The sequence below is a fragment of the Schistocerca gregaria genome, chromosome 9 (assembly GCF_023897955.1).
Source record: "Schistocerca gregaria isolate iqSchGreg1 chromosome 9, iqSchGreg1.2, whole genome shotgun sequence".
Classification (NCBI taxonomy): Eukaryota; Metazoa; Arthropoda; class Insecta; order Orthoptera; family Acrididae; genus Schistocerca; species Schistocerca gregaria.
Window position 1 is genome coordinate 130,487,721 of NC_064928.1, and position 272,865 is coordinate 130,760,585.

The 272,865-nt window shown below is 43.2% G+C and overlaps 2 protein-coding genes across 3 annotated transcripts; both read left to right on the forward strand.

Annotated features, from left to right (window-relative positions):
• Nucleotides 1–1,053: 1,053 nt before the first annotated feature.
• LOC126292210 (esterase FE4-like) lies at nucleotides 1,054–128,310 on the forward strand. The gene is made up of 10 exons (XM_049986064.1): nucleotides 1,054–1,234; nucleotides 10,667–10,801; nucleotides 44,903–45,062; nucleotides 47,697–47,882; nucleotides 62,163–62,362; nucleotides 94,415–94,589; nucleotides 97,919–98,091; nucleotides 116,945–117,110; nucleotides 121,988–122,120; nucleotides 127,971–128,310. Exons 1-10 carry the CDS (start codon nucleotides 1,085–1,087, stop codon nucleotides 128,128–128,130), a joined length of 1,638 nt encoding a protein of 545 aa, XP_049842021.1. The 5' UTR covers nucleotides 1,054–1,084; the 3' UTR covers nucleotides 128,131–128,310.
• A 24,346-nt stretch (nucleotides 128,311–152,656) lies between these two features.
• LOC126292208 (esterase FE4-like) lies at nucleotides 152,657–259,471 on the forward strand. 2 transcript variants are annotated; one of them, XM_049986061.1, is made up of 10 exons: nucleotides 152,657–152,898; nucleotides 162,602–162,736; nucleotides 184,525–184,684; nucleotides 191,440–191,625; nucleotides 207,295–207,494; nucleotides 225,131–225,305; nucleotides 227,513–227,685; nucleotides 239,827–239,992; nucleotides 256,338–256,470; nucleotides 259,132–259,471. In XM_049986061.1, the coding sequence occupies exons 1-10, from the start codon at nucleotides 152,749–152,751 to the stop codon at nucleotides 259,289–259,291; spliced, it is 1,638 nt and encodes a 545-aa protein (XP_049842018.1). In that variant the 5' UTR covers nucleotides 152,657–152,748; the 3' UTR covers nucleotides 259,292–259,471. The 2 variants fall into 2 exon arrangements, with proteins under 2 accessions (XP_049842018.1, XP_049842017.1); XM_049986060.1 differs by having other exon boundaries at nucleotides 152,705–152,898; nucleotides 184,522–184,684.
• The last annotated feature ends 13,394 nt before the right edge of the window (nucleotides 259,472–272,865 follow it).

A 272,865-nucleotide genomic window follows, 5' to 3' on the forward strand; every position in this document is an offset into this window, starting at 1 on the left:
CGAGTAGTTTTACTTGATCTAGAACTGCATCTTTAATGTAAATATGGGATATTTTTTTGTTTTGTTTTTAATACAGCTTGAATCACACATCCACTAATCACTCAAATTTAACTGTAGTTACCTGAAAGTATTTCACAGTGGGTCGTCGGCTTTTCATAGTCGATATGATTCGTCATGACCTTGAACAGCAAGATTACAAAATCTTCGTTTTGCTGATTTTATTTATTTATTTATTTTTTTTTTTTTTTAAGTCGCGCAGACGCACGTCAATTAACCTTCAGTTCACCTGTTATTCAGCATACGTGAGACAGTAAACATAAAAGTTTTGAATGAGATACTCTGAACACAAAACACCGAAAAGTGGAAACACAAACACCACGTTTGCAAACCACTTCATGTGACAGTCACCAATATACTGGCGGAAAAATCCCTGTAAGCAGTAATAATTTGTGCGTAGTCAATGACCTCCTACGACAACCAAAGAAAGGTCCACTGCGATGATTTAAAGCATAAGATGAGCCAACCTGCCCACTTGAACAAAGTCTTTTTTAAGGTTATAATTTTCTCTTTAAACTTATGATAAAGGTTTTGCCTCTTGGGGTTTCTAGTTAACCGCCGGTTTCAGTCTTTATCTTCCGAACTATGGCCATATTATGAAATTTTTTTATCCTAAGGATGCCACAAACAACGTCTTTGACTAAACTTATCAGTTTCTCACAGTCCGTGTTCCGTGCTGCGTCGGTAGATGTGACCGAAGAAAAAAAAGGGATTTGAATTTCACCTATTGTCGTCCAAAATCTGTACGTTTGGGCGATGAGATAGGCAACATGTGACCGCGCACGTAGCGGCTTCCTGATCTGAAAAGATCGGCTGACTTCGGCCGATGTTGGTCGGTGCCACTGCTACCGCAGCGTTAGCTTAGCAGCTCCAAACGGTTCTCGCGCGGGCGGATGACTTGCGAAAACACTGTTATTATCTCTCCCCTCCACGGTGCCATCTGTCAATTACGTGACTCGCTGGACGAGACCGGTCCGCTGTCGTTTATAGGGCGCTCTCAGCACTGGCAGCGGACGCAACGGCAAGCATGGCGGGAGCAGAGCAGGCGACGGTGAATGTGCGCATCGCGCAAGGCGAGCTGCTCGGCCGCCGCCGGCGCACAGTGTGGGGGTTCCCCTACTGCTGCTTCCAGGGAATCCCCTACGCGGCGCCACCAGTCGGACCGCTCCGCTTTAAGGTGAGTGCCGGGCTAGAGTACGGACCGATGTATTAGTCAACAAAGTGAATTGTTGTTGTTGTTGTTGTTGTGGTCTTCAGACCAGAGACTGGTTTGATGCAGCACTCCATGCTACTCTTCCGGTGCTAGGTTCTTCATCTCCCAGTACCTACTGCAACCCACGACCTTCTGAATTTGTTTAGTGTATTCATCTGTTGCTCTCCCTCTACGATTTTTACCCTCCACACTGCCCTCCAACACTAAATTGATGATCCCTTGATGCCTCAGAAAATGTCCTACCAACCGATCCCTTCTTCTAGTCAAGTTGTGCCACAAATTTCTCTTCTCTCCAACTCTATTCAATACCTCCTAAATAGCTATGTGGTCTACCCATCTAATCTTCAACATTCTTCTGTAGCATCTCATTTCGAAAGCTTCTATTCTTTTCTTGTCTAAACTATTTATCGTTCACTTTTAACTTCCATACATGGCTACATTTCTTACAAATACTTTCAGAAACGACTTCCTGACACTTACATCTATCTTCTTCAGAAACACTTTGCTTGTCATTGCCGGTCTACATTTTGCATGCTCTCCCCTTCGACCATCATCAGTCATTTTGCTCCCCAAATAGCAAAACTCATTTACTACTTTAAGCATCACATGTCCTAATTTAATACCCGCAGCATCACCCGATTTAATTCGACTACATTCCATTATTCTCGTTTTGCTTTTCTTGATGTTCATCTTATATCCTCCTTTCAAGACACTGTCCATTCCGTTCAGCTGCTCTTCCAGGTCCGCCAGCTGTGGTGGCCAAGCGGTTCTAGGCGCTACACTCTGGAGCCGCGCGACGGCTATGGTCGCAGATTCGAATCCTGCCTCGGGCATGGATGTGTGTGGTGTCCTTCGATTAGTTAGGTTTATGTAGTTCTACGTTCATTGGGACTGATGACCTCAGACGTTGAGTCCTATAGTGCTCAGAGCCATTTGAGCCATTTCTTCCTGGTCCTTTGCTGTCTCTGACAGAATTACAATGTCATCGGTGAACCTCAAGTTCTTATTTTTTCTCCATGGATTTTAATTCCTACTCCGAAATTTTTTTCTGTTTTCTTTGCTGCCTGCACAATTTATAGACTGAATTACATCGGACATAGGCTGCAACCCTGTCTCACTCCCTTCCCAACCACTGCCTCCCTTTCATGTTCCTTAATTCTTATAACTGCCATCTGGTTTTTGTACAAATTGTAAATAGCTTTTCACTCCCTGTAAATTAGCCCTCCCACCTTCAGAATTTGAAAGAGAGTATTCCAGTCAATATTGTCAAAAGCTTTCTCTATGTCTACAAATGCTAGAAACGTACGGTTGGCTTTCATTAATCTATTTTCTAATGTAACTTATAGGGTCAGTATTGCCTCACGTGTTCCAACATTTCCACGGAATCCAAACTGATCTTCCCCGAGGTCAGCTTCTACCAGGTTTTCCACTCACCTGTAAAGAATTCGTGTTAGTATTTTGCAGCCGTGGCTTATTAAACTGATACTTCGGTAATTTTGACATCTGTCAACACCTGCTTTCTTTGGGATTGAAATTATTATATTCTTCTTGGTCTGAGGGTATTTTGCCTGTCTCATACATCTTGCTCACTAGATGTTAGAGTTTTGTTTCCCAAGGCTTTCAGTAGTTATAATGGAATGTTGTCTACTCGTGGGGCCTTGTTTCGACTTGCGTCTTTCAGTGCTCTGTCAAACTCTTCACGCAATATCTTATCTCCTATTTCATCTACATTCTCTTCTATTTCTATAACATTTTCCTCAAGAACATCACCCTTGTATAGGCCCTCTATATACTCCTTTCACCTGTCTGCTTTCCCTTCTTTGCTTAGATCTGGGTTTTCGTCAGTTAATTGTAGAGCTGATCGTAGCAAGAATCAACTTGATCACGTTACTGTGTGGGGGAGGGGGCGGCGGGGCTAGTCATGAATTTTTGTCACCTCCAAAAAATCAAGCTGTGCTCATAGAACTTCGAGAAATTGTTAAGGAGCGTCCTCACTATGGCTTTTTTGCGTTCAACTTTGCACATGCGCACAAATTTCTAACATCTCAACTGTGCATGCGAATTTTTGAGTGCATAATTTCCTGGAAAAGAAGGTCGTGCATGAAGTGAATCGCTGGCCGCCTTCAGTTTGAGCATTCTGTTTTTCAGCCGACGACATTAGTTGGGTCCCACGTGTGTTTGCTCGTGTAGTATGTTGAGATTATGCAGTGAAGACATCAACAGGTGTAGAAGTATGAAACCTGAATTTGGTTGCTATAACTACACGTCTGTTTGAAACTTTTCAACAATATTTTCTTTATACATTTCTCCTACCTCTCCGCCAGGCTATGAATGCCACGCAAAAAAACCCGGTTATTGCTTTGAAGCAAACCAGTCAGCGGCTCATTTTCATACATTTTCATACAAACCGGAGCGTTATTGAACGTGTCCAAGTGACGCAAATAGATGATAATCGGACTTAGCAAAGTCTGGAGAATAAGCCGCATGGCTGGCCGGAGTGGCCGAGCTACGGTCGCAGGTTCGAATCCTGCCTCGGGTATGGATGTGTGTGGAGTTCTTAGGCTAGTTAGGTTTAAGTAGTTCTAAGTTCTAGGGGACTGATGACCTCAAGTGTTAAGTCTCATAGTGCTCAGATAATGATAGAATAAGCCGCATTCCCTAGTATTTCTCAACTGAACGCCTCGATCGCTCCTCTGACTCTTTTTGCTGTGTGTGGTGGGGCGTTATCATGGAGCTATATGACTTTGTGTTGCCTTTTTCTATATTCCGCTCGTTTTTCAAGTAATTCTCGATTTAAATCGATCATTTGTTGTTGGTAGCGATCAGCGTTAAAGGTTTTACCAGGTTTCAGTAGCTCACAATAGGTGACGCACTTCTGATCCCTCCAAATACAGAGCACTGTCTTCTTTCCAAAGTGATTTGGTCTTGCAGTGGAAGTCGATGGTTTCCCTGGGTTCACCCATGATTTAGGATTCTCAGAGTATATTCACTTCTCATCACATGCCACTATTCGATGGAGAAACGACTTTCTTGTGTATCTGGAGAGCAGCAAGTGGTCTTCCTATTTGGTTGCTGTTTTTCGTGTGGAACCTCCTTTCCCATTTCTTGCAGCTTTCCCATTACTCTCAACCGAAGAGAAGCAGCCATCTGCGTCACATTCAATTGTTCCGCCATTTCCTGTGAAGTTTGAGTATCATCTTCATCCAATAAGGCCTGCAGTTCGTTGTCGTCGAAATTTTTCGGCGGTTTCCCGCGCACGTCATTTCTCACGGCAAAATTACCACTTCTGAATTTTTTGAGCCACTCGAAACATTGTTTTCCCAAGAGATTGTTCGCAGAAAGCTTCGACAGACATTCGATGCGATGATGCAGCAGTTTTCTTCAAATAACAATAAATGGAGTCTGTCCGAAAATCGTAGTTCGCAGGCAGAAAACTCGACATGCTTACAGGACTGAAGCAGATACCGATCTATGGAACTTGGGTCACTGTGTGTTGACTTCCGTTGTTAGCCGTTACACGGAGCAGATGGCGCTACCGGTGCAGTCTCACGGGCCCTGCACTGACAGCTCGCACTAGCGCAATTCCGGTTTCATACTTCTGCTCCTGGTACATGCAACAATGCCCCTCGATTCCAAAGGAAACACGCTCAAGTTTATAGATGGTTACAGACAGAGAAAAGTCGTATGGAATGCCGATTCTGAAGATTATTTCAATAAAGTTTTAGGATATGTTGCTCTGAGCGTCAAGTATTAGATGAAAAGTCTCCGGTCATATTGCTGCAAAGAGTAACATACCGTAATTTTCGAAGTAGGAACACAGAGAAGAATAAGCCAGAAACCTGTCGGAGTGTGTATAAAAATTGTTGACGAATATTCATGCTATGGCTGCTTAAAAGCGCAACAACTGAGAAGCCAGGCTTCCAGAGCATTACAGTAACTCCATACTTAGGAATCATATACAACAGTTCGCTCGACCACGGGTCAAACCAATATTCAAGAAAGGTAGTAGGAATAATCCTCTAAATTATAGGCCTATATCATTAACGTCGATATGCAGCAAATTTTTGGAACATATAAGTGTTCGAAAATTGCGAATTACCTCGAAGAAAACAGTTTATTGACACATAGTCAACACGGATTTATAAAACATCGTTATTGTGAAACGCAACTAGCTCTTTACTCACACGAAGTGTTGACTGCTATTCACAAGGGATTTCGAATTGATTCCGTATTTCTGGACTTCCATAAGGCTTTTGAAGGTGTACCCCACAAGCGGCCTTTAGTGAAATTGCATGTTTATGGAGAATAGTCATAGTTTTGTGACTGGATTCGTGACTTCCTATCAGAGGGGTCACAGTTCGTAGCAACTGACGGAAAGTCATCCAGAAAAGCAGAAGTGTTATAGGCCTTTTGGTGTGCCATATCTACGTAAACGGATTAGGAGACAATCTGAGCAACCGCCTCAGGTTGTTTGCGGATGACGCTGTCGTTTATCAACTATTAAAGTCATCAAAAGATCAAAACAAATTGCAAAACGATTCAGGAAAGATATCTGTATGGCGTGAAAATTGGAAACTGACCCTAAATAACGAAAAGTGTGAGGTGATCCACATGAGTGCTAAAAGAAATCTGATAACTTCGGTTACACTATAAGTTAATCCATTCTAAAGGCCGTAAGTTAAACTCAATACCTACGAATTACAATTATGTTCGATTTAAATTAGAAACAACACATAGAAAATATTGTTGGTAAGGCTAACAGAAGACTGCGTTTTACTGGCAGGACACCTAGAAAATGTAACAGAGCTACTAAAGAGACCGCCTACACTATGTTTGTCCGTCCTCTTTTAGAATACCGCTCGGCGACAGCGGCCGGCGTCGTATTACATAGGAGTGTTGTGATACTTTTGATAATAATGTGCAGATAATGATATATGGCGGTGGCGAGCGTGCATTTTCACATTCTCCCTTGGCAAGACATTCTGCATCTTCTCAACTAATGAACCATTTCTCTTTTAACTGGACTTTTTGTGGGTGGCTCACTGATCTGTTTCCAACAATATGATGCGTTGTCCACAACCATAACACAATTTTTTTGCAGTTTGGCTATGCTACGAATAACTTTGTCGTCTCCATTATTCAAAATTAACAGAGCTCATATGCCCGCGGTAATCAGCAGTAACTGTTCCTCCATTGCAAATTCACACACATTACCAAGACCTGAGTCCTCTCCAAAATGTCCAACAATAAACCCGTTTCACGCAATTTCTCTCTTTTATACATCTAGTTCGTCACTATATTGTCAGCGTTTCTTTGAAATTCAAGTTTAAATCAACCCAAGCTTCATACGCAAGCAATATTTGCTTATCATTTCTTAACGTCCTCATTTGCTGCAAATAGTGTATCCACAAGTTTACGACGTTTTCTTTTCCTACTAACTTTCTTCCTGGCAACTATTTTTGCTCCTAAATCTCATTTAACTTACGTTGTATCTTGATACACCTTAAGTGGCACTGAAATGAAGAGAAGACAGATGTAAAAAAAAGTAATCTCTTTATTTTGGAAGCATAATAAAAATGACAGGCGTACTGTTTCTGATTGTAATATCTGAGCTGTAATAATAAATGAACTGTCTTAATAAAACTTGTACTGTTGTAATGTGAAACCAAAGCTGCATGTTAATAATAATTACTTGTCGTAATGAATAGCGAACTATTTCATATTGTAAAACTTATCAATCTCATTGCAAGAATTTTGTACAGAAAAACTGCCTGAATAATGAACTTTGACATAAAACCTACGATAATTAATTTTGCAAAACTGATCAGAAAAACTATCTCTGACCTAATTTGGCCCTGATGGAATAAATAAAAAGACCATCTGGATGACGCGTTGCAGTACTGGTCTGTCTTGCGCGCTGCTATGCTACAGCTGCAAATCTACACAGAGACACTCGTGAGGTGCAATGAGTTCTCTGTTAGTTGCACATTGAAGTATATTTCCGGAGATATTTGATTCCTTTTCTACCATGAGCAATTAAAACTATAAGAGAAAGGCAGGTAAAAAATTAAATATGGGCGTAAGTGATAACACTAAGTTCTTTTTGTGTACTGTGAAAAAGTGTTCATGGATGATTTTAAATTTAATTACCGTCTTAACATCCAAACAATAGATTTTCCTATCTTTCAAATCTAGCAACTCTCAGTACAATAACCAATGTCCGATGGTGCAGCAATAGGGGAAAAAAAAGTAACATCATTATAATATTTATCTGTGACATTCCACTTCTGGTATACACATAGTTCCATTAAACATCCTCCTTCAGAAATTTGGAAATTTGTAGTAAGGTCTTATGGGATCAAACTGATGAGGTCATCGATCCCTAAGGTTATGCACTACTCAATCTAACTTAAACTAACTTACGCTAAGGACAACACACACACTCATGCCCGAGGGAGGACTCGAACCTCCGTCAGAGGGAGCCATGCTCTTTCACAAATTAGTTTTCGTTACAATCTTGATATAATTATGTTCTTTAAACACATTGATAAATTCAAACATAACACTGCAATTGCTTCCTCACTCCAAAACAGCTTAACGTTATCTGACACAGCGCCTCCGCCTACACCAAAGATAATAACCTAACTTCTACGATACAGATTGAAATATTGCTTCTCGCTCACAGTCGATTCAGATACAAAAATTATACATCACACCTATCAATTATTTCAAGGTAATGGCCATATATGTCAATACATTTAGCCCATTGCGAGATTCATCCCACTGTGAGACAAGACAGTCAGTGCCTTAATGGAAAAATGTTTGAGGATGCCTGCGGAAACATGGATGCATCCTGGTGCGCACATTTATGTCCGAAGCAAATCGATGGCCACGAATGTCATTCTCCAGGGCTCCAAAAATATGGAAATCGCACGGAGACAGGGCACAACCATAAGGAGTTTGTGAAAGGCTTCCCAACGGAACTTCTCCACCACAGTCGAAACAACAGGCGCGCCAACTTCGCGGAAGTCATGATAACGTTTTTCTTTGGCTGCAAGAGCCCGCTGCTTATTGAATTTATGGATCGCCACGCCACAATTGTACAGGACACATTGCAAAAACTGAAGCGTCCCATCAAGTCCAAACACCCAGGAACGTTGATGGACGCCTTATTCTGTTGAAGGATAATGCCTGCCCACGTGCTACAAAGGCTGTTTCGACGACGCTGCAGACGTTTCACTGGAAAACCCATATATATTCCCCCATGTCATTTTAATATTTTTGGAGGCCATCGATTTGCTTCGGGTAAAGAGGTAAAAGCCTGTGTACAATCAGGGTTCTGTAGGCAACCGCGAATCTGTTTCCATGAAGGCACCTTACGTTCACTCAGTGAGATAGATGCATTAACAATTACTTTAAAATAATAAACACTTTGCTTACTTTCTTGCAAATGTTTAGTTTCCATTTGACTTCCCGTTATAGGAATGACTTTCTAATATAAATGTTCCTCGTTGCATGATGACTGAAATCATCAGCATACTGGAAGCTGAAAACCAGCTGTCTTCTTCGATACAGATACGAACTTACCAGATGGACTGTTTTATGAAAATGTCTCAGTATTTTGCAACCTTTGCAGATGACTTCGCTATAGGAAGACGGAGATGTTTCTAACTTCCTCATCACAGCACTTGATAAATTGTAAAATTAAACATCTTTCGTTACTGTGGGTTGTCTTCCTACATACCCTTTTTCGGGGCTGAATCACTTATATTTGCAAACACATGACACCAAAAAAATGGACCACCTGTTGTTCCTTTAAATTATAACAATTACAATACACCCGTGCTGCAACCTGCACACTGGCAACGAGGCGAATGGTGTTTGCCGCTGGGACTCGCGTACCCGACATGCACATGTGCTTTGGGCACTGCCCCTTTTTGGTGTCCCTCGCTCCTCTCACAGCGGATTTCTAGTGCCAAGGGATGTCCAAATGAAACCCTACTAATTTCCAAATGGAATTAAAAATAGATACTTACAGTTTGCGGCATCAGTTAAAGGGACACGAGAAATATAGCTCTAATAATTAATACACGCCTATGAAGTCTGCTTCTGCAATCCATAAAATGTCTAGAAGGTACTATATCTCGAGACATGTACGCACAATTACGTCTTAACTAATGGAGACTACTGCATCCAGAATTGTGCTGAGAACATTGGGAAGGTCATGTGTAGGAAAGGCACGCATAGTGTCCTTCACATAACCCACTTCGTCGGGCCATTACTTCCTGTAGCTCGCTGTGTAAACGTGCAGTACAGCAAGTCAGCAGTGTGCAAACTCCAGTGCCTTGGTGCTCCATACTGTCGTAACATCACATTTGGCTGAAGGAAAAGAAGCTAAGGGGCAGCAAATTGGTCTAGTATGTCCAGATAAACGTTCCCTCTCGCTGTTCGCTCGATCAAGAAAAATGGTGCCGTTACGTAGTCTTTCATCAGTGCACACAACAAATTCACCTTTTCACTGTCTCTGAAAGGTTCCCAAAATCGGCGAGGATTTTCCCTACCCTGCACATGTTGCTCGGATTAAACTTCCTGTGGACTACTGCTTAGTCGGAGGGCATTCCCTAGATAGTTGGGAGTCCAATCTGGTCCAACATCTCAATAGCCAATTCGTAGCGAAGCTGCAAGTCTTTCGGTTTCATTGTTTGCAAAATTTGAACTTTGTAAGCGTGGAAGCGAAATGGTTTATGAAGCGTCTTGTGAAGTGTTGAGTGAGGTATGTTTAGCTGTTGCCTGATGCTCGGCGGGCTGACTTTGATGGACTTCTTTCAAAGGTCTCTCTGATTTCCTCTACTGTTTTCATCATATGTTTGTTTTCTGCCTGGAGCAGACTGTCCGTTTAGAGTACCAGAGTCTAGGAACTCTATGTACCAAGCCTTAATTGTCTTAAAATGTCGTTGCCCTCTTGGAAGTTCAAGGCAGAAATTTCTTTGAATGGCAATGGGTGACTCCTTTTCCATATTCCATGTCACACATTGGTCTCCCTATCGAGGTATAGTAATTTCTCGTAATTGTTTAGAAGCTGAGACAAAACAAAAAAATATCCACATAAAACCTCCTTTTTGAGTTGCTCTACATGATTGCATAAATTCCAAGTGTATGTTCCACCGTCTTTTAAACAGCATTTGGAAACTATGAACACTCCATACACATGAGCTCTCTCTCTCTCTCTCTCTCTCTCTCTCTCTCTCTCTCTCTCTCTCTCTCTCTGTGTGTGTGTGTGTGTGTGTGTGTGTGTGTGTGTGCGCGTGGGTGTGTGCCTTGACTTTGCTTGAAGCTGCAGCTTCGTTTCCACAACATATTATATGTGTGTGTGTGGTGTTTGTTGTTGTTTTGCAGCCACCACAACCAGCAGCCGGGTGGAGCGGAGTCCGGGACGCCACCAAACCTGGCAACGTCGCGCCCCAGATCGACATGACGGGGAAGTATGTAGGTGACGAGGACTGCCTCTTCATTAACGTCTGCACGCCTCAGGTACGTCACATCTCTGCTCACTACTAAGCGCTGCGCTGCCAAAATAGCCCCAACCACCACTCCAGTTTGCCATATAATCAAAGGATCGCCATTCTGCGTACCAGAGTCGATTTTGGTTAGCAATAGTGGAAAAACTCGTTACATACCAACCATCGATATTTTTTATCGTTTCTGTGGCTTCGCGAGCCATATCTATGACCTTTATTTCCACTGGTCGAATCTGACCTTTACTCAGCCCTTTTCCTGGGTTAATTGAACCAAGAGACAGGATGCTTCTTTCTTTTTGTATGGAAGTAGGCGAAGATGCTACCTGAAAATTTATTGTTGGTGTCTTCGAGTCTCAAGACATAATCAGTTTTAAGGTTCAGTGTCTCTGCTTTTGCAATGAACTCTGCAAGCAGTATTTATCAGCGCCAAGAAAGAAAAAAATTGTTATTCACAATATATATTTATAAATGACCTTGTGGAAAGCATCGGAAGTTCACTGAGGCTTTTTGCAGATGATGTAGTATACCAAGAGGTTGTAACAATGGAAAATTGTACCGAAATGCAGGAGGATCTGCAACGAATTGACCCATGGTGCAAGGAATGGCAATTGAATGTCAATGTAGACAAGTGTAATGTGCGGCGAATACATAGAAAGAAAGATCCCTTATCATTTAGCTACAATATAGCAGGTCAGCAACTGGAAGCAGTTAATTCCATAAATTATCTGGGAGTACGCATTAGGAGTGATTTAAAATGGAATGACCAGATAAAATTAATGGTCGGTAACACAAATGCCAGACTGAGATTCATTGGAAGAATCCTAAGGAAATGCAGTCCGAAAACAAAGGAAGTAAGTTACAGTACACTTGTTCGCCCACTGCTTGAATACTGCTCAACAGTGTGGGATTGGTACCAGATAGGGTTGATAGTAGAGATAGAGAAGATATAACGGAGAGCAGCACGCTTCGTTACAGGATCATTTAGTAATCGCGAAAGCGTTACAGAGATGATAGATAAACTCTGCAAGAGAGACGCTCAGTATCTCAGTACGGGCTTTTGTTGAAGTTTCGAGAAAATACCTTCACTGAGGAGTCAAGCAGTATATTGCTCCCTCCTATGTATATCTCGCGAAGAGACCATGAGGATAAAATCAGAGAGATTAGAGCCCACACAGAGGCATGCCGCCAATCTTTCTTTCCACGAACAATACGAGACTGGAATAGACGGGAGAACCGATAGAGGTTCTCAATGTACCCTCCGCCACACACCGTCAGGTGGCTAGCGGAGTATCGATGTAGATGTAAATAATAAAAAAGATGAAGCTGATGGTCAGGGAACAGGCAACCGACGTTGGCAGAAATGATCCCACCAAACGTGTTGGAGGTGATTGCAAGTGCACAATGCTACTGTCCTTTCTTTTCCAGCCGGTAAATTTTTCCACCTCCTCTTCCTGACAGCAATGCACATAGGTCATACAAAATGCTGCAATAGTTTCAGTCGGTAACAGCTGTAAAGAGAGAACAGCTGTGTTCAAACTTCTGTAGGTTCAAGGTGAGTTCGTTGATTTTAATCAACACCATAAAAAACGCCAGAATGCAACATAAAAATGTTTTCAAATTGAGAACCAATGGCACTACTCTATCCTACGTCTCTGAAACACACAAGTGAGATACACGGTCACACAAATTCTTAAAAATACACTGAAGATCCAAAGAAAGTGGTCTGTCTGCCTAATATTGTGTAATGCCATAGCGAGCCATAACACGACGTGGCATGGAAGCGACTAATGTCTGAAGTAGTGCTGGAGGGAATTGACCCGCATGAGTTTCAGCATATGTGCGCATTCGCACAGAAATGGTCCTTGGCTTGTGATCGCCGTAATTATATGTGTATGGTGTCTGTTCTTTCGGAGAATTTCTTAGGGAAAATTTGACTGTTGTCGGTTGTGTATTTTCGTAGCCTCCTCTCACTCGAAAGTAAGATTGTCAGAAATATTGGAATCGTGAAAACTAAGAAAGGAGAATAACTCTAAGCACTTATCTAGAATTATCGGCATATTGACGAATACCAGCTACAGGACGGTTTGGACATAACTCGTTGATCATCCACAGGGAAGTATTTAAACAAGTTGCAGTCTGTATTAAATAGCTATGAGTTATTTATCTGCTATACGGACTACAGTTCAAGCTGAAAGATTATTTTCAAAAGCGGCTGAAGTACCTGCTACTCGAAGAAGTAGAGTAAAAACAGAACATCAAAAAAAAAATAGTTTTTAGTTCTCCAGAAAATTAGTTTTGGAACACATAATTTTTGTCGAATGTAGAATCTGTATTTTGTTTGTCTGTTTTCTCATATGCTGTATTATAGTTTTCTTCTTTTTTTACCAAAGATTTCTTTGTTTAAAATAATTTAGAATTAAATTTGGTTTCCCTTAAGTTTCCATTAATTAATAAAACTCACTTCTCACATCTTCAAACGTGCATTAATATTTAACTCGAATATAAAAGGTAAAGTTCGTCACCTGTACAACGTAATATCAATATTTTCCATCAAATAATCATAGATGTTGATAGTACGTCGACACTGTATTCTATAAGTATCGATATTTATCTTTCGATCTACCATACCGACTGCCCCCTCTTCCTCGCTGAATTGAGGGCATTAAGTTAGGCGGTACTAGCGTCATGTCTGTTGGGGTGACTAATTTTTTGCCCAATGTGTTGACGTTCTGTATGTAGTTCTTCAACAAATTGACCTCAGTGTTCATCATAGGTGTATCTGTATCTTTCTGACGCCATCCTTCTTCCTCACTGTGAACTCTCTATCCGCTTTTTAGGCAGTTTATACACCAGGTAGTACACCATGTGCTCAAAAGTATCTGGACACCCCCGAAAACATACGTTTTTCATAGTAGGTGTATTTTGCTGCCACCTACTGCCAGGTACTCCATATCAGCGACTCAGTAGGCATTAGACATCGTGAAAGGGAATGGAGCGCTCCGCGGAACTCACTGACTTCGAACGTGGTCTGGTGATTCGGTGCCACTTCTGTCATACGTCTGTACACGAGATTTCCACGCTCCTAGACGTCCCTAAGTGCACTGTTTCCGATGTGATAGCGAAGTGGAAACGTGAAGGGACACATACAGCACGAAAACGTACAGGCCAACCACGTCTGTTGTCTGACAGAGGCTGCCAACAGTTGAAGAGGGTCGTAAGGTGTAATAGGTACACACCTATTCAGACCTTCACACAGAAATTCCAAACTGTATCAGGATCCACAGCAAGTACTATGGCAGTTAGGTGGGAAGTGAGAAAACTCTCACATCACGCTGGTAAATGCCAAACGACGCCTCGCTTGGTGTAAGGAGCGTAAACATTGGACGATTGAACAGTGGGAAAACGTTGTGTGGAGTGACGAATCACGGTTAACGATGTGGCGATCCAATGGTAGGGTGTGGGTATGGCGAATGCATGGTGAACGTCATTTGCCAGCTTGTGTAGTGCCAAATGTAAAATTCGGAGGCGGTGGTGTTATGGTGTGGTCGTGTTTTTCATAGAGGGATCCTGCAACTCTTGTTGTTTTGTGTGGTTGTGTGGCACTATCACAGCACAGGCCAACATTTATGTCATAAGCACCTTCTTGCTTCCCACTGTCGAAGAGCAATTCGGGGATGGCGATTGCATCTTTCAACACGATCGAGCACTTGCTCATAATGCACAGCCTGTGGCGTAGTGGTTATACGACAATAACATCCCTGTAATGGACAGGCCTGCACGGAGTCCTGACCTGATTCCTACAGAACACCTTTGGGATGTTTTGGAAGGCCAACTTCGTTCCAGGCCTCACAGACTGACATCAATACTTCTCCTCACTGCAGCACTCAGTGAAGAACTGGCTGCCAGTCCCCAAGAAATCTTCCAGTACCTGGTTGAACGTATGCCTGCGAGAGTGAAAGCTGTCATCAGGGCTAAAGGTGGGCCAACACTATATTGAATTTCAGCATTACCGATGGAGGGCGCAACGAACTTACAATTCATTTTCAGCCAAGTGTCAGGATACTTTTGATTATATAATGTATATGCAGTTTACAGGATCGCACTGCTCGTTCAACCTTTCGTAAGGCGCGTGTTTCTGGATCCGGTTCCACAAGTTTGAGGCTTATCTCGGACAAACAGGATACTGTACCTACCTTCCGCGGTATTATCTGGAAAGATAAAGCCACTTGCAGAAAACTCTGTTAATGGTGTACTTAAGCAGCGGAGATAGAGCGAGGAATGTCTTGTTAGACCGTATCAATGGGCAGTGTCATGACGACATGCAGGTTTTAGGCTTCTTCCAGATTACATAAGCACAAGAAATGTTTCGTCACCATCACAATTATGCATGCCATGCTGCGTGAAAAGTTAGAAAAAAAGATAATGTAAATTAGTAATTTACGGTTAGGTTCTATGGGATCAAACTTCTGAGGTCATCGGTCCCTACTCTTACACATTACTTATTCTAACCTAAACTAACGCTAACGACAACACACACAACCATGCCCAAGGGAGGACTCGAAACTGCGACGGGGAGAGCCGCGCGAACCGTGGCAAAGCTCCTATGGATGGAATACAACATCACTATAGGACCGCTATAACACTGATAATACACACTGAGGCGACGAAAGTCGTTGGGTAGCCATATGTACACGTATACAGATAGCAGCAGTTTCGTGTACCCTTGGTATAATAGGGCAGGCATTGGCGGAGTAATCATTTGTACTCAGGTGATTCATGTTAAAATGTTTCTGACGTGACCATGCATTTAAGATAGCATGGTAGTTGGAACTTTTAACGCAACATGGTAGTTGGAACTAACATTCGGCAATTGTTAAGGAATTCAGTCATCCGAGATACAGTGTCAAAAGTGTGACGAAAATACCAAATTACAGGCATTACCCCTCACAACGAACAACACAGAACGACGGCCTTCACTTAACGACCGAGAGCAACAGCATTTGCTCAGAGTTGTTGGTGCTAACAGGCAAGCAACACTGTGTGAAATAACCGCACATATAATCTGGGCTGTAAGACGAAGCGCAGAAATCAGTGTGGGACGTGCTACAAATGTATCCGTCACGACAATGTGGCGAAATGTAGCGTTAATGGGCTATGGCAGCACATGACAGACACGAGTGCCTTTGTTAACAGCATCATATTGCCTGCAGCACCCCTCCTGTCACCATATCGCCTGGGCCCCTCACGCCTGGAAAACCGTGGCCTGGCCATATGATTGTCGATTTCATTTGGTAAGAGCTGTTGCTAGGTTTCGAGTGTGGCGCAGCCCCAATGAAGCCACAGACCCGAGTTATCAACAACATACTGTGCTAACTGGTGATGGCTCGATATTGGCGGGAGCTGGGTTCACATGGAACGGACTGGGTCTCCTGATTCAACAGAACCGATCATGTTCCACTACTTGGAGACCATCGATAGCCATTGATCATGTTCGTAAACAACGATGGAAATTCTATGATTGACAATATGCTATGTCAGAAGATTCTGGATAATTCAAGTGAATGATTTAGCCACCCATATCCTACGACTTATCTTAGAAGCTAGATTAAGGAAAGGCAAACCTACGTTTCTAGCAACTGGAGACTTAGAGAAAGCTTTTGACAATGTTGATTGGAATACTCTCTTTCAAATTCTGAAGGTGGCAGGGGTAAAATACAGGGAGCTAAAGGCTATTTACAATTTGTACAGAAACCAGATGGCAGTTATAAGAGTCGAACGGTATGAAAGGGAAGCAGTGGTTGGGAAGGGAGTGAGACAGGGTTGTAGCCTATTCCCGATGTTATTCAATCTGTATATTGAGCAAGCAATAAAGGAAAGAAAAGAAAAGTTCGGAGTAGGTATTAAAATCCATGGAGAAGAAATAAAAACTTTGAGGTTCGCCGATGACATTGTAATTCTGTCAAAGACAGCAGAGGACTTGGAAGAGCAGTTGAATGGAATGGATAGTGTCTTGAAAGGAGGATATAAGATGAACATCAACAAAAGCAAAACGAGGATAATGGAATGTAGTCGAATTAAGCCAGGTGATGCTGAGGGAATTAGATTAGAAAATGAGACGCTTAAAGTAGTAAATGAGTTTTGCTTTTGTGGAGCTAAATAACTGATGATAGTCGAAATGGAGAGGGTATAAAATGAAGACTGGCAATGGCAAGGAAAGCGTTTCTGAAGAAGAGGAATTTGTTAACATCGACTATAGATTTAAGTGTCAGGAAGTCGTTTCTGAAAGTGCTTGTATGGAGTGTAGCCATGTATAGAAGTGAAACGTGGACGATAAATAGTTTGGACAGGAAGAGAATAGAAGCTTTCGAAATGTGGTGCTACAGAAGAATGTTGAAGATTAGGTGGGTAGATCACGTAACTAATGAGGAGGTATTGAATAGAATAGGGGAGAAGAGGAGTTTGTGGCACAACTTGACAAGAAGATGGGACCGGTTGGTAGGACATGTTCTGAGGCATCAAGGGATCACCAATTTATTATGGGAGAGCAGCGTGGAAGGTAAAAATCGTAGAGGGAGACCAAGAGATGAATATACTAAGCAGATTCAGAAGGATGTAGGCTGCAGTAGGTACTGGGAGATGAAGAAGCTTGCAGAGGATAGAGTAGCATGGAGAGCTGCATCAAACCAGTTCAGGACTGAAGACCACAACAACAACAACAACAACATCTCCCAACATGAATGCCATCCAAGGTTTATGGGACGTAACCGGGAGGTCAGTTTGTTCTCAAAATCGAACACCGGCTGCACTTGATCAATTATGGAAAGCTATAGAGGCGGCATAGTTCAGTATTTGTGTAGAGGCTTCCAACGACTTGTTGAATGGATGCCAAGTCCAGCTTCTTCACCATGCCGGACAAAAGGAGATTCGACACGATGCTAGTACATATCCCATAGCTTTCGCTATCTCAGTGTCTTCAGCCATGACACACACAAATGCCTTAAAAAAGTGAACGCTTACAAGAAGACACTAAAAGACGCCCATACAACAGGTGTTTTTCGCAACTGCGAGCTTCCTAATGAGGGAAACAGGGCTTATCATCCTCTAACGTCAACTGAATGCCAAGTTGTCCTAAGTCACATAAACATTAATTGAACTTAGGTCTGTTTTCTATCACTAAGAAAACGAGATACGGGAATTTAACTTCCGAACAGATCTATCAATGAGGGACTGATCTCTACCAAATCCTTCCTAGCATCTTGCTCTTGCAGGGTACCTGAGGTTATAGTGATCATAGGAGGTGGCATGGCGTGCATATTGGGCAAAAGCTTAGTGAACTAAATTAAAACAAATAAGCCCTCGCTCACAAAATATTAAGTCAAAATTGACCAGGTTTCGCGCTACTATGAGCGTCGTCTTCAGAATGAAACGTCCCCTTAGAAAAATTGTACACGGCTGGTCTATGTGAAACGTCCTCTTTGAACAATTATACACGAATGTGCTTAAACTGACACACAATATCTTTAGCGCAACGCAATCTGACTTCCAAAAATCCCTACGAAAGAATGGACCTGACTGTCATTAACCTATACGTTTCACAAATCACTTACCTCACAAAAATCTTCGTTGCTCAAGGTACTGCAATACAGCGAGCGCCACTACTGCCAGCTAAATAAAAGATTTAAACTACTGAAGGCACTAACTACTGATAGGCATAGTTAGCAAATGAAAGATTTTAATAGAGAACAAACAATGTATTTACCTTAATAGTCATAATATATATGGCAGTTCATGACATCCAGTCTTACCAATTTCAAAACTCCGCCATTTCTCTCCCCACATCCACCACTGCTGGCGGCTCACCTCCAACTGCGCAACGCTACGCGCTGTTAGCATCCAGCTGCCGCTGCCCAACACTACAATGGCAGACAACAATGCAGACTAAACACAGACTGCACATGGCACAGCCAGTGATTTTTTCATACCGAGCGCTATGTGGCGTTACCAATAAGAAACCCTAAACAGCCTACTTACATAGCCCCCATGCTCCCCACAAAAAATTTTTACAAATTGTTTTGGGCAGTGGCCAATAATGATTTGATAAAATTTTTCATAATTACTATAACAAGATATCAAATACACACACTTATTGATACAATGTTGGTCAGAAGCTAAAATTTTCTCACAGTCCATAAAGACAGTCCTGATCGTTCATCACAGTAAAATTGCAGTGTTTTTTTCAAAATCTGAGCAATAAAAGAAATTGCACTTGGAAGTAGTGGATTTCTAAGCAGTCTTGAAGAAGTAGTGTTGTCCTTCCAACGAAAGACAGTGCTGACTCTTGACATGCAGACAGGTAATGGGCCACAACAGAGCAAACCCACAGCAGAGTCAGTCGAAGTTTTGAAGAATATTGGTAGGTAGGTCATCACAGAGTAGACCCCTTGTAGTCCTGGTAGAGATTACGGTATTGGTGGGCCACCAGAGGTGCAGACCCACTGCAGTCCTTGTAGAAATAATGGTATTGGTGAGTCTCATCAAAGGTGTAGACCCACTGTAGTCCTTGTAGAAATAATGGTATTGGTGGGTCATCAAAGGTGTAGACCCACTGTAGTCCTTGTAGAGATGGCCAGCAACCATCTGTTTGACTGTGCAGGCGCACAATCACCATTGAAGAGTCTTGCGGATAACATAGCAAGTCCATAACCCACCACTTGTCCACTCACAAAGTTATTGGAATTGTCCTTAGAACCAGCAATGCTGTTAACCAGTCCCTTGCTGAATTATCAATACACTTGCAAACACTATCAATCCCTACTTCTCACATATTGTCCATATACTATGACCAACAGAAACGTGTGCAGTGAAATGTGAGTTACAAGTTACTTAATTTGATGAACTGGTGTCAATTACAATTTTATAACATAAGAATACAATAACAAAGGTACAAAAAATATCATTAAAGAACATAATAGTACAGATAACATTTGCAGTAATACAGGCTTTACAAAAGAATCGAAATAACATATACATCAGTGTTACAGGAATTATGACAAGAGCACATAAATAAAAAATCAGAATAAATTTCGAAACATCAACTTCACGAATGAGCATTAGAACAAAACAGAATAAATAATGTGTAAACATCTTTACTAAGTAAATAACATGTTATTAATGCAAATTATATTTGAGGATAACAGTGTTCCTCATCATAGTGAATGTAGCTTAGTATTAGAAAAATTCTGCAACATAAGTCTTATCAAATAAACATATAAAGACAGGAAGAACATAAATACACAAGGGTACACAAACACATAGTGGGATAACACAAGGAAAGGATAGGGTTTGTTTTACTGCAGTATTTTGCAAACAAAACTTTCTTTACTTCTCGAAGATCTCCCTTCATTCTTCATTATTTCCAAAAAGTCCTATCTATACCTGATTTCTGTACTGTTTTCATATAACTTCTCAATGCATTTCTTCCAATACATCGCAAATCATTCTCTTATATAGGCTACCCCCTCTTAAGCTAACTTAAATCTACTGAGCTCAGATGCTTAACTAAGGGATGAGGCAATGCAGCAGCACAAAACAATTTACACAAACAGCAATGTTAAAAAATGGAAATTGGCAAAAAAAGGCAGCAATATTACAACTAATATAAGGCAATGCGCAACAAACAAGAAAAATAAATCAGTAATAAAATTGGCTTAACCTAGTAATACAAAGTGACATTCAGTAGCACTATGAATGGCAAACAGCTGCAGCAAATGCTATAACTTATACCTAAACATGACAAAGCTCAATCAGAAAAAAAATGTTACACTAAAGACAACAATGCAGATAAGGACAATGTCTATTCACCTCTTAATGTCTATGCAATTAAAGTGGTGCACCACAAAAACTAATACTACAACAAATTACCAAGTACTTGAAAAGAAAATTATATATACAGTTACTGTTATTAGTCGCTTCTTATTGCTCTTTCCATTCCAAGAGCTCCTTTTTCGCAGAATGTGGATCATAAAATAATTATTTAATAGATCTGTCGACAGAAAGTGTTCACATTAGCAAATGCATTTAATTTTATAAAACCAATGCTGCAACACAGCTGGAAAACAGATATCAAATGAAATAAGCAACTATGGACAAAGCATAAAAATATCATTAAATAGTCATGTGACATTTCATAAGTTAGTAGAATTCTCTCAACTCTCGTAGAAAGACGTTTGTTATAATCAGGTGTCACATGTAAGTATCTTTCTCAGTAATGAGCGTGTCGTATTTGCGGTGCTTTCTACAAAGGAATGCCAATAGCGAGGATAATGGACTTTTTTTAACCTGTGCCTCTGAAAGGCACACACTAAGACTTTCTTTTGTCAGGTGGTTGTCGCGCAGCTGGGTGCCCACGACGCATTACGTGCAGGTGGTCACTTAATTGTCTTACCGAAATATTTACGACACCAGTTTCCGCTACAGTGGCAGTCTCATATAAAAATATTTTCACAGGTTGAGAGTTTGCGTTGCAAATGTGTAGAAAATAAATTCCTATAAATATAATAGCGTCCAAAAAATTTTCGCCACCATAGTGATACATTCACGCATATACACACATTTCATAACTCTTAAAGTACGATTCTTGGTTTCCAACAACCTTTTGCACAAACCAGAGTCCCTAACCACTACTCATTATTCCTTGCTTTATTACACATATACATATTTGTCGACACTTCTTCAATATTTAATCATAAGAAATACATAGCATAATCAAATTCCTCACATAGCATCAGCCTATTGATCATAAACATACCACAACAGCGTAATACACATCATCATCATAACATCATAAAACCTCAACCAAATCTCAAAATCGTCGTGGCTTCCTATTTCAAAACCTAAAAAAAAATCTGTGCTCATGTCAAAAGTGTCATCTGCCTCAAACGTACTTTAAAAATCGTGATCCCATACCAAATACATCATTCAAAGCTCTCATAGTATCACAATGGTTCTGAAAAAATATGAACAGTTCACAAAGTACAGACAAATACAATTTCATAAGTGTGACGTTATCCAACGGTGTAATTACGTAAAGATCTGTCACTGATGAAGTAAAATAAATGTTTGTCTCTCTCAGTTAAATGATCAGATAGCTGTGTAATTAATGTGTTAGAGAAATACGGTACAGATGTGTAAATTTGTATAACCAAATACCATATTAGCTAGGGCTCCTTGTGCTTGCCAAACACATGGTATACAAAGTAAGCGTGTACCCCCCTGAGGATTAATGTAATTATATCCTCAGGTGTTGCAGATTACAGCAATGGAATGAAATGTATCATGGAAAACCTTTGTATCATTGTACTTCAAATATCTTTAAGAATAAATGTTTAAGTACAAAATTAATCACTCAAATACGTGTAAGGATAGCGCTAAACTGTGCGTCTTGTTGTAAGATAATCTCTGTGGAAGTGTCGTAGTTATCGTCCTCCGAAAGCTAAGTTCTGCAGAAGTCAATGTACTTACCTCATGATAAACAAAAGTGAAATGCTTTGCGTATAGATATCGTAGTTACTACGCTTATTGCCGTGATGAAGTAAGTACTGTACTGTAACGTATTGTTGTGCTACAGAAAAGGCTGTCTCATTGTAGCTATACCACAAAAGTTACTAGTAAAACATGTTTTACTTTCCAGAATTATTCAGAAAAACTGCAGATATAAAACAGATACACCGCAAAAGCAACATTGTAAATTGTCACTCATTAGTAGCGTCGTGATAAAATCGTGTAGCTGTCACATAAACTAACCACTGTATCATCTGGTAACTCACAGAAAGTACTTTAAATCCAGAATGTATTTTCAACTGAACCCAGTTGCATTAAAATCTCATTAGCAGTACTGGTAACTGTTCTAAGTATGTCATCCTTATAGTCGTTACGTAATCGTGCAACTAACAAGCAAGAATGTACACGCACAATAACACTGTGACGTCTGTTCACTATAACAATGCATTCGTAATTTCTGTTTAAAAATGTTCCCTAGATTCTAGACAGTATAGTGAACTTCAAAACATTGTTGCATGTTAACAGTTTCTCAGTGTGACAAACCATACTAGAAATGTGAAGTGAAATGTTTTATGGCAAAGACAAAGTTAAAAAGCAGATTATCTTTCAATAAACGGTTTTACATGTGAAATGTGGTGTAAACCTTTACTCTTCCTAGTACGCAGAGTTTCAACTTCAACGCAATTATGTGGTATACGTCGGTAAAGAATACCGGAATTTTTCTCAAGGTTAGCGTCTATGATATTTTTCTCTGAGCCAGCCGGCGCACGCCGCTGCCTGCGGTGGGAGTCATTGTCTGTCTCTTTGTTGGCGCGCGCCGTTATTGGGATTAGGAGACCTAACTTCTACAAATTCACCTTGTCGAGAGGGCCCTGCTCTGTTTGAATCCCGCCAGTTCTGCTGCAATTCAGGTCTGTCGTTACGATCATATCGTCTGTCTTCATGTTGATAATTTCTCTAATTAATTTCTTGTCGGTCACGTGGTGGAGAATTTCTCTCTGTATCGTAACTGCGCGCTAGACCGTTGCGTCTTAAGTTACTCTGTTTCCCTTGATAATAGTTATTTTGGTTGCCATATTGTCTGTTTCTCTGATTGTCTCTGTGATAGTCATTACTACGGAAATGCGATTTTTCTCTGTAATTATTACTCTGCCAGTGGTTGTCATACGGGTGGTGTCTGTTTTGGTCACGATTTGTGTTGTGAGAATGGCCTTGTCGTGTCCAGTTATTGTTTCTTTCATCGCGGAATTGCGACGGATGTGACCTGTAGTGATTGTTTTCCTGTTTTCGCATCCCGCGACTGTCTGTGTCAATTTCTAATTCTTGTAAGAGTCTCTGAAAAGCTTCAATGTCGTCTTTGCAACGTCCTGCCAAAATAATATTCCTTAAATGTTCCGGCAATTTCATTAAGCAAATGTGGATGAGTTCTGAAGGACTGTATGGGTTTGAAAGATATTGGTTCTTATGCAACATGTCTTCAAAATATTTGACAAGACTGGAAAATTCAGATTGTTCAAAGTGTTTCATCATCATTATGCTATGTTTTACTCGGTCTTGTGTAGCTTGAGACCAGTATGCTGAGAGGAAGGCATGGTAAAATTCTCCTTCACTGTGGCAATCGTGAATGACCGATCGCATTCTTACAACTGGTTCATTCTCTAAATAGCCACACATAAATTCTAATCTGTGCTCTAGTGACTAGTTGGGAGGAAAACAATGATAGAATTGATGAAGCCACGCTTGTGGATGAATGTCGTTGCCAGAATTCTTAAATGTTTTGAATTTACGTGTAGTAATGAACAGCTTATAGTCAAAATCATCGTGTCGGCGGGTCGCATATCGGTCATTGTTACGTCGTTTCGGCGGTTCCATCTCAGAATTCGGTGTACCTTGCCAATTTCTTTCATAATTTCCGAAGTGCCCTGTGTTATTATTTTGTGGCTGTTCCATATTTCTATGTCCCTCTTCCCGTATTGGAGCGCGAGTGTCCTCTGAAATACGTAATTGTTGTATTACCTGTGTCAGCTGATTTTGTACTTCCCGGATTTCTCTTTGGTGTTGCGTACTAATTTGATTCAGACTTTGTTTGAATTTCCTAATTTGTTAGCACTCTTCTACCGGTTTTGTGTCATTCAAATTATCATCTACCTTCATAGATAAATTATTTAGCTGATCCGAAAGTTCAACTACTTTCTCTGATAATGAACTAATGTCCTCCATGTGTCTTTCTGAACCAATTTACAGAGTATCTACTGTGTCCTTTAAGTTTTCTTGAGTTTTTGCAAGTTGTGTAACCGAATCGGTAGATGCAACTCAGTCAATTTTAGCTTGCAAGGTCTCATGATTTTCATGAACAATTGTTTGCAGTTCTTTTATGGCTGCTTCGTGATTCTGTAATGCATTTTCATGCCGCGAAAAAATAGGTTGGAAATGCTCACAAATTTTGTGTTTTTACGTCATTACAGACTTTTTGACATTTCGATTCGCTTTTATGTAATTCAGTAGTTAAATCTTCACGTGTTTGTTCAAGCGTATGTTCCACTGAGTCTAACTTTTGTAGCTTTTGCTCCATTGCGTCTAACTTTTGCTCTGTTTGTCTCTGATTTTGTTCCATTGTGTCTAACTTTTGAAGATTTTGTTCCATTGTGTCTAACTTTTGAAGATTTTGTTCCATTGTGTCTAACTTTTGAAGCTTTTGTCCCATTGTGTCTAACTTTTGAAGCTTTTGTCCCATTTGTTTCTGATTTTGTTCCATTTGTTTCTGATTTTGTTCCATTTGTTTCTGATTTTGTTCAAGCGTTGTGTCTCACTTTTGTAGCCTTTGTCCCATTTGTTGCATTAACTGTAATAACAGTGCACTGGTGTCTGAAACATGTTCCTCAATGCTTTTCGGCAGTGCATTTGAACCGGCAATATTCGCATTTTGAAAAGCAGAAAATGTGTGTTGATTTATTTGAGAAAATGGTGAGGACGCAAAATCTGAATGTACAGTATTTGCAAGATTGTGTCCTGTCATTTCGGAATCCTGAGACGAGCTGTTGCCGACCGATCGATCGATGACGCTTCCCTGTTCACTAATTGTTTCACTGCCTACACCAATATTTGCAACCCGCTCCATTTCCCTACACACAATTACCAAATTACAACTTTGAACATTAGTTAATTCATTACATGGTGGCGCTAACACACTGGTTTCGTCTTCACTGTCATTTCTCAGTTTACTTTGGAGCCTAGTATTATGTTTTTCACACGCCATTATTGTCACAATTTTTCACACGACAACACAGAGAAACACAATTTGAAGAACAAAAATAAGAGAACACATTAACATAGCACTGAAAATAATATCTACTTAATTGCAAGCGCAGCTGCGAAATACTTGCTGCAACTCTACATGCATGCCACAACTGTTTTACTGTACAACAATGAAAGACTGCAACTACAAAGGAAATTCTCTCTATGATAAGGCGCTAGCAATAAACAAAGGCTACACTAACTACACAAACTACAAGAAAAAATCAGAAGATTCCAGTGAGGTATCCTTGGCTAAGGGTCGACATATGAAACGTCCCCTTAGAACAATTATATAAGACTGGTCTATGTGAAACGTCCTCTTTGAACAATTATACATGACTGTGCTTAAACTGACACACAATATCTTTAGCGCAACGCAATCTGACTTCCAAAAATCCATACGAAGGAATGGCCCTGACTATCATTAACCTATACGTTTCACAAATCACTTACCTCACAAAAATCTTCGTTGCTCAAGGTACTGCAATACAGCGAGCGCCACTACTGCCAGCTAAATAAAAGATTCAAACTACTGAAGGCACTAACTACTGATAGGCATAGTTAGCAAATGAAAGATTTTAATAGAGAACAAACAGTGTATTTACCTTAATAGTCATAATATACATGGCAGTTCATGACATCCAGTCTTACCAATTTCAAAACTCCGCCATTTCTCTCCCCACATCCACCACTGCTGGCAGCTCACCTCCAACTGCGCAACGCTACGCGCTGTTAGCATCCAGCTGCCGCTGCCCAACACTACAATGGCAGACAACAATGCAGACTAAACACAGACTGCACATGGCACAGCCAGTGATTTTTTCATACCGAGCGCTATGTGGCGTTACCAATAAGAAAACCTAAACAGCCTACTTACAAGAATTAAACTAACTGTTCTGAAACATATTAGGTATATAAATCATTAATAAAATTAATGTTTGTTCTGACTGGAAAGAGATGCAGTACTTACAAGGCACATTTTAAAAAAATCTAAGCCGGAAAGGCGACGTCATGAATAGTTGTAAATGAGATGGCGAGCCACTACGGGCTGTTCGTACTTGAGTGAACTAGGGTTGCAACGAGACTGTGGTACCCACGTTAGAAAGTGTGGGTAAGCAAATATGGTGTTGCTACGAGCGCCATCTAGTAGCCACAGAAACAACTAGGCTACTCTACATTCAAAATTAGACACATGCAATTGTGATGCAGCTGATTCAGGAATTACGTAAGCACTAATAATAATAGGATGAAGTTACTTATTTATCTGCTTTAAACAGAGGTACATTTTGTAACGTAAAAAAACTTCACTTATGACATACAAGAAAACGGCAAAGATGTAATAGGAAAACAACATTTCGGTAAACTGCATGAGGAAATCTGAATCTAAGATCAAGCAATGGCTTTATACAGTCAAAAAAGTTTTTATTTCGCAGCTGCAGCTGTTCGTTGAGAATAAGGCCATCATGACGAGAGAGATGTTTGAAAATCTCCAATTCCTCTAAAACATCTAACCTACGCCCCTTCTTTTCGGTATGCAGAATATTGCTATCGCCTATGGCTTTAGGCACGTGTCCAGTAGTTAAGAGATGATCGGCAATTGATGAATTTAGGGGACTGGTGCCGTTCTTTCTCAAAAGATGTTCTTTATATCTGATGGTGAAAGCACGTCCAGTTTTCCCTATATAATAGGAGGCGCAGGTATCACACACAGATGATCTTATAAACGCCAGAACTTTCTGTAGGGGAGCGAATGGATTTCATATTATGAATGAAGTTTCTCTTCAGATTATTATTAGTAGAGAAGGCAACATTGCAGTTGTATTTGTTGCGAAGCATGCGCTGAATCTGATAGGAAATGGGTCCTATGAAAGGAATAGAAAAACGTTTTTTTGGGTTAATTTCAGTGCATGAGGTGTTGAGCGTGGTAGTTCTTGCAGTTTTCTTTTTTAGGATATCGTCCACTATGTTCGGCGTATATTCGTTATTGGCTGCTATGGTTTTAAGTAAATTAATCTCCTCATTTAACTTTTGTGTTGAAAGTGGTATAGAGGTGGCTCGGTGGACGGCAGAGTGTAAAAAGGCCATTTTTTGAGACTGTGGATGAAAATGGGAATCAGGCACGATTTGGTCAGTATACGTTTCTTTTCGAAAAATATTGAAAGTGATGTTATTGTCATCTATTCTAAGCGTCAAGTCTAAATAATGTAATTGGAGGTTTTCTTAGTTCAATAGTGAAAGAAATTTTTTCATGGAGGTCGTTAAAAAGTTTAAATATATGATCAATTCTATCGGCAGGTCCGTTAGATGACTAGAATATCATCAACGTATCTTGTGTAAGAAAGGATACCTAATGAAGCGGCTGGGACACAGTTAAACAGCTTTTTTTCCAAAGAATTGATAAAGATGTCGGCAAGGATGCAGGCCAAAGGATTGCCCATAGCGAACCAATAAGACTGCTGGTACAGTTGTCCGTTGAATTCAAAGTAGTTGTACTTACAACGACATTAATGAGATTCATAAAATCGATAATCTGTTCATCTAATAGACCTTTTTCAAACTGACGTAAATTTTCTTCCACAATGATGAGCGTCTCATGTACCGGGACAGTGGTATAAAGATTTTTAATATCTAAGGAAAAGAGCTTCGTGTCTGAACTGCATACTTCGAACAGTAATACAAGACTGTGCTTAAACTGACACACAATATTTTTAGCGCAACGCAATCTTTCTACAAAGAAACGTCAATAGCGAGAATAATGGACCCTTTTTTTCTCACCTGTGCCTCTGAGAGGCACACACTAATGACTTTTTCTCAAGGCGGCTGTCACACCTGGCCGCTCACAACGCATTACGTCACAGTCACTTACCTTTCTTACCGAAATATTTACGACAGCAGTTTCCGCTACAGTGACAGTCTCATATAAATATATCTCACAGGTCAAGAGTTTGCGTTACAAATCTGTGGAAACAAAATCCTATTGACATAACAGTGTCCAAAAATTTTCGTCGGCATTGTAGTACATTCACACATTTACATACATTTCATAACTCTTAAAGTACGATTTTTGGTTTCCAACATCCTTTTTCACAAGTCAGAGTCCCTAACCACAACTAATTATTCCTTACCTTATTATACATATACATATTCATAGACACTTCTTCAATATTTCATTATAATAAATACGTAGCATAATCAAATTCCTCACATAGCATCAGCTTAGTGATCATAAACATACCGCAACAGCGTAATACACATCGTCATCATAACATCATAAAACCTCAGCCAAATCTCAAAATCGTCGTAGCTTCCTTCAATAATTTCAAAACCAAAAAAAAAAAAAAATTCTCTGCTCATGTCAAAAGTGTCATCTGCCTCAAGCGTACTTTAAAAATCATGATACCATACCAAATAGATCATTCAAAGCTCTCATAGTATCAAAATGGTTCCGAAAAAATAAGAACAGTTCACAAAGTACAGACAAAATACAGTTTCATAAGTGTCAAGTTATCCAACTGTGTAATTGTGTAAACATGTGTTACTGATGTAGTAAAAAAATGTTTGTCTCTCAGTTAAATTATCAGATAGCTGTGTAATTTATGTGTTAGAGAAATATGGTACCGATGTGTAAATTTGTATAAGCAAATACCATATTAGCTGGGCTCCTTATGCTTGCCAAACACATGGTACACAAAGTAAGCGTGTACCCCCCTGAGGATTAATATAATTATATCCTCAGGTGTTACAGATTACATCAATAGAATGAAATGTATCACGGAAAACCTTTGTATCATTGGACTTCAAATATCTTTAAAAATAAATGTTTTGAGTACAAAATTAATCACTCAAATACGTGTACTGTAGCGCTAAACTGCGCGTCTTGTTGTAAGATAATCTCTGTGGAAGTGTCGTAGTTATCGTCCTCCGAAAGCTAAGTTCTGCAAAAGTCAATGTACTTACCTCATAATAAACAAAAGTGAAATGCTTTGCGTATAGATATCGTAGTTACTAAGCTTATTGCCGTGATGAAGTGAGTACTGTACAGCGTATTGTGTGTCTCATTGTAGCTATACCACAAACGTTACTACTAAAACATGTTTTCCTTTCCAGAAGAATTCAGAAAAACTGTGCAGTTATAAAACAGATACAGTGCAAAATCAAAATGCAAATTGTGTCACACATTAGTAGCGTCGTGATATAATTGTGTAGCTATCAAAGAAACCAAATGCTAAGTCATCTTTAATCTCACAGAAAGTACTTCAAATAAAGAATGTCTTTTCAACTAAACCAAAATGTTTGCATTAAAATCTCATTAACAGTATTGGTAAATGTTCTAAGCATGTGAGCCTTATGGTCGTTACGTAATCGTGCCACTAACAAGCAAGAATGTACACACACACAATGACACTGTGTCGTCTGTTCACTATAACAATGCATTCGTAATTTATGTTTAAATAAGTTCTCTTGGTTCTTGACTGGATATTTAACTTCAAACATTGTTGCATGTTAACAATTTCTTAAGTCTGACAAAGCATACTAGTAATGTAAAGTGAATAGTTATATGGCAAAGACGAAGTTAAAAAGCAGATTATCTTTCAATAAACGGTTTTACATGTGAAATGTGGTGCAATCTTTTACTGTTCCTAGTATGCAGAGTTTCAGTTTCAACGCAATTATCATGTGGTTACGTCGGTAAGGAACACTGGAATTTTGCTCAAGGTTAGCTTATGTTATTTTTCTCTGAGCCAGCCGGCGCACGTGGCTGCCTGCGGTGCGAGTCATTGTCTGTCTCTTTGTTGGCGCGCGCCGCTATTGGGATTAGGAGACCTAACTTCTACAAATTCAGCTTGACCAGAAGGCCTTGCTCTGTTTGAATCCCGCCAGTTCTGCTGCAATTCAGGTCTGTCGTTATGATCATATCGTCTGTCGTCATGTCGGTAGATTCCATAGTTTCTTTCTTGTCAGTCACGTGGTGGAGACTTTCTCCCTGAATCGTAACTGCACGCTGGATGGTTGCGTCTTAAGTTATTCTGTCTCCCTTGATAATAATTATTTTGGTTTCCATATTCTCTGTTTCTCTGATTGTCTCTGTGATAGTCATTACCGCAGAGAGGTGATCTTTCCCTGTAATTATTACTACTCCGCCAACGGTTGTCATACGGTTGGTGTCTGTTTTGGTCACGATTTACGTTGTAGGAATAGCCTTGTCGTGTATTATTTCTGTCATCGCGGAATTGTGACAGGTGTGACCTGTAATTGGTTGGTTGGTTTGTGGGGGTTAAAGGGACCAGACTACTTAGGTCATCGGTCCCTTGTTCCACGACCATAATAATACACGAAGAAAAGTCCAACAAGCAATAAACACATAACGGAGACGACAAGGGACGACACAGTACAAGAAAGACATAGACGAAGACCAGAGAAAAGAGATTAAAAGACACACAGAGTGCGACGGTCATTGGCCGACCATGAAAATAAAACTGGAAAGGCCAACAACCAAGGGACACATTAAAACACCACAAACTAAAACCCCAGGCCAAAAGCCACAGTCGACACTAAAAAAAATAAAAAGGGACTCTCATATTGAGTGATAAAAACCCCCTGCTCGAATAAAACGGAGAACTAAGTCAGCCATAGTAGAGTCATCGGTTAAAAGAGCAGGGAGTGTATCAGGCAGCACGAACGTCTGCCTGAGGGCAGTTAAAAGTGGGCAGTCTAGTAAGACGTGTACCACGGTCAGGGCCAATCCGCAGCGACAGAGAGGCGGGTCGTCACGGCACAAGAGATACGCGTGCGTGAGCCGGGTATGTCCTATGCGGAGCCGGCAGAGGACGACAGCGTCCTTGCGAGACCCCCGCATGGAGGAGCACCACACACTGGTTGTCTCCTTGACTGCCCGAAGTTTGTTGGGAGAGGGCAGGGTGCGCCACTCATCACGCCAAGCAGCAAGGACCTTCTGCCGCAATACGGATCGGACGTCACTCTCTAAAAGACCGATCTCCATGGCCGGGGAACTGACCGCCTGTTTCGCCAGTTCGTCAACCCGCTCATTACCCGGGATGCCGACGTGACCCGGGGACCAAACAAAGGTGACAGAGCGGCCGCAATGGACGAGAGTATGGAGGGACTCCTGGATGGCCAGCAGCAGACGGGAACGAGGGAAACACTGGTCAAGAGCTCGTAAACCGCTCAGGGAGTCACTACAGATGACAAAGGACTCACCTGAGCGGGAGCGGAGAAACTCTAGGGCACGATAGATGGCAACCAACTCGGCAGTGTATACACTGGAGCCAGCTGCCAATGACCGTTGCTCACAATAATCCCGTAGAGTGAGAGCGTAACCAGTGTGACCAGAGACCACCGAACCGTCGGTGTAGGCCACCGCCGCGTTCGGAAACTCGGCCAGGATGGAAAGAAAGCGGCGGCGGAGGGCCTCCGGAGGCACTGAGACCTTCGGACCCTGTGCCAAGTCGAGCCGAAGGCACGGTCGGGGCACACTCCACGGGGGCAGACGGAGATTGGCCCGGAAAACAGGTGGCAGAGGAAAAAAGTCAAGGCCACGGAGAAGGTCCCGGAGGCGAACCGCAATGGGACACCCTGACCGGGGCCGCCTGTCTGGAACATGGACGATCGAGCGCGGGAACAGGAGACGGTAGTTTGGATGCCCTGCCATGCTATAAACGTGCGCGGCATAGGCGGCCAGAAGGCGGTCACGCCGGAACCGCAATGGAGGGACACCAGTCTCCACAAGTATGCTGTCGACGGGGCTTGTCCGGAATGCTCCCGTGGCGAGGCGGATCCCGCAGTGGTGTATGGGATCCAGCAATCGCAATGCTGAAGGCGAGGCAGAACCGTACGCCACACACCCATAATCAAGGCGGGACTGGATCAGCGCTTGATATAGGTGGAGGAGGGTGAACCGGTCGGCACCCCACCTGGTGTGGCTTAAGCAACGGAGAGCGTTTAAGTGCCGCCAGCATGTTTGCTTCAGCTGCCTAATATGGGGCAGCCAAGTCAACCGGGTATCGAACACCAGTCCCAAGAACCGATGCGTCGCGACCACAGCAAGAGGTTCACCGTCAAGGTAAAGGCGTGGCTCAGGGTGAACCGTGCGACGCCGGCAGAAATGCATAACGCAGGTCTTCGCGGCCGAAAACTGGAAGCCGTGCGCTACAGCCCATGACTGCGCCTTGCGGATGGCACCTTGCAGCTGCCGTTCAGCAGTGGCGATGCCACTGGAGCTGTAATATAGGCAGAAGTCGTCCGCATATAAAGAATCCGCGACGGACGACCCCACCGCCTCAACGAGCCCATTGATGGAAATTAAAAACAGGGACACACTGAGGACAGACCCCTGTGGGACCCCGTTCTCCTGGACCCGGGAGGAACTATGCGACGCAGCTACTTGCACGCGGAAGAAACGATACGAAAGAAAATTCTGAATAAAAATCGGGAGCGGGCCCCTAAGGCCCCACCCATGAAGTGTGGCCAGGATGTGATGGCGCCAAGTCGTATCGTATGCCTTCCGCATGTCGAAGAAGACGGCAACCAGATGTTGGCGGCGCGCAAAGGCTGTACGGATGGCAGACTCCAGGGAGACCAGATTATCGACGGCAGAGCGGCCTTTACGGAACCCACCCTGAGACGGAGCCAGAAGGCCCCGAGACTCGAGGAGCCAACTCAACCTCCGGCTCACCATACGTTCCAGCAACTTGCAAGGAACGTTGGTGAGGCTTATGGGGCGATAGCTGTCCACCTCCAGCCGGTTCTTGCCAGGTTTCAATATGGGGAGGACTATGCTTTCCCGCCATTGAGACGGGAAAACACCCTCGACCCAGACGCGATTGAAAAGATCTAGGAGGCGTCGCTGGCAAGGCACTGAGAGGTGTTTCAGCATCTGGCTGTGAATGCGGTCTGGTCCAGGAGCCGTATCAGGGCAAGCAGAAAGTGCGCTCTGGAATTCCCATTCGCTGAAAGGAGCATTGTACGACTCCGCGTGGTGCGTGTGAAAGGAAAGCCTCCGACTTTCCAACCGCTCTTTCCGGGAGCGGAAGGCCAACGGGTAGTTCGTTGACGCGGAACACTGAGCAAAATGCTCTGCTAACCGGTCCGCAATCGTGTCGGAGTCGGTGCACACTGCTCCATTCAGCGAAAGCCCAGGGACAGAGACAGGTAGCCGATAGCCTTGGAGTCGCCGAATCTTGGCCCAAACCTGCGATGCGGAGGTACGGACGCCAATGGTGGAAACATAACGTTCCCAGCACTCCTGCTTCCGTTGGCGAATAAGGCGTCGGGCTCGGGCGCGGAACTGTTTAAAAGCAATGAGGGTCTCCAACGACGGGTGCCGCTTATGGCGCTGAAGAGCCCGCCGGCGATCTCGAATCGCCTCTGCGATCTCGGGCGACCACCACGGCACAGTCCTCCGCCGAGGTGACCCGGATGTACAGGGAATCGCAGATGCCGCCGCAGAAACGATGCTGGTGGTGACCGACTGAACCACCGCATCAATCGGATCAGTGGAAGGAGGTGCGATCACTGCGACAGATGTAAATAAGTCCCAATCAGCCTTATTCAGAGCCCATCTGGAGGGGCGTTCAGAAGAGTGACGCTGTGGCAGTGACAGAAAGATGGGGAAATGGTCACTACCACATAAGTCGTCATGGACCCTCCAGTGGATGGATGGTGAAAGTCCGGGGCTGCAAATAGAAAGGTCAATGGCCGAAAACGAGCCATGGACCGCACTAAAGTGGGTCGCCTCTCCCGTGTTTAAAAGGCAGAGGTCAAGCTGTGACAGAAGAGTCTCGACATCTCTGCCCCGGCCAGTAATCGCGGCGCTACCCCACAAGGGGTTATGGGTGTTAAAGTCGCCCAGCAACACAAAGGGAGGCGGCAGTTGTCCTATCAATGCAGCCAACACATGACGAGAGACATCACCATCCGACGGAAGGTACAAACTGCAGATAGTAATAGGCTGAGGCGTGCACATCCTTACAGCGACAGCCTCTAAGGGTGTATGAAGAGGCACACACTCGCTGTAGATAGAGTTAAGGACGTAGACGCAGACTCCACCAGACACCCTCTCATAAGCTGCCCGGTTCTTATAATAACCCCGATACCCTCGTAGGGCAGGGGTCCGCATTGCCGGAAACCACGTTTCCTGGAGGGCAATGCAGAAGAAAGGGTGACTGCTGACGAGTTGGCGGAGCTCAGCAAGGTGGTGGAAAAAACCGCTGCAGTTCCACTGGAGAATCACTTTGTCCATGGGCGAAATAGGCGTGAAGGGACCGAGGAGGCAGATCACGTCACTGGGTCACCTGCTGTCACCGATCGAGGACCAGTACAATCGGCGTCCTTGGCGTCTGAGGGTATGGCGAGATCCAGGTCCTCAGCGGACGCCAGGATCTCCACCTCATCCTCAGACGCAGAGCCTGTATGGAGCGGTGGGGTGGATGCCACCGCGCGTTCCTTGGCCTTAGAGACCTTCTTCTTCTTCGTCTTCTCTCTCTGCTCCTTGGGCTTTACTGGCTGGGAGGGCTCCACTGAGTCAGTCTCCGGGACGGAGGAGGAGCGGGAAGCCCTACGACCAGCCGCTGGCCTGCATTTCAGCCATTGGCTGACGTCACCCTTCCCAGAGGTGGAAACCTGGGAAGGGAGGGACCCGAGGGATCCCTTGCGAGAGAGAGTCGCCGAAGAAGTCGGACGCTTCTCCGGCTTAGAGTTGGGGACTTGTGTCCCCGATGGTTGGGGGGTCGTTGCTCCTGAGGTAGGTTTTGCAGGAGCAACAGATGGGGAAGTGCCCCCCACCATCAAGGGGGCAGGTGTAGTATTCCGGCTCAGAGTGTTCAGTGGAATCGGTGCAGCAGATGACAAAACTACTGTTTTGGCAGCGGTGGCATAGGAGCTGGTCAGAGCCACAGGATGTAGCCTCTCGTATTTCCGCTTAGCCTCAGTATAGGTCATGCGGTCCAGGGCCTTATATTCCATGATCCTTCGTTCTTTCAGTAGAACCTTGCAGTCTGGCGAGCAAGGGGAATGGTGTTCGCCGCAGTTCACACAGATGGGAGGCGGCGCACATGCAGTATTAGGATGTGAAGGGCGTCCACAATCTCTGCATGTCATGCTGGAAGTACACCGAGATGACATGTGGCCGAACTTCCAGCATTTGAAACACCTCATCGGGGGAGGGATATAGGGCTTCACATCACATCGGTAGACCATCACCTTGACCTTTTCGGGTAGGACGTCACCCTCGAAGGCCAAGATGAAGGCACCGGTGGCTACCTGATTATCCCTCGGACCCCGATGGACGCGCCGGACGAAGTGAACACCCCGCCGTTCTAAATTGGCGCGTAGCTCGTCGTCTGACTGCAAGAGTAGGTCCCTATGGAATATAATGCCCTGGACCATGTTGAGACTCTTATGGGGTGTGATCGTGACGGAAACATCCCCCAACTTGTCACAAGCGAGTAACCGCCGTGACTGTGCAGAGGATGCCGTTTTGATCAATACTGCCCCAGAGCGCATTTTGGACAAGCCCTCCACCTCCCCAAACTTGTCCTCCAAGTGCTCGACAAAAAACTGAGGCTTGGTCGCCATAAACGATTCCCCATCGACTCGTGTACAGACTAAATAGCGAGGTGAATAAGGTTCGCTGCCAACCGTAGCCTTTCGTTCCTCCCATGGTGTGGCCAGGGAGGGGAACGATTGTGGATCATATGCCTGAGCGTTGTATTGAGGTCGAGAACGCTTAGAGACTGCTGGCGGTTGGCCACCAGCAAGAGATTATGTACCACGCTTCATCGCGGGTCATCCGCCCTGATGCCACCTACTCCGACCAAGGGCCCTCCCCACGGGCGCCACCCAGCCTCAGCAACGACCACCTGGCGGGATGGCCATTGCCGGGAGTCCCGATGCCCCAAGGAGACAGGCATCTACTCCTTGGCATACGCGGGGAGTTAACGGCGCAGGCATCAGTAGAGCGATCCCTGTGTTGTCAGGGGGCTACAACCGACAGGGTACATGGCGGCCCCACCACAACGGACTGGCTACCGTGCTGGATTTCAGGTGAAATGTAGCCCATGATCGTCATTGGCGCATAAAGCGACGCAGCAGAGCAGACTGCAAAAACCGCACCCAAGAACAAAGCCACGCCCTAGAGATGGTGAGTGGGCGGGACAGCTATGCGACGACGACCAACCAAGCTAGAGATGGTAATGAGCGATGGACACATTGCACCTTGTAAGGCGCCCTTCCCCAATCAGCTCGCTCTTCGGAAGAATTTAGAAGATGGAGGTCAAACCCGGTAGGGGACCATCACATAAGGCCGAAACGTTTGAGACTCCTTTTAGTCGCCTCTTACGACAGGCAGGAATACCGTGGGCCTATTCTTACCCCCGAACCCACAGGGGGGGACCTGTAATTGTTGTGCTCCTCTTTTCGCGTTCCGCGATTGTCAGTGTCAATTTCCAATTCTTGTAACAGTCCCTGAAAAGCTTCAATGTCCTCTTTGCAACGTCCTGCCGAAATAATTTGTCTTAAATGTTCAGGCAATTTGATTAAGCAAATGCGGATGAGTTCTGAGGGGCTGTATGGGTTTGAAAGATATTGATTCTTATGTAACATGTCTTCAAAATATTTCACAAGACTGGAAAATTTAGATTGTTCGAAATGTTTCATCATAATGATGCTTTGTTTTACTCGGTCTTGTGTAGCTTGAGACCAATATGCTGAGAGGAAAGCATGATAAAATTCCCCTTCACTGTGACAATCGTGAATGACAGATCGCATTCTTACAGCTGGTTCATTCTCCAAGTAGCCACACATAAATTCTAATCTGTGCTCTAATGACCAGTTGGGAGGAAAACAATGAGAGAATTGATGGAGCCACGCTTGTGGATGAATGTCGCTGCCAGAATTCTTAAATGTTTTGAATTTACGTGCAGTAATGAACAGCTTATAGTCAAAATCATCGTGTCGGCGAGTAGCATATCGGTCATTGTTACGTCGTGTCGGCGGTTCCATCTCAAAATTCGGTGCACCTTGCCAATTTCTTTCATGATTTCTGAAATGCCCTATGTTATTATTTTGTGGCTTTCCCGTATTTCTAACTTCCTCTTCCCATGTTGGAGCGCGAGTGTCCTCTGAAATATGTAATTTTTGTATTACCTGCGTCAACTGATCTTGTACTTACCGGATTTCTCTTTTGTATTGCGTATTAATTTGATTCTGATTTTTTTTGAATTTCTTAATTTGTTCATACTCTTCTTGTGTCATTCAGATCCGAAAGTTCTGCTACTTTCTCCGATAGTGAACACATTTCCTCAGTATGTTTTTCTGAACCAAGTTTCAGAGTGTCCATTTGTGTTGAAATCGAATCTACTGTGTCCTTTAAGTTTTCCTGAGTTCTTGCAAGTTGCGTAACCGAATCGGTGGATGCAACTGAGACCATTTTAGCTTGCAAGGTGTCGTGATTTTCACGAACAATAGTTTGCAGTACTTTCATGGCTGCTTCGTGATTCTGTAATGCATTTTCATGCCGCGAAAAAATAGGATGAAAATGCTCACAAATTTGTGTTTTTACGTCATTACAGATTTTTTGACATTTCGATCCAATGTTATGTAACTCAGTAGTTAAATCTTCACGTGTTTGTTCAAGTGTGGTGTCTAACTTCCGAAGATTTTGTTCCATTGTGTCTAACTTCCGAAGATTTTGTTCCATTGCGTCTAACTTTTGAAGCTTTTGCTGTGTTTGTCTCTGATTTTGTTCCATTTGCTGAATTAATTGCAATAATCATGTATTAGTGTCGGGAACCTGTTCCTCTATGCTTTTCGGCAGTGCATTTGCACCGGCAACATTCACATTTTGACAAGCAGAAAATGTGTCTTGACTTATTTGAGAAAACGGCGAGGACGCAAAACCTGAATGTACAGTAATTGCAAGATTGTGTCTTATCATTTCGGATTCCTGACGCGAGCTGTTGCCGACCGACCGATCGATCGATAATGCTTCCCTGTTCACTAATTGTTTCACTGCCTACACCATTATTTGCAGCCCGCTCCATTTCCCTATGCACTATTACCAAATTACTACTTTGAACATTAGTTAATTCATTACATAGTGGCGCTAACACACTGCTTTCGTCTTCACTGTCATTTCTCAGTTTACTTTGAAGCCTAGTATTACGATTTTAACACGCCATTATTGTCTAAATATTTCACACGACAACACAGAAAAATACAATTTGAAGATCAAAAATAAGAGAACACATTAACATAGCAAATAATATCTAGTTAATAGCAAGCGCAGCTGCGAAATACTTGGTGCAACTCTAAATGCATGCTACAACTGTTTTACTGTACAACAATGAAAGACTATAACTACAAAGGAGTTTCTCTCTACAATTACGCGCTAGCAATAACCAGAATCTACACTAATTACACAAACTACAAGAAAAAATACGAAGATTCCAGTGAGGTATCCTCGGCTAAGGGTCGACATATGAAACGTCCCCTTCGAACAGTTATACAGGACTGTGCTTAAACTGACACACAATATTTTTAACGCAACGCAATCTGACTTTCAGTAATCCCTACAAAAGAATGGCCCTGACTAACATTAACCTATACCTTTCACAAATCACTTACCTCACCAAAAATCTTCGTTCCTCTAACTACTGCAATACAGCGAGCGCCACTACTGCCAGCTAAATAAAAGATTCAAACTACGGAAGTCACTAATTACTGATAGGGACAGTTAGCAAATGAAAGATTTTAATAGAGAACAAACAATGTATTTAAGTCAGAATATATATATCAGTTCATGACATCCATTCATACAAATTTCAAAACTCCGCCATCTCTCTCCCCACGTCCACCACTGCTGGCGGCTCACCTCCAACTGCGCAACGCTACGCGCTGTTAACATCCAGTCGCCCAACACTACAATGGCGAGTATTACAACAATGCCAACCAGCCACTGACTGCACACAGCACAGCCAGTGATTTTTCATACAGAGCGCTATGTGGCGTTACCAATAAAAAAACCTAAACAGCCTACTTACAACTCAGAAATATAAGCAATGTCTAGACAACAACCTTCATCGGATTTAGTTATTAAAGCATTTGCTGTTTTAAGTTTATTTGTAATGGAAGTTACTAAAATTCTGTTGTTATGCGTAGCATTAGGCAAAGTAGCTGTATTTTTCTCTAGCATGCGGGTTACGTCATACGCAATTCTGGCTTGAGAAGCATTATCTATCTTATTATAATCGAGACTGATTTTTAAATCAACAAGCATATTTCCTCTCACATTTCTGTCTTACAGGTTAGGACTGACATTGTATTTTAGACCTTTTCCTAACAGAACTGTTTCATTCTGAGTAAAGACGATGTTGGTTTCATTTAAAATTATTTCATGGAAGACGTGACTGCTTTTTTGAAATGTATTCTGAGGTCATTTTTCATTAGAAAGCAGACAAAAAAGATTGCTGAGCTTCTTCTCGTGTTTCTGCATTATACCTATTTTACAAATCTCTAGATGTTCGTTAATTTGCGTCCACATTTCGTCAGTATTAAAATTATAGTTAACACGATAAGTGTACAAATGGTATGCTTTTTCATTAAGACGATCTTTTTTAGCGTACAGCTCTTTTACCCTATTACAAATAATATTCTTAATGATAGGTCTGAAGAATTTCGGAGTTTTCTTGCATACAGAAAAATAGATGTAGGCTTTTGTATAAGTCAGGACAAGTCCCCTTTCTTCACACTGCTTGTTAAAATAGATAGCCATACTTGCATTTAAAATTTTCTTTTTTAATTCTTTACATTTCGAAGCAGCCTTAGATACCTGGGCAGGTAGGAAACGTAAAACTTTGAACATAGTTGCCAAGGTTCAGTGACTGTGTCAGAATTATATTAGAACAAATAAGCCCTCGGTCACAAAATATTATGTCAAAATATCAAAGTGCACTTGCAAACCATTAATTGAATGTTTCATATTTAAAATTGTACATTTAAACGCATAACATAAAGGAAGTTTATAAAATGGGATTGAAAGGATGTGGACATTTGCTAAGCAGGAACGTCTACAGGATAAACGTAAAGATTTAGAAACATATTTCACTAGGTGATAGATAGATACCGCCTATTAAAGAGACCTTTGGATAAAAGATAAGCAGTTGTATGACTATCAAGAGCTCAGATGTAAAACGAGTCCTAAGTAAAGAAGAAAAAGCTTAAAGGCGGAAGGAGTATGGAGATGTACAAGGGAGATGAAAGCAATTTTATAGTAAGGGAAGGGGACGTGGATGAAGATGTGATGGGAGATATGAAACTGCAGGAAGAATCTGACAAAGCTCTAAAAGATCTGAGTCGAAATAGGACGCCGAGAGTAGAGGATGTTTCCATTAGAACAACTGATAGCTTTGGAGAGAGGCAGCCATGACCAAACTCTTCCATCTGGTGAGCAAGACGTATGGGACTTCTTCATCGGTGGTTGTTATAGCGGTCGAGTTTACCAGCTTGCTCTGTGCGCCTACGTCACGTGTGTTCCGACAGCCAATGAAGGTTCAGTATGTTCCGAGCGGTCTGCTGTGAGTGCCGTAGCTAAGTGCGAGCATTAAACGTGATCACAGCGATTTGTTTAGTGAGATTTTATTCCACTTGTTGCAGGTTGTCATCGCTAATTGTGTTGGTCAATGAGGAAATCTGCATAAGCAAGCGAGAGACATAATTTGCAGGATGTACGCTTTCTTCAAGCGGAAAGTACGAGCATGCTCTTACAGCAACTGTCGCTTATAATAGTCAACAACGAAATCCTCGTCCGTGCCTCGACGTACGCGAACCGCCATCGTTCGTAGCCCGGTCTGTACCTTCTCTGATGTTCTCAGGAAATCTTCCCTTGACCTCCGGCGTTGTGGCTAGGGTTGTAGCTCATGCATAGGATGCGTTTTCCCGTTCTTTCCCTGTTTCCTGCTGTGACTTCAAAATTTACACTGGCATACAGCACACGCAATGAAGGCGGTAGACGGAATAAGTTGCTGAGATATCTAAGCAACTAATGGAATGAGAATATTAAAAGTTTCACTTTAAATAATTATTGGTTACAGTGTACTATAATCCGTATGTTTGGTACACACTGAAAAGTGTTTACCATGTTGGGTGAAAGAGTTCTCTGGCAATTAAAAGCTGATTGCCGGAAACACATTGTATGACGTGCTATCACAGATCGATACCACTGCATGGGTGTCACGGCAAAGGATTTGCAAGTTTCGGTTAGACGTCGCTAGTGGTCACGCAGGATCCGGCGGACCCAGTTTTGAGCGCCTGATCAGTCACGACTCCAGCGGCTCTGTACCCTCTACTACCGCAATATAGGATGGCTAGCGGCAGCTACTCAGCCCACTCACACTTGGACCCTTTCAGTTCGGAACCACAGTTTGTACTTAATACAGCAAGCATCATTCTACACTATGTGATCAAAACTATCCGGACACCTGGCTGAGGCGACCGCTACGGTAGCAGGTTCGAATCCTGACTCGGGCATGGATGTGTGTGATGTCCTTAGGTTAGTTAGGTTTAAGTAGTTCTAAGTTCTAGGGGACTGATGACCTCAGAGGTTAAGTCCCATAGTGCTCAGAGCCATTGGAACCATTGGAATACCTGGCTGAAAATAACTTACAAGTTCGTGGCGCCCTCAATCGGTAATGCAGGAATTCAGTATGGTGTTGGCCCACCCTTATCCTTGATCACACTTTCCACTCGCGCAGGCATACGTTCAATCAGGTGCTGGAAGCCCATTTTTCACTGACTGCTGCACTGAGGAGAAGTATCGACGTTGGTCGGTGTAGCCTGGCATGAAGTCGGCGTTCCAAAACATCACAAAGGTGTTCTATAGGATTCAGGTCGTGACTCTGTGCAGGCCAGTCCATTACAGGCATGTTACTGTCGTGTAACCACCCCGCCACAGATCGTACATTATGAACAGGTACTCGATCGTGTTAAAAGATGCAATCGCCATCCCCGAATTGGTCAACAACAGTGGGAAGCAAGGAGGTGCTTAAAACATCAATGTAGGCCTGTACTGTGACAGTGTCACGCAAAACAGCAAGGAGTGTAAGCAAACTGCATGAAAAACACGACCTCACCATAACACCACCGCCTCCGAATTTTACTGTTGGCACTACGCAGGCTGGCAGATGACGTTCACATTGGGCATTCGACATGTCCACACCCTGCCATCGGATCGTAACATTGTGTACCGTGATTCCTCACTCCGCACACAGTTCTTCCACTGTTCAGTCGTCCAATGTTTACGCTCCTTACACCAAGCTAGGCGACGTTTGCCATTTACCAGCGTGAAGTGCGGTCACAAGCAGCCCTCGACCATGAAATCCAAGTTTTCTCACCCCCTGCCTAACTGTCATAGTACTTGCAGTGGATCCTGATGCAGTTTGGAATTCCTGTCTGATGGTCTGGATAGATGTCTGCCTGTTACACATTATGGCGATCTTCAACTGTCGACGGTCTCTGTCAGTCAATAGACGGGGTCGTCCTATACGCATGTGTGCTGTGTAAGTAGGCTGTTTAGGTTCTTATATTGGTAATGTCAACGCCACCCAGCGCTCTGTATGAAATTCACTGGCTGTGTTGTGTGCAGTCTGGTTTCCATTGTTGCTTGCTATTGTAGTGTTCGGCAGCTGGATGTTAACAGCGCGTAGCGTTGCGCAGTTGGAGGTGAGCCGCCAGCAGTGGTGGATGTGGGGAGAGAAATGGCGGAGATTTGAGAGCGGATGATCTGGACAGAGACAGTAAATTTGTAAGACTGGATGTCATGAACTGCTACATATATTATGACTTTTGAACACTATTAAGGTAAATACATTGTTTGTTCTCTATCAAAATCTTTCATTTGCTAACTATGCCCATCAGTAGTTAGTGCCTTCAGTAGTTTGAATCTTTTATTTAGCTGTCAGTATTGGCGCTCGCTGTATTGCAGTAGTTAGAGTAACGAAGATTTTTGGTGAGGTAAGTGATTTGTGAAAGGTATAGGTTATTGTTAGTCAGGGCCATTCTTTTGTAGGGATTATTGTCAGATTGCGTTGCGCTAAAAATATTGTGTGTCAGTTTAGTGTTGATGGGAATAGGTAAAGAGCGAAATGTCTGAGTACGTTCAGTTCTACTCAGCTGTTTGAAAATCAAATAATGTAAGAGGCTTATCAGCACAGTAATTCAATAATTTTTCTAAGGGAACGTTTCAGGTGTATGTGTCCCTTCACGTTTCCCCTTCATTATCATATCGGAAACAGTGGACCTAGGGATGTTTAGGAGTGAGGAATTCTCGCGTACAGACGTATGACGCAAGTGACACCAAATCAGCTGACCACGTTCGAAGTCTGTGAGTTCCACAGAGTGCTCCATTTTGATCTCTCATGATGTCTAATGACTACTGATGTCGGTTATATGGAGTAACTGGCAGCAGTTGGCAGCATTATACACCTAATAAGAAAAACGTATGTTTTTGGGGGTGTCTGTATACTTTTGATAATGTAGTGTATATTTGTCATGAGTTTTCATACACTTTGAGAAATAAAAGGTAAGTAAATCTTTTGTTTACTGTGTTCAGTTGTTCGATAATTGTTTTTTACTCATGTCCTCCTTTCCTATGATGGCAGTTACCACACCACTGTGTAGCCCACCTCTCCTTACCATTGTGTACAAAGTTGCAGACAACATATAATAATATGCTTGCCATTACTGAAAAATCTACTTGAAACTACTGGATAATTTTAAAACGTTTGTTGCAACCACTACCTCTCAGTGAAACCAGACAAAATTTAAATACCCATACTTCGATTTTGCTATGTGCTCCCCCACTATTTAGCGGTCGGCTTAGCTCACAGCCCTGTGGAAGACACGGGTCCTTTTCTGCTATAGCTAGCGATTTTTTCTCGCTGGGAGAATTCGAATGGGGTACAGTCAGCCTCATGATGTCATCTGAGGATCTACTTGAGTGAGACGTAGCGGCTCCAAGTTGTGCAAAGCCAACAAAGGCTGTGAGAGCGGTGTGCTGATCCAACCCCCCCCCCCCCCCCCCCCTCCATACTCCATCCACATGATGCCATCTGCCAGAAGAGAACACAGCGATTGGTTAGTCTCGACTGGCCCATCTGTGACTAGTTAGCCGCAGCTTTGCTTTTGGTTTACTTTTTTCTTTGTTACTGTGGCGAGGCAAGGCGTATGCAGTGCAGTGAATTGCCAGCAGCTGCCGTCAGAGGGCTCCAGGGGTCTCCTGCCAGTGATGGTCCACATCCACGGTGGTGGTCTGATGCTGGGCTCTGGCAACGAAGACTTTGGCGGTCCCGATTTCCTCATCCGCTATGGCGTCGTCTTCGTCTCCCTCAACTACCGCCTAGGAGTCCTCGGTGAGTATACTGACACCGTGTCTGCCGGCACACACACGCCAGTCAGTGCCCGGTACAAATGAGAATTGATACGCCGTTTCCCAAAAAGTTTCATAAGTTTTTCATCATAAGTTGTCTTAAAATACCGTTTCCTTGCATTCGAGAGATATGAAAGAAGGCCAGACTAATATGTATAGGGAAAGGTAGTATTGGCTTTACTACAAAATCTGTAAACTCTTTTGTAAAAGAATATACGACTTATGTATGTTAGAATGTTTATTACAATATCGTTTAAAAATTTGAAGTAAATCGCTCAAGAAGTTACCAATATTTTTTCGTTCATGTTCTATATGATTTATTATAATTCAGAGCAGGGAAAGACACAATGAGGGGACAAAATTTCCGAAGCGAGACAGTTGCCAGGGAAACCCGAGATTAGAATGAATAGCCAGTTCCCATATGTACTTGCGGAGTATTGCTGGTTCGCTAGTAATCTATAAATTACAGGAATACTTTTGAATGTCCTAGAATTCCTAAACATTAAGATTAAAACGTTCTTCAATATTGTCAAACGTCTTAGAATAAGAAATATGTAATTTTCGAATTATGTAGAACGTTCTTCAGTAATCATCAGTGTTCAGGGAACTGTTAACAGTTCTAGAAGTTCTGGCTTCTGATAGTGCATAAGACGAACTTCGACTCGTGTACATTAATAACATGTGTAATCTCAAAGTTGATATCTACATAGGAATTTCAGTGGTAATTACGAAAGTGATATTTATTGATTTTCAGTGTTCAATACCTAAATACATTCCAGAGCGCAGAAGTAAATGAAACTTAAGAGGAACGAGAAAGATGTATATTATGAAACAATGAGTGAATCAATGAAAGATTAAGCATGAAAAAATTCAGTCACAGATTTTGTGTGAATAAAATACACTCCTGGAAATTGAAATAAGAACACCGTGAATTCATTGTCCCAGGAAGGGGAAACTTTATTGACACATTCCTGGGGACAGATACATCACATGATCACACTGACAGAACCACAGGCACATAGACACAGGCAACAGAGCAATGCCAATGTCGGCACTAGTACAGTGTATATCCACCTTTCGCAGCAATGCAGGCTGCTATTCTCCCATGGAGACGATCGTAGAGATGCTGGATGTAGTCCTGTGGAACGGCTTGCCATGCCATTTCCACCTGGCGCCTCAGTCGGACCAGCGTTCGTGCTGGACGTGCAGACCGCGTGAGACGACGCTTCATCCAGTCCCAAACATGCTCAATGGGGGACAGATCCGGAGATCTTGCTGGCCAGGATAGTTGACTTACACCTTCTAGAGCACGTTGGGTGGCACGGGATACATGCGGACGTGCATTGTCCTGTTGGAACAGCAAGTTCCCTTGCCGGTCTAGGAATGGTAGAACGATGGGTTCGATGACGGTTTGGATGTACCGTGCACTATTTAGTGTCCCCTCGACGATCACCAGAGGTGTACGGCCAGTGTAGGAGATCGCTCCCCACACCATGATGCCGGGTGTTGGCCCTGTGTGCCTTGGTCGTATGCAGTCCTGATTGTGGCGCTCACCTGCACGGCGCCAAACACGATTACGACCATCATTGGCACCAAGGCAGAAGCGACTCTCATCGCTGAAGACGACACGTCTCCATTCGTCCCTCCATTCACGCCTGTCGCGACACGACTGGAGGCGGGCTGCACGATGTTGGGGCGTGAGCGGAAGACGGCCTAACGGTGTGCGGGACCGTAGCCCAGTTTCATGGAGACGGTTGCGAATGGTCCTCGCCGATACCCCAGGAGCAACAGAGTCCCTAATTTGCTGGGAAGTGGCGGTGCGGTCCCCTACGGCACTGCGTAGGATCCTACGGTCTTGGCGTGCATCCGTGCGTCGCTGCGGTCCGGTCCCAGGTCGACGGGCACGTGCAGCTTCCGCCGACCACTGGCGACAACATCGATGTACTGTGGAGACCTCACGCCCCACGTGTTGAGCAATTCGGCGGTACGTCCACCCGGCCTCCTGCATGCTCACTATACGCCCTCGCTCAAAGTCCGTCAACTGCACATACGGTTCACGTCCACGCTGTCGCGGCATGCTACCAGTGTTAAAGACTGCGATGGAGCTCCGTATGCCACGGCAAACTGGCTGACACTGATGGCGGCGGTGCACAAATGCTGCGCAGCTAGCGCCATTCGGCGGCCAACACCGCGGTTCCTGGTGTGTCCGCTGTGCCGTGCGTGTGATCATTGCTTGTACAGCCCTCTCGCAGTGTCCGGAGCAAGTATGGTTGGTCTGACACACCGGTGTCAATGTGTTCTTTCTTCCATTTCCAGGAGTGTAGTATTATTTTGCTTCAACACACAGTGTTTATGTGATTTGGAAAATGGTTTAAGTTTTTTCTTCCCATCACATAGAAACGTAAGGAGACAGAAAAGGAAATGACTGAGAAAAGCGTGTATTTAAATTAACCCTAATAATTACGTGCCGTAATGTACTTTGCATAGGAAGCTTCATATCACCATGGTGGTTCTGAGACAATGTTTAATACTGTCCAACAATGGCTGTAGTGTTAGCAGTATTTTCGATGGACGCGGCTATAAGCGGCTGTGGTGACCTCTACCTGTTTTGTTGCAGGCTTCCTGAACGCAGGGGACCGTCTGGTGCCAGGGAACATGGGCTTCAAGGACCAGGTGATGGCACTGCGCTGGGTCAAGGATAACATCGCCAGCTTTGGCGGCGACCCCGACAGCGTCACCATCTTTGGCGGCAGCGCTGGAGGCTGGTCCTGCCACGGACTCGTCTTGTCGCCGTTGGCCAAGGGTACGTGCATGGTCGTTATTAACCTCGACAACAACTACTGGGGAAAAGGGATCTACGGCATCCTACAAATCAGAGTGTGGGATGTGTGATGCTTCCTATCACAGTACTTTAGACATTTTGTAGTTTGTTGATGGATTTGAGGAAGGACAGAAAACAGTGAGGTTTTCAGTCCCGTCGGATTAGGGAAGGATTTGGAAGGAAGTCGACGATGCCCTTTCAAAGGAACCATCCTGACTGCCTGAAGCGATTTAGGATAACCACGAAAAACTTAAATCAGGATGGCTGGACGTAGGTTTGAATCTTCATCATCCCGAATGCATGTCCAGTGTGCTAACCACTGCGCCACCTCGCGGTACATTTTGCGCTTTTTGGCTATTTTAATGCAAGTAATACAGGGTGCATCAAAAAGAATCATCTGGTTTTAAAAGATCATAACTAATATGTTATTTGAGAAATGTGCTTGAATAAGTTTTACATGTTTCCCGCTAGGTAGCAGCAGTGTAAAATGGTCTCGGGACAACAGAGAAAGAATTGTTCTACGCTATGCGCAGTGCGGGTCAGTTATAGCTGTTCAGCGTGGCTTTCGTACTAAGTATGTTGTGGATCCTCCTACAGCACAGAGCATTATACGATGGCATGAACAATTCCGAGAAACGAGTTGTTTGCGTAAAGGCAAATCACAGGGCCGTCCTCGAGTGTCTGACAGAGATATCGAACGCATGTGCCACAGTTACACAAGGAGTCCGTAGAAATCCGTTCAGAGTGCAACTCTACAGCTCAACATCCCCCGATGTCCGTCTGGTGTGTGTTGCGTCGACGTTTACACATGAAACCATACAAAAATCAGCTACTAAAAGCTCTCCATGAAGGTGACAAACAACAACACGCTGAATTCTGTAATTTCGTTCTTGTGGAGACAGAAGAAGACAGTTTTTTTCCATGCTTAGTGTTTACTCATTAGGCAATATTACATTTAATTTTTCGGGTGAACAGTCGTGATGTGAGAATATGCGTTACTGAACAACCACATGAAGGTATACAACATGTGCAGCTTCACGGGAAAAGGTGTATGGTTCATTTTTATTTGCGGAGAACACCATTACAGGAATCGCATTTCTCGATATGCTTGAGAACTTTCCATTTCCACAATTAGAGACTGATTCGAACGACTTTATTTACCAACAGCATGGCGTCCGGAAGTGCGGGAATTTTTAAATTAAACCATTTACGAAAGATCGGTCTCACTGGACCAAATGATTCGGCGTTTCGTTACAAGCTCATCGGACTGTATGTGATTATTTCTTGTGGGGCTACAAAATACTATAACGAATTCCTTACAGACTAATGGAAAAACAGGTAGAAGCCGACCTCAGGGAAGATCAGTTTGGATTCCGTAGAAATTGTGGAACACGTGAGGCAATACTGCCCCTACGACTTATCTTAGAAGATAGATTAAGGAAAGACAAACCTATGTACCTAGCGTCTGTAGACTTAGAGAAAGCTTTTGACAATGCTGACTGAAATACTCTCCTTTAAATTCTGAAGGCGGCAGGGGTCAAATACAGGGAGCAAAAAGCTATTTACAATTTGTACAGAAACAAGATTGCAGTTGTAAGAGTCGAGGGGCATGGAAGGGAGGCAGTGGTTGGGAAGGGATTGAGACAGAGTTTTAGTCTATCACCGATGTTATTCAATCTGTATATTGAGCAAGCAGTTAAAGAAAGAAAGAAAAATTCGGATTAGGATTTAAAATCCAAGGAGAAGAAATGAAAACTTTGAGGTTTGCTGATGACATTATTATTCTGTCAGAGACAGAAAAAGACTTGGGAGAGCAGTTGAACGGAATGGACAGTGTCTTAAAACAAGGATATAATATGAACACTAATAAAAGCAAAACGAGGATAATGGAATGTAGTCGAATTAAATCAGTTCATGCTGAGAGAATTAGATCAAGAAATGAGTAAAGTAGTAGATGGGTTTTGTTATTTGGGGATCAAAATAACTGATGATTTTCGAAGTAAAGGCGATATAAAACGTAGACTGATAATGGCAAAGAAAGCATTTCTGACGAAGAGAAATTTGTTAACATCGAGTATAGATTTAAGTGTCAGGAAGTCTTTTCTGAAAGTATTTTTATGGAGTTTATCCATGTATGGAAGTGTAACATGGATGATAAATAGTTTAGACAAGGAGAGAATAGAAACTTTAGAAACATGGTGCTAGAGAAGAGTGCTGAAGAGTAGATGGTTAGATCACGTAACTAATGAAGAGGTATTGAATGGAATTGGGAGAAGAGGATTTTTTCACACAACTTGACTAGAAGAAGGGGTCGGTTTGTAGGGCATGTTCTGAGGCATCAAGGGATCATCAATTTAATATTGGAGGGCAGCGTAAAGGGTAAAAATCCTAGACGGAGACAAAGAGATGAATACACTAAGCATATTCAGAAGGATGTAGGCTGCAGTAGGTACTGGGAGATGAAAAAGCTTGCACAGGATAGAGTAGCAAGGAGAGCTGCATCAAACCAGTCTCTGGACTGAAGACCACAGCAACAACATATTTTTTTTTAAATATCTGGTGTTTTCCTGTTTACGATGTTGAGTTTGCGTTTTCGTAAGTGTAAATTCATTCAGTCTGTAGCGCAATAGTTGCTCACTGAACAGCCAGCAACATAGCCCATTAATGCATCAGCGTCCACTGGTGATAAATTGGGAGAATATCAAGTTGCATATCTAGAATTCTGTCTGCTTTTATAGTTTACTTCCTCAGTTAGCCTTGCTAGGATGGTTAGGATGTGTGTGTGCTGTGTGCGGACGTCGGAGGAGCTAACCGTAGTATGCGATTTGTTGAATGTGCACTTGCCTTGTGGTGTAGCGGTTGCGGAGAATCAGGCGAATTGCATGGGACACATCAGGTATCGCTTGGTTTGCCCACGGGCTCTCCTTCCGAGGCACCTACTAGACCACCCGACTTGCTGGATCTGCCCCCACAGCAGGGTGACTGGCGGGTGGTAACGCGTTCGCATCGATTGAGGCGTTACCACGCCTGACCACGCTCATTCACCCTCGACTGCCGCAGTCATTCACCCTGTGTGGGGACAGGTGGCCGCTCCTTCAGCATGGTCCAAGCAGGCACATGGGGGCAGTTATTGGGAACTCCAATGTTAGGCGTGTTATAGAGTCCCTTAGGCATATAGTGATGAGGGCTGGAAAAAAGCCAATGGGCACTCGATATGTCTATCGGGGGGACCTCATCCGAGACGTGGAGGCTGCCCTCACAGTGGCTATCGAGCGTGCAGGGTGCAGTCGTCTGCAAAATGTCGCTCACGTCGGCACCAACGACGCCTGCTGCTTGGGTTCTGGGGCGAATGCCAGTTCGTACAGGCGGCTGGCGGAGTTGAAGACTGCTGGCCTTGAGTGCGGAATGCGAGCAGAGCTCACAATTTGCAGCAGTTTCCAGAGTTCATCGGTGTGCTTTGGTTTGGAGGCGAGTGGAGGGTCTCAACCAAAGGTTTCATCGACTCTGTGACGGTGTTAGCTGCAGATTCCTAGACCCGCGTTATCGTGTGGGGATTTGTAGGACTTCAATTAATTGGTTAGTGATGCACTATACAAAGGAAGCAGCTACTCGGGTAGCAGAGTACTTGTGGAGTGCACATGAGGGTCTTTCAGGCTAGGCAGTAGTTTGAGGTGCTCTGATGAACACTCGCCAGTCGACATACAACAAGTGAAATCAAGCGGCGTTCAGAGAAGAGACACTTCGACCGTCATAATTTTATCAGTAATCTGTCGAGGTATTCGTAATAAAGTTCTCGAATTTCCTGCCCTCCAGAAATGTTCCCACGATGAAATTATTCTTGGGACCGAGAGCTTGCTGAAACCCGAAGTGGCACGCTCTGAGATGTGAAGCTAGTTGTGGAACGTACATCGCAAAGATAGATTAGAGGCCAGAGGAGAGGAAATGTACATTTCAATTGAAAAAAAATATTGTCTCTATTGAGATCGAAGTTGAGTGTGACAAGTAAAGTGATCTGATCGGGTGTAACAGCTGTAGGCGGAACCAAGGTAACTGTTGGATGTTTTTACTAGCCACCCGATTCTGCTGTGACAGTTCTAGACTCATTGAAAGAAACTCTACAGTCAGTAGCGAATAAATACACAGATCATGTAATACTAATTGAAGGCAGCTTTAACTAACCGACTATAAACACGAATGTCTATGGATTCATTGCGGGGAATGCATACAAACAGTCATGCGAAATACTATTGAACACGTTCTCTGAAAACAGCTTTGAGCGCTAGCTCAGCAGCCCACACGCAGTGCAAATATCTCAGACCTTGAAGCAACAAAGTGACAGAACGTTATCGACAGTGTCAGTATAGAAACGGGGATTATAGATCATGATATCATTATAGCAACTACGACTACGAAAGTTAAAAACTGAGTCAAGGAGGCCAGGAGAGTGTTTCTGCTAAATAGAGCAGTTAAGCAGTTACTAGAGTCTCACTTAGACACAGTGAAATGACAGCACTTAGCCGGCCGGAGTGGTCGAGCGGTTCTAGGCGCTACAATCTAGAACCGCGCGACCGCTACGGTCGCAGGTTCGAATCCTGCCTCCGGCATGGATGAGTGTGATGTCCATAGGTTAGTTAGGTTTAAGTAGTTCTACGTTCTAGTGGAATGATGACCTCTAAAGTTAAGTCCCATACAGCTCAGAGCCATTTTTTTTACAACACTTAGTGTCAGTAAGATGGATATAGAGGAATTATGGGTAGGGTTTATGCAGATTGTAAATCTTGGTCTCGACAATTATGTGCCTAGCAAGTGGACAAAGAACGGGAAAAACCCACCGAGATTTAATAACGAAATTGGGTGGATGCTGAGGAAGCGTAGGCTGTTTCAGTTCAAAAGGGACCGCACAAATGACGAAAAACGCTGGTTAGTGGAGATTCATGGATCTGTGAAAAGATGTATGCGCGAAGCATACAACTCCACACCTTAGCAAAAGGTCTGGTAGAGAATCCGAGAAAATTTTGGTCTTACGTAAAATCGCTAAGCGAGTCTGAGACGTCAATTCAGTCCTTAGCTGACCAGTCTGCAGTTGAAGATAAACAAAAACCGAGGTTTTAAATTTCACATTCAAGAAATCGTTCACACAAGACAATCGTACAAACTGACCGTCATTTGACCATCGGACAGGATTCCGTATGAACGACATAGTAATAAGCATCTCTGCGGTAGAGAAATAAGTGAAAGATCTGAGAGCAAATAAATCACCAGGTACTCTACGGCATTGGCTCCTTACCTATCTTTATTTTCTTGATTTATCGAGGAGCCAGGATAGGTCCACTGTTGCCGTCATCGGTGGCAGGTCCATGTAGCAAATTTCGTACCCTGTATATTCTAAAGCCACCTGCCAGCTTAATCGAGCATCTCTGTATGCTAGCAACAACAAGAAAAATTTCGTTATTTGCTGAACTTCATACTATTGGGATTATAAAGGCAAGTAGTGAAGTAAGACTGTATATATATGGCATACAGCTAAACTGTTGACAAACAACGAACTGATAGCAGACTCAACTCGGTCTTTTCTTACTGGACTTTGTTTGTACTAGTTTAATGGAGTTTGTTATATTCTATGTATTGTTTGCTTTTTAACAGGTTATGATAGGCTCCCGTAGCTTCTAGATTTCTAGACTTGGTATCTTTCACGTTATGCCCGTAATGCCTACCCAGGAGGGCCACTGGTTGCTTGTAACACCGTTTCTTCACTACACTGTCTGAGTTACAGTAGATCCTGGCTTCAGCGTAAATTTTCCAGGCACATTCCTGGAATCATCTAATCCTGTATTCTTCCTCAGTCACTGATATAGACAGTGGGCTGGAAAGTTCCTAGGAACTGTAAGTGTAGTGTGGAGCGCAGCACCATCCTTTGTACGACCGCAGTGGCCGTTTTTTTTCTTACGTAAACCAGACAGAGCAATAAACACTTAACTTAGAAAAAAAGGATTTTAGAACTTTCTCCGGTAAATGGAGTTTTCTAAATGTAATGTGGTTTTTATATGAAATATTAGTTATTTAAAAATAGCTGTAGGATCTTGTTTGTAGGCATGTAAGTCCTTTTAGTGCCTAAAATTCACATTTTTCTTCTAAATCAGTGTAAATCCTGTTTACGTTTTACAAATTGAGGTCATAAAACGTGCCTGAAAGTCTGATCTCATTTGCTATCAAAATAATTAAAAATTAAATTTGTTCCATCTCTCCTCTCACAGTTGTTGGCACCAAGCAGCTGGAAAAATGGGCTCGTAGTCAAGACGACATTTGGTCAAAATGCTGGCCAGTATGCAGATTTAGGATCTCGTGATTTCCAAAAATTATGTAAGGTAACTCTGTTACCGTTGGTTGCACAGTTTTCTTCTTTTTTTAAATCACGTACACTTTATTTGGAACCAAAGAGTACAACAGGTCATGTTTCCATGTAGAAACACTTACGAACGCTATTAATAATTATTGTCATTTCTGCTGTATTACAGACACTGGTCATAGGAATGTCTGCATGCGCAATTTAGTCAGTTTTTACTATAACGAATTCTGGATGGGGAGCCATGTGTGGTGTTGTAACATGACTTCTGTCATCGGTACATAACTGTGGGTTCTTTGGCTCCTCTGGGAAAAGGCTCATCAACGTTGTACGCGTGAAATATTAGTGAAACGTGGTACTTAGGGAAAGGTAGGATTGGGTGTGGACGAGGCCTTACTTAGTTACCATTGGTTGCTCAGTTTTCTTTCTTTTTTAATCACGTACACTTCATTTGGAACCACCTGCAAATAAGGTTGACTATAAGGAACAATTATCAAATTAAACTGTTAAGACAATGTGTAATAAAATATTCTTAAGCAAGTTGCACTCACGACTGAAGGCCTTATTAACCAGAAATTCAAATTATTTGTTGGCTGAAAGCCCCAATACTAATAACTCAAAAAAACAATGTAACGGCTGAAGAGGTACTAAAATATTTTTTTAAAAAACACAATCATTACATTTCACTATTAAGAGACAATATCGAATTAAAAGTTCTTTAGATAAATTGCATTCACAGGTGAATGCATTGTTCCCCAGAAATTCAAATTACTTGGCAGCTAAAGGCCCCAATAGTAATAACTGAAAATTAAAAATTCTTTTTTATTAAGAAAACGATCTCAAAATCTGATCGAACCAGGTGAAAAGTGGGCCTCAGACAGTGCTCCTAGGGTCGGCCTGGGAAAGTCGCTCAACTTCGTAACTGATGAGACAGGTAGGCAAGAGTCGTAATCACTTAACCAGATTTCAACTCAAACTAGTGACAGTTCAAACACAGACCAATACTCTTGGAAACTCTGCCTAACGTCTGATAACCAACACAACGATGGAATAACCCAGGCAAGGCGGAATCGGCAGACAGTACTGCGTCTTCAGAATCTGACGTTGAGAACATCCAGAAGCAGAAGGAACCACTACAACCAAAGCAGTCCAACAGAAACAACCTATCCGAACCACAATCAAGGAGGCTGTCTAACTACATGCCTTACCAGACAGCAGCGCAGGGCGAAGAAAGGTAAGAATTCAACGAATAATAATAAGCGGAGGATGGCTAAGTAATTGCGCCAATTCCAAACACTCCACTCATTGCTCTTCGTCCCAGCGACCCTGCGACCAGCACTGCGTGAACAAACGGCGTGATCTCAAAATAGTGGAGGTTTCACTACTGGGTTAATGTTCACTCACATCGAACGAGCTGGATCCGGTGGACAACGAGCTTGCGGCCCTTGATCTGGCAGTACCTGGGTGCGGCCAGCTGCCCCGGCATGTCCCCGCACTGCCAGACCGCACTGCTGCTCTGTCCCAACCGAACTCCCGACACACCCGGCCTGGAAAACACTTGACGTCCTTCCAAAGATAGTACCACGGTGCTTGATATCGATAAACCTTGCTGCTGCCACTTGCGGATAGACAACGCTAGCAAACATATTGGCGCCAGTAAACACAAGAAGAATACGAGATGCGACTATCCCTATTAACGAAGCCAACCTACCAAAGGCACCAATGCGAGCTGCACAAGGCTCAATTAGTCCACTTTATTACAAAAATGAATAAAAGATTTGCTTCATTAGGACACAGGATTGCTACATAATTTAAAACTGGCACTGACTGTGCTTTTAAGCAAACTGATGTCTTGTCTCACTGTCATACTCGATGATGGTGACTGCTGTAGCAGGTGTCACGAGCTGGGGCAGAGCTCTTGCATGTTAGACACTGTATTGATCTCAGTGTTAGGGCTCTGCTGTGCTGAGACGGAAGCATGATTTCTGGAGTGTCTCCTACTCGTTGTTGTGGACTGCAGCAAGCCCTTGTTAATGTCTATGGTACCAATTCAAGTTGCCGACCTTTCTGTGGCTCCGTGGCCTCTAGATGATTTCACATGTAGTATGTCTGCAGTTACTGAATGAGTAATTGGCACTGAAAACCCCATATAATGGTACTGAAATAAATTTGTTGGGTTTATTCTGGCGATGGAACCCATGTATAAATTAAACAGCACTACCATTTAATACCAAGTCTGTTACTAGTCATGTAACTTTCATTTAATCCTTTTTTTATTGCAGTCTGATACGTCTTCCCATTCCTAAGAAAAAAGGGGTCTTAACAAAGGGACAGATAGCCTAACTTACAACAAATGACGAAAAAGTATTTTTTTGTATGTGATACAATTACAAATTAAAAAGTCTGGGAATTTTCCATTATTGTACTGCAAGAGCTTGCTTCTTGCCACATCCACTGCTGGAAAAAAATTAATATACCCTTTTAGAGATTTCAGATGCTCTTAAGATTTACTGTTACAACAGCGCATATGGGATACATGAAATGATTACATTTACATACCAACAGCACAAGCAGTTCTGAGGCACCAGTTATCGCTCCTTTCTGAAACTCTCTTTTTAGCAACTGACGTAGTCTCCACAGGCAGCAATGCAGGCATCCAGTCGATCGCATGGATCGTGAAAACTGTCCTGGGATACGTTACGCCATGCCAGCTTGATCTGGTCACGTGGTTTCCTAAGAGTTGTTGGTTGATGAGTCACATAAGGCACTTCTCGTCCCATCATATCCGATATGTGCCTGACTAGCGACAACTCCAGAGATATTGCTGGTCAGGGAAGTTACTGCACGTTCGAGTTTAGCGGATAGTGAAAGGGGTAGGCATTGTCCTGCTGAAACATCTTGTTTCTGTTGCAAGAACAGCAAAACAACTGGTATAGCAACATTCTGCTCGTACTGATGTCTAGTTAGCGTCCCCTCGAGAAACACTAAACGTTAAACAAGAGCTGTAGCTTACCGCACCCCAGACTATAAAGCGTGGGGTGCCGCCAATGAGTCTCCATGAGATAACGCTCACAAGGTCTCTGTTGTACGCGCAACTATCATCATTTGCGTGCAGGCAGAATCTGCTTTCATCACTGAAGACCACAGTATGTCATTCCAATTGATCCTCTGATGGCACCAGTCAGGCCGTGCACATCGATGCAGTGGTGTGAGTGGAAGATGGGCTAGAGGTGTACTAATAACCAGTTCGCAACAGTTCGTGTTGTCATGTCTGGACTCACAAGTCCTCTTATCTGTGCTCTGGTAGGTGTACAATCTACCACTGCTGCCCTTACAATACGAAGATCCTGGTGGGCATCTGTGCTGCGTGGACGTCCAGAACCTTGTCTATGGCCGTGAGAATGTTCACGTGACCACTGTTACCAGCATCGTCGCACAACTGATGCAGCATGTCCAACTTGTGTGGAAATTTTCCGAATGGAGTATAGTTTGACCCCTTTCAGTCTTGCTTAGTTGGCTGCAGGAAGAACAAGTGTGACTCCGTGGCATGGTCACCTACTTGCTTGTCACCGTGCTATCTGTTGGCGAACGACATTGAAACCATTATCACTACACATACTATCCCCGTCTCGTATGCCATCGATGGATTAAAATCGACCTCGTCTTTCCAGGTGTACTGTTTTTTTCCGGTAGTGTATGGTCATACTAGGTCAACAGGAAACACCCCATAGGTTTTGATGACGAGTTTGTAAGTAGCAAAATATGTCACATAAATTTCTGTATCTTTTGATTATATTGACTTACTAAGTTAAATTGTTTGCACTGCAAATGGTCCCTATCCTAGTATGTGACATAAATAAGAACTCGACATGTCTACCAGTTTTTGAATAAAATGGCTTCATAACAGTTGGACAGACAGACAAACAGAGAGACAGACAACAAAGTGATAGTATATGGGTTCCGTTTTTAATAACTGATGTATGGAACCACAAAAACAACAGAAATCTTATATTTTTATTCTGTCCACTTAGATTAAGAGGTAGCACATTTCTATTAAATGCAGAACAATGTAGTAGGTCTTGTTCGTTCTGATTTCCCTATAATCTTTCAAAAGAACTTGAGGAATGGCCTTAAATTGAAATAAATTGCTTCTTCTAGAATAAGATATGATGAAATTTAATCTGAAATACAGAGGGACACCTACATGTCGCCTACTTTGAAAGAGAGAACAACCCTTTTACACAATCACTAGGTTTCGATTTATTTTTAAGCGTCTGACCAAGCGCCGGAGGAAAGGGAACTTACGTCTGAAGGTCAGGATGCCTGATGATATGTCGCTTGTGTGGAAAAACATTCTCAGACCAGCTGAGTCAGTGTTGAGGGTGTCGTGTCCAATATGTTACATGTCATTGTCGAGAAACATAGTTGGCTAAATGATGGGAGACTACTGTGAGGAAAGAAATAACTATGTTTGACTCTTTACATCAACTCCTTTCCACAGAACCCCTGCTCTTGTTCTGATGCCAACACAACCACAAAAAGAGACAGGCGGAATTGCTGATGGAAGAGACGACTTTTAGTATTGTTAAATGTTATGTCTCTTAGAAATGTATAGCAGTCAGAAGCCTAAATACAAAGGCAGACATAGCCAGTCAGCAATGAGTAGACTGTTCTCGACCCAATCAATAAATATTTGCTTGTAGACGTTTGTTTACAAGACATATTTTCTAGTTTTTGTGGGCACTATCTACACTGGTGTCCAAAATTAGAGCAACAAACCGCTGTTTCCCTGTCCGGCGTCTAATTCGCGATATAATCATACAAAAAGCTAACAGATGTCCGTACAGTTGCGTTCTGCAGAGAATACGGCATTCCAGTCAACAGACGACTTCGCCAATGATGATGTCAGTGCACCTATCAAATGAGACAGTATTTGTCAAGCAGTCCACATCCACGAGCTATGTGTACATAGCCACAGACGGCGCAGTATGACACAGGGATAATGCTTACCAGAATCTCTGCAGTGGAAAGCCATAAGAAAAATGGAAGCAGGACAGCTGCAAGCAGATGTGGCCTAATGGCTTAATGTGAATCGTTCTGTCGTTTCTTGGATGTGAAGACAATTCATGGAGACTGAATCAGTATCCCAACGACCAGGGTAGGGCGGAACACATGTGATATAAGAAAGAGAGGCTGTAAGGCCACGACATTAACGCCTTACTTCTGCACCGTGACTGGCATCTGACAGGCACACAGGATGTATTGTATCGAGACAATCGATGTACAGAAGGCGTCAGCAGATGGCTTATACTTTTGGCGACCTGCTATATTCCTCAACATGCCAACCGAACAGTTGAACAGTGGGCCCGTGTTCTTTTCACAGATGATTCCAGATTTGATCTGGAGAGTGATTCTCGATGCATTCGCATCTGGAGGGAAACATGGAACACGATCTCAGAATCTAAATTGTGGAAAGAGATCGATCTCGAGGAGTTGTCGCCAGGGATTATGGTGAGCAGTCGAATACCTCCTCATTTAATTGTATGGGTGAATCCACAAGGTTTAACTGCTGTCAGGTATTGTGATAAGATCTTGGGTGTAACATGCAGTTGTTGCAGGGTCCTGTGGGCTCAGGTATTGATGGACGATAATGGTCTACTTCATACAGCATGCCCCATGGCTGTAAAGCCTGTATTGATGCGAAAGGTGGACACACCCCATAGTGAGCCCATTAACCAGCTGTCTGTGTAAATCAGTTAAGCTGCGAAGAATGAAGAACATTTTGGTCTATCGTTATGCAAGTTGAAACTGTTTATCTTCTGTATTTTTTTACGTTGTTTCTATTTTACAGTCATCTGCTTATACTGTTTTGTGGTAAAATAAATGCAACCTAGCATAACATCTGTTTGTTGCTTTAATTTTGGTCACCAGTGTACATCTATATGTGTACTTTCCAAACTACTGTAAATTGCTCAACAGACAGTGTTTTCTGTTGCACCATGTATTACATTTATACCCATTCCATTCGCATACAGAACATTAGAAGTATGATTGCTGAAATGCCACTCTTCATGCTACAGTCAGCCTAACCCTGCCTCTGCAGTCACTGTGAGAGCGATGCATAGATGTCTCTGGAATATTACTAGATATTACAATTAACTTGTGTAAGTAGGCATCAGTAGGGGAGTTGGCAACTATGTTGAACTGTCTACCAATTAAGGTTTTTCGTCATTATGTGATACTTTGCCATTGGTCAACAAAACCTGTGACCATTCATAAGAATAGATGTGTGTTAAGCATATGAGAAACATCTGTTTTAGAACAGCCTGAATACTTCCAGCACTGAAGGTTAAGTTTAACTCGCAGTTGTGACATAATCAATGAATACTGTGCATCGAAATTGCCTTGGGCTAGAAAATACAATGAGTTGGCCTAGAATCCCCTCCGTCCTACTACTTGAATGAGATTTGAATTCAACTGCCAGAGTTGTGCTGCACTTTTACTAATTACTTTACTTTCAGTTTTCCTGTTCAGGTCGGTTTTGGGCAATGTCTTCTAAATTTTTCAGCCTGAAATCGGGCAATGTCAGTAGTAGCACTGTTTATTAGCCATAGATATTGGAATGCCCACTTAAAGGGACTGATAGGACAGAATACATTGCCATTTACTACACCTCACCACAATCTGGAAAATGTCACTTCTGTCTTGTAACCTCAGTGGTGATAGCCTTACAAGTGCAACACCTGTTCTTAAATTATTGAAGGTCCACCAAGTTTCTCACCTGAGATGGGCATCAGTTGACCAGTATCTCAAGTTGGGTGCAGTTCAGGAAATTCTGTCCATATTGTTCATGAATCTTCTTCAGGATTTTAGTCTTACTGGACAGTTTCTCCGTGCACAGTACATCACATGTTTTTCATCAAAGCTCTATTTGATCATTTCTGTGAATTATATTGTTTATCATCATATACTTGGACCAGAGAAACCAACTGCTCCCTAGATTACGTACGGGTGTATCCTTCATAGAGGCAATTGTTAAAAGCATGTTTCATTCAGGATGACATCAACATTTCCACATGGACAAGTCTAGACCAGACTAGGACTGTGTGGTCTGCTGTATTTGCTTCCACTAACTGCAAGCAAGCTTTTTGAAAACATTGTTCCTCAGTGCTGCTTTCTTAGCAGTTTCAATGCAGTTGTTTTCTAGGTGTAAGACCGATCAAGGAGTGCTCCTAGGCATTTAGAATTCGCTGTGTATTCCAGCTGCTGATTTTCAGCATATATTTTGAGTTTTTGTCTTTCCTGTCTAGCTGCTAAATGACAAGCACATACCTGAGTTTTCAAAGGATTTGCTCTCGTATTTTGTTTGTAATACGTCACATGGTAGACAAGGTGCCTGCTAGTTGCTCTTCATCAAGTTCAAAATGTTCATTCTGCGCAGCAAGAGCAAGACTATCTGTGCAGGGGAAACGCTTCACTTTACAGAAAATTCTTTACCCATTTGCGTAGAAATCAAGTAAAATTGCTGAAACTACACTTCCCTGATCGTAGCCATTACATTGACTTCTCCACCTACGTTTCTTTTTTAATTACAGAAACATATATAGATCTTCTGTTCTCAAGAACTGACTGAATAGCTTGAAACAAATGGTAATTATCGAAGTTACTCTAGAGCTTGTCCACTGAGATTGTGTCCTATATCGTAAGCTCAGCTGCAAGCAGATCAATCAGAGCAACTCCTCTGCTTAATTAATTTTGGTATTCCCCTTAGTCTACCTTACAAGACTTTGAAACTAGCTTGTGCTGCTCATTTCAGGACTGAAATGAGCTCATTGAAGTTTCATCAATGTTTTTGGTATTTTTCTGCGTCTCCACTAGGTATCGAGACATGCTGCAATGTTTTGCTATGACCTTTTCAGGCCTGTTTCACAGAGCCATAGCGCACAGTGGCGTGGTTCTGGGAGACGGCGTGTGCTCCGACCGCATGCGGGCTCGATCCTTCACCCTGGCTGCACACCTGGGCCTCAAGACGGACGACCCGCAGCAGCTGGTGGACTTCCTAAGGCAACAGCCGGTGCAGCAACTCGTCGAGAACGCCATGTTTGGACGCACTGAGGACGTGAGTCACCATCCGCACCTGCGTCTCTACCCACCAGTAGTGCCCTGCTGTGTTTGTGACACTTGCTTAGAGGTTTCTGCTTTGACACTCGCGCTGCATGCCTGCAGATAGACTCTGATGGAGATAACTCCTTGCCAAATGGCGCTGGGGTGTTGCGCTTCATCTATTTGGTGTGCACCCAGCCTCACGATGCCAACTGAGGAGCTACTCGACCGAGTAGTAGCGGCTCTGGACAAAGAAAACCATCATAACGGCAGGGAGAGTGGTGTGCCCCTTCTATCCGCCTCCTCAGCTGAGGATGGCGCGGCGGTCGGATGGTCGCGATGGCCACTTGGGCCTGAAGACGGAGTGCTTTCCGCTCTGCCTCAGTTAAGATCCGCTAAATAGTTAGCAGACAGTATGGGCATATTGCTGCATCGTTGGCTAACAATTGGGAAATTTAATTCGTCACTCTGTAACTCTGGTTGTCACAAAAACTGTCATAAAAGGATTTAGAAACTTAACATACTCACATACACCTTTACCCTTAATCCAAATAAATACAGATTCATTTACAGACACTTTCCTCTTATTACGGCTATACAACACAAGTGCAGAGGGCGACATATATGCGGATTTACCAAAGTCTTTATTAGCAAGTTCAGCCATATGATAAGTACGATACGCAATTATATCTCTGTCGACAAAACTTTCTAGTCCTGGTACAGATGGAGTACCAGACCCAACTCGTACAATAGCTACTGTAAGCCAACCATTACCATGACCGAAAGTGTCGTTAATATCAACGCTAAAATTAACTCTACATCCAACAAATACACAAGGTCCATCCACAAGAGCAGTAGCGGCAACAGATTTAATTGGTATGCGGTTCTTCTTATCACCAGATGTTGTAGCGAACTCGATGTTCTCGATCGTTTTATACACTGTAGACCGCTTACGACGAATGTATCTCCTTCGTGGCATGTTGGCGGCGTTCAGTGCAGTTGCCTGTGCAGCAGCAGCAGCGCGAATAAGACGCTTTGCGCTGATCGCTCGCTTATATAGGCAGCGCTGACGTCATGACCTTGAACGGGACTTAAACTTTCGGCGGGACTTAGCCGCTGAGCAGTGGTACGCTTACAGCGTACGCGTGCTAAAGTAGATCTAAGCGCACGCGTACGCGCGGCGGCCTCGTTTAAGTCCCGTTCTAGGTCATGACGTCAGCGCTGCCTATATAAGCGAGCGATCAGCGCAAAGCGTCTTATTCGCGCTGCTGCTGCTGCACAGGCAACTGCATTGAACGCCGCCAACATGCCACGAAGGAGATACATTCGTCGTAAGCGGTCTACAGTGTATAAAACGATCGAGAACATCGAGTTCGCTACAACATCTGGTGATAAGAAGAACCGCATACCAATTAAATCTGTTGCCGCTACTGCTCTTGTGGATGGACCTTGTGTATTTGTTGGATGTAGAGTTAATTTTAGCGTTGATATTAACGACACTTTCGGTCATGGTAATGGTTGGCTTACAGTAGCTATTGTACGAGGTGCTTCCACAGTCACACAATTGTTGCAAATATAATTCATTTGGAGACTAATAATTATAGCTATTAAGAATAGATTGTCTTTAGGTTGATTATAAACTTCTAGTATTTATGGCACAAGCAAGCTTTTAAGGTATTTTTCTCCCCTGGGCAACATTTCAGGTACTGAAGTGTGGACACGTGGACGCAAAACAGTTAGTTTGTCAGGGAAGCAGAAAGTGTTGCAGGGGCGGCTGTACTGAGGAACTATTGTTCAGAAAAAAATCGATACAATTCTCCGTTTCCGAGCTATTTACCATTGAAGTTAGCCAATTGGGTCGTCACGTGCGCACATTCAAGCAGCCTGCTACATGCGGCGTCGCCAAACGAGTTCTTCATTTGATTCCCGAAAACCGAAGAAATGTCAACAATTTAAAGTAAACGATTTTTCAAAAATACGTCAATCTTGTAGCTCACATCTTCCTGAAAATTTTGATGTATAAAACATATATATTTGACACATTATAAAGCACGTTATTTGGTATTAAGTGTATCAAGATGCAACGCCCACATCCCTTTGCACAGCATTCTTCCGTCACACATAAGTCTATTTCGCTCTGTAGTAATCGAATGTTTATATTTGCGCCAGAGATTGTCTTACGTGAAACAAAGGACTATTGATGTCGATATTTTCTCTGCTGCTATCGACGTGCATCGTTTTGATGGCTGAATTTGTCTGTTGTCTGTTTTGAAAGGCTTGCAGTGTGGTGTTGTGAATTTCGAAACGATATTCATTTGGCTGTGTTGTTTTGTATTCGTTTGTGCCATATTATCGCACAAGATGCCTAGAATTTGTTGCTTGAATCGCGAAAAATGTCACCAGGGCAACAGATACACAGTAAAGGGTGCTACAACAAACGTTACTCCAGTGAATCATTGCTAGTGGTGAAGAATATCATCACAGAAATTCTCTACCGATTGCTGTGATGGAAGCCATCAAACCTATGTTCAGGAACTTCGCAAATGAAAACTTGTTGAAGAATTGTCTTCATGGCGGTACCCAAAATCCAAATGAAAGTTTTACGCAATGTGTATGAGAAAGATGGCCAAAAATCGTTATTGTGGGAAGAAATGCACATGCTATTGGTGTTTAGGATGCAGTTTCATGTTTTAATTATGGTCTGCAAAGCAGGAGATATCGTTTAGAGAAATTGAGAATTAAGCCCGGAATGAACTGTATCAAAGCTTTGTACGCAATAGACAGTGTGTAGTGAAAGCAGATAAACCATTTTTGGAGACAATAAAATCAAGGAGAGTGCATCATAGGAATGTGAAAAGGAAGAAAACTGATTTAGAAAATGAAAAAGAGCCTGCTTATACTACTGAAAAGCTCTGAAACAATGCCAAATACAAGCAGAAACTTAAACGACCATTTTCTCCAAAACGCAAATTTCTGTATTTAGGTACATATGACATCCAAAATAGATATCCAGTTACTTTCAAGCTTGGTATGCTTATTAAACACATACTCCTTAATGCAAAACTCTAGAAGTTTCAAATCTATTAAAAACTGCGGTAAGAATTGAGATAATTAACTATAAAATTTGACTTTTTTTCTAAACATGAAGTTTATGGTTTGTATGCTGTGCAAAATGCATGGAAGAATGTCCGTTTCTTATGAACAAAAGTTTACCTAAGCAACAAATGCAGCCAAAAGTAAGTGAAAAACGATGAAATCTCACGGGTAAAAAAGATTATTTTGTTTCGTTTCTGAATTTCCATTGCTATGAGAGTGAATTGTGAATCCTTCCTGGTCGTGCTGACAAAGTTTTACAAATTAGTTTGTAAAAGTCCAGACGGTGGAAATTAAAATATCCTGTGGTGCCTTTCCTGCTCAAAACAAAATATAAACATAGGTCCGCAAATGTTTAGTTACGGAGTTACGGCTACCAAACTTTTTGTCTGAAATTTACCAACTTCACTAATATGAAGCCATCGAAAAACTGTACGAGATTAAAGTAAAGCACGATTGCCATTTAGTTTGTTGTTATTGACCTGGTGAATATAGTAAAACATGTCCCAGACGTGTATGTGCAGTAGTTTTCCAGAACATCCAGCTGTAAGTTCGCAACAAAACATTTGCAGATCTATGTTTATATGAAGTTTTTCTTTAGTTTTACTTGTAGAATAACATATTAAAATAGCTGCATATCTTCGTGAATTACGCTATGTTGTTGTTGATGTTGTTGTGGTTTTTAAGTCCAGAGACTGGTCTGATGCAGCTCTCCGTTTACTCTATCCTATACGAGGTTCTTTATCTCCCAGTACCTACTGCAACCTACATTTTTCTGAATCTGTTAAATTTATTCATCTCCTGGTCTCTCTCTATGATTTTTACCCTCCACACTGCCCTCCAATACTAAACTGGTGATCGCTTGATGCCTCAGAATATGCTCTATCAACCGATCCCTTCATCTAATCAAGCTGTGCCACATATTTCTCTTCTCTCCAATTCTATTCAAAACCTTCTCCTTAGTTATGTGATCTACTCATCTAGTCTTCAGCATTCTTCTGTACCACCACATTTCGAAAGCTTCTATTTTCGTCTAAACTATTTATCGTCCACGTTTCCCTTCCATACATGGCCACAGTCCATACAAATACTTTCAGAAACAACTTCCAGACGTTTAAACCTATATGTTAACAAATTTTTCTTCTTCAGAATCGCTTTCGTTGCCATTGCCAGTCTACATTGTATACCTTCTCTACTTCGACCATCATCAGTTATTTTGCTCCCCAAATAGCAAAATTCCTTTACTGCTTTAAGTGTCTCATTTACTAATCTAATTCCCTCAGCACCACCCGATTTAATTCGACTACATTCCATTATTCTCGTTTTGCTTTTTTTGATGTTCATCTTATACCCTCCTTTCAAGACACTCTCCATTCCGTTTAACTGCTCTTCCAAGTCCCTTGCTGCCTCTGATAGAATTACGGTGTCATCGGCGAACCTCAAAGTTTTCATTTCTTCTCCATGGATTTTAATACCTACTCCCAACTTTTTTTTTTCCTTTATTGCTTGCTCAATATACAGATTGAATAACATTGGGGATAGGCTACAACCCTGTCTCACTCCCCTCCCAACCACTGCTTCTCTTTCATACCCCTTGACTCTTATAACTGCCATCTGGTTTCTGTACAAATTGTAAATAGCCTTTCACTCTCTGTATTCTACGCGTGCCACCTTTGGAATTTGAAAGAGAGTATTCCAATCAACATTGTCAAAAGCTTTCTCTAAGTCTACAAATGGTAGAAACGTAGGTTTGCCTTTCCTTAATCTTTCTTCTTACGGAATTCAAACTGATCTTCCCCGAGGTCGCCTTCTATCAGTTTTTCCATTCGTCTGTAAAGAATTTGCGTTAGTATTTTGCAGATGTGACTTATTAAACTGATAGTTTGGTAATTTTCACATCTGTCAACACCTGCTGTCTTTGGGATTGGGATTATTATATTCTTCTTGAAGTCTGAGAGTATTTTGCCTGTCTCATACATATTGCTCACCAGATGGTAGGGTTTTGTCAGGACTGGCTCTGCCAAGGTTGTCAGTAGTACTAAAGGAATTTTGTCTACTCCGGGGGCCTTGATTCGACTCAGGTCTTTCAGTGCTCTGTCAAACTCTTCACGCAAAATCGTATTTCCCATTTCCTCTTAATCTACATCCTCTTCCACAACATTGTCCTCCTGTACATCGCCCTTGTATAGGCCCTCTATATACTCCTTCCACCTTTCTGCTTTCTCTTCTTTGCTTAGAACTGGGTTTCCATCAAAGTTCTTAATATTCATGCAAGTGGTTCTTTTTTCTTCAAAGGTCTCTTTAATTTTTCTGTAGGCAGTATCTATCTTACCCCTAGTGAAATAAGCCTCTACATCCTTACATTTATCCTCTAGCCATCCCTGTTTAGCTATTTTGCACTTCCTGTCGATATAATATTTGAGACATATATATTCCTTTTTGCCTGCTTCATTTACTGCATTTTTATATTTTCTCCTTTCATCAATTAAATTCAGTATTTCTTCTGTCACCCAAGGATTTCTACTTGCCCTCGTCTTTTTATCTATTTGATCCTCTGCTGCCTTCACTGTTTCATCCCTCAAAGCTACCCATTCTTCTTCTACTGTACTTCTTTCCCCCATGCCTGTCAATTGTTCTATTATGCTCTCCCTGAAACTCTGTACAACCTCTGGTTCTTTCAGTTTATCCAGGTCCCATCTCCTTAAATTCCCACTTTTTTTTCAGTTTCTTCAGTTTTAATCTGCTGTTCATAACCAATAGATTGTGCTCAGAGCCCCTGGAAATGTCTTACAATTTAAAACCTGGTTCCTAAATCTCTGTCTTACCATTATATAACCTACCTGATACCTTTTAGTATCTCCAGAATTCTTCCATGCATACAACCTTCTTTCATGTTTCTTGAACCAAGTATTAGCTATGATTAAGTTATGCTCTGTGCAAAATTCTACCAGGCGGCTTCCTCTTTCATTTCTTAGCCCCAATCCATATTCACCTACTATGTTTCCTTCCCTCCTTTTTCCTACTGTCGAATTCCAGTTACCCATGACTATTAAATTTTCGTCTCCCTTCACTACCTGAATAATTTCTTTTATCTCATCATACATTTCATCAATTTCTTCGTCATTGCTGAGCTAGTTGGCATATAAACTTGCACTACTGTAGTAGGTGTGGGCTTCGTGTCTATTTTGGCCACAGTAATGCGTTCACTATGCTGTTTGTGGTGGCTTACCTGTACACCTATTTTTTTATTCATTACTAAACTTACTCCTGCATTACCAATATTTGATTTTGTATTTATAACCCTGTATTCACCTGACCAGAAGTCTTGTTTGTCCTGCCACCGAACTTCACTAATTCCAACTATATCTAACTTCAACCTATCCATTTCCCTTTTTAAATTTTCTAACCTACGTTCACGATTAAGGGATCTGACATTCCACACTCTGATCCGTAGAACGCCAGTTTTCTTTTTCCTGATAATGACGTACTCTTGAGTAGTCCCCGCCCAGAGTTCCAAATGGGGAACTACTTTACCTCTGGAATATTTTACCCAAGAGGACGCCATCATCATTTAATCATACAGTAAAGCTGCATGCCCTTGGGAAAAATTACAGCTGTAGTTTCCTCTTGCTTTCAGCCGTTCACAGTACCAGAACAGCAAGGCCATTTTGGTTAGTGTTGCAAGGCCAGATCTGTGAATCATGTAGACTGTTGCCCCTGCAACTACTGAAAAGGCTGCTGCCCCTCTTCAGGAACCACACATTTGTCTGGCCTCTCAACAGATACCCCTCCGTTGTGGTTGCACCTAGGTCCATGGTTCATGAGGGGGGGGGGCACCATGGACTATCAGTTCGAAGACCATAGCTGCGGTTACCCCTGACACTGCATCACAGACAGGAGCGCAGTGATTACAATGAATTAGTAACATAATAACTCGTAGATTTAAAAGTCTTTTACCAATGATATATTCCTACCAAATATGGTACCTTACAGGAATGAAATTCTGAGCCATCACTAATTCAAGCAAGTCTTTGAATAAGTGGGAGCTTACATTGTTTGGGAGTTAACATCATTTGGTGATTCATTCACTTGTCTGGTGCAACAATAGACAGCCACCTTTACTTTCCTTACTTAAGAGACTATTACTCATCTAGTCCTTGCTCCAGAGGTATTACTCTCCACACTGGCATGCAATTTTGAGTCGAGCCCCGAGAGCAGCAGATTGGTGCATCTTCTGTTGGTTGAGTAATGCATGTTCTCCAGATCTCAAAGATACTGAATACTTGGTCATGAGCCAGACCATGCCGAGACCTCCTGATGGAGGATAGAAGAGGGAGGGGCGAGGAATTTCACCTGTCTTCTCAATGGTCTGATATGGCCTTTGACTATTTTTCCACTGTATCAACCTCTTCATTTGAAAGAAGACTTTGCAGCCAACATAATCGATTTGTTTTAGTCCAATTTGTCTTGTATACCTTTTACAAATGCAACACCCCGTAGTGCCATGGAAGACAAAAAAATGGTTCAAATGGCTCTGAGCACTATGCGACTTAACGTATGAGGTCATCAATCCCCTATAACGTAGAACTAAATAAACCTAACTAACCTAAGGACATCACACACATCCATGCCCAAGGCACGATTCGAACCCGTGACCATAGCGGTTGCTCGGCTCCAGACTGCAGTGCCTAGAACCGCACGGCCACTCCGACCGACCCGTGGAAGACAGGCTGTCTTAATACATATCCTATAATCCTGATTATCACTCTAGTTGTTGTTCTCTGAATATTCCTTTTCTCATCGCAATTCAGCAGGGAATTTCCTCATGATTTGCCTTATGAGTTGTAATCAACAGAGGCCATATGGTTGCCCCTGGTGATCCACCACCTGAGAAAGGAACTTTCGTCATTCTCTCCCTCCTTTGGAAATGCATATACACAAAAGAAAACTAAGAAATAACATATAACCAATATAAAATAGTAACGACCTTCAGTAAGAAGTACAAATTCAGAATGCATTCTAACAAGAATAGAAAAACAAATGCACTAAGCAGCTCTTAAACCTAACATATCTAAACTAAAGTACTTCTTCTTGTCAAGTGACCTCTAAGTGTACATACGCAATGCATGTCCTTCTTGTCACTTAATATACGCTTACTAACAGTTCTGGTCGTTTTCTCATGCAGTGCCTCCATCGTTGAGACTGTTGACAATGCATCTACCATTCTTGTTAAATGTTTATCAAAACTTATATGGGTAATAGACGTTTTGGCCAGAAACTACAGTTAAATGTGTACTTGAGAAGTCATCTAGATCACTTGATAAGGACTGTGATACATAGTAAAGAATTTTTTTCTCTTATGCATATAAGGGTTAGTGACTAATACCCATTGGCCCTCTCGATATTGTGACATTTTTCCCACTTGTTGTGAAGACTGTAGTTATAGTTCCAGCGTTTTAGAATTATCTCACTTTACTTTTTTGTCATACCTCCTGTATTCATTTTGCAAATTTTTTAACAAATTTGTAGTTTATCCTAATTTAGGATTCATTATATCAAAGGCATTTTTTTTACCATATAACACGATAGAGAGTGGGATTTGTAACAGTATATACTTCACAAATACCATTTCGTAAATATGTATCCCAGTCATTATGATGGCCATTATTATAATAACTCATTATTTCAAAGATGGTCTTATGAACATGTCCCTCTTTGCCATTAGCTTTTCAATGGAAGGGGCTTATTTGTAACTTCTGGATGTAAAGTACGTGACACAACTGCTTCATCAACTCTGGCACCAAAATTGTACTGTGGTCTGACACCCAAATTTAAGTATCCAACTGCAGACTAAAGCCTGGGAAATTGCACTAGCCTGTTGATCAGGAATTGCTACTACTGTCAAGAACTTCCAGAAAAGATCTAAAATTGTCAGTACATAGCTGTTTGCAATGGGTGTCCTATTAAATGGTCCTAAAATATCAATTCCATCCATTTGCTAGGGTTTAGATGCCTCTGGCAGTACTCCCAAAAGGAATTTGTCAGAACCAATTGCAAGATTAGTTCTTTGTGCACAAGGTAATCAGTGCCTCACTGCTGCTCTGCATCGGTTTTCCTGTTTCCATCAGAACCTTTATGCTACTCATCTTTCAGCATCTTCAATGACCTGACTAAATAAGGTCATGCACATGTTGCAACACTTTGTCCTTCAGTGCTGCTGGAGCAACTATTCATAGTCTGCACTTCGTCATTATGCAGAATAGGCCCTTATGTACTAAGGGCTGTGCTTGTGACTTTAATGCCTGATAGGCTTGGCTGCTTATGCTCTGTGCCACTCTGTTACACTTTTCTGTAGCATGTTCAGTACTACAGTTTTCCTACACTATGTATCTGCATTTATGTGCTTCCTAATCAGTTTATGAATCACTCACATCTAGCTCTGAGTTTCTGTGTCCATGTTATTAACCTATGCGATTGTCTTTAGCCAAAACATCCATTTTAATGATGCATGGTCTGTGATGGCCTTAAACTTTCATCCATATAAATGACAACAACGCTATACTATTCCATATATCATTTCTATCATTTCCTGTTTTGCTAATTAGTTGTGTTTCACTTTGTTCACTTGCACTGATGCATCAATATTCTGACTGAAAATGCAGCCAACCACCATGTTACTGGCATCACATCAGAGGATAATTTCCTTATCAAAATCAGGTAAGACTAGTACTGGGTCAGACACTAACAGTCCCTTCAATGCTTTGAATTTTGTTTGGCAGTCTGCTAACCACTGTAATTCCACTACCTTCCTCAAAAATCGATTCAAAGATATTTCTATCTGTGCAAAATTCTTTATGAATTTCTGCTAATAATTTCATAAACCCAGGAATGACTACAGATGTTTTGTTGATTTTGGCATTGCAAACTTCCAGAGTGCCTGTGTTAGGTAAAGACTGGTTTGACACCCTCCCTACTAATCATGTGCCCTAGAGAGTTCACATGGACTTGCTCTAAGTGGTAATTTCCTATGCTAAACATCAGATGTGCAAATCATAGCTTGCTGAAAGCGTTTCACATGCTCTGGTATTATGCCTCAAGAATGTGAAGATAGTCGAAATCTGCCATTTTCGGCTTTAAGCCATGAACGATTCCATCTTGTAAGCTGTGGAATGTGGCTGGCAAGTTTATCGGCCGGAACAGCATATTTTATTATTTTATACTGCTAACATTCCGATGAGCCCATGAATGTGGTCCTTGGTTCATCTTCTAGGACTACGTCTAGCTGATGATACCCCTAGACAGATCGTTGTAATTTACTTTTAGTGTCCTTAATGTGAATGCCAAATTTAACCAAGAAAATAAGGCCCAGGTACACAAAGAACTTTATTAAGGCAAAATTAACGCAAATGATTATGACGTAGTTGATTTCTACACTCATTATACCAAAACATATATTTTGAGAATGTACACTGAATAGTATTGGATCAGAAGGAGAGCAAAGTCACAATAAACATGAAGATTTCAGCACTAGCAGTCTTGGCAATCAGAAATGGAGTCCTGAAGGAACTTAACAAAGACTCAGACCAGAATCTAAATCAATGATGCCATTAACGAAATGAAGTCAAATATTACAAGCTCGAAGATCGGCCATTCCATCAAAGCCATGTCTTCTTCTAGGTATGACTATTTCGGAAGGTCCAAGACATGAAGGCCGAGGTGGACTCTGCTGACGGCGTAGCAATCGCTCTGGAATGAGCTGCTGAGAAATGAAATGCAATTGCGTTCGGTGCCTGACACAGGAAGTCCACTCGAAGGTTACTGGCTCCTGGGGGGCCATCTTATGGCAAAAATACAGCCTCAGACGCCAGAATACAACTCCTCTTCTTTGTAGTCATGTGACTGATCTATGGGGAAGCACCATAGGGCCAGCGACCTCTTTCAGTGTCGGGCTTGACATCTGATAACCATGAGGAATGTAGCCAGCTGCCCCATAACCTGGCTGTAATCTGAGTTGTTAGCACAGTAGGCAGAGGCCCACGATATGGCAGTCCTAGATTGCCTAATATTTATGTAACATTAGGAATCGAATCTGCTACCATCATGCATAAGCAGTAATCATAACGGAATCTATACTTCTTAGTACCATCTGATGAATGTTTTGCTACGATGAAAATATCTGCGCCTCTTGGGGTATCACAGTACTCTACTATACCTGCCGCTAACTGCTGATCTGTAAAATGCTCCATTATGTTTTGAAGTTGCTTTGCTATGCGGTATGGCTTTCTGCAGAGCGATGCATTATTACCTGTAGGTGTACAGTGCTGGTTGACCGGTGTAGATGTTACAAGACCGTTTGGGTTAAATAAATCTGTAAGCGATTATAGCAAAACTTCCAGTGCTTGCTAATCACTGTCTCTCAGGTGACTCACTTTTTCCTGTAATCGATGGTTTGCTTCCAACTACAGTCATCACAGACTAATCGATACATTCTTCACTTAATACCTGTAATGTAGCAATAAGTAAGCCCTGCAACATATTGAGTGTGCCCATGCCAAATTGTACAATCGTGCAGGAAAAATACATTCAGCATTAATATTACGCACGCTGTGTTTCTGTGCATGAAACAACGCATTTTTTCTTCATTTTCCCTTACTGCAATGCTTCATGTGGAAAATAGGTATCAACGGAAACCCACACAAAGTTCCCCCGCCTGGAGGTATTTTTTCATGGAAAGCAATTTTTAGCGTAAATTAACAAGGTGTGTGTCTTGCAACATTGCCTCACTTGCAGTTGTGTCCCCTCAATGGAACTAGAGTCCCAATGACTTTGGCCCACACTTAAATCATTCAGGTTGCTGACACTGCTTCCATACATGACTTTATGTCCATATGTATAACACTTCACATCTGCAGAAAATAGACAGTGGTCCCTCTAACCATAATCTTACCCTATGTGACATCTCGGGGGGGGGGGGGGGGGGGATAGCACATAGAAAAACGACCAAAGCCCTATTCTTAGCTTCCCACAGCAATAGTCTATCCACTATCAAGTTTTATGTCATCTAGTATGTCAGTGCATTGATCCTTTGGATCCTCTCTGAAAGGCATTCTACTGATTCCTCACGTTCCTGTGTTAAGGTACTAATTTTCCTGGAAAAGCCTTGTGCTATTTTGATTCTGGTATGTTTGCCGTTAACTGTCAGTCAATTGCTAGAATATTTCTGCCTTACTGAGAACCCCATGGTACAACACATGTCTTTTCTTCGCTTGTCTATCGTAAATTAGCCACAGAGAGAGTCATCTCGTCTGATCAACAACTCATTGCGGTGGTAGCCTTAACATTGTCTTTCAACACAGTTACGTCCTCTTTTGACTTGCAAAGTAGTTATTAAGTTAGCTGCCGATGGATGAAAGCACATTACAGCCCCATATCCTTGCTGCAGTTGCTGAACCGCAGACTTTGAAACTTCGCCCTGCCTCTGTGGCTCCTCTTCTCCCTCCTGCTGCAGGGAATTCGCCCTCATGATACATGTATCTGCTCTATCAAAATAGCAACGGTCTCACCTGTAGATGCAGAACATATGTGGCATTTCGCGTAACTTTGAGCTGCTGTTTACAATCGGAGGTTCGTACCCCATTCTCTCGCATCTAGTAGTCAGGCCTACTAGATGAGTGGCCTACTAGATGAGTGGCCTGCCAGGCGAGTGCTTTTATGATTCGTACATCAAAAATATTTTCATGAGATATCACACCCATTGCAACTAAGCTTGAAATATGAGCCAAAGTGCATATCAGTTAAGCTATAATTTATTCTCATTCTTACTTGTTAATGCAACGGAATGGATAACGCACCTGAGTAATAGCTAGTGCACATTTCTGATGGACTCACTCCACCCTGGCATGGCCACATTTCCTTCCTGTAGTATATATTTTATTCAACGTTTGGACATCCCAGCAAGAAAATGGAGGTTATGGTAAAATACCTCAACAAAATGGCTACCCACAACTCAATAATTAAGACCATTATTTGTCTCACAAATCTCCTCTTTTATTATAATAAATTCTTTCACGCTAACACTGAAAAATTCCTTGTATTATACTTAAGCACAATAAATAAACAACTGATTCTCCACCCAATGGGCATGACATAACATAAACGTTTACTATTCTATGGTCTCGTAATGTCTGTCTATTGCTACTGTGCACTTTCTGCATTGGTAAGGAATCTTTCGCTACTCTCTTAACCTCATTCTTTAGCAACATAACGAATTTGCTAACTTTCGACCAGTACTAAGAAAAATCATGCTTGACCCACTAAATTCGCTACTGTCTCATGCAAATCACACAGTTTATATGCACATAATAAATCACACTGACAGTATAAAACACATCTCAAGAAAACAAATTGTTTGGTTTTCTACTTGTTCTGCTTTCCCACATCAAACAATAGTCATCCCAGACTCACACGCCATTGACCCACATAATAATTTTGTGATGTCACCACCAGACACCACACTTGCTAGGTGGTAGGTAGCCTTTACATCGGCCGTGGTCCGTTAGTATACGTGGTACCCGCGTGTCACCACTATCAGTGATTGCAGACCGAGCGCCGCCACACGGCAGGTCTAGTCTAGAGAGACTCCCTAGCACTCGCCCCAGTTGTACAGCCGACTTTGCTAGCGATGGTTCACTGTATACATACGCTCTCATTTGCAGATACGACAGTTTAGCATAGCATTCAGCTACGTCATTTGCTACCACCTAGCAAGGCGCCATATTCGGTTACTACAAGAATGTATTCTGAACAGATAATATTGCGAATCATGTACCGCCAAGAGCGGATTAAAGTTAAGTATCAAACTAATTATGTCCGCTTTCTGAATTCTCATTCCTTGTTATGTTCCAGACCTCACGTCAGTATAGTTCTTCCCTCCTCACACCAGCCTGCGTGAGCTAAAGCGCGTGCATTTTCGCCTCCACTCGTAACACGGTGTTGGCTCTTCTGCTAACACAAAAAATTTTATTACCAGAAACTCTGGAGGATTCATTCGCATCTCCCTGTGCAATGCAACCCACATGGAGTTGACGGATAGATGGCTGCCTCCCCTTAATTCACTCTCAGACTATCTGAATATCAAGCTGGCATCACAGGAATGTATCTCAAAATGGAAGCTTTGGTATCTTATTTATCCCACACACGGATCCTCAACTGAATGCTAGGACAAACTCTTCTAATTCTTTTTACTGTCGGGTTGAGCCTCACACCGTACTCACCACGTGGAAGTGCTTGTCTCTAATTCAAGTTCTGCACACGGAAATCATAATTATTTTAAACTTAGATTTACACGCACAAGTATTTCATTTTTATACTACCACACGCTAGTATTTCGTCTTATAATTACAACACGTGGTTTCTTTATCACTTCCGAAGAATCCTATGTTCCCCATGAATTTTTACCAGCCTATCTTTTTCTGAACAGTTTACATCAGCCTCCCACCAAAAGTTTCTGAAAAGAGAAATAATTAGGTCATCTACTCTTAAATATTCCACATGCTTACCATTGTCATTTAAATTTGTTTCCCTGTAGCACACACAGAGCACGTCTTCACCCCTCAGGAACGAGCGACAGGGCGCTGAAACATGGCCGTTCATTCAGTCATCCCGCGGTTCCGCAGCAGTCGGGGTGGACCTTTCCACCGTATTGGTCAGCCACATTCCAGGCCTTATAGTACTCTGGTATACTTGCTCTCTTTGGTTCAGCCAGAGGAGACCAGAGAACTGTCTCAAACGTGATTATATAATATACCTTCAGCAGACGACCAGCCATTCATTCAATTCACAATCATAACGCAACTGGATTCAGGGATGTATTTGAAAGAGATGCACATCTGAATAAGTAAACATACAAATTGCCCTTCTTTCCTACATTGGTATCCGGCTTCGGTGTATTACATAAAATGGCGTTATTCTACAAAAAGCTCTGTTCTCACAAGAACAACAAAGTATGTTGTTGTACATCTTCCGTATGTCGGGCAGTACTGTACCCTTTCACCAACAACAATTAAAAGTAGCGAAACTGCACCTACTACGCATAAACAGTAATCAGTACTCTTTTCGGCGTATCAGCCAAACGCCCAAATCGTCTACAAGTACTACATTTGAGCAGTACAGCCTTAGTACATGGCAACTTATGCCCTGACAAGTTACAAAACTTATACCAAACTGCTTTTAAATAAGTTCGCCTAACGTTCTTTGTGGTTTACCAAATGACACCTCGAGGTTGCTAATGATGTCCCTGCACTCTGATATGTGCCAAAGCAGATAAACATGCACTCTCGAAAGCTGTCAACAAAAGAAAGGTTCAGTCACCACACCACAGTCTGGTCGTATAGCTAGACAACAGTCAACGGTGTTCGTATAGCTTTACTGCCCCTGAAGTCTTGAGGTGTAGCAAGACAAGGAGCTGGGGTCACGTAGTGAAGGGGGGCTGAGCTTCGACTGGGCACAAACGGTGCAATTTACGCCTCGAAGAGTCAATGACCAATTCTTTATGCAATAACATTTATTTATCGTACAAAGTGTATGGAGTTTCGAATGTCATGAGAGGGGCGGTCGGTGACCATGTGTACATGAGCGTGCCATGAAGCAGTGCTGATGGCTTATCTGTGAGTGGTGACGTCGCTCCACAGATCAGTGCCATGGACATGAGCTATGCCAGTGGCAATGTACAGACGAGAAGGCATTGCCCGCCGATCATCTGACAGTACGGAGTGGCTCAGTACTCTCAAGGGCAGCCTGTCATGCGCTCTGGTGGACACTGCTGGCTGTCGGCTAGGATGTCAGTTGCCAGGAGACTAGGGCCAGGTCATCCTCTGATCAAGACCACGGCAGATGCTCAAGAGTCATCCAGGAGGTCTCTTGATTGCAACACCCCTGGTCGGTGTGGAGATGGCGGTTTGTAGATGATGCACGACGACCCCTAGTGGAAGAGAGCTGGACACACACCAGTTTTCCCCTCTGTCATGGGCCAGTAGACAGCACCAGCAGGCTACTGCTGTGGTCTGCATCAGGTTGGACGCCTCTCTGTATTCCTATCAGCAAGCACATACCAGACAGGCCATCATCAGTCAGCATGCCATGGCTTGACAAAACACAATACACTATCACTCTCTCTGGTCATAGTGTTAGAGACAGCATGGCTGCATGACTGAATGGGTATTTGAGCTCCAAAAACTTCTTATATAAAAAAAGGCCGAGGTCACGTCTAGGAGGCGGTGGCTATGAATGTATGAGGTCATTTGCCTTGAGGCTTCTCGCCTAGCCACTGTAATTACGTGATAAGTGTTCTGCGTCGCAGAGCTCTTTTCTTTCTTCAATATTTGTTTCTGCAGTGACGCTCTGGCGTTGAAGGTACGTACTGGTTTGTTATGTAGCACGGTAACGTACCCAGTTCTATGATAAGGTTTCGAAGCAGACAAAATGAATTGAGCTGCGGCCGGCACTCGAACCTGGGTCTTATTGCTTGCTAGGCAGAAATGATAAGCATTAAACCACCGCAGTGGGATGGTCGATATTGATGCACGAACTACCTAAGCTGAGTGCCCTCCCAGCACAAACTTCAATTCATGACAATGTTGTTGTTGTTGTGGTCTTCAGTCCTGAGACTGGTTTGATGCAGCGCTCCATACTAGTCTATCCTCTGCAAGCTTATTCATCTCCTAATACCAACTACAACCTACATTCTTCTGTGTCTGTTTAGTGTATTTATCTCTTGATGTCCCTCTACGATTTTTACCCTCCACACTGCCCTCTAATACTAAATTGGTGCCGGCCACGTGGTCTCGCGGTTAAGGCGCTCAGTCCGGAACCGCGTGACTGCTACGGTCGCAGGTTCGAATCCTGCCTCGGGCATGGATGTGGGTGATGTCCTTAGGTTAGTTAGGTTTAAGTCGTTCTAAGTTCTAGGGGACTGATGACCACAGCTGTTAAGTCCCATAGTGCTGAGAGCCATTTGAACCATTTGAACTAAATTGGTGATCCCTTGATGCCTCAGAATATGTCCTATCAAACGATCCCTTCTTCTAGTCAAGTTGTGCCACAAACTCCTCTTCTCCCCAATTCTATTCAATACCTCATCATTAGTTATGTGATCTGCCCATCTAATCTTCAGCATTCTTCTGTAGCACCACATTTCGAAAGCTTCTATTCTCTTCTTGTCTAAACCATTTATCGTCCATGTTTCACTTCCCTACATGGCTACACTGCATACATATACTTTCAGAAAAGACTTCCAGGCACTTAAATCTATACTCGATGTTAACAAATTTCTCTTCTTCAGAAACGCTTTCCTTCCCATTGCCAGTCTACATTTTATATCCTTTCTACTTCTACCATCATCAGTTATTTTGCTCCCCAAATAGCAAAACTCCTTCACTACTTTAAGTATCTGATTCCTAATCTAATTCCCTCAGCATCACCCGACTTAATTCGACTACATTCGGTTATCCTCGTTTTGCTTTTGTTGATGTTCATCTTATATCCTCCTTTCAAGACACTATCCATTCCGTTCAATGTTCTTCTAAGTCCTTTGCTGTCTCTGACAGATTTACAATGTCATCGGCAAACCTTAATGTTTTTATTTCTTTTCCATGGATTTTAATACCTACTCCGAATTTTTCTTTTGTTTCCTTCACTGCTTGCTCAATATACACATTAAATAACATCGGGGATAGACTAAAACCTGTCTCACTCACTTCCCAATCACTGCTTCCATTTCATGCCCCTCAACTCTTATAACTGCTATCTGGTTTCTGTACAAATTGTAAATAGCCTTTCACTCCCTGTATTTTACCCATGTCACCCTTAGAATTTGAAAGAGAGTATTCCAGCCAGCATTGTCAAAAGCTTTTTCCATGTCTACAAGTGCTAGAAACGTAGGTTTGCCTTTCCTTAAACTAGCTATTAAGATAAGTCGTAGGGTCAGAATTGCCTCACGTGTTCCAATATTTCTACGGAATCCAAACTGATCTTTCCGAGGTTGGCTTCTACCAGATTTTCCTTTCGTCTGTAAAGAACTTGCGTTAGTATTTTGCATCTGTGACTTATTAAACTATTTTTACATCTGTCAGCACCTGCTTTCTTTGGGATTGGAATTACTATATTCTTCTTGAAGTCTGAGGGTATTTCGCCTGTCTCATTCATCTTGCTCACCAGATGGTAGAGTTTTGTCACGACTGGCTCTCCCAAGGTTGTCAGTAGTTCTAATGGAATGTGGTCTACTCCGGGGGCCTTGTATCGACTCAGGTCTTTCAGTGCTCTGTCAAACTCTTCACGTAGTATCGTATCTCCCATTTCATCTTCATCTACATCCTCTTCCATTTCCATAATATTGTCCTCAAGTACATCGCCCTTGTATAGACCCTCTATATACTCCTTCCACCCTTCTGCTTTCCCTTCTTTGCTTACCACTGGGTTTCCATCTGAGCTCTTGATATTCATACACGTGGTTCTTTTTTCTTCAAAGGTCTCTTTAATTTTTCTGTAGGCAGTATCTACCTTACGCCTAGTGAGATAAGCCGTAAGGGAAAAATGAAGTTTCTGTTGGGGAGGGCACGCAGCGTAGGTAGTTCGTGCATGGTTAGCATTTGTGCCTGGTAAGCAAGAAGAGCCAGGTTCGAGTGACGGCCGCTGCACAAATTTTAATTCATTTCGTCTGCTACGAGCATTATTGTAGATAATAAAAGGAGACTTAAATGTCTCAGGGAAACATTTACTTACAAGTATCCATTTCTCCTTGCCTCGGCCTGAGGTTGTGTGGCAATGCTCGCCTCGTACCCATATGTATATTACATTGGCAGGTCCGCCCCTGGTAGCTGAGTGATTAGCGTGGCAGAATGTCAATCCTAAAGGTCCGATTCCCACCTGGGTCAGAGATTTTCTCATCTCAGTGGCTGGCTGCTGAGTTGTCCTAATCATCATCAAGTCATCCCCATCGACGCGCAAGTAGCCGAAGTGGAGTCAAATCGAAAGACTTGCGAACGGTCTACCCGATGGGAGACCCAAGTCTCGCGATAGTTATTTATTGGCAGTATGCCGCGTTGTCACTTCGACTTGCGCACCAGCACAGAACTAAGTTTATCTGTTCTAGGCTCACCTGTCGGAACTTTTTTAAAACTTGTCCTGCTGCCCAATAGTGTCCGCTTCATTTTGAGCAACGTCTCAACCGATTAAACACTCTTCCTTTCCGGATTTCTCATAGTTCATGAATCGCTTCCTTATAGTGCCGTGTTCAGAGCGTAGACTTTCCGTAATTTTTTCCCCAAATTATTGCCTACACTTGGCAGTAGTTGACTTCTTTCGGCTAGGAATGCTCTATTTCTTTATGAGAGTGTGCTTATGTCCAGCTCAATTTTCCTATCATGAATTATTACCAGATGTTGCTTTTATGGGAGGATAATTCACCATTACGAAACAGAATGTCAGGGTCAACGTGTCCATCATCCGTATATGTCAATAGCCATCTATCCGTGCTTTAGAGTTCAGTTCTTTTTCGTGAGAGAGCAGTACAAAGTCGATAACTGGCGACACTGACGTTTCATATTAGTCAATGGTAAGCAATAACTGTGGATGTTCCATAGAAGATGTTCTTCAATAAAAAATCAGCTGTTTGTATTTTTGATCGATACCAGTCAGAGAAACAGTATCACTTACACACATGTTTATTTCACAAACAAAAACAACGACTCCCTGATATCACAAGCCAACACAGCTTACCAGTTCTCAGGGTAAAGCTTTAATAAAAAGCGTTTACAGACGGCGATACCACGCACCTCTAATTCCTAAGAAAGCTTGCAACAACTGCCTTCTGTCTGTATCAGTTACGTTTAAAGAAAGCACTCCCTACAAGAGAATGAAAGTTTCACATTGCAGCCGACTGTGCGCTGACATGAAACTTCCTGGCAGATTAAAACTGTGCCGGACCGACACTCGAACTCGGGACCTTTGCATTTTATGGGCAAGTGTTCTACCATATGAGCTACCCAAGCACGACTCACAACCGCTCCTCGCAGCTTTACGTCTGCCAGTGCCTCGGCTCTCGTTTGCAGGAGAGCTTCTGTGAAGTTTGGAAAGTAGGAAACGAGGTACTGGTGCAATTAAAGCTGTGAGGACGGCTTCTGAGTTGCGCTTGGATAGCTCAGATAGACTTTCTGAGATCCTTCATAAATTGCTATTTATGCTTCTGTAAAGATTGTAGCACATGTAATTCAAAGTGAAGATTTTTATTTATTCAGGTTTGAAGAAGTTTGAATGTCTTTTAAGAACTTTTCTAGATATTCAAATTAATTCTTTCTTGTAATTTACTCAGTAACAGAATCTTCTGTTGTATTTGTTTAACATCAGCAAAATTTGCACTGAAGAAATTGTTTTTGATTAAATCATGTCATGTATAACATGTGTGATGGTTGGTACGTTTACTTAGTATGTATTTCGATTGTGTAACATTTTTCCTTAAATAAATGCTTAAACAAACAGGTAGCAGAGCACTTGCCTGCGTAAGGTAAAGGTCCCGATTTCGAGTCTCGGTACGGCAAACAGTTTTAATCTGTCTAAGATCAAGTATGTGTGAAAAATTCACTTTAAATATTATTACTTCTCGCAGAAGACCGGATTAAAATATTAATTAAAAGAGTACTAACTTAAATAGTGTTCCAGTGCCAACTGATGTAGTCTCCAAACGTGGCTTATAATTATTTGAATGAAATGCGATTCCAAAAAGGCAAAGTTAGAGGTAAAAGTAACTGCTTTCCCTTAAAATACACTCCTGGAAATGGAAAAAAGAACACATTGACACCGGTGTGTCAGACCCACCATACTTGCTCCGGACACTGCGAGAGGGCTGTACAAGCAATGATCACACGCACGACACAGCGGACACACCAGGAACCGCGGTGTTGGCCGTCGAATGGCGCTAGCTGCGCAGCATTTGTGCACCGCCGCCGTCAGTGTCAGCCAGTTTGCCGTGGCATACGGAGCTCCATCGCAGTCTTTAACAATGGTAGCATGCCGCGACAGCATGGACGTGAACCGTATGTGCAGTTGACGGACTTTGAGCGAGGGCGTATAGTGGGCATGCGGGAGGCCGGGTGGACGTACCGCCGAATTGCTCTACACGTGGGGCGTGAGGTCTCCACAGTACATCGATGTTGTCGCCAGTGGTCGGCGAAAGGTGCACGTGCCCGTCGACCTGGGACCGGACCGCAGCGACGCACGGATGCACGCCAAGACTGTAGGATCCTACGCAGTGCCGAAGGGGACCGCACCGCCACTTCCCAGCAAATTAGGGACACTGTTGCTCCTGGGGTATCGGCGAGGACCATTCGCAACCGTCTCCATGAAGCTGGGCTACGGTCCCGCACACCGTTAGGCCGTCTTCCGCTCACGCCCCAACATCGTGCAGCCCTCCTCCAATGGTGTCGCGACAGGCGTGAATGGAGGGACGAATGGAGACGTGTTGTCTTCAGCGATTAGAGTCGCTTCTGCCTTGGTGCCAGTGATGGTCGTATGCGTGTTTGGCGCCGTGCAGGTGAGCGCCACAATCAGGACTGCATACGACCGAGGCACACAGGGCCAACACCCGGCATCATGGTGTGGGGAGCGATCTCCTACACTGGCCGTACACCTCTGGTGATCGTCGAGGGGACACTGAATAGTGCACGGTACATCCAAACCGTCATCGAACCCATCGTTCTACCATTCCTAGACCGGCAAGGGAACTTGCTGTTCCAACAGGACAATTCACGTCCGCATGTATCCCGTGCCACCCAACGTGCTCTAGAAGGTGTAAGTCAACTACCCTGGCCAGCAAGATCTCCGGATCTGTCCCCCATTGAGCATGTTTGGGACTGGATGAAGCGTCGTCTCACGCAGTCTGCACGTGCAGCACGAACGCTGGTCCAACTGAGGCGCCAGGTGGAAATGGCATGGCAAGCCATTCCACAGGACTACATCCAGCATCTCTACGATCGTCTCCATGGGAGAATAGCAGCCTGCATTGCTGCGAAAGGTGAATATACACTGTACTAGTGCCTACATTGTACATGCTCTGTTGCCTGTGCCTATGTGCCTGTGGTTCTGTCAGTGTGATCATGTGATGTATCTGACCCCAGGAATGTGTCAATAAAGTTTCCCCTTCCTGGGACAATGAATTCACGGTGTTCGTATTTCAATTACCAGGAGTGTACATGCTCTGTCTTTCAAGAATAGTGAATCTCCCAGAAGAGGTGGCCAGCTGTCAATGTAACTTGGAACATGTACACACTGTCAGAGGGTATGTAAATGGCTAGTTGCAATTCTCTGTGACGAGTGCAATACCCACCAGAGTGTGTTACTCCCGTTCGTATTTATCGTTGTTTGTACACTCCTGGAAATGGAAAAAAGAACACATTGACACCGGTGTGTCAGACCCACCATACTTGCTCCGGACACTGCGAGAGGGCTGTACAAGCAATGATCACACGCACGACACAGCGGACACACCAGGAACCGCGGTGTTGGCCGTCGAATGGCGCTAGCTGCGCAGCATTTGTGCACCGCCGCCGTCAGTGTCAGCCAGTTTGCCGTGGCATACGGAGCTCCATCGCAGTCTTTAACAATGGTAGCATGCCGCGACAGCATGGACGTGAACCGTATGTGCAGTTGACGGACTTTGAGCGAGGGCGTATAGTGGGCATGCGGGAGGCCGGGTGGACGTACCGCCGAATTGCTCTACACGTGGGGCGTGAGGTCTCCACAGTACATCGATGTTGTCGCCAGTGGTCGGCGAAAGGTGCACGTGCCCGTCGACCTGGGACCGGACCGCAGCGACGCACGGATGCACGCCAAGACCGTAGGATCCTACGCAGTGCCGTAGGGGAACGCACCGCCACTTACCAGCAAATTAGGGACACTGTTGCTCCTGGGGTATCGGCGAGGACCATTCGCAACCGTCTCCATGAAGCTGGGCTACGGTCCCGCACACCGTTAGGCCGTCTTCCGCTCACGCCCCAACATCGTGCAGCCTGCCTCCAGTGGTGTCGCGACAGGCGTGAATGGAGGGACGAATGGAGACATGTCGTCTTCAGCGATGAGAGTCGCTTCTGCCTTGGTGCCAATGATGGTCGTATGCGTGTTTGGCGCCGTGCAGGTGAGCGCCACAATCAGGACTGCATACGACCGTGGCACACAGGGCCAACACCCGGCATCATGGTGTGGGGAGCGATCTCCTACACTGGCCGTACACCTCTGGTGATCGTCGAGAGGACACTGAATAGTGCACGGTACATCCAAACCGTCATCGAACCAATCGTTCTACCATTCCTAGACCGGCAAGGGAACTTGCTGTTCCAACAGGACAATTCACGTCCGCATGTATCCCGTGCCACCCAACGTGCTCTAGAAGGTGTAAGTCAACTACCCTGGCCAGCAAGATCTCCGGATCTGTCCCCCATTGAGCATGTCTGGGACTGGATGAAGCGTCGTCTCACGCAGTCTGCACGTGCAGCACGAACGCTGGTCCAACTGAGGCGCCAGGTGGAAATGGCATGGCAAGCCGTTCCACAGGACTACATCCAGCATCTCTACGATCGTCTCCATGGGAGAATAGCAGCCTGCATTGCTGCGAAAGGTGAATATACACTGTACTAGTGCCTACATTGTACATGCTCTGTTGCCTGTGCCTATGTGCCTGTGGTTCTGTCAGTGTGATCATGTGATGTATCTGACCCCAGGAATGTGTCAATAAAGTTTCCCCTTCCTGGGACAATGAATTCACGGTGTTCGTATTTCAATTACCAGGAGTGTACATGCTCTGTCTTTCAAGAATAGTGAATCTCCCAGAAGAGGTGGCCAGCTGTCAATGTAACTTGGAACATGTACACACTGTCAGAGGGTATGTAAATGGCTAGTTGCAATTCTCTGTGACGAGTGCAATACCCACCAGAGTGTGTTACTCCCGTTCGTATTTATCGTTGTTTGTACACTCCTGGAAATGGAAAAAAGAACACATTGACACCGGTGTGTCAGACCCACCATACTTGCTCCGGACACTGCGAGAGGGCTGTACAAGCAATGATCACACGCACGACACAGCGGACACACCAGGAACCGCGGTGTTGGCCGTCGAATGGCGCTAGCTGCGCAGCATTTGTGCACCGCCGCCGTCAGTGTCAGCCAGTTTGCCGTGGCATACGGAGCTCCATCGCAGTCTTTAACAATGGTAGCATGCCGCGACAGCATGGACGTGAACCGTATGTGCAGTTGACGGACTTTGAGCGAGGGCGTATAGTGGGCATGCGGGAGGCCGGGTGGACGTACCGCCGAATTGCTCTACACGTGGGGCGTGAGGTCTCCACAGTACATCGATGTTGTCGCCAGTGGTCGGCGAAAGGTGCACGTGCCCGTCGACCTGGGACCGGACCGCAGCGACGCACGGATGCACGCCAAGACCGTAGGATCCTACGCAGTGCCGTAGGGGAACGCACCGCCACTTACCAGCAAATTAGGGACACTGTTGCTCCTGGGGTATCGGCGAGGACCATTCGCAACCGTCTCCATGAAGCTGGGCTACGGTCCCGCACACCGTTAGGCCGTCTTCCGCTCACGCCCCAACATCGTGCAGCCTGCCTCCAGTGGTGTCGCGACAGGCGTGAATGGAGGGACGAATGGAGACATGTCGTCTTCAGTGATGAGAGTCGCTTCTGCCTTGGTGCCAATGATGGTCGTATGCGTGTTTGGCGCCGTGCAGGTGAGCGCCACAATCAGGACTGCATACGACCGTGGCACACAGGGCCAACACCCGGCATCATGGTGTGGGGAGCGATCTCCTACACTGGCCGTACACCTCTGGTGATCGTCGAGAGGACACTGAATAGTGCACGGTACATCCAAACCGTCATCGAACCCATCGTTCTACCATTCCTAGACTGGCAAGGGAACTTGCTGTTCCAACAGGGAAATGCACGTCCGCATGTATCCCGTGCCACCCAACGTGCTCTAGAAGGTGTAAGTCAACTACCCTGGCCAGCAAGATCTCCGGATCTGTCCTCCATTGAGCATGTTTGGGACTGGATGAAGCGTCGTCTCACGCGGTCTGCACGTCCATCACGAACGCTGGTCCAACTGAGGCGCCAGGTGGAAATGGCATGGCAAGCCGTTCCACAGGACTACATCCAGCATCTCTACGATCGTCTCCATGGGAGAATAGCAGCCTGCATTGCTGCGAAAGGTGGATATACACTGTACTAGTGCCGACATTGTGCATGCTCTGTTGTCTGTGTCTATGTGCCTGTGGTTCTGTCAGTGTGACCATCTGATGTATCTGACCCCAGAAATGTGTCAATAAAGTTTCCCCTTCCTGGGACAATGAATTCACGGTGTTCTTATTTCAATTTCCAGGAGTGTATTTAGTGTTGTTATCAAGCCCGGTAAATTTCACGTCTATGGGGAGTCAGTATGTCTCTCAACTAATGGATATCCCTTACAGGTTAGTAGCCACGATGCCGTCTTTGTTTCAGATAGCATTCTCCATTCTAGTACCAGTTCTGCCTGTCTACTGCACTCTGATAGGGGTGTGCCGTGTAGTAACTTCGAAAGAATTTATGCTGGTGGGGAGATTCTACAATGCTGAAAGAATCGGGTGATATCATTTCAATTGCTTACCGTGGCGAAGCTTAAGTGAACTGGTTACTTCGGTCCTGTATGGTGACGATACTTCATCATTAGCGTTGGAGAAGTTGAAACTCGTACGTTGCTCAAAAATCATTGAATGAAAACTCATTACAGCGACCTATATTATGGTAATAGTTCGTGATGTTATAGATTCAAATTTATCATCCCCTCTCAAGTTATGGAAAAGTTAGTGCCCTATTAAAGGTCGTGTACTGAGATCCCAGTATTTCGATCATTCATTGTGAAACTGAATTTTATATCTCTTGTTTCGAGAACACATGCGATATTGTGCATCAATTCCTTTTTTCCTAACTCCATATGCGTTCGTCTTTAAACTTCTTTCTGAATTACTTCCGCCAAAACTAGGTTATTTTTTTGTCACGTGTGCCTGGTGTATGACCGTCATCTTGTTGTAACCCGTTGATTAAATTAGTGGACCATGGTTATTCTGATGTACCAGAGTCTGTTTATTGACCTGCAGTCACAAAACAGTAGTAATACGAGGAGCGTTAAATAAATAATGCAACACATTTTTGTTTCTTCGAAGCAAGTTGCTTTTATTCGGGATTCCAATACACCATATTATTCCTCACTTTTTGGCTACAAAACCCTATTTTTCAACATAATATCGATTCAGTGTAACGACCTTACGACACCTCACTGGAAGGGCATTTATGCCCATATGGTACCACTCCACTGGTGGACGTCGGACTCAACTTGCTGCATTAAATACTTCAAATGGCTCTGAGCACTATGGGACTTAACATCTTAGGTCATCAGTCCCCTAGAACTTAGAACTACTTAAACCTAAGAACATCACATACATCCATGCCCGAGGCAGGATTCGAACCTGCGACCGTAGCAGTCCCGCGGTTCCGGGCTGAAGTGCCTAGAACCGCACGGCCACCGCGGCCGGCTTGCTGCATTACGGACTTCCTTCACCCAAGTACTGCTTCCCTCGGAGTGCGACCTTCGTTGGGCCAAACAGATGGAAGCCGAATGTAGAAAAATCCGTGCGACAGGGTGGATGAGGAAGAGCAGTCCAATGAAGTTTTGTGAGCTCCTGTCTGGTGCTCAGGCATGTGTGGGGCCTTGCGTCATACTCATGGAGAAAGACAAGTTCGTTTGCAGTCTTGTGGTGACAAAGACGCTCAAGTCATTTCTTCAGCTTCCTTAGAGTTGTACGACACACATCAGAGTGGACTGTTCCATCATGAAGGAAGCATCAAACAGAATAAACCCTTCGGAGTCCCACAAGACGGTCGCCGTCACTTTACCAGCTGAGGGTGTGGCTTTGAAGTTCTCCTCGTAGGAGAGGTGGGGTGGCAAGAGTCCATGGGTTGCTGTTTCGTTTCAGGTTCGAAGTGATGAACCCTTGTTTCATCGTATTGTAATATACTGATTATTTCTTGCTGCTGTAGTGTTATCTTGAAGCTGCGAGAATGGAGGACAGGCGCTCCAAGGCACAGAAGCAGAGACGAATCTGAGGGCAGACGAAACTAGGGGCGATATTGTTACATGAAGTAAACAGTTAGGGGAGAGCCTTGCGAAAATGCAGACGCCCCGAAACGCGCTCCCAGGGCGCTAGTTACTGTTCAGTGAATTAAAATGTAACTTCACATTCCTCTAGACGCTGTGGTAGGTTGCCACCGCAGAACTTTCTAACCAAAAGGCACGTACTATCGTATAAAGCCAGCTGGATACCAGCGGTGAGAACAGCAACGTCAATAGGCTCACATGGGTTAGAAAGAAAGCGACATCGCCAAAAAACTTGACCTAGCAGTCCCTAATCCGAGGAGCCCGAGGGGTGGGGCTTATATTGCAAGCCTTATTTGGCAGAGCACTTACGTTTAGCTTTCAGCTGAATAATGTTGATACCAAATACGGACTTACTTACTGCAGCTGTATTAACATCCTCGCTTTAGGAGCAGTAGAGGGGACCTAACTAAACCGTAAATGGCAAGCGTCTGTAAGAGACCTGCGGGATTGGCTGGGTGGCTTTAAGCGGGAAAAACAGTGCCCCCACGTGACTCGGTAAAACCCCTAGATTCTGCAGTTTGGGGGAGTTCTCAGACTATCTGGCCGCCGAATCCGCGTCCGTCGACACCACTCTCGGTCCAGCTCCGCGTAAGTCTGCTCTCTCTCTGAGTGCCTCAGTGAACAGCGTCACATTCAGTATGTTTTGTTTTGCAACTACGTTGTTGCATTAAGATGCTGCTAGTGTTTGATACTGTGGTTAGCATCCACTCCTGGGACTTCTGCACTGGCTTCTGTTGTAACAGTGTTATTCATGCTTTTTCTAACCCTAGAACTAGCCTCCAGTGTATTAGTCATGTCTGGAATAAAAAACTATTTCAAAACCCTGTTTGTCCAGGAGTCTCCACAACGAGTTCCCTATCGAGTCTCGCTACATGCATGTCTAGTAAATGCCTACACCAGTGTTGGCTCAGATAGAAGAAAACTACCAAATGCCTTCACTGTGAATTGTCCTTCTGCCTTTTGCTCTGTACTGCTCGGGACCGCAGACTGACCAGTAACCCCTTTTCTCTCTCTTCTACCTATGTCAGGACACGACAATATGTGACGATGTTTGGCAAAAAATTGTCACTGTCAGCCTCGTAATGCACAAGCCATTCCAAACGATCTTGTTGTGGTGATGACAGACGCCTCACTCGACGACTCAGCGTGCTTTTGTTCACTGCCAGGTATATATAGATATTCTGCTCTGCTTTTGTGCCAGAAAAAACTCAGTAACAACTCTCTGTTCGGAATGCACGTACGTTAGAGAAGAGAATTTAAAGGTTATGTGCATTCTGCCAACTATTGGAACGTCATGAAACTACAAGAACTTAAGTGGGGAATATTCCACGATGTTCCACAACAAATTCCGCATTTTTACCGAAACTGACTGACAAAAAAAAGTGTTGCATTAGTTATTGAATGCCCCTCACGACTGCATTGTCTTTGGATTCCATTAGGTTACAGATGCAGGCACGATGAGAGTCGATGAGTGCTGTTCCAACGATCGCTGATTGCTGAATGTCTAGCAACGTACACTTGCACGTTACTGTGATGTTAGATCGAAATAATATTCATAAATTGTGTCGTGATTTTGAAGGAACAATGATTATAAAAATGAGCTAACACCCTCATTAGCACTCGGAATCTATAAGCAGAAGGCACACACGTGTTCGGTTTTTTATCATTTTCTTGATGAATCATTAGTTACTGTTCAGTGCTTATATGATAGCTATAGGAAGCCCATTTTCAGTTGTGCTAGATTATGTGAGTGTGAGTCTGTGTGTGTGTGTGTGTGTCTGTGTGTGTGAGAGAGGGACTACTTGTATTAAACGTACATGTCATATAGTGTTTCTAGATTGTTTTTTAGCATTGGATTTACCCCTACTACTACTCGTTTTTATGCCACACATAAGTTACAATAGCGTCAGTACAAATCTGACTCTCGATGAAATGCGATGCGATGTTTCTCCACCTTATGCTTGGTAACGTGCCTGGATCTTTCCTGTCCACGAGGTGGTCGAGACGGTGATGCTCAAGCCAAATGCACTCTTTGCCGTCATGAGGTTATGCAGTGTGCGAGAAGCATGCCTGTGATGATGCATTGCAGTTTTCAACAAATACCAAGCCTATTCAATCGGAATCATGTCAACCAATTCAGTTTCATAGGTAATGCCATCTGGTTGATTCCTGCCTGCTGAAGAACAGTGTACACAAGGTGGGCACCATGTGCTACTACATAATCGCCATGGAAGATGAAACTCCATCGTCCAATGTCCAGTAAACCTGAAAAATAGTTTCGAGGCTCCCTTCTCGATACTGCACAGGTCTGGAATTACCCTCACAAACGATGTGTTGTATCTAACTCCTGTATGTGATGCTTTCATACCTGGCAACCTCCACTCTCTTCTACACTGGCCATCAGAATGCAGAAATATCCTGCACTCATGGATGAATACTACCTGATTCCACTGACGGGTTCCTTTCCAAGTGGTACCTTGCCCAACATCTTTGTTTTACACTGTGTTGGGGACTTGTACCATTATTTGTAATGGACACCTAGAGGCCGAATTCATCGTGTGCAGATGGTTGTGTACTTCAGGTTTGCTGTCATATGCTCTAATCAATATGACTCTAAATTTCTGCGATCAATATGTCTGTCATGTTCAAGAGAACGATGCAGCTGTTGAGTGTCACTGAAATCTGATGCTAGGGGTGCAAATCGTCATCTTGTATTGGTTTCCATACTGTACACGTTGCATGTGTCTCCCACAAGAGCTACTGCTCCCTGAGACTGGGATGGTGGCACTGCCCTTACTAGAACACTGGCATCAACTGCACATCGCTCTGCACCAAATAGCATTATGTTTTATTGCGAGATAGGACGAGGCTACATTTCCTGCCAAGAAGAAAACCTTTCTGTCTTTTTATTAAGTTACCAGTCAACCTAATTCCCCTTACCTCTTTATAAATGCTACTCTAAAATCTGTATGTACTGGCAACTGTTGGAGTCTGGTCAAATTTCACTACAAGTCTCTCGTTTAAACAACATTGCGTTACCAGCGATTCTTCAAGCTGTTGCAGTCTTGTATGACTGCATATTCCATGCACATGTCCTGAACCGTGCAAATACGAATGGCTGATGTATGTCCTCCCACACAGACACGCTGTAATTTTGTACATACAAGCCCTCCTAAGTCCAAAATTATCTTCGAGTAGTCTCGCAAACTTGGAAGGTGGCCGAAACACACTCTTAATGTTGACACTCCTTAATGTTCTTCCAATGTTAAATGATATGCCTAAGCATAAGGAATAAAGACCACAGATCTATGCTTCTAGGTATTCTCAAAATTCTATAGCCTGACGAATGGTCAGGGCATCCATTTTCCTTAAACATCGATGTCAAATGTGCAAGCGCCTGGGTTCAACTGTCCTTGTCAAAAGTCCAGAGTCCTGTGGAAGCTATTTTATTGGTACACTGGATGAGAACTATTAAATTGTAGATACCTATCAGTGAACACTATATTCCAGAGGCCCATCATGTTTCCTGCATATACCCATCGGTGAAAACTTACATCCCAGAGTACCACATACATTTTGTGTGCCTCCTCTCGCTTCCGACCTCTATGGTAAATTTAATACTGGTATGAAGACAGTTGAAACGGTTCAGAAGTCGCTTAAGAGCTTTACATTCGAGACCAGGCCAAAGATGTATTCTGATCATATCTTCAGAAAAAGCTGAAGCGTTCAGTACACTATCCTCGAAGTCGTCCAGGAACAAACGGGCAACTGCAGGTGGTAAAGGAGTACCAGTAGCCACGCCATCGTTACGTTAAAAAATGTTGCCATTAATTGAAAAATGCGTGGATGTCAAAAGCTGACAACACCGCTTCACAATCTACCTATCCAGTTTTTCAATAATCAAACTTAAAATCTCTTCCAGACTGACTTGCATACAAATACCATGTCGAAACTTAGATGTGTAGCCATCTCCAGAATAAAATGCACCTAATTGGAGATATGTTGTTCATGCTTGCCAGTGTATGGGTTAAGAACCACTGTTAAATAAATGGCCAGGTTGTAAGTGGGTCCTTCCGAGCTGGCATCCCTTACTGTCTAAAAGTGACAGTTTGCACCCAGTCTAGTCTCGAAACGACTCACCAGGGCAGGTTCACACAGACTGATCAATGTACTCTGGCCATTTCACAATGGAAGACACGACGCTGTCTCCTGAACTGCACTGAGAAACAGGTTTACTATTGCCTGCACTGCGTATTTGCCTTTACTTTCAAATTTATGTGGTCAAAAAAGTATTGAGGGAAATGGCTCTGAAGCCGAAACCAGAAACTATAAAACCGTGCAAGTCGTGAGTGCAGCGCAAATTTTTTTGAGCACTTTAAATTTTTCCTATTGGCTAGTGTGAAAGAATCTAAAAAACCAAAGTTAAGGCAGAACATCGAGCACCCAAGGTCATGTCCCTGCTTACATAGGGCTTGGCTACACCTCCTGACAGGTGTCTGTTGTTGCAGGATAAGGCCCGGGGCGTGCTGTTCCCATTTGTTGGCACAGTGGTCGAGCCAGCTGATGCAGACGGTGGGGCCTTCTTCTCCTACACCTCCTGACAGCTGTCTGTTGTTGCAGGATAAGGCCCGGGGCGTGCTGTTCCCATTTGTTGGCACAGTGGTCGAGCCAGCTGATGCAGACGGTGGGGCCTTCTTCCCCTACACCTCCTGACAGCTGTCTGTTGTTGCAGGATAAGGCCCGGGGCGTGCTGTTCCCATTTGTTGGCACAGTGGTCGAGCCAGCTGATGCAGACGGTGGGGCCTTCTTCCCCAGGGACCCGGCGCAGCTGCTGCGCTCTGGAGACTCCCACCCTGTGCCTCTTATCACGGGAGTTGGCACTCACGAAGGCTCAGTCTTCGCTGCAGGTCAGTATTGTGAGCTGCTCAGGAGCATACGTGTGACATGAACGTGTCAGTGTATCGGGTGTGCCTTGTGGTGTATTCTCAAGCCCTATCATGTATTAATACTGGCAATGTATACACAACTAATGAAATGCATTTTTTTGACAGTACACATTTAGTTTTAGTCAGTTAAGACATCATCAATGCAAATGTTTTTTACATTTGTTTCTGTCTTTAAGTTGAGATATGATGTCTGCATGCACGTTTCACTGGTACTTTCCTCTTTATCACTGCTGTTGCACATAATAAATACAAAAGAAAATGGGGACCATGAGCGGCTGATAATTACACACAAGGTTAGACAGTGGCATCCAGCTGCACAGTAAAACGGACGATCAGCCGCCACAGCTTGGAGGCCAACGACTGGTTCGTGATTTCCCAATTAATCAGTTGTAGGCACTCTTGTGAGCTTTCTACTGTACATGGAATGGTGGCTATTCTACGCAACCTCTCATGAATGAGGTGGACGACACAAATTTCTTGACTCAGAAATGAAGCTTTCCTTCTGTTGCAAAGCAGTTCTCTTAATGAGAGAGCAGTATAAATTCGACAGCGATTGATAGGACTGCCTGTAGTTATTAGATAATGCAGGAAAGATTTAAGGGGAACACATCCTGCCCATCTAACCCATGTTAATTTTGGCAAGCATTTGACCCACTTCTAAAAAAACTATTTGATGCAGGACCTTAATATTTTTACATGTTACATGATGTTAATAGAGTCAACTGTACTAAAATGTACTGTATCCATTTTATAGTTTTTAAGAAATACTTTTTGAATTTATTAACAAAAAAATTAACTTTTTTCTACAGAAAATATTTTCTGTTAACTTTTTAAAAAGTATGGAATATTAATGAATAAAGTACCGTAGGTGGCTTTTTATGTTATGTAGAGTCTCTGAAAATTTCATTCATTTATCTATGATAGCTTCTAGTGTAATGGGGCATATGTACTGAAAATTTGTGATAAATTGGCTTTAAAGAAATAACTTTTGAAATTTTTCACTTGTAGCTAATTAAAACTGCCCTGCTGTATATGATGGCCGTTCTTTGGACTCTGTCAGGTCTTCCAGCTTCTTTTTCACCTTCCTGTCTGTATTGCTTTCTTGGCCAAATCAGATGCAGACCTGTCTGAATCGGCTATCCTCATTTTATCGCACTGTTGCAGCCCAGTGATCATATTTTCACCAGGATTAATTCCCAGCTTTTTCAGTAGGCCTACCCAACACTTTCCAATATTACCTCAATTGAATATAATAACAGCATCATGAACTCCTAGTTTCATTGTATGCATGACTACAAGTACAGTTTTAGGAAGGCGGTTCCAAATTCTCCTGTTGAAACACTCATTTGGGTTCTGTGTCTGCCCATGCTGACATTTCCTTAGAAAGTCAGGATGAGCCAAGTCTCTGAAAATAGGTTTAATTGCTGTAATAACAGCAGCAGGAAGAGAATATTGCACCACGAATTTTCTCCTGATGGACACAATCCATGACATGGCTTATCATTAGTAGACTACTTATGGAAGAGTATAGCCCAAACATCTCTCTTCATTGCCTCCAGATTTTCTTCATTACCTGCAAATTTTCTATAGCAACCACTCGCAATCACACTTGAACAAAACTAACCGCGTGTTTGAAAGTGTGTTGCTTACAAACAGCACAAACAAAAGAATACCGACCGTTGCATTCCAAGGATAGCCAACGCACTCAGGAGTAAAAAAATCCCTAACGTGCAATGTTGGGGATATAAAGATCTAAAATATATGCAGAAAAGTGGGTTACAGAAAAGTGAGCGTGGAACATATACACATCTGGTAGGAAAATGCTCTTTAAATTTTTTTTTACCAACATCCTTTTCATAATACTTTAATAAAACCTTAATCTATCGAAATATGTTGAAAACCGAGAATCGATTTTTTAACTCTGTTTAATGGCTATTAATGTGATACAACGAAACCTGACGCTGGATATGCGACGAATCCCTTACTATTGACAGTAAATCACTTGACAACACGGTGCCTAATGCCTTAGAAATATCTCATTGGTTGTGAAGTAAACGAAATCATAGTGGGAGATATATAACCTGACAGACAAAATAACTACTAGTCAGATTACTGAAATACACAATTTAAAAAGTTCAATTGCAAGTGCAGACCACAACGAGCACTTACTGGTTCCATCTGCTCACCCAAAAATGTTGAATAATTTCGTAGTAAAATCGCTAATCCAAACGGTCTAATATAGTGTTTTAACAAATAAGTTATTATACCTGTAAATTACTCTTGTCAAATTTCTGAAGTACACAAAATAAACAATTAAATTGTAAATGCAGAACACAACAAACTGATACTGGTTCCAACTGCTCACCTAAAAAAGTTAATAATTTTGTAATAAAATTGCTTGTCCAAATGGACAAATAGTGATTTAACAAATTAGTTAATTAGTTATTACAAATGTAAAGTGTGGAGACACGTATGTGCTTTTTTTGAAGGTCAGTCTTCTGACAGGTTGGATGCAGCGCACCACAACTTCCCCTCTTGTGTCAACCTCTTCATCTCAGTCACACTTGCATCCAACGTTCTTGATTATGTAATGCATATATTGCCAACTCTGTTCTCTCCTAGAGTTTTGGCCTTTGGTATAGTGGACGCTATTCCCTAATGCCGTATGACTTATAGGAACTTTGAAATCAATTGGCATAATTACATCTTACAGACAGGTATTTAAGCAGTCATTCTCCCACAAGCGAAGAGGAAGAAAATAGACTCTGGGCACTAAGGCCAAGTTTCCTTCTCATGCTCTTCATGGCTATATTGGCAGTTAAGTGTTTTAACAATTTAGTTATAACTGTAAATTCTTTAATCAGGAGACACATTTGGACTTTTTTTATGATCAGTCTTCTGAGAGGTTGAATGCAGCCAACCAAAACCCCTCTTCTGTCAACCTCTTCATCTCAGTCACACTGATAGCCAACATCCTTGATTATTTGATCCATGTATTCCTAACTTCTTCTACGCATTTTGCCTTTAGTATAATGAAAGCTACTCCCTGAGGTCCTAAGATTCACAGGGACTGTGAAAGCAAGCTTGGACTAATTACATCATACTCACAGGCATTTAAGCACTCATTCGCCGATGTGTGAATGGAACAGGAAGGAAACAAATTCTTGATACCAATGAAGAAGTTTCCTTTCTCATGCTCTTCACAGTGTTTGCAGCACATACATCTGGATGTAACTGTAGATATCACAACAGCAGTATTGATCAGACTCAAAATTCTCTTCATTCCACAGATCAACCCAAATGGTCCATAAGCCTGTCCAACTACGCTGAGAATCACCATCTGCTCATCCCAACCAACCTACGCTGCCCTGACTCAGACAAGGACGTCTTGGCTGAGCAGATACGCCGCTTCTACTTTGGGGACCGTGATATTGGGCCTGACACCAAATTCGAACTGTGCACAGTGAGTCTTCCTCTGTTACCAATACACACACTCACACACACACACACACACACACACACGTGTGTGTACCAGTTTTGGCTCATTGCTCTCCTTATGTAAATAAGCAGGCCACTTAGCCCCACCCTCATAATGACTCTTATGTAAACAAACGATACACATCCCCAAGGCACTTACATATGGCCACCAATACTTTTAGTGTTATGTTTGACTGTGGACGTTAAAGAAACAGACTGGCCACCAGATAATTTTAAACTTAATTTATGACCTGTAACCATCATTTTAATTAACATAAATTATGATCCAAAATGGACGGTCCGCCCCCCCCACACACACACACACTGTGGCAGTGTGATCCTTTTGATGGGATTTCACTATCCACCCACCACTTTTTAGGGTATGGTAGTGATGATAAAATGGGCTTAGCATTCATGCTATGTACATCAGACTAACTATACAATGAAATGTCTGTAGCTGCAGCAGCAATTTTTGGTGATGTTTGAAATTTTGTTTCAACAGTTTGCAACAGAGTAGCCCCCATAGGTATTTTCTGCAAACATGCCAACTTATGAGCCTAATTACAGTTTTGGGGGAATTCACTGCAATTTTGTCGACTTGTTCACTTTATTCCAAGGACATGCATGTATTTCGGACTCTAAATGTTTAACAATTACGAATACAGTGCATCATTTAAGGAAACAGAGTGATATCCCAATAGTTAAATATTTAATCATCAACAAATTTAAGTAATATTTGCAGTTTTCGTCAATTCATTGCAATTTTGTCGATTATCTCCATGAATAGACACATAAATACAGGACTGTAATTGTTTAACAACTATCCCTGCAGTGTTTTATTTCGAAACAAATGCACTGATATCCCAATAGTTTAACGCTTAACAGTTAGCTCCGAGCAATAAATATACTCTTGCTACTTTTTCACCGTAAGAACTTTATCCCTGAGTTAAAAAGACAGTGGCTGCCTAATATGAGTCTTACACTATAAGGTCGCAGTGAATAATGACAGGAACGTTTCTGCATGTTTGCTACATTACACTGTCAAAAAGTTGCAACACTAAATTCAAGCCGGCCGCGCGACCGCTACGGTCGCAGTTTCGAATCCTTCCTCGGGCATGGGTGTGTGTGGTGTCCTTAGGTTAGTTAGGCTTAAGTAGTTCTAGGGGACTGATGACCTTAGATGTTAAATCCCATAGTGCTCAGAGGCATTTGAACCAACTAAATCAAAGCAAGCACACTGAGGGACGGCCTCTCCAACTCTCCAAACTGAATTATGTTGGTGAGCTGCAGCTGACGGCTTCCATGACTACAATACAGGTACTAGAGGTCTGTATATCGGGCGTTTAGCTCACGCACGCTTGTTAGAACGCACCTCACTCAGCCATGACTTGCCCGAGTACACATGCTCTAAGGGGATGGGCCGTGATCGAATGAGGCAGTATGAGGACGGCAGAGGCCACCCTGTTTGATGAGCTCGGCATGCCGCCGTTGCGACCCTTTTAGTATTAGCTCTGAGTGTCTGCAGGCTGTTGTCGCTTCTGATATAATCCCACAAGCTGATGAAACTACATCCACATCAACTTAGTTATGCTGTACACACATATACAGGGCGGTACTGCCTTACATTGTGATCCATAAGAAAAAAGTAGCTTGTTCTATACAGTAACGAAAGTTTGGAAAAAGTGACGCTTCACAGGAAAACTATGTAACTACAAACTGTTGTCAGTCTTGTAAAGAAAAATCGTGTTGCTAATTTTTTATAAAACCAACTGGTTTATTTCTTCAAATGTACGTATGTGAACATGACCAACTAAACAACTAGAAAGTTACCAGGAACAAAGTTTCTAAATCTCTCTTAGCATAACTACAGTGAATCGACACATTCTGGATCAAGTCTCTTTCAAGCGAGATAAGGCTCCTTTCCACACTAATTTCTGTCTCTAGTCAGGGCAACAGTCTGGATGATTGACTGATCTGGGCTTGTAACAATAATCAAAACGGTCTTGCTGTGCTGGTACTGCGAACGGCTGAAAGCAAGGGGAAACTACAACTGTAATTTTTCCCGAGGGCATGCAGCTTTATTGTATGGTTAAATGATGATGGCGTCCTCTTGTGTAAAATATTCAGGCGGTAAAATAGTCCGCCATTCGGATCTCCGGGCGGGGACTACTCAAGAGGACGTTGTTATCAGGAGAAAGAAATCTGGTGTTCTACGGATCGGAGCATTGAATGTCAGATCCCTTAATCGGGCAGGTAGGCTAGAAAATTTAAAAATGGAAATGGATAGGTTAAAATTAGATATAGTGGGAATTAGGGAAGTTCGGTGGCAGGAGGAACAGGACTATTGTCAGCTGACTACAGAGTTATAAACACAAAATCAAATAGCGGTAATGCATGAGTAGGTTTAATAATGAATAGGAAAATAGGAATGCGGGTAAGCTACTACAAACAGCATAGTGAGCTCATTATTGTGGTCAAGATACACGTAATCCACACCTACTACAGTAGTACAAGTTTATATGCCAACTAGCTCTGTAGATGATGAAAAAATTGATGAAATGTATGATGAGATAAAATAAATTATTCAGATAGTGAAGGGAGACGAAAATTTAATAGTCATGGGTGACTGGAATTCGAGTGTAGGAAAAGGGAGAGAAGGAAACATAGCAGGTGAATATGGATTGGGGTAAGAAATGAAAGAGAAGCCGTCTGTTAGAATTTTGCGCAGAGCATAACTTAATCATAGCTAACACTTGGTTCAAGAATCATAAAAGAAGGTTGTATACATGGAACAATCCTGGAGATACTAAAAGGTATCAGATAGATTATATAATGGTAAGACAGAGATTTAGGAACCAGGTTTTACATTGTAAGACATTTCCAGGAGCAGATGTGGTCTGCAAAAAGGTGGGAATAAGGAGATGGTACCTGGATAAACTGACTAAACCAGAGGTTGTGCAGAGTTTCAGGGAGAGCATAAGGGAACAATTGACAGGAATGGGGGAAAGAAGGACAGTAGAAGAAGAATGGGTAGCTCTGAGGGATGAAGTAGTGAAGACAGCAGAGGATCAAGTAGGTAAAAAGACGAGGGCTAGTTGAAATCCTTGGGTAACAGAAGAAATATTGAATTTAATTGATGAAAGGAGAAAACATAAAAACGCAGTAAATGAAGCAGGCAAAAAGGGATACAAACGTCTCAAAAATGAGATCGACAGGAAGTGAAAAATGGCTAAGCACGGATGGCTAGAGGACAAATGTAAGGATGTAGAGGCTTATCTCACTAGGGGTAAGATAGATACTGCCTACAGGAAAATTAGAGAGAGCTTTGGAGAAAAGAGAACCACTTGTATGAATATCAAGAACTCAGATGGAAACCCCATTCTAAGCGAAGAAGGGAAAGCAGCTATGTGGAAGGAGTATATAGAGGGTCTATACAAGGTCGATGTACGTGAGGACAATATTATGGAAATGGAAGAGGATGTAGATGAAGATGAAATAGGAGATACGATAGTGCGTGAACAGTTTGACAGAGCACTGAAAGACCTAAGTCGAAACAAGGCCCCGGGAGTAGACAAAATTCCATTAGAACTACTGACAGCCAGTCCTGACAAAACTCTACCATCTGGTGATCAAGATGTATGAGACAGGCGATATACCCTCAGACTTCAAGAAGAATGTAATAATTCCAATCCCAAAGAAAGCAGGTGTTGACAGATGTGAAAATTACCGAACTATCAGTCACAGCTGCAAAATACTAACGCGAATTCTTTACAGACGAATGGAAAAACTGGTAGAAGCCGACCTCGGGGAAGATCAGTTTGGATTCCGTAGAAATATTGGAACACGTGAGGCAATACTGACCTCACGACTTATCTTAGTAGAAAGATTAAGGAAAGGCAAACCTACGTTTCTAGCAATTGTAGACTTAGAGAAAGCTTTTGACAATGTTGACTGGAATACCCTCTTTGAAATTCTAAAGGTCGCAGGGGTAAAATACAGGGAGCGAAAGGCTATTTACAACTTGTACAGAAACTAGATGGCAGTTATAAGATTCGAGGGGTATGAAAGGGAAGCAGTAGTTGGGAAGGGAGTGAGACAGGGTTGTAGCCTCTCCCCAATGTTATTCAATCTGTATATTGAGCAAGCAGTAAAGGAAACAAAAGAAAAATTCGGAGTAGGTATTAAAATCCATGAGAAGAAATAAAAACTTTGAGGTTCGCCGATGACATTGTAATTCGGTCAGAGACCGCAGAGGACTTGGAAGAGCAGTTAAATGCAATGGACAGTCTCTTGAAAGGAGGATATAAGATGAACATCAACAAAAGCAAAACGAGGATAATGGAATGCAGTTGAATTAAGTCGGGTGATGCTGAGGGAATTAGATTAGGAAAAGAGACACTTGAAGTAGTAAAGGAGTTTTCCTATTTGGGGAGCAAAATAACTGATGATGGTCGAAGTATAGGATATAAAATGTAAACTGGCAATGGCAAGGAAAGCGTTTCTGAAGAAGAGAAATTTGTTAACATCGAGTATAGATTTAAGTGTAAGGAAGTCGTTTCTGAAGAAGAGAAATTTGTTAACATCGAGTATAGATTTAAGTGTAAGGAAGTCGTTCCTGAAAGTATTTGTATGGAGTATAGCCATGTATGGAAGTGAAACATGGACAATAAATAGTTTGGACAGGAAGAGAATAGAATCTTTCGAAATGTGGTGCTACAGAAGAATGCTGAATATTAGATGGGTAGATCACATAACTAATGAGGAGGTATTGAATAGAATTGGGGAGAAGAGGAGTTTGTGGCACAACTTGACGAGAAGAAGGGACCGGTTGGTAGGACATGTTCTGAGGCATCAAGGGATCACAAATTTAGCATTGGAGGGGAGCATGGATGGTACAAATCGTAGAGGGAGCCCAAGAGATGAACACACTAAGCAGATTCAGAAGGATGTAGGTTGTAGTAGGTACTGGGAGATGAACAAACGTGCACAGGATAGGGTAGCATGGAGAGCTGCATCAAACCAGTCTCAGGACTGAAGACCACAACAACAACAATAACATAAAATATCCTTCTCGCTTAATTAGATCTGTTGTGAAAGATACTACTGTTACACTTCCACTGCGCAAGTGGATCATCGAGGTCACAGCTATTGCTGTATCTGCTTTAGGTGCATATCGGTACGCATGTCAGGAAACGCAGAAACGGAGGGAGCTGAGTAACTCAACCAAGTGGTGTGTAGAATGAAACGTGGCAGACTACAGACAATACAAAAGACCACACCAAGGACAAACAGCTTATTGGCAGGGAGGAACTATGCAAAGTGGTCACCACATCGATAATAATATTAGGAGCAGTGGAGAGACAAATACAAGACAACCAAAGAGAATAACCAGGTAACACGCAGGGCAGTTATCCAACAGTTCAAGTACAGTGAGGATCTATCCGCAGGTATGAATCACGAACAGTGAAGTGTCTGCTTGGAGCCGTGCAGCTGCCTAAATACCTGCCACATTGAACTGTATTGGCCAGCGCACTGACGTAGCGAGACAGTGGCGAGCTGGGTGTGCAAGGACAGTGCCGCCACAGTGGCCTGTTGTGGCTATTGAGGTCCTTCTCCTGTGGCGGAAATTCAACCTCTGAGGCGCCCTATACTAGTTCCCTCCATCCTTAAACAGCCACATGCAGGCAAAAGTGCCCCAGAGAGAACTGTGGGATGCAGAAAGAAGGTATGGATGACGACCTAGACCTGCCGACCGTCAGATGGCAAAATAGATTTTGGTCAGTGCTGTCTATCGTGACATTGCTGGAGGTGAGAGTGCGTTCCTCCCATTCCCACGGAAGCTGAAGGCAGTGCTGAAGTTCACATTGGCAGTGATTCGCAGTCCTCAATCGATGCCAGAGCAGGTTGTGGTGGCGGCATTCAAGCCCATTCCATTTTCGACAGACATAACCGAACATGTGTGGGTCTCTAGTACTGTTGCATCCAAACCATAGGGCTCCCATTGGAGCAGACCTACACAGACGCACCAGATGTGTAACGCCAGGATGGCAAATAGTGGGAAGCTGGAAGGGGAGCCATCAGAAGATGAAACACAGTATGTGGTTGCCACCTATGGAGTAGCTCAGTGTGGCTATTACCATCAAGTGTCACGGTGTGATAGATGCTCAGAAACAGAGTGGGGCCAGAGACAGTGGCAGAGGAATCGACAGCTTCCTTCATTTGTTGCTTAAAGAGTGTAAAACACAATAGGGTTGCTACTTGGTGTTTGGCACACACTGTGCAACCATGGACCATTTGTTTAACGTCACTATTGATACCTGGCCAATACACATGTCAAAGAGCCATAGACTTCATGCAGTACATGCCACCAATGTCCCCAGTGGAGCAAACTCAGGACTTACTGCTGGAATTTTCTGGCTTTCACTACCTGATGCATGTCAGTCAGGGAAGAACGTCATCAACGACCAAGAGCCTATCAGAAAGTAGCTTCCAGGTTTTGAACTCAGACACCAGTTGATGCCAGATAAGGGTCATTTATCGGATGACATGCCACAGAGCAGGGTCACAGCATGTGGTGCAGCAAAACATGCTGCCTTAATGGTGAAACCATACAGTGTATAATGCTTTGCAGTATCAATGTGGAGGCAGAGGACCTCCTGTCTGTCGAAATCAGGAGTGGGTCCATCGGGTAGACATGTTAAGACACTGGCATTATAATGTTGCCCCATGGGCTTAAAGTGAATGGTATAGTGGCAAGTGCCTAGTGCTGTACGTTTTGACCCGTTCGTTATGGGAGATTTGAACAAATGCTTGAATAAAGTATCCGACGACATGTGATATGTAAAAAGAAGTAACTCAGCCCCAAGAAGGTAGGCTTGGATTTTTTTAATGACGAACACTACTTCCAGTGCCTCCTTATGGATCTGTAAGTAGTTGCGTTGTGAAGGAGTCACGCCCTGGACGCGTAAACAATTGGCTGTCCAGAGCGATCTTCATTTCCATGAGCCAGAAGCAGCTCGATGCGATAGGCAGATAAGTCAGCCATGACAACCAATAGACATCTGAGAGAAAAAAGGATGAGACAAAGAACGGATTTCAACATTGGTTTTTAATTGATTAAAATCCAGTCATAGGCGTGAGTCGAGTCATAGTCTTACGCAAATGATTGAGGGATTGGAAAACGTTCACTGAGTGGCGAGGGAAATTGGAGAAATAGTTGACTTTGTCAAAAAACACGAGCATTTCCGTTAGCTTCTCTGGATGGTAAAGAGACTGATGACACTGCAGTCTATTGGTCTGATTCTGTCTTTGGTGAGCCAATGCCCCAAGTACTCTACTTCTGGTTGAAAAGATGGACAGTTATCCCAACGCCTATGCAGACCTGAGGCTTGCAGGATAGTAAACAGGATTAGGAGATGTTGCCAATGCTCCTGATGGGGGGGGGGGGGGGGAGTCCGTAACGATGGGATCATCCAGATAGTTCACATAAACTGGAATGCGCTGCATCTGCTGTTTCAGATAGTATTGGAAAACTGTTAGAGCTGAGGCAATGCCAATTGGGAATCGGTTGTGCTTATGTAATCTAAAAGGCACGTTGAAGACAGCAACATTCTGACATTCCTCATTTAAAGCACCTGGAGGTAAGCATTAGCAAGGTCGATGTTTCTGTAGTATTTCCCACTAGCAAGCTTGTTAAGGAGGTCTTCTGCCCACGATATAAGATAAGTTTCAACCAGTGAATGAGTATTCATGGTAGTCTTGCATTTTCCGAAGAATCGAAGATAACAAATGGGCTTCTTGAGTACGATGAGGGGTGGCCCATGTGGTAGGATTTACAGTTTTTATAACTCCAGCAGCCTGGAGAAAATCCAGCTCCTGCTTCACTGCGATGCTGCTATGGTCGCAGGTTCGAATCCTGACTCGGGCATGGATGTGTGAGATGTCGTTAGGTTAGTTAAGTTTAAGTAGTTGTAAGTCTAGGGGACTGATGACGTCACATGTTAAGTCCCATAGTGATTAGAGTCATTTGAACCACTTTTGCTTCACTGCTGTATGGAAGGCCACTTGAATTGGCCTGCTACGAGAAAAAGAAGGCATGACGTCCGACCGAAGGGTAATGTGTGGCTAATCCCATGGCACACCCGAAATTCGGTTTTTACATTTCCTAGAAAAGCACTGCAGTGGATGCAACTTGTACTCCATCACTGGCAAAAATTCCAAACAGTGTAAAGGTAATGATGCCAAAAATTGAAGAACCTTATGGGGGGATGGGGATGTCGACAACGAATAGCGTAACGAGCCGTGTAACATGGTTGTGGGCTACTGTGACCAAGAACTGCCCATGAACGAGGAGAGAGCTACCACCGTACGCCACCAAAGGCCGTGAGGGAGGAGACAACTCAGTCGAAACCAGTCGCTCATATGTTGCAGATCGATGAGAGAAACTGTGGACCTGGTGTCAGCCTGAAAACGGACGTCCTCGTCATAAACGCAACTTCCTTATCAAAAGGCCGTCCAGTGAAACTATACAGGGCATGTACAGTGTCCTTATGTTCTCGTAGGACAGATGAGAGCGGGTCGTATGAATGCAACACACAGTTGAAGGTGCTCTTCTCTGCTGCAGAGCGGGCAGAACCCCCCGTGATCTGAACAAACCGCCTGGCAGTGAGTGGAAAAGCACTGCGGGCGCGAAGGGACCAGCTGTTGCGATTTGCATTACCAGAGGCTCAGATGCCACAGAGGTGTCACACAAGGAGGAATTACGACGGTGCTGCCTGGGAGCTGTCCTGCGCCTGTGGCGCGAGACTGGAGCGTGTGGACGTGTGTGGACTGCCACGACTTGTGGCCTCTTAGCTGCCTGTGTGATTTCGAAAAAGCGTGAGATCCAACGAGGATTTATTTAGTTTCAGCGTCGCAGTACGGAGCTTCGCATCTGGTACAACGTCGACCACCATCGACAGATCAAGGAATCTGCATGCAAACCCTTCCAGCTGTGACTGACGCAAGTGAAATTGCATTTTCAGCTGAGACCTTGCAAGTTAGTGACCCAACATTGGTATGACTGTTCCGGTTCTTTATGGTGATGATGGAACTCAAGTCTTGAGGGAACCTCTTGGCATCACTGGGAATAGCAATTAGTCAACAGAACGCAAGTCTCCTGAAACGAGAGTGTGACACGGTCTGACAGACGGGCCAACTTTCGGAGCAGACATTGCGTCATCTGCGAATTGACGTTGCAAATATGTATCCCAGTCGGCTTTACCGTCACTGAATGGTGGGACCAATGGAGGATGAATGGAAGCGTCAGTAGCAGGCGGTGCTGATGGCCGATGGAACTGTGCCTCGTGTGCTCTGAGCTGGTCCGCCCTAATCTGAAGCGATTTTTCTAAGAAATCTAACATGAGCTGCTGCTGTACTAACTGCTGCTGCTGCTGCTGCTGCTTCAGCAAGCGAGCCAATTGAACGTCCATGCTACTGAATAACAGCCTTTCTCCTCGTCGCCAATGCTGATAGCCGGATATTGGTGCGCACATCGGTAAATGCATAAACAGAGAGAGCCGTCAGGTGGGAGAGCCGAACAGTACGGACAACGAGACGAAACTGACAGACTACGGACAAGACAAAAGAAAAGGCCAAGGACAGACAGGCTTACGACAACAAGGCGCTACGCAAAGCGGTCGCCACAGCGACGACAACAAGATCAAGAGCAGCGGAGCGACAAGTCCAAGGCGAAACCAGAGAGAATAGCCGGGTGACACGCTAGATAGTTATCCAACAGTGTATGCAAAGCGAAGAAGTAGGTATCAAGCGCGAATACTGCACTGTGTGACTGTTTTTTTTTTTTTTTGTTATTTCGTCCCCTTCGCCCCACATGGGCGAAGGACACAATTATCCATTCTTCAGCCAGGAAAATTAAAGAAATTGCAATGATAAATACAAACAAAATTTGGGACTGTTTTCTATTTGAAATTAAAAATCAAAGAGAGAGAACTGGAAACAGGGGAAATATATACATTTTAAAAATACGTCGCAAAGGGTTAAAAGTTCTCTGACAAAAACTCCGAAGCACTGCTCTTTCTCTTAAAATCTAAAGGAACTGCACTAGATTGAGATGTATTGGTGTAGGAGAGACTGTATCCTTGGTGGTGTCGGTCGGAAGATAGGACTCTGAAGGCAGGAAAAGTGTGGAGATGAGAGGTAAGAGCTGAGGTAGGTACTGGGTGGGGCAGTGGTTGCAAGGAGACAGGGCCTGGCTGTGTGCTGTGAAGCAGCCTAAATACTAGCTACATAGAATTGTATCCTGGAGTGTCGACAAACTATAATCCAATCAACCCATTGTCTCCCCTCTGAACACGAACAGTGGTTTGCTGTTGTGCCTTCCAAAAACAAACCTCTGTCCTCATACATACACAACCTCCATATCCTATCCAAACGTGATTCAACGATCTTGCCGGCCGCTGTAGTCGAGCAGTTCTAGACGCTTCAGTCTTGAACCATGCCACCGCTACAGTCGCACGTTCGAATCATGCCTCGGGCATGGACGTGTATGATGTCCTTAGGTTAGTTAGATTTATGAAGTTCTACGTCTAGGGGACTGATGACCTCAGATGTTAAGTCCCATGATGCTTGGAGCCATTTGAATTTTTTGAATCAACGGTCTCCCTCTCCCAGACAATGAGATCCGCCCTGAATTTTACCCTTCCTACCAAGTTTAACCTTACGCCATCTCACCACTCTACATGAGGGCTCCACACACCTTTCCCTCGCCATTCATCTGCATCCCATTCCTCTTGCAACCAGACACTTCTCCTCACCCTCTATCTTTCCCACAGACTGCGTTTCCCATTCTTCACCTCATTTCCTTCCTTCCATCTCCATACTTTTTCCTATCTAACAGACACCTATCTTTCTACCCATTCACCTTAATCCCAGGGACATATTCTCTCCTCCAGCAACACCACTCACCCTCATGCAGGTCCCTCAGCTTCTAAATAAAAGTGCAGTGCTTGAATGTCTTTATCAGAAAAATTTCACCTTCTTGCGATATGTTTTTAAAATGTATATATTTTGATTTTTAACTGTCCGTCTTTGATTTTTAATTGAAAATATTAATTAATTAAAAAATTAAAATTTTCAAAATTTATTTATATTTCTCATTGTCCGTTTTTGTTTTAATTCACTTGGCTGAAAAGCGAAGAATTGTACTGTTGATAGCCAACCCCCAGCCCATATGGGGCTACGGTGATGAAAGAACAACAATGAAACTGGAAGTGGAACGGTATTAGCCGGCTAACTCGCGTCGCGAAACGGCGGCGGGTTTGCCGTGCAAGCATACAGCGGCCGCTGTGCCCTCTGTCGGCTATCGAGATCCATCTCCTAAGACGGGCGGTCATCCTCTGCAGCGCCCGATACCAGAGCTATCCATTCAGGTTAAATACAGGGTGTTACAGAAAGGTACGGTTAAAATTTCAGGAAACATTCCTCACACATAAAGAAAGAAAATATGTTATGTAGACATGTGTCCGGAAACGCTTACTTTCCATGTTAGAGCTCATTTTATTACTTCTCTTCAAATCACATTAATCATGGAATGGAAACACACAGCAACAGAACGTACCAGCGTGACTTCAAACACTTTCTTACAGGAAATGTTCAAAATGTCCTCCGTCAGCGAGGATACATGCATCCACCTTCCGTCGCATGGAATCCCTGATGAGGAGATGCAGCCCTGGAGAATGGCGTATTGTATCACAGACATCTACAATACGAGCACGAAGAATCTCTACCTTTGGTACCGGGGTTGCGTAGACAAGAGCTTTCAAATGCCCCCATAAATGAAAGTCAAGAGGGTTGATGTCAGGAGAGCGTGGATGCCATGGAATTGGTCCGCCTCTACCAATCCATCGGTCACCGAATCTGTTCTTGAGAAGCGTACGAACACTTCGACTGAAATGTGCAGGAGCTCCATCGTGCATGAACCACATGTTGTGTCGTACTTGTAAAGGCACATGTTCTAGCAGCACAGGTAGAGTATCCCGTATGAAATCATGATAACGTGCTCCATTGAGCGTAGGTGGAAGAACATGGGGCCCAATCCAGAAATCACCAACAGTGCCTTTCCAAACGTTCACAGAAAATCTGTGTTGATGACGTGATTGAACAATTGCGTGCGGATTCTCATCAGCTCACACATGTTGATTGTGAAAATTTACAATTTGATCACGTTGGAATGAAGCTTCACCAGTAAAAAGAACATTTGCACTGAAATGAGGATTGACACATTGTTGGATGAACCATTCGCAGAAGTGTACCCGTGGAGGCCAATCAGCTGCTGATAGTGCCTGCACACGCTGTACATGGTACGGAAACAACTGGTTCTCCCTAGCACTCTCCATACAGTGATGTGGTCAACGTTACTTTGTACAGCAGCAACTTCTCTGACGCTGACGTCATGTTACGATGATTTATATACACACTTAGAAGAAAGCGAATATTCGGGAAGTATTCGGAATTTGCAACAGAAGCTAGAGAGCTTTAATATGAGTCTAGATGTATAAGATGGAGGTGACATCACATATGTGCACGTTAATACAAGACAAACGATGAAGCGTTCTAAGTTGCATGGGTCGAATAAACTGTGTATCCACGTGCTGTCAAATAAGATTATGCAGCTATACGGCGATGAAGATACCGTCACATAAAGGAATGGAGCCATGGATTAGGTAGAGACAAGCTTCGCTAGGGATCCAACGGGACACTTCATCAGTCAGTCTGAGCTCTATGAACAAGTGTTTTAAGCTAACTCATGGTTTGCAATGGGTGATGGCATCTCGATGCTTGCAGGTACAAATCAGTATGAGTGGGTTTCCGGTAAACTGAATGCCCTAGAGAACCATCATTCTTCCTTCGAACCAGGACATCCAAGAAAGGCAAACAACCATCTTTCTTTATTTCCATGGTGAACAAGATGTTGCTATGAATGGAGTTGAGGTGATGTAGAAACTCCGTTAATTTATCTTCTCCAAGAGGCCACACTATGAAAGTGTCATCCACATACCGCCAAAAAACTGTTGGCTTCAGGGCAGCTGGTTCAAGCCCTCTCTCTTCAAAATCCTCCATGAAAAGGTTGGCCACCAAAGGAGACAGGGGACTAGCCATGGCGACACCGTTAGTCTGTTCAAAATATTCTTGATTAAACATAAAATAAGTTGAGGAAAGAGCGCGTCTGAACAAGGCAGTGATATCAACAGGAAACATGTTAGCAATCAGTGTCAAAGAATCAGCAAGAGGAACTTTTGTAAAAAGTGAGACCACATCAAAACTTACTAGAAGGTCTACACTGCTAAGACGAAGAACCCCCAGTCTATTGATAAAATCAGCTGAGTTTCGTATTTGATGTGAGCACTTGCCTGCGAAAGGTCTCAGTTAGGAAGCGAGATGTTTAGCTAAATCATATGAAGGAGCTCCAATGTTGCTCACTATTGGACGCAGAAGAAGACCCTCTTTATGAATCTTTGGAAGACCATACAGTCTTGGAGGATCTAGATAGCTTACCTCAAGAACTCGCCCATCTGAAGACAGTATTCAGCGAAAATGGGTATTCCACCCGGCAGATTAACAGGGCACTAACACTTAAAACTAAGAAGCAGGAAGTGAATAAAGAGGAGAACATGACGGAACAATCTTTAGCTTTTCTTCCTTTCGTTGGCAACACTTCGTTTAAAATAGCACGAATCCTCCGAAAATTTCACGTAAAAGTGGTTTTCCGCCCACCATCGAAGATTGCGGACCTTGTGGGATCAGTTAAGGACAATCTGTTACTACGAAAGGCCGGAATTTACAAGATACCGTGTCAATGTGGCATGGCTTACATAGGTCACACCAAACGCACCGTGAAAGAACATTAACGTTACACCCGCCTTTTGCAGCCAAGCAAGTCCACTATTGCTGAACATTGTATTTCTACTGGACACTCAATGGAGTATGAGAAAACAGTGATTTTGTCCACATTAACGTCTTTCTGGGACTCCATTATTAAAGAATCCGTAGAAATACGACTGGCGGAAAATCTGTTAAACCGTGACAGCGGCTACTAGCTGGACAGTGCATGAAATCCCGTGATCTCCACGATTTGCTCAAATCGAAGATGACAGAGTGCGTCGACGGCCGTGGCAAACAGTAACGCAGAAGGCGACTGAGTCCGCTATTCCACCAGCGAGGGCGCTGCCGGCAGGCAGTGTGGTTCAACTATCAAGTTCTCGACGCATGCACAGAAGCGTTACAGTACGCTATATATTGCGGAACGGAGGACGTTTTTGCTTCCTTACCGTTGTACTCCAAACATTCACCCTTTTCAGCGCCCCCACACCTTCCAACAAATCTCTCTTGCCACTCGCTCCGTTTTCCTCCTAAACACCTTCGCCACTTACTCCCACAACCGAGCCCACTTCACCTTCACCCGCCTCGACTCCCTACTTTAAGTCTCTTCCCTTCTCTCTCTTCCCTCCCTCCCTCCGTCCATGGCGCGGCACGAGTATCGCATCCTCTTCCAGAACATTCGCTCCTTCCGCTCCAACAAATACCTCCTCATGCACGCCCTCTCCTACCACCAGGTCGACACCTTCCTCTTGAACGAAACCTTTCTCCAGCCCCACCATTCTATCCGCACCTCTCCCTATATCCTCCACCACACTGACGCTCCTGGTCCTCGTGCGCAGGGTAGAGTCGCGATTGGCCACCTTAAGCTTATCTCCGTCTGGCCACAAACTCTCCTCAGTGACCCCACTGAACACCTTATCCTTAGCGTCTTCTTCCCCTCCCTCACCATTACCTGTGCCACCATCTATGTCCGCTCCACTGCTCCACTTCCTTATGACCATCTCGCCCATTGACCGCACCTTCTCCACCTATGTTATTGCCACCGACCTCAACATCCATATCTGCTCTCTTGCTGCCCTTCGGCGGTGGCATCAGTTCCTCTCCACGATCCAAGGTGACCTTGTTCTCCTTCGACAGCACACCCAACCAGAAAGTGACACCACCCCCGATGTTGTCATTGCCTCCATCAACATCCTTGGGCGTATCGCTGTCGCTGTCCTTGACCCCACAAGTAGCGATCACCTCCCTGTCCTTCTCACCATAATGTCTGCTCACCGCCCCCCTCCAGCTCCGCACCCTGCACCCACTCCCAATGTCGTCCATGACTATCACTGTGCCAACTGGCATGCCTACCAGGATTCCATCTCCAACCAGGTCGAAAGCCACCCTCTTACCTATCGCCATCCTGCCGACATCATCCACGCCTCGTCCTTCCTTCAGAAGGTAATTACTGACGCTGTGGAGACCCATGTTCCTACTAACACGTCCATCCACACCATCCCACTCTCCCTCCACAGGCGGTCCTCCTCCTCCGTGAATCCCGCCATCTCTATCGCTCCTTCCTGCGCACTCGTGACAGGTATACACTCCAACGCCACCGTCAAATACAGCGACACGTACGGACCCTTATTACAGCAACGAAACGCCGAGACTGGCGCCAGACCTGCACCGACTCAACACAACCCTCTCTATCAACTCCTCCAAGTACTGGTCCACCTTCCATCGCCTCACTGGTTCCCTTTCTGCTCCCCACTACCCCCTTCCCCATAACGATCGCCCCATTCCTGACAACCTCAGTAAGGCCAACCACTTCACTTCCCACCTTTCTGAGGTCTTCCCCATCCCCGATGATCCCCACTTTGATTATTCTCTTTTCCTCACCGTCATGGAATGTGGCGATACCTCGGTTGCTCCACTTGCTCCTAGTCTCCAGTACTTGGGGCAGTTGCCCCCCTCTGACATAAACACTCCCATCACAGCACAAGACACTAAACTTATCCTCCAGTCCAAACACAACACGACCCCTGGTCATGACTGTGTCACCTACCGTCACCTTCGAGAAAGCCCCTATTCCTACCCATCTCTATAATGTCATCCTCTCTACTTCTTCCCTGACTGTGGAAGACCTCCAGCGTCCTCTTATTCCTCAAACCCAACAACCCCCATTCTGCTGCCTCTTTCTATCGTCCCATCTGCCTCACCTCCATCTTCAGCAAAGTCTTTGAATCCATCCTCTCCCATCGTATCCATTAGCACCTTGCTCAAGATCACCTCCTTATCCAGTGTGGCTTCCGATCCTCCTTCTCTGCTGAAGACCAACTCCTCAACCTCGTTCACCTTCTGTCCCTTCAGCTCAAGTGCCATCGCTCCACCATTTTTGTTTCCCTTGACCTCCAAAACGCCAATGACAGTGTATGGCACCCCGGTGGCCTCTTTAAACTCCAAACCTATGCCCTGCCTATCAATTTTGTCCGTCTGGTCGCTTCCTTCCTCTTGCACCGTCCTTCCTGTGTCACCCTCCACAACATCAACTCCCGTATCTTTTATCCCACGGCTGGCGTCCCCCAGGGTTCTGTCCTCTCCCCTCTCCTTTATCTCTTGTATACAGCTGATATACCCAAGTCACCCCCACAAGTCCACCTTTTCCAGTATGCTGATAACACCGCCTTCCTGGCTCTCTATCCTACCCTTCAACGGTCCCAACATACCCTCCAAACCCACCTTAACCAGTTCACCACTTTATGTAACCAGTGGTTCCTCTGTCTCAACCCTCCAAAACCCAGGCAATCATCATAGGCCACACCACTCGCTCCTTTTGCCTCCATGATTTCTACCTCATCTTTTATGGTCGTCGCATCCAGCTCACCCCCACCCTGAAATACTTTTGCCTCATCCTCGACCGACACCTCACCTGGACCCCTCATCTCCAGACCGTCCAGCAGAAAGCCCATTCCCACCTCCACCTTCTGAAACACCTGTCTGGCCGGACATGGGGATTGCATCCTTCTACCATCCTCCACACCTACAAATCCCTCATCTGTCCTATCGTCTGTTATGCCAGCGTTGCCTGGATCTCTGCCCCCACCTGCTTTTACAAGGCCCTCCAAATCCTTAGATGCCATGCATTCCGCCTTGCCTTCTGTATCTGCTTTCCTTCGCCCACACAGCTCCTCTATGAACTGATCCCCTTCCCCCACCTTATCCTGTTCCTCCAACATCTCTGCATCCTTTACATTGTCTGCAGGCTTGATCCCCCACACCCTCTGGTTTCGTCCTTCCTCTCCACCCCTCGCCCGTTGCCGGGCCTCTATCACTGTATCTCTCCACCTCCACACCCTCCATCTCCTTCATCAGGGCAATTTCCAACGCCTCCCCCTCCTGGATGACGAACTTCGCCGTGACATCTACCCTTCCTTCCAACTATAACCTTGCCTTGTTGCCCCCCTCCCCAGGGCCCCCTTTTTCCTCTCCCCTCCTTCTCCTAGGGCGGATTTTCCTCCTCCCCCCCTGAGACCCTGCACCCCATACTTGCCTCTTTCCTTCCCACGTCCCTCCCTACCTGGCCCTCTTCAGCGACCTCCCCACTCCTCTCCCCCCTCTCTTCCCCTCCCTCCATCCCTCCCTTCTTCTGGGCTCCCTCATGTTGCACCTGTCAGATCCTCCGTTTTGATCTTCGTCAGTGTGCCACATCAGTGTTGTGTTTAGTGCTGTTTCTGCTGTGCATCAAGAGGTGTGATTTTAATTGTGTACTGCCTTGAGGTTCACCGTCAGTGTTTGTTCTGTGCTACGCCATCCATCGATTCTTTTTATTCTCCACTCACACTGTTCCTTGTGTTCTTTTAATTGTCGCAGTGTGTGGCTTTTTGTGTGTGCTACTCTTAAACAGTTTTTTATCTACATTTTACAGTCACCCCGTTTTTGTCTATTGCCTTCCACGATGTTCCCCCTTTTTATATCTATGTTCACCATATTCTCTCCCTTGTTATTTTTAAATGTCTTCTATTGTTTCTTCTCTGTCTTTTGGCTGTAGAGCAGCGCATAAGCTGCTGCCAGCCCGCCCCGATGGGGAATTGAAATACAATAAAGAAAAAAAAAACGTTTTCGCCAGTCTGCAACGGGTCACCTGAAGGTCCCCAGTTGAAATATCGTGTGAAGTATTGAAGGACGACCGGCTGCAAGCCCGAAATTTGTTTGAACAGTCAATTCGCCGGGAAAATTTTAAAATTCACATGTACTCCATTGTTTTGCGTAGTTCACTACGGTTCCTTTCTGCGAGTCTTAAATCCGAAAATTGTGTTGTGGCATTGCACCCCACATGTAAACTATCAGGGAGAGGTACTTAATTCAGCCACAATCGCATAAATAACCAACTACAGCCTAATTGTGCTTGACTTGATAGTTACCGAAAAGCAAGTAAAGATCTCCTGAAATAAGAGATGATATCCTTTAAGAAAGTTCATTCAATTTCCAAAGAACAGAAACACTCCTAACAATGTCACACTCATTCACACTCATTGCTATGATAATACCGAAACATTCTTAAAGTCATTACCCCAAAATGTCACGGACGATTCAGCATTTCTGTTCCAACGAAATATTTCCCTCGGTGCGCTATTAAACACTTTATTATTCAGCGTCATATATTTCTGGCTGGTGACTTTTCATTGCGTGTTCAGTCGACTGGATCTACCCCAGAACTGCATTCACGCACTCGGTCCGAACTCGCACTCTGAATGCGATACCCCAGAAGGCGGGAGGCTATAAGGTGTACAACCTGAGGGTGACCAGGTGGCACCTGCTGCTACATAGCTCGCTGTGTAGGATTATCGATCACGGTATCCTAACACCACTGATGTACCCGTTGAGCTGGTGTGTCCATGTTGTACAATGATTCTGTGAGTCTCTTCCTGCCATCTATAAATATTTTCTAATGCTATCTTCGTCTTGCTTTCTCGTTTCAGCTCTTGGGCGACTTAATGTTCACGTACCACGCGGTTCGTGTGGCCAAACTCCACAACCTGAAGTCGAAGGCTCCAGCCTACTTCTTTGTCTGCCACTATACGAGTGACCGAATTCCCCAGGGGCCCATAGGAGAGCTGTTACGCAGTATGCAGAAGATATTTGACGGTAATGCACTTTGTGTACTATCTCTGGAAGGGATCACTTTCTGCGTGCAAAATCTCTTTCAGTTTGATTATAACAAGTGCAACTGATATTAAGTTCGCCCTTTTGTGAAGACGAAGAAATGTTAAAACACTGACAATATAATGTGAGGGCTAATCACTGACTGTCATAGCAAATTACTTACGTATTTATTTTATTAGGCTATATTACGTCCATAGCGCACAGTCTTCCATTATTATGTCATGTCTCTTTTGAAGTAAGCTTATTGTTTACTGTTAATATTCTAGTGTACATAGTGCGTTATCTAACTTTCCATTTCACTTTTGGCTCAAATAAAACATTAACTTGAGTGAAGTTTTACTCACTAAAAAGGATAATTTTATATATTAGATGAAAGTTCACATGAGAATGAGAAGTAAAATTAATTATATGAACTGTTCACTCCAGAGGAACCATGTTTGTTGCTAAAGTATACTCTGCAGCTACTTATTTTTGTTGATTTCACTTTTGAAACAAATGTTTGCTTTGATTATATTAATTTAAATATTAGAGAACATTATACATCCCTTGCTTGAAAGACATTGTATTCACCAAGTGGCGTCTAATTCACACATTCCGGGTGGGTGATACCGAACGTCCTGTTGTCTCTACAGTCTCTATAGTCTTCCTGACCATACGTCGTACCAGTGTTGGCGTCTCCAAGACTTTCTCGTACTGACTGCTCTCCGGTCGAGCAAGTTTTACATTAGACTTTTGAAATTTTATAGCTATTTATATTATCACTGTTTTCATATAAAAACAAACCTGTTTCTTTTCAAGAGTTTTCATTTTTCCTAAATTTACGAATTCGTATCTTTATAGACAAGACTCAATCATGTTTTCATAACCCTTCTTTCTAGTATAGCATGTGAATTTCATTTCAGTATTTAATAAAGCCTAAATTTAGCAAATGATGTTGTCAAATAGACTATATAAATTTAACAGACGTTGACGAAATAAACAATTTTACTCTAAATATTTCATTTTAAATAGTTAGATGAAAACTACATAAAGCTGTCTATGTGTTAACAGCAGTTCATTTTTATCAGACTGATAATTTCATAAAACTATTAACCTCTGTAAAACCTATTACTATCTTTAATGAACTTTCAATCTAGCTATAATATACTCTTCTAACATTCATGGGGGTGTCTGTTTGTTCTATATCGTGTCTCCCTACCACTTTCGCGCAACGACGCTCTGAGCGTGTTTTTTAGGGAATTGACTAGTTTGAACCTGGGACTTGTTGCTGGTAAGGAGACGCCAGACCACACGTGACATGTAGAATTCAGAAGAGTTCAGTGAGACTAGCGATGATGTAACCAAATACTTAATGATTTCAGCGTCAGGTCCACTGCACTCCCAGTAAAAGAATCTTAATACTAACTAAATTTAGTGGAAGGGGTTCAAGGCTTTCCTATTTTTAGTTAGCTGGTAAAATAACGTCGAAAAAGCAGTTAAGTTTACCATTGGAAATTTTATTCTACTCACAAAACATTGTTTATAAATTGCACTATTGATAAAAGGAAGTGTTTTAATACAGGATGGTAAAAACCAACTGCGTTCAACAAAAATGTGAACGAATATTCCCTGAATGGGTTTCCAGGTTCTGCAATGGATCGAAGCATGACCTATGCCATATCACATCTATAATCTAGGTTTAAATTAAGTTTCACAAAAGAGCAAACTATCATGATGGTCTACAGTGACCCTCAATTATCTTTAATTACTTATCTAACTTGTCGTAAATTACAGTGGCTGATGTGGCTTCTCAATAACTATATAAAAGAAAAATCATTGCGTTTCAGATTTTTACTTCAAGTGGCAAATGTGAACACCATGAGCTTTAATTGACGATCGACACTAGTATTACGTAAAAAGGGGGTGTAAAAGATGAGACTTCTGCAGTTCTGAGTGAAGCTTTATGCACTGTTATGCGGCATCGCGTGCGTTCATTACCTTGTCGTTGGTTAGGCAGCTTCAGAGGGGCAGCGGCCGGCGCAGCAGCCATCCAGCTCGCCGTCTCGGAACTAACTTACTTCTCCTAACTTCTCCTTACTACCATTTACCGAAGTTGGTTTAAAAAAATCTGGTTGTGTTTTCATCTGACCAATCAGGGTCTCAATGTTAAGCTCCACCTACAAACATTCTGTCTATCCAATGAGAAACGTTATACTTTTCGTTGTGGGGAAATGTTTTTAAAGTTTGCAACGTAACAGAGACGCGAAATGGTCTCACGCTAAAACTTGCAGCTGGCGTTGTCCTAGTGGTTAGCTGGCGACGTGGGTGTCCAGTCCGACGCTTATCGTAGGGCCTTCTAGCTTAACACGGTTCTGCTCTCATCTTCTGTTCTCGTTCCTTCCCTCGGAATTGCGTCTGTCTCATGGTGGGAAGGTTTGACATGCATTTAGGCATTCTTGTATTAGTCTGTGGTATTCCATTTGGTCACTCGTTACTCGTATTAATGTCACGATTCATTCGGAGCTATGTGACATACTAATGAATTTGTTTATCATGTCAGTATTTTCATGGAAGGTGTTGGATTTGCCTGACACCTTACACTCTGAAGCGCCAAAGAGACTGGTATAAGTAAGCATATTCAAATTCAGACATATATAAATAGGCAGAATACTACGCTGCGTTCGGCAACGCCTTTATAAGACAAGAGACTGGCGCAATTTTTAGAGCGGTTACTGCTGCTATAATGGCAGGTTATCATGATTTAAGCGAGTTTAACGTGGTGTTATAGTCGGCGCACGAGCAATAGGACACATCATCTCAAAAGTAATGATGAAGTGGAGAGTTTCCCGTACGACCATTTCACGAGTGTAACGTAATTATCAGGAATCTGGTAAAACATCAAATCTCCTACATTTCTCCAGCCGGAAAAAGATCCTACAAGGACGGGATCAACGACGACTGAAGAGAATCGTTAGAACGTGTACAGGTATGGGGCAATCTCATAAATCCATGAACCCTGCCTGTCATCAGGGAACTGTTCAAGTTAGTGGAGGCTCTCTAATGGTGTGCGGCATGTGCAGTTGGAGTGATATGGGACCCTTGATTCTCCTAGATACGACTCTGACAGGTGACAGGTACGTAAGTATTGTGTCTGATCACTTGCATCCATTCATTGGGCATTCCGGCGGACTTGGGCAATTCCAGCAGGGCAATGCGACACTCCACGCGTGCAGAATAGCTACAGAGGGGCACCAGGAACAGTCTTCTGTGTTTAAACAATTCCTCTGACCAGCAAACACCCCAGACATGAACATTGAGAATATCTGAGATGCGTTCCAATGTGCTGGTCAGAAGAGATCTCCAACCCCTCATTCTCTTACGGATTTATGGACAACCCTGGAGGATTCATGGTGTCAGTTCCCTCCAGCAGTATTTTAGACATTAGTCGAGTCCATGTCACGTCGTGTTGCGGCACGTCTGATTGCTTGCAAGAGCCCTACACGATATTAGGCAACTGTACCAGTTCGTTTGGCTCTTCAGTGTATATGTTAGTTGGCCAGCAGGATTTCATCGTTTATGCACGCCTTGTGTATTAAATATCACAGACGGACATTATTAGATAAAATGAGCAGTCCTAACTCACGGTCACGAACGTGTGACTTTGTTGACGTCTTAGGGATATTTATAGCGCACTATGCTACTGTCCAGAGCCATTGTTCTTGAAAAACCAGCGGTGTAATGTCTTTGACGTTGTTTATACATGGAAGCAAAGAAGACATAGAAATCAGATTAGCACAGGCAAAGTGGGAATTCCTGGTCCAGAGAAGTCTAATCGTACCAAACGTAGGTCTTCATTTGAAGGAGAAGTTTCTGAGAATGTACGTTTCGAGCATAGCATTGTGTTGTAGTGACTCATAAAGGAAGACAGCAATAGAGCAGAATCGAAGCATTTGAGATGTTGATGCTACAGAAGAATGTTGAAAATTGGATGAATTTATAAAAATAAGAGATAAGGAAGCTTTCGACAAAATCTAGGAGGAAACGAGCGTTTGGAAAACACTGGCGTGAAGAAGGGGCAAGATGACAGGGCATGTATTAAGACATAAATTACATGGTAAATATGGTTCAAATGCCTCTGAGCACTATGGGACTCAACATCTATGGTCATCAGTCCCCCAGAACTTAGAACTACTTAAACCTAACTAACCTAAGGACATCACACAACACCCAGTCATCACGAATTACGTGGTACTAGAAGGCGCTGTGCAAAGTGAAAGCTGTGGAAGAAGACAGAGACAACAATACATGTAACAAATAATTTAGGACACAGAGTGTAAGTGCTACTCTGAGATGAAAAGGTTGGCACAGGAGTGGAATTCTTGATGGGTATATTAAACCAGTCAGAGGACTGATTAATTAAAAAAAGTTTGAGGGCTTGAACTGCAGACTGCATGTTATTTATGGAAATTTATATATATTTTGGTCTTGTTTGGGATTTGATTGTAAGTGATCTAGTCCTGGGTGGGCCTACAAATCTCGAAGCATATCACGTTCGCCTCTCCCTCCCCCCCTACCACCGCCACCACCGCCACCACCCCTCTACCGTTTGTCCACCGCCACAGTGTAGAGAGGGATCGTGTCCTCGTGACGTTACACGTTGTTGCACAAGAGTATGGCGATATGACCAGGCAGTCGTCGCTTACTTAGTTGGACAGCGAAGAATGAGGGAAGGGTGGACGTAGTTCCGCCCTCTCCCAGTCTTAATTCCCACCTACAGAAGGCTATGCAAAGCAATTTGCACAACATGTGAGACAATGTTACTTTTTAACTACGAGAACTTGTGGTCCCTGGCGCAGAAATGGTGTTCTCGTTTGTTTCAGGTGCTGTGCACGGAGGGGGCTACAGCTACACCGTTTGTATGGAAAATTTAGGCGGCGCTCCAGAGCCCGGCTCCTTTGAAGCGAAACTGACGGACCAGCTGTCGCGCCTCTGGACCAACTTTGCAAAAACAGGGTGAGTACCAGAAACAGTACAAACTGGACGGGTGAGGCACACGTGCAAATGGTCCGTCGAATACAATGCTCATGTTGGTTATCACTGCATGCACAACGTATTGTCTTTTGTGCTTGTCTTAATTTAGTTCTTTCGTTTTCCTTCCTTCCATATTTTTAATGCTGCCTGCCGCAACACCCCGCAACACCCCCTGTTGTGTCAAAATCTACAGCTCAGAGTAGCACTAACAGCCAGCGTTGTCACTTAAGTCGTGCATATATTTTAATTTTACTGCTTGGGTTGTGGAAGAGCAATGAATATTAAGAGAACTTAATTAATTAAACGAGCGTTCAGAGATAAGAGCAATATATTAACTGACAAACACTTTATAAAAAACAAGAAAGAGAGTCATTATGAAATTTTTTTAGAGTATTTTAAACTATGCTTGTGAAGCGTGGGCCCTTGCGTAAGAAGAAAAGAAGAAAATTAGCAGCAATAGGGATGTGGATTTTAAGAAGAGCACAAAAGCATCCTAGACTGAAAGCAGATGCAATGAGAAAAGAAAATTCCACAAGTAACTAAAGAAAGAACATTGATGAAAATGATATCAGGTGTAAAAGTTAATTATACATATAGACATAAGAGTTTTGGAAGAAAAATCCTTGGAGAAAAACGAAGATATAGGCCAATAACATGAGTGTTACAAAGCGTTATTAATGAAGTGAACTGTTGAAACTACAAGCAAAAGGTAAAACTGCCAGGACACAGAAAAAGAGAGATATGTAAACAAGGCATTGCCTTCACCGTTTGATGATGGTAACAGTCGTCTGTCAAACATTATGACCAATGCTCCTACCTTTTCTGTGTTATTCTATTTCCTCTTTTCTTTCTTGTGTGCATCGCGCCACTTACTTTTCACTTATCTTCGCTTACTTCTGTTTCATTACATTCCTCGCTCTCTCCCTCTTCTACCTTTTTTCTCATGTAAATTGCTGCTAATGATCATAGCTTATATCCACCGTCCCATAGTTTATAAGGGGTGGTCCACTGATCCTGACTGGGCCAAATATCTCACGAAATAAGCGTCAAACGAAAAAACTACAAATAACGAAACTTGTCTAGCTTGAAGGGGGAAACCAGATAGCGCTATAATTGGCCCGCTAGATGGCGCTGCCATAGATCAAGCAGATATCAACTGGGATTTTTTATTACATATTCGTGTAGTACGTCAAAAAAATATGAATGTTTTAGTTGGACCACTTTTTTCGATTTGTGATAGATGGCGCTGTAATAGTCACAAACATATGGCTCACAATTTTAGACGAACAGTTGGTAACAGGTAGGTTTTTTAAATTAAAATACAGAACGTAGGTACGTTTGAACATTCTATTTCGCTTGTTCCAATGTGATACATGTATCTTTGTGAACTTATCATTTCTGAGAACGCATGCTCTTACAGCGCGATTAGCTGTAAATACCACATTAATGCAATAAATGCTCAAATTGATGTCCGCCATCTCAATGCATTTGGAAATACGTGTAACGACTTTCCTCTCAACAGTGAGTAGTTCGCCTTCCGTAATGTTCGCACATGCATTGACAATGAGCTGACGCATGTTGTCCGGCGTTATCGGTGGATCACGATGACAAATATCCTTCAAATTTCCCCACAGAAATAAATCCGGGGGCGTCAGATCCGGTGAACGTGCGACCAATCCACCTGTCATGAAATATGCTACTCAATACCGCTTCAACCGCACGCGACCTGTGTGCCGGACATCCATCATGTTGGAAGTACATCGCCATTCTGTCATGCACTGAAACATCTTGTAGTAACATCGGTAGAACATTACGTACGAAATCAGCGTACATTGCACCGTTTAGATTGCCATCGATAACATGGGGGCCAATTATCCTTCTTCCCATAATGCTGCACCATACATTAACCCACCAAGGTCGCTGATGTTCCACTTGTCGCAGCTATCGTGGATTTTCCGTTGCCCAATAGTGCATATTATGCCGGTTTACGTTACCGCTGTTGGTGAATGACGCATCGTCCCTTAATAGAACGCCTGCAAAAAATCTTTGAATCGCTCCGTAATTTCTGTTGCGCGCAGTGGCAGAACTGTACACGACGTTCAAAGTCGTCGCCATGCAGTTCCTGTCGCATAGACATATGGTACAGGTGCAATCGATGTTGATGTAGCATTCACAACACCGACGTATTTTAGATTCCCGATTCTCGCTCAATTTGTGTGCTACTGATGTGCGGATTAGCCGCGACAGCAGCTAAAACACCTACCCGGGCATCATTAGTTGGAGGCGACTTCAACCTACCTAGTACAAACTGGGATGTCTATGGATACATTACACGTGGTACAGACAAGCTATCGTGTGAATTACTTTGGAACACATTATCCGAAAACTGTCTTGAACAGCTAAATCGACAGCCAACGCGTATAGGGAAATATTGTAGATCTGGTAGCCACGAACAGACCAGACCTCATCGACGGTGTCAGTGTTGAGACAGGGATTAGTGACCATGATGTTGTCATTACGACTGTGGTTACGAAAGTTAAAAAGTCGGCTGAGAAGGTTAGGAGAGTATTCTTAGTAGAAAGACCAGATAAGAAGTTGTTAGCATCCCACTTAGTAAATCAACGGACTTCACTTACATCCGGTACGATGGACGTGGAAGAATTATGGGCAAATTTTAAAGAGATTGTAAATCACGCATTGGAGAAGTATGTGCCGAAAAAGTGGGTTACAGACGGAAAAGACCCACCGTGGTTTAACAGCGGAATTCGGAGAATGCTCAGGAAGCATTGCACTCGCGGTACAAGAAAGATCGGGAGAATGTGGACTGTAAAGTTAGTAAAGATTCGTGTTGGTGTAAAAAGAGCGATGCGCGAAGCATACAACCACTACCACCGTCATATCTTAGCAAAAGATCTTGATGAAAACCCAAGGAAATTCTGGTCTTACGTAAAAGCGGTAAGCGGGTCGAAGGCTTCCATCCAGTCACTCACTGATCAGTCTGGCCTGGCAACGGAAGACAGCAAAATGAAAGCTGAAATTTTAAGTTTAGCATTTGAGAAATCTTTCACACAGGAGGATCGTACAAACATACCGCCGTTTGAGTCTCTTACAGATTCCCGTATGGAGGACATAGTGATAGATATCCCTGGGATTGTGAAGCAGCTGAATCGGTTGAAAATAAATAAACCGCCAGGCCCTGATGGCGTTCCAATTCGGTTTTACAGAGAGTACTCTACTGCATTGCCTCCTTACTTAGCTTGCATTTGTCGCGAATCTCTTGCCCAACGTAAAGTCCCGAACGCGTGGAAAAAAGCGCAGGTGACGCCTGTATATAAGAAGGGTAGAAGGACGGATCCTCAAAATTACAAACCAATATCCTTAACATCGGTTTGTTGCAGGATTCTCGAACATATTCTCAGTTCGAATATAATGAATTTCCTTGAGACAGAGAATTTGCTGCCCATCTTGCGAACCATGGATGAAGGGTATCAGACGGATGCCATATTCCTTGACTTCCGGAAAGCGTTTGACTCGGTGCCCCATTGCAGACTCCTAACTAAGGTACGAGCATATGGGATTGGTTCCAAAGTATGTGAGTGGCTCGAAGAGTTCTTAAGTAATAGAAGCCAGTACGTTGTCCTCGATGGTGAGTGTTCATCGGAGGTGAGTGTATCATCTGGAGCGCCAAAGGAAGTGTGGTAGGTCCGCTGTTGTTTTCTATCTACATTAATCATCTTTTGGATAGGGTGGATACCAATTTGCGCCAGTTTGCTGATGATGCTGTTGTGTACGGGAAGGTGTCGTCATTGAGTGACTGTAGGAGGATACAAGATGACTTGAACAGGATTTCTGATTGGTGTAAAGAATGGCAGCTAAATCTAAATTAGATAAATGTAAATTAATGTAGATGAATAGGAAAAAGAATCCCGTAATGTTTGAATACTCCATTAGTAGTGTAGCGCATGACACAGTCACGTCGATTAAGTATTTGGGCGTAACATTGCAGAGCGATATGAAGTGGGACAAGCATGTAATGGCAGTTGTGGAGCAGGCGGATAGTCGTCTTCGGTTCATTGGTAGAATTTTGGGAAGGTATGGAAGTGAAACATGGACGATAACTAGTTTGAACAAGATGAGAATAGAAGCTTTTGAAATGTAGTGCTACAGAAGAATGCTGAAGATTAGATGGGTAGATCATATAACTAATGAGGAGGTACTGAATAGGATTGGGGAGAAGTTTGTGGCACAAATTGACTAGAAGAAGGGATCGGTTGGTAGGACATGTTCTGAGGCATCAAGGGATCACCAATTTAGTATTGGAGGGCAGCGTGGAGGGTAAAAATCGTAGAGGGAGACCAAGTGATGAGTACACTAAACAGATTCAAAAGGATGTAGGTTGCAGTAGGTACTGAGAGATGAAAAAGCTTGCACAGGATAGAGTAGCATAGAGAGCTGCATCAAACCAGTCTCGGGACTGAGGACCACAACAACAATAACAGTGGTTCATCTGTAAAGGAGGCCGCTTATAAAATACTAATACGACCTATTCTTGAGGACCGCTCGAGCGTTTGGGATCCCTATCAGGTCGGATCGAGGGAGGACATAGAAGCAATTCAGAGGCGGGCTGCTAGATTTGTTACTGGTAGGTTTGATTATCACGCGACTGTTACGGAAATGCTTCAGGAACTCTGGTGGGAGTCTCTGGAGGAAAGGAGGCGTTCTTTTCGTGAATCGCTACTGAGGAAATTTAGAGAACCAGCATTTGAGGCTGACTGCAGTGCAATTTTACTGCCGCCAACTTACATTTCGCGGAAAGACCACAACAATAAGAGAGATTAGGGCTCGTACTGAGGAATATAGGCAGTCATTTTTCCATCGTTCTGTTTGGGAGTGTAACAGGGAGAGAAGATGCTAGTTGTGGTAAGAGGTACCCTCCGCCACGCACCCTATGGTGGATTGCAGAGTATGTATGTAGATGTAGATGTAGATGTAGATGTGGATGTAGATCATCATTTGTTGCAGATCGTGGTCGACGTTTCACATGAGGCTGAACATTTCCAATTTCCTTAAATAACGTAACTATCCGGCCAACCGTCACAACAGTTGGATGATGTCGTCCAGGATACCGAGCAGCATACATAGCACACGCCCGCTGGGCATTTTCATCTCAATAGCCATTCATCAACACGATGTCGACCTATTCCGCAATTGGTAAACGGTCCATTTTAACACGGGTAATGTATCGCGAAGCAAATACCGTCCGCACTGGCGGAATGTTACGTGATACCACGTACTTAATATGTTTGTGACTATTAGAGCGCCATCTATCACAACGCGAAAATGTAGTCCAACTAAAACATTCATATATTTTTACGTGCTACACTAATATGTAATAAAAATGGGGGTTCCTACTTTAAAAAAAAACCTAGTTTATATCCGTTTGACCTATGGCAGCGCCATCTAGCGGGCGAAAGATAGCGCCATCTGGTTTCCTCCTTCAAGCTAGACGAGTTTCGTTCTTTGTAGTTTTTTCGTTTGGCGCTTATTTCGTGAGATATTTGATCCGGCCACTATCAATGGATCACCCTGTATTTATTGGTGTAATTATCATAAAAGAATGTAAATTATGTATTTTTCCTGCACCATAAGCACTTTCTGAATGCTATATTCTATACTAGATGTAATTTATATCATACTTAAGGTAATGTATGTAATGTAAAATATGGATAATGTCTGGACAGATGTTTACTTACCCCTATGGGCCTAATCTGACCAGACTGAGTGAACCTGTGATTGTTCGGTCGTGAGTAAGCTTTCCTTTTCCATGTGCAGCCAACTGGCTGACCCCGAGGTGGAGGTGTCATGGCCGGCTTTCACAGAGAAGGACCAGTCCTACCTGCACATCACCAGCGACGGGCTGTGCATAGCCAAGCGGCCGTTTGAGGAACGGGTGGCCTTCTGGGAGAAACTCTACAACCGGTACGGCAGCTAGCCGCCAGCATCAGCGCATAACCCAGCTGCATCAGAGGAAGTCGTCTAAATGTGATCAGCAGAGGCAGTGGCCAGTCTTCATGCCGGCTACCAGAAAAACCTTAAACACGTTATGTACAATGGATGTTTGAAATATTGTGTCTGTAGAATGAAAATGCTTGAAATACATCGTCACAATACATTGGTTTTTCTTATTTTCTACTTGCAATGACACATACCGATATTGCCCTCTCGTATTCCAACTTCAGTGACGCTACGAAATTCGTTTTTTCTTTTCGTCAGACGTCTTATGATTGTTCCGACACCAATCTCTCGCCTTTGCCACTCTCTACATCTCAGAGTAGTACTTGCAACCCAGTATTCGCAATTATTTGCTGTAGATACTCAAATCGCTGACTCCCCCTGTATTTTAACCCTGTACAGCTCCCTGCAGTACTATGGGAGTTATTCATTGATGTCTTAACACATGTCCTACCCTCCTGTGCTTTGTTGTTGTCAATGTTGTCCACTTGTTCCACTCCTCGCCGATTCTGTGGAAAAATCTCGTGACTGACTTATCACTACACCAGAGTCATTAACATCCCTTCATAGCTCCACATCTCATACGCATTGATTCTTTTCTGTTACTGGATTCCCACAGACAGTGGCTCACTTCTGTACAAAATCTGTGCTCCAGATATACATCCAAAAAAATTTTTTCCTCTGATTCATGTCTACGTTTGATACTATAATCCGTTCATCAAAAGAATAAGCATGATGTAAACAAACATAAACGCGATGATTGGTCAGAAGCAGTAGCACACGTACACTGGTGTTGTTACGCTCTTCTAAGTAGGTCCTACTTATGTATTAGATATTGTTGTGGTTGGCGGGAGAGCCAACACCGTGTTACTAGAGGAGACCGAAAGGCACGCGATTTAGCTCACGCAGGCTGGCGTGAGGTCTGGAACAGGACAAGAAAATTAGAATTTAGAAACAACGGACGTGGCTGGTGGAATACTTAACTTTAATCCATTAAGGATGAACGTCGCTCTTGACGATACGTGATTGACAATATCAATAGTAGCTGACAATGGCGCCAGGTCGTAGCAAATAACATAGCTGAAGGCTATGCTAACTGTCGTGTCGGCAAATGAGAGCGTATTTAGTCAGGGAACCATCACTAGCAAAATCGGCTGTACAACTGGGGCGAGTGCTAGGGAATCTCTCTACTCTAGACCTGCCGTGTGGCGGCGCTCGGTCTGGAATCACTTATAGTGGCGACACGCGGGTCCGACGTATACTACCGGACCGCGGCCGATTTAAAGGCTACCACCTAGCAAGCGTGGTGTCTGGCGGTGACAACACAGATATAGTATTGCTAAGCTACATTAAATGGAACTTTAAGATATTCAAATGTATTAACAACCAAAAACGTTTTTCTTAATCACGCTTTAGCTACGTCGTTTTTATTTAAAAAATCGTGTACAGCCACAGCGTCTTTGTGCTCTGATTGTCGCGCGGTTAATGCACAGAATAAAAATGGCTGAGGCTGCCTTCTGTTCCGTACTGAAGCACGCGTGTGGAATACGGTTAAAAAGTGCCGAGAAATAGGTTGTTCTTAATGCTTTTTCATACATTTACGGAGATAATCGGCTTTGAAATTTTCCCAGCGACTGTATGTAATACAGTTGATTTATTAACCGATGTCGAGTGTGTAGCGCAGTCGGAAGCGTAACGGCAAGTTAACCAAATACAGTTAATGGTTGAAAGCTCCCCAGTATCATTTTTCCCCCCTTCAACTTGAAATACCTACATCTCGTAATTATAAAACTCATCATCATTTTTTGTGAGTAATGCAAGTCTTCTTGTTTCTAATTTCGTATTAGACGCGAAACTCCTGTTTTCATTTCGAATACAAATTCTTAATTATCGACGTTTCATGGAAGACAGTTCAGAAAAGTTGCTTAAATTGAGAAAACATAACAATTTAATTTTTAAGGCAAAAATGAAAAACTAAATTCTCTTTATTTGGACTATGTCCATCGTTTTATACCACAGAGGTAAATAAGTATCGCAGAAACATTAAAAACAATCATTTTCACAGCATCGACTACCCCATACAAATGCTGCAGTTTGACATTTGCCGCTGTACCATTACAATATGAACCCAACCAAACTGATCTGGAGCTAGGTTGCGGGATCTGGCTCGAGAAGTGACAACACTGTTAAGGTCCCAGACGTACTGGAACTAACGCACGCAGCCTTTTCACACGTCACTGCCGAAGGCTGGTGGGAGATAGAACAGCTCATCATAAAAGAAAAGGATATGCGGCGCCTGGTTGGCTTCATGGATTCTGTTGTTGATATGCTCCTTATCAACGTACCAGTTGACACTTCCAGAACTGAAATGTATTTCTCGGCTTCGCATCACGAATGCGTTAAGAGATTACCAGACGACTGACTGTAATTAATACCTTCAGTGGCTTCAGTATTCAACAGTACGATGAAATCCCTGCAGTATGCTCTTGCATTACACACAACTCGCTCAGAAAAATTTTCATCACTCTTGTCTGTAATTAGAATACTGCGTCAGGTGAGAATGAGTGCATTTCACGCTTTCCGTCTGGTCACCAAAGAAGCGCGCGTTAGTGCTGGTGGTTCTCCGAATGTTATTTTATTCTCCTTCAAAATTAAATGAGATTCGAAGTTATGTTTCTTTACTCGTGTCTTTTTACGTCTGAATTGCAAATGCTCACATAATTGTAGTTTAGTTGGAGCGCTGGTTGGCCAGTGCTGTCCAAGATTAATGCGTCGGTAACACTCTTGTTCCGCGTTATCGCTCGGTCTGGATGTAACGCAGCATAAAACTTATCCTTATGATTTTACTTGACTTTACTGGTCACAGCTCGGTTTTCGCTCCCCGTGAAACGAAATCCAATGAGATTCAAGCAAACGCGAAATAATACATGGTGTAATGTATTATGATGAACAGAGTACAGTAGACTTCTTTTGCCTAGAAACGCCCTCTTCGCCATCTTTCTTTTTACCAGGGCGTCCTTAAGAGTGACGCCTCCGAGCTTTTTATGTGAAAACTCTTACAGTTTTTTAACTAACACAAACGTTTTTAACATTGTATACCTATATTTTCGTTGTCTACATATTTCTCAACATAGTCACATTGGCGACGAATACGTTTGTCCCAACGAGAGCCCAGATTGTTGATACCGCCACTGTCGAATGTAGTCACAACCTCATCTCTGATTGTCATTCATCACTGTCAAAGTGAAGTCCTCGATGGTGTTCTTAAAGTTTTGGAAACAGATGAAAATCGGATGGACCAAGTCGCAACTTAATGGAGGATGATCGATGACACTAAACCCAAGGCATTTGTTTAACCTATCCACTATCTCACAGACAAAAGAGAACACAGCATTTTCAATTGTTAAACGACTTATAAAGCCAACCTGTACATTTGATAGCAAATCGTGTGATATAAAATAATGAATTATCCTTACATACACAACCTTTTAGCAAACACTGATGGTATAGAAATAGGTCTAAAATTGTGTACGTTATCCATTTCTCCTTTTTTTATAAAGCATTTTTACTACTGAGTAATCGTTCAGGAAACTGACCATTCATAAAGGAAAAATTACCAATATGGCTAAGAACAAGACTAACATGTGCAGACAATACTTTGATAGTCTGCTAGGCACTCCGTCGTATACATGAGTCTTTAGTCGTCAGTGATGTAATTATTGACTCAATCTCCCCCTTGTCTATATCTCAGAGGAGTACTTCAGACACCAATCTCGGAAAAGGCATTTGCCATAAGTTATGATTCCCTGTAGAAACTAAATTTTTATTTAATTCACCAGCACTGCTCAGAAAATTATTGTTAAATACTGCACATATATCTGATTTATCAGTAACAGAAATATTTTTACTATGAACTGACTTTATATCGTCGACTCTGTGCTGCTGACCACACACTGACCATATGGTTTCAATTTTATCCTGTGAATTAGCTATTCTATTTGCGTTCCACATACTCTTCGCCTTTCTTATAACATTTTTAATCTTACAATTCTGATTATAACGGGCTAATGTAATTTGATTTTGACTACTTCTTACATATTCATATACTTCCCGCTTTGTTCTATATGATATATTTATCCCACTATTCAGCCTCTCAGGATGCGTTTTCTACATCCACATCTACATCCATACTCCGCAAGCCACCTGACGGTGTGTGGCGCAGGGTACCTTCAATACCTCTATCGGTTCTCCCTTCTGTTCCAGTCTCGTATTGTTCGTGGAAAGAAAGATTGTCGGTAGGCCTCTGTGTAGAATATAATCTCTCTGATTTTATCCTCATGGTCTCTTCACGAGATATACGTAGGAGGGAGCAATATACTGCTTGACTCCTCGGTCAAGGTATGTCCTCCAAACTTCAACAAAAGCCTGTACCCAGCTACTGAGCGTCTCTCTTGCAGTCACCCACTGGAGTTTATCTATCATCACCGTAACGCTTTCGCGATAACTAAGAGATCCTGTAACGAAGCGTGCTGCTCTCCGTTGGATCTTCTCTGTCTCTTCTATCAACCCTATCTGGTGCTGATCCCACACTGCTGAGTAGTATTCAAGCAGTGGGCCAAAAAGGGGACTGTAACCTACTTCCTTTGTTTTCGGATTGCATTTCCTTAGGATTCTTCCAATGAATCTCAGTCTGGCATCTGCTTTACCGACGGTTAATATTATATGGCCATTCAATTTTAAATCGCTCCTAATGCCTACTCCCAGATAACTTAAGGAATTAACTGCTTCCAGTTCCTGCCCTTCTATATTGTAGCTAAATGATAAAGGATCTTTCTATGAATTCACAGCACGCTACACTTGTCTACATTGAGAGTGTTTCGCCATTCCCTGCAGCATGTTTCAATACGTTGTAGATCCTCCTGCATTTCAGTACAATTTTACATTGTTACAACATATTACAACATCATCCGCAAAAAGCCTCAGTGAAATTCCGATGTTATCCACAAGGTAATTTATATATGTTGTGAATAGCAACGGTCCTATGACACTTCCCAGCAGCACACCTGAAATAACTCTTACTTCGGAAGACGTCTCTTTATTGAGAATGACATGATTCGTTCTGTTATCTAGGAACTCTTCAATCCAATCACACAATTGGTCCGATAGTCCATATGCTCTTACTTCGTTCATTCAACGACTGTGGGGAACTGTATCAAACGCCTTGTGGAAGTCAAGAAACACAGCATCTACCTGGGAACCCGTGTCTATGGCCCTCTGAGTCTCGTGGACCAATAGCGCGAGCTGGGTTTCACACAATCGTCTTTTTCGAAACCCATGCTGATTCCTATAGAGTAGATTTCTAGTCTCCAGAAAAGTCATTATACTCGAACATAATACGTGTTCCAAAATTATTCAACTGATCGACGTTAGAGATATAGGTCTATAGTTCTGCACATCTGTTCGACGTCCCTTCTTGAAATCGGGGAAGACCTGTGCCATTTTCCAATCTTTTGGAACGCTGCGTTCTATAGACCTACGGTACACCGCTGCAAGAAGGGGGGCAAGTTCCTTCGCGTACTGTGTGTAAAATCGAACTGGTATCCCATCAGGCCCAGCGGCCTTTCCTCTTTTGAGCGATTTTAATTGTTTTTCTATGCCTCTGTCATGCCTTTTACTGCTAGTACCCACTTTAGAACTTTATAATGGAAATCAACTTTCAAAGAGCATGATAAACCTATTAATGAAAGCATTATATTTTTCATCCATGATATCGGCACTATAAACATTCTTGTTCTTTTACGAGATTTAAAAAACACTGTTGGATTAACTTTCCTACAGTGGTTGTAATTATATGAGACATTTCTTTGAGTACAAAAGCCTTTTAGTGTTACAATTTGTGCATCATGCTCTAAAGGCCATTCACCCTTTTTCTAACAGAATGCCCATCTAGCAATGAAGAATGATTAAAAATATTGTCTTCGGATGTACTACTGATCCCCTGCACCCTAACTGGAAAAAACACAGTCTGCATGAGATCACATAAATTTAGCTGATCTACAAACATACTTTTTCTTGTAAAACCAAATTAATGTTGAAGTCACCACATATTACTGCTTTCTAGTACTTCCTTAGAAGTGAATCAATAACCCTCTCTAGCTTGATCAGAAATGCTCTGAAGTCGAGTTAGGGCACATATAAACAACAACACTTAGAAGTTTAGTTTCACCAAACGTAGCTGCCCCTGCACAACATTCAAATATCTGTTCAGTGCAGTGCCGTGATACGTCTACTGACACAAGTGGAATACAGTTATTTACATACATGGCCACTCCCCCACTCAGCAAGGAACTTCTTGAAAAGCAGCCAGCTAATCTGTATGCTGGTGAAGGAAGCCTCTGAATGGTCAAACTATTTAAGTGGTTCTGCGACATATCAATAATTTCACACTCAAAGTCTATAAGCAGTTCACTAATTTTATCATTAAAACCTCTTGATGAATTATGCTAGCTCCTTCTCTAGTTGAGAACATGACGAACTCTGAAAGTGAGCCCTTAGAGGGACTTCTTTTAAGCAGGTATACCTATCAGCTGGCTCCAATGTAATTAAGGTGCACCTCTAGCACCAAATGCAACAGGAACTTTTCCATGAATGATCCCACCACCCACCCACTACACTTCCACCTATAAGCTTTGCCAGCGTCCCCTTCCAATACCTATTGAGGTACAGACCATGCCTGATAGATCTAACTGGCACCACTGAAATGCGATCCATACGCGCCTAACAGCCACATTAAGAAGACGCCGATCGTGACGCTGAAACAGTTTGCACGAAATCCACATTAGTGCTACGAGTTTGAGTAGCTATCTTTACCAGGTCACCACAGACATCATATTTACCATCCCTTTGGAGACTATTCCCTGCTCAAACCACTATAACTACCTGGTCCTTGAATAAAATGTTCTCGGATTTCCAACCGCGTCAATTGGTTAAAACTACACGAGCTTTCGGCCAAGCACTCCTTGGCCATTGTCAAGTGTTATGACTACCAGTGGGCTGTCGGTGCGGCCTTATATACGCTAGCTGCCGGCTGTGACATCACAGGTGCCCGTGACATTGCCATATATGGGCATGTTTTGAGTCGGCGTTCGATGTGCCCTCTTCAACCGCGCGATCGCTGGATCCCACAGAGCGCTGAGCTGTAAGCCACCGTCTCTATTCAGGCTGTTTGTGGTAATTTTTATTTTAGTAGCTTCCTGTGTTACTGTCCCAGAAGCCGTTAGTGCGAGCCACGACAGAGGTATCGTCAAATTTTATGTGGTGACCGTTTTCTAACGCATGCTCAGCTAACGCAGATTTCTCTGGATAGTGTAGGTGATAAAACCTCTCATGTTCTTTCCTGCGTTGTTCCGCAGTGCGCACCGTTTGTCCGACTCCAGCTGTTCTGAGACCTGCAGCGTCTTTAACTGGTCTCAGTAACTGACGGATTTTCGTTGGAGGCCTGAAGACCGATTTGATCCATTGTCTTTTCAACAGGCGGCTTATCTTGTCCGACACAGAGCCACAGAATGGCAGCAAAGCAAATTTCTTTTCCTGCTCTTCGTCGCTGGTCTTATCTGATATTTCCCCGAAAGTACTTCTTTCACTTCATGGGTGCTGTAGCCGTTATTCCTGAAAACCTTGCGTAGGTGGCTCAGTTCGTCGGGCAGGTTTTCGTCGTCTGATATTACTCTTGCTCGTTTAGGTGTTCGTTTTTCCCGCTCGCTGTTCGGGAGTGGAATAGTAGAGAGATAGTATGATTGTGGTTCGATGAACCCTCTGCCAAGCACTTAAATGTGAATTGCAGAGTAGTCATGTAGATGTAGATGTAGATGTTGCTCGATGCACCAATGTTTGTAATACTGCGCGCTTCTGTGCTGGATGATGATGGCTGGTAGCGCGCAGGTACAGGTCTGTGTGGCTGAGTTTTCTGTAGACGCTGTGGCCGAGGCACCCATTTCGTTAACGGTGGACAAGGACGTCGAGGAAGTTCAGTGCATTATCTTTTTCCACCTCCATGGTGAACTGGATATTACTGTTGATGCCATTGAGGTGTTCCAAAAACTCGTCTAATTTCTCGCGTCCCTGTGGCCAAATGACGAACGTGTCGTCAACGTATCGCTTCAATAGCGCAGTATCTATGGCAATATCCTCAAAATTCTCCATGAAGAGGTTTGCAACAGCTGGAGCCAACGGGCTACCCATTGCTACGCCGTCTGGCTGATCGTAATACTGGCCGTTTTACACGAAGTAGGATGACGTAAGAGTGTGCCTAAATAGCTCGACCACGTCACTAACAAAGTACTGGCAAATTGGATCCAGAGAATCTTTGATAGGCACATTCGAAAATAGCACCACTATATCAAAACTGACCATAATATCGTCCCAACTAAGGCGTAGACGGTTGATTTTGCTGATAAATTCTGCTGAGTTTTTTATATGATGTTCGCAGGGTCCCACATGTGGAGCGAGGAGCTTATACGGCTGATATGCCCAAGCCATCCCCACCTGCCCACCTTTTCCAGTATGCTGATGACACCGCCTTCCTGGCTCTCTATCCTACCCTTCAACTGTCCCAACGTACCCTCCAAACCCACCTTAACCAGTTCACCACTTGTTGTAACCAGTGGTTCCTCCGCCTCAACCCCTCCAAAACGCAGGCAATCATCATACGCCACACCACCCACTCCTTTCTTCTCCATGATTTCTACATCACCCATTATGGTCGTCCCATCCAGCTCAACCCCACCCTGAGATACCTTGGCCTCACCCTCAACCTACACCTCACTTGGACCCCTCATCTCCAGACCAACCAGCAGAAAGCCCACCCCCACCTCCACCTTCTGTCTGGCTGGACATGAGGATTGCATCCTTCTACCATCCTACACACCTACAAATCTCTCATCCATCCTATCCTCTGTTATGCCAGCGTTGCCTGGATCTCCACACCCACTCGTATTTATAAGGCCCTCCAAATCCTTGAACGCCATGCACTCTGCCTTGCCTTCCATATCTGTCTTCATCCCCCCACACGGATCCTGTACGAACTGATCCTCTTCCCCCACCTCCTCCTGTTCCTCCAACATCTCCGCATCCTTTCCATTATCCGCAGACTTGATCCCCCCACCCTCTGGTTTCCTCCTTCCTCTCCCCCCCCCCCCCCCACCCGTTGCCGTGTCTCTATTGCTGTATCCCTTGCAATTGGTTGCACAACAAAAAAGGCTCTAAGCACTATGGGACTTAACATCTGAGGTCATCTCCTTCATCAGGGAAATTTCCAGCACCTCCCCCTCCCAAATGTTGAACTTCACTGCTACATCTACCCTTCCTACTAACTGTAGCCTGGCCTTGCCCCCCGCCCCCCCCCCAGGGGCCCCCCTTTTCCTCTCCCCCCTTCTGCTAGAGCGGATTTCCCCCCTTTCCCCTGAGTCCCTACACCCCATCCTCTCCTGGCCCTTCCCTCCCAACCTCATCCCCCTTTCTCTCCCCTCCTTTTATCTTCCCCCCCCCCCCCAGGTTTTTACTCATTATCAAGTCTGCTGCATTAGTGTTGTGTTTGGTGACATTATACAGTGGTCATGTAGTGATTCGGTTTTAATTGTGTGCTTGGCATGTATATACTCCATGATCGTTGATGTTCTTTTTGTACTGTGGGCGACTTTTAATTTGTTTTTGCCTCCAGTGCGCTTCAACTTGCCTGCTGTGTGCCTTTAAATTTATGTCGACTTTTTAACCGTCCCCCAGTGCATGTCCCCATCATCTCCATTTACATGGTTTTTTATGTCCCCCTTTTAACGCCGCTAAACCCGCTGGGCAGAACAGGTAACAGGATTGTGGATATGGACATATACGTTGAGGTCAGTTTCACCTTCGAATTTTCATTTATTGTAATTTAATAACCTTTACGGCTGGACCTTTACCAAATGCAACTCTTTGACGGCTGGAGGCCTCCAAACAAGAAATCTTAACAAAAACAAGATAAAAATCTTAGTAGGATAGCAATAAAATAATTAAAAATGCATCACAGCAAAGTAGCTAGAACAAACATAAGCAAGGTGCAATACAAATGGCTGCAGGCCACAATAAAATTTCAAAATGTTAGAATGTATTACCATTGAGTTTTAAAAGCAGAAGGCCAGAATGCTTAAAAACAAGAAATCTTAAAAATCAACAAGATAAAAATTCAATTAAAGAGGCAAATAAAATAAATAAAAAAAAACATATCATGGCTAAGTGGGAAGCCTCAAGGCAAAGCAGATAAAACAAACATATGCAAGGTGCAATACGGCTGAACGCCACAATTAAGCTTCAAATTTTAAAATATATTACCATAATCTTTTAAGGCAGATAGCTGTATTGTTTAAGCTTGAAAGATAAATTTGACAATTAATTTTGCAATTTTTTTTAAAAAAGAAAAATTAACCATAAGCCTTAAATTTTAAGTAGCTGAAAAGAGATAATTAAACACTGGTGGCACTCAGAAGCCCCCAGAGAGGTCGGTCTGTCCTCGTTCACTTAGATGAGCGGTGGTGAGCCCAACTACACTTAATCCGTCGGAACCCAACCAAGGGACAGCAAAAGGACCGAACGACAAAACGACTTGCTTGCCACAAATCGGTACATGAGAACTCAAACACAAAATGTTACGGACGTACTTATCCTCAATCAAATGTGTAAAAACACTCGGTGTTGCTCACAGTAAAACCTCCCGAACAGCAAACCTAACATAAATGGACGAGGTTTGGGTACTTAAAACCCAACTCTACTTTGACGTCCTGGGTGGGTAAACCGCGACGCTCGTAGCGATCGGCCAGCTCCACACACACTCCGACACTGCGCAGGGACCGGCAGTGGACCCAGCCGACTGCACCGCGCGGAGATACCTTCCCTGGTCCGCTGCAACCGACCGACTCCTGCTGGTCCGTCCGCGACAGCTGCTCCGTCGCGACTGCACCGCTCGTCCGTCTCCCACTCCCGGAAATACTGGCTCGGACCCAACCACGCACACGAAACACGCCCACTGGCTGAGCGACATCCCTGCACCAGGAAACGACCGACCCAAGTTCCACAAGATAGTTACATTAGATTAGTACTTGTTCCATAGATCATGAATACGACACTTCGTATTGATGTGGAACGTGTCAGGTTAATAAAAGGTGTCTATACAAGATATTACATTACGCAAAATATTAGATGACACTTAATATTTTTAATTTTTTGTGCGGGTTGGGGAAATTCCCCGTTACTATATCCAAAAATTTACGTAATGAGTAGAATGAGTTTCCATTAATTTTTTTTAAATTTCCTTTTAAATGCTATATGGCTGCCCGTCAGACTTTTGATGCTATTACATAAGTGAACAAAGACTTTTGTGGCAACATAATTTACTCCCTTCTGAGCCAAAGTTAGATTTAACCTTGAGTAGTGAAGATCATCCTTTCTCCTAGTGTTGTAGCCATGTACACTGCTGTTACTTTTGAATTCGTTCGGATTGTTAATAACAATTTTCACAAGTGAATTTATATATTGTGAGGCTACAGTGAATATCTCTAGCTCTTTAAATAAATATCTGCAGGATGACCTTGGATGATCTCCAGCAATTATTGTGATTACACGCTTTTGTGCAATGAGCACTCTTTTAAATAGAAGGGGCCCAGAAGCGCTCAGAGAACCAGTTACACATCGCCCAATGAGAGGACCGACCGCTTAGAGCTAGTACGCCGACAACATTTAAAATAATTGTCAGTGGAACTAACGCCAACTACACACACAACCTGACAAACACTTGCACGAAGACCTGAACGATACAACAGCAACTAATCATGCAGGAAGATGTATCAGGAGTATATGCGCGCACACACACACACACACACACACACACACACACACACACACACACACACACAGCCGATTCGTGAACGACCGGCGAGCCAAAACGCGCCGTCCGGTAGGACGACCGACCGACGATCCAGCAAGACCGTTGCCCGGCTCAGGTGATGCGTGGCGGCAATGGTCGAGCAAGCCATGTCGACGCAGACCTCACAGCTCCAACCCGACTGCACTAGAGCCGCAGAGCAACTCCCCGACTCGCAGGTCCGGACTGCACTCCAGACGCATTCCAACTCACTGGCAGCCCGAACTCTCTTCCGACAGACAACGACCGGCAAGTAATAGCAGTCGAGCAAAGGTACTACGAAGGGGGGTATATCGCTGCTAACGCCGCTCACGGTCGGTAAAAGCAGCAACTCAGTGACAGTAGTAATTTAAATTAACGTAGTGAGGTGGAAGTACGTTAAAAACATGTTAGTGGGTACACGAGCCACATACGGCTCACCCCCTTTAATGTAAGCGTTTGCCTTTCTGTATTTTTTGTAAGGCCCTTTGGCTAAAGAGCGGTGTACTGTGCCGGTGCCAGCCCTCCCCTGCCTGTGTGTGGCACGAGCTTAAATTACAATAAAGAAAAAAAAGTTCTGTCGCGAGAAGGAAGGGATGACTTTTCTGGAGACTAGAAATCTGCTCTGTAGGTATCAGCATGGGTTTCGAAAAAGACGATCGTGTGAAACCCAGCTCGCTCTATTCGTCCACGAGACTCAGAGGGCCATAGACTAGGTAGATGCCGTGTTTCTTGACTTCCGCAAGGCGTTCGATACAGTTCCCCACAGTCGTTTAATAAACAAAACAAGAGCATATGGACTATCAGACCAATTGTGTGATTGGATTGAACAGTTCCTAGATAACAGAACGCAGCATGTCATTCTCAACGGAGAGAACTCTACTGAAGTAAGAGTGATTTCAGGTGTGCCGCAGTGGAGTGTCGTATGACCGTTGCTATTCACAATATACATAAATGACCTTGTGGATGACATTGGAAGCTCAGTGAGGCTTTTTGCGGATGATGCGGTATATCGAGAGGTTGTAACAATGGAAAACTGTACTGAAATGCAGGAGGATCTGCAGGGAATTGACGCACGGTGCAGGGAATGGCAATTGAATCTCAATGTAGACAAGTGTAATGTGCTTCGTATACATAGAAAGAAAGATCCCTTATCATTTAGCTACAATATAGCAGCTCAACAACTGGAAGCAGTTAATTCCATAAATTATCTGGGAGTACGCATTAGGAGTGAATTAAAATGGAATGATCATATAAAGTTGATCGTCGGCAAAGCAGATGCCAGACTGAGATTCATTGGAAGAATCCTAAGGAAATGCAATCCGAAAACAAAGGAAGTAGGTTACAGTACGCTTGTTCGCCCACTGCTTGATACTTCTCAGCAGTGTGGGATCCGTACCAGATAGTGTTGATAGAAGAGATAGAGAAGATCCAAAGGAGAGCAGCGTGCTTCGTTACAGTATCATTTAGTAATCGCGAAAGCGTTGCAGAGATGATACATAAACTCCAGTGTAACACTGCAGGAGAGATGCTCAGTAGCTCCGTACGAGCGTTTGTTGAAGTTTCGAGAACATACCTTCACCGAGGAGACAAGCAGTATATTGCTCCCTCCTACGTATATTTCGCGACTTCCGACTGTTCTCATATCTCATTTAGCTAGAGAAACTAAACTTGAGGTCTAGATCTTCAAATGACTAACGGTGAACAGAATGCCCTCTTGGGACACATCCCAGCCAGTCAGATTTTCTTGACTCAGTTACACTGATTGTCACCATAGAGTATCGAAATTTACTGAGGAAAGTCAGCAATGAGCAGGAACGTACCGCGCCTCTGTACACTTAATGTGTCCGTTTACTGCATGAGAATAAATTAAAGAAATGGTGCCACTTCTATTGCGCTTCTACGTTTTGTTCACTTACCACGTTCCTCCACCTCAGGTTAAGCGTGAATGTTATGTATGATACACATAATAAACAAGATAATGATATATCCGTGAAAATTGGTGAGCAAACCAGAATGCGAAATGGCGACAGTACAAAAAACACTGAGGGTTAAATCTTCTCAGGAAACATTCTTTACACAACGGATATGTCGCCAGTTTCAGTCACACCAAGTATGACAGATCATCTGCATAGCACGTAATCGTGAATCAGTTGATGTTAACCTTATCCAACTGTAATCTAAAAAAAAAGCTGTTTGTGATACGGATAACATCCTCTTTCTGCATCGTCGGCTCATGGTCACACAGCAAATTCTCTTTCCCGGTTTAAATTCGAAATGATCTTGTTAATCTTATCAGCTCTTTGATGTTTCTTATCTACATAAACGATTCAGGAAGCAATCTGAGCAGACATCTTAGGTTGTTTGCACACGATGCTGTCGTCTATCGACTAGTAAATTCATCAGAAGATCAAAACAAGTTGCAAAACGATATTAAAAAGATATTTCTGTTGTGTAGAAATTGGCAATTGACGCTAAATAATGATAAGTGTGAGTTCATTCAAATTACTGCTGAAAGGAATCCTTTAAATTTCTGTTACACAATAAACCAGTCAAATCTAAAATTCCTAAATTCAACTAAATGCCTAGGAATTAGAATTACGAACAACTTAAAATGGAAAGAACACATAGAAAATGTTCTGAGGAAGGGAAAGCCTGCTTTTTATTGGCCGGATACTTGGAAATTGTCACAGATCTACAGAGGAGAATGCGTACTCAACGCTTGTCCGTCCTCTTTTGATTACTGCTGCGTTGTGTGGGATCCTTATCAGATAGGACTGACAGAGTACATTGACAAAAGTTCAAAGAAGGGTGGCACGTTTTGTATTATTGCTGGATAGAGGCAGAGTGCCTCTGAAATGATACAAAATTTGGGGTGGACATCATTAAAGCAAAGCGTCTTTCGTTGAGAAAAAAATTTTCTCACGAAATTTCAATCACCAACATTCTCCTTCCAATTCGAAAATATTTGGTTGACGCCTACCTACATAAGGAGAAACGATCATCATAATAAAATAAGGGAAATCACAGCTTGAACGGAAAGTGTTCGTTTTTTCCGCGCGCTGTACGAGGCTCGAATAATAGAGAATTATAGTGAAACTGGATCGATGAACCCTCTGCGAGGCACTTAAATATGATTTGCAGAGCATTCATGTACATGTACATGTCGACTTCGTTGCCGGATGATGGGGCCGTAAACCGTACATGCTTGAAATTTAGGAAGATTTCGACTGTGAGGCTTCACAAAATTCCTTTCTCTTGTTGCATAGGGTGTTGTGTGATGTCCTTAGGTTAGTTAGGTTTAAGTAGTTCTATGTTCTAGGGGACTGATGTCCATTGATGTTAAGTCCCACAGTGCTCAGAGCCATTTGAACCATCTTGTTGCATAAAAGTTTTAAATACGTTTCGATAGTTAATAAGTAAACTATCTGCGGAAAAAAGTACGCGAAGTAACTAGTAATTTTAGCTAACATTCAAGTAATATACGTGAGGAATGCCAACATTTTGAAATTTCATAATTTTTAAATTATGTAAAAATAGTAGTATTTTGTCAGGACATTGACCGAAAATGCTTTTTTAATGTTATATTCAGTCACAGCAACAACAGTACAAATCATATTTCTAACAAAGGAAAACGGTCTGTTATGAACTCACTTACCACTTGGATGCGTCCTGATGATACTACAGTAAAACATAATCACTAAATCCGAGTATAAAACCACTCAATAGTTCTAAAATAACAAATTATGGGTATAAACACATCGAATCGAACGAGTGGCCATACCGAAACCTAACCACCTCTCGTTACAGTTGGAAAATCGGCGACAGACCCTATCAGTAACAAAAGTCTAAGAAGCTTACAGAATAGAAAATCGGCGACAGACCCTATCAGTAACAAAAGTCTAAGAAGCTTACAGAATAGTAACTTCGGATAAAGGACTGAAAATGACATCACTACCGAGGGTAACCTACCGCACTGATCGTTATAAACGATACAGAATGGGAGCCCAAAGGGGGTACAATGCCATACTAGTAAGCTGTTTGGAGATTCCAATATCATGTCGGAGCTCCCTTTGTCCGAAGTTTTGCAGCAACTCATCTAGTCGTTGGAAGACTCCACGCAGAAATATTCAACCATGCTGTCATTCACTAAATTCCATTGTTGAATGGTTGAAATGGTCTCGAGGCCGCTGAACGTAACCATTTCTAGTCAGTGATCGGTTGTGTTGGCCAGAGGACCCAGTCCATTGCATGAAAACAGAGCCCACACATCATGGAATCACCAACAGTTTGGATAATGCCTTGTTGACAACTTGTGACTTCGTGAGTCTGCGCTACAGTCCAACCCTGCCAACAGCTATTACCAACTGAAATCGGGCGTCATCTCACCAGGCTACGGATTTTCCTAGATGGGTCCAGCCGATAAGGTCATCATCCCAGGAGTAGCAGAGCAGTAGATGTGTTGTCAATAGCAAACGCCCTTGCGCTCATTGTTTTCTTCCATAGCCCTTTAGCTAAAATTCGCCACGCTGTCCTAATGCAAATGTTGGTCGTACGTTCCACATTGATTTACACACTGTTACTTGTCTGTCAGCAGTGACAATTCTACGTAAATGCCGCTACTCTCAGTCGTTAAGTGAAGGCCATCGGTCACTGCATTGCCTGTGGTGAGAGGCAATGCCTGAAATCTGGTATTCTCGGCATACTCTTGACAGTGTGGATCTCCGAGTATCGAATTCCCTGATGATTTCCGAAATGGAATGTCCCATGCCTCTAGCTCCACCATCCTGTGTATCAAAGTCTGTTAATTCCCGTCGTGGGGCCGTAATCTCGTCGGAAACCTTCTCACATGAATAACTTGAGTACAAATGGTAGGTCAGCCTATCTATTGCCCTTTTACACCTTGAGTATGCCATACTACTGCCACGTGTATATGTGCGTATCGTTACCCCATGACATTTGCCTCAGTGCATAAGCAGTTACTATAAAGTTACTTAAAAGACGTACTGAGAACTTTCAATTTGAAACGTCCCCTTAGAAAAATTTATGAATGACTGTGCTGATTAACCTCTTACATTATTTGATTTTCTAACAGATGAGCAAAACTGAACGTACTCAGACATTACTCTCTATACTTTTTCTGATCAACACTAAACTGACACACAATATTTTTAACGCAACGCAATCTGACTTTTAATAATCCCTACGAAAGAATGGCCCTGACTAACAATAACCTATACCTTTCATGAATCACTTACCTCACAAAAATCTTCGTTACTCAAACTACTGCAATACAGCGAGCGCCAATACTGCCAGCTAAACAAAAGATTCTAACTACTGAAATCACTAAATACTGATAGGCATAGTTAGCAAAGGACAGATTTTGATAAAGAACAAACATTGTATTTACCTTAATAATATATATATATATATATATATATATATATATATATATATATATATATATCAGTTCATGACATCCAGTCTTACAAATTTACTGTCTCTGATTGACACACGTCCAGATCATCCGCCCTCAAAACTCCGCCATCTCTCTCCCCACATCCACCACTGCTGGCGGCTCACCTCCAACTGCGGAACGCTAAGCGCTGTTAACATGCAGCTGTTCAACACTGCAATGGCCAACAACAACACAAACCAGCCACAGATTGTACACAGCACACCCAGTGATTTTCATACAGAGCGCTACGTGGAGTTACCAATATAAAAACCTAAACAGCCTACTTACATAGCCCCCATGCTCCCCACAAAAAATTTTACAAATTGTTTTGGCCAGTGGCCAATACAGATTTGAAAAACTTTTTCATAATTACAATGACAAAGATATCCAATGCGCACACTTACTGATACACTGTTTGTCAGAAGCTAAAATGTTCTCACAGTCCATAAAGACAGTCCTGATCATTCATCAAAGTATTAATTACAATTTGATGCACCAAGTCTGAACAATAAAAGAAAATGCACAGGGAAGTAGTGGAGTTCCATGCAGTCTTGAAGAAGTAGTGTTGTCCTTCCAACAGAAAGACAGTGCTGACTCTTGACATGCAGACAGGTAATGGGTTACAACAGAGCAAACCCACCGCAGAGTCAGTCGAAGTTGAAGAATATTGATAGGTAGGTCATCACAGAGCCGACCCACTGTAGTCCTGGTAGAGATTATGGTATTGGTGGATCATCAAAGGTGCATAACCACTTCATTCCTTATAGAGACGGCCAGCATCCCTCTGTTGCGACTGCACAGGTGCACAATCACCATCGAAGAATCTTGCGGAGAATATTCCAAGTCCACAAACCACTACATGTGCACTCACAAAGTTTTTGGAAGTGTCCTTAGAACCAGCAAATCTGTTAACCAGTCCCTTGCTGAATTATTAACACATGTGCAAGCACTAACAGTGCCAACTTCTCACATACTGTGCATATATTATGACCAAAAGAAACGTATGCACTGAAATGCAGAACTGTTGTCTATTCAATTATAACTTTACAGCATAAGAATACCATTACAAAGGTAAAAAATACATCATTAAAGAACATAACAACATAGATAATATTTGTAGTAATAGGGGCTTTACAAAAGAATAGAAATAAACATGTACATCAGTGTTACAGGAATTATGACATAAGTAAATACATAAAATAATGAGAACAGTTTTTGAAACATTAATTTAACACATGAGAATTGAAACAGAACAGAATTAATAATTTCTAAACATCTTTATAAAATAAATAACATAGCATCAGAAAAATTCTACAACATACCTATTATCAGATAAACACATAAAGACAGGAAAAACAAAAATACACAAGGGTACACAAACATATAGTGGAATAACACAAAAGGACAGGACAGGGTTTGTTTTCAGTGTGACATTTGGTTCTGCAGTCCAATCCAAAACTTCATTTCATAGATGTTTACTCTTATTTCACTTTTTTTTATACCTTGTCAATGCATTACTTCCAATTCGTCACAACTCATTCTCTTATATAGCCTACCCCCTCTTAAGCTAACTTAAATCTACTAAGCTCAGATGCTAAACTAAGCACCATGAAACAATTAACACAAACAGCAATGAGAAAAAAATGCAAATTGGCAAAGCAAGTAGCAGTATATCTAAATTAGCAAAGCAAATGAAACATAACAACTAATATGAGCCGATGTCCAGCAACAAGAAAAATAAATCAGTAGTAAAACTGGCTTAATACAATGTAAAATTCAGTAGAACTATGCCTGGCAAACAACAACAGCAAATGCTACAACATATACCTAAACATGACAAAGCTCAAGTAGAAAAAATATTACAGTAAAGATGGCCATGTCTGATACCTATGTCACATCTTAACACTAGAGTGATGCATCACCTTGACTTACTCTATGAAACAAGTTACCTAGTTATTGACAAAAATTATGTATGCAATTCCTGTGAAGGGAAATGTCTTTTTGTGCTCCCTCATTTTTTTTTTTTTTTGGAAGTAGATCATAAAATTATTATTTACTGGGTCTGTAGGCATAAAATATCTATATTAGTACATCTATTAAACCTTATTTTAACCAATGCTGCAGTGTGGCTAGAAACTAGATATTAAACGAAATGAGCAAATATATATAGCCTATACAGAGCAAGGCATGAAACGTCATTCACTAGGCAAATGGCGTCTCCAAAGGCAGTAAAAAAATCTCTCAACTAGAAAGACAGTAGATGTCAAAATGTTTCTCATCATTTCATTAAACATTTTAGTAAATATCATAAATTAAGAGCTCCACAGTGCAATCATATGTTTTCAACTTTGAGCGTGTCGTATTGTGACGCTTTCTACAAAGAAATTTCAAGTATTGTGATGCTTTCTACAAAGATATTTCAATAGCAAGGATAATGGCCTCTTTTTTTCTCCACCTAATGGCTTTCTTTTTTCAGGCGATTGGCACAGCTGGGCGTCCACAACGCATTACGTCAAGGTCACTTAGCTTTCTTACCGAAATATTTACGACAGCAGTTTGTGCTACAGTAATAGTGTCATAAAAACAATTTCACAGGTCGAGAATTTGCGTTACAATGTGTAGAAACAAAATCCTATAAATATAACAGTGTCCAACAAATTTTTGGTGACATTGTGATACATTCACGCATGTACACACATTTCATATTTCTTAAAGTACGATTCTTGGTTTCCAACATCCTTTTCCACAGATAAGAGTCCCTAACCTCTGCTCATTATTTATATACACATAAACACGTAATCACATTCCTCATATACGGTAGCATCATCTTATTGATCATAAACATATCTCAACAGCATAATACAGATCGTCATCGTAATAATAACAACAGATCAATCACATCTCAAAATTGCCGCAGCTTCTTTCAATAATTTCAAGACCTTTAATAAAGTCATCTACCTCAAATGTACTTAAAAAATCATGCTCCCTTACCAAACACGACGTTTAAAGCTCTCGTAGTATCACAATGGTTCCAAAAATATATGAACAGTTCACACAGTGCAGACAAAATACAATTTCATAAGTGTGAAATTATCCAACTGTGTAATTGCGTAAATATGCGTCACTGACATGGTAAAAAAATGTTTGTTTCTCTGTTAAATAATCAGATAGCTGTGTAATTCTGTGTTAGAGGAATATGATACCGATGTGTAATGTTGTATAAGCAAATACAATATTAGCTAAAGCTCCTTGTGCTTGCCAAACACATGGTACACAAAGTAAGTGTGTATCCCCCTGAGGATTAATGTAATTATACCCTCAGGTGTTACAGATTACAGCAATGGAATGAAATGTATCACTGAAAACCTTTGTATCATTGTAATTCAAAAATCTTTATAGAAAATGTTTTAAGTACAAAATCAATCACTCATATACGTGTACTGTAGCACTGAACAGTGTGTCTTGTTGTAAGAGAATCTCTGTCATTACTTAAGGGTAACAAATGTGCCAAGTGTCGTATTTATCGTCGTCCATAAGCAAAGTTCTGTAGAAGTCAATGTACTTACCTCGTAATAAACAAAGTGAATTGCTATGTGTATAGATATTGTATTTGTTACGCTTATTGCCATGATCAAGTAAGTACTGTAATGTAACGTAGTGTTGTGCTACAGAAAATGCTGTCTCATTGTAGCTGTACCACAAAAGTTCCTAATAAAACATGTTTTTCTTTCCAGAAGAATTCAGAAAAACTTGGCAGATCTAAAACAGATACACCGCAAAAGCAACAATGTAAATTGTGTCACATATTAGTAGCGTCGTGATATAGTCGTTTAGCTGCCAAATAAACTAACCACTGCGTCATTTGGTATCTCTGAGAAAGCACTTTAAATCCATAATGTATTTTCAAGTAAACCAAAATGTTGCAGTAAAATCTCATTAGCAGTACTGGTATATGTTCTAAGTATGTAAGCCTTATAGTCGTTACGTAAGTGTGCAACTAACAAGCAAGAATGTACACACACAATAACACTGTGTTGTCTGTCCACTATAACAATGCATTCGTAATTACTGTCTAAATATGTTCCCTAAGTTCTAGACTGGATAGTTAATTTAAAACATAGTTGCATGTTAACAGTTTCTAAGTGTGACAAAGAGTACCAGTAACATGAAGTGAAAAGTTTTGTTGTGCTCCTGTTTTCGCGTTCCGCGATTGTCCGTCTCAATTTCCAGTTCTTGTAACAGTCCCTGAAAAGCTACTAGCCCTCGTCTTTTTACCTACTTGATCCTCTGCTGCCTTCACTACTTCATCCCTCAGAGCTACCCATTCTTCTTCTACTGTATTTCTTTCCCCCATTCCTGTCAATTGTTCCCTTATGCTCTCCCTGAAACTCTATACAACCTCTTGTTTAGTCAGTTTATCCAGGTACCATCTCCTTAAATTCCCACCTTTTTGCAGTTTCTTCAGTTTTAATCTACAGTTCATAATCAATAGATTGTGGTCAGAGTGTCTTACAATTTAAACCTGGATCCTAAATCTCTGTCTTACCATTATATAATCTATCTGATACCTTCTAGTATCTCCAGGATTCTTCCATGTATACAACCTTCCTTTATGATTCTCGAATCAAGTGTCAGCTATGATTAAGTTATGCTCTGTGCAAAAGCCTAATAGACGGCTTCCTCTTTCATTTCTTACCCCCAATCCATATTCACCTACTATGTTTCCTTCTCTCAGTATAATAACACGGACTGTATCCAACTTTTTAAGAAGCTATATTGCTATAATATCTATGCAATATAACTTCATTTCAAAAGGAAGCGGTGTAAGTGGTGGTTTGCGTGTCTGCTGCATTATGAGTAACGGAGGATGCACTGTAGCTGTAACCAGACAGACGAAAATGCGCTCTTCCAATTATGATTTATTATGCTACAGGGGTAGGATGTTGGAATTCGGTGTCTAACAGTTTTGCCAATGACGTTATGAGTATATTATAGTTCACTTGCATGGTGAAAGTGGATAATTTTTCTCTTGCATGATCCATGAGTAAAGCTTATATGTGAGCAAGCAATTACTACTTAATTATTCAAAGGTAGATTTGGGGTACCATGACATCCCATGTCGTTCCCAAAATGGTGTAAATTAACACAGTACTGTCAGTATATGCAGACAATCAGATTCTACTCTGCAAATTGTAGTATTCTCCAAACAGCTGCTCATTGAATTTGAGAAAGGAAGTAACAAGGTTTTTGGTGGCATTATTATTACAGACTAAGTTTAGCTTTTGATAAGGTAAGTCAATTATATTACAGTGTTTTTCAGTGCAATTGCACAAAGCATAGCCCCAAATTTCGCTTACTAGTATTTGGGGCCTAAGAGTGAAAATATTGGTTTAAAATAGTCTTTGGAACCTCGTAAATAGCATCCAACATATCCCACAAATACTTTGAAATTATACTTATGTGGTACAGGCCTAAATACTAGAAACGTGTAATCGTCAGGTGTAAAATATCGAAGTGTCACTTCTAGTTTTACTTGATCAAGAACTGCATCTTCTACGTATCATATTTTTTGTATTGTTTTTAATATAGCTCAAATACAATTTCCACCAAGTGCTCGAAATTAGCTTTAGTTGTCCGAAAGTGTTTCACAGTGGGTGGTGTGCTTTACATACTCGAGGTGTTTTGTGGTGACCCTGTACAGCAAGATAAAAAACGCTTTGTTTTACCGAATTTATTTGAAGTCGCGCAGACATACATCAAGTCACTTTCAGTTCACCTGTCATTTAGGGTACATGAGAAAGTAGAAATAAAAGTTTATAATAAGATACTCTGAACACTAAAAACACCGAAAAGTGAAAGTGTGGTGTCACCGCCAGACACCACACTTGCTAGGTGGTTGCCTTTAAATAGGCCGCGGTCCGGTAGTATACGTCGGACCCGCGTGTCGCCACTATCAGTGATTGCAGACCGAGCGCCGCCACACGGCAGGTCTAGAGAGACTTCCTAGCACTCGCCCCCAGTTGTACAGCCGACTTTGCTAGCGATGGTTCACTGACTTCTACGCTCTCATTTGGCGAGACGATAGTTAGCATAGCCTTCAGCTACGTTATTTGCTACGACCTAGCAAGGCGCCAGTATCCGTACTATTGATATTGTGAATCATGTACCGTAAAGAGCGACGTTCTCCATTAATGGATTAAAGTTAAGTATTCCACCAGCTACGTCCGTTTTTCTCAATTCCCTTGTCATGTTCCAGACCTCACGCCAGCCTGCGTGAGCTAAAACGCGTGCATTTCGGTCTCCTTTAACCATACGGTTGGCTCTCCTGCCAACCACAACAGAAAACACAAAAAAGGTTCAAATGGCTCGGACTTTATTTCTGAAGTCACTAGTCCCCTAGAACTTAGAACTACTTAAACCTAACTAACGCAGGACATCACACACATCCATGCCCGAGGCTGGAGTCGAACCTGCGACCGTAGCGGTCGCGCGGTTCCAGACTGAAGCGCCTAAAACCACTCGTCCACTCCGGCCAGCGAAAACACAAACACCACGTTTGCAAACCACTTCATGTAACAGAATCACCAATCTACTGGCAGAAAATCCTCAGTAATCAGTAATCAGTTTGTGCACAGGTAATGCCCTCCTACCACAACTCAAAAAAGGTCCACTGTGGTGATTGAACAAGGTATTTTTTGAGGTTATAATTTTCACTTAAAACTTTCGGTAAAGATTTTGTCTACTGTGGTTTCCAATTAACCTCCGGTTTTAGTCGTTAGGTTCCGAACTATGCCCAGATTATGAAACTTTTTTATCCTCAAACAGCGTCTTTGACTAAACTTACCAGTTTCTCACAGTCCGTGTTCCGTGCTGTGCCAGTAGATACGACCGAAGAAAACAAACTGATTTGAATTTCACCTACCGTCGTCCAAAATGTGTACGTTCAGGCGGTGACATTTGACCACGCACGAAGTGCTTGCTGACCTGAAAAGATCGACCGACTTCGGCCGATGTTAGTCGGTGCCACTGCTACCGCAGCCTTAGCTTAGCAGTTCCCAACGGTTCTCTCGCGGGTGGATGACTTGCGGAAACACTGTTATTATCTCTCCCCTCCACGGTGCCATCTGTCAATTACGTGACTCGCTGGACCAGACCGGTCCGCTGTCGGCTATAGCGCGCTCTCAGCACTGGCAGCGGACGCAACGGCAAGCATGGCGGGCGCAGAGCAGGCAACGGTGAATGTGCGCATCGCGCAAGGCGAGCTGCTCGGCCGTCGCCGGCGCACAGTGTGGGGGTTCCCCTACTGCTGCTTCCAGGGAATCCCCTACGCGGCGCCACCGGTCGGACCGCTCCGCTTTAAGGTGAGTGCCGGGCTAGAGTACGGACCGATGTATTGGTCGACTGAGTGAATTGTAGACCTTGCCATAGTGAGAATTAACTTGCTCATGTGACTATTAGGGTGGTTTGTCATGAAGTTTTGTCATATCGAAAAAGTCAAGCTGTGGCCAAGGATCTTGGAGATGTTGTTTAGTAGCATCCTCATGATGCCTTTTTTTGCGTTCAACTATGCACATGCGTACATATTTCCAGCAGCACAGTTGTGCGTGTGTATATGTGCAAGCATAATTTTCTGGAAATGAAGGGCATGCATAAAGTTCATTGCTGCACTGTGCCATTGTGCTTTTAAGCAGATGACAGGTAGTTGGGTCCCCTGTGTGTTCGGTCATGTAGTGTGTAGAGATTCTGCAGTGAAGAGATATATGTGCAATAATGCCCCTTGGCTCCAAAGGAAACACTTTTAAGTTTATAGATCGTTAGAGTCAGAGAAAAGTCGTATGGAATGCCTATTTTGACGATTATTTGATTAAAAATTTAAAGTGTGTTGCTCTGAGCGTCAAGTATTAGATGAAAAGTCTCCGAGCATATTACTGTAAAGAGTATGATGCAGCAACTTTAGAAGTAGGAGCACAGAGAAGAATAAGCCAGAAATTTATCAATCTATGTGTGAAATCTGTTGACGAATATTCATGCTATGGCGGCTTAAAAGCGCAACAACTGAGAAATATGACATCTGAACATAAGAAGTCAAAAGCTACTTTAGCCCCTCAGCAAACTACTAGAAATAAAGCGCACTCATGACGCAAAAATTACAAAATTCAGTAACAAACACAACCTCCGTTCTATCGGATTCTGGGATCTATGAAATTCTCAGATTTGTCGGATCTGAAGGTGTTAAATGTACATATCATATTCAGATTAAAGTTGCATAAACAATTTAAATACAAATGACCCATTGAAAGGGAATTAACCTACACACCTAAGAACCACCCCCAAGTATTTCTAAGTTTCAGAAATAACCAGTGAAATGCTTTGTTTTGAAATGCAAAATAAATAGTCCAGACTGGTTTACATGTCACCGGTTACCAGCTAACGAAATTTTATTGCCAGCATTATGGCTGCAGTCTTCCAAGCAGAAAATCTAAAATCTTGCTGTAACCTTCTAAAATTTTTAAATAAAAGGTTATCATCCCTTTGTATTTCTCGTACATCTGGTATTTAGATACTCCTGTGCCTACAGTGGCTTTTGCGTTAAATGTGTCTGTCGCCTTTTCATCACACTAAACACAACGCAAGTACCAAGCAAAGAAGAGATTCATAGCAAACTGCTTCACGTGTGGACACGAGAAGGCCCATGCGTTCCTTCCACAAATTTTTGTCCTTGCCCCTCTATTCTCGCGCTCACGACAAAAGAGGCATTGTGTGGACATGTTTTTAGTCTTCTACATTTTCACGTTTTAACTTGATATATTTTCCCCAACAAGACATGACGTGGTGGAAACCTCGGTTGTGGAACACAGTATTTTGACCGTTCAGCAAACATTACCTCCGAAAGTCAAGTAATCGTCCTGGAAATTGTTTTCTCATCTTCAGAAAGAAGAGCAAGTCACTAGTTGCCACGTATGAAGAATACGGAGAGTGGCACAAACTTTGATAGCCCAGAGAAGCAGCAGGAGTGACTCAGTCCTATGTAAAATTAAATGGGGCGCTGTTCGTGAAGCTTCTCCGAATGTTTCAACTTGACAGTCCCCCATAATACCGTCATTTCCGCTGCTGCCTCCGCTCCGTGGGCTTCCTGAATGGGTGCGAGGACTTCACACATATTTTACAAGTTCAAAGTGTGGTTTGATAATGGCAATTTGCCAACGAGGTTATAAATAAAGCCCAGCATTAAACGACCGAGACGGTTTAATCCACGAATATTTAACAACTGTGCTTGTAGATAGCTATATTCTGTTTATGTGAGATGAGCTCTCTTGTAAGCAAATTTATACTCTACCATTGATGATCTGCTGCCTTGCTCAAGCATTTAAGTGTTATAAGGCAGGGCTGCCCAGAAAGAACTGCACGACATTTTTTTTCTAACCCAAAAACAGTGCTATGAATACGTAACGTTACGTATGTATTATTTGAAATTTCCTGAGTGAACGCGCCAAGTTTCTGTCACTTCGGAGAGATAGTGTAGCTGCAGGACAGTTTTAAAATGGCGTTTGTAGGTGACGTACTGACAAGCAACGTAGCGTCATTGAATTTCTCAATGCAGAGAAAGAAACTGTAGGGAATATTCAGAAACGCTTGTGCAAAGTCTGCGGACCATCTGCTCTCCACAGAAGTATGGATAGTCGCTAGGCACGGAGGGTGAGGTCATCAGAAGGCGGCTCAGCGGAGCTCAACGAATTTGCAGCGGTCGGGGAGACCATCGACGATTGTCACACCTGACCTAGCCCCTGGGACTTCGACTTGTTTGGACCATTGAAGGATGCCATTCGTGGAAGGCATTTTGAGGACTATGAGGAGGTGATTCGCATAGTTTCGGCTGCACCACAGGGCCAAGGATTGGTATCGACAGGGCATACACGCCCTTCTGTCGCGCTCGAGGAAGGCCATAGTGCTTGATGGAGATTACGTGGAAAAATAGGGTGTACAGATGAAACATCATTCTTTCGTATGTTCAATAAAGAATTGCTGAAGAAAAAGGTGCGGTGCGTTTTTAATGTTTTGAACATGGCTCTACTCAGCAACCGTAATTAATTACAATGTCACAAACTTCCAGCCAACCGGTTGCAAACAGAATTCAAAATTCCTTAACTAATTTTCAACGCCACCAGGGGCGCCTAATTCAGAAGAAACTGTTACGTCGCCTAACAATATCACAGGTAGGTACATTAATAGCAGGTAGGCATAGAACAAATACTTAATTTTTACAAGTTAAATTGCATAAAAATATTCACATTTGGTTAATAGGAAAATATGAGCGACATCGCTCTAGTCGAGACTTTAAAACCACGACTAAAGCATTTTCCATCTGGATTCATAACAGATATAGTCTGCAACCGGTTGGCTGGAAGTTTGTAACATTGTAAAATGCGGTGCATTACTTTCTGCGCAACCCTCGTATGTATAAGGTATCTTGTTATTTTTGTGCAAGTCAAGCTCTCATACACATCAGTTCATCGAAAACCTCAATGTCCTTCACTAGTCCCTTTGTAATTTTTTGCAACAAACCAAATTGAGCAGCTGGGTTCGGTGTGCTTGTTTTTTATTAAATCTATTTACAAAATGAAAATTTGTTAAATAAGCAGAAAGTTTGTTTTTGGGAGGGAAGGTCCAGGTTTGGCAGTTATTCCGGCTGTGCGGATTGTCCTTTTGCTCTCTCTCTCTCTCTCTCTCTCTCTCTCTCTCTCTCTCTGTGTGTGTGTGTGTGTTTGTGTGTGTGTGTCTTTAGGTGGCTGAACTGGCTGCTAGCAGAAGTGCCATCCCACTGCTACGAGAAAGGGCAGCAGCTTGTAATCTTATCAGGCAACGCCTAAATACAAACATTGCTTCACTCACTTCGATTACAGAAGTCTGAATGTGGCAAGCAGGTCATCCATATCTCCGTAGTCATTGCTACTTCTAAGTTCCCTACCGTCACTTTCTGCACTGTCATCTTGCCCAATGTTAGTTGTGGTTCTGTCAAAGATGCGTTCCATGATTCCGTCTCTTTGCGAAAAAATCATTTGCACCATTTGACTACAAAACCGAGACCACTCGTTCGCAGACAAGTGACTGTAGTCTTGTCAGCGACATGTTACCTTCACTATTGTGTTACCTCACAGAATGCTTGATCTCCCTAGACTGAGAATATATTATGATTTGAATAAACAAGAGGAATGTTACTGTCCACAAACCATGGCCTCACAGATGCTGCTTATCCACTGCATTGCTGATACAGAAAAATTATTCTCTCCGAATTGTTCCCCTACTGTCCAAGGTAGACAATGCTGGCAAATGGCTTTACGCCCTTCCTCATTTACGGCTTCCTTGAGCGCAAACAGGGAACACACGCTAACCACGAAAAACATCCCCGTACCGTAACATTACCTCCTCCATACTTCACTCGCGGCACTACACTTGATGGCAAGTTAAGTGCTGAAGGCATTCGCCAAACATAAACCCTTCCATGGGATTCCAACGGTGTATATCGTGATCCAACACTCCAAATGGCGTGCTTCTAGCCATCACTGTAGAGTGTCGTCGCTGGTTATGTTGCTCCAAGCGTCACTTAGGATTTACTAGAGAAATGTGCAATTTACGAGGAGTTACTCTACCACTGTGCCACTGCATCCTTACATACAGTCACTTCGCTGGCGGGATTAGTGGTAGCACTTTGGAACTCAGCAGTGACTCGTTTTGGTGATATCATGTGACATTTTACAATGGTCGTTCTCCGTCACAATACGAAGTCGGCTGGTCTTAGTCCAGCTATAAATCCATCACAGTTCCTCTCCACGGTCACAACACCGACGATTGACTTTGGCAGCTTTAGAAGGACTGAAGTGTCCCAGACGGATTTGTTAGTCAGCTGACAGTGTTCGAAGCCAGTCAGCTCTCCTGACCAATCCATTCCACACCGCCTCTTTTTATACTGGCCGGTACGCTCTCGCGAAATCCAATGATCAATTTCGTATTACGGCTGTTGTGATACTTTAGTACGAGTGTGTAGATGTAAATGTGTGACGGCCTACTGCCAGCTGGTAGCTTATCAATGTAACACTTTTCTCCTTGGGTCATATTTGTTCGCCTTGTGTGACGAGCCTCCATTTTCGCATTCACTCTTTGCAAGTCATTCTGCTCTTCTCACATAACGATCCGTTTCTCTTTTAACTGAAATTCTTGTTGGTGACTTGCTGATGTGTTTGGAATAATATGACACGTTGTCCACAACTACGCTTAAGCGCCACAGAAACTGGTATAGGCATGTGCACTCAATACAGAGATGTGTAAACAGGCACCGGCCGGAGTGACCGTGCGGTTCTAGGCGCTACAGTCTGGAACCGAGCGACCGCTACAGTCGCAGGTTCTAATTCTGCCTCGGGCATGGATGTGTGTGACATCCTTAGGTTATATGCGATTGCAGTCTTTCTCGGCGTATTCCATTGATGAAATCTTCTCGGGTTATCAGCCGAGTGGTGGCGTCGTCTTGTCGCAACGTTTCGATGAGTTTCGTACCCATCATCTTCGTCTGGCGAAGATGATGGGTACGAAACTCATCGAAACGTTGCGACAAGACGACGCCACCACTCGGCTGATAACCCGAGAAGATTTCATCAATCCTTAGGTTAGTTAGGTTTAAGTAGTTCTCAGTTCTAGGGGACTGATGACTTCAGAAGTTAAGTCCCATAGTGGTCAGAGCCATTTGAACCATTTTTTGTAAACAGACAGAATACGGCGCTGCGTTCGGGGACGCCTATGTAAGACTACAAGTGTCTGGTACAGTTGTTAGATCGGTTACTGCTGATATAATGGCAGGTTATCAAGATTTAAGTGAGTCTGAACGTGGTGTTGTAGTCGGGCACAGCGTCTCCGAGGTAGCGATTTCACGAGTGTACACTGAATATCAGAAATCTGGTAAAACATCACATCTCCGAAATCGCTGCGGCCGGAAAAAGATCCTGCAAGAACGGGAGCAACGACGACTGAAGAGAATCGCTCAACGTGACGCAAGTGCAACCCTGCCACAAATCGTTGCAGATTTCAATGATGAGCCATCAACAAGAGTCAGCGTGCGAACCATTCAACGAAACATCTTCGATATAGGCTTTCGCAGCCGCAGGCCCACTCGTCTACCCTTGATGACTGCACGACACAAAGCTTTACGCGTCGCCTTGGCCTGTCAGCGACATTGGACTGTTGATGACTGCCAACATTTGCTGGTCGCACGAGTCTCGTTTCAAATTGTATCGAGCAGATGGACTTGTATGGGTATGGAGAGAACCTCATGAATCCATGGAACCTGCACGTCAGCAGGGGACTGTTGAAGCTGGTGGAGGCTCCATAATGGTGTGGGGCGTGAGCAGTTCAACTGATATAGGATCCCTCATACATCTAGATACCACTATGAGAGGTGACACGTGCGTAAGCATCCTATATGATCACCTTCTTCCATTCATGTCAATCGTGCATTCCGACGGACTTGGGCAACTCCTCTGAGTTTAAACACTTCCACTGGTCACCAGACTCCCCGAACATGAACATTACTGAGCATATCTGAATGCCTTGCGACGTGCTGTTCAGAAGAGATCTCCACCATGTTGTGCTTCTATGGGTTTATGGACCGCCCTGCAGAATTCATGGTGTCCGTTCCCTCCAGCTCCACTTCAGACATTAGTCGAGTCCATGCCAAGTCGTGTTGCGGGAGCCCTACACGATATTAACCAAGTGAACCAGTTTCTTTGGTTCTTCAGTGTATAACACAAAATGTTTGTACTTTGTCTAAACTGCTGATAACTGTCTCCTCTCCAGCGGAGCTCTTCTGTCATCGGTAATCCGCAAGTAACTGTTCGTGCAGTGTAAATCAATTCACACCCATTACCAAGACCTGTCTTCTCCATAATGTCCAACAATAAGCCTGTCTGATGCATTTTCACTCTTTTATACATCTACCTCGTCATTGAATTGCCAGCTTCGTTTGAAATTCATGTTTAAATCAACCCAAGCATCATACTCATACAATATTTGCTTATCATCAGTCCTTAACCTCCTCATCTGCTGTAATTAGTGTATCCACCAGTTTAGGTATTTTCTTTTTCTGTTAACTTTCTTAAGGTTGTGCCTTTCCATTAATTCGCTCTTCGAGAACAAGCCACAGCTTATTACACGTTTAAGGGGTTGTCAAATGACAAGACATATTGTTAAAAGTTAGTAATCTGTTTATTATTTCGAAGGTAACCGCCGTATATGTCAATACATTTAGCCCACTGAGAGATTTATCCCACTGTAACAAAAGACTGTCGATGCCTTAATGGAAAAATTAGGGTTTCTATCGACCCATGGATGCACCCCGGTGTGCACATTTATTTCCAAAGCAAATCAACAGCCACGAATGTCATTCTTTGGGGCTCCAAAAATATGGAAATCGCTTTGGCAGAGATCACATCTGAATGGAGTGTGTGTAAGGGCTTCCCAGCGACACTTCTCCAGTTGCGGAAAACTCATGATGACCTTTTTCTTTGACTACAGTGGCCTGCTGTTGATTTGCTTTATGGAACGCAGCGCCACAATTAACACACAGTTGTATGTGGACACTTCGTGATAATTGAAGCGTGCCATCAAATCCAAATGGTTCAAATGGCTCTAAGCACTATGGCGCATAACATATTAGGTCATCAGTCCCCTAGACTTTGAACTACTTAAACTTAACTAACCTAAGAACATCACACACATCCATGTCCATGGCAGGATTCGAACCTGCGACCGTAGCAGCAGCGCGGCTCCGGACTGAAGCGCTTAGAACCGCTCGGCCACAGTGCCCGGCTCAAATCCAAACATCCTGGAATTTTGATGGACAGCATTATTCAAGTGAAGGATAATACCTGGCCACATGCTGCCGAGGTTGTTTCCACTACGCTGTAGATGTTTCGCTGGATAGTCCTTATATATTCTCCCCATGCGATTTTAACATTTTTGAAGGCCATCTATTTGCTTCAGATGAAGAGGTACATGCCTGGGTACAATCAGGGTTCCGTAGGCAACCGCTAACATTTTTCCATGAAGGCACTGGATGTTTCGTGACTCAGGGAGATAGGTGCAATAACAATTACTGCAATTACTTTTGAAGTAATAAGCATTTCACTTATTCTTTTTTCGAATTGTCTCATATCATTTGACTTTCCCTTATAGACACGACTTTCTAATATAAAAGTCCTTAATTATGTTCTTCATTACATTATTACAGAAATCATCAGCATGTGTAAGGGACACCACATGATGTCTTTTTGGGAGCTGACAAGAAGCTGTTTTCTTTGTTATGGATATGAACTTACCAGTTGGACTATTTTCTGCAAAAGTCTCAGTATTTTGCAACCTTGGCAGTTGACTTCGCTATAGGAACATGAAGTTGTTTCGAGTATCCTCATCACAGCACCTGGTAAACTCTGAAATTAAACATTTCTTATCATTATGAGCTGTCTTCCTACATTTCCTTTTATGACGACCTAATCACTTATATTTGCACATTTATGATACCAAAAATTTGACCACCTGTTGTTACTATAAATTATAGAAGTAAAATACATCACTGCTGCAACGTGCACACTGACAGTTAGGTGTATGATGTTTGCCACTAGGACTCGCCTACCTGAGCTACATGTGTGCCTTGGGCACTGCCCCTTATGGTGTGCCTTGCTCCTCTGACAGCAGATATCTCATGCCATGGGGTGTCCACATGAAATTCTCCTGATTTCTAACTGGAATTAAAAGTAGTTGCGGTTTGCGGCATCATTTAATGTAACACAAACAATTCAGTTCTAATAATTAATACATTTCTACGTTGTCTGCTTCTGTAACCCATAAAATGTCTAGATCGCACTCTGTCTCGAGATATAGGTGGACAGTTACATGTTGACAGATGGAGACTACTGCATACAGAATTGTTCTGAGAATATTGGCAAGATCATGGGCAGGAAAGGCGTTCACAGTGCCTTTCACATAACCCCACAGGAAGAAATCGCAAGGGATTATGTTCAGAGACCATGGTGGCTACTTTGTTGGTCCATTACCTCCTTAAGTCGCTGTGGAAATGTGTGGTCCAGCAAACCAACAGTATGTAAACTCCAGTGCGTTGGTGCTCCATACTGTTGGGCGATCACGATTGGTTGAAGGGGGAGAAGCTAAGGGGGAGCAAATTCGTCTAGTATGTCCAGATAAACGTATCTTGTTACTATTTGCTTGATGAAGAAAAATGGAGCAGTTACGCAGTCTTTCACCAGTGCACACCACACATTCACCTGTCCCAAGACCTATGAGGGTTTTCCCTACCGTGGATGCGGATGTTGCTCCGATTAAACTTCCTGTGGACTTTTTCTTAGTCAGGGAAAGGACAATCCCGAGATAATTGAGATTTTGTCCCATCTGGTTCAACATCTCAATAGCCGATTGGTGACAAAGCTGCAAGTCGTTTCGTTTCATTGCTTACAAATTTTGAATTTTGTAAGTGTGCAAGTGAAGTGGTCTATGCAGCAGCTTGTGAACTATGGAGCAAGGTATGTTCAGCTATCATGATGCTGTCCGCTTGCACAGTGTCTAGGAACTTGATGTATCAAGCCTTAATCATCTTAAAGTGTGGTGGTTCCCTCTCAAATTCAAGGCAGAAATTTCTACAGCAATGGGTGACTCCTCTTCCACATACCACATCTTGGACTTCCTCTTGAGGTGTAGTAATTTCTGGTAATTGTTTAGAAGCAGAAACAATTCAAAGAATCCACACAAAACCTTTTGAGTTGCTTTAAATGATGCTGTAAAATACAGATGTCTATGTTGCACAGTTTTTTTAACTGTATTTAGAAACTAAGGTTCTATGTGAACGCCTCATAGAACTCAGCATACCCTCCTCTCTCTCTCTCTCTCTCTCTCTCTCTCTCTCTCTCTCTCTCTCTCTGTGTGTGTGTGTGTGTGTGTGTGTGTGTGTGTGTGTGTTGACTTGCTTGCAGCTGCAGCTTGATCGATGTGAGTGTTGTTGTTTTGCAGCCACCGCAGCCAGCAGCTGGGTGGAGTGGAGTCCGGGACGCCACCAAACCTGGCAACATCGCTCCGCAGATCGACATGACGGGGAAGTATGTAGGCGACGAGGACTGCCTCTTCATTAACGTCTGCACGCCTAAGGTACATTACATCTCTTCTCACTACTAAGCACTGCACTGCCAAAATAGCTCCAACCACCACTCTGGTTTGCCATGTAATCAAAGGATCGCCATTCTGAGTACCACAGTCTATTTTGGTCTACAATAACGGTCCACAACAATGAACAACTTATTAGATACTAACCATTGCTATTTTTAATCAGTACGGAACTGGTTACCCACGTTAGTGGAAATTCTCCTGCCACACGTGTTGGAGTGCACAATGTTCCTGTCCTTTCTTCTTCCACCCAGTAAATTGTTCCTGATTCTCTTCTTCACAGGAATGCATATAGGTTAACTGATATCAGATCTCACTGCATTCAGGTACAACAGCTGAATAAAAACATTACCTATGTTAAAACTTACATAGGATAGAGTGAAAAAGTGTTCAAGGCGTGTTCATTGATTTTGACCAATGACATCATGAAAAGTTCTAGTATCCTACACAAAAATGTTTTCAAATTGGTGACCAATGCAAAGTCGCACAAATTCTTAAAAATAAATTTTGAAATTACAAGGACAACCGCTCGAAGCAGGAGGCTTTGGACGGGGTGACAGTAACATAACAACCTCAAAATCACGATAATAGCCCAAATATACAAAAGGGCATAATCAGGGAAACATTATGTAATGGTCGGTTTCAAAGACGCAATTAATCAAAATCAACAAGAACTAACTTTAACAGGTACCGGAAACTTCATTTGGCATTTATAGCTCAGCTTAAAAAATAGATCCCAATGCAGAAAGCCAAAAATCATTATTAATACAAAAGTCAAAAAGAGCAGGGAATATACTTAGCCAAATATAGCGTCAATCAACGAAACGTGGTATCGAATTAAAAGAGAGGTTAATAGTTTAACATCACTACAATACACGAACTGAGCCTCGATCTCTCAAAGCAAATACCACAGGAGGCAAGAGCTTTATACCCATAGGAAAATGTGTTCATAAAAAATTCCAGGTACATGCACGTTGCAATCACTTTTTTTGCTCGTTACTAAAAATACCGGACAACAGGAAAGTCTCTGATTGTTTAGGCAACAAATTACTCCAAATTTTTTTTTTTTTTTGGTCGTCGGTCTACTGACTGGTTTGATGCGGCCAGCCACGAATTCCTCCACTGTGCTAACCTCTTCATCTCAGAGTAGCACTTGCAACCTGCGTCCTCGATTATTTGCTTGACGTATTCCAATCTCTGTCTTCCTCTACAGTTTTTGCCCTCTACAGCTCCCTCTAGTACCATGGAAGTCATTCCCTCATGTCTTAGCAGATGTCCTATCATCCTGTCCCTTCTCCTTATCAGTGTTTTCCACATATTCCTTTCCTCTCCGATACTGCGTAGAACCTCCTCAGTCCTTACCTTATCAGTCCACCTAATTTTCAACATTCGTCTAGAGCACCACATCTCAAATGCTTCGATTCTCTTCTGTTCCGGTTACCCCACAGTCCATGTTTCACTACCATACAATGCTGTACTCCAGACGTACATCCTCAGAAATTTCTTCCTCAAATTAAGGCCGGTATTTGATATTAGTAGACTTCTCTTGGCCAGAAATGCCTTTTTTGCCATAGCGAGACTGCTTTTGATGTTCTCCTTGCTCCGTCCGTCATTGGTTATTTTACTGCTTAGGTAGCAGAATTCCTTAACTTCATTGACTTCGTGACCATCAATCCTGATGTTAAGTTTCTCGCTGTTCTCATTTCTACTACTTCTCATTACCTTCGTCTTTCTCCGATTTACTCTCAAACCATACTGTGTACTCATTTGACTGTTCATTCCGTTCAGCAGATCATTTAATTCTTCTTCACTTTCACTCAGGATAGCAGTGTCATCAGCGAATCGTATCATTGATATCCTTTCACCTTGTATTTTAATTCCACTCCTGAATCTTTCTTTTATTTCCATCATTGCTTCCTCGATGTACAGATTGAAGAGTAGGGGCGAAAGGCTACAGCCTTGTCTTACTCTCTTCTTAATACGGGCACTTCGTTCTTGATCGTCTACTCTTATTATTCCCTCTTGGTTGTTGTACATATTGTATATGACCCGTCTCTCCCTATAGCTTACCCCTACGTTTTTCAGAATCTCGAACAGCTTGCACCATTTTATATTGTCGAACGCTTTTTCCAGGCCGACAAATCCTATGAACGTGTCTTGATTTTTCTTTAGCCTTGCTTCCATTATTAGCCGTAACGTCAAAATTGCCTCTGTCGTGCCTTTACTTTTCCTAAAGCCAAACTGATCGTCACCTAGCGCATTCTCAATTTTATTTTCCAATCATCTGTATATTATTCTTGTAAGCAGCTTCGATGCATGAGCTGTTAAGCTGATTGTGCAGATAATTCTCGCACTTTTCAGCCCTTGCTGTCTTCGGAATTGTGTGGATGATGCTTTTCCGAAAGTCAGATGGTATGCAGCCAGACTCATATATTCTACACACCAACGTGAACAGTCGTTTTGTTGCCACTTCCCATAATGATTTTAGAAATTCTGATGGAATGTTATCTATCCCTTCTGCCTTATTTGACCGTTAAGTCCTCCAAAGCTCTTTTAAATTCCGATTCTAATACTGGGTCCCCTATCTCTTCTAAGTCGACTCCTTTTTCTTCTTCTATTACATCAGACAAATCTTCACCCTCATAGAGGCTTTCAATGTATTCTTTCCACCTATCTGCTCTCTCCTCTGCATTTAACAGTGGAATTCCCGTTGCACTCTTACTGTTACCACCGTTGCTTTTAATGTCACCAAAGGTTGTTTTTACTTTCCTGTATGCTGAGTCTGTCCTTCCGACAATAATATCTGTTTCGATGTCTTCACATTTTTCCTGCAGCCATTTCGTCTTAGCTTCCCTGCACTTCCTATTTATTTCATTCCTCAGCGACTTGTATTTCTGTATTCCTGGTTTTCCCGGAACATGTTTGTACTTTCTCCTTTCATCAATCAACTGAAGTATTTCTTCTGTTACCCATGGTTTCTTCGCAGCTACCTTCTTTGTACCTATGTTTTCCTTCCCAACTTCTTTGATGGCCCTTTTTAGAGATATCCATTCCTCTTCAACTGTGTTGCCTACTGCGCTATTCCGTATTGCTGTATCTATAGCGTTAGAGAACTTCAAACGTATCTCGTCATTCCTTAGAACTTCCATATCCCACTTCTTAGCGTATTGATTCTTCCTGACTAATGTCTTGAACTTCAGACTACTCTTCATCACTACTATATTGTGATCTGAGTCTATATCTGCTGCTGGGTACGCCTTACAATCCAGTATCTGATTTTAGAATCTCTGTCTGACCATGATGTAATCTAACTGAAATCTTCCCGTATCTCCTGGCCTTTTCCAAGTATACCTCCTCCTCTTGTGATTCTTAAACAGGGTATTCGCTATTACTAGCTGAAACTTGTTACAGAACTCAATTAGTCTTTCTCCTCTTTCATTCCTTGTCCCAAGCCCATATTTTCCTGTAACCTTTTTTTCTACTCCTTCCCCTACAACTGCATTCCAGTCGCCCATGACTATTAGATTTTCGTCCCCCTTTACATACTGCATTACCCTTTCAATATCCTCATACACTTTCTCTATCTGTTCATCTTCAGCTTGCGACGTCAGCATGTATAACTGAACTATCGTTGTCAGTGTTGGTCTGCTGTCGATTCTGATTAGAACAACCGGGTCACTGAACTGTTCACAGTAACACACCCTCTGCCCTACCTTCCTATTCATAACGAATCCTACACTTGTTATACCATTTTCTGCTATTGAATACATACTACAACAGTACTACGTCAGTGCTCCAAGGTGGTATTGGAGGCTCCTATTTGGCGAAGGCTCCTATTCCGTGGGTCCCATCATAACTGATAATATGAAATACCGAACGCTGCATAAAACAATGGATAGAGAGCAAGTGGTTATAACGGTGCAGTCCACTGTGTGGTGGGCGTTTTACACATGAGGTCTCTTTCTGTTATAAAGCTCAAGTGACCACTGATGGGACAAATACAGATCTACTTGTCTCGGTTTCCATTCAGTTACTCTAGGTTCACCGTACGCCTTACAGCAATGCCAGACCTCGATCAACATCACTCTAGAGGATGTGAGAGGAAAGCACATTAACAGGCCCTGTCACTGAACTATTTTACTGGACATCACAGATGTCGGTATATGCTCTGATGTTGCACGGCTTGAAAATGTTTAACTCATTGTGTCCAACTATAAGGATTTGCTTTTAATTTCACATAAGAAACAGAATCAAATCAGAGATAGCTATCTTTTTGGAAAGCACTTCCGTTACAGACACCATTTTGAAGGCGATGTATAGTGGCTCCAGCAATCGGAACTTTATGAAACTATAGGGAGTGAAGTGAGAATATTCTACAATGCCCCACAACAAATTCCCCATTTTTCAATAGAAACTGGGCGAGAATTAAAATCTATTGCATTATCTACCTAATACACCTCATACATTGGCACACTATACCATTATTGAAGTATAATCACTGCCGATATCGCGTTATTTGTCCTTACTCCCATCTAAACTTAATGACAAACAGATCTTGTGTCAGAGACAATTGTACTTTTAAAAAAATTGCTTGTTTCTAGGCTGAAAAGTAAGTTTATATAATGACGTGTGAATGGTTTAGGTATCCATAAGAAGGAATATAATAACGTTTTCAGCGTTTTATAGCTCCAGGGAAAAATGCATGTTTCTGATAAAGAATGACCGGCCGCTGTGACGTAGCGGTTCTAGGCGCTTAAGTCTGGAACCGCGCGACCTCTACGGTCACAGGTTCGAACACTGCCTGGGGCATGGATGTGAGTGACGTCCTTAGGTTAGTTAGGTTTAAGTAGTTCTAAGTTATAGGGAACTGATCACCTCAGATGTTAAGTCCCATAGTGGTCAGACCTATTTTTGACCCAGACTGGTTTTGTAATCAATCCTTACAGCGACCCTCGTAAAAATCCATTGCAACTGAATATGACGTTAGTCGGCAGTGAGAGTGGGGTTCCCTGCTCTGTGTCAAAACAGACGGCACTCAGCCGTCTCCATTTGTACTGGAGTAGCGAGATGTGTAAGGGCCATAGTTGTGTGTTGCCGCTCACAGAATTACGCAGAGTTTGTAAAACAACCACCAACCAGGCTTCATGTGTTATTCTCGTTTCTGTGCAGACTTAGCTCACAGATCTGGAATACGCTGCTTTTGCTGTGAGGGCTTAGTGGAACAGCCAAGAAACAGGTTAAGGTTTTGCAGTTCATCTAACCTAACAGTTCGGCCACTCCACTTTCCCAGGCGTTCATTCAGTGTGAAGCCTTTGACACACGTTCTGCACTTGCTAGATACTCAAATTTTCTAAAAGCTTAATGTTTTGGTCATGTCACAACAGCGCAGTGTTATCAATTTCTTCCATTTTACTATACACAAGATCTGTATGATAATTTAGTAAAATAAACGAACGAAATGAACAGTTTTGTGGAGCAGGCTAGAAGGCAATCCAGCCCTTTTTTTTATCAGAAAAGGTAATCAGAGCCCAGGTCGATTCAGCTATTGAGTCTGATACTGAAAGGAAGCAAGGAAGAGGATGTTGTTATGTGTGGACAGTATCCTCTTTATATAACACAAATGCACATGTGGATTAATGTGGCTCTTCATTTACATTAACTTGATGTATTTACTTATTTTGAATAGAGTCCATGTGATATGTACAAGCTCATCAGCGACAGTTCTCTTGCAGACAAAATCAGTAGCCTTGCTACTATAAACTTTAGTTTCACTGATGGTCCTGATATAGTCACTAATCTGGTCGCTATGTACTGTCGTAGCCTGTTACGAAGTAAGCCCACGCAGCAAGTACACTAACAGGGGCCAACTGGAAGATGGAGGCAGTAAGGCTCTCCGGTTAGCGGTGGCGACCTAAATATACGATATTGAGAGGCGTTGGTCGCATGTGTCTTGTCGGGGTATCTCTGGCCTCTCTCGTGATGGGTGCACTTGATCCATCGCCTACTACGGCGTGCTGCGGCAGCTTACGCCAACACAGTGGCTCTGTGATGGTTTGGTATTGTCGTCTCTACAATTACTTCGTCCTAATATTTCACATTAATGTGGACATTTAACAGGATGTTTATTTTGACACTATCGGTAACGAAATGTAGTCCTTCCTTTAACATGTTGATGATGAGCATACTGTCACCATTCCTGTATTTTGAGATGACGACATCAGTATTACCAAGGCTGCACACATATGGTCCTGGTTTTTGGGAACAGTCAGGTATCAAACTACCCACTGAATCACCCGATTTTAGTCTCATAAAAAATGTCTGGGACTACATGGCATGGCAGGTGAAATAAAGCACATATCAGCTCCGCAGGTTGGTAGCACTACATTAGGCAATCATAAAAGACTGGCTTCAGTGTTTATGATATTACTGAAGAAATCTGCGGCCTGTGGGTTGGGTTATTGGTCAGCGATAAATCTAAATGCGAGTATGTCAGTATCAGTAACCCTACATTTTTAATCAATATCTATAAAGCCGATGTTTGGTAACATCGATATTTTCTGGCGATGTAAATGGATAATCGGATAATATTATTATTATCAGTATCTAATAACAGAGAAAACTCAACTCTTGTTTCTTTTTAATACTGAAATATTTACAACAAAAACCTACAGTTTACTTTGGAGCTCTTAGAGAAATTTTGACCATTGTCAGTTTTGTATTTTCGTAAACTCCTCTCACTCGAAAGTAAGATTGGTCGAAATATTAGAAATGTGGAAACTAAAAAAAGGAGAATAATTCTACGCACTGAAGACACTTCTCCCGAATTATTCGTGTTTTCACGAACACCACCTTCTGGACCGTTAGGACACAACTAATTGATAATCTGGAAGGAAATGTCTCAAGCACGTTGCAGTCAATATGAGATTGGTAGGATTATAAATTATAGAGTGGAGCAATCAGTGGTCCCTTTTTATTTTATTACGCAAATCCAGATTTCGGCTAGTGTCTAGCCATTCTCAATGCACTATTTTCTATTCTCGATGCATGTTAGTCCCTGTTGATCGGGCATCAGTCACATTTCTTTGAATACTCAATCAAAGAACAGTGCATTGAGAATGGATAACCACTAGCCGATATCTGGATTTGCGTATTAAAATCTAAAAAAGGATGACTGATTGCTGCAGTCTATAATTTATAAGCCACATAACAATCGTTGAGTGCACCCACTTTCCGAATGGAAGGTAACTTGATGAGATAGCTAGGAGTTATTTATCTGCTGCACCGACTGCAGTACCAGCTGAAAGAGTATTTTCAAAAGCTGGTCAAGTGACTTATGCTCAGAGAAGTAGATTAAGTGCAGAACATGACAATTTTTTCGTTTAATCCCCTAAACATACCGTTATTTTATCATTTATTGTATCTGTATTTTGGTTTTGTTCTATTTATTCATATGTTCTAGTATAACTTTTTTCTTATTTCCCCTAAGATTTCTCTCTCTATATGTGAAATAATTTATAATTAAATTTGGTTTTACTTAGCTTTTTATTAATTCGTAAAACCCACTCCTCACTCCTCTACATAACACAAGCAATCATACTTAACTTGAATTTTAAAAGTAAATTTTGCACCAATACAAGGAAGCATTCATATTTTTCATCTTCGATGTTTAGTACGTTGACACTCTATTCTATAAATATCGAAATTTATCTTTCGATCTTTCATACCTACTGTGCTCCTCTTACTCGCAGTATTCAGGGCATCATCACTGCTTCAATCAACCTTAGGCGGTATTATTGTGATATCTGCTGTGGACGACTAATTTTTTACCCCATGTGTTCACGTTCTGTTCTTCCTCAAGGTTAAAATAGCTCTGAGCACTATGGAACTCAACTTCTGAGGTCATCAGTCCCCTAGAACTTAAACTACTTAAACCTAACTAACCTAAGGACATCACACACATCCATGCCCGAGGCAGGATTCGAACTTGCGACCGTAGCGATCGCGCGGTTCCAGACTGTAGCGCCTACAACCGCTCGGCCACCCAGGCCGGCACTGCCTCAAGGAACTGACATCAGTGAACATTATGAGTGGCTCTGTATCTTTCTGACGCCAACCTTCTTCGTGGCTCTGCTACGGTCGCAGGTTCGAATCCTGCCTCGGGCATGGATGTGTGTGATGTCCTTAGGTTAGTTAGGTTTAAGTAGTTCTAAGTTCTAGGGGACTGATGACCACAGCAGTTGAGTCCCATAGTGCTCAGAGCCATTTGAACCTTTTTTTTTTCGTGGCTGTAACGCCTCCATCCACTGTTTTGGCACTTTACAGAGTTTACTACGTACAGTTTACAGGCTCTCACTGCTCTTTCAGCATTTCGTGGAGCTCGCATTTCTGGTTCAGCTTCCACAAGTTCGAAGCGTAGCTTGGACGCACAGGATACAGTAGCTATCTTCTGCGATACAATCTGGAAAGATAACGTTTCCTGCAGCGACTTCGGTTGATGTTCCACTTAAAGCTCGACTGTGAGTCAGCGACGGAGATATAGCGAATCGCCAAGGTCAAAGACACTGTTCGACCTTATCGTGATGACGTGCAGGCTTTAGGTTTCTCCCAAATTACATAAGCACAAAAATCGATTCGTCACCATCACATTTGTTCATGTCAAAATGCGTGAAAGAAGATAGCGGAGAAACACCTGTGGAAGGGATACAACATCGATAGGACAGCTATAACATTGGTAATACACAGGGTGGTCCATTGATAGTGACCGGGCCAAATATCTCACGAAACAAGCGTCAAACGAAAAAACTACAAAGAACGAAACTTGTCTAGCCTGAAGGGGGAAACCAGATGGCGCTATGGTTGGCCCTCTACATGGCGCTGCCATAGGTAAAACGGATATGAACTGTGTTTTTCTAAATAGGAACCCCCATTTTTATTACATATTCGTGTAGTGCGCAAAGAAATATGAATGTTTTAGTTGGACCACTTTTTGCGCTTTGTCATATGGCTCACAATTTTGGACGAACAGTTGGTAACAGGTAGGTTTTTTAAATTAAAATACCTAACGTAGGTACGTTTGAACATTTTATTTCGCTTGTTCCAATGTGATACATGTACCTTTGTGAACTTATCATTTCTGAGAACGCATGCTGTTACAGCGTGATTACCTGTAACGACATTATTGCAGTAAATGCTCAAAATGATGTCCGTCAACCTGAATGCATTTGGCAATACATGTAACGACATTACTCTCAACAGCGAGTAGTTCGCCTTCCGTAATGTTCGCACATGCATTGACAATGCTCTGACGCATGTTGTCAGGCGTTGTCGGTGGACTACGGTAGCAAATATCCTTCAACTTTCCCCACCGAAAGAAACCCAGGGACGTCAGATCCGGTGAACGTGCGGGCCATGGTATGGTGCTTCGACGACGAATCCACCTGTCACGAAATATGCTATTCGACACCGCTTCAACCGCACGCGAGCCATATACCGGACATCCACCATGTTGGAAGTTCATCGCCATTCTGTCATGCAGTGAAACAGCATGTAGTAGCATCGGTAGAACATTACGTAGGAAATCAGCATACATTGCACTGCCATCGATAAAATGGAGGCCAATCATCCTTCCTCCCATAAAGCCCCACCATACAGTAACCCGCCAAGGTCGCTGATGTTCCATTTGTCGCACACATCGCGGATTTTCCGTTGCCCAATAGTGCATATTATGCCGGTTTACGTTGCCGCTGTTGGTGAATGACGCTTCGTCGCTAAATAGAACGCGAGCAAAAAATCTGTCATCGTCCCGAAATTTCTCTTGTGCCCAGTGGCAGAACTCTACACGGCGTTCATGGTCGTAGCCATGCAATTCCTGGTGCATAGAAATAAGATCGTGCAATCGATGTTGATGTATCATTCTCAGCACCGACGTTTTTGAGATTCCCGAGTCTCGCGCAATTTGTCTAATAATAATGTGTGGATTAGCCGCAACAGCAGCTAAAACACCTACTTCAGCATCATCTTTTGTTCCAGGTCGTGGTTGACTGTCACATGTGACTGAACGCTTCCTGTTTCCTTAAATAACGTAGCTATCGGGCGAAGGATCCGGACACTTGGATGATGTCGTCCAGGATACGGAGCAGCATACATAGCACACGCCCGTTGGGAATTTTGATCACAATAGCCATATGGACCTCTTCCGCATTTGCTAAACGGTCCATTTTAACACGGGTAATGTACCACGAAGCAAATACTGTACGCAATGGCGGAATGTTGCGTGATACCACGTACTTACAATTTTGCGACTATTACAGCGCCATCTATGACAAAGCGAAAAAAGTAGTCCATCTAAAACATTCATATTTCTTTATATACTACACGAATATGTAATAAAGATGGGGGTTCCTATTTTAAAAAAACGCAGTTGATATTCGTTTGACCTATGGCAGCGCCATGTAGCGGGCCAACGATGGCGCCATCTGGTTTCCTCCTTCAAGTTAGACAAGTTTCGTTCTTTGTAGTTTTTTCGTTTGACGTTTATTTCGTGAGATATTTGGCCCCGTCACGATCAATAGACCACCTTGTATACAGAGTCATGGCATAAACATATATACATATACATATGGCAGTAGTATCCTGCACTCAGGGTATAAAATGGCAGTCCATTAGCTGAGCTGTCATTCGTACTAATGTGATTCATGTGAAAATGTTTCTGACGTGATCATAGCCACTCGACTATAACTAACAGACGCACTACGCAGAATATTAGTCGAAGCTAGACGCTTGGGACATTCCATTTCGGGAATAGTAAAGAAATTCAATATTCCGAGATCTACAGTGTCAAAAGTGTGACGAAAGCACCAAATTTCAGGCGCTACAACGAACAACGCAGACATATGGCCTTTACTTCACCACCGAGAGCAACTGTGTTTGCGTAGAATTTTTACTGCTAACAGACAAGCAGCCTGTGAGAAATAACCGCAGGCATGAATGTGGGATGTACGACGAACGTATCCGTTGGGTCAGTGCGGCGAAATTGGGCGTTCGCGGGCTATGGCAGCAGACGACCGACAGGAATGGCTTTGCTATCAGCAAGGGAAAGCCTCCAGCGCCTCTTCTGACCATATCGGCTGGACCTTATACGACTGGAAAACCGTCTCCTCACCATATGAGTCTCGATTTCAGTGCTGGTTCTAGGTTTCGAGGGTGTGGCGCAGACCCTACGAAGCCATGGACGCGAGATATCAACAAGGTACTGTGCTAACCGGTGGTGGCTCCTTAATGGCATCGGCTGTGTTTACATGGAATAGACTGTGGCCTCTGGACCATCAGAGCAGTTCATTGAATAGAAATGGTTATGCTTGACTACTTGCAGACCATTTGCAGCCATTCATAATGTTCGCAAACAACGATGTAATTTTTATGGATGACAATGCGCCATAATGATACTGTGCCACGTCAGAAGATTCTGGACCATTCGAGCGAAAGATTGGATCACACAGATCGCACGACATGAATGCCACCGAACATTAATGTGACATTATCGAGAGTTACGTTTGTGCACAAAAACTAGCACGGGCCAAACTTTCTCAATTACGGACGGCTATGGAGGCAACATGGCTCAATATTTCTATAGGGGACTTTCAGCGATTTTTTTGAGTCCACGCCACGTCAGAGTGCTGCTCTACACCAGGCAAACGGAGGTCCTACACGACATTAGGATGCATCCCATTACTTTTTTTCACGTCACTGTATTCAGCCATGCACACAAAAATTCCTTAGAAAAAAAAAAAACTTTTAGAAGAAAATACTAAAAGACGCCCGCTGCTCACAAAATATTGAAAACGTCCAAACACTGGTAACTGGTTCTTCGGTGGGATGCAGTTTTTCCATATACCGGTTGCTTTTCGCATCTACGAGCTTCCTAATGAGTGGACCACTGCATATCCTCCTTTGTCTTCAACTGAATGCCGAGTTTTCTGAAGTCAGATAAACATTAACTGAATTTAGTCCTGTGTTCTATCACCAAGAAACCAAGCAACGGATATTTAACTTCCGGACTGCAGATCGATTAATGAGTGATTGAACCTTACAAAATGTTTCCTAGCTCTTACGGGGCGCCTGATGTTAATGACCATGGGATGTGGGGTAGCTTGCTGATACGCTCTTCGGGCAGAAGCTTAGTGAACTCATTTGAAACGAAATTGACACTTAATCGCAAACTGGAGCGTATTGACTAAGAAACGCAACACGGGCGTTTAATTCCTCGCATAGAGAGATTCAAAAATTCACGGAATAACTGTAGGCGAAATTCACCACTTTCTAGTAAAATTTGAGTTATCAAAAAGGCTTGTGATGCACAGTGAAAAGAGACATGGGAGTTAACCGACATCGCGATGCGTGAAGTGAATTGTGACACGATCAAGAATAGAGTCGGCCCCATTTGAATCTAGTTAAACAATAGCAAGGTTGTCACTCACATAATTTTTCTGATAAACGACTTTCCCAGTTACAGAAAATCTATTACACGAAAAATTTCAACTAACGAGCACTTAAACTCACCGTCCAAGGGCGCACAGAAGCGGTTAGTCACACTCACCTGACCCCAGAACAGCGACTGCCCTGCGACTGACTAGTACTGCACAAAATCCACCGAGCGAGGTGGCGGAGTGGTCAGCACACTGGACTCGCATTCGGGGGACGGTGGTTCAACCCAGCTTGCGGCCATCCTGATTTAGGTTTTCCGCGATTTCTCTAAATCTCTTCAGGCAAATGCCGGGATGGTTCCTTAGAAAAGGCCAAAGCCGACATCGTTCCCCATCCTTCCCTAATCCGATGAGACCGATGACTTCGCTGTTTGGTCTCCTCCCCCAAAACAACCCAACCCAACCCCCACAAAATCCAAACTGCCTCGCCTCCGTGCAGTATCCGAAAAAACTTGGAGGGGGCGAGTGGACCAACTGAGAAGATGTATTTTTCATAAGTACCAGGTCTCTTCTCCAGTGAGAGAATAGGAGAACGCCTGCTTACTTTGCTCACATTTTTCCATCGGTTCCAAGTCTAAAGTTTGCACGAGCGTGAGGGCTGAGGGAACCAATCGCGAGCTCGCTTGTTAAGAAAGACGGGGCAGAAAAAGATCCCCCAGACTGGTGATTCAAGCTAGCTCCAAAAATTAAACTCAACGATCTTTCGCAGTCCATGTTACGAATCTGAACCAAGAGAGTCCACCTGCATATTTGCAGCATGAAGTCAGGACTGGACCAGCAAACTGGAGAACAAATTCTTCATTGTAATTCCATCACAGATACGTTTCTAGAGCGGCGTTTTCAGCAGGTTTAAGGGAAACAGTCGGGATAATTGATTGATGTAACCTTGTAACATGAACCAGAACGCCATTCCTGTGCTGGTAATGCGAACGGCTGGAAACAAGGGGAAAGAATTGCCGTAATATTTCCCGAGGACTTGCAGTTCGACTGTGTGATCAAATGATGATGGCGTCCTCTTGGGTAAAATATTCCGGAGGTAAAATAGTCCCCCCCCCCCTCTCCACCCATCACCAGTAAGATGTCCGGGCAGGGACCATTTAGGAGGATGTCATCATCAGTAGATACAAAACGTGTTCTACGGATTGGAGCGTCGAATGTTAGATCACTTAACCGGGCAAGTAGATTAGTATACGTAAAAAGGGAAATGAACAGACTGAAGTTAGATATGTTGGAAATTAGTGAAGTTCTGTGGCAGGAAGAACACGACTCCTGGTCAGGTGAATACAGGGTTATAAATACAAAATCAAACAGGGTAATAGCGAATAAGAAAATAGGAATGCGGGTAAGTCAGTATGAACAGCATATTGAGAGCATTATCGTAGCCAAGATAGACACGAAGCCTCCACTGTAGTACAAGTTTACAAGACGACTAGCTCCGCAGACGACGAGGTGATTGAAGAAATGTATGATGAGATAAAAGAAATTATTCAGACAGTAAAAGGAGACGAAAATTTAATCGTCATGTGGGACTGGAACTCAATAGTGGGAAAAGGAAGAGAAGAAAAAATGGTAGGTGAATATGGAACGCCGTGCGGTTCTAAGCGCTTCCGTCTGGAACCGCGTGACCGCTACGGTCGCAGGTTCGAATCCTGCCTCGGGCATGGATGTGTGTGATGTCCTTAGGTTAGTTAGGTTAAGTAGTTCTAAGTTCTAGGGGACTGATGACCACAGATGTTAAGTCCCATAGTGCTCAGAGCCATTTGAACCATTTTTTGAATATGGAACGGTAACGAAATGAAAGAGGAAGCCGCCTGGTAGAATTTTGTATGGAACATAATTAGTCATCGCTAACACCTGGTGAGAATAATAAAAGAAGGCTGTATACTTGGAAGAGGCCTGGAGACACCGAAAGGTTTCAGATTAATTATGTAATGGTTAGACAGAAATTTAGGAACCAGATTTTAAATTGTAAGACATTTCCAGGGACAGATGAGGACTCTGATCACAGTTTATTGGTTGTCAATTAACAGATTAAAAGTCAAGAAACTGGAAAAGGGTAGAAAATTATGGAGATGGGACCTGGATAAGCTTAAAGAACTAGAGGTTTTTGGGAGTTCCAGAGGTAGCATTATACAACTGTTTACTACAGCAGGCGAAGGAAATGCAGTAGAAGACGAATGAGTTGCTTTATGAGATGAAAACGTGCAGACAGCAGAGGGTCAAGTAAGTAAAAAGACAAGGCCGAGTAGGAATCCTTGGCTAACATAAGAGATGTTGATTTTAATTGATGAAAGGAGAAAAAACTGCAGCACATGAAGCAGGCGAAATTGACTACAAACCTATAAAAATGTGTTCGAAAGGAAGTGCGCAGTTGCTAAGCAGGAATTGCTAGAGGACAAATGTAAGAATTCAGAAGAATATTTCACTAGGTAAAAGACAGATACCGCCTACCGAAAAGATAAAGGGGGCTTTGGGAAAAAGAGAAGCAGCTGTATCAATATCAAGAGCTCAGATTGTAAGCAGTCCTAAACAAAGAAGAGAAAGCTGAAATATGAAAGAAGTATATAGAAGGTCTATACAAGGGAGATGGACATGAAAACAATTTTATAGAAAGGGCAGTGGACGTACATGAAGATGAGATGGGAGATATACTGCGGGAAGAATTTGACAAAGCTTCGAAAGACCTTAGTCGAAACAAGGCCCCGGGAGTAGACGATATGCCGTCAGAAATACTGATAGCCTTGAGAGAGGCAGCAATGACAAAAGCCATGACAGAACTCTGCCATCCGGTGAGCAAGATGTATGAGACCGGTGAAATACTCAATTCCAAATAAAGTAGTTGATGACAGGTGTGAAAATTTCAGAGCAAAATACTAACACGAATTCTTCACAGAAGACTGGAAAACTGGTAGAAGCAGACCTCGGGAAGATCAGTTTGGGTTCCGAAGAAACGTAGGTACATGCGAGGCAGTACTGAGCCTACGACATATCTTAGAAAATAGGTTAAGGAAGAGCAAACCTAAATTTCCTTCATTTGTGGACTTAGAAAAAGCTTTTGATGGTGTTTACTGGAATACTGTCTTTGAAATTGTGAACGTAGCAGGGGAGTACAGGGAGCGAAACGCTATTTACAACTTGTACAGAAACGAGATGGCAGTTTTATACGAAACGAGGGTTATGAAAGCGAAGAAGTGGTTGAAAATGGATTGAGACAGGACTGTAGCCTATCCCAGATGTTATTCAAAATGGACGTTGAACGGGCAGTAAAGTGAACCAAACAGGATTAGGAATTAAAGTTTAGAGAAGAAATAAAAACTTTTAGATCTGCCGATGACATTTAATTCAGTCAGAGACAACAAAGCACTTGGAAGAGCATCTGAACGGAGTGCACTGTGTCTTGAAAGGAGGCTACAAGATGAATACCAACAAAAGCAAACCAAGGATAATGGAATGTTGTCGATTTAAATCAATAATACTAAGCCAATTAGATTAGGAAGCGAGACATTTAAAATAGTAAATGAGTGTTGCTATTTGAGAAGAAAAATAAATGACGGCCGAAGTAGAGAGGATATAAAACGTAGACCGGTGGCAAGGAAGCGTTTATGAAGAAGAGAAATTCGTTAACATGGAATATACATTTACTTATGAGGAAGTCTTTTCCGAAAATATTTGTCTGGAGTGTAGCCATGTATGGAAGTGAAACATGGACGATAAACAGTTTAGATAAAAAGAGAATAGAAGCTTTCGAAATGCGATGCTACAGAAGAATGCTGAAGGTTAGATTGGTCGATCACGTAACTAATGAAGAGGTACTGAGTAGAATTGAGTAGACAAGGAATTTGTGATAAAACTTGACCAACAGAAGGAATCGGTTGGTAGGACACATTCTCAGGCATCAAGGGATCACCCATTTAGTGCTGAAAGGTAGTGTGGGCGGTAAAAATCGTAGAGGGAAACCAAGAGATGAATACACTTAGCAGATTCAGAAGGATGTAGAGTGCAGTATTTGTTCGGAGTTGAAGAGGCACGCACAAGGTAGAGTCGCCTGGAGATCTGCATCAAACCAGTTTCGGACTGAGGACCATAACAACAACAACTCAGTTTTAGGCCAGGGCTACTAAAGCTGGACTAATAGCGCTTGGTCAAGCGACAATCAATTCATACATAAGTAATACAAACATGATGTATCGTCACATGAAATGTAAAATCAATGTCACAGTGTACATGTATTCATGAAGTACAGCTGAACGCGTTGACTAGATGTTGACACAATATATCAATCATTCACGTGTGTGAACGGTTTGTAAGCTTTCTATGCAATATATATATATATGTACAAGATACTGATTATTGCTCTTTCAAAAACTTTTTCTTCGTGTAACGTTCACTCTAGACATCGTATTGAATTGCTGAGCGATACTGACTGCTGGTTGTATTGCACATGTGAACACTAGCGTCAGACGGAACTTTAATCTTACTAAAATGCTGGATTTGAGATACTGAAATGAAGGTAATTAAATCTCAGAAGCAACTAGTTGCGTACTGAGTGAAAACTATTTAACTGGAACTCAACACTGAATTACATTATGAAAGTTACGTAACACGAAGTGCAATGTCTGACTTCATATATTCACAAAATACACGGTAGAAAGTAATTGTTTAAGATAATTTGCACTGTTCGCTGTAAATTAATGTGTTTACTTAGCACAACACCTGAGAATTCTAACCAAACACTGTTTACTCACAAGAATCCAGAGTGAAATCTGCCCTGAAAGAGAAGTAGCTTACCACTTGCTCAACACGCGATGTTCTCGAAAGAAAATTGAAATCAGAAAATACAACAGCTAAAGAAAAATAATCTACTCTAAAGTTTTCTTTGCTTGTCAGAAACAATCTGTGGCTGCGTGTGCAGCAACGTGCAATGCGCACGAGACAAAATATCAACTTTACTGATAATGATGGAGGAGTGTTGCACTTTGAAGAAGATCGTTCTTGAAAAAATAAAGTTTGATTAGTGCCAAAAAAAGACTGTAAACATAAGAGGACTCTAACAGTTACTAAAGTATCTCATTGCAAAAATTACAGGCATTTCAATCAATTGCGTGATTTGTGAGATAATGAAAACAATGAGATCGATGTAACACAAATCATGAATGTTATTAGTTACATAAGAGACAAAGACTTCTTTCAAATTATAATTCTGACACCACAAATTCCATTCTTGCACGTGTATGGGGACCTTGCAATATTCCTCCAGAACCCTTCTCTATAAATACAATCAATAAAGTTGCTTTACAAAAAAGTTTTCATCTCCATAATAAAGTATTCCAGATAATTTCACCCAAATTCACAAATATCATACCTGTTTCTCTAAAACTCAACTCTTCGCTACTTTGATACTTTGCGTAGCACTGCACAACTGACAGGCGTCCACGCTCGCCACAGAATCAGGGATCTTTTCCACAGCTCGTGAAGCGCGCTCTTGCCCTTTTGTTACAGTTTAAAAATAGTTCAAATGGCTCTAAGCACTATGAGACTTAACATCTGAGGTCATCAGTCCCCTAGACTTAGAACTACTGAAACCTAACTAACCTAAGGATATCATATACATCCACGTCCGAGGAAGAATTCGAACCTGCGGCCGTAGCAGCAGCGCGGTTCCAGGTGGAAGCGCCAAGAACCGATCGACACACCGGCCGGCTTTGTTACAGTACATTAAAGGTGAATATTTACAGTGGCAGAAAAAGTATGAAAACCTTGCAGCTTGTTTAGAGCACTAGCATGCGCTGTATCAAACGTAGTATGAAAGAAAACTAAAAATCAAATAATTCAGTTTACGTGATCTTCTCCCTTGGCACAGTAGAAATATGAGTAAACACAGGCAGCGAAAAGACGCTCTGCACAACTTGATAAAACTACAAAATCATACATGTTAAAACCACAAAATCACACATGATGAAACTACCAAATCTCAAGATAAGTGGGCTTACCGCGACCTTCCAATACAAACAGAAGACCAAAAAAAAAATTGTAACAATTAGTAATGACAATCGAGATCGCAGATTATGTCATTTATTAAAATGACCAGTGTTGGCACGTTTAATAGACAATTTTTAGATTATGAGGACCATTTTGCTGAAACTGATGACACGGTGAAAATCTGTGTGTGGAAGTTAGACATGAACGATAAACAGTTTAGACAAGAGGAGAATAGCTTTTGAAATTTGGTGTTACAAAAGAATGCTGAAGATTAGATGGGTAGACCATGTAATTATTGAGGAGGTACTAAATAGAATGATAGAATTGGTGAGGCAGCAAGGAATCTCCAGTTTAGTATGGGAGGAAACTCGAGACGGGGAGGGTGGTTAGGGGTGGGGGGTGGGGGAGTCGGGGAATAAAAATCGTAGACGGAGGCCAAAAGAGTAATACATTTAGCAGATAAGCCAAAAGAGAAATACGTTTACCAGATTCTGAGCGTTGTAGGTTGCTTGGAGACGAAGACGCTTTCAAACAATAGAGTAGCGTGGACAGCTGAATCAAACCAGTCTTCAGACTGAAGTCCACAACAACAACAAAGTTTGTCAACCGATTTAGAAAAACATATGTTGTTAAAATATCCAATTTTATTCATATAGCTTATGGATGTGCAGCCGAGTGACGTCGCTGACAGCTGCCGATATTTCGACAGGAGCGCACCCGGCCATTTTCAAGTTGTAATTGCAGTTTCGTCCTGAAAATGACAGGGCATGCACCTGTCGAAATATCAGCAACTGTCGATGACGTCACATGGTTGCATTCCCATGAGTTACTTGAACATTGTATACACCGGCAGAACTCAGATCTCACATATGATTTTAGTTCTTGTGGTATAGTGGATGCAGAATACCATGGCCAGTACATGAAGAGACGGCAGAGCACACACGGGGAAATCGGTAGTGGTGGGGACTGTGGGCAGGCGCTGTAGGGGAAATGCTGAGCGCTGGAGGGGAAGTGCCATTCTAAAATGAAGCCTACACACTTATTTTTTATAAACATTAAGCCTCTTCGTGCCCACACTTGCATGGTAACCATTTAAAAAGATCTGTCACAACTTCTTTGGTTAATATCTAAAAAGAACTCCGCCAAAAATGCAGCGATTTATTTTCACCTGGTTTGTTAACCATTTGTAACTTGTAGAGCCTCTAGTGGCTCTGTGCCAAGAACGCCCTCTGCCACCACAATATAGGATGGCCAGTGGCAGCCACTAAGCCCACTCATGCTCACAGCCTTTTCGTTATGACATCACTGTTCATGCTTAATACAGCAAGCCTCTTCCTATACTTGCAATGAGCCTTCATACACTTCGAGTAATACAAGTTAAGTGAATCTTCCGTTTACTGTGTTCACTTGTTCGCTGCCGGCCAGTGTGGCCCAGCGGTTCTAGGTGCTTCAGTGTGGAACCGCGCGACCGCTACAGTCGCAGGTTCGAATCCTGCTTCGAGCTTAGGTTAGTTAGGTTTAAGTAGTTCTAAGTTCTAGCACACTGATGAACTCAGATGTTAAGTCCCATAGTGCTCAGAGAGATTTGAACTTATTCGCTGATCATTTCTACTCCTGTCCAGCTTTCCTATGACCACAGCTGCCACACCACTGTGTAGCCCACATCTTCTTACCATTGTGTATGAAGTCGTACACAACATATAGTAATGTGTTTGAAGTTATTGAAAAATGTGCTTCAGACTGGCGGATAATTTTAAAACTTTTGTTGCAACCGTAATCTCTCAGTGAAATCAGACAAAATTGTTTACCTCTACTTCAATTTTGCTATGTCCACCGTATAACATCCCAGCTTCCTCAACCAAATTATAACGTCCCAGGACTTTCTGCACCAAATTATAACATTTCAGCTCCTCAACACCAAATTAAAAACGTTGCATTAGGAGGTGTCTGCTTCGTGCAAAAGGTCTTGAGTTCATATTGACGACAACAAGTAATTCTTCATTACAGACGTTTATTTACAAACAGAACTGACAGACTTCACCGACTCAACAACTGACTCTCCGAGCTAACCGCACTGCCTATCCGAACTGGCAGCTGACAACTCCTAGGTGTATTAATATCTTTCCAAACAATGAGAGTCTTTGACAATGTTTTGTTTACAATACGATAGCAATTCACGACTTAAAACTAAATTAGACATTACAGAATTTTAGTACAGATTAAAGTAAGTAAAAGGATCAGTACATATAAATTCTTACAAGCATAATTTCCAAATAGATTTTATAACATTTTTCTACCAGCATCTGGATAACCTTCACCAGATTTGTACCGATGTTTCCAGAAATATCTTGACATTTGATTCTGGATATTTCTTGAGTGATTTAGAACAACTATTTATATGTAAAATGATTTAAATCGTGTTTAAAAACGTAAATAAATCTTTTTAGCAATATTTCTTGATACAAATCGTCTTTCGAAATTAGGTTATGAAACAGTTTTCACAAGTTTTCGTATTTTTGCGATCATAATATAGAATTTCTCCATAGAAAGTTCCAGAAGTGTGCATTAAACGTTCATCCACAGACTTTCTCTTTAGCTGGCGAGTTCCCAAAAGCATCTTGTCCATATTATACGAAATAATTTAGCTCAAAGCTGACAATTTATACAATTTATCAGAGCTACAGCAAACAGTGAGTCTTTCTTTTACAGAATGAAATATAATTACAAAATTGAATGAAAATAGGTTACTAACACTAATATATATTTACATTAATTCTATTTTTGTTCTTTCTGTGCAAAATGTTCTAATATTGACACAGTACAATATTTAAACATCACCAAAGTTTCCCTTTACATTTTGCATATCTGTATCGACATCCCCTAAAAGTCTACAGTATCGAATACTTCAATATGTCCCAATATGTCCTGTAATGTTACAACCCCCATTGCTTAGTGGTCAGCATAGCTCACTGCCATGTGGAAGACACAGGTTCATTTCCTGGTCTAGCTACGGGTTTTCCCTCGCTAGGAGGTTTGAAATGGGGTGACAGCTGTTAATCTACTGGAATGGGAAGTACTGGCTCCAGGCTGTGCAAAGTCAACTACGACTGGGGCAGCGGTATGCGGACCCAGACCCTCTCCATACTCCATACTCCGTCAACGTGATGCCGTCCGCCGGAGGGGGACACAGTGGTCGTGCATTGTCGATCGGCCCATCTGTGGGCAGAGCGCCATAGCTTTGCGTTTTGCTTTGCTTTCTTCTTTGTCGCTGTGGCGAGGCATGCCGTATGCAGTGCAGTGATTTGCCAGCAGCTGCCGTCAGAGGGCTCCAGTGGTCTCCTGCCGGTGATGGTCCACATCCACGGTGGTGGTCTGATGCTGGGCTCCGGCAACGAAGATTTTGGCGGTCCCGACTTCCTCATCCGCTACGGCGTCGTCTTCGTCTCCCTCAACTACCGCCTCGGTGTCCTAGGTGAGTATACCAACACCGTGTCTGCCAGCACACACACGCCAGTCAGTGCCCGGTACAAATGAGAATTGGTACCCCCTTTGCCCAAAAAGTCGAGTAATACAAAACAGAGAACAGTTAAGACGGCGCGTTTAATGATTCAGGTGTCCTACATAGTTTCCCCCCAACTATATACAGTGCACAAAATGTTCATACAACTACGTGAAACTGTCGGAACAGGTCTTTCTTGGTATGTTGTTCAATTCACGCATCGAATTACTTTCAGTTTCGGTTATTTCGCCAAAGCGTTGACTCCTCGTGTGAAGCTCTGTGCTTTGTCATTTTGTGGTAGGTCGGTATCCAAAACACCAAGTCTCATGACCCGTTATGATTCTTTCCAGAAAAGAAATGTCCACGTTCCTCATCTCAGCCACATTGCAGCAAGCGTCGACGTGTTGTCGTTTTTGTTAGCTAGTCAAGCTGTGCTGCGTAAACATTGTACACACTTTTCTCTTTTTCTAAACATTTTGTAGAATATCTTGAAGACTTGATTTAGAGCTATTGCTCCGTTGCAATTTGCGACGCAACAACGTTGAAACATTTCGGCCAAACGCCCAGTGCTTTAACACAGCCTGCTCATAACCGACTGCTCGAAGAGTTCTTATTTTAAGCTGCCACTTAGGTACGGTGTTCACGTTTCTTACACGCTAGAAAAGCAATCAGTCGTGGAAGTTTTCCACGGGAAATTAATTTTATTTATCATTGATTCCAGAGATTGTTCTTAAGATTAACATCATGTTTAGATGATCATTAAATACTTACACTGATAAGAAACTAATGTCAATTTGTGATGAACCACTGGGATCAAGGAGAATTAATATCAGTATATGTAATAGTTTACATATATTTATTTACTTATTTCACTTCACGACAGTGGGCTCTCTCTTGCATCAGACCAGTGCTTTTAAATGGGCAATATTTTTATACACTGGATAATTTAAGAATGATAATAATTTATAGCACAGTAAAATGGAATTGAAACTGATATGAAGAAGATTTCAATTTATCTAATGATGTTTTAAATAATAGTACTGACAAAGAAATAATAGCAATAATGCTAGCGATACTACTACCAATAATAATGATAACCACACAGTCAGTAGAAGGTAATGTATTATAGGTATAGAAAAGTCGAACCTTATGAAAGTTAGGGAAGAGGTAGAGAAATTCAGTCATACTACAGCAGCTACGGTCTTTGGGAAAAATTACTGACTATAATGTGATAAGACATGTGTACACAATAAAGGCGGGCGTTATTACTGTTTTACTACACACGTCGCTAACTGTTTTTTGAAGCCGGAGCAGTTATTTAGTTCTGCGATACAATGAGGTACATCAGTCCAGGGTCAGTTTCCTGCAAATGGGAAGACCTTAGAGAAGGAGGGTAACTGATTGAATGGTACAGGAAGGACTTTTCTGTGATGGTAACGAATATGTCTGCTTTGTGGTTCGTGTGAGACCCTTAAAAGCCCAGGAATATATCAGGAATTGTGTAAGTTAATTAGGCACTATAGTGTGTGTGTAAGTTCACGAAAAATAGCGCCAGGCCAGGATTGAACGTGGGTTTCCTTTTTATCGCAGTCGTCGCCTTACTCGTTTCGCTATTTCTAAACTTTTTATGGACTTTTGCCCTTCCCATGAAGCTCACGTTGCACTCTCCAATGATCGCCTTCCTCAGCATTACTGTTTGCTTGAAATACGAGGGCCCTAAATAAATCTTTCTGAATCAATCATTCCACTGCTTGTACAGCGCGCTCATGTGTCTTTTTTACAGTACAAAAATGGTTGAAATGGCTCTAAGCACTATGGGACTTAACATCCTGTATAATCAGTCCCCTAGACTTTGAACTACTTAAACCTAACTAACCTAAGGACATCACACACATCCATGCACGAGGCAGGATTGGAACCTGCGATCGTAGCAGCAGCGCGGTTCCGGACTGAAGCGCCTGGAACCGCTTGGCCACAACGGCCAGATACATGTGTTTAATTGTTTCTTATGAAGTATCTCTCCTTGGAAGATTCAGCACAAAACAGGAACAATTCTTTTCTGGAAAAAATCAAGTCTAAAGAAACTTGGTGTTACCATTACGAATCTACCCCAAAACGACAAAGTGCAGAGCCAACTCTTTCCGACATAAGCGACACTGGAGCCAATATGACTTTTGAGTTGAATAATATTCCAAAGAACGCCTTCCGGTTGTTTCAGATGTTTGTGTGAACGTTCTCTGTGTCCTTTTCAAGTAATGGAATGCTATGTAGAACGCCTGAAGCATAAAACCACCACCTTAACATTCCTGTATTTTTCATTAATCTAGTTCCGAAACTTTATGGACGGACAGGGTATCGTCACATACTTAAATGATATTAAGGGCTACATGACATACAGAGCTACCATGATGTAGAAATGTTAACACTAAAAGGCTTTTGTGGATGCAAACGGTCATCTCACTGAGCAACGTTAGTAACTCGTAACGTAAACATGGTAGAAATTGATAAATGTTACCCTCTCATGTTGTAACTAAAATGTCTTTCTTTCGCCGGCTGGTGTGGCCGTGCGGTTCTAGGCGCCTCAGTCTGGAACCGCGTGACCGCTACGGTCGCAGGTTCGAATCCTGCCTCGGGCATGGATGTGTGTGATGTCCTTAGGTTAATTAGGTTTAAGTAGTTCTAAGTTCTAGGGGACTGATGACCACAGATAATAAGTCCCATAGTGCTCAGAGCCATTTTGTCTTTCTTTCAATGGTTTATTTGTTATTTCTCTTCGAATGTCCTTACAAATGTGTATACAAAATTTCCTTGTCCTACGGTCACTCGTTTATCACTCTCTCCCACATGATGAAACTTTAATCATAACCACCCTGTATATTTGGTTCAAATGGCTCTGAGCACTATGGGACTTAACATCTGTGGTCATCAGTCCCCTAGAAATAGAACTACTTAAACCTAACTAACCTAAGGACATCACACACATCCATGCCCGAGGCAGGATTCGAACCAACGACCGTAACAGTCGCGCGGTTCCGGACTGAGCGCCTAGAACCGCTAGACCACCGCAGCCGGCCCCTGTATATTTGATCACCAAATTTTTCTGATAATATAATTTTATTTTTCACATCGATCCATTTAGGAACATCGATCTTGATCGACGAAGATTAGTAATCACAGTCGTTAAGTTAATTTAATCAAAAACCACTTTACAGTGAAACTAAATTTGTTACACTTTAGTCTTCATGCAAACAAAATTTCTGTTTTAATTTTCAGTTTCTGTAATTTTATTATCAGTCATTCAATCGACAATTATACGAAGGTAGGGAGCTCATATTTTTTATAGTCTCCAAATTTGCTACCTTTATCAAAATTTCAATCTTTATAAATATATGCATCCTTATCATTATTAATTATTAGGCGCATAAATCTTTATATAAATAATTATTTCCAGAAAACATTATGTAAATTATAGCTGAAAACTAATTTCAATTAAGACAGTCATAATAAAATTCATTTGAACTACATCCTGTTCTAGAATGACCTGTCAGCTATGTATGTAATATTCATTGGTAGCATACACGCCATAGTAATTTCAGTTGTCGAGATTGATGTAACTATCAAGTACGTTGTGTTGAAATGTTACACAATGCATTTACCTAGCAGGTAGTGTTGTAGAAAATTCTATGATTTTACGAATACCGCTAATGTCAAAAAGCAAAAAATTTCCAGCGACTTTTACTGAAACACAAAGCCTTGGCCACATAAATTAGAGAGAATAAACAGGAACCGACACATTAGACAACTAGGATGCCATAGCAGAGCAAGTAACATTTATCTGCTGACATTATAATTCTACCCGTATGAAACTACATTGAAGAGCCAAATAAACTGACTGGTACACCTGCCTAAAATCGTGTAGCAACCCCGCGAGCACGCAGAAGTGCCGCAACACGACGCGGCATGGACTCGACTAATGTCTGAAGTAGTGCTCGAGGCAGTTGACACCATGAATCCTGCAGGGGTTTCCATAAATACGTAAGACTACGAGGGGGTGGAGATCTTTTCTGAACAGCAGGTGCAAGGCATTCCAGATATGCTCAGTAATGTTCATGTCTGGGGAGTTTGTTGGCCAGCGGAAGTGTTTAAAATAAGAAAAGTGTTCCTGGAGCCACTCTGTAGCAGTTCTGGCCGTGTATCCTGTATTCATCCCTTGATCTGCCTCTACAATTTCAGACTCCCTACAGCTACCTGAAGTATAAGATTTAATCGCTGTTGTTTTTCCTCACTTCAATTCACAACCTCTTCATTAGTTATCCGATCTACCCATCTAATCTTCAGACTTCTTCTGTAGTATCGTATTTCGAAAGTTTCTAACCTCTTCTGCTATTTTTCTTCCGCATTTAACTTTCACTACAAAATAAAATTTTCAGTATAGGCTTTTTTAATACATAAATTCGTATTGGACGTGAACTTATTTCTCTTTTTCAGAAACATTTATGTTGATATGGACCGTCTGTATTTTATACTCTTCCTACTTGAGTCATCAGTTATGTTACTGCTCCAAGAGCAAAACTCGTCTATGACTTTAGTGTTACACAATCCAGTCTAGTTCCCACAGCATTGTCTGATGTAATTCGACTACACACAATGGCATTTGTTTTGCTTTTGTTCATGTTCATCTTATAACTTCTTTTCAAGACCATCATGTTCAACTAGAATAACATCTAAGATAGGCCACAAATATTTCTTACTCCTTTGTCAGCTACTGTATTCTTTTGACGTAATGTTATAACTCTACCGTCATTCATATACAAGTTGCAGTTAACCTTCTTCCCATGTATTCCATACGCACAACCTTCAGAATCAGAGAGTGCATTCCACTCAATATTGACAAACGATTTCTCTAAATCTACAGATGCTATGAATGTAGTTTGCCTCTTTTATAATTTACCATCTAGGATGAAAAAAACCTCCCGCTTGAAGAACGAAGTACAGAAAACGGAGCAGTTGAAACAACAACGTTAGTATCGAAGTTCTATTTTGTAGACTGAAGTGAAAAAAAGGTTGCTTAGAAAGGTCGATCGCCAGGAAATGTAAGTCTAAAATAGCGCTACTTTGGTGTTTACCTAATTTACTTGATGATGCCGATAATTTAAGGAACTATGTGGGTCATTAACATTTGATGAGATACATGTATCGTTTGTGACTTCTTAGCGGTTTGTTTCAGGGCCACATTTCTTCACATGTTGACCATAAGACAAAGGAATGGATAGGTATCCATGCAGAATGTACTGAAAGGACTCTGTAGCTCATTTTAGCAAAAAAAAATTAAATTTCAAGATTTTGCAAACCTTTATCATTACTATTATTAACTTTATTGACCACATTGGACCACCTGCGCCGTTCTGCGCTCAGATCTTTCTTTGTGGGTTGCACTGGTCAGTTGCTGTGACCTGCCCAACACTGTTTGATTCTTTCCGGTAAAATCTACTCCGTTCGTTTGAAATTTGTGTAGACTTTCACTGTGTCATTTCTGCTAAAAATTTGTGGTTCTTAAGAAGAGATAATTTTATTTTTTTCTGTGCACGTTACCTAGAGTATTGACGAATTTTTTCAACCCATTGTCCTTCCGTTTTTTTGTCCTAAGTTTTTCATCACAAGCTGTTTTAAAATCCCGTTCCCTTGAAGTCGAAAGATACAAAATAAATACTTACCAATATATAAAGGGGAAAGTTGAACCGGTTTCACAACGAAATCAGTAAACTTATTTAAAACAATATTTGACTTATGTCTGTCGGAATGTTTATTACGGCTGTTTAAAACTTTGAAGTAAATTGCTCGAGAAATTTTCAAAATCTTTTTCGATCATATTGTATTTGATTTATTATAATTTCGAGTTCCATATCTTCAAAGCAAGAGAAGAGGCAATGAGGAGACGAAATTTTCGTCCAGATATAATTGCCAGGGATATCCGAGATTAGAATGTATAGCCAATTCCCGTATGTATTTGCGAAACACTGCTGGTTCGCTAGTAATCAATGAGTTACAGGAGCACTATTCAATGTCTTACAAGTCCTAAAGATTAAAACGTTCTCCAACATTCTCAAATGTCTTAGAACAATGAGTATGTAGTTTTAGCATGATGTAGAACGTTCTTCAGTAATCATCAGTGTTCAGGAAGTTTTGGCTTCTGACAGTGTATAAGACGACTCGACTCAATTAATAACATATGTAATCTCAAAGTTGATATCCACATAGGAATTTCAGTCGCAAGTACGAAAGTGATCTTTATCGATTTTCTGTGTTCAGTACCTAAATACGTTCTGGAGGGCATAAGGAAATTAAAGTTAACAGGAACGAGAAAGACGTACGTTACCAAAGAATGACTGAATCAATGCAAGATTAAGGGTGAAAAAATGCGGACAGTTACAGAAATGCTGTTTTTCTGTGTGAATAAAATAAAAAATTATTTTGTTTCTACACATATAATCTTTATGAGATTCGGAAAATGGTTTAAGTTTCGCACAGAAATGTAAGGAGACAGAAAATGACTGAGCAAAACGAATATATAAATTGACCCTTATAATTACATGCAACACTGTGCTTTGTATAGAAAGTTTCGAATCACCTTGGTGGTTCTTAGACATTTAATGTTGTGCAAGAGTGGCAGTATTATCAGTGGGTGAGGTTGTACGTCGCTGTGGTGATGCCCGTGTCTCGTGTTGCAGGCTTCCTGAACGCGGGGGACCGCCTGGTGCCGGGGAACATGGGCTTCAAGGACCAGGTGATGGCGCTGCGCTGGGTCAAGGACAACATCGCCAGCTTCGGCGGCGACCCCGACAACGTCACCATCTTCGGCGGCAGCGCTGGAGGCTGGTCCTGCCACGGTCTCGTCCTGTCGCCATTGGCCAAGGGTACGTGCGTGGTCGTTATTAACCTCGACAACAACTACTGGGGAAGAGGGATCTACAACATACTACAAATCAATGTGTGGGATGCGTGAGGCTTCCTACCACAGTGCTGTGAACATTTTGTGGTTGGTTGGTTGATTTGGGAGAGGAGACCAAACAGCGAGGTCATCGGATCCATTGGATTAGGGAAGAACATGGAAGTAATTTGGGCATCCCCTTTAAAAGGAACCATCCCAGCATTTTTTTTTCTGAAGCGATTTAGGGTACTCACGAAAAACCTAAATCTGGATGACCAGACTCAGGTTTGTCGCTTGGTATATTTTGCGCCTTATAATGCACATAATGTTGCATTTCCAAATGAGTTTTGAAGGCTTGATAGTATAAGACACATGGAGAGGTGCAGCTGAGAAGCAGCATGTGGCTATTCCTACAGACTGTTGTAGCAGATCAGGATCTATCTCTACTCCACAAGTCTCCACATGTGGCGTGGTAGAGACTATTCCCATACGGGGAGAACGATCTTTGATAAGACGCCATGTTAGCACGAATGTCTCTAATTATACCATCGTGGGCGTCTCACGAGATGCATGTGGGAGGAAGCAATACACTGGATGACTACTGGGAACGCCGGCCGAAGTGGCCGTGCGGTTCTAGGCGCTGCAGTCTGGAACTGCGAGACTGTTACGGTCACAGGTTCGAATCCTGCCTCGGGCATGGATGTGTGTGATGTCTTTAGGTTAGTTAGGTTTAACTAGTTCTAAGTTGTAGGGGACTAATGACATCAGAAGTTGAGTCCCATAGTGCTAAGAGACATTTGAACCATTTTGAACTACTGGGAACGTCAGGCTCCGGCTCTCGGCTGGTGTACGAGTACAACTAAACATCGGCAAGTTAAGTGTTTATCTTTTCTGTGTTTTCCTCGTAGAATATTTATTAAATTTCCTGCGTGTTTCTCTACTTATTTTCCCGATGTCGTAAGTTTCAATTCATTCAGTCTATAGGGGAATAGTTTCTCACTGAACTGCTAATTATGTAGCTCATTAACGAAGTAGCGTCCACTGTTGACATATCAGGAGGGCAGCAAGTTGCATATGTAGAATCAAGTCTGCTTTTATAGCTTATTTCTTCACTTTGTCTTGCTAGGATGCCTAGGATGTGCGCATGGTATGTGCAGACAGAGGAGGAGCTGGCCAGCTGACTGTGCTTTTGGCTACGGTCAGTCACCTTCAGGCAGCTGCCTCGGATGCAGTGGTGGCGGAGTACCTGGCATCCCAGTGGTCGCTTGTTTAGCCCACGCGCTCTGCTTCCGAAGTGCCTCCTAGCACACCCAACGCTGGATTCGCCCTCACAGCAGGATGAGTGGCAGGTGCTCACGCGTTCGCATCGCTCGAGGCGGAGGGCCAATATGGAGACTGGCCGCCTGGCCTTACTCATTCACAGTGTTAGAGGACAGGTGGTCGCTCCTTGTGCAGGGTCCGAGCAGGTACTCGGGCGAAAGACATTAGGAGCTCCAATGTCAGGCGCGTTATAGAGCCCCTGAGACAGATAGCGTTCTGGGCTAGAAAGAAAGCCAATGTGCACTCGGTATGTCTACTGGGGGCCTCATCCGCGATATGGAGGCAGCCTTACCTGTGGCTATCTAGCGTGCAAAGTGGAGTCGTCTGAAAGCTGTGACTCACGTGGGTCTAAGGCGATCGTCAGTCGGTAAAGGCGTCTGGCGGAGATGGTGAACTCTGCTGGTATGGCGTGGGAGGTGCAAGCAGAGCTCGCAATTTGCAGCGTCGCTCCCAGAGTTGATCGGGGTCCTTTGGTTCGGAGCCCAGAGGACGGTCCCAACCAAAAGCTTCGTCGACTCTGCGACGGTCTGGGCTGCAGTTTCCTGGACCTGCGTTATCGTGAGGAAATTTGTAGGACTTCAAAAGATAGGTCAGTAGCTACTCGGGTAGCAGAGTACTTGTGGAGGGCACATGACGGATTTTGAGGCTAGGCAATAGTCCGAAGTGGTCTGATGAACACTCGCCGGTCGATATACAGAAAGGGAAGTAAAACGGCGTTCAGAATAAAGCCACTTCGACTGACATAATTTTATCGGTTAACGGTCGAAGTATTCGTAATAAAGTTACAGAATTTACTGCCCTCCAGGAAAGTTCTCGCGCTCTTTCTTGGGACCGAGAGCCGACTGGAACCCCAAGTGAAAAACTCTGAGATATTTACCGAGTCGTGGAACTTAGAGAGACAGATTAGAGGCCATAAGAGAGAGTGTATTCATTGCAGTATTGCGGTTGACAAAAATGTTGTCTCTATTGAAGACGAAGTTGAGTGTGGAAGTGAAGTCATCTAGGGGCGTATAACAGGTGTAAGTGAAAGCAAGTTACTTGTTTAATGCTTTTACCGGACACCCGATTCTGCTGTGACAGTTCTACAGTCATTGAAAGAAAATCTACGGTTAATAGCGCGTAAATATCCAAATCAGGCAACACTACTTGGAGGCGACTTTAAAATACCGAGTATAGCATGGATGTTTATGCATTCATTGCCAGGGCACCGACAGACAGTTCAAATGGTTGAAATGGCTCTGAGCACTATGGCACTTCACATCAGATGTCGTCAGTCCCCTAGAACTTAGAACTACTTAAACCTAACCTATCTAAGGACACCACTCACATCCATGCCAGAGGCAGGATTCGAACCTGCGACCGTAGCGGTCGCGCGTTTCCAGGCTGAAGTGCCTAGAACCGCTCGGCCACAACGGCCGGCCCGACAGACAGTCGTGCGAAATATTTTTCAACACGTTTTCTGAAAACTGTCTTGACCAGCTAGCTTGACAGCCCACAATGGAAATATCTTAGACAACAAATACGCCGGACCTTATCGACAATGTCAGTATAGAAACGGCGATTAGAGATCATGATGTCATTATAGCAACTATGATTACGAAAGTAAAAAAATCTGTCAAGAGGACTAGACTAGACAGAGCAGATAAGCAATTGTTAACACTTCAGTTAGTGAACTGGTACCACTTAAATTCAGTAAAATAGAGATGGAGAAATTATGAGCAAAGTTTAAGCGGATTGTCAATCGTAGTCTAGAGAGTGATGTACCTAGGAAGTGGATAAAGGATAAGAGGTTAGGTCAGGTCCGTGTTTTTTAACGTCCCGTCGACAACGAGGTCATTAGAGACGGAGCGCAAGCTCGGGTTAGGGAAGGATGGGGAAGTAAATCAGCCGTGCCCTTTCAAAGGAACCATCCCGGCATTTCCCCGAAACGATTTAGGGAAATCGCGGAAAACCTAAATCAGGATGGCTGGAGACGGGATTGAACCGTCGTCCTCCCGAATGCGAGTCCAGTGTGCTAACCACTGCTCCATCTCGCTCGGTGATAAAGAATAAGAAAGACCCACTGCGTTTTAATAACAAAATTCGGTGGCTGCTGAGTAAGCAGAAGCTGTTGCCCTCTCTGTTCAAAGGGAAAGCACAAATGACGACAAGCGAAGGTTGGTAGAGCTTCGTGCGTCTGTGAAAAGATCTATGCGCGAAGCATACAACAACTCCTCCGTCACACCTTAGAAAAAGATCTGGCACAGAACCCGAGAAAATTCTTGTCTTGCGTACAATCGGTAAGCGGGTCTAAGGCTTCCATTCAGTCCTTTGTTGTCCAGTCTGGTATGGCAGTTGAACATAGCAAAACGAAAATCTAAATTTTAAGTTTCACGTTCAACAAGTCGTTCACACAGGAAAATCGTGCAAACATACCGTCATTAAACCATCGGAGAGACTCCAATATGGACGACATTGTAATAAGCAACCCTGTTGTAAAGAAACACCTGAAAGATCTGGAAGCAAATAAATCACGAGGACCAGGTAGAATCTAAGTTACATTTTATGAAGTATACGGTACTGGTCCTTTATCTAGCTTGCATATATCGTGAATCTCTCGCCCACCACAGTCCCAAACGACTGAAAAAAAGCGAAGGTGACTCCAGTATACAAGAAGGGTAAAACGAACAGACTCGCAAAATTACAGTCCAATTCGATAACGTCTGTCTGCTTCAGAGACATTGAACATATTCTCAGTTTGAATACAATAAACTTTCTCTAGACTGGGAAGCTTACGTCCACAAATGAGCAAGGTTTTAGAAAGCATCGGTCGTGCGAATCGCATCTTATCCTTCTCTCACAAGCGAACCATGTATGAAGGGCACAGGCAGATTCCGTACTTCTAGATTTATGGAAAGCCTTTGACAAGGTGCCCCATTGCAGGCTGTCATCGAAGGCAAGAGCGAATGGAATAAGTTCACAGATATGTGAGTAGCTCGAAGACTTCTTAAATAATGGAACCCAGTATGTTGTCCTCGACGGTGAGTGTCCATTAGAGACAAGGGTAGCGTCAGGAGTGCCCCAGGGAATTGTGATAGAACCGCTGATGTTCTTTATATACATTAATGAGTGAGCGGGCCGGCCGCTGTGGCCGAGCGGTTCTAGGCGCTTCAGTCTGGAACCGCACGACCGCTACGGCCGCAGGTTCCGAATCCTGCCTCGGGCATGGATGTGTGTAGTGTCCTTAGTTAGGTTTAAGTTCTAGAGGACTGATGACCTCGGATGTTAAATCCTATCGTGTTCAGAGCCATTTTGAGTGGACAGACACGGTGGGCAGCAATCTTCGGTTGTTTGCTAATGACTCAGTGGTGTACGTAAGGTGTCGAAGTTGAATGGCTGTAGAAAGATACAAGACAACTTCGGCAAAATTTCCTGTTGGTGTGATGAATGAAAGCTTGCCCTAGATGTGGAGGAATATAAGTTAATGCGGATGAGTAGGAGCGTCAAACATGTAATGTTCGGATACAGTATTCTAATGTCCTGCTTGACACAGTCAAGATGTTTAAATATCTGTGTGTAACGTTGCAAAGAGAGACGGAACGAGCTTGTAAGAAGTGTGGCAGTAAAGGCGAATGGTCGAGTTCCGTTTATTGGGAGAATTGTACTAAAGTGTGGTTCATCTGTAAAGGAGACCGGATATAGGACGGTGGTATGATATATTCTTGAGTACTGTACGAGTGTTTGGGATCCGTACCAGATTGGATTAAAGGAAGATATCGAAGCAATTCAAAGGCGAGCAGCTATATTTGTTTCTGGTAGTTTTTAAAAACATAAGTGTAATGGAGACGCTTTGAGAACTCAAATGGAAATCCTTGGCTGGAAGGCGACGTTCTTTTCGGGAAAGACTAATGAGAAAATTTAGAAACCCCACATTTGATGCTGACTGCCGAGTGATTCTACTTCCGCTAACATACATTGCTCCTAAGGACCAGGGCTCATACGGAGCCATGCATATAGTCGTTTTTCCCCCGCTCTATCTGCGAGTGACACAGGAAAGGAAATAACTAGTAGTGTTACAGGGTATCCCCCACCAACACCGTACGGTGGCTTGCGGAGTATCTGAGTGGAAGTAGATGTAGATGAACGTATACTCTCAGAACTTAACAGTAAACCACATCATGATACAGGTCACGTTTCGTGTAGAATCTTCTTTGGATCGTTTTGTAATCCTATTGGATAGGAATCGCAGACTGTTGAGAAGTTTTAAAGTATTGTTTGAACAAGGGTTTTGTAAGATATCTTCTTTGTGGGTGCGCTACATTTCCTGAGGATGTTTTCAATGAACGGAAAGTAAGAACTTAAGACATCATGCAAATGATCAACTTGTACCCCTCCACATTTTCCGCTGAGAACTTAAAGCTGAGCAAGTGGTCGCAGTTGTAACCCACGGAACACACAGATAATTAACTAAGCAACAAACTAACAAAATAGCTGAATATCAGCGTGACTTACCTACAAATAGTTTTATCTGGTCATTCCACATTTAACAGCGTTCTCTGCTTACTCTCAGATATTTAATGCATGTGACTGTTTCCAGTGATTGTTTGGAAATCATGTAATTCCACAAAACTGAGTCTTTCTGACAATTTTTGCGTAATACGTTACATTTGTTAGTGTTGAGGGGTACTGTCAACCACTGCACAAAGAGTCGATCATCAGCAACTCTTCCTGCAGTTCGAAATTTTTCATGACTTGGTTCCCAGCCTTAGAACGAACGTGGCCATTGCCTACGGCTATGCGTTGTCTACGAAAATCTTCAGAACACTTTGTCACCTTATCGCATGGGATTGTGAAGTAACGTCTTGAAGTTTTTCCACTGGTCCTGTGAGAAACATGTAATGTTAAATCTGGCCAGTAGCGATGATGAAAAACTTTCAATGTGCTCTGTTATTTTCTCAAAAGGCCAGCTCAGGTTCACTCTGGAATAGGCCTCCCTTCTCTACGACACATCAACAAGACAAGTGTCCCAATTTGAGAACAAACGTGACACTTCTTGTGCAAACGCAACCTCTAACACCTTTACCTTCGTATACAATAACGTTCCAGTCGCCCAACACTATCAGACCTCCATCCCGTCTCACGTATCTTATTATTTCATCTAATTCGCAGCATATTATCTTTACTTCCTTATCATCAGCGTCGATGTGGACATCAAAACCTGTACAGTATTGGTTTGCTTTACTTTAATTTCACTTGTCAACAGAATAATTTGGACGCTTTATTGAATACGCTAACTCACACTTTTACCAGCCTTTCTATTAATAACGGTGACAGCACCTATTACACTGATGAAACTGTAACTATAATCAGCTGAATAGAAACATGAGTCCTCCTTGTATTTCACTTCACTAGTCCCTACAAACTACACTCCTGGAAATTGAAATAAGAACACTGTGAATTCATTGTCCCAGGAAGGGGAAACTTTACTGACACATTCCTGGGGTCAGATACATCACATGATCACACTGACAGAACCACAGGCACATAGACACATGCAACAGAGCATGCACAATGTCGGCATTAGTACACTGTATATCCACCTTTCGCAGCAATGCAGGCTGCTATTCCTCCATGGAGACAATCGTAGAGATGCTGGATGTAGTCCTGTGGAACGGCTTGCCATGCCATTTCCACCTGGCGCCTCAGTTGGACCAGCGTTCGTGCTGGACGTGGAGACCGCGTCAGACGACGCTTCATCCAGTCCCAAACATGCTCAATGGGGGACAGATCAGGAGATCTTGCTGGCCAGGGTAGTTGACTTACACCTTCTAGAGCACGTTGGGTGGCACGGGATACATGCGGATATGCATTGTCATGTTCGAACAGCAAGTTCCCTTGCCGGTCTAGGAATGGTAGAACGATGGGTTCGATGACGGTTTGGATGTACCGTCCCCTCGACGATCACCGGAGGTGTACGGCCAGTGTAGGAGATCGCTCCCCACGCCATGATGCCGGGTGTTGGCCCTGTGTGCCTCGGTCGTATGCAGTCCTGATTGTGGCGCTCACCTGCACGGCGTCAAACATGCATACGACCATCATTGGCACCAAGGCAGAAGCGACTCTCATCGCTGAGGACTACACGTCTCCATTCGTCCCTCCATTCACGCCTGTCGCGACACCATTGGAGGCGGGCTGCACGATGTTGGGGCGTGAGCGGAAGACGGCCTAACGGTGTGCGGGACCGTAGCCCAGCTTCATGGAGACGGTTGCGAATGGTCCTCGCCGATACCCCAGGAGCAACAGTGTCCCTAATTTGCTGGGAAGTGGCGGTGCGGTCCCCTACGGCACTGCGTAGGATCCGACGGTCTTGGCGTGCATCCGTGCATCGCTGCAGTCCGGTCCCAGGTCGACGGGCACGTGCACCTTCCGCCGACCACTGGCGACAACATCGATGTACTGTGGAGACCTCACGCTCCACGTGTTGAGCAATTCGGCGGTACGTCCACCCGGCCTCCCGCATGCCCACTATACGCCCTCGCTCAAAGTCCGTCAACTGCACATACGGTTCACGTCGACGCTGTCGCGGCATGCTACCAGTGTTAAAGACTGCGATGGAGCTCCGTATGCCATGGCAAACTGGCTGACACTGACGGCGGCGGTGCACAAATGCTGCGCAGCTAGCGCCATTCGACGGCCAACAGCGCGGTTCCTGGTGTGTCCGCTGTGCCGTGCGTGTGATCATTGCTTGTACAGCCCTCTTGCAGTGTCCGGAGCAAGTATGGTGGGTCTGACACACCGGTGTCAATGTGTTCTTTTTTCCATTTCCAGGAGTGTATAATATTAACCTTTCCATCCATTTGTTTTCATATTCAACGGTTTCACCACAACAGACTTCTAACATAGTACGAGCTACATGCGAGTTCGGTCAAAATGTGCCAAATACTTTACCTTTAGACTTTGCTGAATCCACCATACGGCTGCCGTGGCGGATGCGATGCGCAGGGAGCTGCTCTTTACATGTACGGGAATCCAAGCTGGTTTCAATCTGTGAGACCTTAACTTTTCCCGGCGAATCGAATGTTCAAATAACTTTGATGCCGGGTGACATCCTCTAACACCGCCGATATTTCGACAGGAGTACGTCCTGCCATTCTCAGGCACAAATGCAAGGAAGAAAAAACGAACTCCGTACCTTGGTTCACAGGGCCCACGTTATCTCAGACCCTGATAGTTTGGCAGCTGAGCTAGAACATTTCGAAGTCACCTTTCGTCAAAATGGTTATAGTGAGAGGCAGATCAAACGTGCGTTGCTCCATCAGCCTTCTATGCAACGGGTGAGTGACGATAGCAACGAAGTGGCACCTAAGTCTACGGCCTTTTTGCCTTACGCAGGAAGCATTTCCAACAGGATTGGCCGTATTTTGCAAAAATATCATGTGAAATGTGTTTTTCGACCACCTTCTAAGATTAAGGCCCTGTTGGCGTCCGTAAAAGATGATCTCGGTTAGCGTAAGGCTGGGGTCTATCGTATTCCTTGCAGTTGCGGCATGTCATATATTGGTCAGACAATCAGGTCTGTGGAAGACCGGTGTATTGAACATAAGCGTCACACACGCTTACAGCAGCCGAGCAAATCCGCTATTGCAGAACACTGCCTTGACACCGGTCATCCTATGGAATACAACAACACGGAGATTCTGGCTTGCACGTCAAGCTATTGGGATAGTGTTATTAAGGAAGCCGTTGAAATCAGACTATCAAGCAACCTTGTTAACAGAGAAGGTGGATATTGTTTCAATGCTGCTTGGAATCCGGCTCTGTCTCTCATCAAAAAACAAAGGGACAGAATTATTGCTACCTCACCTGTTGATCATATTTCTGATGGTGGTTATCTTTGGTTGTGTTGACACTTGTTCTGTGTGTGGTATCGTCCTTGTTTCTACTCTATGAACCGAGGTATTAAATTTGCTTGCACATTTTTTCTTCCTTGCATCTGTGCCTTGAGAATGGCAGGGTGAGCTCCTGTCGAAATATCGGCGGTGTTCGACGACGTCACCCGGCAGCAAACCCGTAAGTTATTTGGTTTCATTCTGATCTTGAAGACTTATGTACCACTTGGATTATCTCACTTGGTCACTCGCAGATATAGCTTGAACACAGATCGATAAGTTGCAGCCAACTTCGATATGTCGCTGGGAATAAGTTCAGTCGTAAACATTATAAAAGCCAGAAGTATCCCAGGAATAAGACCCAAGACACGTGTACGCTGCTACGCTGCTCGACATTAAAACTGCTGTGCCATGAAGGTGGCTGTCAACAGTCGAAAAATTGGCATGGAGTGTACTAAAAGATTGAATAAAGCAAATGATCAGGATTTCTGCGCAACAGCACGAGACAAGAGTAACGCGGTCTATTTTCTATTTTCTGTACACACTCAAAAACAAAACAAAAAAGAGAGACGCATCATAAATAGTTATCTTAGTGCGGCGGAAATCGGTAGATGTGATACAGATGTAGAGACAAATAAATGATTCAGATGAAACTTCCTGGCAGATTAAAACTGTGTGCCGGACCGAGATTCGAACTCGAGACCTTTGCCTTTCGCCGACAAATGTTCTACCACCCCTTTTTTTCAGTTTGTTCGATATAGTTCGTTGCGTTTGGTCTGGACGGACGTCACAAGACATCCGTTCAAGTTGATCGTTGATTCCTTGACTCAGTCTCTTTATTGCAGATAGCACGCAGCCCTCTGTCCGAACACTCTGAGCTACCGTGCTGGCAGCCATCTGAGCCACCCAACCACGACTCACGACAAGTCTCCACAGTTTCAGTTCTGCCGGTACCTCGCACTCCTACCTTCCAAACTTCACAGTAGCTCTTCTGCGAACCTTACAGAACTAGCACCTCTGGAAGAATGGATATTGCGGAGACATGACTTAGCCACAACCTGGGGGATGTTTCCAGAATGAGATTTTCATTCTGCAGCGGAGTGTGGCAGATTCAAACCGTGTTCTGGACCGAGACTCGAACTCGGGACCTTGCCATTCACGGACAAGTACTCTACCATCTGAGCTACCCAAGTGTGACTCACGACCCGTCCCCACAGTTTCAATTCTATTGATTGGCGACTCCATGTTCTGTGTACCACGAGCAAATATTATATAGACTTGGAAGGGGAATCAGCATTGGTCGTATTTTTTTGTTTTATTATCCGCAAAATCGATTTTCGGTCACTTAGTGACCATCCTCAGTGCTGTGATATACACTTAAATTGGTAGGCACTGGTATCAACAAGCTTAGAGCGATCACATAAACTGACAATTCTGCCAGTACCTCGTTTCCTATCTAGGTCCCGAGTTTCGGTCCGGCGCATAGTTTTAATCTGCCAAGAAGTTTCATATCAGCGCACACTCCGCTGCAGAATGAAAATCTCATTCCGGTTATGATTCAGATTATTACATTTTCAGAAAAATTGTATGATTTGCTTAAGAGAAAGAGCAAGTCAACGCCGCTTTGGTCCAGCTCTGGCCCTTTATTCTCGCTTCCCGCTCCCGGGTTCCCGCGTTCGATTCCCGGCGGGGTCAGGGATTTTCTCTGCCTCGTGATGGCTGGGTGTTGTGTGATGTCCTTAGGTTAGTTAGGTTTAAGTAGTTCTAAGTTCTAGGGGACTGATGACCACAGCAGGTAAGTCCCATAGTGCTCAGAGCCATTTTTTTCTGGCCCTTTATGCAAGCAGTTATTTTGCTTGGCATTGATTGACAGAGTTGTCGGATGTTCTCCTGAGGGCTATCGTGGCAGATTCTATCCAACTGGCGTGTTAGATCCTCAAATTCCAGAGCTGGTTCTAGTGCGCTGCCTATTATTCACCAAACGTTCCGGCGACCTTGCTGGTCAAGGTAGGGTTCGGCAAGCACGAAGTCAGGCAGTAAAATCTCTCATTATGTGCGGGCGTGCGTTATCTTGCTGAAATGTAAGTCCAGGATGGCCTGCTATGGAGGACAACGACACGGGGCATAGAGGATCGTCGACGTATCGCCGTGCAGTAAGGGTGTCACAAGTGACAACCAAAGGGGTGCTGCTATGAAAAGAAAGGAATCCCACACCATGACTTCTGGTTGTCGGGCCGTATGGCGAGAGGCAGTCAGGTTAGTATCCCACCACTGTCTGGGGCGTCTCCTGAGATGTTTCGACCTGGAATTTCATTCACTGGAGTAGAATTGTCTTCAGTGATGGGTCCCACTTCGAGCAGAGCCCCGACAATGCGAAGACGTATCTAGAGACGCTCTGGGAAATGGTCCGATACCAACCCGACTGTCACCCATCATACGACCCAGTCAGCTGGGCGTGATGGACTGGAGTGACATTTCATATTATCCGCGGCTCGCTTACAGCACAGCGATACCTCGACTATATTCTATGCAAAGTTTTGTTGCAGTTTCTGGCAAGGCATCTTGGGCTTACATTTCAGCAAGGTAATTCCCCGCCCACACACGGTGAAAGTTTCTGCTGCCCGTCTTACTGGCTTGCTCAGTTTGCGGAGCTCTCTTGAATAAATAATGCAATTTTCTGAAATTGTAATTATTTTCGCTGTAGATGTACATAACACCTATCGATTTGTCCTATTCGGATAACTCCTTCGTGGTACGTCTCCTCTTTGTTTCTGCTGTAAGTTGTATTAGAAAAGATTACACAGCGACTTTGTCATTCTGAAATCGCATTTATTTCTTTGTTGTTTGTGAGAAATTGTGTTGTTCCTCGGGTAAAATTTCTGCACATCCACTAGTAAGGGTCAGAGTTAGCCAACTATTCATCGTGGTTCATCATTCCTAGTCTACGCGTGACCTCATGAGTGACACGCAGATATGGACTCTATACTTTCAGGAGGGGCTCACTCAACCCCATAAAGGATCTCAGTGACCTCTCGAGACTAGCGCCACAGAAGAAAGACATATTTTAAAAAATGGTTCAAATGGCTCTAAGCACTATGGGACTTAACATCGGAGATCATCAGCCCCCTAGACTTAGAACTACTTAAACCTAACTAACCTAAGAACATCACAGACACCCATTCCCGAGGCAGGATTCGATCCTGCGACTATAGCAACAGTGCGGTTCCAGAATGAAGCGCCTAGAACCGTTCAGCGACATGTAGGGTAGTACATATTCTTCACATCTGTAAGATACTGAATACTTGACCATGGCTTTCCGAGCGACTGGCACGGCAGCACTAGCTAGCAGCTGTGGTTGATGAACTGTGGCACACATTTGAGTGTACTGATGTACCCATATCTGTCATCCAAATTCAGCTCGATGCTAAGCCAACATAAGACCGTTGTTGCCGTCAGCGGCTGCAGCTCCATGTAGGAAATTTCGTACCCAGTATATCCTAAAACCACCTGCCAGATTAATCTTGCATCCTTGTAACTATAGTGTATACGAGTAACAAGTAAAATTTCCTTATTTGCTGACCTCTTGGTACTCGAATCGTAATGGCAAGTAGTATATGGCATAGAGCTAAAATGTTGATAAACAGCGAACAAAGGCAACTCAGTTATCTGTTAGTTGCTCTTCATCAAGTTCAAAATGTCCATTCGGCGCAGAAGGAGCAAGGTCATCTGTGTAGGGGAAATGCTTCACGTTACAGGATATTCGTTGCTCATTTTTGTACAAATCAAAAAAATTGCAGCCAATACACTTCCCTGACGGTAGCCATTACGTTGATTTCTCCACCTACGTTTCGTTTCTTTATGGAAACATACTGGTGACAACTATTGAACTGTATGAAAAAAAGGTGAATTAGCTATATACTATGGCGTGAACACACTTTATTCAACATATAAACGTCACTACAAATATTCGAATTTAGTTTATGACATGTGCGATACACCTGCCATGATTGGCGATGATGTGGCGCAGACGAGTAGCGAAATACTGCATGATCCGCTGTAGTGTCGGAACATCGATGCTCTAGATGACCTGGCTGTTTTGAGCTCAGTGATGGTTTTGTGGTTATTGCTGCACACGTAGCCTTTAATATCGCCCCACAACAAGTAGTAGCGTGTGTTCAGATTCAGTGAATACGATCGCCAATCGAGGCCAGTGCCAGTGGCCTCTGAGTACTCCAGAGCCGGAACGCGGTCCCCAAAGTGCTCCTCCAGGACATCAAGCACTGTCTTCCTTCGATGGGGTCGAGTCCTGTCTTACAAGAAACACATCTTGTCGAAATCAGGGTGACTCTGGGCAATGAGGATCGAATCACATTCCAAAACTTTGACGTACCGTTAGGTAGTCACCATGTCATCAAGGAATATCGCACCGATTATTCCGTGATTGGACATTCCACACCGCACACTCATCCGTTGAGTGTGAAGAGACTACGCGATCGCGAAATGCGGATTCTCAGTTCCCCCGTTTTGCTTGACGAACTCATCCAGATGAAAATGGGATTCGTCGCTGTAGCAACCATACAAGCGCATACTAATCCCAATCAGGCTCCGCATCAATCATGCAGTTTGAATATCCTTATGCAAACCGTTCAGAAATTATGACGATTTTACTTCATGTAATTCAATAATTGTCATCCCGTATATACACTACTAGCCATTAAAATTGCTACACCACCAAGATGTCCGCGGCTCGAGGTCCTGCGGTTGCGTTCTCGTTTCCCGCGCACGGGGTCCCGGGTTCGATTCCCGGCGGGGTCAGGGATTTTCTCTGCCTCGTGATGACTGGTTGTTGTGTGTCGTTAATCATTATTTCATCATCATTGACGCGCAAGTCGCCGTAGCGGCGTTAAAGAACTTGTGGAGCGGCGGCCGAACTGCCCAGCGAGGGGTCCCCGGCCAACAATGCCATAAGCTCATTATTCATTACTACGAAGATGACGTGCTACAGACGCGAAATTTAACCGACAGGAAGAAGATGCTGTGATATGCAAATGATTAGCTTTTCAGAGCATTCACACAACGTTGGCGCCGTTGACGACACCTACAACGTGCTGACATGAGGAAAGTTTCCAACCGATTTCTTATGCACAAACAGCAGTTGACCCGCGAAACGTTGTTGTGATACCTCGTGTAAGGAGGAGAAATGCGTACCATCACGTTTCCGACTTAGATAAAGGTCGGGTTGTAGCCTATCGCGATTGCGGTTTATCGTATCGCGACATTGCTGCTCGCGTTGGTCTGATGACTGTTAGCAGGATACGGCATCGGTGGGTTCAGGAGGGTAATACGGAACGCCGTGCTGGATCCAAACGGCCTCGTATCACTAACAGTCAAGATGACAGGCATCTTATCCGCATGGCTGTGACGGACCGTGCAGCCACGAATCGATCCCTGAGTCAACAGACGGGGACGTTTGCAAGACAACAACCATCTGCACGAACAGTTCGACGACGTTTGCATCCGTGTGTGACGACATCGCTTTGAACGCACATTGGAAGCGTGTATTCGTCATCACCATACTGGCGTATCAACCGGCGTGATGGTATGGGGGCCATTGGTTACACGTCTCGGTCACCTCTTGTTAGCATTAACGGCATTTTGAGCAGTGGACGTTACATTTCAGATATGTTACGACCTGTGGATCTACCCTTCATTCGATCCCTGAAAAGCCCTATATTTCAGAAGGATAATGCACGACCTCATGTTGCGGGTCCTGTATGGGCCTTTCTGGATACAGAAAATTTTCATCTGCTGCCCTCGCCAGCACATTCTACAGATCTCTCACCAATGGAAAACGTCTGGTCAATAGTGGCCGAGCAACTGGCTCTTCACAATACGCCAGTTACTACTGAACTGTGGTATCGTGTTGAAGCTGCATGGGCAGCTGTACCTGTACACGTCATCCAAACTCTGTTTGACTCAATCCCCAGGCGTATCAAGGCCGTTATTACCCCCAGAGGTGGTTGTTCGGGGTACTGATTTCTCACGATCTACGCACCCAAATTGCGTGAAAATGTAATCACATATCAGTTCTAATATAATATATTTTTCCAATGAATACACGTTTATCATTTGCATTTCTTCTTGGTGTAGTCATTTTAATGGCGTGTAGATTTTCTGCTCTGAGAATCTGACTGAATAATTTGAACCGAATGGTAATCTTCGAAATTCCTGTAGAGTTTGTCCACTGAGTTTGTGTCATTTATCGAATCGTAAGCTGCAGAGCAACGCCTCTGATTAACTCTTTTTGGTGGCCCTCCCCAGCGTACTTTATAAGGTTTTGAACTTGGCTCGTGCGTCCCTTTCCAGGACTGTAAGCTGCTCGTTGAGGTATAAGTTTTATCAATGTTTTAGAGTGGTATTTTTCTACTCCTCCACTACATTGTAATGTTTTGCTACGACCTTTTCAGGCCTGTTCCACAGAGCCATAGCGCATAGTGGTGTGGTTCTGGGAGACGGCGCATGCTCCGACCGAGTCCGAGCTCGCTCCTTCACCCTGGCTGCACACCTGGGCCTCAAGACGGACGACCCGCAACAGCTGGTGGACTTCCTGAGGCAACAGCCGGCCCGGCTGCTCGTCGAGAACGCCTTGTTTGGCCGCAGTGAAGACGTGAGTCGCCACCCGTACCCTCAACTGTACCCACCAGTAGCGTCCTGCCGTGTTTGCGACACTTGCTAAGAACTTTCTGCTTTGACACTCCTGCGACTACACTCTGACGGGGACTACTTGTTGCCAAATGGCTCTACAGTTTTGCATTTCGCCTTTCTCCTCTGCCTCAGTTAAGCTTCGCACAAGAGTTAGCAGTATGGGCAAGTTGCTGCAATGTTTACTAATAGCATCTCACTCCGTCGTCAGGCCGCGAGTAGCCTACCGGGACCATCCGACCGCCGTGTCATCCTCGGTGGAGAATGCGGATAGGAGGGGCCTGGGGTCAGCACACCGCTCTCCCGGTCGTAAGATGGTACTCTTGACCGAAGCCGCTACTTGGCATCACGAGGCTGAGTGCTGCGCGAAAAATGGCAACAGCGCATGGCGGCCTGGATGCTCACCCATCCAAATGCCGACCACGCCAGACAGCGATTAACTTCAATGATCTCACGGGAACCGGTGTAGCCACTGCGGCAGGGTCGTCAGTGGTAATAGTAGGGAAATTTAATTGGTCACTCTGTAGCGCTCGTTCTCACAAAGTCTGTCTCTTTATTCAATTCATGAAAACATTACAGTTTGGATTTTTTATAATACTGTCAGCTTAATTAATATTATGTTCCACAGTCACAAAATTATTGGAAATCTGATTCATTTCCAGACTAAGAATTATGACTAATAAGAGTAGCAGGTCTTTATTTTGATTAGTATCTCCAGGTACGCTTGGAACAAGCAAGCTATTAATGTACTTTTTTCCCTGGGTAATATGCCAAGCATTGAACTGTGGACACGAGGTCGCAAAACGGTTAGCTAGTCAGAAAAGCTTCTAAAGGTGTTGCAGGGTCGGCTGTGGTGGGAAATAGTTGTTATGAAAAAAATCGAGACGTTGCTCCATTTCCGAGTTAATTGGTGTTGAAGTTAGACAATTACGTCGTCACGTGCGCGCATTCAAGCAGTCTGCCAGAGGCGGTGCCGCGAAACGAATTCTCCGTTTGGTTCCCTCAAACCGAAGAAACGTAGCTTTTTCTCATCCATCTTAAATTTACCACTTCGGGAAAAGGCACATTTTAATTGATTCAAATGGCTCTGAGCATTATGGGACTTAACTTCTGAGGTCATCAGTCCCCTAGAACTTAGAACTACTTAAACCTAACGTAAGGACATCACACACATCCATGCCCGAGGCAGGATTCGAACCTGCGAATGTACGGGTCGCGCGGTTCCAGACTGTAGCGCCTAGAACCACTCGGCCACTTCGGCCGGCCTTTTAACTGGTAATGAGCGCTCCAACAGGAGGTAAATCATGGCTCTCCAGATTTCTGTACATTCCACACTTTAGCGCGCTGCATGTGCTCTAATTTGCGTGCACAACGGATTGTTTCATACTTCTATATGTACTGGGTGCATATGTGTGTGTGTGTGTATGTGTGTAAAAATGAGGGTGCATTGGAAATATGAATATCTTACAAATCTTACGCACAGTTGTGAATGTGTCTGTAGAGCAATGAGATTGCATTGGAAACATGAACATCTTACAAAATTTATGACAGTGTTTACAGATAACATTTTGATAAATTAAAATACAAGGTGCAGTGTTTTCAACCAGTTCACATCATCGGTGGCAATATAGTACTGTATAGATGTCGCATAGACCCTTTAAATGTCCTTCTCTGGCTGTTCATAACCACATGCTTGAAGTTCTGTGGCATGTTGCACAACGTTGCAGAATGTATTTTCAGTGTTTTCGCAGTTGTGAAGTCAGAATTTACATCTTCCATGATGAGTCCTAATTCTACTTAAAGATGCATATATCAGGTGGAACTCTACATACACTGTTCATGAAACCTAGGTAGTCGGAAGTTTCTAGGTCCATTCTTTGTGCCAAGTCTTGCCGAGATTTGATTCGATGAATCTCTCACCAAGCTTCTACGATAGATTCCTGGACCTCTGTGATTTCTGGGGATTGTAGTCCTGATGTCATCCCAGTTGAGCACTGTAGCAGCATTTCTGCCATTCCAATAGCAAAGTTATCTGTCTTCGGTTGTTGACATGAGGAATGTCCTCATCCCATTTTCCGTCAGCTGACCATTCCACTCCCCTCGTGATGACTGGGTGTTGTGCGATGTCCTTAGGTTACTTAGGTTTAAGCAGTTCTAAGTTCTAGGGGACTGATGACCTCATATGTTAAGTCCCATAGTGCTCAGAGCCATTTAAATCATTTGAACCATTCCACTCCGTGAAACCTGCTGCTTTTGAGTTCGTGAAATTTTTTGCTGCAACAGTCCCCATTTACGACCTTTGCACAGGCTACTCTAACTCCACTACCAGTTTCCATTTCTGCGTGGCGTGTCCCCTATTTGGAACAATGAGGCATAGGATGGGCATATCGTGGTATAAAATATTAATTAATCCTTCCACTAACTGACATTAACCTGAGCCATACACACGATGCTCTTACCAACAACTCTGAAAGGCCTCTCTCAACGTCATGGAAAAAAGTCGATTCCTACCTATTTACGAACAGGATAAAAATATGTGTTTTATAGTTATTATAGAACTGTGAAATTGACGAGAAAAATTGTAAATAAATATCTGTGTGCCAACAACAAGGTGCAACAGTGACGGAGTTAATTAAGCAAGAGGGAATTCAGGCAGTTAAGTCCATTATTTGTGGCTATGCTGGACACATTTCTGTATAATCGTATGTCCAGCTACTTCAGGTGTCTCTGTAGCACTGAGTTCAGTGAAGCTACTTAGCTGTTGTGATATTCTCCAACTGTTCCTCCAGAGGAAAGTATGCAGCAGGGACAGTGTTAGCAATCTGTAATGAGTTAGTGACATAATAACACAAAGGTTTAAAATTCTTTTATCAATTAAATATTCCTACCAAATATGGTACCTTGGAAAAATGAAATTCTGAACAATCGCTACAGTGATAAAATCAGTTAATAAAGCAAGTGTTCGAATAAATGAGAGTTTACACCGTTTTATGACTCTTTCCCTTGTGTGGTGCAGCAATCGGGAGCCACCTTTACCTCCTTTACTTCAGAGACTATTATCCATCTGATCCTTGCGCCAGAGGTACTACTCTCTGAACTAGCAGGTAATTTTTGGTCGTGTCCCGAAAATGGCAGATGGGTACATCTTCTGCAGTTGTAGCGTCCGCTGAGTCAGGCATCATGTCTTTCTTTGCTAGATGATGCTGATGACCTGCTGATGGAAGCATGGGATTGGGAGGGGGCGATTTCACCTGTCGTCTCACCTGCTAATAGTCTCTGAAGTAAAGGAGGTAAAGGTAGCTGCCAATTGCTGCACCACACAAGGGAACGAGTCATCAAATGATGTAAACTCTAATTTATTCGAAAACTTGCTTTATTAACTGATTTTATCACTGCAGCGCCTTAGACCGCTCGGCTTTTCAAAAAATCTAATGGGTGCCATCGATTATGTTTTTTAGCCAGATCGAATCCTTTTTTGCTATCCAGTTCTTTGCTGAAAATTATTCTGTCAGTGGCATAATTAGGTTTTTCTCTTATTTTGCATTCAAGATCGCTCACTTTATCTTGAATCTGTGAAGTGTTCTGTTCACACTTCTTCCCGCAAGTCACCAATTCTTTACTCAGTTCTTTTTCGGAATCATTCACTGTCAAGTGAGACATGTTGGTGTTTCATTTGACTATTTTCTCTACCAACTCAACCTCTTCATCTAAAAGAATACCTTGCACCCAACGTAATCGATTTGCTTTTCGGTATATTCCAATTTGTCTTCTTACTTTTGTTTTACGAAGGTAAAGACCTTTAGCGCCATGCAAGACAAGCTGTGATTTCTTAATACATGTTCTATAATCCTGACCATCACTCTAGTTGATGTTTTCTACATATTCCTTTTCTACATGTTCTATAATTCTGACTTTCACTCTAGCTGATGTTTTCTACTTATCCATTTTCTACATGTTCTATAATTCTGACTGTCACTCTAGCTGACACCGAGCGAGGTGGCGCAGTGGTTAGGCACTGGACTCGCATTCGGGAGGACAATGGTTCAATCCCGCGTCCGGCCATCCTGATTTAGGTTTCCGTGATTTCCCTAAATCACTTCAGGCAAATGCCGGGATGGTTCCTCTGATAGGGCACGGCCGACTTCCTTCCCCATCCTTCCCTAATCCGATGAGACCGATGACCACGCTGTCTGGTCTCGTTCCCCAAACAGCCAACCAACCAACTCTAGCTGATGTTTTCTACATATTCCTTTTCTACATGTTCTATAATTCTGACTGTCACGCTAGGTGACATTTTCTATGTATTCCTTTCTACATGTTCTATAGTTCTGACTGTCACTGTAGTTGATGTTTTCTATATATTCCTTTTCTCGCTGCCGACTCTGCAGGGAAATTCCTCACAGCTTACCTTATGAATTGTTATAACCCAGGGATCCCATATGGTTGCTCGAGGTGATTCGCCACCAGAGGGAAGGAACTTTCTTTCGTCTTTCCCTCCCGCCTCCGTAAATATGTACGAAAAAAAACCTGAGAATAACACATAACCTGCATGACCAGTATACAGCAGTACGGACGTGCAGTAACTACTAAAAATTCAGAATACACTCGAACAAGAGTTGTAAAACAAATACACTGAACAGCTCTTACACATGACTTATCTAAACTAAAATACTACAACTTGTCCCATCTCAATATGTAGGTACACTACATACATATTCTGTTAGGCAACTAGTCTGCTGATCAGGAACTGCCATCATTGCCAAGAACTTTGAGAAAAGATCTACAATTGTCGATAATGACGTATTTCCAGGGGTGTCCTATTCAATGGTCCTAAAGTACGAAGTCCAGTCATTTGAAAGGGTTTAGAAACCTCTGGCAGTCCTTGAAAAAGGATTTTTGGTGACTGTCTGAAAGATTAGCTCTTTGTGCACAAAGTACACAGTGCATTACCTATTGCTCGACATCATGTTTTCTCATTATCCATCACACATTTCCACTAATCGACTTTCCCTTGTTTAGCATCCTCCACGACCTGAGTAAACATGGTCATGCACATGTTGCAACACTTTGTACTCAAGCACTGCAGCAACAACTGTACTTAGTTCGAATGTTTTCATTATGCAGACTAAGCCCTTGTACATTACACACAATGGTTGTGACTGGAATATCTGACAGTCTTGGCTGCATGTGCTCTCTGCCACTCTGTTACTCTTTTTCCTTGCATGTTCACCATTTGAACTTTTCTATGCCATGTATTTACATTTATGTGCTTCCTACCCAGTTTATCGATCACCTCATAATCATGCTCTCTGAGAGCGTGTGCCCATCTTGCTAACATACACGATTGGGCTGTATCCACAGCAGCCATTTTGACGATGCATGCACTGCAATGACCTTTCTTACATCCATATAAATATCAATGAAGGTACGAAGTTTCATATATGACTGCTATCATTTCCTTTTCTGTGATGAAGTAGTTATGTTCCACTGTGTTCACTCGAACTGGCACATTCGCTACTGAATGTTCCTGCTTATCTATATTCTGCTTCAAAATGCAGCCAACACCTCATTACTGGCGTCACATCATTCGCTTCAGTGATTCGAATTTTGTTTGGCATTCTGCGGCCCCTGTAATTGAACAATCTTCCTCAAAAATCGATTCGAAGGTTTTGCGATCTGTGCAAAATTCTTTACGAATTTCGGATAATAATTTCATAAACCCAGGAATCACTGTAGATATTTTGTGGATTTTTGCATAGCTAATTGCAGATCGCCTCTGTTAGATGAAGATTGCTTTGACAAATGCCCCACTACTCACATGCCCCAAATAGTTTACCTGCGTTGGCGCTAAATGGTAACTGCCTATGATGCATCTACATCTACATTTAACTGATTACTCTGCTATTCACAATTAAGTGCCTGGAAGAGGGTTCAATGAGAACCACCTTCAAGCTGTCTCTCTACCGTTCCACTCTCGAACGGCACACGGGAAAAACAAGCTCTTAAATTTTTCTGTGCGAGCCCTGATTTCACTTATTTTATCGTGGTGATCGTTTCTCCTTATGTAAGTGGGTGCCAACAGAATGTTTTCCTAATCGGAGGAGAAAACTGGTGAGTGAAATTTCATAGAAGATCCCGTTGCAACGACAAACGCCTTTGTTTTAAAGATTGCCACTCCAATTCACGTATCATGGCTTTGATACTATCTTCCCTATTTTGCAATAATACAAAACGGGCTGCCCTTCTTTGTACTTTTTCGAGGTCATCCGTCAGTCCCACCTGGTGCGGATCCCACACCGCACAGCAATACTCCAGAATAGGATGGACAAGCGTGGTGTAAGCAGTCTCTTTAGTAGACCTGTTGCAGCTTCTAAGTGTTCTGCCAATGCATCACAGTCTTTTATTTGGTCTACTCACAACAATATCTATGTGATCGTTCCAATTTATTTGTAATTGTAATCCCTAAGTATTCAGTTAAATTTACAGCCTTCAGAGTTGTGTGACTTACGGCGTATTTCTTTTAGTACTCATGTGAATAACTTCACACTTTTCTTTACTCTGGGTCAATTGCCACTTTTCACACCATACAGATCTCTTATGTAAATCATTTTGCAAGTCGTTTTGATCATCTGACAACTTTACAAGACGCTTCAGATGTGCAGAACATAGCCTGCTGGAAGCGTTTCACATGCTCTGGCATTATACCTCGAGAATATGATGATAGCGTACAAATTTACCATGATAGTTTTCGGCTTTAAACGATGTACCATTCAATCTAACAACCTCTGAAATGTGGATAACGCGTTTTTCTGCCTGTACAGTTTTATTTTATTCTACTAATGTTCCCAAGAGGCCGTGAATGTGTTCCTTGATCTATTTTCTAGGACTGCCTGTAGTTGCTGATATCCCTACATTGATGCAATGTTGTGATGTACTGGTACAGTCCTTAATGTGCCTACCTGAGGCAGCCAAGAAAATAACGCCCAGATACAAAAAGAAGTTAATATTTATTAAGGCAAAATTAACACAAAGTTCTCTGACAGCAGTTGATTAATTTTGTAACCACTCATTATACCAAAACATATCTTTTGAGAATGTACACAGAACATTATTGCGTCAAAATCCCAGAAAAGTTACAATAAACGTGAAGAGTTCATCACTAGGAGTAGTGGCTATCAGTGTGCCAGAACCGGAGTCCTAGAGGGACTTTTGAAAGACTCAGTCCAGAATCTAAATCGGTGATGCTATTAACGAAATGAAATATTACAAGCTTGAAGATGGGCCACCGCATCAAAGCCTCATCTCCTTCAAGATGCTACCATTTTGGAAAATCCAGGATGTGAAGGAATAGTGATCGTTCTGGAGTGAACTGCTGAGAGATGAAATGTAACTGTATCCGGCACCTGGTCCGGGAAGCCCACTCGGAATGAACTGGCTCTTCAGGGCCCCTCCTCCGGCCGAAATAAAGTCCTAGGTCACAGAATACAGCTCCTCCTTTTTACGATAATGTGGCCAACGTAAGGAAAAGGACCATAGGGCCAGCTACCTCTGACAGCGCTATCCTTGCCATCTGGTGGCCATGAGGAATGTGTCCACGTCGCGTGTCACCTGCAAGTAGGACAACTGCCTGTGCAGGCGGGCTATGATGTGGGCTGATGGCACAATAACATAGGCTCACAATATAGCAATCTTAGGTTGTCTAACATTTCCGTAATATGAGGAAGCGAAGCTGCAATCATGATGCATTCAGACAGCGGTAATCATAACAGAATCTACTTCTTAATACCAACTGACAATTTTTTTGATATGATGGCAATATTTGCGCCCTACAGGCTATGACAATAGCTTCCGCTAACTGCTGGCCCTTACTATAAAATGCTCCATTATTGTTTTGAAGATTTCTTGCTATGTGGTATGGCTTTCTGCAGTGCGATGCAGTATTACATGTAGGTATACAGTGCTGGTTGACCGATGTTGATGGTACAGGATCTGCCGTGTTAAATGTATTCTTAAACCATTAAAGCAAAGCTTCCACTGATTGCCTGTCACTGCCTTACAAGTGACCCACTTTTTCACATAATGCTGTTCCATCAATGATTTGTTTCCGACTCTGGTAATCACATGACCCATCAACATCTTCTCCACCTAATACACCTAACGTAGAAATACGTAAGCTCTTCGACAGATGGACTGTGTCCATTACGAAACTATCCAAGGTTACAGGAAACAGAAACTCACCATTAATATTACTTACAGACACTACATTCTGTGCACTAAGGAATGATTTTTTTCTAATTGTTCATTTTCCCTAGTGGCTCTACCATGTTCAGTCTTTCATGTGAAAACTGGTATCAACGGAAACTCACACAATCCTCCCCCTACCTGCTGGTATTTTATCATGAAAACCACCTTTTGCATAGATGTCCGAAGTTTTGTCGGTAACACATTAACGATGTATGTGCCTTGCTACAGTGACTCGCTTGCAGCTGTGTCCCCCAATGAATTCCACTGTTTGCTGTGAATGATCGATTTTGTAGTGACCTTCATCAAGAAAGTCTACCCAAAGAATTGATTAATACCCTTCATCTACGTGTGATAACAGTTCCATATGCTCAAGAAAGTCTCTAGCTCCAATAGCGAAAATGAGAACTATCGTACCCAACGAATCTACATTATTCTCACTCATTCCACACAATATACAACGTGTGGAGCCGCTGTCTCCTCCTGCCTATGTTCTACAGAAATTTATGTTCCTTGCTTCTCAAAAAGCGTCACAAGCAACATTTCCTCTGTGCTTCTAACAGCTGAAAGTAAGATGGACCCATATGACAAGAAAATATTTGTGTAATTTCTTCTGATAGTCTAAACAATCGCATTTGCTTCTAACGGTTGCTTTTGCTGTCGTTTCTTTCCCTTCCTATACTTACCACAACCCCGTGGTCTGTCTCCAATTTGGCCACACTTTTAGCTTTCAGGTTGCTGACACTGCTCCCGTACGTGACTTTATGTTCACATCTGTATCACTGTATCTCTGCAGAAAAAACACGATTGTCCATACAGGTTGTTGTACCAATGCGAGTCTCCTCTAATTGGTTACGACCTTAAGAGTCGCAACAAAAATCTTGCCCTACGTAACGTCTCAGTGGGGATAGCACATAGAAAAAGGCCAAAGCGCTATTCTTAGCTTCCCACATGAAGACTCTATCCATTTTCAGCTTTTGTGACAGCTGGTGTGTTTGTGAATTGATCCTCCGGATTTTCTCTGGAAGAGTTTGTACTGATCCCTCACGTTTCTGGATTAAGGTACTCATTTTTCCCGGAAAATCCATGTTGGTTTGTTTCTGGTATGTTCGCCGTAAAATGTCACCCAAATCCTGGAATGTTTCTGCCTTACTGGGAGCCTCGTGGTACAACACGTATGTCTTTGCTTCGTCTGTCAATCGTAAGTTAACCACACAGAGAGTAATCCCGCCTGACCAAGCTCCCAGGTAGATGCTATTTTTCTTGACTTCCGGAAGACGTTCGATACAGTTCCTCACTGTCACCTGATGAACACAGTAAGAGCCTACGGAATATCAGACCAGCTGTGTGGCTGGATTGAAGAGTTTTTAGCAAACAGAACACATCATGTTGTTATCAATGGAGAGACGTCTACAGACGTTAAAGTAACCTCTGGTGTGCCACAGGGGAGTGTTATGGGACCATTGCTTTTCACAATATATATAAATGACCTAGTAGATAGTGTCGGAAGTTCCATGCGGCTTTTCGCGGATGATGCTGTAGTATACAGAGAGATCTCAGCATTAGAAAATTGTAGCGAAATGCAGGAAGATCTGCAGCGGATAGGCACTTGGTGCAGGGAGTGGCAACTGACCCTAAACATAGACAAATGTAATGTATTGTGAATACATAGAAAGAAGGATCCTTTATTGTATGATTATATGATAGCGGAACAAACACTGGTAGCAGTTACTTCTGTAAAATATCTGGGAGTATGCGTGCGGAACAATTTGAAGTGGAATGATCACATAAAAATAATTGTTGGTAAGGCGGGTACTAGGTTGAGATTCATTGGGAGAGTCCTTAGAAAATGTAGTCCATCAACAAAGGAGGTGGCTTACAAAACACTCATTCGACCTATACTTGAGTATTGCTCATCAGTGTGGGATCTGTACAAGATCGGGTTGACGGAGGAGATAGAGAAGATCCAAAGAAGAGCGGCGCGTTTCGTCACAGGGTTATTTGGTAACCGTGACAGCGTTATGGAGATGTTTAACAAACTCAAGTGGCAAACTCTGTAAGAGAGGCGCTCTGCATCGCGGTGTAGCTTACCCGCCAGGTTTAGAAAGGGTGCGTTTCTGGAAGAGGTATCAAATGTATTGCTTCCCCCTACTTATACCTCCTGAGTAGATCACGAATGTAAAATTAGAGAGATTAGAGTGCGCACGGAGGCTTTCAGACAGTCGTTCTTCCCGCGAACCATACGAGACTGGAACAGGAAAGAGAGGTAATGAGAGTGGCACGTAAAGTGCCCTCCGCCACACACCGTTGGGTGGCTTGCGGAGTATAAGTGTAGATGTTGACCAACAATTCATTGCGCCGGTAACCTTAACATTGTCTAGAGCACAGTTATGCCATCTGTTGACTCGCAAAAATGTTATTTAGGTACCTGCCGATGGATGGAAAGGAGGGAATGGTGCACACACTTCCTCTTACCCTGCTTGGAATTTCTGAACCACGGATTGTAAGGTTTCACCCTGCCTGCATAGCTCCACTTTTCCCCGCTGTCGCACGGAATTCACCCCTGTGGATACTTTTACCTTCTCTGTCAAAGCGACAACGGTTTCATTCGTACTAGCAGGATGTGTGTCCATCATTTTGCGTAATTTACGCTGCAGTTTACAACAACAATTAAAAACAGTGAAACTACACCTATTAAGCATAAATAATAATGACTAACCTTTCGGCGTATCATTACCTAACAGCCACAGACAAACGCCAAAACTGTCTACAATTACTACAACTGAATAGCACGCTCTTGGTACATGGCAATTCGTGCCCACGCAAAATTTATACACTTTGAGGGTGCTAATGCTGTGTCTGCAACTTGACATCTTTCCAAACAGATACACGTATACACTCAGAAGCTTTCAACAAAAGGAATGTTCACTCACCACTCCACTTTTGTGCTGGTATAGCTAGACGACAGTCAGTGCTGTAGATGCACCTTTAACTGCCCTTGAAGTCTGGAGATGGCAGCCAATCCTGGCACCAGTTCCGCAACAAGGAGAGCTGGGGTCACGTTTTGAAAAGCATGGAGTGGGCGTAAATGGTGCAATTCACTCCGGGAAGCGTCAATGACGCAGCGATGTCTGAAATAACATTTATTTATCGTGCAAAGTGTACGAAGTTTCAAATGTCCTTCAAAGGGGCGGTCGGCGACCATTTGGGAATACATGCCGTGAAGAAGAGTTGGATTGTCAGTAAGTCATTACGTCGGTCCACAGCTAAGTGCCATGGCCGCGTGCTATGCAAGTGGCTGTCTACGAATCAGGAGGCACTGCCCACCGAATACCTGATGATGCAGCGTGGTTCCCACGTCAGAGCTCTCGGAGGTAGGCTGTCATGCGTTCTGGTGGATACTGCTGACTGTGATCAAGGACGTAGGTTATCGTGAAGACTAGGCTCTGGTTATCCACCGCAGAACGATCAAGACCACAGTAGATGCTCACTAATCAGCCAGGAGATCGTGTGATTGTGACACAGCTCGTCAGTATGGAGATTGCAGCTTGCACATGATCCCTGATGACCCTTAGGGGAAGAGAGCTGGGTGCACCACAATGATGGGACAGTAGACAGCAACAGCAGGTCACTGCTGTGGTATCCATCAAAATGGCTGCATCTCTGTGTTGTTATCATCAAGCAGGTAGCAGCCTGGCCATCATCGATCATCTTGTCATGGATTCACTGATGCACAATAGCACTCTCTGGTACTAGCGGCAGACGCAGAATGGCTGTATGACTAAACGTGTGTTTGAGCTTCGAAAACCACTTGTTTAAAGAGCCAATGTCACGTCTAGAATGCAGTGGCTGTGGGTGTATGAGCTCATCTACCCTTCATTGATCATAATTATGAGGTCCCATACTCCGAGGAGTGTAGAGGGACCTACACCGCCGACTAGGCAAGGTCCTAGCGGAGGTGGTTTGCCATTGTCTTCCTCCGACCGTAATGGGGACGACGATGAAGACAACACAACATCCAGTCATCTCGAGGCAGGCAAAATCCCTGACCCCGCCGGGACCCCGTGTGCAGGAAACGAGGACGCCACCGGGAGACCACGAACTGCGGCAGAACTTTAAGCGCTTCTTTCCTCGCCGTCGTAATTAAATTGTTTTGCGTCGCAGAGCACTGTTCTTTCTCCTACGTTTGATTCTGTAGTGATGTTGTTGAAGTTACGTAGGGTTACCTGCTGCCCAACAGAGTCTGCTTCATTTTGAACATCCAACTTGTGCGCAACATCTCAAACGATTCAACAAACTTTCTGTCTGGGTTTCTCATAGGTCATTAATCGCTTCCTTACAGTGCAGCGCTCAGTGCGTGTGGTCTCAGTAACTTTTTCTCAAATTTTTGCCTACATTTGACAGTAGCTGACTTCCTTCGGCTAGGAATGCTCTATTTGTCTATGATAGTGTGCTTCTTGTGTCCATTTCGATTTTTCTATCACATACACTCCTGGAAATTGAAATAAGAACACCGTGAATTCATTGTCCCAGGAAGGGGAAACTTTATTGACACATTCCTGGGGTCAGATACATCACATGATCATAGTGACAGAACCACAGGCACATAGACACAGGCAACAGAGCATGCACAATGTCGGCACTAGTACAGTGTATATCCACCTTTCGCAGCAATGCAGGCTGCTATTCTCCCATGGAGACAATCGTAGAGATGCTGGATGTAGTCCTGTGGAACGGCTTGCCATGCCATTTCCACCTGGCGCCTCAGTTGGACCAGCGTTCGTGCTGGACGTGCAGACCGCGTGAGACAACGCTTCATCCAGTCCCAAACATGCTCAATGGGGGACAGATCCGGAGATCTTGCTGGCCAGGATAGTTGACTTACACCTTCTAGAGCACGTTGGGTGGCACGGGATACATGCGGACGTGCATTGTCCTGTTGGAACAGCAAGTTCCCTTGCCGGTCTAGGAATGGTAGAACGATGGGTTCGATGACGGTTTGGATGTACCGTGCACTATTCAGTGTCCCCTCGACGATCACCAGAGGTGTACGGCCAGTGTAGGAGGTCGCTCCCCACACCATGATGCCGGGTATTAGCCCTGTGTGCCTCGGTTGTATGCAGTCCTGATTGTGGCGCTCACCTGCACGGCGCCAAACACGCATACGACCATCATTGGCACCAAGGCAGAAGCGACTCTCATCGCTGAAGACGACACGTCTCCATTCGTCCCTCCATTCACGCCTGTCGCGACACCACTGGAGGCGGGCTGCACGATGTTGGGGCGTGAGCGGAAGACGGCCTAACGGTGTGCGGGACCGTAGCCCAGCTTCATGGAGACGGTTGCGAATGGTCCTCGCCGATACCCCAGGAGCAACAGTGTCCCTAATTTGCTGGGAAGTGGCGGTGCGGTCCCCTATGGCACTGCGTAGGATCCTACGGTCTTGGCGTGCATCCGTGCATCGCTGCGGTCCGGTCCTAGGTCGACGGGCACGTGCACCTTCCGCCGACCACTGGCGACAACATCGCTGTACTGTGGAGACCTCACGCTCCACGTGTTGAGCAATTCGGCGGTACGTCGACCCGGCCTCCCTCATGCCCACTATACGCCCTCGCTCAAAGTCCGTCAACTGCACATACGGTTCACGTCCACGCTGTCGCGGCATGCTACCAGTGTTAAAGACTGCGATGGAGCTCCGTATGCCACGGCAAACTGGCTGACACTGACGGCGGCGGTGCACAAATGCTGCGCAGCTAGCGCCATTCGACGGCCAACACCGCGGTTCCTGGTGTGTCCGCTGTGCCTTGCGTGTGATCATTGCTTGTACAGCCCTCTCGCAGTGTCCGGAGCAAGTATGGTGGGTCTGACACACCAGTGTCAATGTGTTCTTTTTTCCATTTCCCGGAGTGTATTATTACGAGGTGGGTTTCTTTGTGACAGAATAATTGACCTTTAGAACACACTATTTGACGAATAACCTCTCCATCATCAACAGGCTTCTGCCCGTGCCTTCCAGTTCAGTTCTTTTTCGTGAGACAGCAGTGCAGAATCGACAATTGGTGATCCTGACGTTTCATGTTTGTCAATGAGACGCAAGAACTGTAGATGTTCCACAGAACATAAAATCAGCAGTTTGTATGTTTGATCGATGATACATACTAGTGTACAGGAAGAGTGTTAGTGTCTCACATGTTTATTTGACAAACAAGTAGAAGAGTTCGCTGGCATCGTAAACCAACGCGACGTACCTGTTCTCAGAGTAAAAGCATTAATAAAGAGCGTTTACAGACAGTGGTGGCAGGCACAAGTCTGATTGCTAAGAGAGCTAACAATAACTGCCCTCTCTGTAAATCAACTATGTTTGAAGACACACACTCTACGTTTCTAGTTCAAGCATTTGTCAAAAATTCATATTTTAAGTATCATTATCTCTGGCAGAAGAGCGGATTAGGACATTAATTAGAAGATCAGTAGCTAAAATAGTGTCCCAATGCCAGCTGGTTTGCTTTGGAAACGTGACTTACAATTCTTTGAAAGTAATATGTTTGCAACAAGCCAGAGGTAAAAGTCACTTCTTGCTTTAAAATGTATACATTTTCTGTCAAAAATAGTGAATCTCCCAAAGACGTGGCCAGACGTCAATGTAACTTTGAACATGTACGAACCGTCAGAGGGTATGTAAATGATTACAGTGCTCTGTGACGACTACAAAGACCATCAGGGTCCTTTACTGCCCTTCGTGTTTGTCGTTGTTTGTGTTTAGTGTTGTAGATTCCGCATCTACAAGGAGTTCAAATGGTTCAAATGGCTCTGAGCACTATGGGACTCAACTGCTGTGGTCATCAGTCCCCTAGAACTTAGAACTACTTAAACCTAACCAACCTAAGGACATCACACACATCCATGTCCGAGGCAGGATTCGAACCTGCGACCGTAGCAGTCGCACGGTTCCGGACTACGCGCCTAGAACCGCGAGACCACCGCGGCCGGCTACAAGGAGTCATTTTGTCTGTAAACCACTGACAAGTCTATACAGGTTAGTAGCCTCGCCTTCCTAATCCCAGTCCAAGGTTAGTACTGCGTCCTGGTCGGAGGTGCCGTGCACTAAACAATTTGTGCTTGTGAGGAGACTCTACAATGCTGAAGGAATCGGGTGAGATTATTTCAATTACTTGCAGTGGCGAAGCTTAGGTGAAGTGGTTTCTTCGGCTCCGTTTGCTTACGATACTCAGTCATGAGCGATGCGGCAGCATCCTTTCGCTAGGTGAAGTGGAAACTCGTAAGTTCCTCAAAAATCATTGAATGGAAGCTCATTATAGCGATGTATATTATCTTTTCAATCTGTGATGCTGTAGATTCAAATTTATCACCCCTTCCCAAAGTTTGGAAAATTTACTGTGTTTTGAGATCCCAATATTTCAATCATTAACTGTGAAACTGAACTTTATATCTCTTGAAGCTTCCTTGCAGATGAAAACTGTGTGTAGGACCGAGACTCGAACTCGAGACCTGTGCCGTTCGCGGTCAGGTGCTCTTCCAGCTGAGCTACCCAAGCACGGCTCTCAGTTTTACTTCCGCCAGTATCTCTTGCTTCCAGAACACATTTGGTATTGTAAATCAGTTCCTTTCTTTTTTTTTGCCTTCAAACCTCTTTCGCAATTACTGCCGTTGTCACTTGTGCCTCACGCTGCACTATATTGCATGGCCGTCATCTTGTTGTAACTCGTGGGCCATGATTACTCTGATGAATCAGAGGCCGTATATTGACTTGCACTGACAAAATAGTAGTAGAACGAGGAGCGTTCAGTAAATATTGCAACACATTTTTGTTTTTTGAAAGCAGGTTGGTTTCATTCGGAATTTCATTACTCCAAATTATTCCCCGCTTTGTTTGGCTACAAAACCCTATTTTTCAACATAATCTCTATTCAGTGTGACGGCCTTACAACACCGCACTGGGTAAACAAGTATGCCTGCGTGGTATCGCTCTAGTGCTCGACGTCTTGGGGCGTCAATGACATCCCCGTCATCCACATACTGCTTCCCACAGTGTGTGACCTTCACTCTACCAAACAGGTGAAGGTCGCAACGTACGAGATCTGGGCTGTTACTTGGATGAGAAAGAACAGTTCAATGAAGCTTTGTGAGCTGCTCTCGGGTGCACAGACATGTGTTAGGCTTTGCGTCATTATCATGGAGAAGGAGACGTTCTTTCCATTTTTGCGGCAACAGACAGGGCTGAAGTCCTCTCTTCAGTTTCCTGAGGGTAGCACAATACACTTCAGAGTTGTCTGCTATATCATGAGGAGGACATTAAACAGAATACACCCTTCAGATTCCCAAGAGACTGTCGCCATGAGTTTACTGGCTGATGGTGTGACTTTAAACTTTTCTTCAGAGGGAAGTTGCGATGGCACCAAGTCGACCTCTGTAGTAAGTGTAATGCTAGGATTAAGACAGTTGCAGTGGTTCCAAACTCGGTTAATAGCTTAACATCCAAGAAGCCAGGAAAAAAAATGTATCTCCAGAAGCATGTTGGTTGTAAAGCTGAAGCGCTCAGTGCTCTATCCTCAAAGTCTCCAGGGTATAAATTGGCGACTGTTGATGCTATAGGAGTACAAGTATCCACTCAAATCATTATGTTAAAAAATGTTACTATTAAACAAAAAATACGTGGATATCAGTACATGATGACAACACTTCACAATCTCCTCATCCAGTTCTTCAGTAATCAAACTCAGGGTCTCTTCGAGAGCGACTTATGCGAATAGAGATACCATGTCGAAACTCACATGTAAAGCTGAAGGATCCAACCTCATAGATTTCAACTGTAGAATAAAATGCAGCTAATTGGAGATATCGTGTTCACATTTGCCAATTTATGGGCTAAGAAAACATGTTAAGTAATTTGCCAGGTCGTAAGTAGGTCCTTCTGAGCTGTCACCCCGTTCTGCACTCAGTCTAGTCTCGAAACGACTCTGCAAGTCAGGTTCACAAAGTAATCAATGTACTCAAGCCATTTATTTCATTTTACAGTGGGACACACGGTGCAAACTTCTAAACTACACTGAGAATACGGTTTTACTATTATCTGCATTGCACAGTTGCCTGTGCTTACAAATTTCGTGAGGTTAAGAAAGTAATGAGTAAGAGGGCTCTGATGCCAAAACCAGAAACTATGAAACTGTGCAAGTCAGGAGTGCAGTGCAAAACATTTTTTTGAGCAGTTTACATTTTTCATGTTGACTGGCAGGAAAGCGTCTGGAACAAATAGTGAGGACAGAACATCGAGCAGCTGAGATCGTGCCCTTGCTTACACGGGGCTTGCCTACACCTCCTGAGAGCTGTCTGTTGTTGCAGGACAAGGCCCGAGGTCTGCTGTTCCCATTTGCTGGCACAGTGGTGGAGCCAGCTGACGCTGATGGTGGGGCCTTCTTCCCAAGGGAGCCAGCACAGCTGCTGCGCTCTGGAGACTTCCAAGCTGTGCCCTTTATCACGGGAGTTGGCACTCATGAGGGCTCAGCCTTCGCTACAGGTCAGTACTGTCGCCTACTGAGGCGTGTGTGAAATGACTGTAGCAATGAACCGGATTTTCATTGTGGTGTATTTTGAAGCCATATCTTCTATTAATATTGGTAATGTACACACAGCTAATGAAATACCTTTTTTTTCTTCACGATACAAATATCGTTCTAGTCAGTTGCGTTTTCTCATCTGTTGCTGTCTTAAGTTGAGATAGGATGTCTGTGTGCACGTTTCACAAGCATTTTTTATTTAGTACACAAAAAAATGGGAGCCATAGACGGCTGATAATGAAAGAGAAGGCCAGCAAATCTATCTGTATTTCCCACTTCATCACTTGCAGGCATTCTTCTGAGCTTACTGCTGTACCCAGAATGGTGCCTGTATCTTAGCAGCCTTCCATGGAGGAGGTGGATGACACAAATTGCTTCACTCGGAAAGAAAGCTATGCTTATGTTGCAGAACAGTTCTCATTGTGAGAGAGCAGTTCAAAGTCGACAGATGCTGAGACGACTACTCGTGGTTATTTAAATATTGCAGGGAAGCCTGCAGCGTTGCTCTCGGGGGGATGGGGGGGGGGCAAAAAGAAAAAGAACTGTTATTTTATTTTTTTTTTCAAAAAAAATGTGGAAAAAGTGAATGTTTTGGTGGGCCACTTGGCATCAGAATCAGGGATTGATTACACTATTATAATAACATACGTTGAGCATTAAATGCCTGAATAAGAGAAACATTATCATTTCTGTGCATTTTTAAATTCGCGATGCAGTCATACCAGGAACAACACTAAGGGACCAGAACATTTATGGACTTTAAAAGAAACGCAACATTACACAATTTTAAAAAATTGGATCAGAAATAATAGGAAAACGATAATGTTCCTCCTGCCTCATGCTGCGTTCGGCCCATCAGCGTGATCGCAATTTATGGTGATGAACTTTTCATATTAAATTACTATAGATGATCATTGTGGTTAAATACCTTATGCATAACAGTCAAAATGTCCTCTTGATGCTGTCTGTTCATAATCAGTTACAAGAAACTACATGTTTTCTGATTTAAAAAGAATAACAATTAGCATATTCACTCAATATTTTCACATAAAATATAAAATACAGTTGCGGAACGCAGCAAGTTCGCGTCCCCCTTTCATGGAATACAAACAGTAGAAGGTGAGGCGCCAAAAGCCTCATTTGTCTTGAAACAGCAGAATTCTTTTTTATACCATTAATCGATACACGTACATAGAGATTTACAGGCACCGCGCAACAACGGCAAAGATAAATAATAATAGACTCTGTAGCTGCTATGCGATAGTTCATTTCTTTTACTTTACAATTGTTCGATAACTTTAGGCCATCAGGCGTTTACTATTGAGCATTTATTAATGTTTGTGAGGCGAAAATTACTAATATTACAAGCCTTAACTCAGTTTAATGGCTATTAGTGGGATACAATAAAACCTGATGCTGGATATGCAACGAATCGCTCGCTATTGTTAGTACATCACTTGACAACATGGTACCTAACGGGTTCAGAAACAGGTCATTGATTGAGAAGTAAATCAAATCATATTGGAAGATGTGTGTGAACTAACAGACAAAATGACTATCGTGGCAAGCTACTGAAGTGCACAAATAATGAATACAATTGTAAGTGTAAATCACAACTAACAGACACTGGTCCCAACTATTCACCTAAAAAGTTGAATTAGTTCGCAATACAATTGCTGAATAGGCAGTTAAGTGTTTTAACAATTTAGTTATTATAACTGTAAATTGTTTAATCAGGAGACACATTTGGACTTACTTTTATGATCAGTCTTCTGAGAGGTTGGATGCAGCCAACAAAAAATTCCCCTCATCTGTCAACTTCTTCATCTCAGTCACACTTATACCCATCATCCTTGATTATTTGATCCATATATTCCTAACTTCTCCTACGCATTTTGCCTTTAGTATAATGAAAGCACCTCCCTGGTGTCGTAAGACTCACAGGGACTGTGAAACCAAACTTGGACTAATTACATCATACACACAGGCATTTAAGCAGTCATTCGCCGACATGTGAATGGAACAGGAAGAAAACAAATTCTTGATAGCAATGGAGAAGTTTCCTTTCCCACGCTCTTTACAGTGTTTGCAGCATATAGATCTCCATGTAAATATAATTATCACTACAGCAGTAATGCTCTGATTCAACATTCTCTCAATTCCACAGATCAATCAGAATGGTCCATTAAACTGTCTGGCTATGCTGAGAATCACCATCTGCTCATCCCAACCAACCTACGCTGCCCTGACTCAGACAAGGACGCCTTGGCTGAGCAGATACGCCGCTTCTACTTTGGAGACCGTGATATTGGACCTGATACCAAATTCGAACTCTGCACAGTGAGTTTTCTTCTGTTACTAATACACACATGCACACACACACACACACACACACGCGCGCGCGCGCGCGCGCGCACGCGCACACACACACGTGTGTGTGTGTGTGTGTAATGAAACTGTACCAGTTCTGGCTCATTGCTCTCCTTATGTATATAAACAGGACACTTGGCCCTGCCCTCTTAATGACTCTTATCTAAACAGACCACACACTTTCCTAGGGCACTACGTAAACAAAACGACCACCAATGCATTTAGTGTTTGTATGTTTACCTATGGCCCTTAGATAAACAAATTGGCCACCAGCTGCTTTTAACCTAATCGAATTTATGAACTGTAACTCTCATCTTAATCAGCATAATTTATGATCCAAATGGCTGCTTCCCCTCCCCCACTCCTGTGGTGTGATCGTATTTATAGGATTTCACCTTCCACCCATCACTTTTTAGGCTATGGTAGTCATGAAATAGGCCTTGCATTTTTCATATGTACATCACAAAAACTATATAATGAAATGTCTGTAGTGCCAGCAACAAATTTTTTTAGGTGATTTTCGTAATTTTGTTTTCGCAGTTTGTAACAGAGGAGCCCCAAAAGATATTCTGTAAAGACGCCGTTTTATGACATTATTTACAGTTTTTGGGAATATAATAACAATTTTGTCGATTTGCTCACACTATTCCAATGACATGCATGAATACAAGACTCACAATGTTTAATAATTACCGATACAGAGCATTATTTAAACAAATACACTGATATCCCAACAGTTTAATATTTTACCAGCAACAGATTCAAGTAATATTTGCAGTTTTCGAGAATTCATTACAATTTTGTCGATTTTCTCCTAGTATACTACAAATACACACTTTTCAAGAACACACATACGTACAGGACTGTAATTGTTTAACGACTACCCCCACATTGTATTATTTGTAATCAAACACCCCGATATCCCAATAGTTTAATGTTCAACAGTTAGCACAGAGCAATAAATATGCTCTTGCTACGTTTTCTCTGTAAGAACCTCATACCTGTGTTAAAAAACAATGGCTGCCTAGTAGGAGTCTGACAATATTAGGTTACAGTAATTAATGATAGGAACGTTTCTGCATGCTTGCTATATTACACTGTCAACAAGCTGCAGCATTTCATTTAAAGCAAGCAAAATGAGGGAAGGCCTCTCTAATCTACAAATTGCATTGTGGTGGGGAGCTGGAGCCGATGGCTTCCATCCCTATAGTACAGTCACTACAGGTCTACAAATCGGGTGTTTAGTTCTGTTTCACTTCTTAGAGCCCACTGCGTTGTGTCATGACTTGCCCAAGTACACATGCTCAAAGTAGATAGGCTGTGGTGGAATGAGGCACTATGAGGCTGGCCGAGGCCATCCTTTTATTCACGATCCGTAAGGGAAAGTATCACTATGCAACAACGATAGTGTGGAAAAAGTGGCGCTTCACAGGAAAACTATGTAACTACAAACTTTTGTAATGATGGTCACTATTGTAATGAAAAATCGTGTTGCTATTTTTTATAAAACCATCTGGTTTACTACTTCAAATGTACATATGTGAACTTCACCTCTAAGAAATTAGAAAGCTACCAGAAGTAAAATTGTCTCCAAATTATTCACTCTTGGCATTATGACAATGAGTCCACCCATCCAAGATAAGGCTCCATGCCACAACGTATTTTTTTTTTTTTTTTTAGCTAGTCGCATTTCAGATAGGAACATAAAATATTCTTCTCACTAATTTGGATCAGTTGTGAAGGAGACTACTATTATACTTCCACCTTACCAGTGGATTATTGTGATGATAGCTATTGCTGTATATGCGGTAGCCAGATACTGGTGCATATGTTGGTGAATGCAGAAGCAGGTTGGAGAGCCACCTGCAGAAGAGTAACTCATCAGAATGGTACAGAGAACGAAACATGACAGACAGACTACAGACAAGACAACAGATCACAACAAGATCCAACAACCTTATGGCAATGGGGCACTATGCAAAGCAACCACCACACTGATAACAATAAGTAGCAGTGGAGACACCAGTCCAAGACAACCAGAGAGAATAACTGGGTAACATACAAGGTAGTTATCCAACGGTTCAAGTACGAAGATTGATCTGTAGGTATCAAGCATGAACACTGAACTGCCTGACTTTGCGCTGTGCAGCTGCCTATTTACCAGCTCCATTAAACGGTACTGGCCAGTGCACTCACATGGTGAGATGGTACACGTTGGGCATGCAAGCATAGTGTGGCCACAGCGCCATCTATTGAATGTTGAGTTATGTCTCCTGTGGCGGGCATTCAATCTCTGCAGCGCTCTGTACCAGTCCCTCCATCCTGAAACACACATTCAGGCAGAAGCGCTCCAGAGCGCTGTGGTGGGCAGAAAGAAGGTATGAGTGACGAACGAGACTCGCCGACCACCAGTTGGGAAAAGGGGTGGTAGTCAGTAATGTCTATTGTGACATAGCAGGAGGTGAGAATGCAAGAGGGTTCCTCCAATTTCATTTCTCCCATTCCCACAGAAGCTGAAGGCAGTGCCGAAGAGCTCATTGGCAGTCGTTGGCAGTTGCCAGTAGATGCCAGACCAGGTTCTGGTGCCACCATTCAAGCCCCTTCCATTTTGGACAGACATAACCCAACACATGTGGGTCTCTAATACTGTTGCCAGCATCCAAGGCGTAGGATTCCAATAGGAGCAGGCCTACACAGACACACCAGATGTGTAATGCCAGGGTAGCCAAGAGTGGGTGTGGGAATGGGCGTCATCAGGAAACGAAGTAGGCTCTGTGGTTCACCTGTGGAGCAGCTCGATGGAGCTATGACCATCAATTGGCATGGTGTGATAGGTGCTCAGAAACAGAGTGGGGGTGGAGGTAGTGGCAGCGGAAACGTCAACCTCCTTCATTTGTTGCTTAAAGGTTGAAAAGAGACATTCTGCTCCACCATTAAGGAAGGATGGAATGGAAGGCAATATATTTCATGCCATTGGCTGCACACAGCTCTTTGTAAACAGGTGCCGTGAATTGGAGACTATTGTCTGAAACCAAAGTGTGAGGTATCCTTTTGATTGCCAAAACCTTGGCCAAGGCACTAAGGGTAGCGTCGATCATAGTGGACATCATGCAAAGCACATATGGATATTTTTAGTAGGTGTCCACAGTGAGCAGTTCCCATTATGCCAAAAGTGGGGCAACAAAACAGTGGTTTATGCAGTCCCAGGGATGTAGGCCAGGGTACAAATGACCATGGGGCTGTGTACACATCGTGCAACCATGGACCATTTGATTAATGTCACTATTGATACCCTGACAATACACATGTCAACGTGCCATAGCCTTCATGGGGGACGTCCCCCGTCCCCAGTGGAGCAAACACAGGACTTGTTGCATGAAGTTGGCGGGAATCGTTACCTGGTGCATGTCAGTCTCTTTATCCAAGAAAATAACATCATCAACAACCAAGAACCGGTTAGAAAGTACCTTCCAGGTTTTGAACTCTGACACCAACTGAACTATAAGGCAGATCAGCCAGAGGACATGCCACAGTGTGGGATTACAGCTTGTGGTGCAGCGACACATGTGGCTGTAATGGGGAAACTATTCGATGCATGTTGCTGTGCAGTATCAGTGTGGAAGCAAAGGACCTGCTGTTGGTCAAAATCAAGTTGTCCAGCAGGTACATGTGTCAAGGCATTGGCATTAGAATATTGCCTGATGGGCTTAAGGTAGATGGTATGGTTGCAAGCACTCAGGATCAGTGCCTAATGCTGTAAGCATTGAGCCATTCATTTTGGGAGGTTTGAACAAGGCCTGAACAGCGTAACCAACGCATTGTGATCTGCAATGAGAGAGAACTTTTCCCCAAAGAGGTAGACTTGACATTTTTTTAATGGCAAACACTGCCGCCAGTGCCTCCTTTTCGATCTGTGAGTAGTTGCATTGTACTGGGGTCAACATCTTGGATGCAAAAGCAGTTGGCTGTTCGGAGCCATCCTCATTACTCTGCACCAGAACCACAACCAATACATGTCTGGTACAAACAAAAGCATGAAACAATGGACACATTTCAACATTGGCTTTTAATTGGTTAAAAGCCCAGTCACAGGCATGGGTCCAGTCATAGGGCACTCCTTTCTTATGCAAACGATTGAGGGGTTGCAAAACGTGGACTGCCAGGGGAAAAAAAATTGGAGTAATAGTTGACTTGTCCCAAAAACACCTGCACATCGATTAGGTTCCTTGGATGGTAAAGAAACTCGATGACAGCAACATTCCAATCAGTAGGCCTGATTTTGTCTTTGGTGAGGTAATACCTCAAATACTCTACTTCTGGATGAAAAAAATCGACAGTTTTCCAAACGAATATGAAGTCCTGCGTCCTACAGGATCGGGAAGTGGATTAGAAGATTTTGCAAATGCCCCTGAGAGAAGGATCCCATAACAATGTGATGATACAGATAATTCACATAAACTGGAATGCTCTGCATCAGTTGTTTCAAGATAGTGTTGGATAGCTGCTGGAGCCTAGGCAGTGCGGAATGGGAGTCACTGTACTCAAATAATCCAAAGGGCATGTTGAGGACAATAACATTTTGAGATTCCTCACCTAAACGTATCTGGTGGTAAGGTCGATCTCCCCACCAGCAAGTTTGTTAAGGAGGTCCTCTGTCAGGGGTGTAAGATAAGATTCAACGACTGAGTATTGATGGTGGTCTTGAAATACCCAGATAATAAACGAGAAACACTGGGCTTCTTGAGTATGACGATGGCTGGCCCATTTGGAAGATTTTACAGGTTCTGTAGCTCCAGCAGCCTGGACACGCTACAGCTCATGCTTCACCACTACATGCAAGGGCACTGGAATAGGCGTGGCATGGTAAAAACGAGGTATGGTGTTATGCCGAAGGCTGATATGTGTCTGAAAACGTGTGACACACCCCAAATCCGGATTAAATAATGATGCAAACACCAAATAAACGTCTACTTCCTGGCAAGGGACTCTAGTGGATACAATTTTGACTTCATCATTCATAGAAAATTCAAAAGTTTAGAGGTGTCGATGCCAAAGATGATAGTGCCCAATTGGAGGGGCGGGGGGGGGGTGAGGGGGTGAGGGAGGGCAGAGTCGACAACGAATAACATAATGTGGTGTGTAACATATTTGTAGGCTACTGTGACCAAGAACAGCCAGTGAAGGGAGAGAGAACTACCACTATACACCACCAAACTCGGTGATGAAGGAGACAACTCAGAGAAATGGTGGCCCCGCTGTCAGCCTGAAAACGGACATCCTCATTATAATGAAGAAAGGAAAAAAACAAAAGGAAAAAAAAACAACTTACTTGTGAAAAGGTCGTCCATTGCAACCACAGACTACAGGCACGTACAGTGTCCTGATATTCTCGTGGGGCAGGATGAGAGCAGGTCAGATGGCAGCGACATGCTGACTGAAGATGCCCTTCTTTGCCACAAAGCGGGCAGGACCCCCACCTACGATCTGGACGATGCGCCTGGCAGTATGTGGGAAAGCGATGAGGGCGCAAAGGGAGTGGCCCTCATGGTCTGCGACAGGACGTGACCGGAGGCTCAGGCAAGGGCGAATTACAACGGCGCTGCCTGGGAGCTGTCCTGCAACTGTGGCGCGAGAGTGCAGCATGTGGAGGTGTGTGAACTAGCCTGACATGTGGCCTCGTCATTAATAGTTCATTTTCTGCCCGTGCGATTCCGAAAAGTGCGCGATGCACGCAATTTCCTCCAATGAGGGGCTACCCAGCTTCCATAGTGCGGATCCCCACATGTGGTGCAACCCGGACCACCACATCACGATCAAGGAGTCTGCATACGAAGTAGTGCTATTCAAAAAATATAGCCATATCGATATTTTTCCCAGAGAGTATAAGTGGCACAAAGAAAAAGTCCGATTGCACTGAGGGGGAGGGTTGTGGTATGAATAGAATAAGTTTTCTGATGCGAAGGAACAGCACACCATTTGCGTTAAAAAAAATTTTTTAGGAGAAATGCTGAAGCAATCGGCGCTTGGTACTACCAACAAAGAGTGCAACGTTTAACTTCACCACGCAGTTTTACAGAAGTGAAAAAGCAGGGACCCACCGGACACCTTTTATTGCGCCACTTACAAGCAGTTACCATTTTCAGCAAAGTGGTTATAGCCAAGCGTGAACATGCATCGCTTTTCTTTCAAATCTTGTTCTAAGGCTGCTATTTTGTTGATGTGCAGAATATCTAATAATAAATCGATACTTAAATACACAACTCTAAAACCTGGAAGCATACAGGGTGACAATTACTGAAAGAAAACGTAAATTAACTACAAACTACAGCGTCCACACACTTTATCCAATATGTAAACATCTGCGAGCCACGGGTATTGGTACATGTACCGCTGTCAACAATGTTAGTGCGCTGGCAGACCACACATATCCACAGCAGGATACACTCAGTGGCTGTGTGGAAGAATGTAGCGCATGTACAAGAATGTTATTAGGCTTAGGTCGTCCATTTGTAATACACACATTGCTAATGCATTGCATACTTTCCGTACTCAGACACCAAAACGAATCGAGACAAACTCTCGGAACAGTTCCTTCTCAGACTCTCTCCAGTTTGCCTTTCCTCACAACACACTGAACGTAGTCAGTGTTTCTTCTTTTTTTGGGGGGGGGGGGGGAGAGGGGGGCGTACGCTGTAGATTGCTATTGTTAGTATGTCACGGTAACGAAAAACAACTATTGGATATATACAGTTATTTTGCATTTTTTACTAACTGTGCCACAGGATTCGTGGTTGTGCATCTCTAATGGCATGTGAACTACGTAGAATAATTAGAAGTAGTTTACCTATCTCGGATGAATTAAAAGTATTTGTGGGTGGAACAGCAGCAGTTTCTGGTGCTTTTTCTTAAAACCTGTAGAATTAAAAGATGCACGTGATGACATTATACAAGGTGCATCAAACCTTTTGGAGTGTAATTGAAACAGGTGATAGTGGGTCTACTGTCAGAATTCCGAACCAATGGTGGTTATGGTTATGCATGTTTATTGTCTCTTTAACAGAGGTTGTACAGAGTTTCAGGGAGAGCATAAGGGAACAATTGACAGGAATGGGAGAAAGAAATACAGTAGAAGAAGAAGAATGGGTAGCTTAGAGGGATGAAGTAGTGAAGGATCAAGTAGGTAAAAAGACGAGGGCTAGTAGAAATTCTTGCGTAACAGAAGAAATATTGAATTTAATTGATGAAAGGAGAAAATAGAAAAATGCTGTAAATGAAACAGGCAAAAAGGAATACAAACGTCTCAAAAATGAGATCGACAGGAAGTGCAAAATGGCTAAGCAGGGATGGCTAGATGACAAATGTAAGGTTGTAGAGGCTTATCTCGCTAGGGGTATGATAGATACTGCCTACAGGAAAATTAAAGAGATCTTTGGAAAAAAGAGAACCACTTGTATGAATATCAAAGCAAAGAAGGGAAAGCAGAAAGGTGGAATGAGTATATAGAGGGTCTATACAAGGGCGATGTACTTGAGGACAATATTATTGAAATGGAAGAGGATGTAGATGAAGACGAAATGGGAGATACGATACTGCGTAAGAGTTTGACAGAACACTGGAAGACCTGAGTCGAAACAAGGCTCCCGGAGTAGACAATATTCCATTGGAACTACTGACGGCCTTGGGAGAGCCAATCCAGACAACACTCTTCCATCCGGTGAGCAAGATGTATGAGACGGGCGAAATACCCTCAGACTTCAAGAAGAATATAATAATTCCAATCCCAAAGAATGCAGGTGTTAACAGATGTGAAAATTACCGAACTATCAGTTTAATAAGTCACAGCTGCAAAATAGTAACGCGAATTCTTTACAGACGAATGGTAAAGCCAGTAGCAGACGCCCTCGGGGAAGATCAGTTTGGATTCCGTAGAAATGTTGGAACACGTGAGGGAATACTGACCCTACGACTTATCTTAGAAGAAAGATTAAGGAAAGGCAAACCTACGTTTCTAGCATTTGTAGACTTGGAGAAAGTTTTGACAATGTTGACTGGAATACTCTCTTTCAATTTCTGAATGTGGCAGGGATAAAATACAGGGAGCAATTTGTACAGAAGCCAGATGGCAGTTATAAGAGTCGAGGGACATGAAAGGGAAGCAGTGGTTGGGAAGGGAGTAAGACAGGGTTGTAGCCTCTCCCCGATGTTATTCAATCTGTATAGTGAGCAAGCAGTAAAGGAAACAAAAGAAAAATTCGGAGTAGGTATTAAAATCCATGGAGAAGAAATAAAAACTTTGAGGTTCGCCGATGACATTGTAATTCTGTCAGAGACAACAAAGGACTTGGAAGAGCAGTTGAATGGAATAGATAGTGTCTTGAAAGGAGGATATAAGATGAACATCAACAAAAGCAAAACGAGGATAATGGAATGTAGTCGAATTAAGTCGGGTGATGCTCAGGGAATTAGATTAGGAAATTAGACACGTAAAGTAGTAAAGGAGTTTTGCTATTTGGGGAGCAAAATAACTGATGGTGGTCGAAGTAGAGAGGATCTAAAATGTAGACTGGCAATGGCAAGGAAAGCGTTTCTGAAGAAGAGAAATTTGTTAACATCGAGTATAGATTTAAGTTTCAGGAAGTCATTTCTGAAAGTATTTGTATGGAGTGTAGCCATGTATGGAAGTGAAACATGGACGATAAATAGTTTGGACAAAAAGAGAATAGAAGCTTTCGAAATGTGGTGCTACAGAAGAATGCTGAATATTAGATGGGTAGATCACATAACTAATGAGGAAGTATTGAATAGGATTGGGGAGAAGAGAAGTTTGTGGCACAACTTGACTAGAAGAAGGGATCGGTTGGTAGGACATGTTCTGAGGCGTCAAGGGATCACCAATTTAGTATTGGAGGGCAGCGTGGAGGGTAAAAATCGTAGAGGGAGACGAAGAGATGAATACACTAAGCAGATTCAGAAGGATGTAGGTTGCAGTAGGTACAGGGAGATGAAGAAGCTTGCACAGGTTAGAGTAGCATGAAGAGCTGCATCAAACCAGTCTCAGGACTGAAGACAACAACAACAACATGAGCTACGTTATTGTTAAGTGATGTATGTTGTGTATGTCCATAACACAGTAAATCTGCGTTTCTGATGACTGGTCCTCTATCTGAGTAAATTCAGTTGTGAGAACCGCTATCACCTGTGTCTCTGTGTCTCTTTTTGTATCCTGACTTTATCCACACGATGTGCTTAAAGTAAGCTTTGCTTACACATCTGTAACAGCCTCGACTTAGTGGAGTGGCAGTTTAGACTTGTTCTCCAGGGCAAAGTTTTCCACGTTAACTGCGCATAAAGACATAATCATTTAATAGAGATTCGTCTTAATCTGTTTCGTTGCTATTTCTTTATAGGATCTGTGGAATAACAATACGAGTATGTGCATTGTCCAGTCCACCATATGTGGGTACGACATAATAACCCATTTGTAAATATATCCAGATGGGGGTATTGGGCTATAAACGGATTTTCTGCATATTTCTAATGTAGTAAAGATCCTAGAATCCGTTTTATGCAAGCATACCAAAATTTCACCACTTTGCATTATTATATAGACTGTAAATGCAGATATCTTATATTCCCCTTTTGCATTCACAGTCTTTCATCTGCTATGTATAATTGTATATGTAAATTAATAAAGATTTTGTACAATAATATTTATGTTCTCTTCAGATATTTTAGCAGGTATGGGTTGCTTTCTTCACCAGCCAACTGTGACACAGATTCCCACCCAGCCAGAGTATCTACAAAATGTACATCTTCCCATAAACGCGCATTATTTGTTGTTAAAGCCAACACACAGATGGCAATAGATGCTGGGTGCGTTATAGTGTTAGTCAGGACGTTGTAGGCAGGTGTGTTGATTGTAGCTATTTTTAAAATAGCTTATTGGTTACTGATTCTTAGAAATTCTAGGTGCACCACGACCTAACAATTGTGACTCTCGTTTACACTTTCTTCTATGTGGGTAACACAGAATATTCTCCAACTATGGCTGTCAAGGCTTTGTATATACACTGCAGATGCAGGATGGGAATAATGTTCAAGGAACTGACTTTATCCAACTGTAAATAGCTAGCCCAATTGCGCTGTGTTGTGTGTGTGTGTGTGTGTGTGTGTGTGTGTGTGTGTGTGTTTGGGTTTGTAGGTAGATCCACCTGCATTATACAGTTCGGAGATGGATCTACTAGCAATAGGTTGGGTGGTGTCCAGATGCAGATACACCCACATTACATTCAGAAGTGCATTCAACACCATTAGGTCCAGGATTGTGTTTGGAGGTGGATCTACCTGTGTTATGAAGGGAAGGGAATAATGTCTTGAGGAGGATTCCCCCCCTCCCCCCCCCCCCCACAAGTTATGTCCAAAACAGTGTCCAGATAGAGTCCACCGATGTTGAACCCACGGTAGGCTTTGAGGGTCCCCTGCAATCATTGTTGATTCCATCCTGTCCTTAGTAATTTCCCCAATACTTCTTTCACCGATTTTAGTTACCTATTTTGCTACGTGTTTACCTTGTCTTTCACAGAGATTAGCAGTGTGCTAAGCTGATTATAATTTTCGGCGCAACCCCATCACAAATGCCTCAACTTGCTGGGTTCTTAATTGGTGCACATGACTCCATTCCTTTGTGATTATTGATTTTTCACTCTTCTCATTTCAGCCACGTTTTCCTTTATGAATATGTCCATTGTTTTCAACTGGTCTTTTTCTCCATACTAGCTGCTTTTTCATACATCTTCTTCTTCATTTTATTTATTTTTTCCTTAAGGTCTTTCTTCATTCCAGCTGCATTTTCGTCTGTCTTAGCAACGTCTGCATATCTAAAAGCCCTTCGCCTCCATTACTTGTGTGTATAGGTCCTTGTTCTGTATCACTTCCTTTAGTTTGTAATCTTCACGGCGGGGATGCGAAATTGATGTATCATTGTCTTTCATTTATCCTGTTTCAGCCATGAAATAAGACTCTGTTGCACTAACTCCTGACATTTCTGCGAATCTTGAACCTGTATCTAACTTTCTGTTAGCTGCGATTATTTCTGTTCCCATCTTGTACAACTTAACATTACCTTCGCTACGTCTCTCGATATTTTTGTCCATTAGTTCTACTACTTTAGTTTTGTAACACGTGCGCAAAATGCATTTCTACATCTGCTCAGCAATGCCTACAGTAGCAAATGCCACGTTTTCCCGCTTGGGGACGTCGCTCGCTGTGCTGCCGTCATTCATGTACTGCAATGTCTCGTACCACTGCAATCCATCTTCTTTTCTGCTTGATGGTGGTTTTTCACCGTATCACACGTACGACGCTTCTCTCGCACGCACAATGTGTACCCCAATGTTGTCTTGCGTAGTTCAGTGCAGTTCTTTTCCGCGATTCTTAAATACAAAAATTGTGTAGTGGCATGGCACGCCACATGTAAAATTTCATGGAGAGACATTTAGTTCAGCCACAATCGAATAAATAACCAAACTACAACATAACTGTACTTCACACGATTGCTATCATTTACTACTACAAAAAACGGAAAAAGTAGGTAAAGATCTCCTGAAATAAGGGGTGATACCCTTTAACAACGTTCATTGATTTCCAACTCCTAAGCGTTTCACACTCATTCCTATGATAATACTGACAAATTCTAAAAGTCATTACTCCAAAACACCCACGCACGATTCAGCGAACTATTTCCTTCAGTGTGCTGTTAAGGACATTATTATTCAACTTCGGCTATTTCTGACGGATCACTTTTTCCATTACATTTTCAGTCAATAGGCTCTGCACCAATACTGCATTCACACAATCGATACGAACTCGCATTGTCATTCAGATACGAAAATGCCCTATCCGCCGGAAAAGGGGGAGACTGCAGAAAGTTCTAGAAACTAAGGGTGGCCAGGTAGCACCTACTGCTAGGTAGCTCACTAGAAAGGATTATCGATCACGGTATCCTTAAACACAACTTATCGGTTGAGATGGTGTGTCTGTGTCGTACAATGCTTCTGTGAGTCTGTTGCTACCATCTATTAATATTCTCTAATTCTGTATTTTTCGTTTCAGCTTCTGGGCGACTTGCTGTTCACGTACCACGCCGTCCGTGCGGCTAAACTCCACACCTTGAAGTCCAAGGCTCCAGCCTACTTCTTTGTCTGCCACTATATCAGTGACCGTGTTCCCCAGGGCCCGTTGGGAGAACTGATACGCAATTTGCAGAAGATGTTTGACGGTACTGTAGTTTGTGTACTGCTTGCAAAGTCTCTTTCGATTTGATTTTAATAGGTGTAACTGACATTAACTTCGCTCTTTCTGCTTGCAAAATCTCTTTCAGTTTGATTTTAAGACGAAGTGTTAAAATACTGACAATATAACGTAAGGGCTAATCACAAACTGTTACAGCAAATTACGTATTAATTTTATTAACCTGTATTGCGACCATAGGGCACTTTCTTCCAACTTGTCAGGTCTCCTTTGATGCAGCTTTCTGTTAACTATTGATATTGCAGTTACATAGTGCATGATCTAACTTCCCATTTCACTTCTGGCTCAAACAAAACGTTAACTTGAATGACGTTTTACGCACTAAAAAAGGTAATTTGATACATTAGATGGAAGCTCACGCAAGAATCAGAAGAATAATCTATTTTATCACATCTTCATCATAACCTAAATTAGTCTTAGTTCTCATGTAACATAACAGACAGAGGCTACTGCATATAATTACTTGAAATGATCAGCCGCTTTCCATAACGACTTTCGCGGCGACCCATAATGGCACCCTTCATTGGACTGGCGTTTCCATTTTGGCTCATACGATGTCCCTTCTCATCCAGTGTTGCGATACGGCGTAAGAAAGCCTCTCCTTCACGCTCATAGCGCTCCAAGTGCGTCTGAGCAGAACGTGCCACTGTTCTGTACGGCGATGCCGCTTCCCCGCACGCCTCTTGAAGACCTTGATGACACTGTCGTGCTGTACGACCTCTGGCACATTCAGTTTTGAACCTAACTCTGTTGTTCCTGTTTCGAAAACATAGTGACACCGTTACGTTAGACGTCTAGCTCACAAGTGACTGTTTTTCCCTCGATTGTGCGATCGCCGATGACGTGGGATGGGCGAGTCCATTTGCTCGGAGGTAAGGTAGGTATGCCAACAACGTGTGCTATCAGTGACAATAGTAGATTCCATTGCATAGTGTCTCCACAGCAGTGTTGCCACTATTTAAGTTCCAACCTACGTAGCTATTCTTACAGCGCAGGTCTTACGATAACTTTTGAACAATGTATAGTTTGCAAGCAATGAAATAGTTCCTTATTTATTGCCTGTAGTCGTCACAAAAATGCGAAGTGTGTATTGGATGACGAAATTAGACATTTTCTTTACACTGGGCGCACATGATAAAAGAAAAAAATAATGCATTCACACACTTCATAGTAATTACTAGTTTTATTTGGAGCAAACTGAGGTGGAGTGAGAAACAGTCACAGCTGTTGTTCTGCATATTATGCTGAGTGTCAGCTGCACTGGATCAAATTCGTCAATAGTGCTGATACAAACTGACAATGCGGAAATGATTGAACTTTAACAATACTGATTCGCTGGTAAACCCAAGATGGCAGAGACCTCAAGGAAATTCTATTGCTGGAAAATTCTGTACACTATAGAAAAATCTTTCTCATTGAGCGTCTGAATAATGCTGTTAGTTCTGGATTGAATCTGAATTATATTAACTATCTTTGCGTCGTCCTCCTAACAAAAGAAGAGTCGTTATATCCATGCCGAGAGTCCAACAAAAAAAAATATTTTTGAGTAATGGTAAGATGCGATTTCGAATGTAATACTGAAAGTTATTCTCTCCCATTTTTCCAGATTTTGCATAACTGATTACAAGATTTTTTGAAAGCAAACAGTTATTTTTTTTAATTTCTTCGTCCTAATTTGCCTTGGTGTTCCTGAAAACATGTATAGAACTGCAGGAACACTGACATTATTGTACATCAATGTGTCATAGCATTCACTGACTCCACGAGCGATTCCTTCTTCCTCTCCCTCGAAATGATAAAGTGTGGTTTGCATGAAACCTGACTGATTGGAATTATAGGCAGGATTTTAGGGGGTGACAAGGAGCTTCATCCTCATATCAGCTAGGAATTTCTCTGGAGTATAACCTCCTCTAAACGTTTACTTCAGGTAAACGTCTTACTTTTGCAAATTCATCATCTGTATAATTTCCTGAATCTGTTTAACAGGGTTGAAGAAGCCCGAAAATCAATCATGTTAATCTCACCTGCAATTCACATTGCTTATGCTCACAGGTCTCACTTGATAATTGTGCACTGACTTTCACAAGCAGTTCTAAATCATTCAAACAGTTTTTCTTTCACATATTTGCTAGTTCCATTTTGGTGCTTATTTCGTACTTTGTTTAAATCTGTCTAACGTTTATACAGTTCATGGTCATATTTTGGAAATCGGCTTTGCACACTGCTTATCTCTAAACGATCTCTCCCCTCTTCATTTAACCAAAAACTATACAGCTATTTCTTTCCCACTGAAAACTATTCGTGTATATATTTTCTTTGGGCTTGGGAGATACTCTATTTTTGTTCTGGACTGTAACTCGCACAACAATAATCGTTCGAACCACAATTAATGGTATCGTGCGAATTTTTTCCTGTCTACCAGTCCGGTAACAGTACTTTTCCCCTGTTGAATGATGTATTTTAATTAGCATTTTTCTTCACACACTAAAGCACGCAGTGTACATCGGTGTGAAGTAGTTTGGTACCACTAAATTAAAACAGAAATCAAGTCTGCTGAAGATATTTTACTAATACATACCAGTGCGTGCTGTTGTTTTCGTGTCCAAATACCAAACAAACTTTCTTTTCGATTACCACCCGAATAGAATTATATTCTTTCAGCACTGAACCCTTCAGCTGACGAATTACAGTCCGATTACTTTCCACTGGCATACACGATCAGTGTCAAACGTAAAATACAGGTAAAAGGGTATAACTGTAAAGTGGATGTACTATCATAGTAACCACATACTGTATTGTAAGAGGATTACACAAATAAAACTGGGTGTTGTCTATACTACAAATGTTATCAGAGTATCTTTATGGGTCTTTTAATTAATTAATAGTCATTACATCATCATCTTTTAAGTAAAATTAGGTACCAGAATCTAGGTAGTTGCATCTCCCATTTTCATTGACGTACATCAACTGCTTCAAAAGGCTTTTCTAAAAATGTGAGAAATTTAAGATTAGCGGTGTTTTTATATCAGATGCAGCAGTCGTTGCTGCCAGAAAACCTATCACGTCACTACAAATGAAAAGTTCTGGCTTGAAGTACTTGTTAGTACTTGCAAGCACTTTCTAAAAGGTATCCCAAATACGATACTTGAGCCTCAAGAAAAGAGCTGATAAAGTAACAGCTGTGGCTGCTCTGTTTGCTCGATGGGGCTGGGAAGTACTGTAGCATCCACCATACTCCCTGGACTTAAGCTCTTGTGACTTTGATTTGATTCCAATGATGAAGGAACCACTTAGTGGTATTAGCTTGAGAACTGTTCTAGATTTGACAGGCAGTAGACTGGTCCGTTTGCACTATCAACAGGACAGGCTTCGCAAAGGTATACTACACCTTCCACATTGCTGGCAACAGGTTCTACACAGCGCTAGTGCCTACTTTGAAGGACAGTAATAGGTGCAAAGATGTAACTTTTTTGTATCTGTTGTGAATAAATAGTTGCCACTATTTAAGTTACAACCGTCGTGTAAAATATGTTAATGTTACCAAACCGAATTCACTTTTGGTGGAAGTCATTTGCAACACTACCTTGATTTTCTTTCCTCCGCTAGTCACATATGTAGTAATTATAGTCCGCACAAAATGCCGTGGCCACTAGATGTGCAGTCGTGCAGAAGTGTGCGGGGAGTGGCAGTGGTGGGTCAGAGCACTGTAGGGGAAATGCTGAGCGCTGCAGGGGAAGTGCGGTTCTAAGCTGAAGCGTATACTCAGATTGTTGGTGAATATTAAGTGCGACCCTTCCGTGCCCACACATGCATCGTGACCATTCAAAAAGATCTGTCACCTCTTCTTTGGTCCATACCTAAAAAGAAATTCCGCCAAAAATGCAGCGATTTATTTCCACCTGGTTTGTTTATCGTTTTTAACTTTCAGAGAAGAGTAATGAGTGTAGAATTTTGAGTAAAACGTAAACATTTATCTTGTTGCCATCTTAAAATTTGCATCTTCTGCCAAAACACAGCGGAATTTACACAGTCTCTTCTCGCTAACATATTGTGCAGGAGCAGTTGCGAGAGAATTCTTAAACAGTGGTTTATTAAGTTCAGTAATAAGGAAGTGAGGAAAAGTAAGGTCAGAACAAGCACACCCTCAGTACAAAATAAACGTGTAATGACTTCATTTATGTTGACATAAAAGTATTCTCTGTATGGTACCGCGTCATACTATACAAAACTACTATAGAAAAACCAACGTTTTGGCCAAAGTTGCAGTGGTCTTCTTTTGGGTCTAATGGTAGCATTAGTTTTATACATTATGACGTGGTACCATATCCAGAAAACTTTTATGTCGACTGACTCTGGCCGCGGAAGCTTACACAATTATATTCATTTATGTTGTTCCTAAGTCCATAGCATTTCTCGTTTCACCAGCTGTAGATGGCCCTTAAAAATTGCATTTTTTCTCTGTAAAAGTCTGTAGTTAGTTGAATAACACGGAAGGTAATCAATTTTTGTATAATAACCATACGGAGAAATAGTTTCCTGTTTGCATTCTATCATTGGCCAAAATCTCGTCTCGATACCTCTAACCAATTATGAAATATGAGGAATGTTGTGGCTTCCTCATTGGTGTGGTGCGATCGCACGTGAGTGTGCTACGTCAGACCAATTTTCTCGAGACTGGTGACAGATAGAGGCATCCAACCAAATCTAAAGAGAAACTCAATATGTTAGCTAAATTTCATACGCAGCAACATATTACTTAATATGCACGAGACGCAAAATCATACAGACCCCTATTTTTCACTGCCAACTTTTTCGAATTTCGCGCAGTATCTTACTTCTACGTGACTATCGCATTTAGTATAACCACTAACGAAATGATGGGCACATCATAACGAACCTGACATATAATGCTATAAGTAAAGCAAATATGAAATATTTTTACCAAATAACTTCTGTAAAATCTTTTGAGAAAGTTTGTAGGGCGTGGGCGTCGATTCTGTCACCACCGACTGGCCGGAAGGTAGCAAACAGCCGTCGTGCTCCCCTTGCGAACAAACGATTGATCTCTCCCAGCGCTTTGGACAAAGACTGCTCACAGCGCATAGACCACCGTACCCAGCGCGACCTATACGCCTGCAACAGTTTAGCTGTCGACATGAACTGCCTGTTACTCAAAAAACGTATGTTTTCAGAAACTGTTGCTGTGTTTTAGATGATTAAAATTTTCGTGTGTGCACTTCGGACTTGGTGCTACGTGGACCTATGTCATCTTGTCATGGTTGAGTCTATTCCCCAGTTCGTATGCCGCTGTTATAAGAGGCTCTATGTGCGCCAAAAATGGGTTACTGTAACTTTTTTTTTGTACCTCCAGTGCGCCTTAACAGCTACTATTATGACACTGCATTTCTTTTGGTGTATTCTTACTATATGATAAATTTAGGGGAAATTTAACATGTCGGATTGGTGTACTCTCTTTCCAATAATAAATTAAACGATTTTAAATTGTCAGAACGTTAATGGGTTTGTAACCTCACCTAGGTTTCTTTCGTCAGATGCCATGGGTAAACCTATCCTGTAACAGAACAAATAGTTCTCTTCGGAAACCGTTACAGTTCAAACAGCTAGTGGCATGCACCTATACGACTTCGATTCAAAAGCGTATTGTAGTTTTTACGTTCATAGCAATCATTAATTAAGTTTTTCACTGTTTCTACTAATTATTTTGGCTTAGAAGTTGTTACTACAATGGACACTGCATAACAGACACGGTCCCTTCGTTCAGAGGTGTCACTAAACCCGCCCGAACATGTAAACAACCAAGTATGAGCAGCGCCTATTAGACGGAGGGCGTCAGACGGCCGATCAGTGTCAGTCATTCCACCAGGAAGGAGGTGCACGGCTCGTGTTGTCGGTAGTTCAACAATGCCTAGACAGTCAAAACAGCGGTTCCATCGCTTTGTTACTTTGTGCCAGGAACGGCTCTCAACAAGGGAAGTGTCCAGGCGTCTCGGAATGAAGGGATGTTGTTCGGACATGGAAGAGATACAGAGAGACAGGAACTATCGATGACGTGCCTCGATCAGGCCGCGCGAGGGCTACAACCGCAGTGGATGACCGCTACCTATAGATGATGGCTCAGAGTAACCCTGACAACAACGACACCATGTTGAATAACTCTTTATGCGAAGGCACAGGACGTCGTGTTACGACGCAGTAGGCTGCATGATGCGCAAGTTCACTCCAGACGTCCATGGCAAGGTCCATCTTTGCAGCTACGACACCATACAGCGTGGTACAGATGGGCCGAACTACACGCCGAATGCACGGTTCAGGATTGGCAACACGTTCTCTTCAGCGATGAGTGTCGCGTATGCCTTCAACCAGACCATCGTCGGAGACGTGTTTGGAGGCAACCTGGCCAGGCTAAACGCTTTAGACGCACTGTACAGTGAGTGCAGCAAGGTGGAGGTTCCCTGCTGTTCTGGGGTGGCATTATGTGGGGCCGACGTACCCCGCTGGTGGTCATGGAAAGCGCCATCCTCCGACCGATAGTGCAACCATATCGGCAGCGAGTCATTCGTCTTCAGGGGAGACAATTCGCGCTCCCATCGTCACATTCTATGAATGACTTTCTTCAGGATAACGACATCGCTTGACTAGAGTGGCCAGCATGTTCTCCAGAGATGAACCCTATCGAACATGCCTGGGATAGACTGAAAAGGGCTGTTTATGGGCGACGTGACCCGCCAACCACTCTGAGGGACCTACGTCGAATCGCCGTTGAGGAGTGGGACAATCTGGACCTACAGTGCCTTGATGAACTCATGGACAGAGTGCCATGACGAAATAGAAATTCATCAATGCTAGATGACGTGTTACTGGCTATTAGAGGTACCAGTGTGTGCAGCCATCTAGACCACCACCTCTGAATGTCTCTCTGTGTGGTGCTACAAAATGCAATGTGTGGTTTTCGGGAACAAAAGGTTTCCGAATTCTAGAAACCGAGGTGATGCAAAGCTTTTTGCTAAAAAATTCTTAATATTTAGGAAAATGAATGACGACTTATCAGTAGCCATAAAAAAGTTCGAGTTCCAACTCTGTTACATACATGCATAATACCGACTACAGAGTGTTTGGGAGGGGGGGAGGGGGAGCAGACGCTCTCCCCTCCCCCCAGCTCCATGCTCCAAGGTATCGGCGCCCTTGTTACAATACAATACACTTCACTGCAGTGTATACTGCCTTATCATCTTAATAACGTAGTTGTAGCCATGAAGTAAGCGGCAGATGAGGGCAGCAGCTATGCTACAGTTAGTATATCCCTCTGAAATAAATACTGCAAATTAAATACAACGGTCCCCAGCCTTAATGGAGATAATGCTGTCTGTCACTTTCGTAATTAATTGAATTAGTTTAAAATAAGTTTTTCCTTTTCTGTGGGAAAGTTACTTGAGAACAAGATGGGCACCTGGCAACCCAGCAGCGATAGCGTCTGTTGACATAAGATGTCTCTCAGGGGCCGGCCGAAGTGGCCGAGTGGTTCTAGGCGCTTCAGTCTGGAACCGCATGACCGCTACGGTCGCAGGTTCGAATCCTGCCTGGGGCATGGATGTGTGTAATGTCCTTAGGTTAGTTAGGGTTAAGTAGTTCTAAGTTCTAGGGGATTGATAACCTCAAATGTTGAGACCCATAGTGCTCAGAGCCATTTTTTTGTCTCTCAGGCCAACGGTGCAGTTCCCTCCCGCAGGACTGTCGTTGCATTCAAGTCGTGCTGAGCTCTGGCTGTATTCTCACACGTTCTTATGTATTTCTGCCAAGCAATAAAATGTACACACCCTGTATTTGTGGTTACCATCACTACATTGTAATATTCTTCACGCGGTTCGTCCCCGCGTATGGAAAGAGAAGTCCTTACGGCATAGCTTTCTAGCTGCCATGTTTGAAAAACTAATGTGAAGTAAATTGTTGACAATTATTTACGTTAAACTTAAAATTTGACAGTAAACGTATTTAGCCATAACACGTCGATAGATGACAATATAAGAAAGACATTTTCATTTGTGGGAGTTTATATCACTACTTTCTTAAATAGACAACGCAGTGAAATTTTCGTTTCTTCAAATGTTTCTTGAAATTATTGTTACCAGCATGTCAAGTTGTTTCAGTGACGAAAGTAATAAGATTATAAATGAAACTTCCTGGCAGATTAAAACTGTGCGCCGGACCGAGACTCGAACTCGGGACCTTTGCCTTTCGCGGGCAAGTGCTCTACCAACTGAGCTACTCAAGCACGACTCACGCCCCGTCCTCACAGCCGTACTTCTGCCAGTATCTCGTCTCCTACCTTCCAAACCTTCCGAAAGGCAAAGGTCCCGAGTTCGAGCCTCTGTCCGGCACACAGTTTTAATCTGCCAGGAAGTTGCATATCAGCGCACACTCCGCTGTAGAGTGAAAATTTCATTCTAGGATTATAAATGTCTGTACGTAATATAGAAACACAGAAGTACTAAACAATATAAAGTACACTCCTGGAAATGGAAAAAAGAACACATTGACACCGGTGTGTCAGACCCACCATACTTGCTCCGGACACTGCGAGAGGGCTGTACAAGCAATGATCACACACACGGCACAGCGGACACACCAGGAACCGCGGTGTTGGCCGTCGAATGGCGCTAGCTGCGCAGCATTTGTGCACCACCGCCGTCAGTGTCAGCCAGTTTGCCGTGGCATGCGGAGCTCCATCGCAGTCTTTAACACTGGTAGCATGCCACGACAGCGTGGACGTGAACCGTATGTGCAGTTGACGGACTTTGAGCGAGGGTGTATAGTGGGCATGCGGGAGGCCGGGTGGACGTACCGCCGAATTGCACAACACGTGGGGCGTGAGGTCTCCACAGTACATCGATGTTGTCGCCAGTGGTCGGCGGAAGGTGCACGTGCCCGTCGACCTGGGACCGGACCGCAGCGACGCACGGATGCACGCCAAGACCGTAGGATCCTACGCAGTGCCGTAGGGGACCGCACCGCCACTTCCCAGCAAATTAGGGACACTGTTGCTCCTGGGGAATCGGCGAGGACCATTCGCAACCGTTTCCATGAAGCTGGGCTACGGTCACGCACACCGTTAGGCCGTCTTCCGCTCACGCCCCAACATCGTGCAGCCCGCCTCCAGTGGTGTCGCGACAGGCGTGAATGGAGGGACGAATGGAGACGTGTCGTCTTTAGCGATGAGAGTCGCTTCTGCCTTGGTGCCAATGATGGTCGTATGCGTGTTTGGCGCCGTGCAGGTGAGCGCCACAATCAGGACTGCATACGACCGAGGCACACAGGGCCAACAACTGGCATCGTTGTGTGGGGAGCGATCTCCTACACTGGCCGTACACCTCTGGTGATGGTCGAGGGGACACTGAATAGTGCACGATACATCCAAACCGTCATCGAACCATCGTTCTACCATTCCTAGACCGGCAAGGGAACTTGCTGTTCCAACAGGACAATGCACGTCCGCATGTATCCCGTGCCACCCCACGTGCTCTAGAAGGTGTAAGTCAACTACCCTGGCCAGCAAGATCTCCGGATCTGTCCCCCATTGAGCATGTTTGGGACTGGATGAAGCGTCGTCTCACGCGGTCTGCACGTCCAGCACGAACGCTGGTCCAACTGAGGCGCCAGGTGGAAATGGAATGGCAAGCCGTTCCACAGGACTACATCCAGCATCTCTACGATCGTCTCCATGGGAGAATAGCAGCCTGCATTGCTGCGAAAGGTGGATATACACTGTACTAGTGCCGACATTGTGCATGCTCTGTTGCCTTTGTCTATGTGCCTGTGGTTCTGTCAGTGTGATCATGTGATGTATCTGACCCCAGGAATGTGTCAATAAAGTTTCCCCTTCCTGGGACAATGAATTCGCGGTGTTCTTATTTCAATTTCCAGGAGTGTATATTGTTCCAAATTTTCAAAAATAGAGTACTTGCAGTGATATGGCTGATACCCTCTAAATATGAGTTGACGACATAATGATTGTAACCACATATACAGAGCATATACACTTCACTGCTTGGTAGCAATACATAAGAACGCATGTGAATACAATCGGAACACAGCAAGTAGCATAATACTGTCAAATGATATTTCACACAACCCAAAGAAATCGTGGTGAGAAGTATAGAGTGTTAGTGAAACCAAAGTTTGAATACAGTCCCTAGAGAATGAGACAGGAACTAAAATTGAGGGGTGGAGTGTATGAGACGGAACTATGGGCCTCATGGAAAAAGGGTTGACCCGGCTGAGTCACTCAATATGACTCTTAGTCTGATCACAAGGGGTGGCCATTATTGCATGCGTTGATCACGTAGGCTGACGTGAGGATCAATGAACTATACTTTACGGGATGTATCTGGAACATCTTAGGTGATTAGAAGTTAGTAGACAGGAATACAGTTAAATACTTAGCTTTAATTCAGCATCATTACAAGTGCAGTTATAGACTTAACTGCGAATATTGCTTTACAGTTCTGACTGCTTCACACGTATAGATCAATTGTTGTTGTTGTTGTGGTCTTCAGTCCTGAGACTGGTTTGATGCAGCTCTCCATGCTACTCTATCCCGTGCAAGCTTCTTCATCTCCCAGTACCTACTGCAACCTACATCCTTCTGAATCTGCTTGGTGTATACATCTCTTGGTCTCCCTCTACGATTTTTACCCTCCACGCTGCCCTCCAATACTAAATTGGTGATCCGTTGATGCCTCGGAACATGTCCTACCAACCGATCCCTCCTTCTTGCCAAGTTGTGCCGAAAACTTCTCCTCAATCCTATTCAACACCTCCTCATTAGTTATGTGATCTATCCATCTAATCTTCAGCATTCTTCTGTAGCACCACATTTCGTAAGCTTGTATTCTCTTCTTGTACAAACTAGTTATCGTCCATCTTTCACTTCCATACATGGCTACACTCCGTATAAATACTTTCAGAAACGACTTCCTGACACTTAAATCTATACTCGATGTTAACAAATAGATCAATTGTCAATGCATAAACTGTATGTGGCGCCTGGCTAGGTCGTAGCTGCTGACATAGCGGAATGCTATGCTACCTAGCGTCTCTGCGAATGAGACCTCTGAAGCTATAACGAGTGAAGCATTCCTGTTAAAGTCGGCTCTAGAATTGTGCAGTGCGCTAGCTTGTCTCGTCAGACCAGCCAAGTGGCGGCGCTCGGTCTGCTAGCGTCGACAGTGGCGACTCACGGGTCCGATGTGTACTGACGGACCGCGGCCGATTTGAAGCCTGCAACCTAGCAAGTGTGGTGCCTTTTGGTGACACGGCGAGGGGAGGGAAGCAAAACCTGAAATGCCTAACTCCAGTTTCGTACTTTCCTTTAGAAAGGAGAATCCTGGAGAAGTGCTCTAATATAATCTCTGTACCACTGAAAAGATTAATGAAATTAGTATTAGTGTCGGTGGTGTTGAGAAACAGCTGTAAACGTTAAAACTGAACAAAGCTCCAGGTCCGATGAAATCACTGTCAATTTCTATACTGAATTTGTAGCTGTGTTAGCCGCTCTTCTTACTATAATCTATCGTAGATCCCTTGAACAATAAACTGTGCCCAGTTTTACGAAAAAAGCACAGGTCACACCCGTCTAGAAGTTGCAGTTCCGCCGAGATTACAAGGGTAGCGCGGAGTAGCCGCATGGTTTGAGGCGTCATGTCACGGACTGCACGGCCACTCCCGCCAGAGGTTCGAGTCCTGCCTCGAGCATGGGTGTTTAACTTGTTCTTCATATAAGTTAGTTTAAGTGGTGTGTAAGTCTAGGGACCGATGACCTAAGCAGTTTGGTCCCTTAGGAATTCACACACATTTGAACATTTTGTATTATAAGGTTTGCATAAGGTAAACAAGCAAGGGGTTCCTCTCCTGTCTACTGTTAAAGATCTGGGTGCTCCTACTTACAACTCTGCCAAGTATTTAGCATCCATCCCCAGTCCCCATGTCAGGAAATGCGAACATCATATTTCCAATTCTCTGCTTTTTATTCAGCATTTGAACTCTTTGTGTCTCTGTCCCGCGGATTTGCTAGCTATTTTTGATGTTATGTCACTTTTTAACAGAATTCGTTTTGAGGATTCTTTGCAGTTAATTGGTAAAAAAATGGACGAAGAAACAACTAAGTTTTGTCGCCATATATTGACGTCCACGTACTTTTTTTATGACAAATATTTTCGACAAACTGCCATTGTTGGTATGGGGAGTCCAATATCCTCCACAGTTGCCACTTTGTTTATGGAAGATTTTGACGACACGGTACTGAAGTCGGCGCTCTAAAAACCAGCTTGTTTTTGGAGATACGTCGGCGATACGTTTATGATATGGCTGCATGGGAGCGATGCTCTTGATCGTTTCCTAGATCATTTTAACTGTCTGCATCCCAATATCAAGTTGAAAAGGATGGAAAACCGTTTTTAGATGAGTTGGTATACAGGAGGTATGATGGGATATTAGGACACAGTGTTTACGGTAAGTCCACACAAACAGACCGATATCTTCACTCTTCAAATTGTCGTGTGTCGTACCAATGCAAAGGGTCCTACGTACAATGGTAAAGCCAATGCCAGCTCAGATTCAGATAGTTTGACACAACAGCTGGATCATCTGAAGGCAATATTTAAGCATAATGGTAATACCAGTAACCAGATCCGTCGTGCTCTACGTATTGGACCTTCGCGGTAACCAACAGAAGATACAAGCAAATTGGTGGCGTTCCTCCCTTTCGTGGGAAACATATATTCAAAAATAGGAAGAATTTTAAAGAGATTTTATATTAAAAGTGTATTCCGTCTGCCAGCTAAGGTTGGAGCGTTCCTTGGCTCAGTAAAGGATGATTTGGATTTGAGGAACCCCAATTTCTAGAAAATTACGTTCCATTACGGGAAAGCCTACACTGGACAAACGAATCGTACGGTCCAGGATCGACGCGTTCATTTCAGCCGGCACAGTCTGCGGTTGCGGAACATTGTTTTACCGAAGGACGTAAAATTTTGTATGAGACGCAAATGGTTGCCCCTGTATCGCGTTATTGGGAGTATTAAGTGGAAAAAGCTATTAAAATCGTAGGATCCTACGCAGTGCCGTAGGGGACCGCACCGCCACTTCCCAGCAAATTAGGGACACTGTTGCTCCTGGGGTATCGGCGAGGACCATTCGCAACCGTCTCCATGAAGCTGGGCTACGGTCCCGCACACCGTCAGGCCGTCTTCCGCTCACGCCCCAACATCGTGCAGCCTGCCTCCAGTGGTGTCGCGACAGGCGTGAATGGAGGGACGAATTGAGACGTGTCTTCTTCAGCGATGAGAGTCGCTTCTGCCTTGGTGCCAATGATGGTCGTATGCGTGTTTGGCGCCGTGCAGGTGAGCGCCACAATCAGGACTGCATACGACCGAGGCACACAGGGCCAACACCCGGCATCATGGTGTGGGGAGCGATCTCCTACACTGGCCGTACACCTCTGGTGATCGTCGAGGGGACACTGAATAGTGCACGGTACATCCAAACCGTCATCGAACCCATCGTTCTACCATTCCTAGACCGGCAGGGGAACTTGCTGTTCCAACAGGACAATGCACGTCCGCATGTATCCCGTGCCACCCAACGTGCTCTAGAAGGTGTAAGTCAACTACCCTGGCTAGCAAGATCTCCGGATCTGTCCCCCATTGATCATGTTTGGGACTGGATGAAGCGTCGTCTCACGCGGTCTGCACGTCCAGCACGAACGCTGGTCCAACTGAGGCGCCAGGTGGAAATGGAATGGCAAGCCGTTCCACAGGACTACATCCAGCATCTCTACGATCGTCTCCATGGGAGAATAGCAGCGTGCATTGCTGCGAAAGGTGGATATACACTGTACTAGTGCCGACATTGTGCATGCTCTGTTGCCTGTGTCTATGTGCCTGTGGTTCTGTCAGTGTGATCATGTGATGTATCTGACCCCAGGAATGTGTCAATAAAGTTTCCCCTTCCTGGGACAATAAATTCACGGTGTTCTTATTTCAATTTCCAGGAGTGTAATTACTACACGCACAGAGGCATTCAAACAATTGTTCTTCCCACGCTCCATACGTGACTGGAACGGGAAGAAGCCCTAATAACTGCTACTCTAGGACAGTACACTATGCCACGCACTTTACGGTAGTTTGCAGAGTATACGAGGGCTGAATAAAAAGTAATGCCTCCATCTTCGTTAATTGGATGGGAATATTTTAATAAATGAATGTGATGTTTAATTGCCAATATTCACTTTTCCACGTAATCACCAGCAAATTGGATAAATTTCTGCCAACGATGAACAAGTTTTCTCTGAAGCCGCCACAGAAGAAACTGACACTCCGAAACCACAGTCTCACAGTTCTCTCAACGTCTTCATCAGAAGCGTAATGATGTCCCCGCAGATCGTCTTTCATTATCGGGAACAGATGGTCAGACGGTGTTAAATCTGGACTGTATGGAGGATGCCGTACGGAGGTGAGTTCTGCTGTGGTGGCACGTGAATTGTGTGGTTTGCCAAGCAAAGCAATAATGTGACCCTCACGTTCTTGTAAAATGCCGACTGTGCTTGCAATTTCTCTCCAAGTGATACGACGACCGTCCTGAATCAATGTGTCAACATTCTGCTTGTCAAACTCGGTGGTTGCTGTCACAGGACGTCCAACTCTTTGTTTGTCACGCTTTAAACTTACTCGCCCAACGATGCACAGTACTAACATCAACACAATCACCGTAAACTGCTTTCATTCTCTGATGAATCTCAATTTGGGGTGACACCTTCTGCTGTCAAGAATTCAACGACTGCACTTTGCTTAAATCGCATTGACCGACCGTTTGCGCAGGGTTCCATACTTTAAGATGTAAAAACACCACTGTTCAATGCTAAGGCTTCCCACCAACTGGAACTGTAGAGAAGAGGCTGCGGAACAAGTCGTTACCTGCAACATACCAATTCTGCCAACTACTGAAGAGTTACGAAGGTGGAGGCATTACTTTTCAATCAACCCTCGTAGATGTAGAGGTACATTGCTAATGGCAAGAGTACATGGAAGCTGTTGTCTTGTAGCAAATGACCAGTTCTCTCCCTGGTCCCGAACGTTTGAGTCTCTTGACGTTTCTGTTAATATGCTACCATACAGAGCCATTATTCTTGAAATACCAGCGGAGTGTGCGCTGATATGAAGTTCGAGTCTCGGTCGGGCACACAGTTTTAATCTGCCAGAAAGTTTCATATCAGCACACACTCCGCTGCAGAGTGAAAATCTCATTCTGGTAATATCCCCCAGGCTGTGGCTAAGCCATATCTCCGCAATACCCTTTCTTTCAGGAGTGCTAGGTCTGCAAGGTTCGCAGGAGAGCTTCTGTAAAGTTTGGAAGGTAGGAGACGAGATACTGGCAGAAGTAAAGCAGTGAGCACTAGGAGTGAGTCGTGCTTCGGTAGCTCAGATGGTAGAGCACTTGCCCGCGAAAGGCAAAGGTCCCGAGTTCGAGTCTCGGTCGGGCACACAGTTTTAATTTGCCAGGAAGTTTCAAGTCCATTTTTATTTTTCAGCGCTCGTTTAACTCTGTACCTCAGAATGAACAAAAATGGACTTGTACCGCTATTGAAATCAGCCCTTCATTTGTTAAGACATAAAGACATAACTTCCATGACACTACAAGGTGTTGCAGAAACACTATATAGGAAGAATGAGATTACAGTATACGTAACAAGTAATTGAGGAAATAGGGTGTAAGTGCTACTTTGAGATGCAGGTTAGTACAGGAGAGAAATTCGTGGTGGGTGTATCAAACGAGACAGAGGAGTGATTAATTAAAAAAAATGTGGGCCTTGATCTCCAGACCACCCCTTACTTATGGAACATATTTTGATCTTGTTTGAGATTTTATTATAAATGGTCTAGTCCTGGGAGGGCCTCCAAATCTTGAGGCCCATCCCATTAGAACCCAACTCCTCCCCCCCCCCCCCCCCCCCCACCTCCCGTTACAGCACCGCTGTGGTGATAGTGATGGATCGTGTCGTCGTCACGTCACAGGTTGTTGCACAAGAGTATGCTTATACGGCTAGACTGTAGTCGCATGCTTAGCTGGACTGCGAAAGAAGGTTGGATGTATCCCAGAGTTAATTCCCATCTTCCAATAGCTATCCAATGTAATTTACACGACATATTCGAGAATATTACTTCTTTAACTATGAGAAGCTCTGGTCTCTGATGTAAAACTGTGTTCATGTCTCGAAGAAATTGTGGTCTCGTTTGTTTCAGGTGCTGTACACGGAGGGGGCTATGCCTATATCGTCTGTACGGAAAGTTTTGGTGTCGTTCCAGAGCCCGGCTCCTTCGAAGCCAAACTGACGGACCAGCTGTCGCGCCTCTGGACCAATTTTGCGAAAACGGGGTGAGTACCAGAAGCAGCAGAAGCTGCACAGGTGAGGCCCACGTGCAACTGGTCCACCAAATACAGTAGTCATGTTGGTTAACAGTGCATCGACAACGTATTGCCTTTTCTGCTTACTTTGATTTAGTTATTTCGTTTTCCTGCCACAACAACTTCCTTTCATGTGTCGAACCCTGAATCTCGGAATAGCACTAACAATCAACGTTTTCAATTACTTATTGCATATATTTTAATTTTACTGCATGGGGAGTGGAAGAACACCGAATATTAAAAGAACTCCCATAACTAAACAAGCACTCAGAAGGAAGAGGAATTTATTAACGAACAAATACCTTATAAAGGAACTAGAAAGAGAGTCATAAAGAAATGTTTTCGAAATTTTAAACTATGCTTATGAAGGGGGGGCTCTTGTGGCAGAAGCAAAGATGAAAATTATAAGCAATAGGGAAGTGGATTCGAAGAAGAGCACAAAAATATTGTAGACTGAAAGTAGATATAATGATAAAAGGAAATACCAAGAGAAATAAAGATAAAACATTGATAAACGTGATACTGAGTGTAAAAACTTAATTAACTGTACATATACACTCCTGGAAATGGAAAAAAAGAATACATTGACACCGGTGTGTCAGACCCACCATACTTGCTCCGGACACTGCGAGAGGGCTGTATAAGCAATGATCACACACACGGCACAGCGGACACACCAGGAACCGCGGTGTTGGCCGTCGAATGGCGCTAGCCGCGCAGCATTTGTGCACCGCCGCCGTCAGTGTCAGCCAGTCTGCCGTGGCATACGGAGATCCATCGCAGTCTTTAACACTGGTAGCATGCCGCGACAGCGTGGACGTGAACCGTGTGTGCAGTTAACGGACTTTGAGCGAGGGTGTATAGTGGGCATGCGGGAGGCCGGGTGGACGTACCGCCGAATTGCTCAACACGTGGAGCGTGAGGTCTCCACAGTACAGCGATGTTGTCGCCAGTGGTCAGCGGAAGGTGCACGTGCCCGTCGACCTGGGACTGGACCGCAGCGATGCACGGATGCACGCCAAGACCGTAGGATCCTACGCAGTGCCGTAGGGGACCGCACCGCCACTTCCCAGCAAATTAGGGACACTGTTGCTCCAGGGGTATCGGCGAGGACCATTCGCAACCGTCTCCATGAAGCTGGGCTACGGTCCCGCACACCGTTACGCCGTCTTTCGCTCACGCCCCAACATCGTGCAGCCCGCCTCCAGTGGTGTCGCGACAGGCGTGAATGGAGGGACGAATGGAGACGTGTCGTCTTCAGCGATGAGAGTCGCGTCTGCCTTGGTGCCAATGATGGTCGTATGCGTGTTTGGCGCCGTGCAGGTGAGCGCCACAATCAGGACTGCATACGACCGAGGCATACAGGGCTAACACCCGGCATCATGGTGTGGGGAGCGATCTCCTACACTGGCCGTACACCTCTGGTGATCGTCGAGGGGACACTGAATAGTGCACGATACATGCAAACCGTCATCGAACCCATCGTTCTATCATTCCCAGACTGGCAAGGGAACTTGCTGTTCCAACAGGACAATGCACGTCCGCATGTATCCCGTGCCACCCAACGTGCTCTAGAAGGTGTAAGTCAACTACACTGGCCAGCAAGATCTCCGGATCTGTCCCCCATTGAGCATGTTTGGGACTGGATGAAGCGTCGTCTCACGCGGTCTGCACGTCCAGCACGAACGCTGGTCCAACTGAGGGGCCAGGTGGAAATGGAATGGCAAGCCGTTCCACAGGACTACATCCAGCATCTCTACGATCGTCTTCATGGGAGAATAGCAGCCTGCATTGCTGCGAAAGGTGGATATACACTGTACTAGTGCTGACATTGTGCATGCTCTGTTGCCTGTGTCTATGTGCCTGTGGTTCTGTCAGTGTGATCATGTGATGTATCTGACCCCAGGAATGTGTCAATAAAGTTTCCCCTTCCTGGGACAATGAACTCACGGTGTTCTTATTTCAATTTCCAGGAGTGTAGTTTGACATAACAGTTTTGGAAGGAAAATTATGGGGGGAATACGAAGATGTAGACCAATAACATGAGTATTGCGAAGTGTTATTAGTGAATCGAAATGCTGCGACTACTAGCTAGAGATAGATCTGGCAGGGGACAGAAAAGGACCGATATGTAACCAAGGCATTGCTTTAGTGTTTGATGATAATGGTGACAGTTGTCTGTCAAACAATATGGCCCGCGCGCCTACCTCTGCTTGTTGCGCTTCTTCCTCTTTACCTTTCTCCGTGTGTCACGCCACTCACTTTTCCCTTATCTTCGCTTCCTTCTGTTTCATCACTTTCCACGCTCTCTCCCTCTTCCACCTTTTCTTCTCATGTCCATTTCTGCTAATCTTAATAGCTTACACTAACCTACCCATTGTTTATATTTATTGTTGTAATTATCATTGAAGAATATAATCCATGCATTTTTTCTGCACCATGATCAGTTTCTAAATGCTGTATTCTACATTACATGTAACTTATAACATGCTTAAGGTAATGTAAGTATTGCAAAATACGGACAATGACTGGATAGATACTTAGCCCTATGGGCTTAATCTGGCCAGGTTAAATAAGTGAGTGAACCTGCGATTGTTCGGTCGTGAGTAAGCTATCCTTTTCCATGTGCAGCCAACTGGCAGACCCCGAGGTGGAGGTGTCATGGCCGGCTTTCACAGAGAAGGACGAGTCCTACCTGCACATCACCAGCGACGGGCTGTGCATAGCCAAGCGGCCGTTTGAGGAACGGGTGGCCTTCTGGGAGAAACTCTATGACCGGTACGAGAGCTAGCCGCCAGCATCAGTACAGAACCCAGCTGCATCACAGGAAGTCGTCTAAATGTGATCAGGAGAGGCAGTGGCCAGTCTTCATGCCGACTACCAGAAAAACCTTAAACATGTTATGTACAATGGATGTTTGAAATATTGTCTATGAAGAATGAAAATGCATGAAATATATCGTAACAATACATTATTTTATCTTATTTTTTTTACTTGCAGATGGTCAATGACACATATCGATTTTTCTCTGTCGTATTTCAACTTCAGTGACGGTACGAGATTCGTTTTTCTCTCATCAGGCGTCTTCTGATTCCATCGTCACGAATTCCTCTCTTCTGCCACTCTCTACATCTCAGTGTAGCACCTGCAACCCAACATCCTCAGTTTTGTATACACTCCAGTCTCTGTCTCCCCCTGTGTTTTCACCTATCTAAAGCTCCATCCAGTACTGTGGAAGTTATTCATATCTTACCTCACGTCCAATCATCCCGTCCCTTCTTGTTGTCAATGTTGCCCACATGTTCTTCTACTCGGTGATTCCGTGTAAAAACCTCACGACTGCCTTATCACTACACCAAATTGTCAACACCTTTTCATAGCTGTCCACCAACTCTCTTCTGTTACCAAGTTCCCACAGCCAAGTGGTAAACTTCTGTATAAAGCTGTCCTCCAAATCTACATTCTCAAAAATTTCTTCCTCGAATTCAGCCTTGACACTAGTAGACTTCTTTTGGCTAGATTTACCCTGCTAGTCTCATTTTTGCCAAGGTGTGCTCAAAAGTAACGCCTCCAAACTTTTTATACGAAACCTGTTACAGCTTTTTACTCTAAACCAAGTTATTAACCTTCTACATCTATATTTTTGATGTCTACATACTTCTGTCTCAACGTAGTCACACAGGCTACGAAAAGGTCTGTTTCAGCGAGAGATCGGTTTTTGGATACCGTCACTGTAGAATGTTTCAAATTATTGACTGAGTCACAACCTCACCTCTATGTAACTGCGTACGCTTTCGCGGCCAGAGTCAGCCGACAAAGTTTTTTGGGTATGGTACCGCGTCATAATGTATAAAACTACTGCTGTTGGAGAGAAACAAACGTTTCGGCCTTCTTCTGGGCCGCTGCAACCGTGGTCGAAACGTTGGTTTTTCTCCAGCAGCAGTAGTTTTAAATCTTAAGACGCGGTACCCTAACCAGAAAACTTTTATGTTGGTCAATCTCACCTATGCTTCATTATCAAAGTGAAGTCCTTGATGGTGTTCTTTAAGCTTTGGAATTAGATGAAAGTCGGATGGGACAAGTCGGGACTGAATTGAGGATGATCAATGACAGTGGACCCAAGGTGTCGGATTGTTGCAGATGTCACAGCGCTTGTTTTTGGTCCGCCATTATCATGCTGAAGGATGTGTGGGCGAACCCTTCGGATTGGAAACTATATTAAGCAAGCTGTTTGTCACACACCGAAACTGCTACGTTATACACCGCCATTTCACATGCTACAATTCGGAGCTCTCTATCGGCGGAGGGCTGCAAACGTTGCTTTTGTTTAAAGATCCTTAAGAGTTTTCTCATAGAAAGTTGTGAAGCAGTACTGCCCAGCACACCCTCAAATGTCCTCCACACTTCTGCGAATATGTGCTACTTTGTTTCCAAGGTAACAGTATTCCTTTACGTCATAATCCCAGGCTCACAGATTTTTCTCTATTCTCCTTTCTGTTACATCTCATTACTTTCATCTTCCTTTAGTTTACTCTCATATTTGTTATTCTCAATTCTAATGCTTCTCATTACTTTCGTCTTCCTTTAGTTTACTCTCAATTCATTTCCTGTACATATTAGACTCATCATTCCGTTCAAAGTGTTCAACTTTCCTTTCTAACTTTCTATGAGAATAACAATTTCGTCAGCTAATCTTTTTATTGTTTTTGTCTCTTCCTGAATTTAAGTCCCACTCTTGAACCTTTACTTTGTTTCTGTCAGTGTTACTTCAAAGAAATGATTGAACAATGGGGGCGAGAAAGTAAACCTGCGTCTGCACTTCGTTCTTGGTTTTTTTATTCTTACTTTTTCTTTTTTCTTGTATAAACTGTATATTAACCGTTTCCCCCTATAGCTACAGAGAATTTTGAACATCTTGCACCCTGTTACGTTGTGCGAACAGTTTTTCTAGGTCGACAAACACTTTTGTCTTGATGTTTCTAGTTTGCATTGTGAAGTGCATCGCCAGAGATGCCTGTATGGTGCCTTTACCTGTCCTAACGCCAAACTGATCGTCATTAAATGCGTAACGTACCGGGCTGAATCTCTGTATTAGTGCCACTTAAAGTTCACGTCACAACCGTGAAACATTTCCTCACCCAGTAGATAGAGCGCAGTGTTCCTGACCAACCTAGCTTTGCTTATTCAATATTGTCTTCTCTGTAGCTGCGTCCCTCTCACCCAAATCACACTGCAGTTAAGAAGCCGGGATCCTAGATTATGTTTTCCAAAATTAAAACTCAAGACCGTATTCATTGTTGAACACTTATGGCAACAATAGTACGATTTATTTGTTATCACTCACACACACATAATATTCATGTGACCAGGCCTCTTAACACTTAATAATCGTCACATTAGGTAGGTCAAAAACCTCCAGTCTTTAACAATGATCACAATACGCGTTAAATGTTCAAAGCCGAATACAATTACACTTTTTTGGTACCGACCGGAAGAGTTAAACTTCTGTTTCAAGTATTATCACATCATATTCCGGCACCGATTTGCCGCACTTTTGCTCCATGAGAATCTGACCGAGAACTAAATGCGAACTGCACCAGCTCGGACCTTATATAGACGAGTGCTTGAATATTTGACTATTTATGTTAATATATTATAGTATATAATTTCCCTGCGTTAAAATGATCTTTTCTAATTGGTTTTGAAGTTAACTATTGGGTTTCATTACTTAAATAACATGCGTTGTTGTTGTTGTGGTTGTTGTGGTCTCAGTCTGGAGACTGGTTTGATTCAGCACTCCACTCTACAGTACCTTATCCTGTGTAAGCTTATGCCTCAGACCATATCCTTCCAACCAATCCCTTCTTCTAGTCAAGCTGTGCCACAAATTCCTCTTCTCCCCAATTCTATTCAGTACCTCCTCGTTAGTTACATGATCTATCATCCATATAATCTTCTGCATTCCTCTGTAGCACTACATTTCGAAAACATTTATTCCCTTCTTGTCTAAGCTGTTTCACTTCCATACATGGCTACAATCCATACAAATTCTTTCACAAAAGACTTCCTGACACTCAAATCAATACTCGATGTTAGCAAATTTCTCTTCTTCAGAAACGCTTTCCTTGCCGTTGCCAGTCTACATTTTATATCCTCTCTACTTCGACCATCATCAGTTATTCTGCTCCCCAAATAGCAAATGGTTCAAATGGCTCTGAGCACTATGGGACTCAACTGCTGTGGTCATCAGTCCCCTAGAACGTAGAACTACTTAAACCTAACTAACCTAAGGACATCACACACATCCATGCCCGAGGCAGGATTCGAACCTGCGACCGTAGCAGTCGCACGGTTCCGGACCCAAATAGCAAAGCTCCTTTACTACTTTCAGTGTCTCATTTCCTAATCTAATTCCCTCAGAATCACCCGACTTAATTCAACACTACATTCCATGATCCTCATTTTCCTTTTGTTGATGTTCATCTTATATCCTCAACACACTGTCAATTCCGTTCAAAGGCTCTTCCAAGTCCTTTGCTGTCTCTGACAGAATTACAATATCATCGCCGAACGTCAAAGTTTTTATTTCTTCTAGATGGGTTTTAACACCTACTCCGAATTTTTCTTTTCTTTCCTTCACTGCTTGCTCAATACACAGATTGAATAAAATCGAGGAGAGGCTACAACCCTGTTTCACTCTCTTCCCAACCATTGTTTCCCTTTCGTGCCCCTCGACTCTTATATCTGCCATATGGTTTCTATACAAATACAAATTGTAAATAGCCTTTGGCCCCCTGTATTTTTCCCCTGCCTCCTTCAGAATTTGAAAGAGCGTGTTCCAGTCAACATTGTCAACATGAGTGAGCTGTATCAATTTAAATACGCAGAATTAACTTACGCATCTGCAGTAGGAATTCCCGACTTATAAACATGGCAACCACCTTGAACAATATTTTTTACATATTCAGATTTATTTAATTCTTAATTAATGCACTTACAAAGTTGAGACTGGAGTCATTTTACGCAGAAAAATATAGATAGCAAACGTATCAAAACAGATCTCGGAATTATTCAGTGGTTTAGTCACAATTGGCACTGAAAGTCATACAGGCTACAGATTTCAAGTCTTAATATCTATTTAACTAATACAGGTTAATTTAAACACTTTGCTGGAATCAGTAAAATTTACGCTCTCTCTTGGATGCAGTCTTATAGCTGAATTCGATCTATTAGCTCACTCGAATTTTACTTAATATGTGTTGCACAATATACGTCATTGTTCATAACTTTTAATATGATGCATTTCCAATGAAACTAATTAACTCATTACTTTCAGAACAGACATTAGCATGTACTGAATTAATAGATTTTACTAGGGGAATTTTATTTAAACTATTTCTGAATTCTGTGCTATGCGACTGAAGGCCACAGAATCTGTAGTCGGAATCTGAGTAGTGAAAATAAAAAAAAAGTTCATTGCTTAACTAAGTTACTGAAGGATAGCAGTGGGCGACCCTGCTTCGTTACGAATGTATTCGCAATTGCGAATATATACAACCATCAGCGATAGAAGGGAATAACGACAGTGAAAATTAGTGCCGGAGCATGACTCGAATCCGGATTTCTTATTTCGCGCGTGTGTTGCCGTTCCATTTAGCTACCCCTGTAGGCGGCCAGACGCCGACTTCCATACGTCGTCAACCATGTGTCTACAACCTGTACTCGAACGTCCATTATGTATATTACCGTACAGGTGAGACATTTTATTTGAAAGTCATTTGCCGGTGTCGCCGACAAATACGGTATTGCAGTGTGTTTTGTTCACACCCACGGTGCCCTGTTCCTTAGGAAGAGTGTGCGTGTCCAAAGGAAATTTTCATCGTAATTGATAATAATATAGCCACTAATATCGTGTTATATCCTCGGCGAAAGTGAGAAGGAATTCCAGGAGCGCGGGATTAGCCGAGAGGTCTAGGGCGCTGCCGTCATGGATTGTGCGGGTGGTCCTGGCGGAGGTTCGAGTACTCCCTAGGGCATGTGTGTGTGTGTTTGTCCTTAGGATAATTTAGCTTAAGTAGAGTGTAAGCTTAGGGACTGATGACCTTAGCAGTTAAGTCCCATAAGATTTCACACACATTTGAACATTTTTGAATTCCAGGATGAACAGAATGAACAGTATAATGAGAAGCCATTGTAAATTGAGAGTAAACCGGGGAAAGATGAAAGTATCACAGCTGTGATTATCGATAACTATAGCTATAAATAGGGGCCCTCCGAGTGGTCTACGCGATTGAATTCGTCTACCCTGAAAGTAAAATGACAGAGGATGGAGGAAAGTCAAGGGGTTCGAGGTCAGTCAGTAATTTCCGAGCGGTGGGGAGGAAATGCAGAATAATAAGTTTCCAGTGATGATATGTTGATGACTTGAGCCAGAGGTAAACACTGTCACAGGGACCCTACGAGAGGCGCGGATTCTGGGACTCGACAGTTTGCTTGCAGCAGAACACTCGTAGAATTCTGGAGTGAGATTGACACCATTTACTAGTTGGTGTTCGGGCTAATTACTGTGTAGGTAGGCTGTTTAGGTCTTTATGTTGGTAACACCACGTTGCTCTCTGTATGAAAATCACTGGCTATGCTGCGTGCAGTCAGTGGCTGGTTGTCATTGTTGGAATAGTTGCTATTGTAGTGTTGGGCAGTTGGATGTGAACAGCGCGTAGCGTTGCGCAGTAGGTGAGCCGCCAGCGGTGCTTTGGTTATTCTCCATCAAAATCTTTCATTTGCTAACTATGCCTATCAGTAGTTAGTGCCCTCAGTAGTTAGAATTGGCGCACTCTGTATTGCAGTGGTTCGAGTAACGAAAATTTTTGTAAGTGATTCATGAAAGGTATAGGTTATTGTTAGTCATGGCCATTCTTTTGTACGAATTATTGAAAGTAGAAATGTTGGAACACGTGAGGCAATACTGACCCTACAACTTATCTTAGAAGAAAGATTAAGAAAAGGTTAACCTACGTTTCTAGCATTTGTAGAAACGAGAAGTGCAACGTATAGCAGTCATGAACAGGAGCAGTGCCGTAGGCAAGACGTTACGGTATTGGATTCCAAAGCGGGCGAGCGTGTTCAAAACCTCCCTCGTGACAATCTTTTCTTTTCTTTTTTTTTCAGATGTTCGTTTTATTCAGATTTGTGTCTATCTCGGGTGTGACGTCTATTTTCAACAGCGTGGTGTGAGGTAGGGACTGAAAAGGAACTAAGAAAATGTTGTAATTTAATCTCAAAGATACAAGAAAAAAATTTGTTCGGCTGCCATACCAGAGGAATACTCTAAAAAAACTTTATCATTGAGAGACAAAGGACTAATTTCGAGATTCTTTTATTACTTCTAGTATTAACTACCTTTTTGTACTGATGTGCTGGCGTAAAGACGTACTGTATAGTTTCATGTCTATGTGTGTGTTAAATGAAGGTGTTAAATGATGAAAAATGTGTTTATAATTTCTGTCAAGATCAAGTCTAAATCCCATACCAATGGAGTACAAATTATTCTGTTAATTCGAGAAGGCGAATTTCAGATGGAGGCGACGATCTTTACGACGGCGCTCCTCGACAATAGAGGTACGTCATTGTGCTCACTGCTTTCCTTTGGTGGCCGCTAAGATTAATTTCGATGTGTTCTTGCCGAGACATTATGGAACCTACAATCTTCCTTTTCGTATAAACATAGGAGCCCGATTGAAAAAGAAATATTCTTAAGTTTAAATAATTTCAATTCTTTTACCCAGGCCACGGGCAATGATAGCAAGGCGTGCCTCTACCCTGATTGTACGTTCGCAATCTCCGAGTGTGCTACGACGTAATTATTTTACACACCAAAAAATTTAATATAGATGTTTCTCATCAGATGCAACCACTCGTACGCGAATGTGCGGACCCTCTGAATGTGTCTAGTCTGTCGTGAGCATTGTTCTGAAGCTTTTCTGTTAATATTCTGTGGATTGCATCTCTGCAGTTAATTTTTGTTTATGCCGCAAATCGCACTTCACGCGAACTATTTATTACGCAAGTTTCAGGCTCCATTTAATGTCAAAAATTTCCGAAGTACGGCTGACTAAGCAAACCGCTACAATAATTTCATATCTCTACAACTACAATAACAAATAACAAAAACAATAACAGAGAGAAGGTACGTTACAGGACCTATAATGTCGATTAATCAAGAATATTAATACGTTTAATGACACTATGTGAGCGTGGAAGTAGTTGCCAGTGGGTAACTGATGAAAACAAATTTCTTTCAATAAATCGAAATTTTATTCCTAAAAAACCCTTTTTTTAACAGATTTAAAATTATAATCAGAAAGCATCCTCAAAATATCAAGTTACAATTTTATTCTGAGGCAGAAAGAACAAATATTGACAGTATGAGCCTTCGGGCTGAGAACCTTACCGCTGCCTTTTGACATGGCCATAGTTGCGACCGCTCACGGCAACCTCTGAAAGACTACACTGGTGAAAATCTGCAACACACCAGATTACTTTAAACTAAAAATTTTAACAACTCACACAAGCACATGAACTATGCACCCGCTAGGAGGGATGGAAATGGTACAAAACACTAACATTAAAAACTTGCCTCCGAAGCTGCACTTGATTTTAAAACTGTGGAAGGGTAACAACTTTATATACTAAAATGACCATTTAAATAAAAATCCATGAAATGCAGTCTTACATAAAATATACAAACATACTCTACATTAGAGATCTTAAGATGATAGACAAGATAAAAACATATTTCAGGAATTCGGCCGTTACACTACAAGCAATCGTTAACACCATATCTGAGAAACATGAAAGAGCCAGCTATTAATGTATGGCAGACCGACAGACAGACAGACAGTAACTGCCTAGCAAATGCGGACGAGAGACAGATGAGGAAGCTGGGGACGAGAGACTGACCAAGAAAACAAGTACAATTTAACAAGTAACTGAAACAACATATCTACAATCACTTAACTTCTAATAAACTGCGATGTCTGGCGAAGACCAGGCGCAGCGCCCCGAGACGTCAGCTACCAGCCACTTCATCGGACGCAGGAAGGCGCGCCGATCTCCCGTCTCACCGGCAGCTCGCACTGGCCAGCCCGATGTCGTGGGTTAGCTCCTGTTGCTCTCGTGTCGGCCACAAAGCCACTACCCCTCTCTATCTGGCGGGGCCCACTGGACTGACGTGGCGACCTCACCTGCGCCGACAAGTCATCTCGTGTCTCAGTGCCCAACCGACCAACTGATCGATCCAACCGCCAATGACCATTGCCTGAACAACTCGAGCAGATTGGCAGCCTAACACATACTAGCACTCCAGATGACAGACAGACACTGACTGCCCCATACTGACCCGGCTGACCAACTGACCAGACTCACCCAGCGTGTGTTTTTGTTTTTCTTTATTGCGATTTCATTCCCCTGCTCCATATGGGCAGGGGAGGGCTGTCAGCGGCACAATCCGCCGCTCTTCAGGTGAGTGACACTACAACTAAAACAAGAATAAAATTATACATACATAAGGAGATAAAAAGGGGAACATAAAACAGTAAGGAGAGAAAATGGAGGTAAAATATACACTGACATGGAGACGTTCATGGCGGACAGTTAAAAAAGTCACCAGAAAGTTAAAAAAATACAATTGGCTATTCGTAAAACACAGAGAAGACAGTGAATGCACAGGCACAGGTTAAAAGTCAGCCACAGTAGTAAAAACACTCCGGAACAACACACTTAAAACCCACTTGGAGCACACACGACGAACAATAAAACTGCCAGGTGGGACCTGCTGAGGGAAAAGGTCAGAGAGTATGAAAAGGAGGGGAGAGCAAGGGGCAATGGGGAAGTGTTGTGATGAAGAGACGAGGGGCATCAGTGGGTTCACAAAGAGGCAGGAGACACGTGGGGCGGGAGAGGAAGAGGGAAGACAGAGTAGGAGGGAGTCGCCTAGCCAGCTCATCGCGCCCCTTAAATGCACGTGAACAGGCAACCTTTCCCACCAGAGGGAGACACCAAAGCTACGATTGCCACAGCGACGCCGCCGCCAGAAACGGAGGGTGACTGCTTTACACTACGCGCTGCGGCACGCTCTTCAAAACAGCAATTTTTACCAGGGCTCACTACTCTACTAGCATCCGAAGAGAAATCGCTTTCAAATGGGAACAGTAAGCTTTTATGACAAAGCGACAAAATCCTCCACCGGAAAATATGTCTGCTGCTTCATACGCGACATTAATGACTGTAAGTGTGTCATAAGGTATCTCTTATCGCGCACGTAATTTGTACGACTGGTAAAGGAGTGAGATGTGCCTCCTTGCCCGATATAGGTGTTCGTATGGATGTGAATGTGATCACTCCGAGGGCAATGATGAAAACATAGTAGTTTGTCCTGTAAGCTGCAAAAAATGAACGCAACAGTTTTACAGTAACAGAGTTCTTTGTGCTCTGTCAAAACATATATTTTTAACGTTCTTGAAGCTCCGTCTCGTTTTGAAAGTCTTGACTCTTGAATTTCTTTCTTGTAACATACATCGCACCTGTTTATTTGTTCTTTTCATTTCTGTGGTATCTCACCTGCTCTCACAATTCAACACATTTACACTACTGGCCATTCAAATTGCTACACCACGAAGATGACGTGCTACAGACGAGAAATTTAACCGACAGGAAGAAGATGCTGTAATATGCAAATGATTAGCTTTTCCGAGTATTGACACTAGGCTGGCGCCGGTGGCGAAACCTGCAACATGCTGATATGAGGAAAGTATACAACCGATTTCTCATACACAAACAGCAGTTGACCGGCGTTACCTGGTGAAACGTTGTTGTGATGCCTCGTGTAAGGAGGAGAAAAGCGTACCATCACGTTAACGACTTCGATAAAGGTCGGATTGTGGTTTACCATATAACGACATTGCTGCTCGCGTTGGTCGAGATCCAATGACTGTTAGCAGAATGGAATCGGTGGGTCCAGGAGAATAGTACGGAACGCCGTGGTGGATCCCAATGGCCACATATTACTAGCAGTCGAGATGACAGGCATCTTATCTGCATGGCTGTAATGGATTGTGCAGCCACGTCTCGATCCCTAAGTCAGCATATGGGGACGTTTGCAAGATAACAACCATTTGCACGAGCAGTTCCATGACGTTTGCAGCAGCATGGACTTTGAGCTCGAAGACGATGGCCGCAGTCACCCTTGACGCTGCATCACAGACACGAGCGCCTGCGATGGTGTACTCAACGACGAACCTGGGTGCACGAATGGCAAAACGTCATTTTCTTGGATGAATCCAGGTTCTGTTTACAGCATCATGATGGTCGAATCAGTGTTTGGCGACTGGCGGTGGACGCACGTTGGAAGCGTGTATTCGTCATCGCCATACTGGCGTATCACCTGGTGTGATGGCATGGGGTGCCATTTGTTACTTGTCTCGATCACCTCTTGTTCACAATGACGGCGCTTTGAACAGTGGACGTTACATTTCAGATGTGTTACGTCCCGTGACTCTACCCTTCATTCGATCCCCGATAAACCCTAAATTTCAGCAGGATAATGCAAGATCGCATTTTGCAGGTCCTGTACGGGCCTTTCTGGATAAAGAAAATGTTGGACTGCTGCCCTGGTCACCACATTCTCCAGATCTTTCACCAGTTGAAAACGACTGGTCAATGGAGGCCGAGCAACTGGCTTGTCGCAATACTCTTGATGAACTGTGGTATCGTGTTGAAGCTGCATGGGCAGCTGTACCTGTACACGCCATCCAAGCTGTGTTTGACTAATGCCCAGGAATATCAAGGCCGTTATTACGGCCAGAGGTGGTTGTTCTGGGTACTGATTTCTCAGGATCTATGCACCCAAATTGTATGCAAATGTAATCACATGTCAATTCTAGTATATTATATTTGTTCTTTGAATACCTGTTTCTCATCTGCATTTCTTCTTGGCGTAGCAATTTTAATAGCCGGTAGTGTACTTGCGACGGTACCGTATTCTTACCACACGGCTCATATTCTGTAATCAATGTATAGTCTAACAACTACCAAGTATATAGAAAGAGAACCAACATTTCATTGACCAGATGGACAGGTCATAATATTAAGGGGAAAAAATTAATAGCAGAATGGAGTTTTGAACACTGCCTGTCGTTTTAGCAATCCAATTAAGTAGCCACTTTCTTTTAACTTTGTTCGTTATTTTTCGTTGTATTTGGTCATAGAAAACGTCACACGACATCCATAGAAGTTCGTTGTTGATCCCTTCACTCAGTTATTTTATTACGGAGACAAGGCAGCTCTCTGGCTGGACACGCTGAGCTACCATGCCGATGTATCCACCCACGATGACGTTCCTGTTTTACGCTGCTCATTCACAGTTCTTGTTCTTGGACCATTCACTTTATCTACTTTAATGTTTTCTTATAGTTCAGTACGCCTTCTTCCTTTTTCATGCTTGATATGTGTTCGGTTTTTGGCGCTATGTCCACTGGACTATCTTACCACTAAAAGCAGCATGGTGCAATGCGGAGTTGTCAGTAGCGAACTTGCTGCCTCTGCTAAGGTTTGCCTTTTCGTAGTCATCCTGTACTATGACGCCTTACAACCGCGTCTAGGCGGTGGATGGAGTTACCAGTTAATTCTCTGAAGTGAAACTTCTCCCTTGGGAAGATCAGTTTCGATTCCATAGAAATATTGGAACACGTGAGGCAATACTGACCCTACTTTTCTAGCATTTGCAGACTTAGTGAATGTTCCTGACAATGTTGACTGGAGTACTCTCTTTCAAATTCTGAAGGTGGCAGGGGTAAAATACAGGGAGCGAAAGGCTATTTACAATTTGTACAGAAACCAGATGGCAGTTATAAGAGTCGAGGAGCATGAAAGGGAAACAGTGGTTGGGAAGGGAGTGAGACAGGGTTGTAGCCTCTCCTCGATGTTATTCAATCTGTATATTGAGCAAGTGAATGAGGATATTGAGAAAGTGTAAGAGGATATTGAAAGGGTAATGCAGTAAGTAAAGGGGGACGAAAATCTAGTAGTCATGGGCGACTGGAATGCAGTTGTAGGGGAAGGAGTAGAAAAAAAGGTTACAGGAGAATATGGGCTTGGGACAAGGAAGGAAAGAGGAGAAAGACTAATTGAGTTCTGTAACAAGTTTCAGCTAATAATAGCGAATACCCTGTTCAAGAATCACAAGAGGAGGAGTTATACTTGGAAAAGGCCGGGAGATACGGGAAGATTTCAATTAGATTACATCATTGTCAGACAGAGATTCCGAATTCAAATATTGGAGTGTAAGGCGTACCCAGGAGCAGATATAGACTCAGATCACAATATAGTAGTGATGAAGAGTAGGCTGAAGTTCAAGTCATTAGTCAGTAAGAATCAATACGCTAAGAAGTGGGATACGGAAGTTCTAAGGAATGACGAGATATGTTTGAAATTCTCTAACGCTATAGATACAGCAATAAGGAATAGCGCAGTAGGCAGTACAGTTGAAGAGGAATGGACATCTCTAAAAAGGGCCATTACAGAAGTTGGGAAGGAAAACATAGGTACAAAGAAGGTAGCTGCGAAGAAACCATGGGTAACAGAAGGAATACTTCAGTTGATTGATGAAAGGAGGAAGTACAAACATGTTCCGGGAAAACCAGGAATACAGAAATACAATTCGCTGAGGAATGAAATAAATAGGAAGTGCAGGGAAGCTAAGACGAAATGGCTGCAGGAAAAATGTGAAGACATCGAAAAAGATATGATTGTCGGAAGGGCAGACTCAGCATACAGGAAAGTCAAAACAACCTTTGGTGACATTAAAAGCAACGTTGGTAACATTAAGAGTGCAACGGGAATTCCACTGTTAAATGCAGAGGAGAGAGCAGATAGGTGGAAAGAATACATTGAAAGCCTGTATGAGGGTGAAGATTTGTCTGATGTGATAGAAGAAGAAACAGGAGTCGATTTAGAAGAGATAGGGGATCCAGTATTAGAATCGGAATTTAAAAGAGCTTTGGAGGACTTACGGTCAAATAAGGCAGAAGGGATAGAAACATTCCATCAGAATTTCTAAAATCATTAGGGGAAGTGGCAACAAAACGACTATTCACGTTGGTGTGTAGGATATATGACTCTGGCGACATACCATCTGACTTTCGGAAAAGCATCATCCACACAATTCCGAAGACGGCAAGGGCTGACAAGTGCGAGAATTATCGCACAATCAGCTTAACAGCTCATGCATCGAAGCTGCTTACAAGAATAATATACAGAAGAATGGAAGAGAAAATTGAGAATGCGCTAGGTGACGATCAGTTTGGCTTT

Coding starts and splice junctions, on each gene's coding strand:
- LOC126292208 (XM_049986060.1), top strand. CDS start 152,749: ATGGCGGGCGCAGAGCAGGCAACGGTGAATGTGCGCATCGCGCAAGGC. Junction 152,899..162,601: donor TCGGACCGCTCCGCTTTAAG/GTGAGTGCCGGG, acceptor GTTGTTTTGCAG/CCACCGCAGCCAGCAGCTGG. Junction 227,686..239,826: donor CCAAATTCGAACTCTGCACA/GTGAGTTTTCTT, acceptor TTTTCGTTTCAG/CTTCTGGGCGACTTGCTGTT.
- LOC126292210 (XM_049986064.1), top strand. CDS start 1,085: ATGGCGGGAGCAGAGCAGGCGACGGTGAATGTGCGCATCGCGCAAGGC. Junction 47,883..62,162: donor CTTGTCGCCGTTGGCCAAGG/GTACGTGCATGG, acceptor TGACCTTTTCAG/GCCTGTTTCACAGAGCCATA. Junction 98,092..116,944: donor CCAAATTCGAACTGTGCACA/GTGAGTCTTCCT, acceptor TTCTCGTTTCAG/CTCTTGGGCGACTTAATGTT.